Below are 288,358 nucleotides of genomic sequence, written 5' to 3'. Positions count from 1 at the left end.
GTAGTGTTTGTGTATAAAGGGACATATTCTGGTATGACTTTGTTGCAATTTGAGATGAAGCTGTTTGCTGATCTAGCTCAGGGGTTCCCAACCTTGGGTCCCCAGATGTTGTTTGGACTACAACTCCCATCATCCCCAGCCACAATGACCTTCAGGGCTAAGTTTCTAGGCTAGATTGTCTAATATCCATGTGTCCAGTCCAGCAACTTTGCTATCACAGCACTTTTGCTGTTACAGGCCTTGAATAGCCTTAGGAGGACCCCTACTGGTGTAATGGAAAAGAAGAAAATCATTATGGCAATAATATCTCTCTATAATAGTGGTGGTGCTGGCGGACTACTGCTCGGCTCCGTGGCCATTGGCCTGTGGGGTCCCGCAGGGTTTGGTCTTGTCCCCCATGCTGTTTAACATCTACATGAAACCACTGGGAGAGGTCATCAGGGGACATGGACTGAGTTGTCAGCAATATGCAGATGACACTCAGCTCTATCTCTCCTTGTCACCTGATCCTAGGGAGGCGGTGGATGTCCTGAATCGTGGGCTGTGGGCTGTGATGGGTTGGATATGGGCTAATAAACTGAAATTGAATCCGGACAAGACAGAGGTAATGTTGGTCAGTAGGAGAGAAAATCAGGATGAGGAGATTTTACTGGTTCTGGATGGGGTTGCTCTCCCCTTGAAGGAGCAAATACGCAGCTTGGGAGTATTACTGGACTCAGCTCTGCTTTTGGAAGCTCAGGTGGAGGCGGTGGCCAGAGGTGCTTTTGCACGGCTTTGGCTAGTGCTCCAGCTGCATCCCTTTCTTGAGAAGGCAGATCTGGCCACAGTTACCCATGCCTTAGTCACATCACGGCTGGATTACAGTAATGCGCTCTACGTGGGGCTGCCTTGAAGAATATCTGGAAACGGCAGCTAGTGCAAAATGTGGCAGCTAGGGTTTTATCTAGAGCTGCCCAGTGGGAGCACATGACACCCATTTTGAAAGAGCTGCACTGGCTACCAGTTTGTTTCCAGGTCCAATTCAAGGTGCTGGTTTTGACATTTAAAGCCCTTAACAGTTTGGGCCCGGGATACCTGAGGGACTGCCTGCTCCCAAGGGTTACTGCCCGCTTGACGAGGTCATCTGAGGGGGCTCTGCTCCGGGTGCCGACAATGAGGGAGGCTCGGTTGTCATGCACTCAGGACAGGGCCTTCTCTGTTGCTGCCCCAGACTCTGGAATGCTCTCCCGATGCCTATTCACTCCTCAGTCTCCATCACAGCTTTTAGAAAAAGTGTAAAATCTTGGCTTTTTGCCCAGGCATTTATTTGATTCTCTGCTGCTGCTCTTTGTACTCTGCATTGCTTTTATGCTTTTGTTTTAATTTTTTAATCAGATTTGATTAATATTTTTCAATATTTTAATTGTGTCTTTTTTACCATCTTGTTTTTAAATTTTGTTGTAAACCGCCTTAGGATTGTTTTAATGAAAGGCGGTATATAAATTTAACATTAAAAATGATACTCTTAGAAGTACCTGTCACATGTGTGGCAGCTCTCATGAGAGTTCGCGAGCGAGCAGAGGGGGAGAGGAAAGCGATGGCAGCGGGAACCATAAGACCAACGGACAAGCCAGTGAACAGGCAGGCTGGCAAGCGGGGAGAGAAAGCAGCGGGGGGGGGGAGTGAAAGTGGTAGCAGGACAGAAAGCAATGTGTGTGTGGGGGGGGAGAATGTGGCAGTGCCCGGTGGGGGGAGAAAGTGGCAGATGGCTAGAAAAAGCAGCTGGCCAGGCGGCAGGCCAGAGAGGGAAAACATTGGAGGGGGGAAGAGGGAAGAGGAGGAGGGAGGGCTGAGAATGAGGGGGTGAGAACAAAGGAGGGGGCTTGAGAATGAGGGAGAACTAGAGGTGCAGATGCTCTGAACCCAGGCCAGCTAGTCTATCATAACTTCCTCAAAATCCATCATAATCATCATATTTATACAACATCCACAGGCCTGTTACTTCTAAGAACCCCAAAGTATGGAATACAGGTGGTGCAGTGTCAGACATTTGGCCACATATTATACAGCACAATTGCACTGATGTGTGACCAAAATCTTCTTTCTATATGAAAGGATGATACAGACCAAGCTATCCCCAAGTTAGAGAGCTCACTCTCCAGAGTGGATTTGTCACCTGAATGGGCTCTGAGAGAGCAGGAGGCAAGGGAGGCAGAATTGAGACTACTGAAAAAGAGCCATATTGTTATGAGAACATATTTTCATTGCCTTTCAAATACATATCCAGGAAATGAATATGTGCTATTCCCAACTGAAAATGCTTGTGAAAACTTTGGTGTGATGTCTGTATTATTGTGGCAAAGCAGGAGCAAGGAACGAGTATTGTCTTACAGGATAAGAGCCAGGTAGCCTATCTTTGTTGCAACTGTCAATGGCACAATAATGTCAGATATAATCTCTCAATGGTCCATCATTTTTTACGATTTACATATTATGTCTGGTGAAGGTGTAATATAAAGCCTTGCTCTCAGAAAATTGCTGGGCCCTAGCAGACTTTTATGTGCATTCAGACACAACTATAAACTAAGTAATGCAAGTCAGAGGACTGTTCAGCTCAGAGACAGGAAGATAAACAGCACACAGACGGCAGCAGAGAAAGGTTTTTGCTGACTAGATTGATACACGCAAATGATACACAGATTCTGGGAAATGTCAGTGTAATTTTAGCTTCATTCCACCCCAAGGATTGGCATTATGCTTGTGTGGGATGGTGATACTTTGCCAGAGAGAAAAATCCTTCCCTTTCATTTGGCAACTCTTATAGTGTGAGAAGTAACAGAGTTTCCACCTTATATTCCTAGATTTATAACCAAATGTCTTCTGACAGGAGGGAGTGGGGAGAGAGATCTGGGATGGGGTGGGGCGGGTTCAGAATTATATGTGTTTTACCTTATTTATGTTTCTTACATAAGCCAGAGAAAAATGAATAGGAAAGGCAAGGATGTAAACATTTGGCACAAGGATGTCAAGAACCTCCCATTCCAGTCTGGCTTTTGGCCTCAGTCTAGCCTTGGCATAGATCTAACACTGGCTCAGGAATGCCTTTAAACATGGATGAATGATCAGAGACATTTCCTGCTCTAGATCATTGAGATCTTACAGAAGTTATGTTTAACAGATTCCATATTGCCTAGAGTATGAACTACCTGTAATTATTTTATTAATACTACATATTTGGCAAATTATTTAATAGCTCATTATTTGACAATGTCTCATAAATATATATTTGCAAAAGGCAACTTCTTTTCTTCTTGCTCATCATTATCTCTAAGATTGAAACAAAACATCCTCCTAACAACATCTGTGGGTGGTATTCTGCCAAAGGGTGAAACTCAAAGCATCCTTGGTGGCTGCCCCATAGTTATGGAACTTGTCTTGGGTCAAATAGATGTGAAGTATAATAATAATAATAATAATAATAATAATAATAATAATAATAATAATACCCCCAGTAAGGCACTACCTTGGTGTGGTTGTGGGGCTTGCGTGCTCTGAAGAAGGTGGGAGCTATGCCAGAGGTCCAACCAGAGGCGTAACTAGGGAAAACGGCACCCGGGGCAAGCACTGAAATTGCCTCCACACACCCCAGGCCCCCAAGGATTTAAGTCTGATATTTCAAAATAAGTATGCTACCTGGAAATACATTTCACTGAATACCTGCATGCACACTTCACAGTATATAGTGATATACATTGAGTATTTGTGCTACTTTTAATGCCTAGAACACACTAGCAATGCTAATTATTAAAATGGACCCCTTGCTGCAGATTAGCAAAGGAGACTTCTCAGTCTTGCCCCACCCCCCCCATATCAAAGCCCTATGGCAAGCAGATCCCTGTATATGGGGGTAACCACAAAAAAGAATTCACAGCCTACCTAGCAACAGCTGTTCTGGATGGTCTGGTCTGGGCAGAGGGTCTGCTGCCTGCTTCCTCCTTCCTTCCTTCCTTGCTTGGGGCCTATTCGAGTTCAGGCTTCAGGGAGGCCTACTCGGAGGCCTCTCTGGAAGCCCCGCGCACCTGCCGATCAGCTGAGAGGCGGGGAGAGAAGAGCTCTGCAGTTTGCAGGCCTCCCCGATCCTAGGCCTCTTTGCTGATCAGCTGGAGCTGGAGGCAAGTGGCTGAGGGGCCCTGGGGCTGGGCAGGTGGGCAATGGGGTGGGGGTGACAGGGACTGGTATGGCCCCCACCTCAATGGCGCCTGGGGCACGTGCCCCCCCTGCCCCCCCAGTTACGCCTATGGGTCCAACCATACTGGACAGGGCCAATGATACTGGGCAGGTCCAACCATACTGGACAGGTCTCACCAGAGGAGCCAGACGAAGAGTCTCACCATCAACAATATGGTGAGACATAACTTTAATAAATCTGTACTGGATCGGTTGTCGCTCAGGTCAACAAGGACCGCACCAGGTGCTGGAGTCCCTGGACATCTGGTGGCAAGTGGACTACAGGACGCAGGATCTTCAGTTGAGCAACCAGGGCTGGAGACTGCAAGGTTACTGGAAGAAACATCACTTAACCAGAAAAAATATACGAAAAACGCCAACAAGGAAATAATGATCTGCTATTACAAGTCTAGTCCAACTAGAAGAGGTTATTTTAAAAGAATGTACGAGATTTGGAAAGAGAAGCATCCAGACAGAGAAATAACAGAACAAAGGCTAGCAGACCAGAGAAGATTCATAATAAGAAATAAAGTATTCACAGGAGTTGAGCTGGAAGGACTGCAAAGAGCAACACAGGCTCAAGATATGGAAGAAGAATTACCACCACCAACTGAAGACGTTGCTCAGGCGCAGGTGGAGGAGGTGTTGGAAACAGAGGATGCCACCGTTGCTGAACTGTTTCAAAATCAAAACCAGGCAACCTCCCCTTTGCCTTCACCTCAAAAACCCAAATGCCATTTAACAGAAAAGCAACAAGAACTAAAGCAAAAAATAACTGAGCACATGAACCAAACAACCACCAGGGTTCGACTTCCAGCTCTAAAAACAGTTGCCAAAAAACAACTTGCTCAGGCATTAAAAGATGTCAATGCTGCACTTGCAGAAATAGCAACCAATAATTTTCAAGAAACAAACCAACTAATGTACAGTGCTGCAACAATAACAACACAAGAGCTCGGAAATAAGATCAGTGGACCTGTCAAAAAAGAAAGTAGTACATCACCTAAACGGAAGATTAGATTAGAAAATAAAATCACCAGGCTTAGATCAGATGCTAGTAAACTGAAAGATATGAAAGACAAGAAGCTGAAGGATGAAAACATCAAACAGTATCTGATCCAAAAATACCACCTAGATTCAAGGAAACTTAGAGAAGTCCTGGCAATAATAAAGCAGCAAATAACAGCAGTATCAAAGAAGATTAGCAGATATGAAGCCAGAATTACACAACACAGGCAGAATCTCCAATTCCAGTCGAATCAGAGACGTTTCTACAAAAGCATAGAAGGAGAAACTGCAAGAAACCTAGAAACACCAAATAAAGAAGAAACAGTGCAATTCTGGGGGAAATTATGGGACAACCCAATAGATTATAATAAAAAAGCAGGCTGGTTGAAAGAGGTCGAAAAATGTAACCAACAAATGCAAGATCTAATAATAACACCAGAATTAATAAGTGAAAGAGCAAAGAAAATTAAAAATTGGACTGCACCAGGCAACGATGAACTGCATGGCTTTTGTCTTAAACACCTAACAAGCCTTCTAAAACAACTATCAAAACAGTTCAATCACATTTTGCAAGAAGGTGATATTGAACAATGGCTAACAACTGGGAAAACTCATCTCATCATGAAAGACCCAGCAAAAGGTGCAGTTCCAAGTAATTAGAGACCAATAACCTGTCTACCAACCATGTTCAAATTATTAACAGCAATAGTAGCAGATGAAGTAATGCAGCACTTATTAACTAACAAACAGCTTCCAGTTGAACAGAAAGGAAATTGCTTGAACACCAGAGGCACAAAAGACCAGCTGCTGATTGACAAAATGATTTTAGAAAACTGCAAGAGAAGAAAAACAAATCTAAGTGTTGCATGGATTGACTACAAGAAAGCCTTCGACTCATTGCCTCACACATGGATACTAAAATGTTTAGAAACAACTGGTGTCAGCAAAAACATTCAGATATTTATTTAAAAAGCAATGAGCATGTGGAGTACACAGTTAATCAATGGCAAGACAGGTTAGCATTAGAAGAGGTATTTTCCAAGGGGACTCACTATCCCCTCTGTTGTTTGTAATCGCCATGACTCCATTTTCACAACTACTAAACAGAACAGGCCTCGGATACCAAACGTCTAAAACATCAAGTAAAATAAACCATCTGCTGTACATGGATAATCAGAAGTTGTATGGAAAGTCCCAGTCAGAAATCGAATCACTGCTAAACACTGTCCGTATATTCAGTAGCGATATATCAATGGAGTTTGGACTAGACAAGTGTGCTGCATTAATAATGAACAGAGGGAAAATAACAAAAACAGAAGGAATAGAACTGCCCAATGGAAGCAAGATCAAGAACCTGGAAGAGAAAGAACATTACAAATACCTGGGCATTCTCCAGGCTGATAACATCGCACACACTGAAGTGAAAAGAAAAATAGGAAGTGAATACATCAGGAGAGTTAGAAAAATCCTCAAGTCCGAACTCAATGGTGGGAACACCATACAAGCCATAAACACCTGGGCTATACCTGTTATAAGATATACTGCAGGAATAATAGACTGGACCCAGGCAGAGCTAGAGACACTAGATCGTAAGACCAGGAAAATCATGATCATCAATCATGCTCTGCATCCCCACAGTGATGTAGATAGGCTATACTTCCCTCACAGCTCAGGTGGAAGAGGCTATTCTCTCAACACAAGCTGCCTAGGGTAACCCAGGATGCTCATGAGAGGGGAGCTGGTCTTGTGGTAGCAAGCATGACTTGTCCCGGTGACTAAGCAGGGTCTGCCCTGGTTGCATATCAATGGGAGACTTGATGTGTGAGCACTGCAAGATATTCCCCTTAGGGGATGGAGCCACTCTGGGAAGAGCATCTAGGCTCCAAGTTCCTTCCCTGGCTTCTCCAAGATAGGGCTGAGAGAGATTCCTGCCTACAACCTTGGAGAAGCCGCTGCCAGTCTGTGAAGACAATACTGAGCTAGAAAGACCAATGGTCTGACTCAGTATATGGCAGTTTTCTATGTTCCTATGTTCCTAAATCACCATCAGCCAATTACAAAAAGCAGCTTTACTGGGAACAGCCTATATTCTGCGACGATATCTATAATAATAACAGCAACATCATTGATAATGAAATTCAGCCATCCCAGGTCCTTGGGAAGGAATCGATGTGTGGATAAAACAAACCAGTCAATAACACTTGTCTAAACAAGAAATAATAATAATAAATAAATACACTTTAGTTGTTAGCCGCCCAATAACAAATTGTTCTCTTGGCAGCTCACAACAGAGGATTAAAACATACGATAAAAACACATAACACATTAAATTATTACAGACAAACAAAAGGCAAAAAAGAAAATACAGAACACAATAGAAAGCAGCTTAAAGACTTGTTTTAAAATTAGTTTAAAATCAGAACAAATCTGAAAACCCAAATTAAAAAAAACCCTGAATTTAAAAGGCTGGATGAAGAAAAAGGTCTGTGATGAAGCTGGGCGAACCTCACTGGAGAGGCTATTCTCTCACTCCAGAGAGCCAGCATGGTGCAGTGGTTAGAGTGCTGGACTAGGACCGGGGAGACCCGAGTTCAGATCCCCGTTCAGCCATAAAACTAGCTGGGTGACTCTGGGCCAGTCACTTCTTTCTCAGCCTAACCTACTTCATAGGGTTGTTGTGAAAGAGAAACTCAAGTATGTAGTACACCGCTCTGGGCTCCTTGGAGGAAGAGCGGGATATAAATGTAATAATAATAATAATAATAATAATAATAAATGGGCTGCAACCAATGAAAAGTTCCCCTCCCTGGTAGCTTCACTTTGTTTGGCAGGAGCACCTGGAAGAGGGCCTCTGAAGAAAATCTTAAGGTATGGGTAGGGACATATGGGGCAAGACACATGTTAAGCATGTTATGTGTGTGCTTTGTTTTAAAAATAGCAACCGCAGGATCAGGGGAAGGGGATGATCCAGATCAAGACTGAGGCATGAAGTGAGGACGTGAGATGTTTTCTCCCCATGCCCATGGTCCTAGCTAAAATGGTCTCCCCTACCAAAGCTGCTTTCTCCCCTGGGAGGGAAACTTCTATTGGTGCTAAGAGCAGCCTTTCTCCCAGGACAAATGGGAGACAAATTTCATCAGGATTACAGTGTGGGTCCTTCCTTTGTGCTGCTGCCCCAATCTGGATTATCCCCCCACACAAGTGCTTTAAACACACACACACACACACACACACACACACACACACACACACACCCCAAGACAATGATAAAGTTTATTTTATTTTATCAGATTTGTACACCGCCCCAAACTTTCATCTCTGGGCAGTTAAAAATAGCATAAAACAAGTTAAAAATATATACAAAAAATTTAAAACAATTCAACAATTTAAAAATAAACTGGAGATTAAAACCGAAAAAAAATTAGGAAGCTGAGAAATCTTGGGTGAAAAGATGGGTTTTCAGGTTTTTTTTTTTAAAAAATTGCCAGAAATGGGGAGGATTGTATCTCAGCAGGGAGCGCATTCCACAATCTCAGGGCAGCGACCAAGAAGGCCGGTCTCTGTATAGCCACCAAACGAGTTGGTGGTAACTGGAGATGGACCTCCTCAGATGATCTCAATGGGTGGTGGGGCTCATAGTGAAGAAGATGCTCTCTTAAATAACCAGGGTCTAAGCCGTTTAGGGCCTTAAAAGTTAGAACTAGCACTTTGGATTTTGTCCGGAAACCTACTGGCAGCCAGTGTAGCTCCATCAGTAAAGGAGTAACGTGGTCTCTCTGAGATGACCCAGAGACCAATCTGGCTGCAGCATTCTGAACCAGCTGAAGTTTCCAGACTACAAACAAAGGCAGCCCCACGTAGAGCACATTACAAAAGTCAAGTCTGGAGGTTACCAACAGATGTACCACTGTTTTGAGGTTGTTGATCTCGAGAAACGGGCACAGCTGGCGTATCAGCTGGATCTGATAGAAAGCAACCCTGGCCACCACCTCAACCTGAGAAACCAGGGAGAGGTGAGGATCCAGAAGTACTCCCAGACTGCAAACCTGTTCCTTTTGGGGAAGTGTGACCCCATCTAGAACAGGCAGATCAAAATCGAATCTAGATTTCTGACCCCACATAATAAGTATCTCCATCTTATCTGGATTCAGCTTCAGTTTATTCTCCCTCATCCAGCCCATTAGTGCTTCCAGGCAGGCATTTAGGGAGGATATGCCAGCTCCTGAAGAAGCTGACATGGAGAAGTAGATCTGGGTGTCATCAGTGTACTGCTAACACCGAGCTCCAAATCCCCTGATGATCTCTCCCAGCGGTTTCATGTAGATGTTAAAAAGCATTGGAGAAAGTACGGAGCCTTGATGGACACCATACCTAAGCTCAGATTTCCAAGAGCAACAATCTCCAATTGACACCATCTGGAATCTATCTGAGAGGTAGGAGCAGAACCCCTTTAAAACAGTGACTCCCACCCCCAACACTCTCAGATGTTCCAGAAGGATACTATGGTCGATAGTATCGAAAGCCACCAAGAGATACAAGAGGACCAACAGAGTCACACTTCCTCTGTCAATTCCCAATTGGAGATCATCCATCAAGCTGACCAAGGCAGAATTCACCCCATAGCCCACCCAAAAACCAGTTTGAAAAGGGTCTAGATAATCAGTTTCCTCCAAGACTGCCTGGAGCTGAGAGGCCACCACCCTCTCAATTACCTTGCCCAGCCATGGGAGGTTGGAAACAGGCCTATAATTGCTCAACTCTGAGGGATTTAATGCAGGCTTCTTTAGAAGAGGTCTAATGATTGTCTCCTTAAGACAAGGAGGCATCCTGCCCTCCCTCAGAGAAGCATTCATGATTTCCACCAGGCTGTCTACAACAGCCTCCCTGCTAGATAGAACAAGCCATGTTGGACAAGGGTCAAGAGAACATGTGGTAGGCCTCACCACTCCAAGCAGCTTGTCCACATCCTCAGGAGTCACAAAATGAAACTGATCCAATCAAATCACATAAGAGGAGTTGCTGGACACCTCCAGTTCAGACATCAAATTAATTGTGGAGTCTCCATCTAGGTCGGCCCGAATCCAAGAGATTTTATTTGCGAAAAACTCTTTAAACACATCACAGCGGGTAAGTGATGACTCCAAATTCTGGTTCAAGGGAGGGGGAGCAGATACTAGTCCCCTCACAACCCTGAACAACTCTGCTGGATGTGAACTGGCAGAGGCAATATGGGCAGAAAAGAACCACTTCTTTGCCACACGTATTGCCTGAGCATAGATCTTTTAATGTGCTCTATGTTGTAATCTGTCAGATTCGAGTCGAGTCTTTCTCCACTTGCGCTTCAGTCAGCTACCTTGCTGCTTCAGCCCCCGTAGATCTTCCGTATACTAAGGGGCCAGTTTTGAAGCAGGTTGGAGGGGACACTTGGGAGCAGTCATGTCTACTGCCCTGGTGAGCAAGTTGTTCCAATTCTCAACCAAGGCATCAACAGGATCAGCAGCAAAGCCAACATTAAATCCCTCCAAGGCTTCTTGGAATCTTACTGGATCCAATAATCTCTTCGGGTGGACCATTTTAACATAATGTCGATTTGTCTCTCACTAAAGTTTCAATTTGAGCAGCTTTCAGAAGAAACATTTTAAATGTAAATACCACTGCTCTGATATAATGATATTTTACAGAGAATTTTGAATTGAAATTTCTGCTGATATTTATTTAAATGTTTATTTATTTGTATGCTGTTATAGTGTTTTAAAAATGAAATTCTGATGTTTATTTGGAGTGTTTTATGAGTGTACACATACATGTTGGGAATTCTCTCTGGTAAGAGATACCCTTCTATTACAGCAGAGTGCACAGAGGCACAACACAGCTGAATCTGCCTAGGCATTCGTGTATGCTGAGAGTAAAAGAAACTTGGAGCCAGTCCATAGTTTCAAATCAATTTAAGGAGTCTTTATTAATGAACTCCACTCTAGATAGTAAAGTGGAGAGATAGGATCTCTAATCTATCTATCTAGCTGGATGCAGAGGGATGGATTCTGCATCTCTGCACACATGGTGCTGGGAGAGAGAAGTGTGTGTGTTGCAAGGGAGAAGAAAGGGAAGAGGAAGTGGAAGGCAGGCAGGAAGTCCCTAAGAGTACCAATCTACATATCAAAGAGATAGTGTCAGAGCAGTAGAGAAGAGATGACCAGTGTCTTGACCCCTCTAGCCCTCTGACTCACTAATCTGTCCCCCTCTGTCAATGAGACATGAGACAGCGCAGAGTCCTTTACTTCCAACAATACACAAACAACTTCCAGACTAGTCAGTCTAAGGATCATTGAAATCAATGAGAAAACAGAGTCATGATTAATTTAAGTTCCATTAAATTAAATTAAATTAGTCATGACTAACACCACACTATGACTCACAAATATTAATTTATAACATCCATCTTAGTCTGGATGTTGCCCTTTGTCATGATATAATTCCAGCTAGGGGGCTCTGTGCAACATGACATTGCTTGCTGTGCAAGACTAGTGTTGTCCAACAAAATGTTGCAAGACTGATGTTTTCAGCCACCCCCACCACAACTTGAGCTAGGAATACTCCTGCCACCACTGGCTGGCATGATGGCATCGTCTGAGAGTGTGTTGTCACCACTGCCTTGACAGCATTGGCTGAGAATGCTAAGCACCCACCCACAAATTGGAGAGGTATCATGCTGTCCTTCACCTAGGCAACAAAATGTCTTAGGCCAGGTATGTCCTGCAAAAGCACACAATGGATTGTCTAAAAGGCCTTCTCACATTCCTTGGGAGCGGACGTCACACATGTGCTCATCATCCCATGCCCTAAAGAAGGCTTCCTTTATTTACCCTGTCCACAGAAGCAATGTCTTGTGTACCTTCTAAGCCTCAGCCCAGTCAATTAATTTGAACTGGAGATGTTATTTCCTTTGGGTCATTAAACTTCACAAAGAGTTGACTTTGGAGGCTCACACGAACACTGTACTTGTCCAATGACACACGTTATTTGTACTCAAACTCTGTTGAGGCAGCAGGGGACAAGTGAGAGAGGTGGTTGCTAGGACCAGAGGGGGAAAAGGCTGAGTAAGGCACACAGGCTGCTTCTGATCAGCTGTGTTTATCCAGACGGAGTTAATGAATATGACCGAGTCAAGGTGGTGAGACTGCCGTCAAGCTGCCTGGCAGCTTGCCAGGGTGTCTTGGGTAAAAGGGAGAAGCTCCATGACACAGGAAGGAGAAAGGCCAGTGTTTGCGGTTGATACACGAATGTTAAAACAACTTACGCAGATCACAGTGGACTGAATATTTAGATAATTAGATATGATGACCTAGGTGGATAGCCAGGCGGCATAGCAAGAAAATTGCCTGAAAACATGTAGGTTGGGTTTTTCTTGCACATTCTATTAAGTCACAGACAGTTTTAAAAAATATTATATATGACTGGGAAAAGACTGAAGCGTTTGAATACTTCATTGTTCATACAGTCATCTGACAGAAGAGTTGCCAAGCACTCAGAATTTCACCTTTTTAGTCAATTGCCAGGATGAAAAGATGCAAAGCCATCTGCTTACAATGGCCAAAGTGATGTTTTTTGTAGTGCAATACAAGTCGTAGGTTATGCATAATAATCCAAAAGACTCTGCAGGTCAACAGAAGTTCAACCAAAAGACTCCGTAGGTCAACAGAAGACTCTGCAGATCCTCAGAAGCTCCTTCTGTGGGTTGGCATCTTTACCATCAGCCAGCCAAGGGAGTCCATCAGCAGCTCCTTCTGTTCTCTCTGAGCCTGGGACCAACTGCCAGTGTCCAATAAAGACTGCCATACATACACCAAGATATGTCTAGTTTTATCCTAAGGTTTCTTTTCTTTGGAGGAAGCTTCTTCTGCTATAGGAAGGGAGGACTCCTTGCACCAAGGAAGACTTCTTGCTTTAGAGCAAGGCTGCTCATCTTTGGCCCTCTTGCAGATATTGGCCTACAAATCTAATAATACTTGGCTATTGGCCACTGTAGCTGGGGATTATGGGAGTTGTATCCAAAAACAGCTGGGGGGCCTAAGTTAAGCAGGCCGGCTTTAGAGCAAGGAGTGCTTTAAAGCAGAGGACAGGTCACCCCTTGCCTGCTGGCTTCTCAGAGGCATCTGGTGGGCCACTGTGTGAAACAGGATGCTGGACTAGAAAGGCCTTGGGCCTGATCTAGCAATACTGTTCTTATGTTCTGATGAAAGAAATCTTCAAGATGCGACCCACTGTATATCTCTTTGGATTTGAAGTTTAAGCTGCTTTGGAAGTCAGCCTTGACCGAAAAGTGGTATATAAGTATGGTAAAACAAATTTTCAATATTTGTTACAGAAAGGTTTGCATTTTACATATTATAATTTTACATGGGACAGGGGTATAGACGGAGGGAAATCTTGAGGAGCAACTCCTCACTTAACCTTTTTGTGGGGAGGGGAAAGTCACTTTTTGTGGGGGGAGAAGCACATGTTTTGCGTACTGAAGATGATATGGGTTATTAGGTTTGGCAGGGGGAGTTCAGCAAAATGAGAGGAGAACTCCTCAAATGCTTAGGTGGGATCTGCACTCCTGGCATGAGATAGTAATTTAAGATAAATTATTTGAAGAAGATGCAAAACCAGACAGCATTCTGAATCAACTATTTTTAAAAAAATCTCAGTGCACATATGCTTTTTGTTATAGTCTATATGTAACCATTAAGGCATTAGTGTGGCGGGGTGGAGAAGATGACAGCATTTTAATGCCAGTTACTTGCTAATTTGACTGGCATTGACTGGTCATGGAGCCGGCAATTGTGTGAGCAGCCGGTCCGGTCCCCAGGGCTCCCGCCACGATCGTCTGCGGGGAGAGTGGGCTTAGCCCACGATCCCCGCAATAGCGGCAAAAGCAGGTCTCACTGATAGTGAGAACCGCCTCATTGTGTTACATGAATGGTGCCTCTGTGTTACCACAGCCTGGCCAAGGTGTTATCAAGAGGGTTACCATGTTCTGTGCACTGATTAGGGGCGTACAATTCAATTCAAAGTTGAATTGATTCAGGTCAAATGGGGCAATTCGCAGATTCAACCTAGAATCAAATTGCCCTCAAAACAGAGGCCAATTCAAGATTAAAGTGAATCACCCCCTGATTTGACCCAAATCAATTCAGGTGATTTTAATGCCATTTTGAGGCCTGTTTTGCTGGAAAAACAGACTTCAAAAGGGCACTTTTCCCCAGGGAGAGCTGATCTACCAGTTGGAGTTGGTGGGTAGACCAATGCTCCAAGGCAGGCAGACTTGCTCACTCAGTCCAGAGCGGAGGGCTGGACTACCCTTTGACCCCAATTGGTAGACCAGCTCACCCCAGAAAAACAGGAGAGTTGTTCTACCAATTGGGATTGATGGGTAGACCAGCCCTCCGCTCTGGACTTAGCGCTTCAGCCCACCTCGAAGGAATGGTCTACCTAAAAACCAGCACCTATAAACCTATCAACACCTCACCTATCAATTCAATGTGCAAATCACAGAACCATCACCTAGCAATTTGATGGTTCTGCAATTTGGTTCCATCTCAAATCAGATAGCTGAATTTGATTTGTGCATTCCACAGCACTGACTCTTAGTGCCTCCCAGGTAACTTTCTATTTGAGAATATGAGCCTGTAGTAGATACCAATATCTTATGGTGCTCCCCTTATAGTGACTGATGCTAGGAGATTTGCATGCTAAGTGCAGCTTTTTTTTCCTTTTGAGAAGAAAAGAATAAAGTAACCCCTATGTGTCTTTTAGAATATGACCATTCTGCTCTGACCAGAAGCTTTCCCCTTTCATGTATGCTTACCTTTTGACTCGGGGGTAGCTAACTGGAGGCTCTCTGACTGTTGTTAGACTACAGCTCCCATCATCCCCAGCTACAGTGTTTCAGGCTGGGAATGATGGGAGTTGTACTTCAAAAACAGCTGGAGAGTCTCAGGTTGGCCACTCGTGGTTTGGCTTATAATTCCTCTCAGAAACCAGAACCAGCTCTTTTTTTCCACCAGAGAATCCGATCTCATTCTACTCCAATTAATGTCCACATGACCTTCCTCCCCTGCAACATACACCCATATGTGGAAAAACACTTGATCACTGGCCAAGAACACCCAGTCCATTTTAATTTCTGAACATGGTTAGCTGTAGGCCTAACTATGAATAGGAGTGAAGGACCGTAAAGAGAACCTACATGATGTGTTTGACTTGGAGCCAAATTGCTCAAGGAAGCCTAACAAATGAATCTAGACTACCTAACTGGGTTGTCACTGCTATGTGTGTGGGAGATAATGTTTTAAAATATGCAGTCAATATTCAGCACACTGTTTATATCAACTGAATTCTTAAAGAGGGGATGTTTTTATTCTAATATCCCACAATAAGCAAAATACAAAATATTGATATTCCTCAGTAAAATCCAGATGTGGGAACTAAATATTTGTTCACTAATATTTCTTGTGGAAACCTGCAAGAGAGAACTCTCAATGTGCTATGAGTTGTTTGAGATTACTAGTAAGGTTTCTGTGACCCGTTCCACTCAGACTTTTTGATGATTCATGTTTAGTTAACATGGTTTTCTTGTTGAGGTACTTTATTTCCTCTTCCTATACTTTTGGAAGTGGCAGGGAATACTTGGTTACTTATTTGTATTCCAGTGCTTTAAAGCTCAAACTATTTAGCTTTTGGGCACCTTGTATCTTCTAGTCTGTTCTGACTTGGATGCTAAGTTTTTTTGCAACACTGGAACTGGATGTTGCAATGCACTGTCTGGTCTTGTTATATTGGATGGTTTTCAGACAGTGTTGCCTGAAGAGGTGGACAGGCTGCTTGGAAAGTTGAGGCCTACCACGTGCATCCTTGACCCTTACACTTCATGGTTGGTGAAGGCTTCTACGGAGGGACTGGGTCCATGGGTGGCAGAGGTGGTGAATGCCTCTCTAGGGCAGGGGGTGGTCCCCCCTTGCCTGAAGGAGGCAGTCATTAGGCCCCTCCTTAAAAAGCCCTCATTGGACCCAGATGATTTAAGCAACTTCCAACCAGTTTCAAACCTCCCCTTCTTGAGCAAGGTGTTGGAGAGTATTGTGACATCTCAGCTCCAGGCAGTCCTGGATGAATCTGATTACTTAGCTCCTTTCCAGTCTGGCTTCTAACCTGGATATGGGACTGAGACTGCTTTGGTCATCCTGGTGGTTGACCTACTGCCAAAGATAAACAGAGGGAGTGCGACTCTGTTGAGCCTCCTGGACCTCTCAGCGGCTTTCGATACCATCGACCATAGTATCCTTCTGGGTCATCTCTCCGTGTTGGGACTTGTGGGCACAGTTATACAGTGACTCCACTCCTACCTGGAGGGTTGTACTCAGAAGGTGGTGTTGGGGGATGCCTTTGGCCTAAGGGGTGCCACAGGGATTTATTTTGTCCCCCATGCTGTTTAACATTTACATGACACTCCTGGGAGAGGTCATCCGTGGGTGTGGGCTGCAGTGCCATCAATATGCTGATGATGCCCAACTCTACCTATATTTTAAGTCAACAGACAGCAGGGAGGCAGTGGGTGCTCTGAACCGGGGCTTGGAGGCTGTTCTGGAATGGATGGGGGCAAACAAGTTGAAACTCAAACCAGATAAGATGGAAGTGCTTTGGGTTGGTAGAACTGATCATCCAAGCAATGAGGTAAATCTGGTCTTGGACAGGGTCATACTCCCTCTGAAAGACAAAGTCCGCAGCTTGGGGGTGCTTTTGAACCCAGCGTTGTCCTTGGAGGCACAGGTGGCAGCGGTGTGCAGAAGTGCCTTTTACCAGCTATGGCTGGTGCAGCAGCTGTGACCCTACTTGGAGAAGTCATGTGATTAGATGATGGTCCAGATTGTTAAATGGTGTCCCCCTCCCTCTACCACAACCATTGAGCTTGAATTGTAAACACAACAGAGCCCAGGAGGATAGCATCATTCATTCTACCCACATTGGCCCGTTGGCCTGTATTTGTTTTCCAAGTGGCTATAAAAAACCACAGTGTTACTAATCGTTCATTTAAAAGCATCATCAGAACTGACCCATTATAACAACCAATCCTCATAGCAAGGATTACTGCCCAACACTCCCCCGCCCCTTATACCATTACACATTGCTGGATTCCACTCGCTATACATTGTGCACTACATTGTGCCTTAGCGATGTGCATCCATTTCCATGCAAGTGCACCAAAGACATGGTGCATCCACCCACCCACTTGAAAGTTTAATTTCTAGATACTCTGAGAACGAAATGGAATCCTGAAGAATGACAACTTCATAACTTACATTTTTTTAAAAGAGCAAGGCATCCTAAGAGGCGAAAAGAGGGCCAGTGATTTATCAGGGACAGATTACAGAAAATAGGACTGTCCCTGGTAAATAGGGACAGAGGTGCACTTAGGTAATTTTGGCGCCTGGACCTAAAAGCCTTTGGAGGCCATCCCTCCCCTGCAAATTAAGTATCATTGTGCTTGGCCGGGCAACCATACCACCCGGGACAGACTCAAGAGGATTTGCGGGCCCCGGACTTCAGCCCCAAAGTCCATGGGTAAGAGCACCTCTGAATAGGGACAATTAGAGCCTATGCTTTATGATGACCACTGAGAAGAAATGTTTCTAGAAAAATCCAATATCATTTATTTATTATATTTATTTTAGATATACATATAACCTGCCCTTTGAACCCAAAGTGGTTACAAGAAAATATGGAAAGTTAGCAACTATGGACATCTAAAGAAATAGGAAGGTCATGTCAATAACATCAAGAGATGGTTTTTCCCCCCACCAAGATTACAGAATGTCACGAAGTAAGAGTTCTGTATCCAAACGATAGGATACAGAATGTGAAGTGACCTTCGTGTAGGGACAGTAATTTTTGAATCAGTAGGAACAGAGGAAGCTGCCTTCGTGCTGAGTCAGACCATTTATCCATTTCGCTCAGTATTGTCTACACAGACTGGCAGCGGCTTCTCCAAGGTAACAGACAGGATTATTTCTCAGCCCTATCTGGAGATGCCAGGGAGGGAAGGAACTTGGAACCTTCTGCATGCAAGCATGCAGGTGCTCTTCCCAGAGCAGCCCTATCCCCTGAGAGGAATATCTTACAGTGCTCATACATGTAGTCTCCCATTCAAATGCAAACTAGGCTGGCCCCTGCTTAGCAAAGGGGACAATTCATGCTTGCTAGCACAAGACCAGACCACCTGAAGTGGCGCAGCGGGGAAATGCTTGACTAACAAATGGAAGGTTGCTGGTTCAAATCCCCGTTGGTATCTTTCCCAGTCTCATTTGTGACCTAAGTTGGCCATGGTCTTATTTGTGTTTCATTGGAATAGGGCATTGGCTGCTCCTATGCTCCGTGTTAAAAATCAATGAAAGGAAAGGACACCTTCTGGGAAGTAAGATGAGGACTTGCCATCAGTTTACAAAAAGAGTGCCTGGAAGTGCTGAACCCATCCCTGCCCAGTCACTTCCCTGCCTAGGTGCTTTCCCGCCACCCCTGCAGCTTCTCCTCCAACTGCATTTTGCTCACTTTCAACACTAGAGCTCAGCTTAGGGGAAATGGGAATGGACTCGGTGGAGAGAATGGACTAGGAGTGGCGGAGGGATTGGTGGACGGAATGGACTGATGGGAATGGACTGGTGGAAGGAAGAGGAGGTGGTTTGGGTATGGGAGGCTTTAGGACCCTTATCTGCAGGTTGACTTTGCATTATTCCCTTCTTTATGGATGCTTAGGGCAGTCCAATGTTTAAAGACTATGGATTATTCTGATTATTTTCTTCATTTCTTCAGAACAGCCCTAGCTGGTATTCATCAAATTGGTTTCTAGCCTAAATGTTTCATGCATAACCTATTTCCAAATTTTTGGCTAGGTGCATAGTTGTGAAGGAATCTTTTGTTTTCTACATGAGAAAACATTTATAAATGTTAGATACTAAATGATAACTAGGAACTGATTTTTCTTCTTCTTTGAGACAAAAATACCTATATTAACCATTGGAGGGAGATAGTGGTACAGTGACTCAACCTTTACTGTCTTACCATATTGGAACAGTAAAATTTTAAAACCATACATCACCTTGAAGCAGTATTTTGAGAGAAATTAAAGAAGGCAATCAAGAATTGTATTACTGTTTTGTAGCACTAATGTATATGCAGATACAGAGAATATTGCCACGCTTTCTCTGAAAATCTGTAAGATAACAAATTGTGCTCTTCAAACAGCAACACAGTTGTTGTTTTAAATCTTAAAGTGTAAAGTGGCATATATTCCCTCTGAATTATAGGGATTTGCATGAAAGGTGATTCGAATGCCGAATCTTTTTAAAAGAAGGAGGAGAGCAGGTCCATACCTTCTCCTCCGCCACTCCCTGCCACTTCCTTAATCACAGCGCTCCCCCTCCCAACTATCTTGGTGCACTGCCGGCACTCTCCCTCAGCTGCCCCCAGGCAACGCCAGCACACACATAGCACATATAAACTATTGTGATATATCCTTGGGTTTAAGATTAGGAGATTGGAAGAATATGTTGGATTTGCATCCATGACCATGTGCATATGGCAAAGGGAAAAAACTGATTTTATGGGAATCCTCTGCATGTAGGCATTACACTCATAATGGGACTGAATAATCTCCTATGCTTTTTAAAAATATATTAAAATAAATAAATAAGCTATTCATTTGCCAAATGCAGTACTTCTAGTCAATGGATACAAACCAAACAGAATCACAGTCAAGTCCACAGATAAATCCTATATCTAACAGCAAATGAAAATATGAGAAGGTTAATTCAAACATTGACAGCAAATATTAATTAGGAGAATTTGTTTGAGAATATTTATCATCAGATTCCTGTATATATTACATTGCTGTGATCAGCATTTTAAACAGGTGTTTTAAACCTTGCCAAGTTTAAGGAGTCCTTCAGGTTCACTGGTTGATACTTCATGAACTGGATTCTCCAACTCAATACAATATATCGGTGCAAATTACTGAGTGTGATGAAGTTATATGTTTGACCCTACAGCTTTCCCCTTAGAAATGTAATTCTGGAAAGAAGCCTGCATCAAAGCCACCCAGAACTGACCAACATGAGTTGGTATAAACTTTAAATAATCCCTGATGAACTTGTTTACCACTCCTCTTCTTCCTAGACCTTCAATGGAGATTCCACAACATCCCTGGGCAAACAGTAAACATTCACCTTTAATGGTAATGGAAACTGAATGTAATCTGGCACCCATGAAACAGCTAGTAATACATCTTCTGAAGTTTTGTATCTTCCAGAGAAAAGCCAAATTTGACAACTACCTCATTTTTGTTTTGCATGTGCTGGGTTCAAAGCTGAAGGACCTCTGAGCCAAAATCACATATGTGACAGGTCCACTTCTGTTTCCGTTATCCTTGGTTCCTGCATTGCTCATTAGAGTGAGACCTGAACACTTTGACTCTCATTTTAAAATAAAAAGATGCCCAGCAGGACGCAAAAGTTGCCATTGCTGATTTGAGAAAACTCATCTTTTGCAAGGTGGATACATTATATGCCATCATTCAAAATAGATTTTTTCATCTTCAAAAGATGCATTTGCCAATGGGGTGGGGGGAGGGACAGTATGGTGAAATACAATGCTCCATTCATGACATCCCCTTTGCAGACTAGTGTAGTATTGTAAAAGTTGGGAATGTATCTCTCAAGGCTATGCATACACAATGATATACTAAATGGATCGGACTCTTATGTGATTGTAGGACATGTCTACACTACAATCATAACTGGCTTCATTCTTTGCAGGTTACACTCAGAGAACTCTGGGGACTAGAGTTTTCTAACATAAGTCTTCAGCACAAAATTAGTGCTACCAGAGGGTTCCTTGAATAAAGCTAGGAAAGTTAAATCACATTAAAACCAGTTTTAATTTTGTAGTATTGATTTTTATTTATTTATTATGTATTTATTCAATTTATATACTGCCCTTCCTAAAGTGGCTCAGGGTGATTTACATTAAAATCAAAAAGATAATAAAACAATTATTTTTTTTTTTAAAAAAAATCAAACCAGATTAAAATGCATTAAAATTAAAGCTAGGTATCATTAAAAGCAAGGCTTAAAAGATGGGTCTTTAAGGCTCTCCTGAAGGCCTCCAAGGAAGACAATCCTCTTCTATCCACGGCAAGTGCATTCCACAACCTAGAAGCGACAACTGAGAAGGTCTGATCCCAGGGCCCGATCCCAGGTCACCACTAGATGAATTGGTGACACTCAAAGACAGACGCCTCCTGATTATCTTAATCAGCAGTGGGGATCTTGTAGAGAAAGGTACTCTCTCAGGTAACCCAGCCATTCAGGGCTTTAAAGGTAATAACCAGCACTTTGTACTTTTCCTGGAAACATAGCAGCAGCCAGAGCAACTGTTTAAGAACAGGCATAATGTGCAGAGGCATATCTAGGGAAAATAGCGCCTAGGGCAAGCACAGAAATTGCGCCCCCTGTCCAAACATCTGACATCCATCTTTCAGATAACTTTGCCATAATATCAGCTCAAAAATATAAGTCAAGCTAATTAATCTTTTAATATTTCAAAAACTATTTAGCAGTGGACGTAGCCAGACCAAAAAATGCTGGGAAACTACAAATTTCAGTATGCTGGGGCTCATGAAATACCCAAATACTATGTGGAGGTGTACTTGGAAAACTCAACAGAAGTGCCTGTCTAATTCTCTGCTATGCATTGTAGTATCACTATTACATAAGTTTTAAAAATAAATGGAGAATTTGACTTTTCCCTGATACTCTGTAAATAATTAAAGGATATGCAGAGTAAACTGTGTCACTGCTCGGAATATATTCTAGTATTTCAGAAAGACAGTTAAAATGAGAGAAAGAGAGCAAGAAACTCTCAGTGGGCCTTAATACTAAGGATTTCACACTGATTCAAAGATAAACTCACAATTAATAGCCATATTATTAAGACAGCACATTTAACTCACTTATCACAAGAAGCAAAGTAAGAGGAAATGAATACAATCCTAGCTCTTTCTCTGTACTTAGTGCCAAACTAAATATGTGTACAGTGATTGATATACAGTTATTAGTTAACTGTACCAGATTGGTACAGTGTGTATATATATGTGTGTGTGTGTATATATATATATATATATATATATATATATATATATATAATTACCTGTAGCCGCTTTGGGTGGCTTCCTAAAGGCCATGTGTGTGGGAGTCTGCAAAGGTTCCCCCTCCCCCCACTGGCCTCTAGAGCCCTCGCAGGGACCACTTGAGCAAGTGCGGTGGCTATATATTTTTTAAAAATGGCTGCTGAAAACAAAATGGCTGCCACACATGCTCAAATGGCCTCTGCGAGGCCTGGCATGGCCTAGGGCCTCACAGAGAACATTTGAGCATGCACAGTGGCCATTTTGTTTTCTGCAGCCATTTAAATTTTTTTTTAAATGGCGCCCCCCTTCAAGTTGCGCCCGGGGCACGCACCCTGCCTGCCCCATGCTAGATACGCCCCTGATAATGTGGTCTCACTGGGATAACCCAGAGACCAATCTGGCAGCTGCATTTTGGACTAACTGAAGTTTCTTAACTACATACAAAGGCAGCCCTACATAGAGCGCATTGCAGTAGTCCAAACTGGAAGTAATCAGCTGGTGCATCACTGTTTTTAGGTCATTTGCCTCAAGGAACGGGTGGAGCAGCTGGTAAAACGTGCTTCTGGCCACAGCCTCAGCCTGAGGCACCATGGTGAGACCCAGGTCCAAGAGCACTCCCAAGCTATGAACCTGTTCTTCCTTGGAAAGTATAACTGCCTGTTTATATAACATGTATATCCAGATTTTATTCTATTATGGAAATCAAGGTAGCACACATAGGGTTCCCAGGTGGCCACTCATTCAGGAATGGACCAGACCTAGATCTATTTAGCTTCTTCAAGATGGCTATGCCCAGGAACCTTTAGTATATAAGATATAATGCATCTGGGAGCTGGATTGAAGAAGCCCTATTGAAGCAAACTGGAACTGCAGAAGATCATGAGCATGTAATAGCTATATTTCTTTTTGTTTATATTTTATCAAGTTCTCTGGTTGCTTTTCTATGGAAAACACAAAATGGTGTGGAAGTTGCACAGAAAAATAAGATATCTAAAGGCTGAATATATGAAACTGCTTTACATATACTCAGACCACTTGGAAATGGCTCTTTAGGGATTCAGCATTTCCCAGTCCCACCTGGAGATGCAAAGGATTGAACCTAGGAGATGCAAAGGATTGAACCTAGGATCTTATGCATAGAAAGCAGGTGCCTTACCACTGAGCTATGGCCACTTTTTCCATTTTTGTATAAACTTGCAAAATCAATAGGTACTGTGTTAATTCATAATAACTGAATTGCCCCAACCTCACAATCACGGAAGCACCTACCATCCACCATCATAGATTGGGCTCTCACACAAAGGCCATTCTAAGCATGAGTGGCAGGGTGGTGGTGATTGACAGGTTGAGGGTGGGACTTCTGACCTGTTTGCACTGCTGTACACAGTTACCGTGGCATGTTTATGAAAGTCTGAATCATGAAAAGGCACACAGTCATGCTTACAGAGTTTGTCTCTTCAGAAGAACGCTGCAGTAAGTGTGAATAGTGGGGCCAGGAGGTTGAGTGATAGGCAGTGATGGGACTTATGACCTGTTTCCAGCCCTGTACAGCTGGTGATCTATGAATTCCTAAATAGGGCTAGGGGTGGCTGTGAACCCCTATACTGTATGTAGTTTGTATCTAGTTTGGATCCAACAAGCACATCAAATAGAACATGTCATTCAGAGTCATTTTGCCATGAAAGACTCACCCTTTGTTTGGTATGTGCACAAAAGAGCTTTTCGGACTCGAATGCCATCTCAGCACATGCTTGTTAATTTTCCTTTTGCTCCTAGGACAATAATATTCTGAGCATATTCATTCTGTTTTTGTCTAGGTATGTTCCATTTTGGGAACAGGCACAGTTGAACAGAAAGGTATCAGCGCCTTTGAGTCACTTGGTAGAGCTAATCCACAATGAGCCTCTCTATGGTCTCTGCTATGGCTGTGATAGAAAACATCAAAAACAGTAAGTATAAAGGAGAAGTATAAAGGAGGGAGTTTGGTCTACTAAACTGGTGTTAACACATTCTGTGTGGAAATTATTCTGAACATCAGCTGAAGACCTATGGAAAGATTTCTCTATTGGCCATTATATATCAATTTTTACTGTGTGTGCGTAATTTGGTAGTAGATGCAGTTATGGCCGCATTTGCACATAACACCAAACTGGAGCTGAATGGGGCATTGGCTGGAATGTGTCCAAATGTGTAAAACCATGGTTTCGTGGCAATAGCGGCCTACGGTTTCCCTCACCAAACTCCAGTTTGAACCTTTGGTTTGCATTGTGTTTTGCTGCTCCAATCTGAGGTTTGAAGGTGGCAGCATAATGTCTGAACACAGATGCTGCCATCACTGGGGTTTTGTGCTGTTTCTGGAACCAAAATAATAGAACTCTCTGCCAAGGGTGGTCCATTCCAAAAAGGCATGATTGCACTCAGCATGCCCTCTTGCAGATCATGGCCAACGGCTGTCATCCTGCAGACATTCTGACACCTTGCCCACCATCGGGCAATGTGAGCACTACGAAGCTCGCTGGGATTTGGCCTCAGCAGACCAGGAAGAGGGAATGGCTCACCTGCCCTGAAACCGGAGTTTGCCGGGCTATGGTTGGACAAATGTCTGTGATGCGATTCACGGTTACAAAAATTAACCTCAGGTTTGTCTACCTGCGGTTTGCCGTTACATGTTAATGTGGCCTAATATTAGAGAGTACATAATGAACAATATCATTCTTGTGCTGGGGGCTTTGAAGATAAGGAGGCTGAAACTATGGACTGTAGTATCAGCCCTGCACCTTCTGCTCTTCTTCCCTCCTGTAATATTTAGTAATGCAAATTGTGTGACATGATTCCAAGGTTCCCTGTCCCCACTTCATTCTATTTGCTGGTGCTTGCATGGGCAGGGAACCACATAAGGCAGTGAAGTCATGTTATGCATTTTACACTACTGAACATCATAAAGAGAACATTAAAAAGAGAAGCCTTTTTTTTTTTGGTTACTTATCACGGTATCATAGATGTGTTACCATCAGTAACTACAGTTAATCCCTACTTATGTTGTTCCTGTATAGTGTGTGGAAAGCACATACGTAAATGATAGACATTGACACTAAAATGAATGTGTTAATCCACTCTAAGAGATAGTCAAGCCACCTTGCTTATACAACTCCATAACTGAACAGGGGAAGATATTGTGAATTGGGTTTTATGCAGATAAGATTGGATGCAATTTTTGCTATCATGGACTCACATCTTCCGCAGTGAAAGTTATGGATAATCCGCTCTGTTGCGGAGGCTGGCTGTTCTGTTAAGAACAGCTCTGCTGGATCAGGCCCAAGGCCTATCTAGTCCAGCATTCTGTTTCATCCAGCAGCTCACCAGATGCCTCTGAGAAGCCCACAGGCAAGAGGTGAGGGCATGCCCTCTCTCCTGTTCCCCTGCAACTGGTATGTAAAGACATCTTGCCTCTGAGGCCAGAGGTGGCCCATAGCCACCAGACTAGTAGCCATTGATGGAACTGTCCTTCATGAATGTGTCCAAGCCCCTTTTAAAGTCATCTAAGTGAGTGGGCATCACCACATCCTGTGGCAGAATTCCATAGATCTATTATGTGCTGTGTGGAAAAGTACTTCCTTCTGTTGGTCCTAAATTTCCTGGCCATCAGTTTCATGGGATGACCCTTGGTTCTAGCACAGTGAGAGAGGGAGAAAAAATTATCTCTGTCCACTCTCTCTACTCCATGCACAATTTTATACACATCTATCATGTCTCCCCATAGTCACCTTTTTTCTAAACTAAAAAGCCCCAGATTCTGTAGCCTTGCCTTGTAAGGAAGATGCTCCAGGCCCCTGATCATCTTGGTTACCCCTTTCTGCACCCTTTCCAGTTCTACAATGTCCTCCTTAAGATACGGTGACCAGAACTGTATGCAGTACAGTTGGCCACACCATATTTTTATAAGGTCATTGTAATATTGATACGATAAGGGGGTGGGCATTGGTGGTGGTTGATCTGCCCCTTATCCTATTACATTCAGCCAACAAGCTGCCTCAAATGTTCATTTTCTAGTGATTCTGGAGAAGAGAAGATCACACACACACACACACACACACACACACACACACACACACACTCACAACTGTGAGTTTTAATGGGCTTTATTAAGGCTGATGATTACAAGTGTGGGTGATTAGGCACATAAGCAAGTAGTTATCAGTTTCATTTTTCTATGATTGTAGTGCAGTGTTCAGTAACAGCTAAAAGCATTCCTAAAATCATCCCGCGCCCTTTTGTCAAAATGCAGAGCTGCTAACTAGGAATCAATTCTGTAAGGGTGGTCTAGAAATCGAATGAATGAATGAATGAATGAATGAATGAATGAATGAATGAATGAATAAACAAACAAATAAGTAAATAATTTAGCCTCACCAAAAGCAGGCAGCGTAGGAATTCAGTTCTGTGTGAGAAATATCTTATCTCTCTAGTTGCCTAGGCGACAAACCACAACAATTTCCCCAGCTCAGTTCTGACTGCAAAGCATACAGTTCAATCAGTGTTTCCCCCTTTAATTTGGTCTAATAATTTCTATGACAGTTAACTTATACCAATAATAAGTGCAAGGCATCTTTGACTCTTAACAGAAAAGTATTTCTTTCTAACCCTTTTGCTAAATGCTGAATAGTTTAAAACAGTTTCATTTCATTAGGAGCAAATAGCTGAAGGCCTTTTGCTATCTCCTGATTGTTCCAAAACAATCTTATAAGTTGTGTTGGCAGAGAGAGAGAAAAGCTAAAGTATAGTTTTCAAGGAGGGAGGGAGACCGGCAAGAGGAATCTCCATTAAGGCAGCTTAGGTAGAGGGGAAGAGGAGGGACAGGAAGGAGGAGAGGCGGTGACAGATGCCATTTCCTGCCACTTGGCAAACGATGGCTGTGGTAGGGACTTCGCTGGAGCTCAGGATAGGTAAGAGAGAAGATCCAGGGACAGAGGGGGGAAGAGGGGGTGGGGAATTAGGTGTGTTAATCAGAAGTGGCTGGTTTGTGAAGGCGTGGCTCTGGGCAGTTATTTACCAGTTTCCAGGTGAGCTGGAACAAAATCTCTGCTGGCTTCTCCGGTGGGAGGGTGACTGGCTCTGAAGATACTGGGAGGGGCTACATGATACCTCTTCCATGAAGAAGCCCATGCCTACTCTTCCCCCATGAATGGCTGTCTGCAGCTTTTTATACCTTTTTGCCAACCCTCAGAAGTCAAAACAATCACCTCATCTTCTCCAGGGTGTCTCCCATTTGATATACAAAGCTCTGGCCCTGCTCCCCAAGTCCTCTCTCGCCCTTCAGGTGAGGACCCAATCAGGAGCTTGGCCTGGCTCTTTGTTTGATTAAATTCAAGATAGAGACACTTTTATATGTCCAGCTGGCCCTGGCTTGTAGCCATTTCAGATCTTTGTTGATGTTCTTCAGGCCAGTGAAAAATGTTAGAATGTTACATAAGCAAGGGAGAGGGGGTCTCAGTGTTATATGAATGTGTTAGCCCCCATAGCATGACGTAGGCATTTTTATCTATATGTGGTTTCTTATAATTTCATAAATCAGCTAGATATGATTGTGCTTGACATGTCAAACTAGTTCTCATGATTGGTTCTAGCAAGTCACAAGCAGCCCAAGGCTCTTGGCAAGGCAGTAAACAGCTTCAAGGCTGGGAGAGAGTGTGAGGAAAAATTCCCCTCCTTTCAGCCAGCCCACCCTTGTTACATTTCAGCCATGGCATAGCTGCGAATGCCTGCTCCCAGCCGGCCGTGATTGTGATTTGGCCCCCGCCGTCGACCGGCTATCCCCCACTGAGTACAGAGGGGCTGGGAGGGTACCAAGCTGTGGAGCAACTGCTTGGAATGGAGGCAGCCAGGACCCAATCGGCCTGCTTACTTTCCTCATTGGCCTACCCCATCACGTGAAGGGGTAGGCAAGATGGTGCCCGTCCCTGCTTCATGTGATGGAGGCACAACCCCGCCGCCCCCTCATCATTCTGGCGTGGTGACAGGGACTGGGATTCTACCCCCAGCCCCAATGAAGACAGGACACACTTAGTTGGAGTAAAATAAGGCCACTTTATTAATGTACAACAGAATAAGACCTGCAATGAGATACCTAACTAACCAGAGTGCGGGTACTCCTCCTGTGTGGGACTGCCTCCTAGGGAGGGCCATCCCACACCAGAGTGAAGGGCCGGGTAGTGATTCTGTCAGGCACCAAGTCCTGACTTCCCCTCACTGTGAGGCTTTCCCCTGCTGAGGGGGGCCCAATCCAACCTACCCCCAACTCAAGCCGCCAAACTCTGAGCTGGTGAGTTGAGTCACCCCCCGGGCAGGGGCCGTTCCCAAACCTCCAGGCCACAAAACCCTGAAGAGCTGTTCCTTGGCCCCTCTCACCCCAATGGCCCACATAAGTGTGTGCCCAGAAACATTTTGGACCTTAGACCAGAGTATAAAAAGCTGTTCTGGGTAATTGTATATTCCACAACAAGAGGTGGATTTCCATTCACAAGTAATTCATTAAGAAAAGCCTTGCTGGATAAGGCCAAGGGTCCATCTAGCCCAACAATCTGTCTCCAACAGTAGCCAGCCAACTGTTTCCTGGAGCCCCATGGGTGGGACATGACACTAGCAGCCTCCACTCCTAGGAGGTTCTGCTGAGCAGTTCCATTTAGCTATCATTGCTATTAGCCAGCCATTGATAATCTTATGCTGTCAATTTGTCTAATCTCTCTTTAAAGCCACCTTTAAGGTAGTCACTTTTTAAAGCCATCTTTGGGCAATCTTTTTAAAGCTATCTTTAAATCCATTAACTTGTGAGATTTCTTGGGGGTGGGAGTGGAAATCACCTATGGGGCAAGAAGTGCCTCCTTATAGCAATAGCAATAGCAATAGCAATAGCAATAGCAATAGCACTTACATTTATATACCTTTATATACATTTATTATTCATTCTGTTATAGCAGTGTGGTGCTATTTTTTAAAGAATGATCTTGCAAATACTCAAATATACATCCAAGTGATAGTTCACCACTTCCTGACCCACAAAATTTAAATTATATCTAGTATTAGGCTATTGTATTACTATTAAGGATGTGCAAACAGGTTCAAATTTGAACTGGTTCATATTCAAACCAGTTTGGTTCTAAGGTTCAAACTTGAACCAAACAGGGCATTGAATTGGCAATGCTGGTCAGAGTTCGAACCAAACAGAGCCTGGTTCTATTTGAAGCGGTTCAAACTGCTTCAAGCCTCCAAAACTGGGTTGGGTGGTGGGCACCCATGGGTGCCAACTACCACCCCAAACCCAAAGCAATCAGATACTCCTACAATTTTTAATGATTTTTTTTAAAAAAATTAAAATTATTTTTCTCATAGGGTATAACGGGGACTCAAATCAGCCCATTATTCCCTATGTGGAATACCTAGGGGCACAAAACTGGGGTGGGTGGTAAGCACCCAGGCGTGCCTACCACTCACCAAACACCAAAGCAATTAGACAATCCTGTTATTATTAATGATTTTCTGAATTTTTTTCAATTTTTGCATTTCTCCCATAGGGAATAATGGGGATTTGAGGATGCCCCATTCCTCACCTTTGAGGGGTGCCAGGGCACCCCAAAGTGGGTCTGGGGTATGGCAGGTCTGGCCTCAACTCCCCCCAGGCAGCCCCAGGTTTCTGTGTATATATGTGTGTGTGTGTGTGTGTGTATCCCTTTCATTGCAGTGCATAGGAGTCTCCCTCTGTTCATATAAGTAGAACAGTGAGAGTGACCCTAATTGCTGTGAACTCTGAACTCAGAGTTCACAGCAATCAAGGTAGCATACATTTGTGTCACTGTGTGTTGGTAGTGTGGCCTGCTAGGGGCACAAACCTGGGGTGAGTGGTATTATTATTATTATTATTATTATTATTATTATTATTATTATTATTACATTTATATCCCACTCTTCCTCCAAGGAGCCCAGAGTACTACATACTTGAGAGTTTCTCTTTCACAACAACCCTGTGAAGTAGGTTAGGCTGAGAGAGAAGTGACTGGCCCAGAGTCACCCAGCTAGTTTCATGGCTGAATGGGGATTTGAACTCGGGTCTCCCCGGTCCTAGTCCAGCACTCTAACCACTATACCACCCACCAAATCCCTAAGCACTGGGGATTTTATGTGATTTTTTAAAAATTGCAGTTTTTTCCATTTCTCCCATAGGGAACAACGGGGGTTTGAGGTGGCTGATCTGCCCCATTTCCCCACTTTGGTGGGTGCAGAGGCACCTCAAAGTAGCTCTGCTGGCACACTAGGTTGTGCCAGAATCCCCCCTGACAGCCCTTTTGAAGAGCTTTTCATAATATTATATACAAACCAGAGAATCCACTCTGAGATAGACTGTTAAGAGAGGCCAGAACTAAATAATTCCTGGAAAAAACCCTGTAAACCCCACAGACTTAGGGCTGCCTGGGGGTAGTTCTGGCACAACCTGCTGTACCCCAGACCCAATTTGGGGTGTCCAGGCACCCCCCAAAGGGGTGGGTGGGGCATCCTCAAATCCCCATGATTTCCTATGGGAGAAATGCAAAAACTGAAAAAATATTCAAAAATGCATTAATTATCACAGGAGTGTCCGATTGCTCTGGAGTTTGGTGGGTGGTAGTCACCCCTGGGTGCCTACCAACCACTCTGGTTTTGTGCCCCTGGGTGCTTCACATATGGAATAATGGGCCAGTTTGAGTTCCCATTATACCCTATGTAGAACCTTTTAGAACTATTTCTAATTGGGTTCAAATTTGAACCAAATCAGAGGGGGGTTCAAGCAAAACCAAAACAAAATCCACCCATCCTGGTTCAAAGCTGGTTCAAATTTGAACCAAACAGACCAAGCCGGTTTTGTGCACATTCCTAATTACTATACCATATTAAATCTGACTTTAAAATAAATAATGTTAAGAGTGTCTTATAATATGTACCTGCTATTCAACACACAGCCAATTATCCTGTCTCATTTCTCAGCAAGAAAGTTTTAGACTGGATCAGAGGTAAACCAACTCTGCTAATGATCTTAAATAAAGGAAATCTGTATTAGAATACGCTTCATTGTTTTCTGCAGAAAAAAAGCCATACCAAGTGCAAACATCTGATAAATGAGATTTTTCTTCTTTATAGTCCTAGCTGTGAATGCTGAATATAGCAACTGCACCTAATTCTTGAAAATATTTCTTAGCACCATCAGCCAATAATAACATCAAAGGGTTGAGTTCTTGTTCCTCCCAAAGTACTTAATCTTCCCACTAGTTTGCGGAAACTGGCTTTCAGATTACATTTTCCCTCAAGTGTATCCACTGAAATTCTACTTCTTAATCTTCAGAGGGTTCATAAATATCTTGGCAAATGCTTCAACCATGCTCTGTAGAAATACCACACAACAATCCTTGTGTTGCAACTATGGCATGCTGCTAGACACTGCATCATTCATGACCTCACATTGTTCCAGGAATATGGCCCCATTCTCATGTAAAAGGAAACCAGAATTGAAGGAGTCTGTGGATGAATGTTTAGTATATCTGAATGCATGCAACCACAGTTGGGACACAAAAGCAACCTGAGATTTTCCTCCCGAATCTCCAATTTGAACCTTTGGTTTGTAGTGGGTTTCACAGCTTCTAGTTGAGGTTGCAAAGTCCAAGCATTATGTCCAGGGGTGTAACGATAGGGGGGGCAGGCAGGGCACGTGCCCTGGGCACCACTTTGGTGGGTCACGTGGGGGGGGCGCCAAAAAGTGCCATGACCCCCCGATCCCCCCTGGATGGCACGGCGGTGGTGAGTGGCGGCGGGCGGCGGGGGCGGCGGGAGTGAGCGCGGTGGTGGCGGGCGGTGGCGGATCACCGAGTGCAGCAGAGCGACGCCGAGGCCTGCCGTCTGGCCCGACGTCGCTTCCCAACTGCACAGGTGCGCCTGCGCAGTTCATAGAATGAACTGCGCAGGCGTGCCTCACAGTTGGGAAGCGACGCCGGGCCAGACGGCAGGCCTCGGCGTCGCTCTGCTGCATTCGGCGATCCGCCACTGCCCGCCACTGCCGTGCTCATTCCCGCCGCCACCCGCCACCGCTGCGCAATCCGCCACCGCCCGCCACCACCCACCACAAGCCAGGATCAGGGCACACAATGACGATCTGCCGCCACCCGCAACCGCCTTGCAATCTGCCGCCGCCCGCCACCGCCACGCTCACTCCGGCCAGGGCGCAGGTATGTGGGGGGATGGGGGTGGGTGGGGGGAGGGCGCAATTTCAGGGGCAGAGTTTGCCCTGGGCGTCGTTTTCCCCAGCTACGCCTCTGATTATGTCCGAACAGTTCCAATGAGCTGAAACCAGAGTTGAGGAAGGAAGCTCCTCCCTCGCTCGAGCTGTGATTGGCTTGCGGGGCTGTACTTCTTCTCTCTGTAGTCTCCCTGACTGTAATAGGGGTCCTGCCGGTTACATCCTAATGTGGACAGGTAACTGCACGGGGCGGGAGATTCCTCATTCCATATTATGTGTGAATGCAGCCATTGACATATAAAGTTTTGGTCACAATCTTCCACTATCAAGATCTGTTCCATTATCAATAACTATTATGTGATGACTTGTTTGAGGAATCATTGGATTTTTGCCCACTGTGAAGTGAGGATCTGAGAACCCTAGTTTTAACATGAGCAATACAATTCTTGAGAACAATTGGAAAATGCTTGATAGGGGTGTGCACGGAACTGCCAAACTGCGGTCTGGCACTGGGGTGGGGCATTGCTTTAAGAGTAGGGGGAGGGTTTACTTACCCCTCCCGCCTCTTTCCCGTTCTGGCGCCCATAATTTTAGTAGTAATTGGGGCGGCAGGATACCTCCCTGCCGCCCCTTCCCCCATTTTGCTTTGAAAAGCTCCCAGGAGTCCTCTGCGTGCGCGCACACTGTGTGCATGCTTCACGTCTCTGTGACGTGCGCACACGCGCAGAGGATTCCTGGGAGCTTTTCATAGCGAAAGTGGGGAAGGGGCGGCAGGGAGGTATCCTGCCGCCCCAATTACTACTCAAATTACGGGCGCAAGAGCAGGAAAGCGGCAGGAGGGGTAAGTAAACCCTCCCCCTGCTCTTAAAGCACCCCCCCGAACTGAACCGCCCAGATCTGGACTGGTCCGGACCGGTCTGGAGGCCTTTAGAATGGCCTCCGGACCGGTCCGGGCACATCCTTAATGCTTGGTACACTGTTCTATTCTATTCTATTCTATTCTATTCTATTCTATTCTATTCTATTCTATTCTATTCTATTCTATTCTATTCTATTCTCCTCCCCCCGCCATCTCTCACACATACTTTATAATTGACCATCATTTTATATATGGGCAGCCATTTGTGTATTGTAAACTGCAATATAAATAATGCATTGTGGATTACTGCTGGCATTTATTTACCTTTTCATCCCTTTTCTGAAGGAAAGGAAAGAAGGCTTATGAAATCACTATGCCTCTGGGGTTGTTTTTGTGTCCCCTTCTAATCACTGTTGTGTTTATAGATCAATCAAATTCATGCCATATGGGAGGAGGTCCTAGAGGGGGGTATTTTTGTGCCAATCCACCATATTGATTCTGGATGATGGCCTCTCAAAATGTAGACAACATGCCTTTGTAAACCATGTGCTGACAGTGAGATACAATCCAAATTCACAGCACATAGGACAGGGTCCTAGCTAAGTATCACCATGTTAAAAGAAGGGGAAAATAGGCTTCATTAGTTCTACCTAGAAGTATTGTTCATGAAATGTTCAGCAATTGTTTTTTCAATAATGCTACAACCATCAAAAGATACAGCCTAACATGCTGAGCAGCCTTAATGGAGCCATAATGCTGTACCCCAGGCCTCTGCTGCAGGGCTGGAAAACAGCCCTGAAGCTGGCCAGAATGGGTGTTTGTCCTAGCAGTGCTTCCACAGTTTCCCCTATTGTTGCTAATGTGGGAAGCTATTGAAGCACTCCTAGCACAATTGCCCGTTCCTACTAGTGTCAGAGGTGCCTTCCAACTATGCAATAGCCCCAGCGTACAACATTTTGGCCCCATTTTGTTGCACATCATGTCTTAACTTCAGGTTTCTTAAACAATCGTGTGTGTAAACACAACAGATAAACAACTGTAATGAAGGGTGGTGCTGGGTATGCTTAAGGGGGTCCCGGAAAGGCCTTCCCATATCCAGAGTATTCCTAAATCTTTGTTGGGAAGCTAGAGTGACCCAAGAATTCCTAATGAAGATATATTTCCATAATAGCCCTGTTTCCTTCACAGCTTTCACCATGAGAAGCCTGTTCGCATTGGTGGAGGATATACATACTTTAGTAAAGAGGCATGCACCAAAGCAGCTTGTCTATTTCTGGAAGGTTCCTTGGGTGAGTAGAATAACAACATTTTAATTAACCAAAGTTATGCATTTTGACACACAGCATTTTGAAGCTGGGTAAAGTTGTGCTTACTCAGTTCCCAATTAATAGGGTTCTTAGAGTATTCTTCTATCAATGTGATGGAACCCATTGTCCCATCACAAAACCACTAAGAGGACATTGACCCTTAAATTCTTTAGGCAAGGCTTGTGGAAATCTAATCCAACATGAAAGCTCAAAATCTTTCCAGCTACCTATAGTAACTAAGAGTATGTGGTCCCCACATTATATAATGAAGCGATTTTCATGATGGAGAGAAACCAGGCTAAGGGAGCCTAGCCTGGTCCCCCCCGCCCCATCTTGAAAACCACCAGGCTCGGAGGCAAGCCCAATGGTTTAACAGCGGCTAGCCCACCTACAAACCCCTCTCCAAAAACGAGGTTACCAGAGCGAGTGCTAATCCACTCTCATTTCCTACCAGAGAATAAACTCTCAGAACACTTCAGACACTGAAAACAACAAAACCCAGTGCCTTATGCGCTTGTCATTCTGGGGGTGGTTGGCACCCTATGTGCACTACACCACCACCCACGCTGGGCCACCCTGGTGCCCTTCAAGTGGAGTTGAGTTGGCTGCTGAAACCCCCATTATTCCCTATGGGGGGAAAGCTTAAAGACACATAAACGTCGGGGGGGGGAGAAAATTAAAAATCACCGCTTTCATCAATTTATTTGAAATCCAGTTGGTAGCAGGCACCCATTGGGGCACTACCACCTGACCCACTCTTCTGCCCCTGAAACCCCTTTTCTGCCCCAAATCTGCCACACAGATGTGCCAACTTCAAAAAAATTCTTTAAAAACACCCCTTTGCCCAATTTCTTTGAAATATGGTTGGTAGCTTCCTTGCACTCATTGGGCATTACCATCCACCACAACCCACTCTGGGGCACCCTGGTGGCCCTCACGTGGAGCTATAAGGCTGCTGAAATCCCCATTATTCCCTATAGGGAAAAGCTTAAAGACACATGAACTTCAAAAATCTTTTTAAAATCACCCCTTTGCTCAATTTCTTTGAAATATGGGTGGTAGTTTCCTTGCACCCATTGAGCACTACCACCCACCATAACCCACTCTGGGACACCCCGGTGCCCCCCCCCCGACATGCAGCTATAAAGCTGCTGAAATCCACATTATTTCCTATGGGGAAAAGCTTAAAGATATGCTAACTTCAAAAATTATTTAAAAGTCACCTTTTTGCCCAATTTCCTTGAAATTTGGGTGGTAGCTTCCACCCATTGGGCACTACCACCCAACCCACTTTGGCCACAAAATGGAGGTCTGAATCTCCTAATTCTTTTTGGTCTGAATCTGGGGTGATTTGTTTTGTACCCAAATCTGGACAATTGAGCACAGAGGAGATTTGTTTTGTCTACAAATCACTCAAATCAGCCAGATTCAAGTATAAATCATTTTGTACCTGAATAGTTTCACACATCCCTAATAGAGAGGCTATTCTCATAAGCAGGAGAAACCGGGCTAAGGGAGCCCACACTGGTTCCTGCTGCTCATGTGCTGCAATGGGAGCTGTGCGGCTTCTGGCAGCAAGCCTCCCTAAAAGCCTCCATTAAACGAGGATAGCGGAGCATGTGCTCCGCTAACCCCATTTTTTTTGCCGTGCGTTGCTGAAGTGCAACTCTGTGCCATGGTGATTCATTAATAGACCCCGGCAGTAAGGCTACAACAAACCTCCCAGTGTTGAGAGGGGCCAGAATGCCCCATGCACTCACACTGGGCCTTCTGGGGGACAGGAGGCCCCCAATCCCTGCTGCCCCCTCCATGATGGAGCCAGCAATTGTGTGGATGGTAGATCTGGCCCCCAGGGTGAGCTGCCTGCTTGTGCGTAGGGAGAGTGGGTCATGCCTGCTCTCCCCACAAAAGCCCTTACGGCTCTCCACACTGCTCACGTGGAGAGCCTCAGAAAGTGATGGCTTTGGAAGATGGCAGCTGTATTCCCATTTTCCTGCCTACCTTTTTGTGGATATTTTGGTAGTATGTGAGCCCTTATTGGTGCTTCAAGATGAATAATCATTGAAGGTCAAACACGTATTGTAGTCTCATATCAATGAACAGCTACTATAGTGTACACTCTAAAATTGGTGTACAACAGAGTCTGGTTTGATACACATCATACCCTTTCTCACGATCGGAGAAAGGGCTCAAAACGGGTGAGGGGAGGAGGCCTCGAAATGCTTACCTCCCCGCAGACAATCCTCTCTCCCTTGCTGAGTGGATGGATCACTCACCCAAGTGATTACCGGCTCCTCACCCAAGTGATTACCGGTTCCCGGCTCCTGCGGAAGCAGGGAGTTTATGGGGCTGGAAGGCACCTGGAACTTCCATAATGCATTGTGCGAGTGTGTGGTGCATTTTGGGGAGCCTCCTGACTCTGGTTGGAAGGCTACTTGGGTGCAGGTGCTGTGCAGAGCTGTGCAGCACTGACAAATGAGCACCCCAGGTTTGGGACATGTTTGCACCCTAAATCCTGGCTAACAGCTGGGGCACCCATCAGGGTTTGCCACCATCCCACTGCTGGGAGCCACATGGCTCCCACATGCCGGCAAAACCATGCTGGACTTTCCTAGCCTGGTTTTGCCCATGCATGTGAATAGCCCCATAATTTTGGACCATGAGTGCTTGTAGGAGTGCTTTGCTAATCCATCATAAGCTTCGGTAGCCAAGTTTTAGAGAAAAGAAATATTGACAGTGGCTGTTTGTTTACATTCACTGAAGTAAACTAAACCAGAGCCCCAGACCTAGACATTTCATTTTTTTAAAAAAACTCCCCACTCTCACACCTTTGATGTCTCCTCAGAAACACCCAACCCTTCCATTGCCACCCATCACCTCACAACCTCTTGTAATAGCCTCCAAATGAAGTTATCTTCTCTTAATCCAAAGAGGAGGTTGTGGTTATCATAGCTGACCTCCCACTGCTAGGCCCAACTTGCTTGTGGTATTTATTTCAGGCTTTCCTAGCTCTTGTACCTGGAGTGGGAAGGGTCAGTCCAGAGTTTTAACTGGCATATTCTTAAAGTATTTTCTATTATGAAATATTTATGAGAGGAAATAGGGTTGGACATTCCTGCCACTGGTACGGTGTAAGAACGCTATGTACCTTTTGCCACTAGAACATGTAAATGCACACAGTTATTGAATAGAAGATACACATACCTCATGCCTTTACATCTGAAGGGAGATGCCAGAGGAATGTAAACTTTTATTTGAAGCAAGCCCTCAGGTAAAGGATTACCATATGCCACACAAGGAAATTCCAGCATACCCTCCAAAAATTGTACTGGGGAGGAGAACTATGAATAGAAAGTTTGTACACTGTAATGAACATGGAGCAAGTACATCACTCAGGACTGGGTGATGGCACGCAAGATTGAAAACACATACTTTGGATCACATCATGTTTGCAAAAATACACTGAAAAGTCAACAAACAAGCCATTTTGTGTGTGTGTGTGTCTGTTGACTGCCTGAAATGCCTTCAGGGAAGAGAGACATAAGCTGTTTGTCTGGGTCGTTTATTTTCTTTCAAGCATTTTCAGAATGTAGTGGATGACTTTTGAGGGATGAATCCTCTCAGCCACTGAGAATTCTGTCGTGTTGTCCATTCATAAGTTTGTCTTGCACAGAGATTCAGCAGAAACAATTTGCACTATTTGACTGAGGTTTACTAGTTACATTATTGATTAATCATGCAACCATCTAATTAATAGACTTCAGTTCTATACTAATCCTATAGTTTTCATAATACTTGCAAAGTTTGCATGTACTACCATGATAATATGCATGCATCCTGTGCTCCCCACCCCCGCATAAATAGTAGCTTGATCATGATCTGAATCATGGTTTGTTACTCCTGAGGATGTCGGACTGTACCTCCAACAACCTGTTCTCTTGACCTTTGCCCAACTCGGCTTATTTCATCTGGTAATTGTGTAATCAGAGAGGGTCTGGTATATATCATGAATGCTTCTCTGAGGGATGGCAGGATGCCTCCTTACCTTAAGAAAGCGATTAGACCTTCTTTGAAGAAACCTGCATTGGATCCCTCAGCTAATTACAGACCTGTTCCTAATCTTTCATGGTTGGGCAAGGTGGTGGAGGCAGGTGGTGGCCTCTCAGCTCCAGGCAGTTTTGGATGATGCAGATTCTAGACCCATGTCAAACCAGCTTTCAAGCAGGCTATGGGGTTGAGACTGCCTTGGTCAGCTGATGGATGATCTCCAATTGGCTACTGACAGAGGGAGTGTGATTGTTGATCCTTTTGGAGGCTTTCTATACCATTAACCATGGTATCCATCTGGATCACTTGAGGGAGGGGGGACTGGGTGGTGCTGTTTTACAGTGATTCCATTCCTACCTCTCTGGTAGATTCCAGATGGTGTCACTTGGTGACTGCTGCTCTGCAAAGTGAGAACTGAGGTGTGGAGTTCTACAAGGCTCCATATTGCCTTAATGCTTCAGGGGTGTAACTATAATAGGGCAAGGGGAGACAGTTATCTGTGGGCCCACTGCTTTGGGGGGCCCCCAGAAGGAAGTCACATGACTGACTCCCCCAGCTGCGCACCCACCCGAGCTTCCTTCAGTTGTATTCATCCTCAGAAATTGAAGATCTGGAGCTACCAGAACAGCATATATTTCTCTAGTACTATTAAATGACCTGCATTGTCCACAATTTACAAAATCTTTTAAAAATAATTTAGGATGATGTTCTATTGTGGCACATAAAATCTTGTCTCTGGGCCCACTCCAACCTTGCTATGCTTAACATCTAGATGAAACCATTGGGAGAGATCATCAGGAGATTTAGTGCAGGGTGTTACCCATACATTGAAGACATCCAAATCTATTTCTCCATATCGACCTCATCAGGAAATGGCGTAACTTCCCTAAATGCCTTCCTGTGATTTTTAATGGGCCGGATAACAAACAGAAGCGGAATCCAAATAAGTTGGAAGTACTCACTGTGGAGGGTCGGGACCTGAGAAATTGTTTATGTCTGTCTGTTCTGGATGTGGTTACACTCCTCGTGAAATATCAGGTACATAGCCTGGGAGTACTCCTGGATCCCAAACTCTCACTGGATTCTCCAGTTGAGGCAGTGGCCAGGAGCACTTTTTACCAGCTTTGACTGCTACATCAGCTATACCCATTTCTGGAAGTAAATGACCTTAAAACAGTGGTGCATATGCTGGTAGCCTCCTTTGTATGTAATCTGGAAACTACATTTATTACTGAATGTGGCAGCCAGACTGGTCTCTGGGACAACCCGAAGGGACTATATAACACCAATTCTGAAATAATTGCACTGTCTACCAATATGTTTCTGAGTGAAATACAAAGAACTGGTTATTACCTATAAATCCCTTAATGGCTTGGGTCCAGGGAACATAAGTGAGCATCTTCTTTGTCATGACCCCAGCCACCTATGAAGATCATCTGGGGAGGTCTAGTTATGGTTGCCACTAGCTCATTTGGTGACTTGGAAATGGGCCATCTCTGTGGCTGTCCCAGGGCTTTGGAATTGCTCTTTGTTAAAAGAGGAGCATCTCCACTTCTGCCTTTTTTTAGGCAGACCCTCAGGCTTTTAACTGAAATTTATTTCAGTTAACTTTTGAATTGTTTTTGTCCTGTGAAATTGTTTTAAATTTTTATTCTGTGAAATTGTTTTAATTGTTTTTACTCTGTTTTATATTTGTCATTTTAAATCATATACGTACAATGCCAGGGAGTGAACCTGGACCTTCTGTATGCTCTACCACTGACCTCCAGATCCAGGGGATATCTGACAGCAGACAATGCTCACATGTAGTCACCCTTCCAGATGCAAACCAGGGCAGACTGTGCTTAGCAAAGGGGACAATTCATGTTCACTACCACAAGACTAGCTCTCCTGCATTTATATTACAGCTTCCCACAGGTCCATACTAGACCACTATATAACGTTGCTCTAGATCAGGCCTGCTCAACTTCGGCCCTCCTGCAGATGTTGGCCTACAATTTCCATAATTCCTGGCTATTGGCTGCTGTGGCTGAGAATTATGGGAGTTGTAGTCCAAAAACAGCTGGGGGGGCCTAAGTTGAGCAGGCTTGCTCTAGATGCTTCAAATTTCCGCACTTGAAATTTGTTTCCTACACAGATGACCTTGGTTGTGTGCAGAGCCTCCATGCCAAAGCTATATGTTTCTGCTGAATATGGGTGCAAAGGTACTCCATGATACTGGGGTCATCCAAGAGGTATGCAGATTTCAGATGGTTTGGCTCTTGCATAGACCTGCATCATTCAGAAATCTTTTTCATGGAACTGGTGAAAAACAGAACTGGTGATAACAGCATTATACCAGGTACCCCCAATTTAACTGCCAGGTCAGTCATAATCAAAGCTTCTAACAAGCTATGAATGAGATCCTTCTAAGCAAAAGAATTATGCTACAATAGAACATCCAAAAGAATTTCATGACCTGCTGACAGAACAATTACCACCAGATAAGTCCTTTTGATTTGAATCTAGGTCATTTTTCTGGGAACCTCGCTCATGGAACTGTGTCATCCAGTCATTTCTAAAGCAGTGTAAATCAATTGTTTCACACTTGCTTTACTTGAAGGAATGTTGCTTGCGTGCTGCCCAGAATGTATTAATACTTATATCTTTGCAGGAACATATGGGATTCCCGAAGATGATTCAGCATTTCTGTCATTGCTTACCCAGGTCTGTTCCATGTGATAATTCTTTTCCCCCTTTAAAAAAAAAAAAAAATCTCTACAAGAACAAAGAGATCATGCTGATTCAAAACACTGACAATCATAAGCAAAGTACTGAATGTTATCTCAATGTATAGTGATAATGTGGTATTTGCATAAATATTGTGTGTGTGTGTGTGTGTCTACCTACCTACCTACCTACCTACCTACCTACCTAAATAATAGAAGAACAGCCCTGCTGGATCAGGCCCAAGGCCCATCAAGTCTAGCATCCTATTTCACACAGATGCCACTGGAAGCCTACAGGCAGGAGTTATGGGCACGATAGATCTATCTATCTATCTATCTATCTATCTATCTATCTATCTATCTATCTATCTATCTATCTGTGCCGGCTATCTATATGCCTGGTGGTTGCACGTGAGACTATGGGACAGTCAGGACGTCACACAGAGCCCATATTGAATTGAACGTTGGCTTTGTGTGCCATCTCGTAGCCTCAGGGTTGTGGTCCCCCCTCGCCACATGTTCAGTGAACAACTGAAGAGGCAGTGGGAGGGCTTCTCCTCCATCCATTTTGTAACCCTGTTAACCGCCCAGAGATGAAAGTTTGGGGCAGTGTACAAAATTGATAAATAAATAAATAAATAAAAAACCCTGACCGGCATCAGAAGAGTGCCCTTCTGGTGCTGACGATCACTTCCCCCTGCCGTGTTCACTGAACATGGAGCCTGCCCTGAAAGAGTGGATGGGCCACTCATTTGGGCTTTGTTTCTCTCATCTTCCTCCCCCATTTGAAGCTTTTCTGACATTTGCACTGGATATGATGCTTCTTTTTTTAAAAAAGAACCACCACCCATGGACAGTTTTTATGCTATTTCTCAGAAATGGAGAATTTACACCAGCCATGCCTCTTTAAAACTTGCAAGCCTCCCTCGCCACACACACAATCTCTGCTCTGCTTTTTCAGTCACTCACTGTGCCTCAATATCCATGCAGAAGACGACAAAAGGATATGCTGTTAAGTCTCAATATTTACTGTGAAATTTTGACATTCTGTTGAGAGCCATGTTGATATGCCAATCATGTGCATGAGTTGAAAGACACAGATAACAATTTGAACTATTTCACTTGCCTGTGCCAGTGACGCACATACATCATGCAGAACACGGAAAATGTATACAGTGGAGCAGAGCAGTCCTCATGGATGGTTTAGTCACACTTCCACTTCTGTGATGGAGAAAACTGAAACTAAACTGAGGAATAACTTAGGCCCCATTAGATTACTCTTGAAGTGTAACTACTGGAAAATGGAACCACTTACGTCCAGTTTCCCATTTTGCAGTGGTTACCACATCACAAATATGACACATGAATCAGGTCTGTTTCTGAGGACGGTTGTTTAGGAATCATTTCAAAATACCACTTTGTGCCATAAATCTGTTTAGTCTCATACCTAATTTGTATATTAAAATTGCCAGTTGCTGCACACTGGCCATTTACAGAGGCTGCAATCTATTTGCACTAGCTGCCTATGAAGGCAAATACTAGTCTACGTATTTGAAAGTGATACTACAAACAAATCCCCAATTACTATATGGGCCAGCTTGGACAACACCATTTTGGCCCACACAATTAGAAAGGGGAGGTGTCAAGACCGCACCGGTTGTGACATCTTCCACTGATGTTCCTCTTGGCACATCTCTGTTATTAGGGGGCTTTTCATACAAATGACCTTTCTACATATGCTCCAGATAGTTCTTTAAACCAATCTTTGGAGCATGTGTGGGCGGGCCATTTGGATGAACAGTCGTCCCATGTAATAAATGAACATGCCAGGAGGGTGTTGTTGGGACATCTGCAGAGGACATCATGATGGGCTTGCTGAGTGTATCCCCTTCCTAATCATGTGGGTGGGTACAGTATCATCTGAACTGCTCCACTGTTATTCAAGAAGTCACAGTCTTGTGCAAACTACCCTCAGGATAAGCCTAAACAGGACTGATTCACATATAGCAGGCCTGCACAACTCTGGCCCTCCTGCAGATGCTGGACTACAACTCCCATAATCTCTGGACTACAACTCCCATAATCTCTGGACTACAACTCCCTTAATCTCTTGCCACTGTGGCTGGAGAAGGTGGGAGTTGTGAAGAAGAGAGCTGTGGAGAAGGTGGGAGCCAAAACAGCTGGAGGGCAATGTTGCCTTGCCTGTAACTGAGATTCCCATCAACCCCAGCTGCAATGGTCTTTGGCTGAGGATGATGGGAGTTATTGTCAACAACATCTGGGAATTCCTGTTACAGGGAACATTCCTGGAGGGCTGGTCTTGTGGTAGCAAGCATGACTTGTCCCCTTAGCTAAGCAGGGTCCACCCTGGTTGCATATGAAAGGGAGACTAGAAGTGTGAGCACTGTAAGAGATTCCCCTCAGGGGATGGAGCCGCTCTGGGAAGAGCAGAAGGTTTCAAGTTCCCTCCCTGGCTTCTCCAAGATAAGGCTGAGAGAGATTCCTGCCTTGGAGAAGCTGCTGCCAGTCTGTGAAGACAATACTGAGCTAGATAGACCAATGGTCTGACTCAGTATATGGCACCTTCCTAGTCCTGAGATATAGCAAAGTAGTCCAGGAATTTTGTGGAAATGCTGTGTATCTGAATAAGCATCTTTCCAACTGTTGCGCACATACAGAGCTCCTGCTCTGTGTCCAAATATTAGATGTCCGTGTGCATGTGTGTGTGTGTGCGTGCATGTGTGAGTGCACGCACCCACACATGCATGTCTGTGCTCTTCTGCACACACACACTTTCCCAACTGCTCCTTCTTCACCGTTTCTCCATCCTACCCTATATTCCTTCCTCTGGCCCATTTTTCCTAACAAACAGACTGGAAGGGTAGTCACCTCTTATTTCACAAACGAAGCACTATGGTGGGCAAAGGGAGGTTTTAGTGTTTACATCAAGCACTGCACAGTGCTGCCACTCATTTGAAACGATAGGCAGCTGCTTTAAAGAAAATCCCCTTGACTACAGGGATGTCTAAGGAGAATCCTTAATTGGTGAAAGGTGAGTTGGGGACTTCTAACACTGGAAGCAAGCAGCTGTTTATCTACAAGCTTGGCACCAGTTCATGAGGCTTGCATTTCCAGCTCCCCACATTGCCATGGCCGGGTATGTTATCTTGGCTTAGGCAAATGGCTCTCTATTATTTTGAAATGTGTGCAGAGCAAATGCTGCCAAACAGAGCAGGGTCCCATCAACTTCCTTTCCAGATCCCAGATTAGTGACCCTACTGAGGAGTAAACTTTGCCAGGCTAAGAAGAGATCCATTCACTGATTGGCTGCTTGAGTTCTGGGGAATATTTCCTTCCTCTCCCCTCCCCTAAATTTTTTTCAGGACAGAGAGACAATCAGTAGAAACATGTTTTCATAAACACGTTTTTCCCAGACACTCATTCATCTGTGGAAAATAGTTGCAAAGAGGACACATCAGACCCACACCTTTCTCCATGCTGAAAGAGCAACTTGTTTCTCCCCTCAAAGGCTGTCATCTGTGTTCACACTGGCAGCTACAGACAACTGCTGGAACTGCTGCTGGCCATGCCTTTCCTTCTTGTAGGGCTCATGCTTGACTAGGTGCTTTAGTAGTACTGTAAGATCCTTCAGTAATTTGCTGCTCATTCTCCTGGATGCGGGACAGAAATTGTAGCTGGTTCCAGAATTCACTATCTGCAAATAGCTGGGCCAAAATGGTTCATGTGGAGCTCCCTTTTCAAAGGCAGAATAAGTTCAGATTGTCTCACAGAGCAGGGAATCATGGCACAGCTACTACTTTTTAAAAAATCACCAGACACCATATGGTCTAGATGATGATTATGTCGCTACTACTGTCTTCTGTGGTATACGAATAAAAGCACTTGAGGCATAGTGGAAACAAAAGTAAAGAATCTGTGCATATGGGATGGTTAAGTGACAGATCCTGGGTCCCAGTGGTGGGATGCAGGATTCATGACTGCCACATGCAGTGATACTGTGGGCCCAGTGGGACAGAGCCCCAAAGGATGATGTCAGTTTCTTACTGTGTGTGTATATTTGCTTTTGGAGAATGGAAGCGTCAAGCAGGACTCAGAGGCAGCTGAGATGCCAGGCTCCCTTGATCACTCAAGCTTGCAGCTCACAGAATCGCTGGCCATCATGCTTACTGCACCACCCCGTTCTGACAAACAGTGCCGTAAGCGTGGTTGCCGGGTGTGGGGGTGAGTGACAGCAGGGGGGCAGGACATCTTCCCTGCCTTCCACCTTGTGAGTGGTGATCGTGCTTAGGATTTATAATGTCCAAAGAAAGCTAAAGTGCTGCCCTGCCTTCCCTCAGCCCTGCCCCCCTTGCCAGCTCCACCCACCTGGGCTGTAGCCCAGCACTGATACTGCTTCATCCCCACCTTGCTGACCCTGGTGCCACCCATCCTCCCCCTTACCAGCCTTGCCTTCTTGGTGTACTCTGCCTTCTGGCCTGTGCCAGAAGGAGAGCTGGTCTTGTGGTGGCAAGTGTGAACTATCCTGTTTGCTAAGCAGGGGCCACCTGTGGTCTGACTCAGTGTATGGCAGCTTCCTATGTCCCTATGTCACTGCTTGCAGGTGCAGGCTAGGCCAAGAGGGTGGAGCATGGATCCTGTTTTGCCCACTGACAGTCTTTCGCTTGCCACTGCTCCAGCACCCCCACCCCCACTGCCCACTGCCCTCCAAACTCTCTCCAAGGTTAGTGCTGAAGAGACAGCGGGCAGAGGGGAGCTGGCCAGAGACAGATGAGTCAGCAGGCAAAGCGGGGTCTATGCAAGCAGCAAGGAGAGCAGAGTGCACCCAGAATGTGCTGCTGGTGAGAGGAAGGAGGGGCAGCATGGGGGTTGGAGAGGTAGGGGCAAGGCAAGCAATGGTGTGAGGGGTGGGGCTGGTGAGTGGAAAAAGACCCATAGACAGGGTAGCAGATGAGAGGCAGGATGGTGGCTTCAGGCAGATGGGGTGGCAGCCGCAGCAGGGTAAAGGGTGCCTGCACATGCTGCCCAAGGACGTTGCCTCACCTGGCCTCATGGGAGAGCCAGCCTTGTGTTAAAGGGAAGCAAGCTGTCATTCTTTTAACTTAGAATTATAATATTTTGAAGTATAGCACTATGCTAAAATAAATTATCACATTTATTCAGACAGACAGACATACATACTGTACATACACACATATCCCACTCTTCCACCGAGGAGCCCAGAGCAGTGTACATGGTTATGTTTGTTTATCATTACAATTAGTAATAATTATTTTATTTATTATATTGGAGGGTCATCATTGAAATATTTTGCCTCAGGAATCCAAATGACCTGGGCTATTTCTTTCTACAGCCCTCCTATTCTTGTAGTCTTATTGATTCCTATGGACTTGTTTTGTGTCCAAAAATATTCCAGAGTAGCTTTATTGATTCCTATGGATTTGTTTTAAGTAAGTCATTTGAACTTTGCTGCCTTGTTGTTGCACAATTTGGCATTTTTTCATACCTCTGAGCCTCAAACCACCCATGGAGCTAGCTGGCAGTCTGATGTATGGGCACTGCTGTTTATGAAGTATTTTCCTCGGCCAACTTTGAAAATAAGAAGAAATAAATATGTGGGAGAAATTGTACATCATCCATATTAATGCATATTAAATTACAAAAATCAGTAAACTGCTTGAGTCACAATTTTGGAAGATGCATAATTTGTATCAGTCTCATTCATTCTCTCAATGTTATCTTAAGAGGAGATGGCTAAAGTATATTACCAGGGTATCTGTGGGTTTTCTTTTCCAGCAACTTCTGACCCTGGCTGCAGAAACAGACCTACTTCAACACTTGAAAAAAATTGCTTCCTGTACTATGGTACATAAAACTCAGGACAAGCTTAGTCTGGAATTGCTCAAAGAGTTTTTAGAATATTACTGTGGTCTCAAACTCCAACAGACATGTTTCACTGAAGGTCCAAATGTGAGGAGAATTGTGGATGGAATTCCTTGGAGGTCCATCACAGATCCTTCTGAACCTTCAAATCTACACCATATCCAGCAAACAGAAAATTCAGCTGTTCTTCTAATGTTATTGAGAAGTTGCCAGCTCAAAGAAGTAGATCCAAAGGCTGTCATGGAGTTTCTTAGGGATGCTCTACTTAATAAATGGGCTGATGGGAAGGATGTGATGCAAGAAACTTCCACCAAGGAGCAACCTATGCATGATGGGTGGTTTATTTCTCAAAGGATAATTGCACCAAAAAAAATTCAGAAGAACCTGGATAAAGACAAAGGAAGGTTTGAGCAATCCAATATCACAGACCTAAAAAACCCAGAGAAACAAGATATAGAAAATAATGACAAACCCATGCCTGTTTTCAACTCCATAATGATGTTACCCAAACTTCTCCGTGATGCAGAGGAAAAAATGCTACTCCAGTCTTTACAAAATATGATCACAGAGGAGAGAATAGTTTATCTCAGACAATATGGCTTTTTACAGGACAACCTCCACAGTCCATTTATTCCAGGATTAAGTGAGAGACCTCGTGGTCTCTGGACAGGTAGCTTGTGTTTCAGATTTTTCTTAAATAATAGTTTGATATGTACACTATGCATTTTTTAGTTTTTCATCTCCTTTCTCCCCTAAAATGTCTACAATAGCTCTTGTCATTTGGCAAAAAACAAAAAACAAAATCTGGACTCAGTCACTCAGCAAACCTTTCCTAACTAAAGGAAGTTTGCAACCGTGGCCAACTTATCTTCTAGAGTCAAATCAATGTTGCAAATCAACACTACAAAGGCTTCTATAGCGAAACATGAAAGATACCACAAATTCACTCATACTGAATACATGAGATACAGGAAGTATGCTTCAGGCCCAGTAGGGATGTGCTGAAACACAATTAGGCTTTGGAATCACAGCACAATCCCTTAAAAATCTATGGCTTACCCAGCCCCTTAACATGGAGGAAAGCAGATCCATTCCTGCTCCTTCCCCGATTGCCACCATTGCAGTAATCCCGGTGCTCCCCTGAGCTATGCCTGCATGCCAGCAGTGCTCTCCCCCAGCAACCTGCATGTGATGTCAGCACACACATGTCGGCCGCACATGTGCGGAGGCCATGTGCATGTTGGTGTCACACAGGGGCAGCTGGGAGATGCCCTGCCGGTGCACAGGCAAAGCTTGAGGGAGTACTGGGATTACTGCAAAGGCAGCGATCGGAGGAGTAGCAGGGATGGATCTGCTTTCCTCTGTGTTAAAGGGCTGGGTAAACCGTAGATTTTAAAGGGATTGTGCCATACTTGGAAGCCAGATTGCATTTCAGCACATCCCTAATGTTGAATTGCATTTTGAGCACACCCCTAGAGCCTAACAGTGAGTAGGAGGCATGTATGGTTGTTTAGTGAGAAGCAGATGTCACTTTTGTAGCCTTCCTCTATACTACAAAATCAGGGAGTTTGGCAAGTTGTCGCAGGGCCTATTCTTAGAACTCTCCCATAGTAGATGACTTGTGGTATTTGGGTCAATCAGTACTGACTTCTGGCTGCCTCTGCTATGCACCGAGATCTCCATGTGCATGCTTCTGTCTTGTACAGAACTTGGCAAGGACTGGCCACAATTTGCCTGCTGCCATAAGAACTCAAAACTCTACTCTTATAGCAGTGAGCAAAAAGCTATATTCTCTGTTCTTCAAGTTTTAGATGTTATAATAACTGTATAGAAACCACTACATTGTTGTGCTATGAATATCCATGTCTCCCTTTTGTCTGCTTAGAACCTAAAGCCTTCACAGTTCATCACAAAAAAATCTTCACAAGGCCTGTGTCCCCGTTCTCCAACAATCGTGTATACGACATCAGGTCTCTAGCAGCAAACTTCCAGGTGCACAAGAGCGACAAAGAGCTGACTCAGTTTATCAAAGTCCAGTTACCTCAGGTACAGGAACTTACTCTGAAGCTTCTTCTCTGGGTTATAAAGGGACCCTGTATTGTTTGTCTTACTCAAAACGTTTAGGGCTAACTAATATGCTTCCATATGAGTCTAGATCTCACTATAAATAGATATAGGTACAGATATAGATCGATGTAGGCATAGATATATAATGGGAAATTTTGAATATACTTTCTAAGAGGAAAGATGTTTTGTGCACTACCTAAATATATATGTTTATTATTTTTAATTTTTATTTTACATTTTATATCCCGCTCTTCTTCCAAGGAGCCCAGAGTGGTGTACTACATAGTTAGGTTCCTCTCACAACAGCCCTGTGAAGTAGGTTAGGCTGAGAGAGAAGTGACTGGCCCAGAGTCACCCAGCTAGTTTAATGGCTGAATGGGGATTTAAACTGGGGTCTCCCCAAGATTATGTGGAGAGAGTAATGGCAATTCTACTTGGAGGCATAAATTGTCCCGGATTGGTGACAATATAAGAAAGTCAGCTCCAAGTTTCAAGGGATTCCTCGGGAAGCTGCCTTTTACAGGCCCCCTCCTACCTAAGTGGACACTGAAAGAGCTACTCCACCACAACCACACAAAAGCTGTGTTCTCAGGGATCAACGGTGGGTCCTTCTTAAAGGTGTGCATGAAACTTGTATGCCTGGTTCAGTTCAAGTCCAAACCAAACTTGAACAGAACCAGACATGTTCATTTTTGCCTCCCCGAACAGAACACACACACACACACACCAGTTCGGTTCAAATTCAAGCTGGTCTGGCGATTCTAACAGAGTTTTTAAAAACAAAAACAAAAACCAAAAAAACTCACCCTGGTCATACAAATGGCCAGTGTGCATGTATGGCGGCCTCCAAAATGGTCATCACCAGCATGAAGAGGCCCAGAACAGGCTGAAAATGGCCAGAAAAGTGCCTGAATCAGGCCTATTAGAAACCCGGGCGTGAGACTAGTGAGGGAGGGGGAACCAATGGAGACCCATCTCCCACGGCTGCAGCAGCACCCCTGGAGGCATTGAGTTTTTTTTTTAAAAAAGTGTTAGAACCCCGGACCAGCCGGTGGGGTTTGGTTAAAGTTTGAGCCAAACCGGGTCTGGTTTGGCTGGAGGGCGAGCCTGCCTGGGGTGAGCCCTCAAGCCTGCCAAGTTTGATGTCGAACCAGCTCGAAGTTGAGCCGGTTTGCACATCCCTAGCCCTTCTGAGAGAGCTGGGTCCTCAGCAGCCAGCTGCCCAGTGTTGCCAACACTACGACATCAGCCCTGACAGCATCCTCTGGTAACATTAGCTCAGATGATCAAAATATTTTGTGTACCTAAAATATTCTAGACCAATATGCAGCTTAAACAACAAGTGGCATACAGCTAGACTTATTAGCAGTTTAACTGGACTTTGTTTTGTAAAGCGTATGGGAGCTATGCTGAAGCTTCCCTATTCAAACTGCCTTTTCAGATATGCATTTGGTGCACTGTATAACCATTTGTGAAGATAGTTAAAACTATAGCTAAAGCTATTTGTCTAACTCATTTTGATAAGAATCAGAATGTAATAATTGTTGCTTTGCATATCTGCATTTCCTGTAATGACTTCTGCTTCTATTTTTAGTGAATATAGTAAACAACTGTTGATTTTTTCTGTACCCCGCCCCCCGCCCCCACCAACATCAATTTAAAATATTTGTATTTGTTGTATTGGTAGCAGGAAAATACCCGGATCATACAGGCTTCAAAACACAACTGCTCTTTATTTATAAACCACTCAGGATCTGCAAAACTTCCACCCAACAGCGACTGTTCCAAATTCTACATGAGCTGCAGAAGTCCAAAAAGCACTAAAAACACAGGGCCCCCTAGCATACAAAACAGTAGCGCTGGCATTTCTTCCCGCTTTAGTCTAAAATTTTAAATCAGCATACCTACATAATCTGCAGTGACTGTGCCAAAAGATGGAAGTTTGGGGCGGTGTACAAATATAATTGATTAACACTGGCGGAGCCACCATAGTGCAAACGGGTCCAAATAACACGGGCTGCCACAATGTAGGGGCTGTGCCCCATGCTCTAGCCACGCCCCCAATGGAGAGTCAGGTGTGGTTTGCTCGCAAGTGGGGCTGCGCCCTCCATTTGCAAGTAAAATCTGGCCAGCGCCATGTTTGCATCTGGCACAGGCCAGATTTTATTCGCAAACCACACCCCCTGCATTTGACATCAGACACTGATGTGACCTATGGGGTGTGGCTGGGGGGCAGTGGCGATGAGCTGTGTCCGGGCTGCCGCTGGCCTGCCTCCGCTCCTGTTGATTAATTAATTAAATATACCTTTCAGCTTGCTTTTGTGGGCATCTCATAATCTTATAACACTCTTCTGACTCCTCTCCAATTTGTCATATCCTTTTAAAACTGTACTGCTCACTACTGATGCAATTTTACGAGTGCAATGATTACTTCTTGAAGCTTGAATTCAAATAGCCTATAAAGGCACTGGACTTTTGTGCTTAGGAAACTCAGTTTCTTATTCATACTGACTGTAACCTTTTCCAGCAGGCTAACAGAATTACAGGTCCCCCTCGTTACCCATGGTTTCAACCACCGTGGTTCCACATATCCATGGACGGATCTTAGAGACCTGATAACTTTATCTGCAGTATTAAAAAAATAGGTGAAATTCACCTATTTGTGGGTTTAAGAGGCTGGAAATGACCTCAGAATGACTCCTGATGTCATTTCTGGTCTCCATTTTAGAGTGCAGAGCCATTTTGTGGCTCTTTTTAAAAAAATCCCATGGTTTTTTTGGAGAAAAAAATGAGAGGCATTCGGATTTGGGGTAGGTACTGAGGAGAGCTGGAGTCCTAGAGAGCAAGTACAGTACCACCCCCCCTTATTTCTGCCCCCACCCCACTTTTTAGCCCTTTTTGTGTGCAGGAACCTAACCCCTGGATTCCCATAGGGGCAAAGTTTCAATATTCGCTGTTTCCATATTGTGTCTATAGACAAGAATGGAACTCCCGCAAATAATGAGGGCCACCTGTACTGGAAAAGCAGAAGGGTCCTAGAAATCTTTGCATATTTAGACTCCTCTGTTGAGTAAAAATGGCTTTTAGCAAGCTTTGTAACAAATACTTTGTAACAAATACTTCAAAATGCTAAAAATAAAATATATTGTTATGATGCCTTAAACCCCCAAAGTAATCCTCTGTGAGGAAACGGATTTCCTCTGTAAATGTAAAGTCTGCAAGGAATTTAAGGTATGAATGTACGGATTTGTGCACTGGGATTCCACAACAGCTTGGAATATGCAGTGCTAACAAATGCAGGAACACCAAATTATCTTGCATATGAGTGATTGCATTCTTTCTGCATTGTGGGATTTGTAGTGTTCATGATGTAAACAAGATGATGGGAGATGTTGGCATGACAGGCTCAAAATATATCACCAAAAAATACAGAGGCTTACATGATGTGCAGCATTGTGAAGACATAGCAATAGCAATAGCACTTACATTTATATACCGCTCTATAGCCGGAGCTCTCTAAGCGGTTTACAATGATTTTAGCATATTGCCCCCAACATTCTGGGTACTCATTTTACCGACCTCGGAAGGATGGAAGGCTGAGTCTACCTTGAGCCCCTGGTCAGGATCGAACTTGTAACCTTCTGGTTACAGGGCGGCAATTTTACCACTGTGCCACCAGGGCAATAACAATTTATAATTATTATTTATTTATTATTTCTCTGTGTAAACCACCCTGAGCCATTTTTGGAAGGGCGGTATAGAAATCAAATTAACAACAACAACAACAACAACAACAACACAGAGCATGGGACTGCTATGGACTCCTAAGGAAGTCCGACGTGGCTCTGATCAAGCAAAGTGGGTGATCATGGAAAACCGGCCACACTCCTTGTACAACTGCACATTCAGCTGGAGCTTGCATAGGAGTCCACCTTTCTGGGGCACAGTTAACATTTCTGAAACACTGTGCATCATGTAAACTATTATGTTTGTTGCTGTAAAATGTGAACACTGGAAATGTTTAGCGCCACAGATCTGACAAGATCACGTGGGATTTGGTAAAACCTCCAGAATTCAAGGAGTAATGTGCTGAGTTGGTCAAACCCAAGTATTTGTCCTCTCTTTCACTTTAGATGCAGTCAGCTATGGCATAGTGTGCATATGTTTTTGACAGGGCAGTGTCTTTAAAGCAGCTTACACTGACCTATATTCATTGGCCAGGCTCCAAAAAGCAACATTAGGCATGCCAAAGCCCAGTAAGATTTTTTAAAATATATATATTCTTCATGGATTCAGGGGATTGATTCTTTCACTTTTCTTGTCTCTAGGGAATCAAACTATCACATAGCATGGATTCTGTTCAGTGTTTTTCATTCCAACAGACATTTTCTTTGTAGGTGTTTAGCAAGCAACTTACCAGTAGGAAAGAAATAGCTCTTTGAAAAGGTTTTGACTTCACACAGTTACTTATTCACTTTCATTTCAACTCATCTTCCCACAAAAATAATAAAGATGGGAATGTATTCAGGTAGGCAGCTTTTCATCTCAGCTGGTGTTGGCAAAACGAAGAAATTTTCACCTGATTTCAACAGATTTTCATCTGTCATTTTAGTATGCATGCATGTGTGTGGTCTGTCCTTTGGGGACTATAATGGGGGGAAAAAATCCTAGTTGATATATCATGTTGTCTTTAGAAGTTCTTCAGCAACAAGTTTGTGTATGTGTGTGTGTATCCCAGTATTATGCTGCTAGTTGTTGGTAATATGCCAATATATCATTATTAGAAACTCCCAGCAGTGATGAATATATGGCAGTCTATGCTGAAAGAAGGTCCAAATCGACGCCTCCCTGAACAAAAACAAATGGAAAAAATACTTGTAAATTTCAGACAAACCACATCAGTAAAGCTCTCACCACATCAAGTCCTCACAAACGTCTTACAAACAACATGTGAACCACATTAATTACCATGCATAATATTAGATAGCTGAAGTGTGTGTCTTGTTTCTTTTGCAATGTGCCAACCGTGTTCATGGCATCCAGAAACCACCTGCAGACCACATCAGCTAAAATTAATCATGCAACCTACATAGCTGTGGATCCTCAGGTTTAAGACATATTTATGCTAAACAGCTATTTATCAGTTGGCTAGTTTTGGCCTAGAAGTAAGCCAAAGGTAGACTTCAAGTTGCAAAGGTAGAATTCAAGTGGTATGCACTGTTTAATAAAAAGATGTGTCTGCAACCAGACGTCCCCCATCCCCCACTCCAGTAGCAAGATAGAGTAATTAACAAGAAATTAATTTTGACATAAATTTGCAGTCTGGTAAAGTTGCAAACTTTACATGCAGATTTGGGCATGTGAGAGATGAGTATTCACTAATATTTATTTAATTTGTAGTTAAACAGTTTCATAGCAATATAAATTGGAATTTTAAAAGCCCAATCATTGAACTGCTGAATATATATATTAAAACATACATAACATTCAGCAACAAATCTGTCATCTGAATTGGTAAGAGAGAGATCCAAAATATTATTAAAGTTTGTTCTTGGGAAGATCTGGTAATTAGAAAGACACATTTGATGTTGGAGTTTCAAAATCTCTTTTTCTGCAGAAGGTTAGCCTTTGTCACCAAATCATAAGTACCAACACAAATGTGTGCATGGGGCTTGGAGACTGTTGTTCTGAAAAGCGAGAATGGAAGTGTGGAGTTCCACAAGGCTCCATAATGTCCCCAATGCTCTTTAACATCTACATGCAACTGCTGGGAGAGGTCATCAGGAGGTTTGGTGCTGGATGAGGGATAACAAACTGGAGTTGAATCCAAATAAGATGAAGGTACTGACTGTGGGAGATCGGGACCCGAGAGATGGTTTAGATCTGCCTGTTCTGGATGGGGTTACACTCTCCCTGAAAGATTGGGTACGTAGCTTGGGACTGCTCCTGGATCCAAAGCTCTCCCTGGTTTCTCTGATTGAGGTGGCCAAGAGTGCTTTTTATCAGCTTCAGTCGATATGTGACCTTAAAGCAGTGGTACATATGCTGGTAACCTCCAGACTTAACTAATGTAATTCACTCTGTGTGGGGCTGCCTTTGTATGTAGTCCAGAAACTACAATTGGTACAGAATGTGGCAGCCAGACTGGTCTCTGGGACAACACAAAGGGAGCATATAACACCGGTTTTTAAAAAAACTGCACTGGCTGCCAATATGTTTCTGGGTGAAATACAATGTGCTGGTTATTACCTATAAAGCCCTTAACGGTTTGGGTTCAGGCTATTCAAGAGAATGCCTCGTTTTTATGAACCCTGCTGCCTGTTACAATCTTGCTGCCTGTTATGATCTTCTGGAGAGGGCCAGTTACAGTTGCCACCAGCTCGTTTGGTGGCAACCCAGGACTGGGCTTTCTCTGCGGCTGCCCCAGGGCTTTGGAATATGCTCCCTGCTGAAATAAGAGCATCTCCTTCTCTCTTTGTTTTCAGGAAGACGCCCAAGACTTTCCTGTTCTCACAAACTTTTAATTAGAATTAATTTTAATGATTTATTTATTTATTTATTTATTTATTTATTTATTTATTTAACATATTTTATACCGCCCAAAACTTACATCTCTAGGCGGTTTACAACCAGATAAAAACAAAGATAAAATGTTAGTTAAAAACAAAAAACCAAAACAAAACAAAATTTAAAACACAGCAATTTAAAAACAATTTTAAAAAACAATATTCTAAAAACAACATTAAAACAATTAAAACAATATCAGTTAAAAGCCTGGTTGAACAGATGTGTCTTTAAAGACTTTTTAAAAATTGTCAGAGACAATTATTAGGCTCTTATTTCATTAGGGAGCGCATTCCAAAGCCTCGGGGCAACAACGGATGCCCCAGGCAGCAACGGAAGGCCCGTCCCTGACCGTCCCTGAGTAGCCGCCAGACAAGCCTTAATAACTTTTATACTATTGTTTTTATTGTGTGTTGTGCATTTTATCTGTGTTAGTTTTTAAATATTAAATTTTGTACACTACCTAGAGATGTACATATCAGGTGGTATTAAAATATGATAAATAAATAATCATAAACTAGACCTCCTTAGTTAAGGAATTCAAAAGATGTACTGCAATGACAGAAATGGTTTTTCTCTGTTGACTCTGAAAAATAAATTAGAACGATAAAGAAATATCACAATAAGGCCATTTTCACGACCAGTCCTACCTGAGCTAACCATGCCCTAACCAGGTAGGGCTGGTCATGAGCAGGGGCATAGCTAGGAGAGAGGGAGCCTGTGTTCACCCCTCTCTCTGGCGGCCCCTTAGGGTGAGGGAGATAATAAAGAAAATAGGGAGGCGTGCAGCTGGAGGGCCCTCAGGAGCTGGGGTGTCTAATATTATTATTAATTATTATTAATAATAATCTAATTAAAATAATTAATAAATAATATAATATAATTATTAAATTAAATATAATTAAATAATTAATAATATAATTAAATAATTAATAATATAATTAAATAATTAATAATATTATTAATAATAATATTAATAATAATAATGATTTGATTTCTATACCACCCTACGAAAGGATTTGTAGGTCCTTTTGGGCTGCTGGCAGCCATTAAAACCATAGAGGCCAGAGGAATTATGACCCAGCCTCAGGGATTTCCGCAATGCATTGTGCTGCTTATGTGGTGCATTGTGGGATATCTGGAGGCTGGCTTCCTTACCCTGGCATCTGGATTAGCACGCCATTTGCCGCAGCGCCACTTGTGTGGGCAGGTGAGCAGCGACACCTGGCGTAGAAGGGATCCTGAAGAAGTGAAAGGGGGGAGGGGGAAAGATGAAACAAACACACCTCCCAAATAGTATTGGAGGGTACCTTTCCTTCCCTGGTCTTCCCCTATATTGCATTAGGAAAGGAGGCAGCACCATGATAGTGCATCCTTTTCCTGGGGCATTACTGGGGAAAAATATGGCTACTCTCTGTAACTACATGGTGTGGCCATCTTTCCCCCAGTAATGCACCAGGAAAAGGATGCAATATCATGATGTTGTATACTTTCCCAATGCATTGCAGTGAAAGACCTGGGAAAGAAAGGTGGCAATTTGAAACACTGCCACTGCAGCCACACAGAAGGCAGCTTATTTCTTCAGAGAAGCTGGATCTTTATTAAAAGATAAAACCCACCTGATATATTGAGTTGATACGGATTATCAGCTCAGTGCTCTCCAGATCACCCTCTGCATCATGGGCACGATGCAAGAATGGCCCGGATCCTTATCAGGATTGGAAATTGGCCAGTAATTTGCCCTGTGCACAGTCACAGAAGCTTCGTTGCTGACTTGATTTTTCAGTGTGTCATCTTGTTGTAAACCGCCCAGAGACGTAAGTTTTGGGCGGTATAAAAATATGTTAAATAAATAAATAATAAAATAAACCAGAAGAAGAGAGTGTACTGCAATAAAAAAGGCACCAAATATTGCAGGAATTCCAGGCAACAGTTGCCATTTCAGATGGTTCTCCCTGCACTGAGCCTGCAAGCCCTCACTCTGCTATTTGGCCTAACCAGAATGAACATGGGGTGACTTGCAGATGTCAGGAATGACCCCGTTCAGCACGTCCAGCACTTCGAAACAAGCCTGAGTCACCAGCCACTTAGATAACAAACATAGCAAGCACTCTGCTGAACTCATTCGGATCACGCCTGACCATTGGACAAGTAGTGCTGCCCTAAAATATCTTCCCTTTAGGAAGTTTATTTTGCTGTGGCTCCTGTCTTGCTCATTAGATGTTTGAGAAGGAGGTCTAGCATAGTTCATTATCACTGATGTGGTTTGCATGTGTTTTTCCAGTAAGCTTTTCCAGGTGTTTTCATTCGGTAGTGGACCCATTTTGAGTTCCTTCCCCTTTTTACCACAGTGATACTTCACATGACTAGAGGCTTGCAGCCAGCATTTTGACTGATAAATTTCAACGTACACAACCCTCCCATTTCTCCTAGCTACCTAATCAGCACACTGTGAAAGATGCTCTCTTTCTGTCCTGTGTCTCACCCCATGCAATGTTCTTGATGTCACCCTCTTCTTTTTCTATTCCCATCTTCCATTTCTTCTGTTTCCATATACAAGTGCACCACCTATATGTCTTGCACATACCACCCATCTGTCTGTCTGTCTCCGTTTCCCTCATAGTCTATTTTTCTTTCTCCGCCTTTCAGACTGGCTATTTCTTTCTGTCCATTCTGGATCTGTCTTTCCCCTTCTCCTCTCAAGTGGGGGACATTATTTACATATATTGTTAACATACTTTGTGGAACTTTGTCCACAAACTTTGTTTGTTGTGAGGCTTCACTGCCACAAGCACAATGCAGATACTTCTGAAGAAACTGAGCAGTTTGGATGGGAGAAGACCTGATAAGAATGCAGAAATGATCAAGTTCCACAGAACAGTCATGCAGACTAACACTACCCTCTCATTAGAATGTTTTGCTCACTTAATGATTATCTCTGAGCTTCCCCTTCTTTCTGCTGTCCCCTGAAACTATGTCTCCAAAGCCTAGGAGACCCTCAGGGACATAAACTGTGGCAGCAGAGGGAAGGAGATGATCGGCAAAACTCACTGCATGCGCAAAACATTATAATGTGAGGGTAGCATTATGTTAATCTGGACACTGTGAAAAAGTATTTTAAAATATCTTTGGCATGCTTAAGTCATGTTGACCTCTATGGCCTACCTACACTATCTGAAGCAGAACTGCAGGCAATGATGTGTTCAGCTGTCTTTGACTAATTGAGCAATCCATGCTTGTTTCTCTTGCGTATGGAAGTTGTGATAGAATCCATATGTTTTAATACGTCAACCAGAGCAAGAACGCAGCCAACTGAGAATGAAACTTTTTTCTATGGATGCAAGTCCCTAAATGATCTTTGCTAACTGCGTCAAGAAACACCTTTCTAAAGTGGTGATTCTCTTATATTTAGCCAGGGGAGAGCAACTGGCCCTATACAACCCCAGCACGGCATCCCTTCAGTGGCTGTTGCTGGTATCTGCTTTATGCTTCTTTTTTTAGATTGTGAGCCCTTTGGGGACAGGTGACCATCTTATTTATGTATTGTTTATTTTCTGTGTAAACCGCTGTAGCGAATAGCGAATTTAAGCCTAGCCTTTGTCTCAAGGCAAGCCCACATAGGGGCAAGAAAAATGCTGATCCATTCCCTCCATGTTTGCTCAACAAAGGCTGTTCCTTTAAAACTTAAAACTGTTCCTTTGGTAATTGCTACCACCACACCCAAATTATTACAGAATTTGCTCTCCCTGGATTTGGGTGAATGTCCAGGAAACTCTCTTCCTCATTTACCAATGGAAAAATACAAAAACCCCTCCACGTGGAGCTTCCACATGGTGAGAGAATTTGGTATGTTGCTGAACAATCAACATTGAGGCATGTCGGCACTAGAGTAAAACCGCTTTTTCCTGAGTTAAAAATCCACTCAGAGGCAGGTAAAATATAAAGAACAAAAGGAGAAAAAAATTATTCAAAATACTACAGACTGCTTCAGTTGGCGGCTCTCTCAGCTTTGAAGACATTGTTCCCCAATGCATCAACATCTAAATTTTGAATACTGGCTGACATGCTGTGCAAAGTGCCATTGTCATACCTCTCCTTGGGGTTGTTTCCCTTGCTTGGGGGCTTGAATGCCCAGCTTGGCCTCAGTATTCCTTTGGGAGCTCCCTTCCTCTACACAGACTTGTTTTATTCACAAGACCCTTAGGGAGATGCTGCTCTTGGCTTGAATAATAAGGCTCCTTCCAGCTTGAGCCCTACTCATGAACTGCCCTCTCATCATTGATCAGCTGTCCTTTATATAGCCCCTGGCACTTGGAGCAATTCTTGAAAGACCCCACCAAAGCCAAGATCTTGGGCCAAAATCACATAAGGCCTCCTTGAGCTCTTGTGAGACCATGCTGTCAGCAAGCATCATCTCTCCAATTCCCTGTTTGGGCCAGCTCTGGGCTACACAGGCAAATGCCATCCCTCACAAGGGTAGGTAGCGCCGTGAGGTGATCTCCATCAAGGGCTATGGCCTTATCCCCATGTTTTTCCTTTTCCACACCTGGGGTTCCTTCACAGCCATGTGCATTGTAACATAATACACATGCAGTTGCGCAATGGGGAAGTGATGTAACATCCAAGAATCCCAAGGGAAGTGATATAATACTTTTGTACAAACTAAAAATTACACTAGAGCAGGGTTTGTTTGTTTGTTTACATCACAGAAGTGTTGTGATGTAACACTTTTGTGCAAACCAAAAATTTCACTAGCGCAGGTACCAAATAGTATGGCCATTATTTCCAATGGCCGTATTGTGTCCGTTTGCACAATGTTTGCATTTGTAAAAGAGCACACTTGTGCAATTGCATGCATGATACACTGCAACGCACATTGACCTTTCTGCAGTATGTCAGCCCTGTTTATCAATGGGGGAAATACTGAATGGCATATGTTAGTGCCTTTGCTAGGAACTGTTTAAAACTGTTTGATTATGTTGCATATGACCGGCTTGCTGCTAAGCTTTGGCATGAGAAACTGATTAAAGCAAGGGGAGTCCCTTTTTTAAATTTTGTTAGACGTCAGTTATAGTATTTAATAGCTTTCCACCAAAAAAGATTATTGGCAGCATAACAGCAGAAGCATTTTGTAGCCATTAAGGACTAAAGATGAGAAGTATGGAGCATGAATATGTGCCAGAATGTTCCTTTAGTATAATTGCTTACCAACATGTGACCTCTCTTCTTTAATTCCACTTTGAACAAACACATAGTGTGCATGATTGAAAAATTAGTAACTATTCTTTCAAAATTCAGTTAACTTAAGCTGTAGAATCATCATAGACAACGTGACTGCATTTGTTTTGAGGGCAAACCTAAACCAGAAGGAAAACGGGCAAGTTCCTTGTTGCTATCACTTATCTAAATCTAAGCCAAGTTTAGGTTTAAGCAGCTGTTAAAGATTTTCAGACTTTGTCCAAAATGGAAACCAGCTTAATTCACATGTTACATTCAATGAATTATAAAGGAACATTCTGTACAAAGTTATTCATGCATTATGTCCAATAGGGCTGTGCACAATTGAGAATTCCGGAGCAGATCCAAAACTGATCCAGAATCACCGATATTGGTTTTGGGTCCTTTGGACCCTTCAGAGTTCTGATATTGGATACAGAATCTGATCCCCCACCCCCCAGCAAAAATATCCATAGAAATCTATTAGAAAAGTTAAAAAGTCTATTGGCAAGTGGGAAGTTAATATTTACTTATGTGTAGAATTAAATAAATGAATGTAATTTGAATGTAAAAGCTATTGTAAAATCCAATAAAAATTTAAAATGCAAAAAAAAAAGTAAAAGTAAAAATATCACCTTAAAAATGACTAGAAAGGGAGCTCTGAAAGTCATCAATAAGTAAGGATGGCTAGACTCTGGATATTTAATTACAAGTGAATCCACCCATCCATTGTTTTAAGATTATTATTTTTAAGTGACCCAGAAAATTTACTTACAGGGGGGCTATGCTCACAACCAACAAAAATCGGGCTAGCAGAGGCTAGCCCAATTTTTGTTAGTCGTCAGAACCACTGGGCTCGCAGCTGAGCCCGGTGGTTCTGGAGCGGCTAATCCACTCGAGCACCCCTGACAAAAAGCAGGTTTGCAGAGCGAGCGCTCCTACAAACCTACTTTTTGCTATTGTGAGTAGCCCCCCAGCCGGGAGGCTTAAAAGCAGCCTCCCAGCTCGGGGGTCTCCCCAGTATGCCCTGAGCGCTCACACAGAGCATACTGGGGCTTGCGGGGGCCACATGGCCCCCGCTGCCCCCAACCCCTGCCGGCTCCGTCTTGGAGCTGGCCATCAGCATCTCAGAGCCGGCGGTGGCAATCCAGCCATCAGCCGCCCAGGGCTCCCTGCCCGCTTGTGAGCAGGGAGAGCGGGCTTAGCCCGCTCTTCCTGCTCACCAGACAACACCGGGTCTCACTGATCGTTAGACCCGGTCCAGGGAATCATGGAAGAAAAGTGATGTAACATCTGAGAATTTCAGGGGAAGTGATGTAACATCTGAGAATCTACTACTTTATTTTTTAAATTGTCAGTAAAATAACTGGCTGTGGTTTCTTTTTTAAGCATGCATAGGCAGGCAGGCAAGTGGTAGACAGATGGCAGAAGATGGCTTTCCCCCCTCCAGCCATGATTGTGGGTGGAGGGGATGCAGACTCCCACTGCCATTTGGAGCTCCAGGATTTTCTGGAAATCATCAAATGGTATCAGATAATTCTGGACCAAAATAGGATTTCCTATTAGGGTGTGCATGGAACTGGATTTGCCAGTTTGGTTCGACTCTGGAATGAATTCAAACTTTCCTGGCCTAGTCTGGTTCCAATTTAACCAAACCAGTTTGCAGACCAGTCTGGGGTATCTGGTGAGAATTCCCCTTTACTAGTAAAGGGGTAGGGGGGCTTCCTTAAGCCTAGAGGTAGTTGGAGGGGAGTCAGAAGTACTTACAAAAAGGATCAGCGGTGGCAGCAGCCATGGGGGGCGGTGATGGCAGCTCTCCCCATCCCCGCTGGCCTTCCCCAGAGTGGCCTGGGATGGTGGTGGTCCAGTTAGAGCCTTCTCCCACCCGAACCGGGCCATCACTGGCCTGAGCTTCTCTGGGGGATGCTGTAGCGGTGGTGGCCACTGATCCTTTTTGTGAGTACTACTGACTCCCCTCCCACCCCCTCTAGGGGGCGCAGAAGTGGCGGTGGGGAGGAGACTGGAGAGGCGGCCCGGCATGGGACAGCTGTGGTCAGGAAGTGGAGACTGGGACAGAAGGTGTGTGTGGGGGGGAGGTAACCGCCGACCCCAAAGAGTGCACAGATGCTCTGTGTGGGGTCAGCTAGTTAACATAATTCCTTATGGTAGCCAGAACAGGTTACTGTAGTACCAAGAGCAATGCTTTAGAATTCTCACTTCTAACATTCCTTCTTGCTTGGCAATGGCTTTGTGAGCACATCAGCTATCATCTTCTCTGTTGGACAGTATTTTAACTCCACAAGACCTTTTCTTGTACCTCTTGTACATAATGGTATTTTGACTCAATATACTTTGTTCTGGATTTTGTCTTCTTCATTTATGAATGTGATATACAACTTTGATTGTCTTCAAACAATTCAGTTGGTTTTGGTTCATCAGCTCCAAAGTTTTGCAACAATTTGTGTATCCATCTCCTGACAAGCCCAAGAAGTTGACACATATTCTGCTTCCATAGAGGAAAGAGGAAAAATGTTTTGCCTTCGATTGCACCAACTAATTGCTCCACATCCATAGAAGAACAGATATCCACTTGTGGAGTTATGATCTGTTCTGTCTTCTTCCCAGTCTGCATCCACATAATTTACTAGTCTCAGATTACTACTTGCTGGCAATCTCAGTTTTAGATGAGCTGCACCTTGAAGATACCTAACCAGTCTTTTAACTGCAATCCAGTCATTTTTGGTGGGTGTACTTACTTTCCTGCTTAAAATTCTCAGCACTGCAGCAATATCTGGTCTTATTACTGTGGCAATATATAGAAGTTTTCCAATTGCTTTCTTATATTGCCCATTGTCTGAAAAAAAACACCCCTCTCTGTTAGCATCGTGCTTGAAGCAATTAGCTTCCATTGGAGTGCTGACTTCCTTGGCATCTGTAAGACCCAAACATTTAAACAAGTCTTTGATAGTTTGTTTCTGATAAAGAAGCTAGTTTCCATCTTGTCCTCTTTCTATTTGTATTCTGAGATAACAGGAAATGTTCCCCAGTAATTTACTGGGGCAAATGTTTCATCATAATCCTCAATGTATTTTTGAGAATATCCTTTAGCTACTAGCCCTGCTTTATGGCACTGGACATCTCCTTCCGCATCACGCTTCACTTTGAAAACCCATTTACACCCTTCAGTTTTTCTTCCCATAGGCCCCTCTGTTAGGGATGTGCATGAAGCATTTTGTCCACATCCGGAGGGGAGGACAGAGGTCGCTTTTACAGGAGGGATGCAGGTCTTACCTGCCCCTCCATTCCTCCGCCACCCTGCACCCCCCGCCCCAGGACAGCACTGTCCATATTAAGCAGCCCCATGGTCTGTTCTTAAAAGCCACAGCAGGGCTGCTTCTTGCTTGGGAACTATTCCCATCAGCCTGTGGCAGCACTGGCCCAGAAATGGCATTTAAGCATGTGTAGACTAAGCTGACTACTCAAGTTGGCGTCCACACATGCTCAGACACAAATTCCTGCTAGGAACAGAGAACTTCCTGTTCTTAGCAAATGCAGCTGGCAAACAGAGAGCCTGCCTGGCTGCTTAATATGAATAGCACCTCTCTGGGGCAGCAGGGGGCAGCGGAGTGCAACAGAGGGGCAGGGAAGACATGCCTTTCTCGTTTTAAAACGCCCATTCTCCACTGCCCCAGATGTGCACGAAACACTTCATGCACATCCCTATTGCCTACTGCTTAGGTCAGGCCTAACAGACAGGAGAGGGGGTTTGATTCACCCATTTCCTCCTCCTGCTTATGTCAGTGAGAGGGTTAGTCTCTCTCCTGAGAACCACAACCCTCCCATCCACACAACAATGTCCTCATCACTGTCCTGCCCGCTCTTAAAGGCTGCTGTACAGATTGGACATCCGGTCTCCCCTAGCCTTGGCCCCTCCCCCTTGCCTTTATTGACTCCTCCTGTGTTGTCTGGTCCCTTTCATCCTCCTTCCCCCCGTTCCGCCCAACCTCCCACCCCTTGTTCTCATCCTCTCTGCCCCCATCATTGGACCACACCAGCGGCCTGACATCATTGCCAGGTGCCCGCCACGTCATCCCAGTGCATGGGTCAGTCTGGTCACCCAAGACGTGGGCCCATCCCGGGTCAGCCGCAGCGGTGGCAGCTGCTCTTCTGGAGCTGCACATCAGCTCTTGCTATGGCTTCTCCTTGGGGCGGGTAAGTGCCGTATCTGGGCCAACCAGACAAGGAGCATCTCAATTTTGAAAGACCACAGTTCTAAATCTGGACCTTGTAACTTCTCAGTTGTCTGTAGAACTTGTCCTGTATCCATCTTTGAGAAAAACCTTGTTTTATTATTCAGGCTAACTGAGCAAAGAGACACCCTTTAAAGTGGTGATTCTCTTATATTTAGCAGGTGGAGAGCAACTGGCCCTATTCAACCCCAGAGTATCCCTCCAGTGGCTGTTGCTGGCGTCTACCTTATGTTTCTTTTTAGATTATGAATGCTTTGGGGACCGGAGACCATCTTATTTATGTATTATTTGTTTTTCTATGTAAACCGCTTTGAGAACTTTGGTTGAAGAGCAGTATATAAATATTTGCAGTAGTAGTAGTAGTAATTACTTTCTTCGTTAATCTCAGAGCTCTGGGCCCATAACTCTGTTGAGGGGTGTGAGGAGAAACATTTAAACCCTCATACAACAGAGTATGCTCTGGTGGTAAAGAAGTTCAGCCCAAGAGATTATCTGCAGACATTAGGTTGAGTTCAAAAAACAAATAAAGATTTATTAAGAAACTAAAACCACATACTGAGAGAGAGCCGTAAAACAACATGCTCAAACAGGCACTAGCCTTCAACAACCACTGAATTATAAGTGACTTCTAACTGACCAAGAATGTTCTGAATCAGCAGGAACAAGTAACCATTAGAAAGATTTTAATCCGTTGTCTCAAATTCAAGGTGTATGTAACTGGAGACTGAACAAGCTCTGAATCACAGTGGCTGACACCCAGACTAAATTACTCTTGAGTCTTATCGAAATTAACTTAAGTAGTCTTTTAGAGAAATTCCTGAGTAGTACTATTGAGTAACTTAGTCTGGATGTCAGCAAGTATTACATGGTCTACAACTATAGAAAGAAAGAAAAAAACATCCGCCTTACCCCAGTTTGCCTTTCTGGTCTACTTTCAGCTCTCCTTCCCCTTGCAAGGAGAGAACCCTGTTGGATTAGTCAGTTTTCATGGTTATCTTACGTTTTTGCTGATCCCTATGAAACTAATGGCAATTAGACAGAAAGAAAAAACAGTTTTTAAAAATTATTAAAGATGTATTTAGATACCACCTTTCAGTTTAAAAACATGCAGTTTCCATAGCAATCAATCAATCAATCAATAAGGAAATGGTTTTTTGTCCCCAAAGAGGCTCACAGTCTAAAAAGAAACACAAGGGTGAGACACCAGCAAACAGACACTGCTGAGGTGGGTGGACACTGCAGTGGGTTGAACAAGGACAACGCTTGCTCAATATGAGAACCGCAGTTTCAAAAGCTACCTTTTTGTTAGAAGCTAGTGGAGTCCTGTTGTAGTACTGGAGTCATGTGATGTTGATTTCAATGCAGTGGGTGACAGAAAACAATTAACCTTGTTTTGTTCTTCAGTTTGCCCACATAAGGCCTGTGTATCACCTCACCACATAGGCCCAATTACATCCAGTTATGGTAAGCCTGCCAAAAGTCAATCTGTGCTAGGGTTCAGTGCATGCTGCCAACAGTAGTCACACAAACCCCACAGCACGTATTGCCAGAGCTAGGACTCAACATGGGCTGAGTATTTTCCAGGGGCAGCCATGCACTGAGGAGACTGTTTGACTGGGTCCGCACCCACTGCCCACTCACAAAAGTGAAAGCTTTTCTGAGTGGTATAAAACCAAATTTCCAAGCTCTTCCATACTACTTTTACAAACAGAGTGGAATCATGATTTGTCTGTTTGGGTAATTGCCTTCAGGCCATTTTGATACACATCCAATGTGGAAACCCAACCACTATCAATCCCATATGAAAGAAAGGGAAGTATATTGGAGTACGCAGTGCAGAGAGCAGCACTTAGTATGCAGGCCTCATCACCTCCTCAAAAATAAGGAGGACGTAGGGTAGCAACAACCTTTGGCTCTAAAAGGTGGCACAGCCTGCCAATTGTCCCATAGCAATGAGGGCTTTGGAGTTTTAGAGCTGTTGTGCTCTCTTCTGGGATAATACATCTTTGTCTTGAATGCCCTGCATATAAACAGGAGGGCCCCAATAAGGAGTAATATGTGAGTCACTAAAAGCTGGAACCAGAACATAAGAGGAGCTATTTTGTTTTCCTAAGAGAATTTTTTTTAAAGGTACAATTATACACTTGAGCTATTTGGCAGTTTTGTGGAGAAAGCATGTCTTGCAAATTAGAAAAACCCGTTTCCTCTCTACAACAGTATGTCATTGCCTTGAGGAACAGTTATAGAAACAGTTTCTAAACCAGTCCTGTTTGCTAGCCACAAAAACGTTTTTAATATAAACATGCTGTTTTTGCATGGAGTAGAGTCTGCAATTGGTTAATAACTGACTACTGATTCCTAGCAAGTTTGGTCACTCTGTTTGCTTGATAAAAGCTATCTAGGCCATTGATTCCCAACCAGGGTTCCTCCAGATGTTGCTGAACCGCAACTCCCATCATTTCCAGCTACAATTTACTGTGGCTGGGAGTGATGGGAGTTGTCATTTAGCAACATCTGGAGGAACCCTGGTTGGGAACCACTGATCTAGGCTATGAAGTCATACTACTGAGTAACACCAAATTGTGTTCTGGTCCTAAAGGAACAGGAGACTTGTCCAATCTAGAATATGATCACTACAGTCCTCCAGGAAGATGAACACAGAATTACAGTCCTTGTAAATGTTTGTATCTGCAAACTGAATTTATGGGCAGATAGACAATGCATAAAGTTGTTCATCATAAAACGATTTGCAAAAGGCATAAGAATCCCTTTTATTACAGACAACGGATGGGTGGATCCCACAGTCATTCATGCTCTTGCCCAATTTTCTAAACCACAGGTGGATTGACTAGTCTTGTGTAGTTGCCTTTTTAAAATTTACAAATCAAAAGTGCATACCTGGGATCTTTTCTTACATATCTAACTAATACTCAGGCTTTCTTGTTACATAAGTAACTCACATAACTAATCTGTGCTGAGTGGGTTGCATCCACAGTTACACTTGTGCAGCAGCATAAGCACAAAGGCATCATACCCCACTGCAACCCTCAAGCCCCCTCCCATAAAGTCCACTCCTGGGGTGTCAGGGGTCCCTCAGGAATGATGTGAGATGTAGCACTGGGCACAACAGAGGCAGAAGGGAATCCCTGGAAACTGGTCAGGGGCATGCTCAGTAAGCAATCCCCTGGATTTGCATTCCTGGCTTTAGGCTCAAATCAAAGTCCACCTTTGCCACCATTTCAAGAATCTCAACTATTAGCAGGTACTAAATGGCCCAACAGGAATAGATTAGTGGTTCACATCCAGAGTGCACCTAGGTAATTTTGGAGCCTGGACCTAAAGGCCTTTGGAGCCACCCCCACCCCTGCAAATTAAGCATCATCATGCTTGGCTGGGAAACCACACCACCCGGGACAGCCTAAAGAGGATTTGGGGGGTGGGGTCCCAGGGGCTTTGGAGGCCCTGGACTTCAGCCCAGAAGTCCAGGGGTAAGAGCGCCTCTGTTCACATCTAAAGTGTTACCTACTTTCCTTTAAACTTTTGAAGACTCAAGTGTCAGTTTAAATAGCTAAAAATTTTAAAATGTAGAACTTTCATTTAAAAATGTAGAGCTGAACATGCAAATTAACATGCAAATTATAAAACATGCAAAATTATAAAACATGCAAATTATTAAAAAAAGAAAAGCCCTTTAGAGACAATAATCACATGCTTCATGTGGTGAAAGAAGCATGCATAGGTCAAGTGCAGAGACTTCTGCCACAATGCCTCTCTTGACCTACACACATTATTTCTCTGTGCAAATAATGTCTGTAAAGGGCTTGTGTATATTATCAGTTTTGTGCATAGTCTATCATGTTGGCATCACAAACACATATTGAATGCATATATGCATGCAATAAGTTAAAGAAGGGCATGAGACTTTGTTTGGATATATGCCAAATCATACACAATGCCAATTTAATATACTCAAATTCACTGAAAAACCAACTCATGTCAACTTTAACAATTTTAAAACAAATATTTAAGACAGGCTTTCTTGATTTCTTCAGTAAATTATCATCTTTTCTTCTAATGCAACCTATTTTTTTAAACCAATTTGTAAGCACCTTTCTCTGGGTAACCTCTACTGACCGTAATGAAGCAGCACCATCCAGTCAGTCAGAACAGAGTATGGTTGCTTCTTTCATTGCCTTTTAAAAGATGAGAAAGGGGGTTGTGGAGTGGGCACTTGTACCACAGTCTATCGACAAACAGGACGATGCCAAACATAAGAATGCTCTTGATGAAGAAAATTCAGGATCAGGATTGAGGATAGGCCTCTGGGTCTTTCAGATAATCCAAACACAGGAAATCTGTTGCTGCATATTTCCTGTTTTATACATTTCATAGCTATAGTATCTTGCAGTGTGTATCTTTGCTCGCTCGCTCTCTCTCTCTCCACCACATTTTATTTTCTTCTAGACCTTGTCATCTGCTTCTAGTAGCATCACCCCTTTCCCAGCTTGTTAATCATGTTTTATCTTCCCCTCTCCATCTTCCAGTCATGTTCCATACTGGCGGATGGCGGGTGGAAGCGGGCCAGGGGGAAATGCCTGCTCCAACTCACCTTTTCCCCAGAGGATCACAGAAATTCTGCTGGGCGTGTGGACTGTGGTCACAGATAACCCACACTGCACCATGCAGTGTTGAGCTCCAGATGTTGGGATCCCAGAATGCACCATGCCAGGAGCGCAGTGCATTGATGGGATCCCCCATCAGAAGGGTGCTCTAGGCATCCATCTCTGTGTTTCACCCATGGCATATCTTGAAGGGAGATTTCATGAACTTCCAGTTGAGCAGTGCCTTTGTCCCTGCGGCTCTGGCCAAGTGAAGGATATTATACACAATGAGGCGGGTCCCATGATCCGTGAGACCCGCTTTTGTTAAAACTGCGGGGAGAGTGGGCTAAGCCCGCTTCAGAAAACAAAACCCAGTACCCCATGGATTAGCAACCCATGGAGGTGGTTGGCACCCTCGCTCTGGGCCACCCCGGCACCCCCCAAGTGCAGTTATGGGGCTGCTGAAACCTGCATTCTTCCCTATGGAGAAAAACCTTAAAGCCACTTGTGGGGTGCTAGGGTGGCCCAGAGTGAGTGGTGGTCTAGTGCAAAGAGGGTGCCAACCACCCCCATGGGTTGCTAACCCATGGGGTACTGGGTTTTGTTGTTTCTGCAGTATTCTGAGTGTAGATTCTTTGGTAGCATATAAGATTTTTAATGACAAACCATGAATCCACTCTCATTGCTAACCTTAAAGACACATAAACTTCAAAAATCACTTAAAAATCAGCCCTTTGCCCAATTCCTTTCAAATAATTCTGATAGCTTCCTGGCCCCCCTTGGGCACTACCACCCACCACACTCTGCTCTAGGCCATCCCTTTGCCCCCGACGTGAAGCTATACATTTGCTGACACCTCCATGCTTCTTTATGGAGAAAAACCTTAAAGATGCGTAAACTTCAAAAATCACTTAAAAATCAGCCCTTTGCCCAATTCCTTTCAAATAATTCTGATAGCTTCCTTGCCCACCCTAGGAACTACCACCCACCACACTCTGCTCTACAACACCCCTTTCCCCCCGACGTGAAGCTATACATTTGCTGCAATCCTAATTATTCCCTATGAGGAATTCAAAAATACTTTAACAATTCACCAATAATCAGAGGAGTGTCCAATTGCCTTGGGGTTTTGTGGGTGGTAGGCACCCCTGTCTGTATACCACCCACCCCAATTTTGTGCCCCTAGGTGCTCCACAATAGGGGATATACCCCTATATATATCCCATTATACTCTATGAGAAAAATAATTGAAAATATTTCAAATAGTCATTAAAAAATCGCAGGAGTGTCCGATTGCTTCAGGGTTTGGGTGGTTGTTGGCACCAATGGGTGCTCCACAATAAGGTATAATGGCCGGATTCGAGTCCCATTATACCCTATGAGAAAAAAATAAAAATAATTTTCAAAAATTCATTAAAAAATTGTATGAGTGTCCAATTGCTTTGGGGTTTGGGTGGCAGGTCCCCCTGGGTGCCAGCTACCATCCTACCAATTTTTGGATGTCCGAACCAGTTCAAACTGGTTTGAACCAGTTTGAATCGAACCACCCCCTGGTTCAGTTTGAATTCGAACCTGCAGCTTGAACCTGATGGCTGGTTCGGTTCGAATTTGAACTGGTTCACACATCCCTACTGTGGATTTTACTTTGGACTCTGTTGGATTTATTGGATTGACTCGGACTGAACCTGGTTTGGATAATTTATTGCTGTTATACTTTGCTGTTCTGCTTCTACCTCTGTTACTCTTCGTCCGGCTAGTCTGACAGAGTTACGACACCTGTCTTTATTGACAGGCTTTTGAACTCCATAGTTCAGCCAATCAGCACAGGAGGTGGGTGGGACCTAGAGAGCTGTGGCCAGGAAGTTCTTCGTTAGATGCTTTGTTGGAGAGAAGCGGGTGCAGAAAGGCATAGTGAGGAGCAATGGAGTTTTGTTCCCTTATGGTCGAAGCCAGCATGGAGGTTTTTCTCATGGAATAACTCTGTAGATCCTTCGAAGAAAGGATTGCAGGAAGATTGATTGTCCTTGGGAACTGGGTGAGTTCAAGGAAAAGGGAATTCAGCATGGGAACTGTTTTTTAGTCAGATTTTACGTTAGAATTTCTGTTTCTTTGTGTGCATGCTTTTGCATATTCCTGATACTGGTCTATCATGGTTTACCTGTAATGTAATTAAAATAAGAAACAGTAGGCTAGGCTCATCCTACCTAGGGTGTTTCTAAAGACGCTATGAAAATGTAAGCGTGTATAAAAACAACCTATTTTTGTAATCCTACTAAGTATTCCTAATTGTATTTAAAGCTTAGAAAGCCTTAGATGGAAGTAGTCTCAAGTAATTGAATAAAACTGTGTTTTTAGTTCTTTTCTTTTTACAAGCCTCTGAGTTAGTTTTTAACTCAGAAAAAGGGGGTGAGGGGATTCCTCTAGTGCAATCAAGTCCTCAAATGGTCAGAAGTTGCACGTGGAAGATTTTTGTACTTGCCCAAGAGCAAAATAAAGAGAGTTTTCCCTGGGATTCCACTCCAAGCCCAGGGAACTTCAAGCTGTGTCGATAAGAGGGGTGGTGGCGGCAGCATAAAGTCAGTTGCAAGCAAAGTCAGCACAGCAAATAACTTTCACATGAAGTGCTAATTTTCTGTCTGCAAGGAGGTTTTTCAAGTGGAAAGGCATTCAAAAACAATCTGAAACCCAAAGTCTGAAAATAGTGCAAACTATTAGCATTGTACCACCACATTCCTACCTCATTCTGCTGCATGTATCACACTTTCCTCTCCAGAACCTTAAGTAAATTTCTATTGGGATCTGAGGTAACAGCAGGAAAATACTTCACGTCATACAAGGTATCATAGCTGAGGTTCAGACATTACATTCTTGTTAATTATTATTAAAATATGTCTATACCGTTTTTTTTTTAAAAAAGGTCTCAAAGCAGTTTACATAACAAAAGAAGACAGAAGACAGTTCTCTGTTCCAAAAGAGCTCACATTCTTAAAGAAAAGAAAAGAAAAAAGTAGAGCGTACACCACACTAGCAACAGCCACTAGAAAGATGTAATGTTGAGCTTAATAGGGACAATTGCTCTCTGTCTCTTAATTATAAGGGAGTCACCAATTTTTAAAGGTGCCTCTTATGCAGTTAGCAAGAGTTATTCTTGCAGCACAATCCTATGTATCTTTGCTTGGAAGCACATTGCAGTGGCTGAAATTCTGATTCTATTACTCAGTGGAAGTCCTACTGAAATCAAGTACTACTACTATTATGACAAATATTTATATGCTGCTCTTCAACCAAAGTTCTCAAAGCTTTGGTTGAAGAAAAATTATTTCAAAGAAAAATAAATAATACATAATTAATTAACATGGTCCCCTGTCCCCAAAGGGCTCACAGTCTACAAAGAAACATAAGAAATACCAGCAATAGCCACTGGAGGGATGCTGTGCTGGGATTGGATAGGGCCAGTTGCTCTCCCCCTGCTAAATCGAGTAGTCCTTGATTTCAAGAGGATCAAGAGCAGAGTGAGGAAAGGGTTAAGCTGTCATCTGCCCAAGGAAGCATGAAGGACACGCCCCCTTTGAGATCGTGGCCAATCACAGCCACTTTGCTGATGTGGTGACGCTTTGCCCACAGCCCGGCTGCGGAGCTTGCTCGGATGTCCTGAAACTAGAGATTTACTGGCCACCATTTGCTGTACGTCTGTGGCACGAAATGGAGTTAGGATTTTTAACTCCAGTTAAAATTTTTTTAACTGCAGTTAAAGTGAATGTGTGAACTAGCCCTATGTGTTTGATAGGAGCTTAGTCTCAGGTAAATGAACGTAGGATTACCACTTTTACACAGCTGAATACCAGCTGTAGTTGCTTAACAATCAGGGGTGTAGCTATTATTGAGCAAATGGGTTCAAAGAACCTGCCCCCCCAGCTCCTGAGGACCCCCTATGTCCACCTCTCCCTATTTTCTTCATTATCTCCTACACTCTGAGGGGCTGCTAGAGAGAGGGTAAACATGGGCCCCCTCTCCCCTAGCTACATCCCTGTTGACAATAAAGGAGCCCTTTCCCCATTCTTTTCCACTGGACAATATGGCTATATTTGAAAATCAAGGCTTTTCACCCTAGTGGGGATAGTGGATATTGTTCAGTATGGATATTTTTCAACTCCATCCATAAACTGACTTAGCTGAATTGTAGATTATTGGTTGTTTTTTTAAAAATTATGTTTCCACTTATACCCCACCTTTCATGATAGCCCTAAGGTGGCTGCTATAAGTAGATTGGTTTGTAAATCTAGGCAGACTTAGATTCCCCTGTCCCTTGAATGCCAACAAGTTATGCATATTACAATGCTACTTTTGTAACTCATTGACTGGATGGCATACAAAATCCACAGAACTTTGGGCTTATATTATTTCTAGAATGCTTGAGTTATTTTTTTTTTTAAAAAGTGGAAAAGGAGACTTTTTGTTTTTAATTTAAGTTGTTATTTTCCCCCTTCGTCTGGGTGGTTGTCTCATATTTAAGCCAAAAACCTAAGTACAGTATGCACTGTACCTGTAAGCTAACTTCTCCTTTCCTTGTTATAGTTATTTTACAGTACTAGTCCATATAAGGGAGAAATTATTTGCCAGTGAGGAAAGGATAGAAGGGAAAACAAAATATCCTTTTAAGGTGGGTGGCACCTGTATGTGGCATCTTATTGGGGCTTCTTAAAAGTCAAGAAAGCTTCTTAAAAGCTTGAGGTTGGTGGCGTCAGCAGTGTCTTTGCTGGGCATGTCATAGAAGAGAGTTTTTATGTTCAGCCTGCAATTAGGGTTAGGTAAAGGAAGTTGAGCAATCATGCAATGGCCGCTGTTATATAACTCATTGGGCTGTGCCAGGGAACAGAGTTGTAACTTAATATTACCACAGCAAATTCACTGCCACAGCCAAGGGTCAATAGCTGTTTCCATGATAAACCCTGTCTTGCAGTTAATGTTTAAACCAGACATATTATGTCAGACAAAAACTTGGCATATACTTTCTTTGTTCAGGGTTGGAGGAAGCTTTTTTTTTTTTTAAATACCTTTGAATTTTTTTTTTTAAACCTGAAGTTTCTTAAATTAGACCATTCCAAAGAGCAAGATGAACTTGGCAGTTTGTGACTTCTTCTTCGTAAATAACTCTAGTATTGCATTTTCTACTTTGCCCTGTAGAACTGAATATGCAAGAAGGAGATATTCCAGTGGCAGCTGTGCTATGACTATTCTCTGCACTGTAAAATGGCTGTCCAAATAGCTAGGTAGCTATATTAGACATCTCCACAGAAAGGACTCAAACAGCTGGACTAAAGGGCAGGGTTCTGCTGTCCTCCACATCCACAAGCAATGTTGTAGGCATAGAAATAACAGTACATGAGACAGTTCATCCTGGACTAGAGCACTTTGTGCTGCAGATGTGGATGATTGAATGCCGCCACATAAAAATATATTATTTGCCCAGGAACTGCTAGTATTCCAGCATCCTAACCTAGCTTTTTCCCCTGCCATACTACATTTCCACTAGCAGGTTGGTTTTTTTGGACAAAGAGGGTAAGGAGGACCAACAAAGCTATGATCCACCTTTAATGTGATGTGATACAGGAAGATATTTGAATCTCTTGGTAAAAACCATTCAGCCCCCAAAGCCTATGCACAAATGTATGGATACCATAATGTAGAAATTGCTGCTCAGGTGTGGGTCTGTGTGTGTGCATGCATGTTTGCACACTTCCTGCTGCAGATGCTGGGATGCCTACAAAAATATACACTTAATTCCTATGATACAGTATGTACACATCTTCATGTGGCTCACCCTGTACAAAATTATAACATGGGAATAGTCCCAAAGAAATACTGCTAGATACTTCCCACTCCCACTTCCCAGAGTGCCCTACACCAAGAGTGTGGTCATAGTTCGCCCCTGGCTCGCTGCTGGCAATGGTGGTGGGTCAGGCAAAAGCTAAGGATGTGCCTGAACTGGTTCAACAGTCCTTTTCTAAACTGCCAAACTGGTTTGGAGGTCCAGCGGTTTGGATGATCTGGCGGGGGGTTACCTTTAAGGGACTGAGAGGGTGTTCTCACCACCAACCCCCTGCCACATTTCCCCTGCTGGCACTGTGCCCAAAATTGCTGTGTGGGGCAGCAGTGTACCTTCTTGCCACCCTTGTCAGCTTCCGACCGGAAGTGGCTGGTGCGCATGTTCGCTCGCATCATGCACTCGCACCGGCCTCTTCTGGTCTTACACTGACTGGGGCACAAAGAAAGTACACTGCCGCCCTGAACAGAGATTTTGGGCACAGCGCCAGCTGGGGAAATGTGGTGGTAGCTTAGAGCACCCTTCCGGTCCCTTAAAGGTCACCCCTCCCACCGCCGAACTGTTGGTCAGACAGTTCATGCACATCCCTAGCAGAAGCATTTCTACCTGGGTTAAAAAGTTGGGCTATTCTCTTCCAGAGCAGCTTGGAGCCCTCCACTCCCAATGCTCCAAATGACACGAGCTGCCTGGAGTAACCCAGGCAGCTTGTGTCAGCCTCTCTATTTTTAGAAAATGTTGTCGCATATATTTGTTTGTTTGTTTGTTTGTTTGTTTGTTTGTTTAACATATTTCTATACCACCCAACACGTGCATCTCTGGGTGGTTTACAATTAAAATCATTTAAACATTAAGATCAATTGAAAATCATTTAAACATTAAAATCCTTAACATTAAAATCAGTTAAAACCCAACATTAAAAGTATTAAAACTATAAATCTATATTCATTCCTGGGTGAATAAATATGTCTTCAGTGCCTTTTTAAAAAGTTGCCAGAGATGGGGAGGCTCTTATTTCAAAAGGGAGCACATTCCAAAGCTCAGGGCAGCAATGAAGAAGGCCTGTCCCCTATTAGCTGCCAGCCAAGCTCTTCAGATGATCTTAATGGGAAATGGGGCTCATGGTGAAGAAAATGTTCTCTTAAATACTCAGGCCCAAGCTGTTTAGGGCTTTATAGGTAATAACCAGCACCTTGTATTTTGCCCAGAAACCTATCGGCAGCCAGGATAGTTCTTTACACACAGGAGTAATATTATCTCTCCTGGATGTCCTAGAAACCAACCTGGCTGCCGCATTCAGTACCAACTGCAGTTTCTAGACTATGTACAAAGGCAGCCCTACATAGAGTGCACTGCAGTAATCCAGCCTAGAGATTACCAGCAGATGTACCACAATACTGAGGTTGTTCATCTCAAGAAACAGATGCAGCTGGCATATCAGCCAAAGCTGATAGAAAGCACCTCTGGCCACTGCCTCAACCTGAGACACCAGGGAGAGGTTTGGATCCAGATGTGCCCCCAGACTGTGTACCAGTTCCTTCTGGGGGAGCGTGACACCATCCAGAACCAGCAGATCAAAATCGTCTACCGAATACCAACCCCACACAATAAGTACCTCCATCAGTTTATTATCCCTCAGCCTCAGTTTGTTATCCCTCATCCAGCCTATCACTGCCTCCAGGCAGGCATTTAAGGAGGTTATGCCTTCTCCTGATGATGTTGACATGGAGAAATAGATTTGGGTGTCATCAGCATACTGATAACACCCTGCACCAAATCTCCTGATGAGCTCTCCCAGCAGTTTCATGTATGTATGTATGTATGTATGTATGTATGTATTCGATTTCTATACCGCCCTTCCAAAAATGGCTCAGGGCGGTTTACACAGAGAATAATAAATAAATAAAATGGATACCTGTTCCCAAAGGGCTCACAATCTAAAACATGTTTAACATGTAGATGTTAAACATTGGAGACAGTATGAAGCCCTGAGGGACACTGTACAAAAGTTTAGATTTTGAAGAACAACAGTCTCTAAGAGACGCCGTATGTAATCTGCCCGTGAAGTAAGAGCGGAACCACTGCAAAGCTGTGCCTCCTACCCCCAAACCCCTCAGACTTCCCAGAAGGATACCATGGCCAACAACATCAAAGGCTGACAAGAGATCCAAAAGGACCAACAGAGTCACACTCCCTGCCTGAAAGCCAGTTTGAAATTGGTCTAGATAATCACTTTCCTCCAAGACTGCCTACAGCTGGGAGACCACCACCTTCTCAGCCATCTTGCTTAGCCATGGAAGGTTGGAGACAGGCCTGTGGTTGCTTTACTCCAAGGGATCCAAAGCAGGCTTTTTCAGAAGTGGTCTAATAATTGCCTCCTTAAGACAAGGAGGCATCCTGCCCTTCCCCAGTGAAGCATTTATAATCTCTACCAGGCCCTCTACAACAGCCTCCCTGCCAGACTGTGTAAGCCATGTTGGGCAAGGATCAAGCGGGCAGGTGGTAGGCTGCACCATTCCAAGAAACTTGCCCACATCCTTAGGAGCCATGAACTGAAACTGATCCAGGGTCATCACAAAAGAGGAGCTGCTGGACACCTCAGCATCAGACTCTGTAAATTGTTGAGTCTGAATCTAAGTTGGCCCGGAAATGAGAGATTTTGTACATGCACACAAACATATCAATTACCTCTCCTTAACTCATGTTTCTCCCTATTCCCAACAAAACATGTTTATTTTCATTGCTCAGCTTTTTATGTGAGTGCCTATTAAATCTGTATAGATATGTCATTCTCTGATCCTTAGAACATGGAAAGAGAGAAACAGTTAATAAAGAAGATGACTTTACAGAGTCTTGGGTGGTAATTGGCAAGGAGTGGAAGTAATTTAGTCAAAGGCTGTTGTAATCTTTTGGCCCAGGGATGAGTTGTTCATTTGTTTTTTTGTTCCTGTTCCAATATATTATAACATCATTGAAGATGACTTCATAGGTCAAATTCCACTAAGAAACCAAATTTATATTTATCATTAAAGGTTTAAAACCTGACAGGGAGTAAATATTTATTAGCATCACTTCATTCAACTTTCTTATTTCCCCCTCCTTCTTTTAATCCCATGCAAAATCAGTGGTTGGGGACTAGCTCTCTAGTGGTAATAGCATGTAAACAACCAACTACTGGGTCCAGCTACTCCTTCTGACAAAGGGGCTTTACTAACACAGCTTGTTAACCCTATTATTGAATCCATTTTTTAAAGTGTACATATGATTGGATGGTGTGGGGCCCAGTCAGGCCTTAGAGGTGGTTTTGTCCTATATTGAGGTCTGGTAGGGAAAGAGCTTATACATAACATGTGTCACGAGAATGCTGGCATTATAAATGTTGGTATCATTTGATCATGTTCTCAGTCATGTCCCATTAAGAAAAAACATCCCTTTTAAAGCTAACATCCAGGTTGTGTTACTTTTAATTTAATGTCAAGGGCATTGCTAAACATTGTACCATATATTTACACCACAAATTTACATTTGAGATGGAAGTCACTTGTTAATAAACGAAAAAAAAATCAGTTCAGATGAAACCATTTCTTTACTGAAACACGAACAATTTCCTTTTCAAATTCCTCTTAATTGTCATCAGATTCTAGACTGCCTTTTAATAAGCATGAAAATGTCTGAATACAGTGTTTGCTCCAGTACCATAAACATTCATGTCTTAAAACATTTCCAGACTAGTTTTTGCAAATTCCAGCTGGTTGGCTGATTAAAAAAAATTATTATTAAAGACTGAAATGGATCAAAGTATTTTGGGTTTCTTCAGAATATCATTTACTTGTCAGGTTTTATAGAATAACAGCATTCCCATAACTGCTGAACAGCAAGCTTACCTGATGGTGAAAACATTAATTAATATACATTGAGCTTATTCTTACAGTTCCCACAATGGGAACATTTCCCCACAGGGAACCGGGAACTGGGAGATTCATATGGCGTGTTTGCTCATAATTTCCAAATGCAAGAAAACCTCAAAATGTTTTGTAGTGTCAGGGTGGTACTGTGTTAACCCGACATGTAACCAGGATCAGCATCTGTAGTCAATGAGTTTATATTAAAAATGAAGAGGAGAGGGGCCAAAATGCAACCCAGTCTCATGCCCCACTGAACGGGTTTCCTCTGTGTTAAATGGCCCTGGGTGCTGTATCTCACCATAAGCCAATTGTTATCATGTAGCATGCATATATGCGCCAAAGATATATATATCTTTGTAGCATGCACAGGGATGCCTCTCTCCACAGACAGGAATCCTACCTTTTCAGGATTCCTAACTCCAATAATGGGACATGTCTATGGAAGAGACCTCCAGTTTCCTCCACAGTCTGTCCCTAGCTATAAAATCAAACACTGCTTTAAAATCTATGAATGCTACAAACAGGGTACCCTTTGGCCGGGCACAGTATTTGTTGATAAGATGTTGCAAAATCAAGCACTGATCTATTGTGGAGCGCCCTTCTCTGAATCCTGCCTGCTCTTCAGTAATTATCCCCTCATTGCCATCCACTCTCTAAACTTACCACATACATGTCTGGCATAGAGTTTCCCAACCACACTTAGCAAACTTACTGGACAGTAATTTATGAGATTTGATTTCCACCCCCCCCCTTTTAAAGAGAGGAACAATAAGTGCCAAGTTCCATTCCTCTGGGATTTTCCCAGTATAGTAAATGGGTGTAAAAAGTGTTGCTAGAACTGGAACCCACCAATCAGCATTGTTTTTTAAATCAGTTCCGCAAAGATATGGTCATAACCAGGACTCAGGAGCTTTCCCACTTTTCAACTGGGCTATCAGTCCCCTCACCTCTGAGATTGTAACCAAAGGCCAGACAGGTAGCTCATTAAATTTAAAACTGGAGGCCTCTAATGGCAAATGGGCTACATTGGATGCATAATGGAAGCACAAAAAAAAAAAAAAAAAGTCTCCCATGCCTTAGCTGTCAAATGGGATCCTGTTTCAGCCAAAGATTTCCATAGGTCAGCTCTTATTATTGACCCAAAATTTGCGGAAAGTTTACTATCAGTAGCTTGGACCAACCTTGCCCAGATTTCCCTTTGTCCACTCTCCTTTTTCCTTTTGGTTAGCCTTTTATACTGTCTCTTATCTCAAAACAAGGCAGTTGGAATGGAGTGATGGCCACTCTGCCTGTAGTGTTTGAACGGTTCCACCAAAGACAAAATCAGGTGTGTTTATTTAAAGAAGGCTTAAAAGGCAAAAGACAGGTAAAATTTTGTGGATAATCCAGTTTGTATCTGCCTTCAACCTTGGAGAAGCCGCTACCAGTCTGTGAAGACAATACTGAGCTAGATAGACCAGTGGTCTGACTCAGTATATGGCAGCTTCCTATGTTCCTATGTTCCTACCTAAATTAGTGTCTAATCAGTATGGAAAAATGGTTTTAAAATATTTGCTTTTTTGAACAGATGCCATCAGACAGCTCTCCCTCACATAAGATGAAACCATCAGAAGACAGAAGAGGACAGCAGCAGCCATCAAATGCACAGCAAGTGTTTCCTTCTCACTATGAGAATTTTGATGAGAATTGTCAGGTAATGCATGCTGCAATGTGTCAGAATGTTGGGAACTGACAGAAAGACAGTGAGCCTACTGCAGATGAGCAGATGCAGATGAAAGCAACTTTAATATGAACTAGCTGGCCAGGCACAGAGCATCTGTGCCTCTAGTTCTCCCTCGTTCTTGGTCCCTCATTCTCAGCCCTCCCCCTCCTCTTCCCTCTTCCCACCTCCAATGTTTTCTCTCTCTGGCCGGCTGCCTGGCCAGCCACTTTTTCTGGCTGCCCACCTGCTGCTTTCTCTCTCCCCGGCTGCCGCTGCTTTCTATCCCCTACTGCTGCTTTCTCCCCCCTGCCGCCGCTTTTTATCTGCCCCGCTGCCGCTTTCTCTCCCCCCACCGCTGACTTCTCTCCCCCTGCCACCACTTTCTCTCCCCGCCCATTCACCTCCCCACCCATTCACCTTATATTCCCCACTGCCAGGGTTTCCTCTCCCCATCCAAGAAGCTCACTTACAAATTCTTGCAAGAGCTGCCACGCAGAGGTGCTTTTACCCCTGGACTTTGGGCCCAAAGTCCAGGGCCTCCAAATCCTCTTTCCTCTGTCACAGGTGGTGTGGTCACCCAGCAGAACATGATGATGCTTAATTTGCAGGGGAGGGGGGCCTCCAAAGGTCTTTAGGTCCAGGCTCCCAAATTACCTAGGTGCACCTGTGCTGCCACGCATGGGATTAGCGATGGGTATATCTCAGAGAATTTATATAGATATAGATATAGATATGCATGGCTATTTTGGTTTGAAATAATTATATTAAAAGGATTAAAACCTTACACAAACCACTGCTTTTTCAAAGAGTTGTAGTGGCATGGTGTACACTTTCATCCAACTCTCATCTCAGGTAAAATATGTTGTGCAGGTTTTTGAAGCTCTGAGAAAAGCTGTTCACCTGAAGTCACTTCCAAACATTGTCACTTCCAAACATTGAGAAAGGAGACTTGTCATTCATTGAACACATATAGGGTGGAAGGTAGCAGGATCTGCCCACACTATGCACACATTTCATTGCATGTCTGCAACATGCCTACACATATATCTTTGTAGCATGCACAGGAATGCCTTTCCCCACGGACAGGAGTCCTACCTTTTCAGGATTCCTAACTCCAAGACCTGGAGAGAATCTATCTATGTGGTCGCTAAGAGTCAACACCAAATTGACGGCACTTAAGCAATCAATCAAACTCCAAGAACAGGTGCCCTATGCATATACAAGTGTACTCACATAGGCAGTGTTGCAGGTGTGCAATGGGACATGTCTATGGCAGAAGCATAGCCTGTCAACACAATGCTACTCCACTGGCCTACATGGAGAGGGAGGAGGAGGAGGAGAGCGGGTCTTGTGGTAGCAAGGATGAATTGTCCTCTTTGCTACAGAGTCCACCTTGATTTGCGTGTGAATGGGAGACTACATGTGTGAGCTCTGTAAGATATTCCCCTTAGGGGATGGGTCCACATGTTTGCATGCAGGTTCCAAGCTGCTGCCCTGGCATCTCCAGATAGGGCTGGGAGAGACTCCTGCCTGTAACCTTGGAGAAGCCGCTGCCAGTCTGTGTAGACAAATACTGAGTTAGATGGAGCAATGGTCTGACTCGGTATAAGGCAGCTTCCTATGTTCCTATGCATTCCATGAATGTGTAGACTCCATCCTCTAATATCTGAAAAGGATAAGAGATGATGCTGAGATGAAGGTGCACACTGTGGGCAACCATGCCTTTCTCATACACCTTTTGTACATCTGAACAAAAAATATCTCCAAGACAGTTTTTGTGCTTTCACCCCCAGTGCTCACCATTATCCCTGGCAGAAAAGTTAACAAGAATGATGTAGACTGCTGATTCTGAAGTTTATGTGCTGAGTGCTTTTTTTTTTCTCCTTCAAAAGAGGGACATCCTGTCCCTTCTCCAGCAGGAGTGTCTCGTCCTTAACTTACAAAAATATCAAGCTGGGAGGAATAATATGGGCTATTACTTAAACTTAAGCAAAACAAGAGCTAGAATTTAAATTCTGATGTTCCAGCTGTCCACACATTGGAGGAATAAAATGAGAAATGTAAATGAGCTCACTAAAAATAATGAAGCCTGGCCCCAGATCACTTGAATATGTGAAAGTTTAGAAAACCCAGAATTACTCTGAGGCACTGCATAATTAAGTGGTCCAGTTAAAAATCCATTAGAAGACTGAGATTTAAATGCATTTATTTTCTTATTCCTTCCCTGATTTCTGTTTGCAATTTGCTGTTCATGACTTTTATATGTATAACACTACAGTCCCTGAAAGCAGAACTTTTAAGAGGGACATCTGTAGTTAGTTTATACTCTCTGCAGACCTTTATAATAGTGAGTACTACATTCATATCTCCATTACATACATATCTCCATTACAAATTACTATTATTTGTTAATACTATTGTTACTAGTATTACTATTATTTGTGTTGGCTTCCCACAAAGCCCTCTGGTAATTCTAATTTTGAGAGATAATGACACTTAGTAGAGATTCTTAGTATCTTGACAGAAGTACAGTTTTTATTTTTCCTGGGTTGTTCGCTATGATAATTAAACTGGATTTAAACTGGTTTAAATGTGTAGTGTAAACATGCACTTAACAGGTGTTTCCATGTTAATGGGTTTGTGGTGGTGATCAACTCCATGAATCAGATGGAAGTCACCCACAAACCACTGAGGGGGAACCCTTGTTCTGATTGCTTCTAGTCCAGACTAGCAGCACCGGATGGAACACAGGAAATAAATGCCAAAGCAATGTCAATAGCTGAAAAACCACAATAGCAGGAAGTATCTCCTGTGGAACACCAGAATACTACTTCTCCCACTGAAAACAAATATTCAGAGGGACACAAAAGTGCAATTCAGAAATGTACAATTCAGGGGGAGGTCAACTATGTCCCACATTTAGATTTCTGAAAGGAAAACAATAGTGTATTGCACATTAAATCTCCTAAACATCAACAGAAGTGAGCACAGGGGAAACTGTATGTATGTATTTGTTTATTTCAGCCCAAGGCCAGCATAAATACAAAAGGAAAAAGAAACAACAACAAAAAGAAAAAGGAACAACAGGAGTAAATATATAAAATACATAAATCATTAATACCTTCACACAGGGGAAGCTGAACCTTTCATGGGTATTGATTTTGATGTGTTAGATAGATAGATAGATAGATAGAATAACTTTATCACTTCATCACTTTCCTCCAACATATCTCAGGGGGTCGCACAGGGGATGGCAGGGAGCAAACTACTTATCTGGAGGGACATTTGTTATTCTCCCTTGTTGCCAAGGAGTACCTCGCCAGTGAAGCATTTCCTATTGTGCTTCCTGTTTGCCTGCCACAGTTGCTGATTCAAGTCACATCTGGAAATACCCTCACATCAAAACAGTGAATGTTCCAAAACATCTACATGTTGTTGTAGAAAACTGGATGTCTGTCATTCTCTTTATGAGTCTTTAGTTACTGGGCTGAGGCCTCCTGAAGAAGAAGTAAGAAGTTCTGATGCAGAGTTAGAGACTCAGCGTGGAGAAAAGGTGAGAGACCGGACACTGAGAGAGAAATGGGCAGCAGGTAGAGGGTGGGAGGGTGACTGGGAGAAGTGCCATTGCAAGAGGGCTGAGTTGAGAGGGAAAATACAATCAGGAAGGATTGTGTTAGTCTCATGCCATGTACACCCTTCTCCAGCTTCACAGGCCGCAGCAGCTGCTACTCAACCCCATGCCAGCTCTGGAGCAAGGAAGTTTGCCCACAAAGTTAACCCAGACGTTTTCTCACAAAGTGGATGGAGAAAAACGGAGAGAACCCAATTGTCCCCAGGTAACAACTGCAAAGGAAGAACAGAATCTGTGTTTAAGCACAGAAAGCTGCCGCTGTTCTCTTGGGATCCATTCACACATTAACCTTTTAAGTAGGAAGCCCATGTATTTGATTCCTCTCCTTTTGTTTCAGAATGCTGGAGAAGGGAACAAACTTCCTTTTACCAGCCACAGCAGGCATGCTGAGCTGGAGTAGCTTAACGGGCCAGCTTGCCTTGCCTTGTCCTTTGCTTGCAGAGAGGAGGAGGAACATCATGTTGCCTTTCACCAGAGAAGCAGCAGCCCTTAGCTTTATTTAAAACTATAGTATTTCATTCCATCTTAATCCACCTTTGCCCACTTGGTGAAATCAGCTGCTGCCAGATTAATGCACAGAAAGGACAGGTGTGTGCAACTTTGGTTGGTGCAACAAGTTTTTTCCACCATATGAAATGCCTCAGATCAAATTCTGCTCTTGTGAGGGTAGTATATTTCATGCAAAGCTTGCCTTTTTGCTTGAAACCGATAATTCTATTCACATATCAGATGAAAGGGAGCATGCAGAACTCATGATGCTGAAGTATGAAAAACAGCTATTTCTTTTGCAAGATTGGCATGAAAAGTGCCTTGGATGTAATAGTCTTAATATGCACCAGAGAGTACATTTTATGGTAACCCCTGCCCTCTCAAATGGCAATTTCTATTTTACAGTCAAAAATTTGTATAGTTCAAATGGAAGGGAAATCACTGTCAACCTATGTGAGCAAGAGGAGACTCATGAAACAATCTTGCAGTGTTTGTGTGAAGGGAAGGAAAATTGTTCTCAGAGAAAGCAAGAGACCAATGTCCCTTCCTGCTTTATTTATTATTTATTATTTATTTATTGAATTTATATACCACCAAGTATAGAAATCTCTAGGCAGTGTACAGAATTAAAACATACAATACAACACATTTAAAATTCATAAAAAGAAAAGATTATAGATAAAAAACACATTAAAAACACATTAAAATTTAAAATTTAAAAATCAAATCTCAGTTGAAGGCCTGGGAAAACAAGTACGTCTTCAGGGTCCTCCTAAAAGCAAACAGATGGAGATGCTCTTATTTCAGCAGGGAGTGTGTTCCAAAGCTCTGGGACAGCCACAGAGAAGGCCCGATCCCGAGTTGCCACCAAACGAGTTTGCGGCACCCGTAATCAGTTCTCTCCAGATGATCTTAATAGGCAACAGGATTCACGACAGAGAAGGCGCTCTCATAAATACCCTGGACCTAAGCCGTTAAGGGTTTTATAGGTAATAACTAGCACTTTGTATTTCATTCGGAAACCTATCGGCAACCAGTGCAGTTCTTTTAGAATCGGTGTTATATGGTCCCTTCGGGTAAACCCAGAGATCATTCTGGCTGCCACATTCTGTACCAATTGTAGTTTCCAAACTATGTACAAAGGCAGCCCCATGTAGAGTGCATTACAGTAGTCAAGCCTAGAGGTTACCAGCATATGTACCACCATTTTAAGGTCACTAGTCTCCAAGAATGGACGTATCTGGTGTATCACCTGAAGCTGATAAAAAGCACTCTTGGCCACAGCATCAACCTGAGAAACTAGGGAGAGTTTGGAATCTAGGAGCACTCCCAGATTACAAACCTAATCTTTTAGGGGGAGTGTAACCCCATCCAGAACAGGCAGATCTAAACCATCTCTCAGATCTCGAACCCCTACAGACAGTACCTCTGTCTGGCTTGGATTCAACCTCAGTCTGTTATCCCTTTTCCAGCCCAATATCACCTCCAGGCAGGCACTTAGGGTGGTCATGCCATTTCCTGATGAAGTTGGTATGAAGAAGTAGATCTGGGTGTCATCAGCATATTGATGGCATCCCAGACCAAACTTCCTGACGATCTCTCCCAGCAATTTCATGTAGATGTTTAAAAGCTTTGGAGATAGTATGGAGCCTTGTGGAACCCCCACTTCAGTTCACACTTCGCTTTTCAGAGCAATAGTCTCTAAGTGACACCATCTGGAATCTGCCAGAGAGGTAGGAGCGGAACCATTGTCTTCAGTGGCACCCAATCCCACCTCCTTCGAGCAACCCAGCAGGATACCATGGTCAATGGTATCGAAAGCCACCAAGAGATCCAAAAGGATCGGCAGAGTCACACTCCCTCTGTCGATCGCCAATTGGAGATCATCCATCAGGCTGATCAAGGCAGTCTCAACCACATAGCCCACCCGAAAGCCAGTCTGGAAAGGATCTAAATAATCTGTGTCATCCAAAACTGCCTGGAGCTGCAAAGCAACCACTTGCTCAGGCACCTTGCCCAACCAAGGAAGATTAGAGATGGGTCTGTAATTAGCTAACTCTGAGGGATCCAATGCAGGTTTCTTCAAATAAGGTCTAATAATAGCCTCCCTGAGACAAGGAGGCATCCTGCCCTCCCTCAGAGAAGCATTTATGATATTTACCAGATCCTCTCTGATAATATGACTATCAGATTAAATAAACCAAGTTGGGCAAAGGTCAAGAGAGCAGGTGGTGGGGCATACAGTCCAAAGCAGTTTGTCCACATCATCAAAAGTAACAAACTGAAAATGATCCAGTTCAATCCTACAAGAGTATTTGCTGGGCACCTCTACGATAGACTGCAGTAACTGTGGAGTTACGTTCAGCGTGGATACAAGATATTTTATCTGCAAAAAAGTTGTTAAATGCATCACAGCAAGTGACAGATGGTTCCAGATTCAAATTCAAGGCAGAGGGGGCATGAACTAGACCCCTCACAATCCTAGACAAGTCAGCTGGACGTGAATTTGCAGAAGTGAAGTGCTGTGAAGCAGCAGCCCCTGTTCCCCCACCAAAGGTTTAAAGATTGTTAAGTTGTTGCGAGACAGTCCTTTCGCTGAGGAATGGAAACGTGTGCTTGTATTCTAGTTAGCAATTTTTTTAAATGTTTTGTTAATTAGAAGTTTGTCCCTGTGGGGATCCTGTACAGAATGTAAGCAGTAGTGTCAGAAAGAAAAGGAAAAGAAAGGAAAAGGAGAAAATAGAGTGCTTTCTGAATAAAGTTAAACAAACGTAAGATTGTTTTGTGTTTGTGAAGGAAGCAGCCATAAACATCTGGTGATAAGCTTTTGAACCAGCTATGTGTGTGAGCCTGCAAAGCTTGTGAAGGTTCCTGCATTTTCATTTCATTGCATTACTGAGCCTACATTCCTGAACTGCTGCATTCTACTCTTGCTGCTGCTGATTGTTTCTCCAGCTTCCTGACCTGCACAGCTGAAAGTACCTGAAGATACTTTCCCCTTATCAATCCTGGATTCTGTTGTTCATTGGATGCTCACTGGCACATATCCCACCATGACCTTTTTTCTTGCCAACCCCATAAGAACCTGCTATTCCCTGGAAACAACGGAGTTCCTATTTCTGCAATAACCTCCTCACTATACAGATACCAGGTTTTACTCCAGCAAAGCAGAAGGCCATATTGCTTCACTGCCTGGGCCTTGACAGCCAAATAATATATACTCATTTGCCCTTTCCTACCACCTTGAAAGGGGATGCCAACACTTATGAAGCTCCTCTTCAAGCTTTAGATGAACATTTCAACCCTACTTTGAATGTGATTGCTGAATGTTGCAAGTTCTATTCTAGATCCCAACTGCCTGATGAACCTATTGGTTAATATGCGACAACATTGTGTGCCTTCAGTGTAACCGGTGAGTTTGCCAGCTTTACTGATGAAAGGATCAGGAATCAGATTGTTATGAAAACAAACTGCTCCAAACTGCATGAAAAACTGCTACTGGGGCGGAAACCTATCCTGGATAAAGTTAGAGAGATGGCTAGGAGGGTGGAAAATGCTCCTTACTGTGACCAATCACTCTCTTTGATACCCCAAAACCAAATCCTGAAATCCAGGCTGTTCAGTCTCAATCCTTCCAAACCCGATCTTCTCATATGGCACTACCCCAGAAAGTGGCAGTACAAGAAAGGAAGAGCTACCACTGCTGCCGATGTGGAGACTGCCCCAAAAGACAATTTTGCTCACTGTCCTGCACAGAAGGTCACTTGCAACAGGTGCAAGATAAAAGGACACTTTTCTAAGGTTTGTAAGTCTGTTGTCCACTCCATTGCTGATTCACCACATGAGGCAGATGTGTGACTTCCTGACACCTTTTTAAATAGGGGTGTGCACGGAACTGGTTTGGCCGGTTCAGTTCGAATCCATACCAGATTCACACTGACCTGGCCCAGTCTCATTCTGTGTCCATCTGAATCGGGTCCAGTCTGGTTTGACCATTGAACCAGGCTGAATTGGTTCGGGGGATATACTTGTAAAGCGGAATCTGGTGAGAATTCCCCTTTGCATGTACAAGGGATGAGGGACCTTTTCAGGGGTAAGGGGTGGTTGTGTGGGGGTGGCAAGTAAGTAAGCTGCTTACCTGGCCGGTGCAGATGCTGGCACCACCGCTCGCCCTTCCGGTGGCCTCAAGCAGCATGCTCCCCCCCTCTTTTACCGAGCCGCCTGCTCGGTGGTGGCTCAGTAAAAGAGGGGAGAGTGCACTGTTTGGGGTTGCTGGGAGGGTGAGCAGCAGCAAGCAGCAGCACTGGCAGCCACACTAACCAGATAAGCAGCTTGCTTATTCACTGGCTGCCCCCGCCCAGCCCCTTGTTCTGCTGAACCAGTTTGCCTGAACCAGGCCTGGTTAGATTTGATCATAGACCAAACCTCCTCCAGTTCGGTCCATGATCAAACCAACAAACCAGCCCTGGTTCGAGGTGAACCAGTTTAGCACGAACTGTTAGTGCACACCCCTAGTTTTAAGTGAGAAAGACTCAGAGCTTGCTTCTCCACATTGTTAAGTAAAACTTAATAGAGATGTGCATTGAATTGGTGATTGCTGGTTCGAAGGTGGGGGAATAACTTTAAGGATTGGGGAGGGTGCTCTTACCACTACCACCCACCCCATTTCCCCCACCGACGCTGTTCTCAAAAATGGTCCTTCTGGGGCGGCAGCATGCCTCCGTGTGACCCCGGTACATTGTGGGAACCGGGGCTGATTTGTCAATTTGATTATGGACCGAACTGGAGGTGGTTTGGTCCATGATCGAATCTAACCAGGCCCTGTTCAGGCTGGAAGTGGCCGCTGCATGTGAACACGTTACAACATGCATGCACACATTGTGCTTGCTCACACCCATGTTGTGACATGCGCATGTACAGTGGCCACTTCTGGTCACTTCCAGTCCGCAACGTACCAGGGCAGCAAGGAGGTACGCTGCCGCTCCAGCGGGACCATTTTTGAGAACAGTGCCGGTGGGGAAAATGTAGGGTGGCGGTAGGGGTTAAGAGCACCCTCCCAGTCCTTAAAGTTAACCCCCACACACCTTTGAACCGGCCGAACCTCCAGTCTTTCAAACCAGGTTGGAGGCCCATAAAGGCCAGGGCCTCTGAACCAGTTACGTGCACATCCCAAAAACTTAATGACCATGAAGTGTGGATGCTGCTTACGACATCAGATCTGCATCTGCCCCAGAAATGGGGTCTGAAACAGTGAACATTTCAAGTGGGGACTTTGTTCAAGTATGGCTGTTTTATAAATTGAGAAAGGGATGTTCCCAATACTCTGAAGCAAAACAAATACTCGAAATCTGAGGAGATTATGTCATATTGGGTGATAGAAAGAAACTGAACATTTTGAGATTTTCAAGCATGCATGCTATGAGAACAGAGAAAAGGGATTCTGATCTCAGGAGAGGAACTGTAGAGGACTTTGATCTTACCTCCAGTCTTGACCTCACAGATGAGGCTGATGACAGTGATGGACAATTCTCTGTACCAGAAAACAAAAGTTCCTGTGCCAGAGACACCAAGAATTAGAAGTGTGTGCACAGGAGACCACTTCAAGACTTTGTCACCAAAATTTATATGAATCAGATTCTGGTTGTTATAAAGGGGAAAGATATGTTGTATTCTATTTAGCAATCTTTTATGTTTTATTAATTATAAGTTTGTCCCTTTGGGGATACTGTAGAGAGTTTGGAGGATGGGGTCAAAAAGGAAAGGGAAGGAAAAGGAGAAGAAGAAAAATGGAGTTGTTTCTGAATAAAGCTTACTTAAACAAAAGATTGTTTTGCATTTGTGAGGGAAGCCGCTATAAAACAGTCCTCTGAGCTCAGTCCCCTCGCTTTTTAGACTCAGATTAAGAGCAGTCTAGAGGCTTGCCATCAGACTAATTCCTAGCCCTGACCAACTAAGGACTTGCTCCTCTCATGCCAATATTCTGCAGCAACATGAGGGCCTTCCCCTACAGGGATCAGTATTATCGGGCAGCTGCTGAGGGTTCACTTTTTACACTCTGAGACCACATCTCTGCCCATGCTTTTCATGTGGAGGTGGTGGTGTTCAGGGACATAGCTAAGGGAGTGGGGGCCCGTGTTCACCCCTTTCTCTGGCGGCTACTTGGAGTGAGGGAGATAATGAAAAAATAGGGAGGGGTGGAGCTCGGGGCCCTCAGGGGCTGGGGGCCCAGGTTCTTTGAAATCATCTATTCAATTATAGCTACACCCCTGGTGGTGGTGGGTCAACTCTCTTAGGGCCACCTAATTAAGAGGGAAGAAGACCAGTCCACTTAGGAAATGAAACGAGTTGGTTGCCTCAGGGGGATTAGCCACCTGTGCCAGCCTGCCACCTCTGACTGCTTGTCTTACTGATCACCCTATCAAAAAAAGAGAAATACTGTTGCCATTTCAGTTTCAAAGACCTTTTAAACTGTAAGCTGATTTTACTTTTAAAGGGGTGTGTGTGTTGAAAGTTAGGGTTGTCTCTGTGTGTGTGTGTTGTTTTGTTTTACTGAAAATAAGATGTTCTGGAAATGAGGCTTTTATAACTAATGTGGGAAATTAAAAATAAGTGCAAACCTTTCACAGAAAAATCATGGTAACTTCTACAGAACGAGAAGGCTGGCATCCTTACAATATAATAAAAACCATGAATTTTGAAGTTGTTTTCATTTTCGGAGAGAAAATGTAAGAGAGAAATAGTTACAAGCTGTAACTATTTTAATTGTCAGGAATAACATCCCTTCAGAAAAACTTCTGAGGTGTGAATTCTCATTCAATGATAGCAAATGAGATTTTTTTCAATTAAAGAACTCTCATGACCCCACTTTCACTTTTTTCACACTCTCATTTACTATGAATATGATGAATGAATCAAAGCACTTTATGAAGAAAAACCTCAGAAATTCACCAAAATCCAGCCCTCTGGCCAATGACTCTGAAATTGGGGACGGGTGGTAGCTTCCACCCATTAGGCACTATCTACCAGCCCACCCCACTCTTTTGGGGCAGATCCACTTTCTGCCCCCAATCTGCCCCAAAGACACCAAAACTTCAAAAATTCCCAAAAAATCAGCCCTCTGCCCAGTCCCCCTGAAATTGGGGTGTTAGCCTCAACCCATTAGGCACTACCACTCCACCCCACCCTTTTGGGGCATATACACTTTCTGCCCCCAAACTGCCCCAAAGACACAAAAACTTCAAAAATTCCCAAAAAATCACCCCTTTGTCCAATCCCCCTTAAATTGGGGTGGTAGCCTGCACCCATTAGGCACTACCACCCCACCCCACTCTTTTTGCCCAGATCCCATTCTATGCCCCCAAACTGCCCCAAAGTCACTAAAACTTCAAAAAATCCCCCAAAATCGGCCATGAGCCGAATCACCCGAATTTTTTGGCCCCGAAATTCAGGTGATTCGGCTCGGCCCCGAAAAATATCGGGGGACATCAGGGGTGATTCGGTTCAGCCCCGAATCACCCGAAATTGCTCATTTTGGGCACAGATCGATCTGTGCCCGAAATTTTTTGCACATCCCTACAAGACTGACTTATCTTGAATAATGTTTATCTACAGCAATTTAAGCAAAGGAAAAGAAAACTCTAAAGGGCAAGCATAGCAAGGAAGTCTGACATTGATGCTATCACCAGATAGATATTCACATAATAAAGCAGTCTCTAAAATTTTTGTGTTCCAGTCCCTCATCATAGTTGTATCTCATTTTAATTCAACCTCCAATTAAAATCGAATATGGTGGCAGAGCACTGTAACACTTGCCTTCTGTGGGACAACATGCACAAACCTTTTCAAAGGAAAAAGGCTCACTAAAAACATCATAGGAAATTTTATTTTATTTTATTTATTTTTACATTTTATATCTCGCTCTTCCTCCAAGGAGCCCAGAGTGGTGTACTACATACTTAGGTTTCTTGTCACAACAACCCTGTGAAGTAGGTTAGGCTGAGAGAGAAGTGACTGGCCCAGAGCCACCCAGCTAGTATCATGGCTGAATGGGGATTTGAACTCGGGTCTCCCCGGTCCTAGTCCAGCACTCTAGCCACTATACCACACTGGCTCCATTTTGAGATGATTTATGAATTTGAAAATTTGATTTCATATTTGAATACAATCTAAAATAGCATTCCTCTTCTTCATTGCAGGAATCATCTGTCCAAATAAGCTCATTACAAGAAAAGAAGGCAAAAAGAAGAAAACCTTTAAGAGGAGATATGGACATTTGCCCTTCTCAACAGAAAAATGTAATAGAGGTCAACCAGGTACATCACTTTCCCCCCATGCTGCTGTGTTTTGTTTCTAGAAAAATAGTGCTCTTTCTTCACCCAGAAATATCTTTTAACAGAAGTGAATTAGGTAATGTTTATATTCTTAACATAGAAATCCATTCTCCACCTCTTGTTGAGCAAAATCAACCATATGTACAATTAAGCCTTTGATTTAGCCTTTGGTGCTGCAGGATTTAAAAAAAAAACTTCCTTGCAGTAAAAACTTTTAATTTCATGATCTCAGCCTTGCTTTCCAGTGCATATGAGGTAATCCTTGCTGCCATCCATCATCATTTTATACAAATGGTGATGCAATTTACAAGTGTGATTTTTTAAAATATCTTTAATCATCCAAGAGAACAGGAGATTCTTTGAACATGAAAAAGAAAGATGATGCTATCCATAATTAAAATACTGCTGGATATATACAGAATTATGGGAGTCAATGTGACCTCAGTCTCTTGCACCCAAACAGTGTTTCGTGTTTACTTATTATTCCATAATGCTTGCTTGAGTTTGAGCACTGAGTGGCAGGACCCATGAGGGTTAGTGATTAAGTGAGTTCAGGTTAACACAAAAGGCTAATGCAGACTCTCTTCTGGGTTGGGTTTGATACTTAAAGGTGAGTCCTAGATTTTGTTTTGCCTCTGATAAATTATGGTTGTCTCATAATATAGTTTTTTTGTATTTTATTCCAAAATGCTTAGTAACCTGAACAAGCAGAGGAAGTAATAATGAGGTGTCTTTTCTGACACCTAATAACTTTTCTGACACCTAATAAGAAAACAAAAACAATGGTTTGCCTATATACTGAAAGTGTTCCACATACATTGTCTCAGTAATTTTTTAAAAGGCCATTCAAACATTGTATACAAATTAGAAAGTGCCTTCTAATCATTTGACTGAAAAGACCTTTTTAGCTTTATTTATGGGTGCCCAGGAGCATGGCATTACAATGCATTGAATTGTTGCTTTGTACTCATAGGATAATTTCACTGTAATTGTTTTGATACTTGGATTTCAGCATAATGAAAAGGGCTAAACAAAAGAACATCCAAGTTACAGCTGTAAATATTGGCATAATTTATATGGCTTATGCCCTTATGAATTTGGCATATATCTATAGATGTTACTTAAAGAAATTTCTACAGCATTTTCGGGGTTGTTTCGTCACAGCTGTGATGGATCAAGGCAAAAAGGCCTTCAGAATTCACTGTCTGAACACCCAGCCCCCAGTCCAAGAACTATGTCAATTTGTTTATGCATCACTTCCATAAACACAGCATTGTGAGTCTGCTGGAATGTTTAGTCTGTGAAACATGCAGGCATGTTGCACCACAGGGGTGCTGGCCTGGGATTTCTTGCTGGTGTCGCACCACTGACAGACTGCCATGAGCACTGGAACCAGTCGCTAAAGTTGGCACGACACCATGAGTGGTGGCATTGTGCTGGCACTAGGACCCTTACTCTTTATCTGAGGAATTCTAGGTGTGGAATGCCAGTAATAGAGAATCTGGCCTAAATGCTCCCATGATGGGATTCTTACTGTACAAAATCTCCCCCTCCCCACTTCTTCTGTCCTCTCCTTCCAAAAGATACCTACAGTTGCAAAGTACAAACCCAGTTTTCTGACCCTTTCCCTCTTTCATTCAGTCAATGTGCATCTTCTATGGTAGAATACCACCACCACACCACCCCCTCTGTATGTATATGCGATAGTCAACACTGAATGTAAAATTTTTCCATTCATGAATACATAAGAAATAAGCTTGAAAAGAACAATAATCAATGGAGGGGAATTCAGTTGTTAGTAATGCTTACCAAACTCAAAAGAGTCTGATCTGTGCTGCTCTGTGGAACAGAAACAATCATAATCAAACTTGGAGCCATTCTTCCTGCTCCCAAATATGTTCGTAGCATCAGCGTGTTTTGAAAGGACAGCTCCTTGTCTTGTGCTCATTCCTCGGGTTTGTTTCCAGTGGCAACAGAAAGAATGCATGAGGGTGTCATAATAATCCTCCATTAAATCTGTAGTATTTAAATTTTAATGCTATAATTCAACAGCTGACAAAAGCCCATTGAGCAGAACTAAGGAGAGGAAAAGAGCCAGGACCATTTTCTCAGGGGTGATGCTATAGCAACACAGAATGAATTTGAGGTCAGGGAACAAGCTGTCTCCAAGCTTTGTTTGAACTTCCTGGCTAAAAGTAGAATCTTGCAGTATAAATTTTACAAAAATAAATGATTATTTTAAGGTGTGTGAAAATGGTTTGGTTTGTAAACTGTCTTGTCTTTAAAATAGGAAGGAACATTGAGGAAGCCACAAAACAGACAATCTAACCAAATGTTTTTGGTAGTGTCAACAAAGGGATTGTTATAGTGTCTAAAAGAAAAAGCGAGAAACCTAAAGGTGCTGAAAAGTTTTTATTGCAAGATACTCAGACAAGAATGTCTGTGCCTGATGCATTTTGAGCTACTGTTCTTTTTTAGAGGTAACTAGAAAATTCATTAAAATAATCCAAATTTTGCAACCTTAACTTAAAAACGTGAACCATGTCAAACTTGATCATTCTCATCTGAGTATCTTGCAATAGAACGTATTTTCCTCTGTTTCCCAGCTTATTATTTTGGCTTATATTGTACTGCTCTGATCTCCACCCCTCACCAGAATAAGTGGTACACCTTAGTTTACACTGTTGAATTAAGGGGAGCAAAAAAGATAATATGTCTCCATCATCCAATAAGAATGGATGTTTGTACTGCAATGATGATGATGATGATGATGTTTGACCAATTCCTATGTATGTTATTATTATTATATTAATTATTAATTATTATTTTTTACAAAGTCAGACAGGTGTTATTGACTGGTTTGTTTTATTCAAACATTGAGTCCTTCCCAAGGACCTGGGATGGCTGAATTTTATTATCAACAAGTGAATTTTGGCCCGTTGAATAACAGGCGCTAGTAATGGCGCTCCTGGCCCCCCGCCGCCATTCCCCCTCCCTCCGCCGTACGCCCCCCCCCACCTTTAAGGGCCAAATCGGCCCAGGCACTTGCCCCCGCCAGGCCGGGGAGACGGAGGCCAGGACCGGGGGCGGAGCGGAGGCCATGTAACTTTAAAAAAAAAATTGCTCCCGCGGCCGACGCCGCCGACCGCCCACCCTCCCTCCCAGCTGCCGAGTCCCCCTTACCCTGGCCGACTGCTGTCGGCCGAAGACTGCCCTCAATTTAAGAGGCAGAGAGGAGCTCGCAAGCAGAGCTCCTCTCTGTGCAAAGCCTCTTGCCGAACTGCCACTTTGGGCGCAAGAGACACAAGCGCCCAAAGCGGCAGTTCGGCAAGAGGCTTTGCACAGAGAGGAGCTCTGCTTGCGAGCTCCTCTCTGCCTCTTAAATTGAGGGCAGTCTTCGGCCGACAGCAGTCGGCCAGGGTAAGGGGGACTCGGCAGCTGGGAGGGAGGGTGGGCGGTCGGCGGCGTCGGCCGCGGGAGCAATTTTTTTTTTAAAGTTACATGGCCTCCGCTCCGCCCCCGGCCTCCATCTATTTTGGCCGAGGCGGCGGCTCTGCCGCCGCCTCGGTCACTTTCCCCCGCCACCGCCTCTCCGGCTTCTTCGGGGCGGCAGCTTCTGGCCACCCAAGATGGCTGCCAGTGCCGGCGAGCATGTCTCCCTTGACCTGTTCTGGACCTGCGCTTTGCGCAGGCGCAGAACAGGGCAGGGAGGCACGGACACATGCTTGGTGTCCGTCCACGGATGGACACCAAGCGTTTTATTAGAGAGGATGTTGTTGCTGTTATTATTATAGATATCGTCGCAGAATATAGGCTGTTCCCAGTAAAGCCGCTTTTTGTAATTGGCTGATGGGGATTTCTGTGGCCCCTATGGTGCTGAGGTGCTCTTTGGAATTGCACCTAGGGCGCCAATTACTACTGGGATTATTTTGGTCTTCATCTGCCACAGCCTTTCAATTTCAGTTTGTAGATCTTTGTATTTTGTTATTTTTTTCTATTTCTTTTTCTTCTATTCTGCTATCCCCTGGTATTGCTATGCCGATTATTTTAACTTGTTTTTCTTTCTTCTTGACTACAGTTATATCTCGTGTATTGTGTCGCAGATGTTTGTCTGTTTATAGTTGGAAGTCACATAATATTTTTGTATCTTCATTTTCTACCACTTTTTCAATTTTATGGTTCCACCAGTTTTTGGCTACAGGTAGCTTGTAAACCGCCTTGGGATTGCTTTAATGAAAGGCAGTATATAAATTTAACAATAAATAAATAAATAAATAAATCCCTGCTACCTTGTCATGCCTTTGTTTGTAGTCAGTCTGTGTGATCTTTTTACAAAAGCTGATTAGGTGGTCCACGGTTTCATCTGCTTCTTTACAAAGGCAGCACTTGCTGTTTGTTGTTGATTTTTCTATTTTTGCTCCTATTGCATTTGTTCTTAGTGCCTGTTCTTGTGCAGCCAATATTAAACCCTCAGTTTCTTTTTTCAAGTTGCCATTCTTAAGCCATTGCCAAGTCTTGGTGATGTCTGATTTTCCACTTATATTGTGCAAATATTGACCATGCAGTGGCTTATTTTTCCATTTTTCTGCTCAGTCCTTTACTTGTTCTTTCTTGTAGGTCTGCTTTGTTTCATTGGTGTTGAATAGTTTCTCGTTATTGATCAGTTGAAGTGCATCTTCTTCACGGTCCTTGATATATTCTTCAAGGCCTCTTTTCTCCTCCTCTACTGTTTGATGGACTTGCAGCATTCCTCTTCCACCTGAGCTGCGTGGGAGGTATAACCTATCTACATCACTGCGGGGGTGCAGAGCATGACTGATAGTCATTATTTTCGTGGTCTTACGATCTAGCATCTCTAGCTCTGCCTGAGTCCAGTCTATTATTCCTGCACTGTATCTGATAATAGGTATAGGCCAGGTGTTTATGGCTTGTATGGTGTTCCTGCCATTGAGTTTGGACTTTAGGGTTTTTCTAACTCTCCTGATGTATTCACTTCCAGTTTTTCTTTTAACTTCAGTGTGTGCGATGTTATCAGCCTGGAGAATGCCCAAGTATTTGTAAGGTTCTTTCTCTTCCAGGTTCTTGATGTTGCTTCTATTGGGCAGTTCTATTCCTTCTGTTTTTGTTATTTTTCCTCTGTTCATTATTCATGCAGCACACCTGTCTAGTCCAAACTCCACTGCTATATCGCTACTGAATATATGGACAGTGTTTAGCAGTGATTCGATTTCTGATTGGGACCTTCCATACAACTTCAAATCGTCCATGTACAGCAGATGGTTGATTTTACTTGATGTTTTAGATGTTTGGTATCCGAGGCCTGTTTTGTTTAGTATTTGTGAAAGTGGAGTCATGGTGATTACAAACAAGAGAGTGGATAGTGATTCCCCTTGGACAATACCTCTTCTAATGCTAACCTGTCCAAGTGTCTCGCCATTGATTGTTAACTGTGTACTCCACATGCTCATTGCATTTTTAATAAATATCTGAATGTTTTTGCTGACACCAGTTGTTTCTAAACATTTTAGTATCCATTGTGTTGTTCAAATTCCACCATCATCGTGACCTAGGTTTTGTGCTGTGCCCGTTCCTAAGACCATAGAGAGGGTGGCTCAGACAAGCCCAGAAATGCAGATGCTCTATGCCAGCCATACTATTTGCTGGCCATCTCTCTAATCAGTTGCCTTGTTGAAAACATCAGCTCCCCTCACTGGGAGTCATCCCAGTTGTTACCCAATTCTGCACATCCTGAACCCGCCTGGACACATGGAGCGGGCCAGACACCTTGTGAGTCTGGAAGGGTTGAGTGGAGAGGGGAAGGTGCAGAGTATGAGTTCTATTATTAACCAAAGATACCAGGAGCCTCAATCAGTGGGGCCCCCTATAGCTGGATAGGCTTTCTCATGACAGAGCAGTCCAATGGAAACCCAAAGCTGATGGATCCTCTGTTCCTCCCCCATGGAATGGCCCTCTCATGAGATGGCTAATCCCTGACCAGCAGGGCAAGCCAACACAGGGGAAGGAGTGTGTTCGGGCTTCCTGGATTGCTTGTACAGGGTCTGCCATTGCAAGAGCATCTTTTGTCATAGTGGACCAAATCCAAAGAGCCTTTCCCACACTTATATACCTATCCCATCCTAGGAAGTCATCTTGATCCCTTCCCAGAATAACAGAAAACTAGTGCCCCTCTGCAGGCTCCAATACTGGTAGTTCTGCTTGTGTGAGACTGTGTGGCTGCCCGATCCTGGCAGGGGCTGTGCGTCAAGTGGCATCATGATGGAGGGGTTTAAATGTGCTTTTGATGGAGGGGTTTAAATGTGCTTTTCCTCCTGAGGGCAGCCAACCACAGCAAATAAGGCATGATCGCGCTCAGCACACCCCCTTGAAAACTGTGGCCAGTGGTTGAAGCCCTACTGACTTCCTGATGCTTTGCCCATAGTCTGGTGGGCGAGCACTATAGAGCTTGCTGGGATGTGGCTTTGGTGGACCAGGAGAAGGGAGGGGCTCCTCTGCCCTGAAACTGAAGGTTGCTGGGCCATGGCTTGGCGATTGTCTGTGGGACGATTCCTGGCTTTGAGCATTAACCTCAGGTTCATCAACTCGTGGTTTCATACTATGTCCAAAAGGACCCATTGTGCTCCAAGACAGATTGATCAGCTCACTTGACTTTCTGACCTCTCTGCTCAAAGGATTCCTGCTTGAACTAAAAAGGAAGCAGACAGTGTGCAAATGCCATTCAGCCATTACTTGCAGAAGGATCCTATTGAAATGTGAAGAGTAGTCAGAAGAGAGATATTTTTTAAAATAATGGTATGCCATCCTTGACTTGCTGATTGTATGCTAAATCTCCTCCTGGTAATATGTGGACATTGTATTTATTGCATTTCTCAGAGAAACGTTCCTGAAAAGAGTTCCTCAACAATTTTAATTGAATAGTTAACCATGTGGCTATCTGAAAGGGAATGAGAGGCTTTTAATTTTAAACCACTATAGTCTATAAACATGTACATATCCTTATTGCAGTGCAGCTGTCATCAGATTATTTTATAGACTGTATGCCACTCTGTTTATCCATTGCGGGCTTTGGCCTCTCTGTGAAGACTGCAGGCATTACACTGCCCCCACCCCCCACCCCAATATTATATTAAAACAATTAACATTTTGACTCCCTTCTTGATTTTGTGAAGCTCAGATTCCGCACACACAAAAATTCTTATTTTTGTTTCCATTACTTGCATCCAGTAATGATCATAAGGTTGCTTTTTAAAAAGAGAGCGGGTACATGCCCTCATTTGGCCTGGAATTCCACAACTACACTTCAGTGACATTCACAGTGTCTGGAACTCACTCAATGGACCAGATGGTGAACTTTCAATTCCTGGCATTTGATAGTTGATCCACAGGTGATGGTCACATAACCTTAGGATGAATTGAGTATTGTTGAAGAGCAGCAGGCAAATTTAGAAGTATGTTTTGCTTTTGTGGATAGAAAATAAGAAGCAGTAGAATCAAGTTGTAGCAAGGCAGATTCATGGCCGGACTAGATGTGTGTGTGTGTACCCCATTGCCCCTGCAGTATTTTTAAAACCAAGAGCAGCTTCAGGCGGGTTTGTGTCAAGCAGAATGCTGTGGTTTGAGAGAAAGCTGATTGTTCAACCATTTTCTCTCAAGTTTTTTCCACAGGGGAAAAAGTAGCATGTATGGAGGGAACTGTTTTTGAATGAAAATCAGCTGGTGAGGGTGTGGGGGGAAGGATTAAGGAACCATTATCTCCATTATCCAAATTAAACCCACATTTTCCAATATCTTCATTAATCAGAATGAAAATACATGTGAATGTGTATAATGTCTAGTTTGGATCTTAGGATACATTTCTTGATAACCTAATATTAAGAACTGGAATGGACAGACAGGTCTGAAAATAAAATTTGAATTATCACACAGTGAAAACAGCATTTGAAAAATGTACCGTTCAAAACCTGTATTCCGACCTTCTTATTTTCTTGTGAGAGTTGCTTGCCAGAACAACATTCCCTGTAGAAAATGTTCAGTTTTGAAACTCGGCCTTTGCCTTGCAATCTGGGTTTGGCTGTCATAGCACAATCATCATGAAATTAAAGACTCTGTGGGTAACAGGACAATGCTGTAGGCTTTAAGAATGGTTGGACAATAGGAACTGTAGCCCCTGAAAGTTGGAGAATCTTTTTTCATGGAAACATTGAAGAGAGAGCTCTCTCAGGCATAGTCATCACTCATCACATAGAATGACAATCTGTGAAACAAGCATCCTAGTTCAAATTCCACAAACTGCGTTCATGTCACTTGACATCTCAGGCACAATAGTTTTTCGAAGGAGACATTTCAAACATTCAAGTATGAGTCCCTAAGTGCCAAAATTCAAAACTGCCATGCTTTGCAGTGCATTTCAAAATATACACTTCAGACTGCAGCTGAGTGACTGTGTCACATATTGGATTCTTCCCCTAATTAAAAAATAATAATAATTAGTTCCCATTGAAACCCAACATGCTAGGAAGAAACGTACTTCTAATTTTGCCCTTGTTGTGCTAGGCTTTTTATGTGCAAGGTGTTTTCCACTTTATTTTTAAGGATGTGCAAGCCAACTTTTTTTGAGCCAGGCTTGACATTGAGCTGGACCGGTTTGGCTGATCCACGTTTGAACTGGACCCCCGGTTCGAAGAACCGACTCAAGGGCCAGCTTGGGGGAGTATACTTGTATAGGGGAATCCGGTGAGGATTCCCCTTTACAAATACAGGGGGATTCCCTAACTTAGGGTGGAGGGGAGAGAGGAAAAGGTCGTTGTTACCTTTAAATCATAGGCACTGGTGGTGGTGGGGACAGTGGCGGCAGCAGGGCTCGGGGGGCTCCTCCAACCTCCCTCCCATTGGCCTCCCAAATGGCAGCCTGGACCAACTGCGGCTTGGTTTCGGCCTCAGTGCACGCATGGACATCATTTTAAAATTGCATGGTGATGCAAATGGCCTGTGCACATGCGTGGAAGTAACAAAAATAGCCTCTGCACATGTGCGTAGGCCCAAACCGGGCTGTCATTTTGGAGGTCAGTGGGGGAGTTGGAGGAGCCCTCACCAATATTGACAACACTTTGGCCATCTCTTCCATCTCCGCCACCCCCGGCACCTACAATTTAAAGGTAAAAAGGTCCTTTATTCTAGGGTATACCCCTTTACTTGTATCCCTTTACTCTGGATTCCTTGCCAGATTCCCCTTTATAAGTATACCCTTTCAGTCAGCCCATGAACCAGTTCAGCCCAGTTCGATGGCCAAACTGGACCGGACCCAGTTCTGCTAGGTCCGAGCCCAGGCCAGGCTGGGTCAGTTCAAATCCGGTCCAGATTTTAACTGAATTGGTCCATAGTCAGCTCTCACATCCCTATTCACTTTCAAGTAAGCGAGAGCTGCTATACCTTGGAATGTAGGATGAGCCTGAAAAGATGACTGCTATATTAAAGTGAATGAGGAAACCTATCTTTGTCTGAGGACCACCTATGCAGCAGAACTTGCAACGCTGTACTGAAGTTGACTGACTGAATATTAAAATGTTGGTCAATACAGGCTGGTAATTTCTTACAAGGCAGCAGTAGATTTGGGACCCCTTAAAAAAGAAATTTTTGGGTATATGTCACCACACTAAAGGCTCAATGCTTATGATGAGATAACATTAAAAGATGCAATGAACTTGTAAATGCTGCTTAGGACTGTGATAGGCAAACCCTTTCTTCATACATTTTTTGCTATTGCTTACAAGTCCTCTATAACACCAAACTGCCACCATGAAGAAAGGATGAGAAAAATATTTCTGGTCTCTTTATTCACTCTGAAATATAAGATTTGTGAGAAAATCTGTTTCCTTCTCTTTGATCAGGGTAAATATACCACCTATCAAATCTCCTTGTTTGCAGTGGCAGCATTCAGAATCAGATATTCTGCACAAATATGTGCAATCCAATGTAGTTCCTTCTGTTGGGGATCATTTGATTTAAGCCTTGCTATAATTTTATTTTCTTTTGCTTTGGTTTTCTCATATGTTATCGGCCATGAAGGCCATTGCTGTGTATCTATTTTTAATCTGTTTTGTGGTGACCTAGAGTTTGAAGCAAATAAATTTGAGTTGAAATGGACTGAACGGAGAAAAGAGCATACAGTGTTGTAAGCCCTAGGAAATGTGCACTTCCCCAATCTTAACGCCCATCCTTTCCTTTGAAGTGATAAACTCTGCCTGTCTAGACTCTTTAATCTTATTAGGAACCTCTGCTGGGAAATCTTTTTATCGTATTAAGGGAAGGCTAGTTTCAAAGGAAATATTCTCATGTAACCTAACTGTGCAGCCCTTGTGAACATTGGCTAGGGCTGAAATTAGCATCTTAAATGCATTCAGCCCCAAGAGCCCTCCCCACCTTCTCTGGGTTCTTCTTTTAAAAAAAAGTGAGCTTCTGCCTATGGAAGTTGCCAGAATCCTTATTTCTGTACACTGTCTGATTCCTGTCTGTAAGGGAATCACAGGGGAATTCCCTCACAGGGAATCCCCTGTGAAGGATGGAGGAGTTCTGTCCATCTGAAAACATGAATATGGCCCAGTACACTCAACCAGTTTATCAGGTGGCAAGGACCATGGTTTTGCTTGGCCATCTGTATTAATGAAAATGTAGTCCTTTTTTAATCTGCTATGCATTCTAAATGTGTGGTAAAAGTTGGGAGACTTATTCAGTGGTAAGATTTTCCACATTCACTACTTAATGCATGTGTTATTTTAATATATTGGGCTGGTTAAGACATACCACCCACTAAAGCCACCCACTATGCAATTGAAAGTGAGAGTGTGCATGTCTTCCCACCTGGTGAACCCATTCCTCCCCACATACTCATATAGGAGGTGAACATCTGAACTATCCCTAATCATGTTCTAATACTATTAGTATCAGGGATAATTTGGATGTACCATGCCCCACATAATTATGTTGGGTCAAACAAGCACTATGTTGGGGGATGGATATGCACATCCTCACAATTTCAAAGACATAGTGGAAAAGGCAAACACTAAGGATAATGTGAACTGGCCATAGGCTGGGAAAACTGTTCCAAAGAACACTAGAATATGATTGTGAACCACCCGGAGCCATCTTGGATTGGACAGTATAGAAATGAAATGAAATGAAATGAAATGAAATAGAAGGGTCATTCTTATTGTTAGAAGAGAGAGATTCTCCCTGTCGCTCGTCTCTTGCTTAGGTAATTTTCACCGGACACCAGTATCAAAGTTTCAAATAAAGCTTTAATTTATGCTAGTGAAAGCTTCTGGGTGTGGCTGCCCCTCCTCTGGCAGTGCATCCATCTTATATACTGTGCAATCAACAAATTTCGCACCTGCGCATTGTATACAAGCCAAAGTGTTATTTTTAACCCCAAAGGTTCCAATTTGCTTCCAAGTGCAATGTTTCACACTTTCCACTCCTCAAGACATCTGGCTTGTGGCCTTTGCCTGGTTCCCCTCCCCGTGGAGACATACTTTCAAACAGTGTCAAATATCCTCAAGGCATGGGGGGAGGGATCTACCAGCCACCGCGAGCGCCATTGATAAGGCGTCTGTGCAAACCAACCGTGCTTTTTGGCTGTTTGAGAGCTATTGTAAATAATATTCCAACATCATGAACAGCCCTACCTGGATTGGGCAGTGCTAGCCCTGGTAGGGCTGGTTATGAGAAGTGCCGGGATCACTTCCGATCCCAGCACTCCTCTGCCAGGTAGCCCGGGTTTGAAACCTGGCCTAAAAGTGAATGTCATGACTTGAAGCCATAACTGTTCATCCATCCTGGAGAACTCCTCAGGTGAGGAGGAAGCTGGGGTGCAGGAACCCAAAATTCACAGCCAGAACCTGCCACAGAGGACTCCTTGGAAGAGGAGGAAGACGGGACATGGGAACCCAAACCTGGCCTTCTGTGCCAAGGCCTGAGGACAATGTGCTGCCCTCTGATTCTGGCTTTAAAGAATCTGCCAGACTGCCAGTGACACTGAAGACCTTTAAGCCTTGGCAGGATCAGAGACATAACTGAGATCCCTTTAATCTTACCAAACCTATCCCTGGGGATGGAGTTATCTCCATCTAGACCACGGGCTGTAGTATAAAACCTTCAGTCAGCCTCAGGCCTTTGTTGGTGTAGTGGTTTATATAGGTGTTCTTGTATAGATTGGTAACTTTAGCTTATTGTAATCCCAGCTTCAGCTAGTTTGCCCATGGTTCTGTGTAGCCCTCTGTATCTTTTGATTACTGGTTTGATCTTGTCCTGCTTAACCCCTTCTCTGCCTTGTCCTTGGCATATCTTGACTACTGGTGAAACTTTGGCCTGCTTGCTGCTGCTCCTGCCCTTGTACCAGCTGAGCTACCAGCCTTGTTGTAAGTACTGTGATAATCCAGAACAGTGAGGTAGGAGGATGTGCATGTCCCTCCTACCTCATTGTCTGGTTGTGTGGGTGAGTAGGCTGTGGCTAGCTGGCAGCCATATCTACCATAGAGGCCTGGGGAAGGAGTGTCCTGGCAATCAGGGATATCCCAGTGCACTATGCTTCTCATGCAGCAGATTGTGGAATATTGGGCAGCTGAACTCTCTTCCCCCTACCTCCTGCTCCCTGGTCACTGGCATGCTGCTTGTGTGGGCATGTGAGTGGTGGAGCCCTCTGTGGGCTTGGGCCATGTGGGGGGCAGGGCAGGTAGGCTCCTGCATGCTTTCCCCCTGCCCAGTCCCAGAGCTGTGAACTCAGAGGTTGTGTGAACTCATCGAGCCTATTCTCATGTCATGAGCTGCTTGGGTTACCCAGGCAGTGTTGCCTGGAGCATTGTGAGCCCTCTGCTCCAGACCTGTGGAGCATAACTGATACTTGGCACTTTACTGAGGCAGGCAGGTGTGTGTGTGTGTGTGTGTGTGTGTGTGTGTGTGTGTGTGTGTGTGTGATTGCCGCTGGGTTACCCCCTGGCCTGCTGCCACTTTAGGAAGCAAGCTGGAGAGGCAGAGTGGCTGTGCAGAGCAGAGTGGCTTGTGTGATGCAAACTGGGATGTGGGAGGACTTCCTCCTCCCAATCCCAATTTGGGGCTCTGTCGTTGCATGAACCATGTGGGTGTGTGGTGCGATCAAGTCCTAGATGGCTGCTGCTCATAGGGGGGGAGGAAGGCAGGAGCTTACCTTTTAACCTTTTTGAGCCATTTATTTATATCTATACTTTGGGAACGTTGGTTAAAAAGTGGTATATAAATGAGTTGTTGTTGTTGTTGTACCTTCCTCCCCCCAGCCCTCCCAAGCTCTGTTGCTAAGGTCCTATGCCTGACCTTATAGAGTCTCATAGCTAGAGTTAACTTTTAAAGAAAATAAGTTTGTCCATGTATTTTTTTCCATGCTTTTTAGACTTCAAGATTGCAGATTTCTATTCCAAGTGCTGCTTATATATCTCTTGTTTTGAAATATTTTTATACTTGCAGTATTTGTGAAGTATTTTTTAATACCCACATTTTGGTGTGCTTCATATAGGAACACCTTTTAATGTAGAAATAGAACTACTCCTGCTGGCTTTATTTGCAGACCAAAACTGGCTCTTGTATTTTTACTCTGATAATGATTGATTTCTATATTAACCTCCTGAGGATGCCACAAGTTTTTCTGTTGCATAAGGGGGCGATTTTCAGCTATCCCTCTTTGCTCTGTCACATCCATGCATCCTTAAACTATCTCTCTGAAGGTCTCCTACACTCAAGGAAATTGTTTTGAGAGACATGAGTGGCTATGGAGGGAAGGGGATCACTGAAAATTGCCTCCCCCTCCCCTCTACGTGAAATGGAAAAATTTGGAGCATCCATGAAAGGTTAGTCTGGATGTCAACCATTAGTAGTAATAGTTCCACTCATTAATGGTAAGATAATTATAGTGGCTGACCTCCTGACTAACCAAGTGCATGTGTTCAGGTCTGTGGGGATGCAGCAGCAACCCTCATGCAACTCACCTTGTTGCACAAGTGTGTCAATACTTCTGTGCACTGCCATGCTCCAGAAGCATTCTGTAAGACAAACACATTGCTGAAAACTATTGTTTGATGAATATTTTTATGTGCTCTTTAATGCTATTTACATGATCATGTTATAAATGTTATGCCTGTTACGTGAGCAGAGATGCTTGAGGGAACACTGAAAAGTCAAATTCATTGTGGCATGGGCTCTGGGGTTCGAACGAGGAAACTTGTAGTATGAGACTGGCACCTACTGTAGTGATCACAGCTGTGTGTGTGTGTGTGTGTGTGTGTGTGTGTGTGTGTGTGTGTGTGTGTTCAGACCGCATTGCAAGTGCAGAAAGAATTAGTGATAGAGCTATCAGTTACAAAAGCTTGAAATATGAGCTCTCCCAGTTCTAGTCAGACATAGGCCATATCCGCACACAATGTGAAACCAGAGGCTGCTAAACCTGCAGTTAATTTTTCAAACCATGAATTGCATCACAGACATTTGTCCAACCACAATCTTCCTGGGGCAAATGTGATCATTCTTTTTTGGTATGGTCCACCTGCACTTGGCAGGGAAAGGTAATTTAAATCCCTTTAAATGCCATGCCATTCAAGCCCTTCTTCCGACAGCAATTGCATCCCACCCTTGTAAGAGCCCCCAAACAAAACTATCTCCCACAAGCACAATTTATGGTGTGTGGGGGGGGGATATTGGGGGCACTATATTTCTGTTACTCATGAAAGGGTAGAGTACATGGCTTCCTAGGAGGGGATATGTAGCTGAGGGAGGGCAAAGGATCCTGGGGCCTGGCCTGCTGTGACCAAGGATACTCTTGCGACAGCTTACCCCAGCAAAGCAGTCCATGGAGACCAAACCACACTCTTTCCTCCATGGCAGCTTGCTGCCAGGGGACTAGCACTCTCATGAGAGGGCTAGTCTACTGGGGAGAACCTTGGACTCTCCAGCCTTTGGTCTTCTGTTAGACTACGCACTCAGGAGTTGAGCTATCACAAAAAGGGGGCCCTGCTTTGTGGGGCCCCTATTCTGTCTGGTCAATGATAGAACTCTTGCACAGTGAGACCCTCCCCTCCAGGAAACCCTTCATGCACCCAAGGGAGATCTTGATCTTTCGTGTGTCTGGGCATAGCTGGGTGGGCAGACTGGTTTAACACTAGGACTAGGAATAGATCTTTACACTCATTCAAATTTCCCAGGTTTGTACTGGTGTTGCAGCGTATGCAGAACTGTCACGGGGGGGGGCATCGTAGGAGAGGGGAGCCCTTACTTCCAGTGACCCCAGGAGAGTGGGGTTGCAGTTTCAGGCAAAAATAAAGATGGGCATGTTCAAATGGGTGGGTGGGCTGGCAGAAGGCATGCTTTGACAGCTTCTTTGTGGCAGTCACCAAGATAAGAGAACTGTTGCCAGGTACTCATCATTGTTGCTTGCTTGTATAGAGCAACCTGGCTGGGTGGCATCTGTCGTCTGGCTGTCGTGTGTGTCTCCGTGTCCTGACCGTGTCCTGACACTGAGATTGTGGTCTGTGGGAGGAAGGTTGTCATCGCCTTTCACCAATTGAAACCTCTGCCCCATTTAACTGCAGTTTCATGTTAGTTGTTTTGTTGTTTGTTTAAAATATTTCTGTACCACCCAAAACCTGCATCTCTGGGTGGTTTACAATTAAAATCATTTTAAAAATTAAAAACATTTAAAACCCAGTAATAAAATTATTTAAAACTATAAATCTAATTAAAAGCCTGGTTGAATAAATGTATCTTCAGTGCCTTTTAAAAAGTTGCCAGAGATGGGGAGGCTCTTATTTCAACAGGGAGTGCATTCCAAAGTCCGGGGGCTGCAAGGGAGAAGGCCCGTTCCCAAGTAGCTGCCAGACAAGTTGGCAGCTGCTGCAGGCAAACCTCTCCAGATGATCTTAGCAGGCGGTGGGGCTCATGGAGAAGAAGACGTTCTCTTAAATACCCAGGGCTTGATCAGTTTAGGGCTTTATAGGTAATGACCAGCACCTTGTATTTTGCCTAGAGACGTATTGGTAGCCAGTGCACTTCCTTCAAGACAGGAGTAATATGGTCTCTCCTAGATGACCCAGAGACCAACCTGGCTGCCGTATGCTGATCCAACTGTAGTTTCTGGACTATGTACAAAGGCAGCCCCACATAGAGTGCATTTCAGTAATCCAGTTTAGAGATTACCAGCAGTTGTACCACTGTTTTGAGGTCATTCATCATCAAGAAACACATGCAGCTGGTGTATCAGCCAAAGCTGATAAAAAGCACCTCTGGCCACTGCATCAACCTGGGACACCAGGGAGAGGTTTGGTTCCAGAAACACTCCCAGACTGCATAGCTGTTCTTTCTGGTGGAGTGTGACCCCATCCAGAATCAGCAAATCAAAATTGTCTCCCAAGTTCCGTCCCTGGACTATAAGTACCTCCATCTTATCTGGATTAGCCTCAGTTTGTTATCCCTCATCCAGCCCATTACTGCCTCCAGGCCAGCATTTAGAGAGGTTATGCCTTCTCCTGATGTTGACATGGAGAAGTAGGTTTGGGTGTCATCAGCATACTGATAACACCCTGCACCAAATCCCCTGATGATCTCTCCCAGTGGTTTCATGTGGATGTTAAACAACATCGGAGAAAATATCCCCTGAGAGACACCATACGAAAGTTCAGATTTTGGAGAACAGTCTCCAAGATACACCATCTATAATCTGCCAGTGAGGTAGGAGTGGAGCCACTGTAAAGCAGTGTCTCCTACCCCAAACACCCTCAGACGTTCCAGAAGGATACTATGGTCAATAGTATTGAATGCCGCCGAGAGATCCAAAAGGACCAACAAACACACTCCCTCTGTAAATTCCCAATTGGAGATCTTCCATCGGGCCGACCAAGGCAGTCTCCACCCAATAGTCCACCTGAAAGCCAGTTTGAAATAGGTCTAGATAATCAGTTTCTTCAAAGACCACCTGGAGCCGGGAGGCCACCACATTCTCAATCACCTTGCCCAACCATGGAAGGTTGGAGACAAGCCTGCAACTATTTAATTCTGAGGGATCCAAGGCAGTCTTCTTCAGAAGCAGTCTAATGATTGCCTCCTTAAGACAAGGAGGCAGCCTGCCCTCCCCCAGAGAAGCATTTATAATCTCTACCAGGCCCTCTGCAACAACCTCCCTGCCAGATAGTATAAGCCATGTTGGGCAAGGATCAAGAGGACAGGTGGTAGGCTGCACCATTCCAAGCACCTTGTCCACATCCTCAGTCACAAACTGAAACTGATCCAGGGTCATCGCATAAGAGGAGCTGCTGGACACCTTGGCGTTAGACACTCTAACAATTGTGGAGTTTGAATCCAAGTCAGCCCGAATACAAGAGGTTTTGTCCACAAATAACTCATTAAAAATGTCACAGCGAGTAATTGTTGGTCCCAAGTACTGATTCAAGGGGGAACGGGCCCCCAATATGACCCCATTAGTCCCTCACAACCCTGAACAACTCTGGCAGATGTGAACTTGCGGAGGTGATATGGGAGGAAAAGAATTGCTGCTTTGCTGCATGTATTGCCTGAGCATAGATCTTCAAATGCTCTCTATGTAATAATCTGTCAGATTTGAGTTGAGTTTTCCTCTACTTGCACTAAAGTCATCTACCTTGCCACTTCAGCCCCTGTAGTTCTTCTGTATACCAAGTGGCCAGTTTCTAAGTGGGTCAGAGAGGACGCTTAGGAGCGATCGTGTCCACTGCCCTGGTGAATTGATTAATCCAAATCTCCATCAGAGTGCCGACAGAGTCACCAGCAGAGCCAACTCTAAATCCCTCCAAGGCTTCTTGAAATCCTATTGGATCCAGTAACCTTCTTGGATGGACCATCCTAATGGGGCCCCTGCAGAGGTGGTCGTGCGTCCAACCTTAACCCATTGGTGTTCCGTCCATGACAAAGGGGAAATCACAGGAGTCGCCAGCCATAGAACACTACCCTGTTCAGAGTGAAAGACCAGATCAAGCATGTGACCAGCAATATGCGACGGTCCAGAGACCATCTGGGAAAGGCCCATAGTCATCATGGCCTCTATGAACTCCTGAGCCACCCTGGACAAATTGGTCCCAAAGTGAACATTGAAGACCCCCAGTGCCAAAAGCCTGGGAGACTCCAACACCAAGCCCGAGACCGTCCATAAGCTCAGTTAGGGACTCCGTCGGACAGTGGGGTGATCGGTACACCAACAGAAGTCCCAGTCTATCCTTGGTCCTCAAACTTAGGTACACACATTCAATATGGTCAGACACTTCGACAGGGATCCTGGCAAGAGAGATATTGTTCTTGTAGACCACAGCCACTCCACCTCCCCACCCACTTCCCCTCCCCTGTTCCTCAACAGAGTACCCTGGAGGAAGAAGCTGGGACCAGGAGAGGAGAGCTGGTCTTGTGGTAGCAAGCATGACTTGTCCCCATAGCTAAGTACGGTCTGCCCTGGTTGCATATGAATGGGAGACTTGATGTGTGAGCACTGCAAGATATTCCCCTCAGGGGATGAAGCCGCTCTGGGAAGAACAGAAGGTTTCAAGTTCCCTCCCTGGGTTCTCCAAGATTCCTGCCTGCAACCTTGGAGAAGCTGCTGCCAGTCTGTGAAGACAATAGTGAGCTAGATAGACCAATGGTCTGACTTAGTATATGGCAGCTTCCTATGTTCAGACTGGGCTACCAGCCTCCTCCAACCAAGTCTCCGTAATACATACCAGATCGGCCCCTTCATCCAGAATCAAATCATGGATGATTTCAGGTTTATTCTGGACCGACCTGGCATTACAGAGGAGCAAGTCAAGGCTCTGTGGGTGGTTAGCATTGCATTCCAAGGACAAAGAGCAGGCAGGACAGCCAGAAGGGGAGACAGCAATTAAGTTTCTGATTTCCCTTCCCCTGCAACGCCTGCTGATCGGTCAACTTTATTACTTCTATTCCTCACCACCACTGGAATAGCTGCCCCATATTCAGTGGATACACCCCTGTCTCCCCATCTCCAGAAAGACCCAGAGACATTAAAACTCTACTCACCCAAGATTTCAAAGAGAAGCCCAATTATAATACCTGCCCTCTTCTACACACCCACGAGGGATCTTGAGCCAAACAGCCTGGCCCTCACCCTTGTTATCCCCCAAAGTGGCTCTCTCAAAAGGGCGACCCTCTTTAGTGTTGCCCCTTCAGTGGTGACCCTGCCACCAGAGGCAGTGTTTCTATAAAGCCCAAAGCTGAGCAGGTGACCCGATGAACTGCGGAGTCACTCAGGAGCTGGTCCCAATCCTGCACACACGCCCCACAGATGTTACACAGAGGCAGCAGGCAGCAGCCCCACGGGGGACACATGAGCAGGCAAGCAACAGCAGAAGGTGCCCACAGCACCCACCTGGTCTCTCACCCCAGGCAGCACTGGATGGGAAGCGGATGGATTCTGCCTCTCCTCTGCTGGGCTTCTGTGTGTGAACACAGCCTAAGCCTCTTTCAAATTCAGCTGGATGGCGCTTACTTTGGACAGTGGTTAGTCCTGCTTTGCTACTCTTCCTCCCCAAGGAAAAAATATAACTCTGAAAAGAGGTAGTAGGTAACCAGCATTGGGGAATAGTTTGGGGATGTGTGATTTTCTTTTCCTTAATTGGAAATGATGCATCATGAGAGGAGATTGGGATTTGACATTTCCTCTGCCTCCCAACTGAATTGAGAGGTAGGGGAAACAACAAATCCCATCTTCCTTTTCAGGAAAATCATGCTCAAGAGCATCCTTTCTAGTTGAGAGGTCAGGCAAGCCTCTGCAGTCTCTAGAGAGCAGTAGCAGGTTACCTGCCCTCTTCTCAAAGGGAAGGGTTTTTATTTGAGAAACAGTTGGGAGACTGGTAAAGAATAGGGGCACATGCTTCATCCTCTTGTTTCTTTTCTCTCTCAAAAACAAAAAACTTCAAGATGTCCCCATCCACCCACCCATGGCTTTCTAAACAAACTGGGGGGAAATCACCCGTTACTGAGAAGGAATAGGAGCTGCAACAGCAACCTCTGTGACTGCCAGGCAGATTAAATGAAAAAAAGTTCTTCTCCACAGGCGGCACCAAATAATTGGGAGCATTCCAATAACAAAAGGCTACTGATTCATTGCAGAATGTTAGTGGCAGGTATCTTCAACCTTTCTGGAAGGGGAAATACGTGAGGTTCTGCAAGCAGCGGTAAAACTACTTGTGGGCTCTTATATGCCAGAAGTCAGCTCGGAGCTAAATGCATGTGTAATGTTTTTCTAGAACTCCAGAATGTTCAGCTTGCAGGGCAAGGAATTGGGATTTGGTCTCTCTAGCCACCCATTCCCATTCCAGTCAAACGAAATTATTTTATATTGAGAAAGTCAGAATGACAAAAATATGAGCAAGCTAAGCTGCCAACAACCCACAAGTGTCTGCTTCTGTGATGGTGCAGGATCCAAGGCCAAATAATATTTTCTTCAAGACTGGCCCAAACAAGTGTTGGATTTCATGTCAGATTCCATTTTCTCATGCCCTATCCAAACTTTATGTGTTTCTCCTTTTACAGAGACATATGGAGCAGTCATTCTCCAAACTGTAACAGAGACAAGAATGTTAGTGTAAAGTCAGATGCTTGAAATCTAAGCTTTCTCTTTCAAATCTTTTTTTCAGATGCAAGAAAAGATGAGCCCCTCACAAGAACTGTATCCTGCATCACAGTCTAATTTCAAGTCTGAATCTGGAGGTGGGCTAAAAGAGGTTTAGATATTTTTAGCCACCAAATATGCAAACCACCAAAAGTATGTAAACTACATGTGCATATTTGCCTGTCCTTTTCAAAGGAATTCTCTTCCCTGCAGTAAAAAAAAAAAAAAATTGGCCACAGAAAGCTGGCAGTCAGGCAGGCCAGTATCAGAGAAGAAGCCCCTGGAATGTTCTTGACTGCTTTGCATGCTAAAACGTACAGCTTTATAAATAGTGTTAAATATCTTTATGGCTTTAAAAAAGAGTGAATGTTACACTTTCCTATCAGCCACATCTGCAACACACACCCAAAAAATGTCCTTACCAGTCACTTATAGATGTGAGTCCAATCACTGCTTTAAACATGTATTTGCCTGACAAAACCATTTTTTTCAGAAGAGGAATAGCTGTGCAAGCTTTTCTGAGTCTGCTTTTGACAGTTGTCCTGCAATATTGGTGGCCAGTTGCTTGCAAGTGCTGTCCTATAAAAGCAGTTTAGCTATATTCAGTGAAAGAGCATACAGTATACACCACATGGCATAAGTGTCTACTTACAAGCATGTGGGAACATCATTTGGAAAAGCATTTGAACAATTACTTCCTGTATGGTTGGTTTAAGTTGCTGGGATATAAGGGTGTGTCTGTACCAAGTATTTATTTTGTAGTGTGCTCCAGGAACAGCTAGTGCAGTCCATATCACATTCCGAGTGGAATCCTTCACTTCCAGGTTTGGGTGCTGGGCAGTGAGTGCCATTTAAGTTGCCATGTCCAGATATACATTGCACAAGGAGCTTCACCCCAGAAAGCTTGCTGGAAAAGGGAGATTGGATATTCTCACAAGTGCTAGGCTGTGAGGTAGCATATTGAAGTCCAAGACTACCTAGGGTAGCGACCTCTGAAGCATCCTCTGTCATTTGGGAGGCCAGAAGAGGGCTTGGATGAAGCCCCACCACCACCTCACTGCTTATGCCACAGCCTCTGTTAAAGGTACGAAGGCCATTTTCTCTTGCCACTTCCCCACCCCCCGCGGCAGCCTTTAGAGAGGATTAGGAAATGCTCCTTTTACTTGTAAAGGGGAGTCCTCAAGGATTCCCCTTTACAAGTGTACCCAAACCGGCCCATGAACTGGTTCGGACCAGTCCAATCAAGCCTGGAACTGGACTAGGTTGGTTTGAATCTGGTCCAGATTTGAACCGAACCGGCCAAACTGGTTCCATGCACATCTCTACTGCCAACCAAGTCCAACACAGATGCATAGGATTTCAGAAGAGGACACTTCTAAAAAAATGAGGGGATTGGAAAAAAGGAAGCTGAAAGGGAAAGCCGGGAAGGTAAAATCACTCCGGAAAGCATGCAGCTTATTCAAAACCACATTAATAGAGGCTAAGTTGGCATGTATACCAAGAAGGAGGAAAGGAACCACCAAGTTCAGGAGGACATCAGCATTGACTCTAACAAGTAGAGTCAGGGAAACTATAAAAGAGATTAAGACTTCCTTCAGAAAATGGAAGTCCTGCCCAAATGAGGAGAACAGAAAGGAACACAAATTCTGGCAAATGAAATGCAAGGAAACAATAAGGGATGCAAAAAGAGAGTTTGAAGAGAAAATAGCTAGAAGTATCAAGGAGAATTAAAAAAAACTTCTTCAAATATATCAGAATCAGAAAACCTGCCAGGGAGGCGGTTGGCCCCTTAGATGATGAGGGTGTGAAAGGGATTATTAAGGAGGATAAGGAGATTGCAGAGAAGCTGAATCAGTATTTTGCATCTGTCTTCATGATGGAGGATACTGATCATATACCTGCTCCAGAACTGAGCTTCACAGGCTTGGAAGCTGAAGAACTGGGCCAATTTGAGGTGTGAGGAGAGAGGATGTTCTAAACTATCTTTAAAACTTAAAAATTAACAAATTGCCAGGAGCAGATGGCATCCACCCAAGGGTTCTGAAGGAACTCAAATGTGAAATTGCTGATCTCCTAGCAAAAATATGTAACTTATTCCTGCAATCAAGCTCTGTAGCAGAGGACTGGAAAGTAGCTAATGTAACTCAATTTTCAAAATGGGATCTGGGGGGATCCAGGAAATTACAGATCAGTTAGCTTAACATCTGTGCCAGGTAAACTGAAGGAAAGCATACTGAAGGACAAAATTGTTTAAAACATAGAAGATTGGCCTTGCTGAAGGAAGGAGAACCAGCATGGCTTCTGCAAGGGCAGGTTTTGCCTCACTAACCTTTTGGAGTTCTTTGAGAGTGTCAACAGGCATGGGGTCTGGTTGACATAATATGCTTGGGCTTCCGAAACATTTTTGACAAGGTTCCCCACCAAAGGCTCTTGAGTAAACTTAGCAGTCATGGAATAAGGTTCATGTATGGATTGGAAACTGGTTGAAGGACAGGAAACAGAGGGTAGGAATAAATGGACAGTTTTCACAATAGAGGGAAGTAGGAAATAGGGTCCACCAGGGATCAGTACTGGGACCAGTGCTCTTTAACTTGTTCATAATGGATCTAGAAGCTGGGGTAAGCAGCAAAGTGGCCAAATTTGCAGATGACACTAAACTATTTAGGGTAGTGAACTCCAAAACAGATTGTGAGCAGCTGCAAAAAGATCTCTCCAAACTGGGGGAGTGGGTGACAAAATGGCAAATGTGGTTCAATGTTGGCAAGTGTAAAGTGATGCATATTGGGGCAAAAAAAACCCAACTTCACATATACACTGATGGGATATGAGCTGTCAGTGACTGACCAGGAGAGAGATCTTGGGGTTGTGGTGGACAGCTCATTGAAAGTGTCAACTCAGTGTGTGGCAGCTGTGAAAAAGGCTAATTCCATGGTAGGAGTCATTAGGAGGGGAACTGAAAATAAAATTGCAAATATTATAATGCCCTTATACAAATCTATGGTGCGGCCACATCTGGAGGCTAGTTTCATGATCAGTGAGACTCGCATGAATGGGGTTTGCGGGGAGAGCGGGCATCATTCCTGCAGTCCTGGGCGGCTGGATAACCCATATGACTGCCGGCTCCGTCACGAAGCCAGCAAGGGCTGCGGGGATCGCAGACCGCATTGCCCCCCGGAAGTTCCAGGATGCCCTGCGTGAGTGCATGGGGCATCCTGGTGAAACCCCCAGGGCCGGGAGGCTTGTTTCAGCCTCCCGGCAGGGGTATCCTCATGTGTTGCCACAGCATGGAGTCTCACAGCAGCAATACACGATCAAATAGACGACGTAACCTCATCTAAAGGGAGGGGGAATTAGGAGGGTTTGCTGCTGGGAGCTACACGGCTCCTGTGGCAGCACACGATCCTCCAAAAGTGGGCTAGGCTCCCATAGCCCGCTTTTGGTGGGTCGTGAGAATCTCCTCCTGGAGTATTGTGTACAACATTGGTCACCGTATCTTAAGAAGGGCATTGCAGAACTGGAAAAGTTGGAGAAGAGGGCAATCAAGATGATCAGGGGCCTGGAGCACTTTCCTTATGATGTAAGGCTACAGCATCTGGGACTTTTTAATATGGAAAAGCGGCAACTAAGGGGAGACATATTAGAGGTGTATAAAATTATTTATGGAGGAGAGAGAGTGGACAATAAGAATTTCTCTTTCTCAGAATACTAGAACTAAGGGTCATCCTATGAAACTGGTGACCAGGAAATTTAGGACCAACTAAAGGAAATACTTTTTCATACAGCACATAATTAATTAATCTATGGAATTCTCTCCACCAAAGGTTCTCTATGGAATTCTCTCCACCAAAGGACGTGCTGAATGGCCACTAGCTTGGGTGGCTTTAAAAAGGGCTTGGCCAAATTCATGGAGGACAGGTCTATCAATAACTACTAGTCTGGTGGCTATGGATCACCTCCAGCTGACGAGGCAAGATGGCTCTAAATACCAGTTGCAGGGGAGCAGCAGCAAAGGGAGGACATGCCCTCACCTCTTGCCTGTGTGCTTCTCAGAGGCATCTGGTGGGACGCTGTGTGAAACAGGATGCTGGACTGGACAGGCCTTGGGCCTGATCCAGCTGGGCTTTTCTTATGTTCTTACAAGTGGCTGTTACAAGTGTCAAGAAACAAGTTAGCTGGCGCCTCCCCACAAGTCCATCTCCTGGTCCAGAGGAGCTAAGTCCTAAGTTACTAAGCTGTAACATTCTCTCTCAAATCCCCATTTCATGTCATTTCGTAAGTTCACTTTCCATATTGTGTTTTAGGTGATGGAAATTCTCCCACATCAAAATTTAAATGTGTGGCTATTTCTAGAGGAGACATGGGCACTGCCCAGCCATTTGTACATTCTTAGAATACATGGATCTTTCTTAGATGCAGACACATGCACATAATACCTTCTCATGTTAAACATTTTTAGACATGAAAGTGAATTATGGGATCATTCCCATGATGCAACATGGGAAACAGCTGTAAGTGTGTTGATTTACAGTGGCACCACATCAGCATAACAAAACCTATTACTATATTCTTACTGCCAACATTAACTAGACACAGAATCTTACTGTTATTGTTGGAACCATTGGTTTTTCCCACCCTGTTCCTTTTGACTCCCAGCTACCCTTTGATTTAGCCATTCAAGGTCCCACTTGAAGGACTTCTGCTATTGGCCTGCACTGGGCTGGATTAGCCATTATGCTAAAGAATGGAGCTCCGACAGACTAGGTACCCTCCTGTATTACAAGCAATATTTATCATTTCGATGGTACTTTTAATTTACTAAGTGCATTACAATCGTGTCTGTCCTCTCAGAAATTCTGTGAGGAAAACACTTGTTACTGTTGTGCCTAGAAGGCTGGTAGATTTCAGGCCTGATCTCACGATCATCGAAAACAGGGTAGGAGGTAGGGATGTTTAAAACGTTTCAGGTACAGAATGATCTGTACCCAAATCAGCCTGTTACGGGCAATTACGTAACAACAAAACGAATCGCCCATCTGCCAGTCCCAAAAGATTTGGTTCCAAAACAAATTGCCTGAATTTTGGAGTTGAAGGTTTTGTTGTTTTGGACCTCCATTTTGTGGTGATCTCTGTGTAGTCTCCATTTTGTGTTTGACGTCTATTTGAATTTCCCGCCCTTCAAACTTCGGATCAGTGAACTAATGCATGGGCTGATCTGCTGACAATTTCCTCCTCATTCCGGATTGGCTCTTTTGGCTCTTGCCACTCCTGACTGACCCCACATTGGCCAGGGGAAGGGTCGAAGAAGGAGGGTGTAGGGGGGGAGTTCAAGGAGGGATTTTCAATTAGATTTAAAGAGGCAGCAGCCACCATTCTGCCTTTCTGCCTCATGGGAGAAGAGAGAGAGAGAGAGAGCTTTGCTTTGCCTTGCCTTGCCTGTTGCCTTCTGCCTTGCCAGCCTGAGCCCAGCTTGCCTGCCCCTGCTGCTGCATGCTAGCCTGGGAATGGATTATATCTGCTGCATTGTTTTTTCATTCCTGAGAAGGAGATAATTCTTTTTTCACCCACTTCCTGCTGCTGAGAGAACCACTGCCTGCCTCTGCCTGCTATGCCTGTGCCAGCCCCCAGCCCCAGCCCCAGTGGCTACTGGCCACCTGGCCAGCCACCCCCTTTCCTCCCAGATTTTCCAGGCTTTCCCCCCAGCCCCAATCTGAAGACTGAAGAAGAAGAGGAAGAGTAGACTCAGAGACCAGACCACAGGAGTGCACAACTGGACACAATGTGAGTGAAGCCCTAGACTGAGTGAGTGTCCATATTCACATACACACATGTATGTCTCTGGAATTGTATGTTCTTGGTGTTGTTGTTTTTTCCTGTTTGGAGGGAGGTTTTGGGTTGCAATTGAATTTAAAAGTTGTGTGTTTAGTTTAGAAGAAGTTTAAACAGGGGTTCTGTGTGGGAGGGATCCCCATTAGCTAGTACTAGAAGGGTAGTGTAGCCTCGTGGTTTTAAAAAACAATTCTGTCTTTTCCCCTATTCCATAGATTATTTTTGCATTTTTTTTAAAAAACAACAGAAGCCTGTCCTCCAGCCCTCTGTGCCTATGATATATCAGTATTAATATTCTCTGCCCAGCAGAGAAGGGCACAGACTCTAGCCTCTTCCCTGTGCCCATTTACCCCCACCCCCAACTGCAGCATTCTGAGGCCATGGCAAAAATTAATGCACTAACCCTTTCGCAGAGCACACAAGCCCAGGTATACAATGCTTTCCCCGTACATAATCTCAAGCCTAGCAGTATATATATTATGCAATTCAAATGCCTTGGATGGTTTGTGGTTGTGCCTGTATTTTGGGGAACTCATGGATAGGCACAGGACAGGTTCTCTCTCTCTCTCTCTCTCTCTCTCTCTGGACTTCTTTGCAATGAAGATTGGGTCATATTGTGACTTCTAGCATCATCATCATTTTTATTCATACTAGATTGCTTGCATCTACAATAGGTTGTGCCACAGGCTCCGATCTGTTGCAGAAATGTCAAAAAAGGTGCCAAAACATTGTGTGCCATTGTTGTCATCACTCTTTTACTTGTGTAGGTGGGAGTGGGGACAAACCTCGCTGTTCCACTGGCAGAATGTTGTTTTGTATCCTTCCTTACTTAACCCGCTTTTATGGCCGGGTGCCACAGATGTAGCTGTGTCTGTTGCTTGTGAATGAAAAATGCTTGAGGGAGGGCAGGGCACATTTGATGCTGTTGTTGGTCCTAGTCTGCTGCATCTGTGATATCTTGCTTGCTTGCTTGCTTGCTTGCTTGTTGCTGGCTGCTGCTGTTACCCTGCATTGGGAGGGGTCACGTGGGGCAGTGCATTTCATTGTTGTTGTTTCACACGGTTGTGTGTAGATCAATTGCATTTCGGGGCGGGATGTTGGGACACAGTGGATGTGGTGAGTAACATAGTGGATATGTGTGACCTTTGGAAACCTTGTTCTTTGCAAAGCTCTGCTGTTGTTGTTGATGATGTGTGCTGCATCCACCCTATGGGACAATGGGGACAGACAGTGCCCATTTCTGCCTGTGGGTGCCTCCTAGGAATGCCACAGTGGGTTGGGTGGTAGTGCCCCAATGGGTGTCTGCTACCATCCAGGTTTCAGAGTGATTGGGCAAAGGGGTGATTTTTAAAGAATTTGTGAAGCTTGTGTGTCACTATAGACTGGTTGTGAATATGCAGTTGCAGAATGCTAAAGTGTATTTGGTAGTGTAGTTGCATGCATTCAGTCAACTCAGTACTGCTGGATATGAGAAGGAGCAGAGCAGTCCTGATCATATAAGTGGCCTAGGGGGTTGCCTAGGGGGCATCGAGGTATAAGGGACATCAATTAGATTAAAGTGAATTTCCCCCCCTCTATTATTCTAGGTAAATAAAAATTGCAGATGGAACATTTTGCAGATCAGTGTACACATGCTTTCTGTTATCTCAAACACCGCAAAAGGCAGACTTTTGTCAGGCGTTATTGTGTAGAGTCTCTCTCACACATACAAGCTCTCAGCTTCTTCTGTTGTGCTGCAATGAGAGGTGAAGTTAGGTTGTTTGCCATAGAAACTCTCCCGGAGATGATTGTTTCTCCTGGGGTGCCACTGTCACTTGCCTCACAGCAGCCTCACTTGCTCATGCCACAAACAAGCAACTGGAGTGTTTTGTAGACCTTTTTTTGAGCTAGATATACAGACATGCCACTGCAGATGCAGTACAGTATAATTCACCAGGAACGGTTTCAGTTGGTAGAGAGCAACCTGTTGTATTGCTCATGATGATGGGTGTTTCTGTGATTGGCGGGCTTGGGTACCGAAGCCTGCTGATCACGGAAGTGACTGCCATCATGGTTACAGGGTTGGCCTCTTCAGACAAACACAGGTATAATCATGTGTAGGCAGAGCTGGGGGTGAGGTGAGTGACAGGCTAGGGCAGGACTTCAGGAGTCACTGTAAGTCTGTACAGTGTGGTTTTGTACAATGTCCAAGACAGGGTTATAGTCACAAAGAGAGATGTTCTTACTCACTAGGGTAGCATAGGAACAGATAGGGAACCTGCCAGGGGGAAAGGGAGATTTTGAGATGTTCTTTTGCTGATTGTAACCTGACATTTTCCTTCTGGTAGGACTTTGAGGGTGGGTTTCAGTGTGGGAAATATTTTGAAATATTTTTGACATAAGCTGTAGTTTGAACCTAACCTTGTTTAAAAAGGGAGAAAGTAAGAGCTTTCTGGTGGTCTGAAATAAAATGTGTTTCTTAAACTTTAGCTGCATGGATTGTTACCCAGACAAAGGGGGATCTTAAGTAGATCAATTGTCAAGATCCTAACCTGTTTTGTATTTTCATCCGTCACTTAAAGATTCCCAAGCACTTCTGCATAGAGATGTTTCTGTGAAACTCATATCAACAAGGATTAAAAGGCTAGGTGATTTGTTTGTGACTCCTCTGGCATCAAGCACATTATGCCTTGATATGAAAACACATTTTGCTTTATAATGCATCTTTGTTGGCAGAGTGAGAGATGGGGAGGAGAATTTGGACACACGTAAAATAATCTGCAAAGAATCCTGAAATAAATATGCTTTTTAACTGTGTGAATGAACAGGTCAAAAGGTAAAGTGGTAAATGTTTCAGTCTCTGATAGGCTGTTATATGTCTGTCCAAGTAATCCCCAGAGGTCTCTGAATAAAAAAAATATTGTTTGATAAAAAATGTTTCCGTCTCAGGATAACGAGGCAGAGAACGATCTAATTCCATCCTTATTCAAAATGTTTTTTCTCATATCAGCTTTCTGCACTGATAGCATATGCCCAGTGACTGGGTTTGCCAGATTGAAAATGCACGCATCAAGTCTCTTTTGAGCATTAGTGCCTGAAATAGAAAGCATCTGTTGTGTACTATGATATGAGAATGCATTTAGAAAGCACTCCCCAGAATCCTGTGCAATATGTGGTAGTTCCCTAGAGAACTACCTAGGTCTTTTGTCGATTCCACTGTGGATCGTCAAAAGACAAGAACATGGAGAAGTTTCTTTGTGTGCAGGAAGTTTTGAAAGCCACTATTCTAAGTGAAAACTGATTTTCCATATGTTTTCGTAATATTTTATATAAATAAATAAAATATCTATACCCTGCCCCTCCAGTGCACTACTGCTCATACAGTTGACAGGTGCCTTGGGATTGTTAACTGGAAAGTAGCCTAGAACTGAAAAGAGAATTGGTAGAGCGAGCCAGAGAGCCAGCATAGTGTAGTGGTTAGAGTATTGGACTAGGACCAGGAAGACCCGAGTTCAAATCCCCATTCAACCATGAAATTCACTGGGTGATTCTGGGCCAGTCATGTATCTCTCAGCCTAACCTATCTCACAGGATTGTTGTGAGGATAAAAAGAAACATGTATTTTTATATTCCTCAGAGCTCCTTGGAGGAAAAGTGGGGAACAAATCTAAAAAATGAAATGAAATGTACCACTAGAAGGAAAGTGAAGCTCAAAGCAGCATTGTTTCATGCTAACAACAAGGGCTGCAAGATAACTCTTAATATAAAGGGCATGTACCTTAAAATAAAGGCCACCTAATGCTGCAGCGGGGAAGTGACTTGACTCAGAAGCCAGAGGTTGCTGGTTCGAATCCCCACTGGTATGTTTCCCAGACTATGGGAAACCCCTATATCGGGTAGCAGCAATATAGGAAGATGCTGAAAGGCATCATCTCATACTGCACGGGAGATGGCAACGGTAAACCCCTCCTGTATTCTACCAAAGACAACCACAGGGCTCTGTGGTTGCCAGGAGTCGACACCAACTTGACTGCACACTTTACCTTAACATAAAAGGCCTTACCTTAAAATAAAAGATCTATTTTAGATCTCCACCCATACAAAACTGCAGGGGAAGATAATCTTGTCTAATAAGTAGTGATACCAGCAAAACTCTCTGAGCATTGTTGTAAAATAAATTAGCAAGCTTCCAAAATTTAAACTTAAAGAAGAGATGAGCCCTTTGGAGCTCCAAAAAGTATTCTGTCTTTATTTATTTATTCAAAAGTCTTATATGTCACCATTTTTCATAAATGAATTAACTCACAACAAAATGTATTAAAAAACAGAGCAAGTTTAGAGAGGTTTGCCACCATCACCCTACCTGCTAGCCCCCCATGCTTAAACAACTCATTTGCCCTTAGCCTACCCTTTGGGTCCCTCAGGGCAAGTAGGATTAGAGGTGGAAGATGCAACATAGATTTCTCTTAAGTTAACCTTCTGTCAGCAGTAAACAGGAAGGCACAGTGCCTCGTCCTACCTAGATACAACTTGGAACGTTCTGCATTCAGAGCATTTGCTCTACTTCTAAGCTACTGCCCTATCTTCTGTAAGATATTCCCCTTATAGTTTGGGGCCGCTCTGGGAAGAGCATCTACATGCTTGCATGCAGAAGGTTCCACATTCCCTCCCTGGCAACTCCAAGATAAGGCTGAGAGAGATTCCTGCCTGCAACCCTGCAGAAGCTGCTGCCAGCCTGTGTAGACAGTACTGAGCTAGATGGACAAATGGTCTGACTCAATATACGGCAGATATCCCTTTCTGGCCCTGGAAAGGCTTATGTGCCAGACTTCACAGCCTTAACGCATATTTGGCTTGAGTTCAGCAACATGTAAGATTAATTAGAACCTAACAATTTTATTGAAGCAGATCCAAGCCAGCCCCTTTCTTTTCAAAGTCATGTTTTGCTTCTCCTCATTACCTTGGATCAAGGCAAACCTTTGTTCCGAAATATTTCCATAAGATGAGAAGGATGGAGAGACCTTTCTGCAGTCCATAGTCTGAATGCGCCAAGAGCTGCCAGTTTCAGTCCATTGCAATTGTGATGTACTGAGGGAACAAGAATACATAAATACGGCCTATAAGTCAGGCATACTTCATCTTTTCCAAACAACATTCTTGTACAGATTAGAGGTAATATGACAAGTCGGCCTTGCCAATTAAAACAGCAATTAAAATCACTGCAAGTGTTTTCCTTGGCAAAATCTGGTCATTCTTGAAGTTTTAAATGAACAAGGGTTAATTTGATATATGGTGGAAAATTCTGTTTCTCATAGGAGGAGATCTCTCCAATTTTAAGTGTTTCAGATCAATCTGTTCCACTGATCCTCTCCCAAAGACTGAAAAATTAAAACCTACTGATTTAAACTACAAAGTGCTGAACAGTTCTATCTATCTATCTATCTATCTATCTATCTATCTATCTATCTATCTATCTATCTATCTATCTATCTATCACCTTTACACTGCCTCAAACTTCTGTCTCTGAGTGGTTTACAGCCACACAGGTTGCTTTGATGGGAAGTGGGTAGAAACATCTCTTAATGGAGGATGGGCACTTCAAAAGGCCAATGCTTATTAAAGGACTGCAGGTCAGTTGCCACAGTGAAAGAAATATGGAAGATTTTTTTAAAAGGTTTCCCTGCAGTGTTGACCACAGCTATCATTTTATTTCATCACAGTTTCTAAAGTCTTTCTTTGATGAATGTACAGTAGCATCAAAAAGAAGGATGAGTTTAAAATACTTCTGATGCAGAATATCCTGAATCTTCAACCTGATACAATAATACCATGAAACGGTCCCTACACTGCTTCTCATTTGATCTCAATCACCTCTGTGTTGTCATGGAAACAATGCCACCATCAATTTTTACTCTTGAGCAGGGATTCCCAACCTTGGTTTCCCAGATGTTGGCAACTCCTGTTATCCCCAGCCACAATGGCCTTTGGCCATTATAGTTGGGATGATGGGAGTTGTAATCCAATAACATCTGAGGACCATGCTGACATGGGAAGAATCTAAGAACATAAGAACAGCCCTGCTGGATCAGGCCCAAAACTCATCTAGTCTAACTTCCTGTTTCGCACAGTGGCCCACCAGATGCCACTGGAAGCCACAGGCAGGAGTTCAGGCATGTCTTCTCTCCTGCTGTCACTCCCCTGCAACTGGTACTCAGAGGCATCCCGCCCCTGAGGCTGGAGGTGGTCTTCAGCCCTCCAACTAGTAGCCGAAGATAGACCTCTCCACCATAAAGTTATCTAAACCCCACTTAAGCCATCCAGGTTGTTGGCTGTCACCACATCTTGTGGCAGAGAATTCCACAAGTTGATTATGCATTGTGTGAAAAAGTATTTCCGTTTGTTGGTCCTTAATTTCCTGGCAATCAATTTTATGAGAGGTCTCCTGGCTCTAGTATTGTGTGAGAGGGAGAAGAATTTCTCTCTATCCACTTTCTCAACACCATGCATGATTTTATAGACCTCTACCATGTCTTCCCACAGTCATCTTTTTTCTCAACTAAAAAGCCCCAGCTGTTGTAGCCTTGCCTCATAAAACAAGGTGCTCTAGGCCCCTGATCATCTTGGTTGCCCTCTTCTGCACCTTTTCCAGTTCTACAATGTCCTTCTTTAGATGTGGTGACCAGAATTGTATGCAGTACTCCAGGTGTGGCCGCACCATAGTTTTGTATAAGGGCATTATAATATTAGCAGTTTTATTTTCAGTCGCCTTCCTAATGATCCCCAGCATGGAACTGGCCTTTTTCACAGCTGCCGCACATTGAGTTGACACTTTCAATGAGCTGTCAATCTTGGAAAACTACTGTCATTCTCAGTAACATAGGAAATAACCTGAGCAATCCCTCCCTGCTGCCTTCTTTGTCTCGCCCTCCTTGATGAATAGTGTCCATTCCAAGAAGGGAGAGGGAATGGAATCAGAAGCTATGGCTCCTAAAGTTTCTGCTTTTATGACCCACAGAATAAGGTCGTTCTCATGACCAGCTCTACCTAGGTAGGGCTGCCCTAGCCCAAGTAGAGCCAGTCATGAAAAGTACCAGGATTGTCCTGATCCTAGCTCTCCTTGACAGGGTAGCTTGGGTTTTTTTACCCTGGATTAAAGTGAAATAGGAGTTTGCACATGTGCCCTCGTACTCCACTCCCCAGTCATATGGACAACCAGGCTGCCAGCTGCCATTTTGACCACAGTGCCCAGGGTAAAGATAAACCCAGCCTCAGGGATTTCAACAATGCACCATGTGAGTAACATGGTGCATTGTGAGTTTCCTGGAGGCCAGACATCCTTCCCCTGACCTGTCTCTTGCCATGCTGCTCACTGCAAGGCAATTGTGTGCAAGCATGGTGTGCCGAGCTGGGTAGCAGTGGCAATCATGAGGGGCAAGGTAGATCGACCCTGCCTTCCCCCCAGCCCTCCCCGGCCCTGTGACAAATGGTCATGAGAATGACCTTATGTGTGCTTAATACCCTATCTGCATAACATTTTCAGTTAAGACCATAGTATAAAAATATGTAGCTGTAAGTTAGCACAGGCTGAAAAGAAAATCAAAGCTGCCTCAGGCTCGTGGTATATATGAACCGGACCTGTTTTTAATGGAATGTAAACAAACATGTTCCCCATTTACAAGCAGGTTTACTCAGAAGAAGTAAAGGCTACTGAGTGCATTTGGACTTAGTTCCAAGTCAGTATTCTTGGGCCTTGGCTTTTTCTATACTATACTGTACTCCTACTTTGCCCTACAAATTACATGTTCTTTCCAGGAATTATATATATGAAATCAAGAAATGGAAATATGCCATTCAGGTAAACCCCACGCTACAGTAAAACTTGCAATTTCTGAAATTCCCTTTATCTAAGAAGGTCAACCATTAATTCTTTCAGCACTCTTGTCAAGCATAAATCTTCAGCCCTTTTGGTTGGTCGGTTTTGTAGTGCAATCCTAGGCATGTTTACTGATAAGTAAATCCATTAAGCTCATTGGGTAACATACTTAGGATTGCAACCTTATAATACCAGGACAGCATACTACATGTTCAAATCATGGTTAGAAATATTTTTTGTAGTAGCTGTTGTTGTTGTTGTCATCATTTATTATTGTTGTTAGGAATAAATTATATACTGCTTTTCAACAAAAAAAGTTCTCAAAGTGGTTTGCATAGAAAAGGAACTAAAATTAATTAGAATTATCATTTTATGAATACTATAAATGGTATTATCTCAGTTGTCTTATTTTGCTACTCTGGAGTAGAAATTCAGATAATATTCTAGCAGGGGGTGTAGCAAATTCTGGGTACCTATGGGGTGGTACAAGTAGATCCCATATTGTTTTGCTATCCTGGAAGCAATGATAATGTGTAGGTAAAAGTAAAGTGTGCCATCAAGTCAATTTTGACTCATAGCGCCCATAGAGCCCTGTGATTTTCTTTGGTAGAATACAGGAGGGGTTTACCATTGCCGCCTCATCATCTTCAGTATGAGATGATGCCCTACAGCATCTTCCTATATTGCTGCTGCCTGATATAGGTGTTTCCCATAGTCTGGGAAACATACCAGCGGGGATTTGAACTGGCAACCTTCTGCTTGTTAGTGAAGCATTTCCCTGCTGTGCCACTTAAAGTGGTTAGGGTAGCAGATCTGAAAACCAGATGTCATATTTTGTTACCTCTGGACTGGAGTATTTGGTTGTGAGATCCTGACATGTAGTAATTTCTGACTAACCATGAGGCTGAATCAAGAACCCCCTTCACTGTTCTGCACTTCACAAAGTGGAATATGAAGTAGTGTACAAATAAGAGATCCTGACAATTAGGATTCAGAAATAGAAAGGAGTATTGGCCTTGTCTCCACTCTGGGGAAGATTTTTTAAAATACAGAGTTGTCCACAGAACAGGGGAAACAGAATTGCACTGCTTGCTATACAGCTTGATGACTAACTAAGAGAATACAACTCTATGAACATATGCAACTGCCTTATAGAGACTCAAACTCTTACCTTACATCTGGTTTGAATGAGACAAAGATTTTGCCACCTATACATCTGCTCTTGTATTCTTCCAGATCATCAAATGAGTAGTGATCCTAGTGAAGAAACCTCATGGGTGCCAACTGTATCTCTTCAATCAAGCATCGTCTGTGAGGTTAGCAGCAAATTATGCATACATTTTAGGGATGTGCACAGAATGGGATATGTGTCCCATTCTGAGTTTGGAATGGAATGCAAATTTATTTTTATTTTTTACATTTATATCCCTCTCTTCCTCCAAGGAGTCCAGACATAGTTATGTTTATCCTCACAACAACCCTGTGAGATAGGTTAGATTGAGAGATATGACTGGTTCAGAGTCACCCAGTGAGTTGTATGGCTGTATGGGGATTTGAAATGCCCAGAATGTTCCACTGGAACAACCAGTCACGCGTTCCGACAGAATAAGCTCGGAATGCTTCAAGTGTTCCAAGCACCATTTTGAAGGCCATTTTCCCCATACTGACTGATTTTGGCACTGGCTTCCAATCTCCTTGCTTCTTGGTTGGCTTGTTATACAACTTAAATTTGTATGCCCATACAACTGTGCATGGGGATGGGAAGTGATTAAAATGGTGATTGATGGAGTAACTGACAGGGGAATGGCCCTGAGCCATTTTTGGAAGGGTGGTATAGAAATTGGATGGATGAATGAATGAATGAATCAATCAATCAATCAATATTGAGTAACCTAGACTGGGTACTACTCAAAATGTGTTATTGAAAAGCTGTTACATTTTATTAGAGGCTTACATAAAGTGGCATAAATCAAAATGGTAAAAGAGGATAGAGTCGTTTTCAAGTTGGTTGTGGAATGGTATCTTATATCATGGAAACAGTCCAGGATTTTTCAGAAGCAGCCATGAACCTAGAATTGACTTCATCTGCTTGCACAAGTTTTGTGAGTGAAAGCAATCTGGAAAATGTAAAGACCATTGTGTAAATGAATGTCAATTTATCTTTAGACCTTTTGATATTTTTGTTGGATCATATAAAATGGTCCTTCCTGTACAGTTACACAATCCATTGCTTTATGCTCTGGTTGCAGTAGGATTCATTTTTGCAAAATATTTGATACTAAAAATTAAATAAGATAAATCTGAATGTTTTTAAGTACCATCCGACTTCAAGGGCCCATCATCTGGCACTACATTGACAATCATTCTATCTTGTCTATCCATGTGATTTTCTCATTAAAATACAGGAGTGGTTTACCATTGCCTTCTCCCATGCAGTATGAAGTGATGCCTTTGACGTTGTTGCTAAAGTGACTGTCCTTCCTATATTGCTGCTGCCCAATATAGGTGCCTGCCTGCTTTAGCTGGGCAGCTGGGATGACCTTTGTGCTTTGGGTGATGCTACTGGGAGTATACCACCTGGCATACTTCTCCAGAAACACTCCCGCCCCCTGCCATGATGAGAACAGCAGGACTTGTGGGACATCTAGTGGCTGATGTTGCCATGCGGAAAAAGAAAATCTGAAGGTGCAGAGACAGAATTACAGTGGGAATGTGGAATGTAAGATGCATGAATATGGGAAAGCTTGACACAGTGAAAGATGAAATCAGTCAACTACAGATTAACATCTTGGGCATCAGCACATTAAAATGGACTGGAATTGGACACTTTCAGTCAGGAAATCATACCTTTTACTACTCAGGACATGAAAAACAAAGAAGGAATAGTGTTGCTTTCATAGGAAGGATGTAGCAATGACACTACTTGGGTACAATGCAGTCAGTGACCGACTAATATCAATCTGATTTCATGGACAACCCATTAACATGACAGTTTTTGAAGTCAATGCCTCAATGGCTGATGCAGAAGAAGGGGAAGTTGATGAGTTTTATGCTCAAGTTCAGTCTGAAATTGACAGAACATGCAAGCAAGATGTGATACTTGTGGATGGAGACTGGAATGCCAAAGTTGGAAATGGTAAGAAGGAAAACACAATGTATTGGGATGTATGGCCTAGGAAACAGAAATGAAGCAGGAGAATGATTCATTAGTTTCTGCTAATCCAGTGATCTCTTCATTGCTAACACATTCTCTAAACAACCAAAGCAGCACCTATACACATGGATATCACCAGAAGGAGTACACAGAAATCAAATTGATTACATTATTGGTGCAAAGTGGTGTAAAAGCTCTGTTATAACACCAAAGACGTGGCCGGGGGCCGATTGCAGAACAGATCATGAACTGCTTGTGTGCAAGTTCCAAGACAAGCTAAAGTGGAAAAACAAAGCTATCCAATTTCCAAGATATGATATTGAGAATGTACCCACCATTTTCAAGGAGAACATCAGGAACCACTTTGAAGTTCTGAACCTCATTGATAGGGAACCAGAGGAACTGTAGAATGAAATCAAAGAAGTTGTTCAGGACAAATGTGAAAAGATACTGCCAAAGACCAAGAAACAGAAGAAAGCAAAATGGATGTCAGAACAGACGGTGGAAATTGCCAAGAAGAGGAGAGAAGCCAAAGTCAAGAAAGATAAAGACTTCAGGAAGAAAATTAATAGGGAATTTCAGAAAGCTGTTAGAAGAGACAAGGAACAGTACTACAATGACATCTGTAAAGACCTTGAGTATGGAAATAAACATGGAAAAACAAGGGAAGTTTTCCAAAAGATCTCTGAATTCAGAAGGCAGTTCCAACCTCAAATTGGTATGTTGACGTTTGCCAAAGGACAGATAGTAACTGATTCAGCGAAGCTCAAACGGAGGTGGGAGGAGTATACTGAAAATCTGTACAGTAGGGATGTCAACATCCAAGATACTCTAGAAGATAATTAATTGCGAGTACCTCTAGTACAAGAAGATGAAGTTAGATCAGCACTCCGGTCATTACCAAGTCGGAAGGCTACAGGAATTGTAGTGATATTCCCTGGTGATATTCTCACAGAATTAAGCTGAGATGAACAAGTTGTCTACTTAAAGTTTTTCTGACATTTAAATCAGCACAGGTCAGCTGTGATTGCTTTTTATAACATCCACAATATATTCTTTCCTCTCTTGAAGAATACTCCTCTGTCACATAAAACTGCATCAAGAGTAATTTGGCTACTAGGGTATCTCAACTGCATATTGACAATTCAAGGAGATAGTAAAAAGCCCAGATAAGCTTGAAATGAACACAAACGTCCCAATATTATTCTTTTTAAAACAGCAATGATGATTCCTTTCTTCCTCAAACTCAAAGGAATAAATGCATTCAGAGGAGACAGGACATACATACATGGGATTTTTAAAAGCCTCCATTATCATCTGTCTTTTAAAGAAAGACACTTGATGGCCAATTTTTTATTTTATTTTAAAGAGAGGAACACAACATTCTAGATTCCATACTTATTCATATTTTTCCAGTCATTGTGCTTACCCTTACAATAAGCCCTGTGATGTAGGCCATTCCTACTTCAAGTTTGCAAGTATGAAGAAGTGGCTGAGAGAACCTTTTGTGCACATGGCTAATGGCTTGCCTAGCGAGCCAAGGGGGACTTGAACCCAAATTCTGCCGGAGGCAAGTCCCGCTCTCTCAACATTAATGGATGGTCAGTGGAATTTTCAACCACCTTAAGCAGATTTCTCAGTGTTATAAACTACAAGAAATGGAAACTTACCCCATTGTGATTCATTTTGATGATTCATAGGTTATGTGTCCTCAAGTCAGCTATTAACAAGGTTTGCTTTCATGGGAGGGTTATCTTCACTGGAAATGGAACTCACAGGAGGAAATCCATTGTGTATGGGTGTGGTACTGTCCACCTTGAAAAGTGGTGGGCCTTCATGAAACAAACATTTGTGTTTAGTTACACAGTTTATTTGAAGGGAACTATTTCTGTCCCATTTTAGGGACGATTCCATGACTGGAATCCTCTGAGTCCATACAGCTGTCCCAGAAATAGTTCTACTTCCTTTCTTTAAAAACACACATGCACACAGGTGCAGCAGAGTAACGACAACAAACATAAAGGCAAAAGCAAAAAAGAACTGGAACCCTTCAGTGCTATGAAGGTGTATATTTGTGGGTGGATTAAGGATAGGAGAAAAGGGTTGGAAAGGAAACAAAGGTTGCCTTTGTCTGATAAAAGCGAAGCAGCTGAATGCATTCCAAGCCTCTCTCCAAAATATAATGTGTAATAAATACACAAGTTTTTCAGTCTGTTTCCATTGAAACAGACATTAGCTCTTGATTTTCAGATCTGATGTTGTGTCATGTCTGATTCCTTTAAAAAAATAGTTTAAGATCTCCTCCAGTGGTTTGAATCACTCTTCCTTGCTGCTCTGGTAAGTGTTCAGATACAGGATCCACCGGAACAATGTCAAGGGCTGGGTTCCTTCCCAACCAGCAGTCTCTCTTCTTCCTGTTCTTTCAGTGATTTGGTGGGGAAGAAGCAGACCATTGGCTTTGCTCACATGGGTCCTGTATGCAGAAACCTACCAGGGCAGCATGGGAAGAAGATGCAATGTAGTGTGAATGGGGTCTGCATATGCAAGTGCTCACATATATTTCTTTTGACATTTGGCTTTTCCCCATTTCCCCTGCTTCTGTTGTGTCCTTTGCTGTAAAGGGCAAAGGTTGTTCTGTTTTGCTCATGATACTCTGTAAAGCACACAAATAGAAATAGGATTTCAGGAGTAAGTGATACAAACTCTTTCAGTGTTTTAATTTTAGATGCAGGAGTGGCTTATATGGATGCTACCATGATGGACCATCTGCACAAGCTACTTTCTGGTGGGAAATGTTGCTAAATTTGATTGATTTATTATTATATTGCCATCTAAGGATTTTTTTTCCAGTTTCAAACACGTTGTTGAAATGCTTTAAGATTCAGAACCTTAATCTTTTTGCAAATGTTTAAGTCATTGCAAACATGTTTGTCTACCTCCACCTTCTTTGTTTTTAGCAGCAACCAAATATAACTAAATCTCCAGAAGAGCATTCGCATGGCATTTCTTGTGGCTTGGGTACAAAGGTAAATTATGAGCAATCCTGAAATGAATCGTTCTCACTTATTAGAAGAGTCATGACTTAATTCCACTGCAACTTGTTAAATACATTTGATCTTACGGAGCATGTGCTGGAAATTGGGCCTCCTGAATTAAAATGACCCTCAGAACCAACCATTATGTCATGCCCAAATGATGAAGAATTCTTTTGTGTCCTAAAAGCTCAAAATTGCATTATGATTTTAATGTTTTATCAAAAAATGAATTTGCACAAACTTTACCCTCTGTAATAACACAGAGCACTATTTGTCACATTGTTTCTCTGAAATAAACAATTCCCTCTTCTTCTGTTTCTATACCAACAAACCTTTTCTAAGCCTCCTTGTCTGCACATTTGATTCAATTATAAGCATATCTAGGCTGGATTTACTATTCAATCATTTCCAAATTATTATTTTTCTACAATACAATCCAGCACAAGGAGACCCCATGCTTGTTCTTCTCTTCCAAAAGCAGAGTATTTGGGCTCATTTCAGAGGCCCCAAGAGTTCCTGCCACATATATAAATAGCTTGCATGTCCCTGAAACAGAAGTATTACACTAAAAGGTATTGGTGTAAACCACCCTGAGCCACTTTAGGAAGGGTGGTATATAAACTGAATGAAACTTGTCAATAAACACGATTCAACAAGTTGCATGAATTGTACATGAGACTTGGATGTCCAGAGCTGGTATAAAAAATGTCTCATTGAGATGTTCTCTTCCCTGCTGTTCTCTGCAGTTTGGATCTGCATTAACAATGCTAGAACCACCATGAAAAGAATGGGGTTTCAAAGGTCAGCATAGAGACTTAGGGCCCTTTCACGCGATCGTGTGGGGAAGGCAGGGTTAACCCTACCTTCCCCACAGACTATCTGAATTGCCCCAGCCATACCACACCACTGTGCACATGATTGTCACAGCAGCAACCTGTGGGGCAATCTAGAGGCTGGGGGAATCTCACAATGTGACAAGCACTATGCATTGAAGGATTCCCCTGGGAGACGGGCACTCTAGACACTTGTCTCTGTATAAGCACAGGTTGCAAGCAGCCTGCTCTGACACATAGTTCCAGTGCACTTACACCATTAACCCAGACTAAGAGCTTCAGTGCTGGGTTTGGCACCATGGCACAACTGGGATTCATGTGGATCCCTGGCTTGGCTGCTCTTGAGAACAGCCTCTTAGTGTTATACTGATACTGCTCACTGTGCAACCCCAAAGCAAGGAACTCTAATTTAGCCAATGGCAGATTCACTTGTTAGGTTGGATTTTTGTTATAGGTCTCTTTGTCTAATTTTCTATTCTAGAAAATGTCTCTCAAACTATTGACACATGATGACTTATTACATTGGAATATTTCATCAGTTGATGTCCCCTTGCAGTATGTACTTGTGGGAAAATATATTAGAGATTATCTTCTCTCCATTAGTTGCAGCGATTCTTTCTTTCAGAAGATTGGGTAATTGGAATATATGGCAGTTAGCCAGGTCTAGTGGTATCTTCCAACAAATAGAACCTGCTAGATCTCTCAACTCATTTCTTTGTCAGTGGTCCACAGACCTTTGTTCAGGACCAAATCTTGGGAGCACTGAAGTTCAAAGAGCCGGTTATCACCATCACCCAAGAAGCTGGATATTGCCCTCCGCTCATGCTCTGGCACATAGGCATTCAGACTGGTAATAGAAACAGGATGTTTGAATCATTGGTGGGACATAAGCATGGCTGGTGGACTAAGTTTAGTTTGGTTGACTTCAAGTTATATAGGTCTTGTGTAACTCAAACCAGTGTATCCTCTCAGTGGTTGGCATACATGTGAGGCTGCCACTCATACCAATGGGAATTGCATGTTAAAGTGATATAAACAACTTATCTCAAGATTGTTATTTTTAAACTATATACATTGATTTAATCTGAAAATGTGCTTGCATTGCATTGGTTCCAATGCTAATGTTTTTTTAAATTTTGTTCTTTGTTTTCTGTGCAGCAAAGTAAAAATCATTCTATTACTAAGAAGAATAAACATGCATTTGTTTCCGTCGACCAAATGGACAAATATATGCTACATCAAAGAAAACCAGATTCCTTGGTATGTCATGAAGCTTCTACTGAAAGAACAAAATCACATCATGGCCAGCTAGTTACGCTCATACCTGATGCCTTAGAAGGATGTAAAAATGAGTGTCAGTCAAGTGCAGTAAGTATATTGAAAGGATGATAAAGCAAATCCACACCTGAGAATAAATGTAGTTTAAAACTTCAAGTATCTTTTATTATTCTGTAACTGCCACCTGTGACATAAAAACATAAAGGTCAAATAAAATATCCCAATTTACACAGCTATTGCATGTGTCATTCCAAGTTTGATGTCACATCTGATGTACTCAGTTCTAATATTTAGTGGGGGCATGGAGCCAGCCAAGATTAAAAACCTTTAATTCACATGCTTGACTCTTCTCTTACATTAACAAAACCTTAAAATGCTCACTTTTATCTGGATTTAATCCCCTTTTAATTAGACATGGGACCATTTCAGATGATACTTTGTCCACCGGCCCAGCCACACACAATAAGGACACATATGTTCCATGAGATACGTGTCCTTCCTCTCCTCCGGTGGATTGAGGAGACTTTCCTTGATCACTTCCAAACAAAAGCCCTCTCTCATATTACTAGTTTAAACAAGTTTTTGCCGTGTGTGTAGAGCAGCAGTTCAGATATACACCCTCCATATGATTAGGGGAATGCACACTGGGTGCCAAGCAGAAGGGGGGGCAGGGGTGGGATGTGTGTACTCATAGCACACGCACATCCTTATTGCATGGGACCAGCCAGTTGACCAAGTGTTATCTAAACCAGCCATTTGTATAATGATCTGAGCCTTATGCATGTATTTATCTTCTCTCATAGAATCAGAGTACCTTCCATTTAGAATTACCTCGCATGAATCTCCCAGTCATGCAAGACCAATCCTCTACTAGGGATGTGCACAAAACCAGTTTTTGTGGTTCAGTTCTAATTAGAACTGAACTCAAACTGGTTCTACTAGCCCATTGTTTGGTTCAAATGGAACTCAAACTAGCCCATTGTTTGGTTCAAATTAGAGCCCCCTAGAACCTGTTCTAAAAAGTTCTCCATAGGGAATAATGGGGCTCAAATAATAATGGGCCCATTATTCCCTGTAGGTAGCACCCAGTGGTGCCAAAGTGGGGTGTGTGGTAGGCCCCCAAAGGTGTAAACTACCACCCAAGTTCCAAAGCAATCAGTCAAGGGGGCAATTTTTAATGATTTTTAAAAGATTTTTTTTAGTTTTATTATTTCTCCCACAGGAAATATTGGGAATTAAATTCTTTGTTGTCACATAGATTCTACATAATGAATCCCTATGTAGAATCTATGTGCCCTCAGATAATCTGACACTTGACATCAGAGAATCCATATGTGTTTGATTCTCTAATGACATATAGATTCTAGTTAGGGATTCATTATATAGAAAAAATGGGCCAGAGGCCTGAAGCTGGGCTAACTGGCTGGGCAACAAACAGGAGGGAGTATTAGGGCCCCACCATGCACTCACTCACTCACTCACTACACACACACACAATAATTTAAGCACACTACAGCCAGCCAGGAAAACACTTACATACTGTAAAACATAAAAATAGATGGAGTGGGGGTGGGAAAGCAGGAGTCAGTCAAACCTCTCTCTGGAGACTGCCAGTCCAGACTGCAAGGCAAGGCAACCGCAGCAGCAGCAGCAGCAGCAATAGCAATAATGGTAGCTCCTCAGTCTCTCTCAAGCAGCAGGCAGAGCAGCAGCAGACACAAACAGCAGAGACAAAGAGAGGTTCCATGCCACCAGGTGGTCTTTAACTATTCCTTAAATAATCCTCCTTGGAGCACCCCCCTTCTCCCTCCCACTGGCCAATGGTGTGACAGGTGTCCCTGAGTGACACACTTTCAAAGCCACTCAAAGGGCAAGACATCTGAACAATCGGGATCTGCAGCACAGCCAATTGCTCTAAGTGACACAAGTGTCACAAAATGGATGAGTCTTTCTTACACAAAATGGAGGCTCAAACCACTCGAGCCAGTTAGAGCTGGTTCTATTGGAACTGGGCTCGGTCTGGTTCGACCTAGAACCAGCTCTAATTTTTATTTTAAAGTTCAGGCTCTACCTAGACCCATCAAACTGGGGTGGTTCTGTCTTGAACCAGTTCTATCTAGAACCGGTTAGCACATCCCTACCTCCTACTGATCCTTCCCTAACCTTCCATAAGGGTTTTTGTGTGTGCATGTGTACAGCACACATCTAGATTAGAAAAAACTAACACCCCAAACTTGCAAACAAATCCCTTTCATATGCTACTCAACATCTCTCTGTATATACTTCCTTACCCAGTCATCCAATCCACTATCAGGAAATTTCCCCTCTCTGCATCAGCATTGACTTCCATATGGCTATAAAATGGCATAGAAAGACTGAGACCTACAGCAGTACCACAAATACACTTGTAAAAATGATACAATTGTCAAACACTGCTAAAAGTAAAGATAATGAGAAGAACAATGGTACTGTAAGCCTGGAAAACATCTGAAGGACCACCCTATGGAAAGAGAAAGATCCTCCATTGTCAAACATTCCTAGAGATGAAAGACTAACATTCCAGAGAAGTCACCATAAGATTAAGTTTATTTTTGCAAAATTTTGCAAAATTGGGTTTGGGTTGAAGAAGAATTTGCAACATCAGGCGGAGGAAATTAAGCCACATGAGCTGTCCTTAGCAATGAAGACAGCATGGAGTTCTGATGACTACTTTTGATGTTAGAAGATAATTACTTTTTGGTGAGACAGAAATTATCTCACCTAAATAGTATTTTTCCTGCTATTTCTCAAAACCCAGTGGCAGTTCTTTCAAAAAACCTGAGGGAATGAGAGAGATTCTTGGCACCACAGAGATCTTCTCATATTTCTGAATGCTGAATGTTCATACTAGAATGTCCTTGCAAAATGCTTTCTGGACAGAAAGTTTTATGTTGCTGATAACCCACAAAAGAAAGAAAGAATATGGAGAAGAAAGCTGTTAACCAAAATAAAAAGCAAGCAGCACTTTATATATTATTATAACTCAGGAACTAACCGTGCTGAACAGGGCTTGAGCCAGGCAACTTGGGGAAGTACAAAAAAGAAGGGAGGAGGTTTAGCTTCCCTCAGTGCATGCCCTTAAAACCAGATCCCCACCCACCCCTTATATGTGAACAGAGCAGACATGCAAAGTGTTGGGAATTCTCTATGGTAAGAGATACCCTTCTATTACAGCAGGGTGCACAGAGGCAAAACACAGCGGAGTCTGCCCAGGCATGTGTGTATGCTAAGAGCAAAGAAACTTGGAGCCAGTTCATAGTTCCAAATCAATATAAGGAGTCTTTATTGGGGAACTCCATTCTAGATAGGAAAGTGGAGAGATAGGATATCTAATCTAGCTAGCTACCTGGATGCAGAGGGATGGTTTCTGCATCTCTGCATACATGGTGCAAGGAGAGAGGAGCGTGTGTGTTGCAAGGGAGAAGAAAGGGAAGAGGAACTGAGGAAGCGGCAGGAAGGAAGGATGTCCCTGAGAGTAGCAATCTACATATCAAAGGGATAGTGTCAGAGCAGTAGAGAAGGGATGACCAATGTCTTGACCTTTCTAGCCCTCTGACTCACTAATCTGCCCCCCTCTGTCACTGAGGTATGAGCCAGTGCAGAGTCCTTCACTTCCAACACAAAGTGCAAACATGGCTGTTTCTGTCACCTCTGGTTTGGCTCTTACGGTTTTATTAATCATATATACACACTAGAAAGATACAGATAGCTTAATGATGTGCAATATACAAGAATTGTTTCATTCTTTAATTTGCATATACCTCTCATATTTAATAGGGATGCTGCCAGTACTGTTTAATGATCGTGCTAAATGACAAGTTCAGAAGAATATTCCTAAATTGGTTGAATTTCTAAAAATACAGAAGGTGCCTGTATAATTCTTTTCCTTCCTGTTGGCCACTTTGAGAACATCAAGCACACTTAAAATGTATTTCCTGCAGAAATAAAAGATAAGTGCTGGAGAGTAGACAAATTCCTGCAATTCAGCTTTCTTCCATTTTGAAAATATACCGTTTGTTCTGGCATAGGACTAGCATTTATTTCAGAAGTTCTGATGTCCAGATTCAGTGGAGATGTGGACAGAGGAAAATGACATGACTAAGCCACTGGAATACTCTAATTTCTCACCTCCCTTGTTGATGCTATAGCTTCCAGCCATCTCCTAGGTTTCCTCTGTACAGAAGACATGGTAACTAGTTGGTTAATGTTCTTGACTATGTTTCTGAAGGTTGTTGTTGCAAATATTCCTGGCCTAGTCTTTTGTAGTCCATCTAGATAGCAAAGACAATCTGATCCTTTAAGTTAGCTGCAATTGGCCCTGGTCCTTGCCCTCCCAGATCAATTAACAGGCTATGGAACTGCTGGATGACTTTGGTGAACTAACTAATTATATGAAGCTCAATTAGATCTGCAGGCAAAGGACTGTTCTCTGAATGTGCTTGCTTCAGTATAACCTTGCTCAGTCAAACAAATAATAATAGTATGTGATCAATTATGCTGATCAGCTCTGTCTGGGAAATGGGGCTTTGATTGTTTCGTATACTAGACTGTAGTAACCAGTCATGAAGTTTCCCTGACAAATAAGGCCATTGTGTTTTATGAACAGACTGTTTCCCATATAAGCTGCTTAAATACTTTCCTAATGTTGCAGTTTTCTCTCTCTTTTTAATTGAAACATGGGAGGTACAGAGGATGATGGGACTGTGGGGGCTAGGGCATGTTTGGAAAATTAGCCACCCTGAAATAGGAACATCATCAGACCATCCCTTGCAGTTAATTAATGAATCTTAATCATATTCTGCCTTTCTTGATCTGGGTCACTTTGACACATTTGTAAGCATTAAGATCTGTCTGGAATTAGTTCCAGCATCTTCCCTCTCTTCTTCTCCTTTCTCCAGCTTTATTTTAACATTTTGCAGCTGCAGCAAAACCCTTGGGAACAGGAAACTCTGAAGCAAAACATTACCAAATATGTCTACTCTTCTGCCCATATCTTTTTATTTCCACAGGAAAAGCCGACAGACACTGGTGATGACAGGCAGGCCAATGAAAAGGCAGCAGAAGCTATCGTCACTGGGCAAGAGGAGAGGGAACGCGAACGCCTGCCAAGAGCTGTTTTCACAAAGAGGAAGCCGTTGTAGGTACCACAGTGAGCTAGTGTAAAGGGACACTGTCAGCTAAAACTGCAGCATAGCAAAAGGATATGTATTTGAAAAGTATGGCCTCCCCCCGGGATATTCTCTCATTTTTCTAAACAGGTCTTCTCTTTTTCTCTCTTTTTAAAAAGCTTTCTCTTTTCTATTATAGTTAGAAACATAAGATATGAGCTCTTGCATTGCCTAAATAAAGCAGATCAGTGTCAGTGGCTGTCAGTCAGGGCTAATTTCTTTCTTACCTTTCTCCACTTGAACCACATATCACTGTGGCTGCTCTCATGGAATGAGATATGCATGCAGGTATACATTCCCTTGAAAGTAACACAGTGTAAATAGCACTTAGATGCACGTTTTGATGCACATGCGGTGCTGTCTACATTGCTTTGCTTTTAATGGAATGTGCACTCAGATGTGCATCCAAATGTGCATCCAAGTGTGTATTTCATTGAAAGTGCTAATGTGCTGTTTGACAAAATCCACACTTAGATATGTGAATGAAACCATAAAAATATCCAGAGTTCTGCACTTGTCCTAGACAGTTTTAGATATTGGAATGTAGTTGCTGAATGAATAAGAATACGATGGATAGAACAAATATTTATATACCATTTGTCAACAAAAGTTCCCAAAGCAATTTACAAATAAATAAATAAATAAAATGGCTCTCTGTCCCCCAAGGGCTCACAATCTAAAAAAGAAACATAAGACAGACACCAGCAACGGCCACTGGAGGGATGCTGTGCTGGAGATATGTGATGTAATTAGTATAACAGAATCTAAGGGCAGCTTTATATGCCCATGATAGGTCTATTTTATCTCTTCATAGCAGATGCCTCTACTCAGAGTGGGAGGAATACAACATAGCATCAGCTAAAAGCAGCCTGGGTCTATTTTTTGTTGACATGGTATGTGGAGGCATTTTTCTTTAAATCAATATTAGGAATTGTCACTGTTCCCTTGATTTGTGCCTTTTTGCATAGAGGAGAAAAAAGAGCACCAAGTCATACATGCTAAGCTGCTTTTATGCTTGGAGGTCTCTCCACAGAACGAGTTCAATCCTTTGTCCTGAAAGAGAATATCCAATATAGTGGCCGACATCCAGCCTAACAAAGTGTGTGTCCAGCAATGCTGTACACATGCTCTGGGGGAGGAGCAATTTCAGTCAATCTCCCCTTCCCTCTGTAGCTGACTGTGTCTCCTGAATATATATCCCTGAGGGTCCCTGCTACAGAGGGGATTGATGGAGGTTGCCCCACCCCCACATGTGCTTTGATAGTCTGGATGTTGGATATTATCAGTATTATTTATTTATTCATTCATTCATTCATTCATTCATTTAATTTTTATACCGCCCTTCCAAAATTGGCTCAGGGTGGTTTACAAATAAAACAAAGACAGTTAAAATCAATCAACAATTAAAAATATAAAATACCATAAAACAATTAAACAATAAAACAGTTTAATATCCTGAAAAACAGGTACATTAAAAAGGCTTTATAACAATTTAAAAACCCTGGAAGGCCATGTCAAACAGATAGGTCTGAAGGGCAATCTTAAAAACCAATACAGAGTTCAAATTACATGTTTCTGCAGGGAGCGTATTCCACAGTCCAGGAGCGGCTACAGAGAAGGCCCGCCTCTGAGTCGCCACCAGACATACCAGTGGCAACTTGAGATGGTCCTCCTCAGATGACCTTAATGTGCGGTGGGGATCATGCAGAAGAAGGCACTCTCTAAGGTACCTGGACCTAAGCTGTTCAGGGCTTTAAAGGTAATAACCAGTAATTTGTATTTTGCCCAGAAACATATCAGCAGCCAGTGCAACTGTTTCAAAACAGGCATAATATGGTCTCTCCAAGTTGCCCTGGAGGCCAGTCTGGCTGCTGCGTTTTGAACTAACTGAAGTTTCTGAACTACATACAAAGGCAGCCCCACGTAGAGCGCATCAGCTGTCAAATCAGCCGAAGCTGACAGAAAGCACTCCTGGCCATGGCCTCCACCTGAGATACCAGGGTGAGGCCTGGGTCCAGTAATACTCCCAAGCTGCGTACCTGCTCCTTCTGGGGGAGTGTAACCCCATCCAGCACAGGGAGATCTAACTCACCCCTCAGATTCTGAGCCCCTAAAATGAGCACCTCCATCTTGCTTGGATTCAGCTTCAATTTGTTATCCCTCATCCAGCCCATTACTGCCTATTGGCATGCATTTAGGGAATGAACACCATTTCCTGATGATGCAGATGAAAAGGAGAAGTAGATTTGAGTGTCGTCAGCATACTGATAACACCCAGCACCAAATCTCCTGATGACCTCACCCAGCGGTTTCATGTCGATATTAAAAAGCATTGGTGACAGAATGGAGCCCTGAGGGACTCCACATAACAGCTCTCATTTTGAGGATCAACTGTCACCAAGCTCCACCATCTAGAATCTGAAACTAAATTTCTCAGTTAAAGTTGGCTTCTTGTTCAATTACTTATAGAGGATAAGTAATTCCTCTGCAACAAAGGAGAGAGTGAATGATTATTTCTCCCTTCTCCCTTTGTCCTGCCTAGAACACACACTGATGCCCTAGATAATAAGCACAGGATCCTTTACTCTATCACCATTCCTTGGGCATATGAGTGTATCTCTGGAAAGGTACATTCTATATTATGAAGGGTTTCCAGACCTTACTTTTGTCTTTGGTCAGAACAAGAGAAGATCAATTACCAGTTCCAGCTATGCCTGTCAGTTCCTATTCAATTCCCTCTTCTCATATGCAATGTGTTGGGTACTGTGTACAAAACTGTTGAGTCAAAGGAGAGAGAGAAATTTGTGGGAAGGGGTTTGAGTTCACAATGTTCCTTTTGGGTCTTGTCCTGCTTTGATGCTTTATTCTGGCATTTGTCCAAGTACAGCTTAGATAAAAATAGCCAGGACTAAATATTTACCTTCTTCTACTAGACGAAACTCAGTATCAGCCTTCTTACTTTGTAAACCCCAGGATTTACCAATGTTTGTCAGCTGTGAAAGCTTCCAGAGATCCAATCTGATGAATAAAATAAATCAATATTGCACACAAAGTTTCACTAGACATTACAAGGGACTGAGAGAACTGAACACAAGGGATGCCATTTTTGGCACCAAGACTCTGTTGCTGTAAGATCCAGTTCTGACCAAAATCTAACTATTTAGGGCACTGTATTCTATTTAGTGCACTGGTTTACAAACTGTATTCTAGGGACCCTGTGATTCCTTGGAATGTAAGCACGGGTTCTTCAATGGGAGGCTCAGTGGTAAACATACTTTTATGAAAGTCAGTCAGCTTATTGCTCTCAGTCTTCTCCTACAGTGTGAATCTACAGGAGAGTGTTGGATGCATTCAGTGTCATATTTCTTTTCATAGATGGCACACGAAGACCAACAGTTCTCACTAGTGCCCTGCATGAAATGAGGGTACACATTACCACATGCCTCAGGATATTTTGCACTATGCTGAAATTATGGGGCTGATGTGCAGGTGGTATCCAAAGGAGCAAATGTAGGCCAAATTCAGATGTAACCTGAAACTGGAGGTCCCTTCACCTCCGCTTTCCATAGCCCTATGTCCAAATGAGGGCAACTGGAGGTAAAAATGGACCCATGGTTTCCCTCAGTGAACTCCAAACTGAGCCATCAGTTCAAAATGGAGTTTTGCCACCTCCAACTCTGGTTACGCAGTGCCAGTGTTGCATCTGAATGCTGGCACTGTAATTTTACCCCTCTGAAACCAGAGTTGAGGGAGGAAGTCCTCCCTCGCTCCAGCTCCTATTGACTGTACAGGCTGTCCTTCATGAATGAAGGAAGTTCACACAGCCAGGGGGCTCACAGAGCCCCCTGGCTCACACAGAGGAGGGGGAACTGCAATCAGCAAGACTGCAGAGAGGTAACTCTCCATTTTGTGTGAATGTGGATAGGAGAGCGGAGAAAGGGGGGGGTTGCAGTTCCGTGTTATGTCCGAAGGCAGCCTCAATGTGTGTAAAATCCCATGCCTCTAGGGTAAAATCATGCAGGAATCAACCTCATGTTTTTGACCTACCTGCTTTAGAATTTACATATGAAGCTCATATTTAAATGTGACATCTCTGTGTAGCCATTCAGGAATGTTGAAGGCAGGGCAGACATCTTAGGTGAGCAGGGAAGGCAGGCATACTCTTGCTCTCCTCCATACAGTGAACTGGATCAGGGGAGAATTGCCATCTGGTCCTGCCCAGAACCAGCAACCCATTGTTGAAGTAGCAACTAGAAGGAGAGCTTGTCTGGGGGGCGGGGGGAGCTGGTCTGGTGGTAAAAAGCATGAATTGTCCCTTTTGCTAAGCAGGGTCTGTTCTGATTTGCCTTTGAATGGGAGACTATGTGTGAGCACTGTAAGATAAGGGGAATTCCTTAGGGGATGGAGCTGCTCTGGGGAAAGCATCTGAGGTTCCAGGTTCCTTCCTTGGTATCTCAAGATAGGGCTGAGAGACACTCCTGCCTGTAACCTTGAAGAGTTGCTGCCAGTCTGACTCGGTAGAAGGCAGCTTCCTATGTTTCTAACTATGTTTGGTGCCTGATGGGCCTGGCTAAGCAAATTTTAATAGTGAGGTTGTGAATTTCCCTGCTATTTTTGAAAAGCAATGTTTCCTTTGCTCTACGTAATGGGAGCAATGTTGCTGAACAAGAATTTTAAAAGTAAGAAAATGCCTGTCTTTCTTTCCTTTAATTTACAAAGCCAGATATAAATAAAGCTTCATTTGTTTTTCTGTTTACATCTATCCCATGGCTGTACAACCTTGTTACCATAACAGCTGCTGGGTTTCTTCTTGGTGACGTTGTTCACTTTGACCCTAACCAAGAGTTCTGCCCATCAGACTATGGGGAAAATTATACATTGGCAGGTATTTCACTATTCTTAGAGCCGGTGATGATAATGAAGCTCACCATATGACTACCCCCTTATGCGCACCTTGTGTATGCTACACTGTCTTTTCCACCGTAGGGCTCCTGTGCCTGGTTTGGGAAAGCCACTGTGAATTTTTGATCCTTGAATTTTTCTTTTTTTCTTGGATCTCTCTCCACATCCATTTCCCACTCCAGACTCATAATATTTTTCAGACTCTGAACAATGGATTAGCTGTTCCCTCCAAGTAGGTTTCCAGAAACAGGCTTTAGAGTTTTGCCATATGTTTATCTTTCTTAGTGTTCCAGTGAGTAGCTCCTTTATAACTAGCATGCAAATAACACCAAAACACAGCAAAGTGGGGTGTTTGTGTGTTTACTTCTGAGGTTGCACGTGATTCTCCTTGTGGGCAACAGATCACAGCAATTGTGACAAAGATGACAAACATTACTTCTGCCCAGCTATGAGCAATGTTAGGTTCACCAGATATACCTGGCATAGTCTGACACAAACCACTATCCACAGCAAGACTTGGGGCAAACAGCTTCATCTGAAGCAAAGTGCTTAGGCTTGGTAAAGAGAAGAAGAACAGAGCAGGAAATAAGGGGAAAGGCATGGCCACAGATGTCCTGGAAAGGGACAGGCCATACATCCAGAAGGATCAGCAATAAAGGTAGGAAGAAGGCAGATCAAGTCGATAATACTCCAGTGCAAAAGAGTATATCAGGATCCTCTTTGCAACAACAACAACAAATATTTATATACCGCTTTTCCACAAAAGTTTCCAAAGCAGTTTACATAGAGAAATAATAAATAAATAACTGCCTGATGCCAATAATGTACATATAATGTAATGCAAAGGCTCATGGAACTTCCTCTTTCTAAATATTTGGGACAACTAGGTCTGTTGCCTAGTCCAAATTCTCTGCTGCAGAAAGCAAGTATCTGGGCATGTAGGTAACAACATTTACTATACTTGACTGTAAATACTTGACAGCTATCAGATGCTGATATCTGTGGCCTGTCAGCTGTCAAACTGTGTCAAATAATGAATGCTACATGTCAGATACCCTTAAATACTAGCTGTCAAATGTCAGCAAACATCTAATATTGACTCCTACTGCAAGGGAACCGTCAAATATTGTCAAACAATTACTGCTTCTGCAAAATCAATAGATGTTAAATGTCGATACTCAATGTCAAACACCCCTGAAAAGTTGTCAAATATTCCTGGATCCATAGAGCATTTGGAGAATATTCTGGACCAGAATTCACAGAGGAGCATTTTGAAGAGGAGGAGCATTTTGGAGGAGAGCTGGTCTTGTGGTAGCAAGCATGACTTGTCCCCATAGCTAAGCAGGGTCTGCCCTGCTTGCATCTGAATGGGAGACTTGATGTGTGAGCACTGCAAGATATTCCCCTCAGGGGATGAAGCTGCTCTGGGAAGAGCAGAAGGTTCCAAGTTCCCTCCCTGGCTTCTCCAAGATAGGGCTGAGAGAGATTCCTGCCTGAGGCTGCAACCTTGGAGAAGCCACTGCCACTCTGTGTAGACAATACTGAGCTATATAGACCAATGGTCTGACTCAGTATATGGCAGTTTCCTATGTTCCTATGAAGACAGTTGTGGGCAGGGTTGGGGGAGATGGATTTCGTTGCTACAACATAATTCCACAGCTGCTCACTCTGTTATTCACTGGTGTGTGCAGGATGGCTAACATATGATATAGTGTGGGAAGTCTGAGTCTTTTGAAACTGTGGGTTTGCATGCCCATCAATGGCTTGTGGCAGGACTCTGCCTCACCCTCTGACTTCTGTAAAACTGCTGATATTTACTTACAAACCTCCCAGACAATGATATAATTCTTTTAGCACATCTTTTACACAGATGGAGATGTGGTATTTTTGTATTGTTAGTTACACCCATATCATGTATAAAGATGGGAGTTCCTGTCCTTTGCTATTTTTCCCCTAGCCCCATAAGCTTCATGAGGGTTTGAAATATCTGTAAACTAGTTTCTCAGATTGCCTTACTGATATTCAGATTGCCTTTCTTTTCCCTTTTCTCACAGTAGCTTCAGAATAATAATAATAATGTCACCAGTACAGCAAGCAATACTATAACTTTGCTTCTCTCCAACTCTCTGAAGGTTGAATCAAACAATGCACATATGCATACTTCTCTGGAACACTACCAGAAACCATTGATTGTCTCCTTACTTCCCTGCTTGGTCACTTCTGTTCCTCACTGCTGCGACTCAGAGTGGCATGCCAAGGCATCCCGGGTCTCTTGGGCTCGGTTTAAGGTGCCCTACCTTACGTATCTTTGCCATCTTTTTGCAGGTGCTCCTTTGGGGACAACAGCTTGGTCATGACTCTGTCCAGGCCCATCAGAAGGACTGCATTTATGCTGGTATCCTCAGGCATAGGACCATGACCCACAGATTTCTCACATTCTGTATCTTTTTGACAAACACAGGGCAAGAACCCACTTATTGCTCTTTTGTTGACACATCAACAGACGTCCCTCCAATGCTCAGATGTGGCTGTCCAAAATGGCTGTCATATCTGGGGACCCAACCAAGGCAATTATGTTGCCAGGTTGTCAAGTCTTTCCATGTATATACATCTGAGTGAGGAAAATGTTGTTGTTTTAAAGTTTGACTTTTTGGACCTGTTCATGCTTGGCTTAAACACACAGGTGAACTGGAGTCTACATGTGTAAATTCTTATACTCAGTCTAGCACATGCCTCATATGTGTTCAACTCATATTCTTGGGCTAGGTCATATGGGAACTGGCCCCCATTATCCATCAATATTGCTCCCTACTACCCAGCTCTCAGAGAAAGGTTTTTCTGGTGGCAGGTTCTTCCATCACAGTGCTGTGGTAACACCTTTGCTTGCCATTCAGTCTTTCATAAAAATAGTAAGGCCCTATCCAGATTGGGATCAGAAAACATTTTGTCCTCTAATTTTGCTACTTCAGTCTCTTCAGGCAGTATTCCCAGTTCAGAAAAGCTAATGACTCTTGGCCAAAACATAATGAATTTTAATCACCCTTGTACTCAAAAGTAGGGTGTGCTAAGAGCTGGCTTCTTATTTGTAGTCTGATCATTTGCTGTGATCAGCCACAGCTAGATGACCCACATTTGTTTTATAATAATATAAACCTAAATGACATTTTAGTTAAATAATAACTCCCAAGTGCAAACAATGATCTCATCGATACTGCAGTTGTTTGCCAATGTCAAGGAGAATGAGCAATTTGTAATCACAGGAAGCAAAATTTACCCCTATGAAAAGTTTATAGAAGTCAACAGAATGACATCAGAAGCACTCTAGGAAGAAGTCTTTTGTATGCGGTGGTCAGATGGGTTGCATCTGTTTCCCAATGCATCATGTTATAACTTGCCAGAGCTCTTTGGGAGAGGGGACAGTATTAATCCATATAAATATGTAAATATTTGTCTGCCATTTTTAAAAATAGTTTGTATTTTTCTTTTATACAAATTAATATATACAGATAAAAATATTCAAATGATAAAATGTAAACCCAAAATTCCCAGAGGGAAATACAACTGGAAAGGGAAAGAGGAAGTCAGGTTTAACTTTTTTTAATGACCTGAAAATTCCTGAGATAGTTAACATAAAATGCATCAAAAATGAAAATGCATCAAAAATGAGCAACTGAAATCTCTATTTACAACCCACACAACTAGGTGAATGATACTGAGTGCTTAAGTTTCAAATCTCCCTGTTAATATGGCACATTTCACTGCACAATGAAGTGCAGTACAACTTCGCTGAAATCAGTGGAACTGACTTGCATGTGTGTCTCAGCATTAGGCTGTGTCTCAGAAGAAACTGCTACTATATTGTGCACTGTAGTTTATTTGTAATATTCAGAGAATTTCCTCCACAAAGTAGATTGGGAAGATTGGGCTTTTTGTTCTGCTATTAGCATAACTCACTTAAGAGGAAAAAGAAATCCCAGCTTCTGATAAACCTGTGGAGAACAAAATGTCTGGGCTTAAATGAGCTTTTGCTGCAATATCACTTGGCTGTTTTTTTCTGATTCCTTTGCTAATGAGCTCATTTTGCAGTGACTTTCCTGAGTTGATATTCCAATATATATATGGAAAGATGGAAAGGGACCATGAGGAGAATATGAATATATAATGTCATATATATGCCATATATATGTCGTGTGTGTGTGTGTGTGTGTGTGTGTGTGTGTGTGTGTGTGATATATATATATATATATATATATATATATATATATATATATATATATGGCATATATATATGGCATATATATATATATATATATATATATATATATATATATATATATATACACAGATGTAGATGTAGATGTAGATATTCTCTTGCTGCCTCATGGTCCCTTTCCAGTTGCAAATTAATTCAGATGTTAAATTGATGGACAGGTTGTAATTAGCTTGAGTCTGATTGCCAAGGAGACCTGCTTATTAAAACCAGAGAAGCTGATTCAAATCCAAATGCACCCATAAAGGACAGCTTTATATCAGTGAGAGGATAATAGTTTTATCACCATAGTTATTAACATAGTTCAGATGGTCTGTGTTGGAAAGAGACTTACAACAACATTCATTTCTTACTCCCCAATATAGCTCATCCGTTGCCAGTCTGGCAGGGAAATTAAATCTCTCTTTTGCAAAAGCACAGTAAACAGTTGGCATTCGTCTCCAGGCACTTTAATTTAACCTCTGTTGGAGTCGCAGATGTGTTGCTGTAATAGTACCTATATTTTTAGTATGTTGCCTTTGGCATTTTGCATTCTGAGTGCCAGTAATAAAAATAATAACAACAAACCTAACTTGTTTATATAATGGAGAACAGTCCAATGTTCTGTTCACACAGGCTCAGGCCTAATAGGTGCTGATGGACCTCCACCACTGTTGGTGGTAGTGAAGGTCAAAGTGGGAACTGAGAAATACCACTGAGACACACAGCATTCTATGTCTCTAAACACAGAACTAGAGAATAACCATCTGTCCCAACATACTTTGAATGCATTCTTTTTATAACATAATCTGGTTCAGCGTAGTGACACAAGATCACTAGGAGTTCAAATTAACAGCAAATTTGGAATACATCATTTCACAAGAAACACTCAGAACTTCACCATACTGGGTGGTAAATAAATTTCAATGACTTTCACTCACCATTTAATAGCTTTGAAGTGAGCAGCGGCAAGGGTTCCATGGAGAGTCTATTTGTGCACTGAAATGTATCTATAAGCCCAAACTGATAGGGAGCCATGAACTTAAGTGCACTTGCTTGAAACTATGTTCCATTGAAAATAGAGGGACTAAACACTTTGAATAAATGTAAGAAAATAGGTGTAGAGCACAATTGAAAGTATAGTGAAAATTATAACAAGTCATTTTTGAAAGAACAAATCTGCCTACTTTCCTTTCACTATCCCTATAACTGGACTAAATTTAGTCCAAATCAGTTAGGCAATTCACAAGTTAGCCCACCTGCACCTCAAATGTTAATGCATCCATCATCTTGAATTGGGGCGGATGACATAATCACAAACTATGCCTTCGAGGTGTCCCCATGTTAGGGGTGTGCACGGAACCAGTTTGGCCAGTTCAGTTCAAATCAAGTAAAATGGGCCTCTAAATGGTGCCCAAATCACCCAAATTGATTTGGTTTGAATTAAGAGTGATTCTATTCTACCCCAAATATGGCTCCCCATTTTTAGAGTGATTCGATTCAGGGTAGAATAATCAAATCACACCTGATTTGACCCAAATCAATTCATGGCTGAATCATTTTGCACATCCCTAGACAGGACTAGAATCAATGCGTTGAAATGGCAAGGAAGTGGATTCCTAGATTTTAGGAAGAATTTCCTAACTTTGATGGCTATTTGACAGTGGTGGAGTCTCCTTTGCGGAAGATTGTTTTATAGCTGCTTCCCTCATAAACTCAAAACCATCTTATGTTTGTTTAACTAAGCTTTATTCAGAAACTACTCAATTTTTCTCTTTTTCCTTTCCCCTCCTGACTGCAGGCCCCACACTCTCTACAAGATCCACACAGGGACAACCTTCTAATTAACAAAACATATTTAAAAGATATTTCTGAGTTAAGAAAGAGCACTATTCTTCAAGAAACAAACCCAGCAGCAAGGGAGAAAAGATCATGTACCTGGTTGACCTCAATTATTTTTTTCTGTTGAGAAAGGCATATGTCCATATCTCCTCTTGATGGTTTTCCTCTTTTTGCATTCTTTTCTTGTAATGAGGTCATTCAGACAGATGATCCCTGCAATGAAGAGGAGGAATACTATATTATATTGCATTCATATATGAAAACAAATCTTCAAATTCATAAATCATCTCAAAATCTCCTGTGATGTTTTTATTGAGCCTTTTTCCTTTGAAAAGGTTTGTGCATGTTGTCCCACAGAAGGCAAGTGTTATGGTGCTCTGCCACCATATTTAGTTTTAATTGAAGGTTGAATTAAAATGAGATACAACTATGATGAGGGACTGAACCCCAACATCTTCAGAGACTGCTATCTGGTGATAGCATCACTGTCAGACTCCCTTGCTATGCTTTCCCTTTAGAGTTTTCTTATCCTTTGTTTAAATTGCTGTAGATAAATATTATACAAGGTAAGTCAGTCTGTTCCCAATTATTTTTCTCTGATGTTAAAAAAAACTAAAAGCTGCTCTAGTCTCAGTTCTGCACCCTTAGTATAGGAATTGGGAACCACATACATTATTCCCCCCCACCCCCACCCTTATCTTCATAAGGCAAATTGGCAATGGCAAATTGTGAGATTATGCGGAACCTACTCAAAGAAGAGGGCCTAGCTAAAGCTGACAAATAAAATAGTTACAGCTTGTTCACTCCAAAAATGAAAACAACTTCAAAATTCATGGTTTTTATTATATTGTAAGTATGCCAGCCTTCTCATTCTCCAGAAGTTATGATGACCTTTTCTATGAAAGGTCTGCAGATATTTTTAATTTCCCACATTAGTTATTTCCAGAACATCTTTTCAGTAAAACAAAACACAGACACAGACAAACAGACAACACTGTCTTTCAACACTCTCTCTCTCTTTTAAAAGTGAAATCTGCCATAGGAAACTTACAGTTAAAAAGATCTTCAAAACTGAAATGGCAACAATATTTCTCTTTTTTTGATAGGGTGACCAGTAAGACAAGCTGTCAGAGGTGGCAGTCTGGCACAGGTGGCTAATCCCCCTGAGGCAACAAACACACCTCACTTCCTAAGTGGACTGGTCCTGTTCCCTCCTACTTAAGTGGGCCCTAAGAGAGTCGATCCACCACCACCACATGAAGAGCATGGGCAGAGATGTGGTCTCAGGGTTTAAAAACACACAGTGAACCCTCGGCAGCTGCCCGATAATACTGATCCCTGTAGGGGAAGGCTCTCATGTTGCTGCAGAATATTGGCATGAGAGGAGCAAGTCCTTAGTTGGTCTGTGCTAGGAGTTAGTCTGAAGGCAAGCCTCTAGACTGCTCTCAACCTGACCCTAAAAAGTGAGGAGACAGAGCTCAGAGGACTGTTTTATAACTGCCTCCCTTACAAACACAAAGCAATTTACTTAGCTTTATTCAGAAACAACTCCATTTTTCCACTTCTCCTTTCTTTCCCTTTCCTTTCTGACTTGACCCCACACCATCTACAGGATCCCCACAGAGACAAACTTCTAATTAACAAAACATAAAATACCATTAGATAGAATTCAACAAAGATGTTCAAACAGGGACTGGACATACATGTCAGGGATGCTACTAGAGATTCCCACACTGAGCAAGGTCTTGGACTAGAAGACCGCTGATATCCCTTCCAGCCCTGACTAGGGATGTGCACAAAACCGGTTCGCCCGGTTCGGTTCGGATTCGAACCGGGTTCAAACCAGGAGGGGGTGGTTCGGTTTTGGTTTTGTTCGAACCACCCCCTGGTTCAGTTCGAATTTGAACTGGTTTGGACTGGTTTGGACACCCAAAAATTGGTAGGATGGTAGCTGGCACCCATGGCTACCTGTCATCCAAACCCCAAAGCAATCGGACACTCGTACGATTTTTTATGAATTTTTGAAAATTATTTTTATTTTTTCTCATAGGATATAATGGGAATCCAACCAGCCCATTATTGCTTATTGTGGAGCACCAAGGGGTGCCAACAACCATGCAAACCCTGAAGCAATAAGACACCCCTATGATTTTTTTATGAATATTTGAAATGTTTTAAATTATTTTTCTCATTGAGTATAATGGGACCCAAACCAGTCCATATCCCCTAATGTGGAGCACCTAGGGGCACAAAAGAGGGGTGGGTGGTAGACAGGCAGGGGTGCCTACCACCCACAAAACCGCAAGGCAATTGGACACCCCTCTGATTATTGGTGAATTGTTAAAGTATTTTTGAATTCCTCATAGAGAATAATTAGGATTGCAGCAAATGTATAGCTTCACGTCGGGGGGAAAGGGGTGTCGTAGAGTGGAGTGTGGTGGGTGGTAGTTCCTGGGGTGGGCAAGGAAGCTATCAGAATTATTTGAAAGGAATTGGGCAAAGGGCTGATTTTTAAGTGAATTTTGAAGTTTACGCGTCTTTAAGGTTTTTCTCCATAAAGAAGCATGGAGGTGTCAGCAAATGTATAGCTTCACATCGGGGGCAAAGGGGTGGCCTAGAGCAGTGTGGGGTTGGTGGTAGTGCCAGGTAGGGGCAAGGAAGCTACCTGAATTTTTTCAAAGGATTTGGGCAGAGGGCTGATTTTTGGTGAATTGATGAAGTTTACGTGTCTTTAAGGTTTTTCCTCATAAGGTATAATCATAATGGAGCTTTCAGCAGCCCCATAAGTGCACTTGGGGGGTGCTGGTGTGGCCCAGAGCGAGTGGTGGTGTAGTGCACATAGGGTGCCAATCACCCCCATGGGTTGCTAACCCATGGCGTACAGGGTTCTGTTGTTTCTGAGGTGTTCTGAGTGTGGATTCTATGATAGCAAATGAGATTTTCAATGAGACACCATGAATCCACTCTCATTTGCTATCAGGGACCCAATTCAGGCCTCCATACATGCATGGAGGTCCATACTAGGGCTCTGTCAGCCTGTGCTGAGGGGAAGGAACACCGGTTGGTCTAGGGGAGGCACCGCCATGCATAAGGTGACCTCCCGTCCACCCTTTTCAACCTTTACCCAATTCCCCTTTACAAGCATGCCAAACTGGGTCGAATCGGTTTGACCCTGTTCAAGTGCACAAACCAAACCACTTGCCAGTTCTAATGAAATGGTTCGCAGACCAGCGGTTCAGTTCAAATTCAGTCTGAATTGAATCTGAACTGCCTGGAGTGGTTCCATGCACACTCCTATAAGTGAGAGCATCTTGCCTGATAGCTGTTTCTATCTATCCGGTAAGGCATACATTCATTTGTTTTTATTCTGTTAAGGGGAAAAACAGGAAAGATGTAATAGACCTTAACATAGAATGCTTTGAAATATTTATTTTTTTATTTTTTTATTTACCTCCTTTCCAAAAGTGGCTCAGGGTGTTTCACATTAAAATTAAAACAAAACAAAACAATTAACAACAAAAACCAGTTTAAAAGCAAATTAAAATTACAAAAAACTAGATAGCATTAAAGAGGGAGGAGCCAAGATGGCCACCAGCTAGCAGCACCTTGCCAAGGCTCCACAGCCACTGGACACAACCCTTTCCTGGGCACCTTTTCCCATAATGCATCATGTCATCGAAGGGGGAAAAAACAGAGTAGGAACAACAAAGAAACCCGTGATAATGACAATGGTGACCAGCCAAGGAGGAGAAAGGAGAAACAGCTAAAGCGTGGTTCAGTCGTAACAGCAGCAAGACGAAGGGAAACAGTGAGAAACTCCCCTTTTAAAGAACAAATTTATAGCCTTGTGCACTGATGAATCAGAAAGCCCACCCCCCCACCATTAAGGACCATGATGCAGAGGAGCCAAAGCTAAAAATAAATTCTCCCAAAACATCCAAGCGGCCTGGCCGGAGCCATCTCCCAGGATTGAGTAGCGAAGCCCACTTTGGTCCCACGGAACTACTAATTATTAATGCCTATCTACCACCCCAGCAACGAAAGCCTATAATTTGCTCTGTGTGGACTGAGCTTGAGCAATACACAAATGACCTCCTTTTGGCCAACCCCAAGGCGCTGGTGGTGATGGTGGAGCAACTTCAATGCTAGGATGGGTCCTGACGACCACACACTATTCCTCCGCCACCACCTACCCATCCCTTGTCTGGAGTTTGAACCCCTGCCCCTTACTCACTCTTCAAAGGATCAGAGAGCTAATTTTGCCAGACTCTGCCTGGCACAAACAACTGCCAGACTCAACCTACAGATTATAAATGGCTCAATGGAGAATGATTTTCCAGGTGAATATACCTATCTACCTGGCATGAAAACAAGCACCATAGACTATATCGCTATCTCCGGGAACCTATTCCCTTTTGTTTTGAACTTTGAAGTCATGCCGCATTTGGATAGTGGTCACTTTCCACTCTTTTCACAACTGGAGACCCTTGCTCAACAGTCACGCCTGAAAACTTGCTGCACGCCCAATATTCTGACAGAGGATCAAGGCAGATGTCATGCAAAATGGACACCCCAGCTTGACCAAACAATAAAGGAACTGCTCACAGAGGAACCTTTTCTGAGCTATCAGTGAGACCTTATATAACTTTCGCCTCAGCGTCAGCACCCCGGAGACATATGAGAGCCTGGTGCACAAGCTTCAAAAACATCTATGCAGGAAGATTGGCTCTTCCACCATGCCAGCTGGGCACCCATCCAAACCCTGGTTTGATAAGGACTGCGTAAAGGCCAGGAAAGCCCTTACCTCTGCCTACCTCATTTACAGAGCTAGTACAGGGGTAGTCGCCTCAGAGGCCCTCTCACATCTCCAAATCCTCAAGAAACAATATAAACACCTTCAGACAATCAAGAAAAGAGAGGCCATGAGAACTACCTGGACGTGACTCATTCAGGCTGCCAAAGCAAAGGACTCTTACAATGGCTTGACCTTGTTAGATTCCCACATCCCCCCATCAACCTGAGAATTGCACTTTCAGAACATGTATGAAGAGGCCACAGTAAACCCAGGCCCTCCTCTAAGGGATATAAAAGACTTGCCCAGCTGGCCACCGGTCACAATAGCGGAGGTGGAATCCCTTGTCTCACAATCTTAAACAGGCAAGGCCCCAGGGGAAGACCTCATCCCTATGGATATTATGAAAAGTAACCTGGAATGGTGAGCCCCAGTTCCTGGCCTTGTTATTTACGCATATTGACTCCCAGGGTCACATCCCCAAGGATTGGGGGTTGGCAATCATTGTCGCCATATTCAAAAAGGGACATAGGAATGACCCTGCCAATTATAGGCCAATTAGCCTGCTCAATTACCATCAGCAAGCTGTATGCCAGACACATACATGGGAAATTCAAGGACTGGCTAGAACAAGAAGAAGTGCTGGTGGACGAACAAGCAGGCTTTAGGGAATAGCAATAGCAATAGCACTTACATTTATATACCACTCTATAGCTGGAGCTCTCTAAGCAGTTTACAATGATTTTAGCATATTGCCCCCAACTTTCTGGGTACTCATTTTACCGACCTCGGAAGGATGAGTCAACCTTGAGCCCCTGGTCAGGATCGAACTTGTAACCTTCTGGTTACAGGGCAGCAGTTTTACCACTGCGCCACCAGGGGCTCTCACCAGGGAAGGCAGATCTACAACTGACCAGTGCCTGGTGCTCCAGCATCTCATTGAAAAATATTCCTCTAATAACTCCTCATCCCTGTACACTGCCTTCATAAACCTCAAGGCCACATTTGACTCTATTTTTTGAGTTAAGCTATGGAAAAAGCTTGAATCCACTACAATAGATCCACTACTGCGGCTCTGTCACAGTATTGCAAATATGAACAACCTGAAATAATTTATCAAAAAACTAAGATCATGGCCTTCGCCAGAATACCAAAGATCCGCTGTTGGAGTATCGATGGCCACAGAATTGAACAGGTCACCTACTTTACATATCTGGGGGTGGTCCTCCAGGCCTCTGGTGCTTGAATGGCCCACTGTGAACACATTGCCCTAGCGGCAAAGAGGAGCACCGCTGCCATCTTGAGGTTCCTTCGAACTAGAGGTGGTCATTATGTACCTGCAGCACTCAGACTATATGAAGCCAAGCCGCTGGCACAATTACTCTGTGGTGCCCACCCAGGTCCCACCCAGTTTTCCACCCAGGCTGAAGCTACCCTAGATGATGATGATGATGACAACAACGACAACAGCAACAAATTTTATTTGTTAGCCGCCCCATAATAGATTGTTCTCTACTGTATGTCTCCAAGTGTCTAATCACATCAGAGGATTAAAAGATACAATAAAATGCATAACACATTGAATCATTCATTACAGCCACACACAAAAATGGTAAAAAGAAAATACAAAATTCAATACCAAATAGCTTAAAAACTTGTTTTAAAATTAGTTAAAAATCAGAACAAATTTGAAAACCCAAATTTAAAAACCCGAAATTTAAAAGGCCTGTGTGAATAAAAAGGTCCTGGCATCATTACCTGGCATCTAAAAGAAGAAAGTAATGAAGTCAGATGAACTTCACTGGGGAGGCTATTCCATAAATGGGGTGCAACTTCTGAAAAGGCCCTCTCCCCGCCTCACCTCATTTGGCAGGGGCACCCAGAGGAGGGCCTCTGAAGTCATTTTGCTTTGAGATCCAAGAGAATTTACTGGGTTGCACTACCTTGTCTCTCTCCCTACATAGGTCATCCCATAGGGCGACCAAAGCAGTTTCTGTTCCAAAGCTGGGCCTAAAGCCTGATTGAAATGGATCTAGATAGTCCATTTCCTCCAAGAGTGTCTGGAGTTGGTCAGCCATGACACTCTCAAGCATCTTGCCCAGGAAGGTAATATTGGCCACAGGCCTATAGTTGTTTACATCCTTTGGGTCTAGTCTGGGTTTCTTTAGGAGGGGTTAGGAACATAGGAAACATAGGAAACTGCCATATACTGAGTCAGACCATTGGTCTATCTAGCTCAGAATTGTCTTCACAGACTGGCAGCGGCTTCTCCAAGGTTGCAGGCAGGAATCTCTCTCAGCCCTATCTTGGAGAACCCAGGGAGGGAACTTGAAAACTTCTGCTCTTCCCAGAGCGGCTTCATCCCCTGAGAGGAATATCTTGCAGTGCTCACACATCAAGTCTCCCATTCATATGCAACCAGGGCAGACCCTGCTTAGCTAAGGGGACAAGTCATGCTTGCTACCACATGACCAGCTCTCCTCTCTATCTCTTGAGTTAAGCTATGGAAAAAGCTTAATAATAGGATTGAATAATAGCTTGCTTCAATGAAGCTGGGACTATTCCCTCTCTCATTGAGGACTATTCCCTCTCTCAGTGAGGCATTTAGAACCTACTGGACCCAGCTAAAAATTTCCTCCTTAATAGATCTAATAAGCCATGAAGGGCAAGGGCAAGCATGCACATGGTCGGCTGTATTTGACTAAACATCTTGTCCACATCCTCAGGGACCAATAATTGAAACTACTCCAGCAAAACTAGGCCAGGTTTTACTCTGGGTACCTCTCCCAATGATCCTGCATCAGCCAAAGTGTCCAACTCATGGCCAATGTGAGTGACTTTATCCTCAAATTGCTGTGCGAATGCCTCACAGTGTACTACCAAAGATTATAATGTATCTGGCCCAGGGCCAGATTACAAAAGGCCCCACACCCCACCCGGAAGAGTCCCACTGGATGACACTAAGAGGATGCAGTGGTGGATGAAAAAAAGTGTTTCTTCTGTTCCATCACTGCCACAGAGTAGGCCGATAATGAGCCCCAGCCTGTGTTCACGCAGACTCACTCCGAGTTTTCCTCCACTCACATTCCAGCTGTCTCCCAGCTTGTTTCATCGCCCTTAGCTCAGGTATATACCAAGGTGCTGCATGGGCTCTGCTTTGCGGGAGAGGGCACTTGAGAGTGATTGTGGTGACTGCCTGAGCCACATCTCCATTCTAGAGAGCAACTAGAGCTTCGACAGGAGAGCCTGCCATACTAGCTGGAAAATCCCCCAGAGCCCTCAGGAATCGATTGGAGTCCATCAGTCTCTGGGGGTAAGCATAATTCCTCTGTAACTTGTGGAGGAACATACCTGTCTCCCTTGTGGGGTGGTGCATGAGCTGTTTACACACCTGAAGCTTGTGCAAAGCCAACTGGGAGGCTGATTCTCCAGAAGGACCAAAGTAGGGACCAAGGTCCCTAAAAAAAAAAAACATTAGGGAGTCCAGAATCTTCTCAAGGGCGTTTAGGGTAACCATCCCAGTCAGATAGCATGGCCTTAGGGACCACAATAGCCATCTCTCTCCTATATTCAAGGCCCTCATCTATTGACATTCACTAACTGGAACTCTATTAGATGATGATATGCCATAAACAGCAAGTGTCATCCTTTGTGGGCAATAAATTTCTCTCAAATTGTTTCATAATAGCTCAGTCATTCAAACCATCTAAACAAAAAGCACAAGGTCTATAGGTTATGTTCATGTGTTACTCTTCTATAGGTCATGCTCACAACTGTTTCTCTTCAAATTCTAGTTCTAAGGCCACACAAGTACCTTAACACAAAGCTTCTTGGTCTAAAACTTCCCTGCCCTACCATGACAGAATTGATCAGCCAGAGAAAATCAAGAAATGCAAAATAGGCAGAGAGGTCAACAATTAAGAGGAATTTGTGACAATGGGAAGCGGAGAAAAGAATGCAAATCAGATACTGTGTACATGATCAACTATGCTGAATTAAGAGCTAGAATACTGCCCATTGCTTTGCTCTTCATTTACTGCTTTTCTGTAGCAAGAAACTAGCCCCAGACAGCGACTTTACTTTGGGAGGGTGTGTGTATATACTCACATATCAGCCAGATTTACCCTGAAATCATGCGATATTTCAAAGAACTCTTCACACACAATTTGGGTTTCCCCCTCCATATTGGAAACTAGCCCAATTTATGACTGGGATTTTAAAGTCCTCTTTTTGCTTTGGAGTATCTGTTATAACCCAAACTTGCAGTCAAGCCTTGTGGTAAACCTGCAGTAAAGCCTGCTGTCTGAAAGGCTTCCAGGAATCATTATGTTGGACTAAACTGATGCCTATTGTGATGTACTGGCACACTTGCTCCAGGATGATCTCTGATGCTTGCATTTGCTGCATTAACCTTGGTAGATTCTCTCAAAACAAGAACATAGGCAGCCTCAAAATGATAACAAAAAGGTCAGTTTGCCTACTAGGAAATGACGCTAATCTTCTGTTGTAACTGACAAAAATAAGCAGCTAACTGGTAAACAATAATGCCTTCAAATAGTCATTATGGTAGTAATTAAAACCCAGTTTCTAGAAATGTTAATGTCACTTATCTGCAGAAAAGGATATTAAGTGCTGGCACTAAACAATGATAGGTTTACCTTGGCTTATTCCTCTAATAAGCTCTTTAATGCATTTTGTTAAATAAAGAGTTCTATTTCTTCTTGCCTGTTTGCATGCGTACAGTGCGTAGATCTTAATTCTCTCAAATCCCTTGGGTGATCACACAGATTTCTAAAGAATAGAAATCCTACACATGCTGAGAATCTCACTAATGTTTTATGGGGGTATTTATTTCACAGGAAAGTTGGGGAAATGAAGCAGGGAAAAGGAATTCTGCTCCAAAATCTTTAATTTCAGCATTGGGTTAATTGCCTGGCTGCCATAGAGTCACTATTGCACAGAAGCATTTCCATCAGGTTCTGGGTGGTGTCTATAATGTAAAAATAATCCCTCAGCAATCAGATTGCATAATGCTCCATTCTCCATATTACAAAATAATGTCTTCTGATACCATTTAATCATTATAATTTCTCCCTTTTGCTGAAATTGGTTAGTAGAGATAGGATCAATTTTTAGAGGATCCTAAATGTGCCCTGCTCTAACACACATGCCGAATACATCAGAGTGGGGCTATTTACATGACCGTGCAGGCAAGAGGGTGGAGGGGAAGGCAGGGTTCAACCTACCTTCTTCCAGACATCAATCTTGATACCTTCAGTGCACCCACACAACCTATGCTGATGGGACTATCCGTGCTGCTCCCGGCAGCGCAGATCAACAGAGGCTGAGATTTGTTTCCTTAACCTCCGCATATCCCACAAGACACCGAACAATAAGCACGGTGTCTTGGGGATTCCATCAGCGGGCACTCTAGGCACTGGTCTCTGTATCTTCTAGGGCTCTGTGGAGCTCGAGGAGACACATGAGCCCGGCAGCTGAGCTAAGGGAGTGCTTGCTCCCTTAACCTAGGCTAAGAGCCAGGCTTAGGAGTGGGGTTAGGCTTGGCGGGAGCATTCCTGCCCAGCCTAACCTTGTCCCTAAGCCCAGCTCTTAACTGAAGTTAAGAGAAAAAGCACCTGGCTGCCAGGCTTGTGGGTCTCCTCGGGCTCCATGACATGTTGTCCAAACACTCCCAAATCTAGGAGGCAACTGGCCAACCTGATTTGTTATCAACCTTGGCAAGCCAACTTCAGCTCTTGGTTACAAACCTCAGGCTGAAGTCAGTAAGCAGATGGGTTTGCCAGTTGCCAACTGGATTTGGGCAGGTTCGGACAACACACCGCAAAGGCGTGTGTGTGCCTTGGGAACCTCTGATTTACTCATCCAGATTTCTTACCAGCTTTCAGCAGGTCATGTGAACCCATCCAATGTGTCAGGTTTTTCCATTGTTCACAATTCATACATCTTTGTATGTGCAACTGTGAAGCATGCTAAAGTCTTCTTTTTGTTTTGTTTTGTTTTTCAATAGAGAGACTATTTCGCATCAAAATGAGTGCAGTATTAAAGTCGGGTTGTGTCTTAGAATGGGGGGAGCCTCTGAGCTAGTGAAGGAGTTTTGATTTGTTACAAAAAGCACAACCACCCCCCCCCCCCAAAAAAAACCCACCTAACTATCTAAAAGAGTGTTACTAGCTTTTGCTATTGGATAGGAGAGTTTGAAGCTCTGTTGTTCACCCAACTCTGCCCCACTTGCCAGCTATGGAATGTCTCTTTCATTAGCACTGTTTCTACCACCACAGCCAAGGTGAGTTCATAGGATCAGGCAGCTTTCACCAAATCAAAAGCAAAAACAAAACGGTGATGATTGGAGGCTGTAGGAGAAATATCTTTGCACTCTTGTATTAGATTATCTGGTAGGGTGAGTTAAGGACATGGCATATTCTGTCCTTGTGAATGTTCTTGCTAGAGCTGGATCTTTTTATTAATGTATTTTGAAAGCTTATAGACTAAAATTTCCTGTGATCCTCACATTAAGGCATTCATACTGCAGGCAAGGAACTATCTAATCTTTACAGATCTTCCTTTGTAACTCATTGCACCATATCCCTCTGGCCCTCCTGTTTCACATAATGCTCCAATTGAAAGACGCACTGTGGAACCCACTTGAGGAGATCACAATGCATTTTTAAAAACATTATTAAAACAAAGAAAGTCTGAGAGGCACGGGGTGGGATGACTTTTTGTGCTTGCATGGATTACAGAGGGGATTTTCAAAATAGTTCAGCACTGACCTCACTACAGAAAAATATTCATGCAACAGAATATTATTTTGGGTCTTGTTCAAGAATATCTATAATATTGCTATTGTTGGCTTAGTGTGGAGGCTTAGAATGGGAGCTGGGAGGCCTCCAGCCCTAATCTCACCCAGTCACTCTCTAGTGGGCTTCACTATTCTCTCAGAGACCAATGCTAGCTTGCCTTATAGGACCGTTGTAAGGGTTACTGAATTAAATAGATATGAAGTACCTTGAATTCTTATTTTTTTTTCTCCATCACCACACCCTCTTTTCCCATTTCTTGAACACATCAAGATGGACAAAAAGGTAAAGCCCAGGAACCAGTAGCAACTGGTGCAGGCACCGCCAGGTGGGTGGGAAGCAGCGAGAGGCACCTTTAAGCATAAATTAGTAGGTGCTTTCCTCCACTTCAACCGCACCTACAAGCTGTTCCGAGCAGCAGCGCACCGCCCAGCACTCCCTGCGGTGGGGATCAGCTCCACCAATCGCCTGGCTTCCACAGAGCTGATCCCCTGCCAGCAGCCAGGTGAGTGGCAGAGCTGATTCCTGCTGCAGGGAGTGCTGGGTGGTGCACTGCTGATCAGAGCAACTTGCAAGGGTGGCTGGAGCAGAGGTAAACACCTACTTAAAGGTGCCTCTCGCCACCCCGCTGGCAGTGCCTGCACCAGCCACTACTGCCAGGAACTGTAATATATTTAAATATAATGTATAGATTTCTCCCGTGGTGCTGTTTTCAGTGTTGTTATATTCAAGTGTCTCCTCAGTACACATTAGGGATGGGCCCAGACCGGTCCGGAGGCCATTGAAAAAGCCTCCGGACCGGTCTGGACTGGTCCGGACCTGGGCAGTCCAGTTCAGGGGGGTAGCTTTAAGAGCGGCGGGAGGGTTTACTTACTTACTTACCCTCCTGCCACTTTCCCACTCTGGTGCCGTAATGCTAAGAGTAATTGGGGTGGCAGGATACCTCCCTGCCTCCCCTTCCCTGATGTTGCTGGAAAAAACTCCCAGCAGTCCTTTGCGCACACACACATTGCGCGCGTGCTTCACATCTCTATGATGTGTGCGCGCGCAAAGGACTGCTGGGAATTTTTTCCAGCAACATCGGGGAAGGGGCGGCAGGGAGGTATCCTGCCGCCCCAATTACTCTTAGCATTACGGCGCCAGAGCGGGAAAGCGGCAGGAGGGGTAAGTAAACCCTCCCGCCGCTCTTAAAGCTACCCCCCATCCCAGTGCCAGACCGCAGTTGGTGGTTCTGTGCACACCCCTAATACACATCTGATCACCTTGGTGTTTTTCCATCCCCTTGTGCCTAATTCTCATCCCCTTGTGCTTCCCAGACTGTGCCTAATAAATATATATTTGTAGTCACCTATATCGGGCATTAGTGATCTAGGAAAGTGCTGGAGGTGGATGCTCACTTCAGTGACAACAGCAAATTCATTACAAATTCAGTCTCATACTGCACAGGAGAAAACCAATGGTAAACAGTATTCTACCAAGAAAGCCACATGGCTCTGTGGTCTCCAGGAGTCGACACCGAGGGCACAATCTTTCCTTTTTTTTCTTTACTTATTGCTTTCCTCCTCAGTGTGTCTCAAAAAAGTGACACCTGTTGAAATCTCTCTTCTGTGTATCTCTTAAAGGTATAGGAGACCTGCTCTCTTTCCCACAAGGCAGCCCTATCTTTATGCCTATCCACTTTAGCTATAGCCCAGATTATGTCACAAGCCTTTGGTGAGGCTACTGGGTTATCTTCTGCTATAAGAATGTTTTTCCTCAACATCTTAACCTTCTCTCTCCCTCTCTCCCTTTAAGAAATGATGTGCAGAGGTGTGTTTCTTTCAAAATCCCAGCATGACTCAATTTCTTCCATTTGGTGGGTGTTGTTCTTGTTTTGTTGCCATAGGCCAAGCATCAAGAGGGGCCCTCGGAAGAATAGTCAGAAAGCCAGAGTAGTGATGGAAGGAACACGAAGAGTCAGGCCAAGCACTCTGGATTTTTTTACCAAGTACTGCATCATTAAGTAAGTCTCTCCCACTGTTGGTTATAAATAGACACTTGTGCTTATCACATTCACTCACTGGGAAAGAATGTAAATCAGTCCAAGAATGAAACACCCAGGAAGTCAGCCTGAATTATATTAGCAGCTTCATGGTGGAAAGGCACGTACGTGTTCATTTCCCCTCTCTTGCCCTAAAGACTGATGTGATGGTTTATATACAAACAAGTTTGAAGGAAGACTGGAAAATATGTGCTGAAACAAGGTATTTCCCTTTTCATCCACCTTTAAAGGTCTTCTACTAACCAGAATTCCTTAAAAAAAAAAAAAAAAAAACCCCTTACTATTTGAGTAATGAATAACAACACAGTTAAACGCAGCCTGAAGATCATCTTGATCAGGATATGAAGGTCTAAAACAACATGGAAAGAGAAAACTCCAAAATCAGATAGAGGTCATGCCTGCCTCTATATTAATTCTCGTAGACGTGCCTCTGTGGGGATGCGTCCCGGCAACTCAGCGGATTGGCTGGGCAAGGGAAGTGGCCGCTTAGAGAGGAAAGGAAAAGAAGGAAAGCGGGCAAGCAGAGAGGAGAACTAAACGGACTGGGGTGGGGGAGGGGGGAAGCTGTGGGGAGAGAAAGCGGTGGAGCCTGGCTGGACAGAGACACAGAAACGGCTGACTGCTTCGGAAGACGCTCACTAGAGGGAGGGCCATGCAGGAAGGAGCCGGCTGAATGCTTGGCTGCCCAAGGAGGTGGCGGCAATGGCCAGCGGGGAAAACAGAAGCAGCCTAGAAAGCGGCGGGGTGGGGCGGAAGCATGAATGAGAGAGAGAAAATGAGAGAGAAAGAGGGAAAATGGAGGAGGGAGCAAGCTGGGGCAGAAGGCTGGGGGGGAGGGGAATGGGGCAGAAGGCTTGGGGAAGGAACTGGGACAAAAGGCTTGGGGGGAGAATGGACTGGGGCAGAAGGCTTGGGGGGAGAGCGGACTGGGGCAGAAGGCTTGAGGGGAGAGCGGACTGGGGCAGAAGGCTTGGGGGGAGAGCAGACTGGGGCTGAAGGCAGGGGGGAGAGCAGACTGGGGCTGAAGGCTGGGGGGAGTGTACTGCGGAGGCAAGCAGTGGGCCGCGGAGCTGGTACTTGGCCCAGCGGCGGGCCTGCCAGGCAGCGGGCCTGGCCAGCCTGCGGAGGCCAGGTGGCGGTGGGCCCGGCTTGCCCGTGGAAGCCAGGCGGCGGGCCACGGAGGCCAGGCAGCGGGCCACAGAGGCCAGCTTTCCCATGGAGGCAAGGTGCCCGTGGGAGGCCAGGGCGGGAGGGAACTGGGTGGCAAAACTTCCCTGTTTGCCGCCTGGGAGGAGGAGCAGCGGCAGCGGGGCCCTTTGCGGCCACCCGCCACCCGGTAAGGCCTGTGGCAGCAGAGGTAAAGAACTCAGTGCGGGGAGGGGGAGGGCAAGAGAGAGTGGGGGAGGGGGAGGACAGGAGACAGTGGGGCAGGAGGGAGGTGCGTGGGGGAGAGACAGAGCGAGTGAGAGAGTCGCGCGGGGGGAGACAGAGCGAGCGAGAGAGGCGCATGGGGGAGAGACAGAGCGAGCGAGAGAGGTGCGCGGGGGAGAGACAGAGCGAGCGAGAGAGGTGCGCGGGGGAGAGACAGAGCGAGAGAGAGAGGTGCGCGGGGGAGAGACAGAGCGAGCGAGAGAGGCGCGCGGGGGAGAGACAGAACGAGCGAGAGAGGCACGCGGGGAGAGAGACAGAGCGAGCGAGAGAGGCGCAGGGGAGAGAGACAGAGCAAGCGAGAGAGGCGCGGGGGGAGAGAGACAGAGCGAGCGAGAGAGGCGGTGGAGGGGGCAGAGCGAGCCCTGTTGTGGGGGGGACAGAGCGAGAGAGAGAGGTGTGGGAGGACCAGCCAAACAAATTCTCCCAAATAACCCCAAAAAGGAAGTGAACTACCACACAGATGCTCTGTCCGGGTTCAACTAGTATGTCCCTATTAGGGATGTGCACAAATAGAGATTTATGCACAGATCTGAAGCACAGATCTGGCTCCTTTAAAAGTGAGGAGAGCAGCAACAGCACCCCTTGTGTGGCGGTGGCATGCACATATGGTCTCTGTGCATGCGTGGCAGCTATTTGCAACCACGCAAATAGCTGCCATGCATGTGTGGAGACCATGTGCGTGCCAATGCCACACAAGAGATGCCAGGAAGCTGCGTGGAGTGGTAGAGGAGCAGGTGCAGACCTGCTCTCCTAAAGGAGCAAATCTGTGCTTCGAATCTGTGCATAAATCTCTATTCATGCACATCCCTGGTCCCTATTTTCTCGTTCATCTGAATGGGAAAATATAGGGACATGTTGGCAGGTATGAGAGGTCCCTCCATCTTTCCTCCAGTTTGGACAGTGTTGCCATCTTTTTCCTGACAGAGGCTATTTTTAAAATAGACTACTTTACACTCAGAAATTCAACCAGTCCAGCTTTCCCATCACTACAACTCCATGCTAGGAAATATCTCATCTGTTGAATTTCTACCTGCCTGCTGGTAGAACTCCTGCCTTAAAAAGAAAACCCAGCTACCCTAGTGGACTTATGTGGTATAGACCAACTGGGAGGAAAAATCTGATATATTATTATGTATTTTTAAAATAATAATAAGTCCAAACTCCATTGCTATAACACTGTCCGTATATTCAGTAGCGATATAGCAATGGAGTTTGGACTAGACAAGTGTGCTGCATTAATAATGAACAGAGGAAAAATAAGAAAAAACAGAAGGAATAGAACTGCCCAATGGAAGCAACATCAAGAACCTGGAAGAGAAAGAACATTACAAATACTTGGGCATTCTCCAGGCTGATAACATCGCACACACTGAAGTGAAAAGAAAAATTGGAAGTGAATACATCAGGAGAGTCAGAAAAATCCTCAAGTCCAAACTCAATGGCGGGAACACCATACAAGCCATAAACACCAGGGCTATACCTGTTATCAGATACACTGCAGGAATAATAGACTGGACCCAGGCAGAGCTAGAGACGCTAGATCGTAAGACCAGGAAAACCATGACCATCAATCATGCTCTGCACCCCCGCAGTGATGTAGATCGGCTATACCTCCCTCGCAGCTCAGGTGGAAGAGGAATGCTGCAAGTCCATCAAACAGTAGAGGAAGAGAAAAGAGGCCTTGAAGAATATATCAAGGACAGTGAAGAAGATGCACTTCAAATGATCAATAACGAGAAACTATTCAACACCAATGAAACAAAGCAGGCCTACAAGAAAGAACAAGTCAAGAACTGAGCACAAAAATGGAGAAATAAGCCCCTGCATGGTCAATATTTGCACAATATAAGTGGAAAATCAGACATCACCAAGACTTGGCAATGGCTTAAGAATGGCAACTTGAAAAAAGAAACTGAGGGTTTAATATTGGCTGCACAAGAACAGGCACTAAGAACAAATGCAATAGGAGCAAAAGTAGAAAAATCAACAACAAACAGCAAGTGCTGCCTTTGTAAAGAAACAGATGAAACCGTGGACCACCTAATCAGCTTTTGTAAAAAGATCACACAGACTGACTACAAACAAAGGCATGACAAGGTAGCAGGGAAGATACACTGGAACATCTGCAAAAAATACAAGCTACCTGTAGCCAAAAATTGGTGGGACCATCAAATTGAAAAAGTTGAAGAAAATGAAGATGTAAAAATATTATGGGACTTCCGACTACAAACAGACAAACATCTGCCACACAATACACCAGATATAACTGTAGTGGAGAAGAAAGAAAAACAAGTGAAAATAATCGACATAGCAATACCAGGGGATAGCAGAATAGAAGAAAAAGAAATAGAAAAAATCACCAAATACAAAGATCTACAAATTGAAATTGAAAGGCTGTGGCAGAAAAAGACCAAAATAATCCCAGTGGTCATTGGCGCCCTGGGTGCAGTTCCAAAAGACCTTGAAGAGCACCTCAACACCATAGGGGCCACAGAAATCACCATCAGCCAATTACAAAAAGCAGCTTTACTGGGAACAGCCTATATTCTGCGACGATATCTATAACAACTGACAATAAAATTCAACCATCCCAGGTCCTTGGGAAGGACTCGATGTCTGGATAAAACAAACCAGTCGATAACACCTGTCTGACTGTGTAAACAAGAAATAATAATAATAAATGTATAATTTAATTTATACAATTAAATGTATAATTCAATCACCCTGTGTATCCAAGTGCACAGGGCAATCAAAGAAACCACTAATGAAAACAGCCACAGTCTTAAAAACAAAATATTAATCCCTACCAGCAGTACAGCAGACTGAAGTACTAAGTGTCTGTAAAAACCTATTATAACCTTGTATAAGAGGTAGTAGCAGAGCAAATCTAGCCCAGCTGTGGCAGTGATTTTTGAGCTCCACCTCTCCTTTCTAAGCAGAGCCATGTGTGTTGCTTTGTTAACAAATCCCAAGCATAGGGAAAATAGCAAAATGTATCTGACAGCACCATTTTCCAAATTAAAAAGATGTAACTGTAGACAAGAATCCCAAGACTAGGGTACAGTGCTCTCATGTGATCAGGCTGTCTTCCATCAAAGTTACAGAAGCTACTCCCCAAACTGATACACACCCTTTGTGCTTGCAAAAGATGGGCTTTGATCTCTGTTGCAGTTCAAACCAGAGGCAGGTTCCAATTTCCCTTTCTTCACATTTTCAGCATCTCAGACTCAATGTCAGCAAGTTCTCATCCTCCCCAGCACCTGGGCAGAGTACAGGCCAAAAAGTCAGGGGGAGCCAGCCAAAAGAAAAAGGCATGTTCTTAGGTTGTCTACTTATTTCACTCCTTTGCTCTGGGATAAGAAAATAGACGCTGAAGGAAAAGGTTGGGTAAAATAATACTGTCTAGGAATACTACTTACCCCTGCATTATTTCATAGTAACCTCAGCAGTTCTTGGAGATTAGTCAAATGCAGATGTTAAAACACATAAAGTCTACAAATTGGGGGTGAAGACAGATGTCAAAAAGCACTCACAGCAGTTTCTTCACCATTGGTGTGAGACTGGCTTTACAATTTGCATGGTAGACAGACATAACAGCAAGCTGAGCACTGGTTCAGTCATCAGGTTTGCCTCTGTATGTGTATTGTTCCAAAGCCAATACAACCTCTCCTATTATGCTTCAGGCAGACTATTTATTTGCGCGCGCGCTCCCATCTCTCTCTCTCTCTCTCTCTCTTTTGAAGTGATAGATGTACATGGAGCCATAGCTCAGTGGTCAAGCATCTGCTTTTCATGCAGAAGGTCCCAGGTTCAGTCCTTGGCGGCTTCCAGGAAGGGCTTTGACAGACTCCTGCCTGAAATCTTGGAGAGCTGCTGCCAGTCAGTGTAGACTAGGGGTTCCCAAAAGGGGGTACTAGTACTCTCTCGGTTCTTGAAGGGCTCCCAGAGAGCTTAAGGTACAGTTATTGACTGGCTAAGTGCTGAAGCTCAGTGAACCCACTCCCTCAGCCTGACTCACAGGTAGTGGTGTGCACGGAACCGGCACGGAACTGGGAGGGGGGATATCTTTAAGGATGGGTAGGGTGCTCTTACCCCTCCCATCGCATTTCCCCTGCTGGCACTGCCTTTTAAAGTGGTCCAGTAGCGGGGCAGCAGCGTACCTCCTTGCCGCCCCGATGCCTCCTCAGACCAGAAGTGACCGGGGTAGCAAGGAGGTATGCTGCTTCCCTGCTGGACCATTTTAAAAGTCAGTGCTGGTGGGGGAAATGCAGTGGGAGGGGTAAGAGCACACTCCCCCATCCTTAAAGATATCCCTCTACCTTCGAACCAGCCGAACTGCTGGACATTCGAACTGGTTTGGAGGCCCCTAAAATGGCCTCTGTACCGGTTCATGCACATCCCTACTCACAGGCTTAAGAAAATTAACACTGAGTACTCAAATTATCAAGAAAACCACATGGATAGACAAAATGGAATATTTGTCGATGTAGTGCCGGAGGATGGGCCCCTCAGGTCGGATGGTACCCAACATGCTACTGAGGAAGAGCTGAGGATCTCTCAGAGTACTGATGGTGTTTATGACGCGATTAGACCAAAGCCTCTTGGGCATCTAGCAGCTGATGTTGCCATGTGGGAAAAGAAAACCCAAAGCTGCTAAGACAGAATTACAGTGTGAACGTGGAACATAAGAAGCATGAATATAGGAAAGCTCGACACAGTGAAAGATGAAATGAATCAACCACAGATTGGACTGGAATGGGACACTTTCAGTCAGAAAGCCATACCATTTACTACTCAGGACACGAAAACCAAAGAAGGAATGGTGTTGCTTTCATAGTCAGGAAGGATATAGCAATGACAGTACATGGATACAATGCGGTCAGTGACTGACTAATATCAATTAGATTTCATGCACAACCCTTTAACATGACAGTTCTTCAAGTCTATGCCCCAACAACTGATGCAGAAGAAGAAGAAATTGGTGAGTTTTATGCTCAAGTCCAGTCTGAAATTGACAGAACATGCAAGCAAGATGTGATACTTGTGGATGGAGACTGGAATGCTAAAGTTGGAAAAGGTAAGGAGGAAAACACAGTCGGCCTATATGGCCTAGGAAACAGAAATGAAGCAGGAGAACGACTTATTAGTTTCTGCCAAGCCAATGATCTCTTCATTGCTAACACATTCTTCAAACAACCAGAGCAGCGCCAATACACATGGACATCACCAGATGGGGTACATAGAAATCAAATTGATTACATTATTGGTGCAAGGAGGGGGAAGAGCTCAGTTATAACAGCAAAGACATGGCCAGGGGCAGATTGTGGAACAGATCACAAACTGCTCATGTGCAAGTTCCAAGTCAAGCTAAAGTTGAAAAACAAAGCTATCCAGCTCCCACGAAGTGATCTTGAGAATGTTCCTACCATTTTCAAGGAGAACATCAGGAACCGCTTTGAAGTTCTGAACCTCATTGATAGGGAACCAGAGGAATTGTGGCATAGAATCAAAGAAGTTGTTAAGGATGAATGTTTTGGATTTTGATGATTACTGCCAAAGACCAAGAAACAGAAGAAAGCAAAATGGATGTCAGAACAGACAGTGGAAATTGCCAAGAAGAGGAGAGAAGCCAAAGTCAAGAAAGATAAAGACCTCACAAAGGAACTTAATAAGGAATTTCAGAAAGCTGTTAGAAGAGACAAGGAACAGTACTACAATGACATCTGTAAAGACCTTGAGGATGGAAACAGATACGGAAAAACAAGGAAAGTTTTCCAAAAGATCTCTGAACTAAGAGGAAGGTTCCAACCTCAAATTGGTATGTTAAGGGATGCCAGATAGTAACTGATTCAGAGAAGATCAAACAGAGATGGAAGGAGTATACTGAAAACCTATGTAGCAGGGACGTCAACATCCAAGATACTCTGGAAGATATTCCCTTCCTGCAAGAACCTCTAGTATGGGAAGATGAAGTTAGATCAGCACTCTGGTCATTACCAAGTTGGTAGGCTACAGGAATTGATGGAATAGCTATAGAAATATGGCAGGCAACAGAAGAAGAATCAGTCAAGGCTCTAACCAAACTATGCCAGCAAATTTGGAGAATGACACAGTGGCCAACAGATTGGAAGAGGTTAGTCTACATACTCATACCAGAGAAAGGAGACTTTACAGATTGTGCAACCCATTGCACGATATCCTTAATTTCACATGCTAACAAAATAATACTCAGGATCATCCAATGTAGATTAGAGCCCTAAGTGGAAAGGAAAATGCCAGATGTTCAAGCTGGTTTCAGAAAAGGCCAAAGAACAAAAGACATCATTGCTGATGCACACTGGATAATTGAGAAAGCCCAAGAATACCAGAAAGGAATTAAAATGTGCTTTATTGACTACAGAAAAGCCTTCAATTGTGTTGACCACATCAAGTTGTGGAATATTCTTAAGAAAATGGGTGTCCCAGAACACCTCCTTGTTCTCATAAGAAACCTATACACAGGACAGGAAGCCACAGTCCAGACAGAACCTGGTGAAACAGACTGGTTCCAGATCGGCAAAAGAATAAGACAAGGCTGTATGCTTTCTCCTTCTTTATTCAATTTATATGCTAAACATACACTGAAAAAAGCTGGACTGGAAGAAGATGAGTGTGGTTTTAAAGTTGGAGGAAGAAACATCAATAACCTGCGCTACGCTGATGATAGCTGAGAATGTGGATGATCTGCAAGCTCTACTAATGAAAGTCAAGGAACACAGTGAAAAAATGGGACTACAACTATTTATTTTTATTTTTTATTTATTTATCAAATTTGTACACCGCCCCAAACTTTCATTTCTGGTTGGTTAACAATAGCATAAAACAAGTTAAAAACATATACAAAAACTAAAAACAATTTAAAAATTTAAAAATAAACCAGAGATTAAAACCTAAAAATTTAGGAAGCTGAGAAAGCTTGGGTGAAAAGATGGGTTTTCAACTGTTTTTTTGAAAATTGCCAGAGATGGGGAGGATCGTATATCAGCAGGGAGCGCATTCCACAATCTTGAGGCAGCGACCGAGAAGGCCCGTCTCTGTGCAGCCACCAAACGAGTTGGCAGTAACTGGAGACGGACCTCCTCAGATGACTTCAATGGGTAGTGGGGCTCATAGTGAAGAAGACGCTCTCTTAGATACCCAGGGCCTAAGCCCAAAAGACTCCAAATTCTGGTTCAAGGGAGGGGGAGCAGATACGAGTCCCCTCACAACCCTGAACAATTCCGCCGGACGTGAACTCATAGAGGCAATATGGGCAGAAAAGAACTGCCTCTTTGCCGCATGTATTGCCTGAACATAGATCTTTAGATGTGCTCTATGTCGCAATCTGTCAGATTAGAGTCGAGTCTTTCTCCACTTGTGCTCCAGTCGCCTACCTTGCCGCTTCAGCCCCCGTAGATCTTCTGTATACCAAGGCACCAATTTTGAAGTGGGTTGGAGGGGCCGCTTGGGAGCAATCATGTCTACTGCCCTGGTGAGTTTGCTGTTCAAATTCTCCACCAGGGCATCAACAGGATTGCCGACAGAGCCAACACTTAATTCCTCCATGGCTTCTTGGAATCTTACTGGATCCAATAACCTCTTCGGGCGGACCATTCTAATAGGCCCCTTGCCCCTGTGGAGGTGGGAAGTGGTTGTAAGTCCAACCTTAACCAGATGGTGGTCCGTCCATGACAATGGGGAAATCAAAAGAGTCCCCACCCATGGAACACCACCGTGATCAGAGTAAAAGACCAAATCAAGCGTGTGACCACTTGAGATAGGCCCATCGTTGTCATGGCCACTATGAACTCCTGAGCTGCCCTAGAAAGGTTGGTCCCGACAATGAACATTAAATGAACATTAAATTCCCCAAGCACCAAGAGTCTGGGAGACTCCAACACGCATTCCACGACCAAGTCCGTGAGCTCAGTAAGGGATTCCACTGGGCAGCGGGGCGATCAGTACACCAACAGAAGTCCCAATCTATCCCTGGTCACCAAACCCAAGTACAGACATTCAATATGGTCCGATACCCTGACAGGGATCCCGGTAAGGGAGATGTTATCTTTATAGACCACAGCCACTCCACCTCCTCACCCATGTGCCCTCACCTGCTCCTCTACTGCCACTGCCAGTTGTTTTTATTTTATTCTGGGTTCTTTGGGGGTACCCCCCTTGTTTTCTCTGTAGCAGGTGCTTTTCTTTGTTAATCCTTTTCTTGCTGTGCTTAGCACACCACCTGCTCCAGAATCCAGCACCTCTCTGTCCTCCCCTTTCCTTCCCTCCCTCCTTCCCCATCCCCATAGTCTTTCCCCCCACCAGCCTTTTTATTTGTTTTTTTGTGTTTTTGCTTTTAATTTGTTTTTTTGGGGGTGGGTGAAATAGCTGAAAAGCTTTTCATTCTGCCCTACTGCCGCCCTGGCTGTGCCTGCCCTCCTGTGCTATGCCAGCCTGCTACTGGTCTGTAATTCCTTCTTTTTTTCTCCTGACCAGTGTGTGGGGCAGAAGATCTCCAGAACAACATGGGGATAAGTGATTACTTTTTGTTGTCCCCTTTCCCTCCTTTAGTGTTCCTTAAATAGGGTCTCCTTTCATGTTTGGGTGTGGGGAGGTATATTTTCTTTACAGGTTGTTTCTTGTTTTTACAGGTTCCCCCATTGTGTACTTTATTCATTGCATTGTTTTTATTCTATTGTATTGTTGTGGGTGGAGTGGGTGGGTAGGCTTGTTTTAAAAGGGATTTTCTATAAATAGGGTTTCTTTTAAAAAAAAGAAAAAAAAGGACCCCCCAATAGGTTGATTTTTAAATAAAGAAAAGTCCCCCATAGGCTTTTTTAAAAAAGTCCCCCCCCAATAGGTTATTTTATTTTAATCCCCCCTCCATTTGGCCACCCTAAGGCTACCCAGAGGTTGTCTAAGGCCACCCAGAGCAGTGATGTTTGGCGGCATTTTGAGGTCCCTTGAGATGTCCCAACCACTGCTCGCTGTGTCCACTGCAGGGCACAGGGCAGTCGGGGCAAGGATGCTAAGCATCTGGGGATGACATCCATGTGGCGACACATGCAACAGCATCACCTGGATCTCCTTGACTTCTTGAGTGGCTCACAGCTGATATGGGAACTGCCACCTTAAGTGGCGCAGCAGGGAAATGCTTGACTAACAAGCAGAAGGTTGCCAGTTCAAATCCCCACTGGTATTATATCGGGCAGCAGAGATATAGGAAGATGCTGAAAGGCATCATCTCGTACTACATGGGAGGAGGCAATGGTAAAACCCTCCTGTATTCTACCAAAAGACAACCACAGGGCTCTGTGGGCGCCGGGAGTCAAATTCGACTAGACGGCACACTTTACTTACATTTGGACAGTTGTGTTTGAGATGATGTGAAATGATAATTAAATGTTCTTTAATAGTGTTTGATCTCTTATGGCACATGCCATTCATCACTTCATGTTCGATGCTCTTCTTTTCCTATTTTCTTTTCCTATTTGTAGATTAACTTCTCTCTTTTCCCTTCAAAGTCCAGAACGCTTATCCTTTTATGAAAGAATTTTTCTAAAGTACTGCAATCATGAGGTAAGACATTTGGGAAGAAAGAATGACCCCTGATTTATATCTGTCTGAATAGGGAGAGACTCAGCCTCTAGCAAATGCCTGGCAATTTCTATTTAACTATTTCAGAGAATTAGAAGACATTGTGAGTAGAATATTTATAATCTGGATATAACCAAAATGCCAGAAATGCTGAATATCCAATGTGGCAATATTCTTTATATTATTGTTTATGATTATGATTATTATTTAATTAATTTATATACCTCCCTTCCAAAAATGGCTATTACTTGCCAAGTTTGTAAATATAGCCAGTATTTCTACAGAGAGCATTGAGGAAGAATCCCACACTCCCCACAAATTGCTCAGCCCTGCTGCCCCCACCACATTACTGGACCTCAGTGGTAACTTGAAAGGAAGGCACTTTCACATACTTATAAGCAAAATAAGTGCTTTTCTCTAGTATCACATCACTGAATTAGTATAAAAAGCATCAGCAGCAGAATAAACCTAAAGAGCAGTTCTCCATGAGTTCACTTCCATTTATATTTAGGATTCTGTTGCCAGAACAGTGGCGAGGTGGGGAAGAGCAGGTGAGGAGGAGGTAAGGGAACTGCTCCCCACCCCATCGAGCCGGTTCTAACGCTGGTGCCCGAGCTGCTTCAGTGCTTCCCAGAGGAGGTGCTGAACTGGCTCATGCACATCCCTAGAACACAGTCATTGCATGAAGAAATGTGTCTCTATTCCATACTAGTTCTTGCGGTAGCTCAGCCTCTTCCCCAAGCCTTTATATTTGCAAATATGCATGCATTTGAATGGTAGCACAACTGTGTAGAACATCACAACTGCCTCAAGTCCTTTTGCAAGCACCACTGTGGATGCTGCCTTTCCTTCCCTCTCCTCAAACATCTAACATGTGGGACAAAACTCTCTCCCACCAGCAATGCACCTTGCCCTTAATCTGTGCCCCGCTCCAGTTATATCTCTGGTGGTACCACTGGGTACCTTCTTTTGTTACCACATTGTGCGACTGCTGTCATGCGCGGTGACTATGCTTTTGCTTATGTGGGGAAATTGAACTGGGTGCAAATGGTCATAAAACAATGTGCTGGAAACTACCCTTGATGGCTCAGAGACAAAGGCTTGATTGGCTTGAAGCTGGCAATGCTTCTTTCCTCTATTCAGGTGCTCCAAAGGACAAAAGTCAGGCATGAAAGCTCCCTTATTTATTGGCACTGATGTGGCCCTTCCTTGCCCATTCTGATTCTTTCGTTATATCTAAGGTGCCAGGGGTGCCAAATCAATGCTCTGATTCAGGGGCAGAGCTATAATAGTGCCAATACGTTCTAAGAGCCCATTGTGCCCTGCGCCCAGAAGCCACCAAGCCTCCAGAAGGAACCACTGAGCTCCCCCCTCCCCAAGGCTGGGGCTACTGCTGGTGACACCAACAGCTGCCTCCTTCAGCCACACTCTCCTGGTGTGGCACCCATCCTCCTTCCACCAGCTGGGCACCTGGTTGATGGAGGCAGCTGGTTGAATGACAGCCACCTGCCACCACCAGCCACCTCCTTCAGCTGCTTGCCTGGTTGTGTCCCTCCTCCTATCATCGGCTGGGTGCCCAGCTAATGGAAGGAGGATGGGTGCATCCGGGTGAGTGCCCGATGGATGCGGCTGGTGCAGGCAGCAGGTATCCATGCTGGCAGTGGCAGGAGTCCCAAGCTGGGGGAGGTGGGAGCTTGGTGGGCCCCTCCTGGGAGGAAGTAATTGGAGGGCCATGGGGGGTGCTGCTGCGAGTGGGGGGCCACCCATTTTCTGAACATGGGCTCAATCTCCCCTCACTACGCTCCTGTACTGATTGTATTCCCACATCTGGGTATTTAAGACAGCACTCTCTTTGTCATGAACCCTGCCACCTATTAAGTTCATCTGGGGAGGTCCAGTTACAGTTGCCACTGGCTCACTTGATGGTGACTAGGGACTGGGCCTTCTCTGTGGCTGCCCCAGGGCTTTGGAATGCATTCCCTGTCAAAATTAGAGCATCTCCATCTCTGACTGCTGTAAGATTCTCAAAATTCCCTTTATTTAGGTTCTTTATCTTAATATTTGGCAGATTTCTGCCCCTTTGAGACCCAAGAGGTCACACAGACAATTAGTAAAAATCAAGAATATGTATTCTTACCCAATTTCTTGACAATCTCAGAAGTCAGCAACAAAAATGCATTGGATTTGTGCAATTAATACAGGTAAATTTGCATCTTCTATATCATAAACTTAAAAAAAAACTACTTCAAATGATTTATCACAAGTCAAACAGACAGGGACTTTTGGGCTATGTCACCATCCTGTCAATATACCGACATATCCTTTCTGCCCATCCATATTGAGGTGGAATTTGAAGTAGAATTTGAAGTAGAATTCCATTTGAAGTAGAATTCCGCCCACATTGGAAAACCACTAAGGTGTATCTTATGAAAGGGTGCACTTTCTGACATCTGAGAACTGTTTGAAAAACAATCTATATCTGAAAACAGCCCGAAAGACACATTTTTTACTTTATAGGCCTGAAAGCCTGAATTTTCCTGAAACCTTGGGCAAATAGTCTGGTCAATTTGGCCATAGAAAATACCATAGAAAATGCCCTTCCTAGGTTCTTACATCCTAGGAACACATCCTGGTCCCTGGCCCTCCCCACTGCCTCAGTGCATGGGAAGCACCCCCAGCAATGCCAGCTGGATCATCTGTTCGGAAGGTAGGTTTAACCCGCCTTCCCCGCAGCCCGCTCTGGAGCCCTTCTCACTGCTCATGAGAAGAGGCTTAATATATCTCCCATGAGGGGATAGAACGAAGGGGTTCAGGCTGGTCTGCTTGCAGTTTCTTATTGCTTTAATTTATTGAGGCTTCAGATGGACATGTAATGTGCTTCAATTGTACACACAGTTCCTGAACAGAATTTGTTTGGTTATTAGTTAAAAAGAGCAGCCTGGATGCATAAGAGAGTTAAGCAAAATCCCTCTCTCCTGTTGGCTGTTTGTTTAAATATGATTTACCTTTCACATAAGCCAGATAACAAGATCCATACATTTTAAAAATATGTATCTTAATATTTATTGAATTCTTACAACTGTGAATATACAACTAAAACAGTATTATTCGCCTTGCCTATCGGTCAATGGTAGGCTTATCTTAAGATATTCTTGTTTTTAAAAGTGCTGCTTCAGATAATATTCTGAACTGCTTATTTGGGGCATAGGGAGAAGAAGCACTAATATAGCATCTAATACACATTATTTAATATATGCAAATAAACAACAAACAGTGCGTGTGAACTGTCAGCTGAATCCCATTCCTAAATGATCTTTTTATCAGCTGATCCTAGGGAGGCAGTGGATGACCTGAATTGGGGGCTGGAGGCCATGATGGGCTGGATGTAGGCTAGTAAACTGAGATTGAATCTAGACAAGATGAAGGTGCTGTGGGTCAGTAAGAGAGACAATCAGGATGAAGAGATTTTACAGGTTCTGGATGGGTTGCACTCCCCTTGAAAGAGCAAGTGTGCAGCTTGGGAGTACTGCTGGACCCAGCTCTGCTTTTGGATTTTCAGGTGGAGGTGGTGGCCAGGGTTCCTTTCACACAGCTTTGGCTAGTGCGCCAGCTACGTCCCTTTCTCAAGAAGGCAAATCTGCCCACAGTTACCCATGCCTAAGGCACATCATGGCTGAATCACTGTAACATGCTCTACATGGGGCTGCCCTTGAAGAATATTTGAAAACTGCAGCTAGTGCAAAATGCAGCAGCTAGGATTTTATGTGGAGCTGCCTGCTGGGATCATATTACATCTCTATTGAAAGAACTGCACTGGCTACCAGTTTCTTTCTGGGTGAAATTCAAGGTGCTGGTTTTGACCTTTAAAGATAGTTTGGGCCCAGGATATCTGAAGGACTGCCTGTTCCCAAGGGTTTCTGCCCACTTGACAAGATCATCGGAGACAGCTCTGCTCCACATGCCTTGTTGTCAAGCATGTGGGACAGGGCCTTCTCATTCATTGCTCCCAGGCTTTGGAATGTTCTCTTGGTGGGCATCCACTCTTTAGTCTCCATCACAGTTTTTAGAAAGAAATTAAAAATGTGGCTCTTCACCCAGGCTTTTATATGAGAGTACAATTTTTCCTGCTGCTGCTGCTGCTGCTGCTTCGTGTTTTGTGTGTTACTGTTTTATATAGGGTTAAAAAAAAACACCTTTTAAATAGAGATATATTATTGTTATATTTAATGTTTGTACTTTTAATTTCTATTTTAATTGTACAATATATTGTATATTGTAATATAATATATTACAATTATATTGTAAGCCGCTTTGGGATTATTTTAATGAAAAGCGGTGTAGAGATGGAACAATAAAATAAATAAAATAATATTATTTGGAGGTGGTGCACACTACTCCCTACTTATAATGGCTATTTAGTGTACTGTCTGAACCAGCCCAAAGCTTGTCATGGTGTAATCAAATCGAACAATCCAAACAAAAATCGAACAAATAAATCGAACAAATAAAATAAATAATCAGTTATATGAAAGAAAGAAAAGAGGCAGTAGAATACAAGCAGAGCATTGTTTCATGACCTTGAGGTAGAGCACCAGTTTCCATTCTGTGTCTTCATGGTGCCTTCTTTGCCGCTATCTTATTCTGTTTTGATACTTTGACAATCAGAAATGAAAACATTTCACTCTGCTAATTTTGACGGGAGCCATAGCAACTGTGGCAAACAGAGTACGTTATTAACACAGAAGATAAGGGCATATATCCTGTTTAACAGCTCATAACTTTATGATCTTCCAGCTCATATGATTTATTTTATTTCCATTTTTTCTTCAATGCCCTAGAATAGTCTGTCTGTAACACCTTTTGTTCTTTTTCCTGAGAATATTACAAACCGCTTTTATTTACCTTTTATGACAGCCTTTCCTTACCATATTTATTATACTGGGCAACATGCAGACTAGTTAGTAATGAAAATTTTAATTACTAATTAACAATTAGCCCAAAGCCTTTGGATGGGGTGGTATAAAAATGTAATAAATAAATGAAACAATTAATTAACAATTACTAGTTAATTAACTAATTAATAATTAGTTTAATTAATTACTAGTTAGCAAACTAGTAACTGACATGCAGACTAGTTAGTAATGAGATACCCTGAGCAGTAGGGTACTGGAGGGGTGGGGTATAAATATGTTAATAATAATTTAACAACAACAACAATAATAAGAATAATGACTGGAATCAATGAGACAAGTGAGACATGACTAACTTAAGTCCCATTAAATTCATTGGGACCCAGTCATGACTACCTTAGTCTGGATGTTGCCCATTGTTTTTAAGACTGAATACTCCAACACGCCACAAACATTGACTATTGTTTATTTGCTTAATTAATTTAAGTGCATGCAAATGGAGATTTTTTTCCTTGAATAGCATGAAGGGTGAAAAACAAATTTAAAACATCCCCACCAAAAGGCAAAATATTGTCAGATTAAAAAGTAGACAGGCAGCAAGTATAGTAGGTAGGGGTGTGCACAGACTAATGTTTGTGGTCTGGTCTGAATTCAGACCATTGCACAGGTCCACGAGCCAGTTCAGTTCCAAGTCCAGGGTGGAAGCTTCACACAGCAGGTAGACCAGCCCTTCAAGGTGGGCTGAAGCGCTAAGTCCAGGCCTGGTCTACTTGCCAACTCCAATCAGTAGACCAGTTCTTACTGGAAAAACAGTCCTCCCAAATGGTGCTTGGGATGCTTGGAACACTCGAAATGTTCCAAGCTAGTTCTGTTGGAAGAAACTGGCTTGACTGGTTATTCTGATGAAACATTCTGTGGATTTACATTTCATTTCAAACTCGAAACAAAACATGTTTCGTGCACATCTCTAGGAGACACTTTACATCAGTTGTTTCCTCCATAGACAGGGATCGAGGAAGTTTATTTTTCTGTGACTGTAACATTAAAAGAGGACCTAAGTTTGTTCCTCGGAAAGAAATGCTGCACCTGTTTTACCTCCCACCCAACAGATTTAGTCTTTGTAACACTTTGTAACAGATTTTACACTTTGTAACACTTTGTAACACTTTTCCTTGACTTAGGGCCAATTCTGACATTTATTTTTGTAAAGAACACCACCCACACATTTCTGTGTAACAAACCCTGATGTGAAAAATGAGAAATAAGCTTCAAAATGATCTCTTTATGTGCTAATTACCTCCTTTCTTCTTGAGGGGGCTTTCCTTTGTGTTCTCCCCCCTCTTTTGAGTTTAATGGGGAGGTCTAAACAAACATGCTGACTGGGTGAACATCACAGTGTGCAAGAGACTTAGAGTGCTAGTATTTTAAAAGAGCATAACATTTCTTTTGTAATCTTTTAAGGACAGCGACATACCTGGAGACCAAGAATCTACTGATACATCAAATATACATTTTAACGATATTCCTGATGGCTTTGATCATATAGAAGAAATATTGATCCAAAAGAAAGCAAAAGAAAACATAGACGTTGGAAGAAAGATACAAATGATTCTTGGAAGTGTGAGTGGGGACTTTTAGTCTGTGTGAGCAATTTAATTAAAAAATTCATTGGGCATAGTTTGCAACCTGCATGTATTTTCTTGATGTGCATATAGGACGAATACGACAAATATTTCTATACCACTTTTTAACCAGAGTTCCCAAAGTGGTTTACATAGATATAAATAAATAAAATGGCTCTCTGTCCCCAAAGGGCTCAGAAGCAGGCCTGCTCAACTTTGGCCCTCCTGCAGATGTTGGCCTACAACTCCCATAATCCCTGGCTATTGGCCACTGTGGCTGGGGATAATGGGAGTTCTAGTCCAAAAACAGCTGGGGGGGCCTAAGTTGAGCAGGCCTGGTTCAGAGTCTAAAAAAGACGCACTAGCAACAGCCACTGGAGCGATGCTGTGCTGGGGATGGATAGGGCCCGCTCAGTAAAGAGAATCACCACTTTTAAAAGGTGTCTCTTTACTCAGTTAGAAATAAGGAGGAAATACCACTGTGTGAGTAGACAGAGAATGAGTGCTATTCCCACTACTTCCAAACATGAACCGCTCTCTTGCACTGTTTCATAGGCTGTGTACAGACAATTATTTTGGTGGAACAATGGGAGCATGTTCTCCTTTACTGCTACTGAGGTACTAACTATGATCCAGCATCAGACACGTGGTGATTGTACAAACATAATGGAGGAGGCAGGGAACCTCCTTGCAGGTGAGGGATGTTAGCAAGCTCTATCTACCTAATTGCATTGCCTCATTTTTAGCCCATGTAGTGGTGAACTTGACAAGATTAGCCCATAGGTAACCCCCATCTAGTCAATTTCCAAAGGGAAACTTAAAACCTAAGAAAAGGTGGAATGGTAGGGAATTGCTGACAGAAGGTAGTCTTGCATATTATTTTCTTTTTAAAGAGCTGCATGAGCAGATATGTGAAGAAGAACCTTCACTGTTCAAACAGCTGCAGCTCATGAAACCATTTGCTGTCACCTTTTACTACAAAGCATGCTATTCTGGCTGGGCTGCTGAGGGAAACAAATGGAACATTCTGAACCCATGTGTGCCATGGACATTTGTTTCTTTACGAGTAATGAATGAATGAACTCATTTGAATTTTTCATTGATTACAAAATGAATGCATATCCCTAATTCTAACTATATCTCTGTACATTTGTTTGGTAAAGTAAGGTAAAGTGTGCCGTCGAGTCAGTGTCGACTCCTGATGACCACAGAGCCCTGTGGTTGTCTTTAGTAGAATACGGGAGGGGTTTACCATTGCCATTTCCTGTGCAGTATGAGATGATGCCTTTCAGCATTTTCCTATTTTGCTGCTGCTCGATATAGATGTTTCCTATAGTCTGGGAAACATACCAGCGGGGATTCAAACCAGCAATCTCTGGCTTTGTTTGGTACAGTAGCCCTATCCAGATATTATGTTTTACATGTGTACTATTCACATGTAAAATAAAATAAGTAAAAAATAAATAAATGCACATGTTTTTGTGTGAATGGTTTTAGATCCATTTTAATAGTGAACCTGGGAATAGGTCCCCTAAAATGCAGGATCCCGGTAGGCAGCATCCTACCCTAACACTCCAATCTAGTGTTTTCTTGTGTTGCGGGAAGCCTCAATACACTCATGGAGTTCGACTCTACAATAACTGTCTATTGCATTTCAAAGGAGGAAGCAAATTTGCTTGACTGGCATCTGGTTGCATAATTTGTGAGCTATAAATGCAGAATTCCCAACTCTCATATGGGGGAGCATTTTAGTCCTCCTAGACCTGCCTCTGACTTAGAAGTTCATTTATTCAAACAAAATGAACAACAGCAACAAAGCAATTCAACGTTCAATTTATGGGAACTTAAAAGGAATATGAGAATCCAGCCTAATTCTTTTTTTAAAAAACAAATTGTTTTTCTTCTCAAATGAGACTGAAATGTTTGGAGCCTCTTACATTCTCTCCTCAAAGTTCAATCAATGTTTCTAATTAGCAGTTGAGCAAAGAGGCCTCTCTGATTTTCACACATCATCTACTAGAATCATTTGGATCCAAGAACACTGTGATCGTGTTAACTAAGGTCCCTTTGATCCAATGTCAGGGGGGAAAAACCAAATAAAGACCACAGTAACCCCAGCTGTGGTCTGATATAATTAAAGTGAAACACAGACAAGTCTTTTATTTATTGTTTACCTCATATTAATAAGGCAAAGCAGATTTACAGGATGAACAATAGTTTCTCCTGCCTATTTAATATCCCACAACCACTGTTCCCTTCTGCTTCACAGGGGTCTGTATCAGATCAACTGGGGAAAATACAGTTTAAGATAAGGACACTTATGGAAAGAAAAAAATACATTGTGAGCACAGTACAAGAACTTCAAGGTAGGTTTTCCCCCCTCAACAACGTATATTTATTGAGAACAGGAATAATGTTTTAGATTTCTGTAATCTGCCCTGAGCAGTACTGTACTGGAGAAGCGGGGATATATGTCTTTTAAATAAATACTACTGTATTTATTTACTACTGTAGAACAATGTTCTACTGAAATTGCAGTAGAAAAGAGCAGATTCTATGAACGCTTGGGGAACAAGCTGGAAAAGAGTCAGGCTCCTTCTCACTTTACACTGGTGGTGTGGGAGCCGTTGGAAGGAAGATACTTTCCATGAAGTGTGAGGAGCCACACGTCACATGAAGAGGGCTTCACCGGGGCGGTTCATCCATGAGGCAACGTGTGGTGGTCACCTCAGGCAACAGCATGGTGGCAAAATGCCCTTTTGCCTCCACTTTTCAAAAAGTGGGGAGGAGGGTACACACAAAGGGGGAAGCATTTGGCACCCTGACTCAGGAGCACAGAGGTTGTGGTCTGCCACTGAACTTCATAAATTTAGCCCCAGTTTCCATAGGGGTGTCACTGGCATGGACAGGAGCTGCCCTCTGATGCAGCCAGGTGGAGACAGTTCTGTGGGGAAAACAATCCACATGACAGTTAGTTGGTCCTGGCCAAGCTAATGGAGAAGGCATTGCTCTCTTACCTCTCTCTCTCTGATGAAGCTAGGTGCTGATGGAGTGCGTTCTAAGCCCCACTCAAAACAATGCCATGAGATCTAATTGCAGCAAACTGTTGATTCAAAGAAACATTTAGCCCAATCCTATTATGTTTAACTATAGTCAGAAGTTGCAAATGATTACCATAAGAAGGAAACATGGGGGGTATTTAAAACAACTTGTGTGGATGCACAGAGATCTCTCTGAACAGCTGAGAAGCATAAAAGAGATGCAAAAGGAAGAAAGGCATATAACCAAAGAAATGTACCAAAAAGGTCATATGAACCTGTTGGTATCAAGAAAGCTTATGAGAAATGCCAAAAACAACAAAAGCCACACACACACACCCCGGATATGTCTAAAACAAGAAGAAAATCAGTATATCTGTTGCTTGGAGAATAGCAATGGGCAACAGAGAGAAGGCAGAACTGATTAGCTCCTATTTTGCAACCCCCTTCTCCTGCAAGGGAAATGTGGCCCTTTGTGCAACAGTTGGACTAATGAAGAAAGAAGGGAATTGCACTTCAAGATAGATAAAGAAATGGTAAGAGAACACCTAGCTACTTTAAATGAATTTCAGTTTCCAGGGCCAGATGAATTATGAAACCAGGGTACTGAAGGTATTTGCATTCATGATCTAAGAGATGCTATCTTTTAGGCCTGTCCCTGGTTCAACCAGTCAGATTCCAACAAGACATAAAGTGACATGATAATAGCATAGATGGGAGTGGCCATTGTCCAGTCATGTGTGTCTTGTAAAAAATCTGACATGTCTGTTGATATGCCGCCTCCTCCTTCTCCTTTATCTTTGACTAGGTGAGGGCAAGGAACAGCTGCATGTTATTTGATTTCTCTGGCGGAAGCAGCAGATACATACAGGAAGTGCCCTTCAACAGCTTCAGTTTAAAAAGAGCTCTAGATCCCGTGAGTGGCACAGGTGCTTCTGGGATTGGCAGTATTTTCTGAGGTTGCAACCAGAAGCTTTCTTACCTCACTGGTAACAACCCCACCCTAATCCTATCCCAACCCTGCCTACAGCCATATGGGCTGATGGAGGCTTACAGAGCATATAAAAGGGGACTTGGCTAAAGCTTTGATTCAGTCAGATTGGAAGACCTTTCACAAATTTGGTCAGGCAAGTGAAGGAGTTGCTTCTTTCCGAGTTCTTCCCAGTGGGCTAGGTACTTGGAACCTTAAAAGTCCATCTTTGGGACTCTTGCTCTCTGTGATTAGTGTAGAGGATCTGGAAGAAAAGCAGAGAAGCACATCTCTTTATTTTTTGTGCTGTTCATATGGATGAAAGGCTCTCCATTACTATACATGCAAATGTCAACATGAAAATCAAAACTCATTACAAAATTGGCTCATTTCTTTATTCCCACCCATTTTGACACTGAATGAAAAGGCTCCTGTGCACCTCCAATGTGGCATTCAACAGAACTGGTATTTGCATAAAATTATATCTAAATAAACTGTGCAATTTTGAAGCCATTTTAGTGCAAGGAAGTGGAATATGTCCACCTTTTTAATTTTTCAAATGAAGTTGATAATATTAGTTACAGTGAAGTGGGAAAGGAAAAGGTGGCTCTGCTTTCTACTTGTTCTTCTAAAGCTCCTACTTCAGTGGAAAAACTTTCCTTATGCTTGAGCTTTTTGCATATTTCTTTCTCAGTGATGAACATTCCTTGTAAATATAACTGTCCTTAAATACCTGCAAAGGTGGCAATTGATCTATCTGTTTAGCAGTCATTTTTCAGAATCAATCAGTTTGCCTGCCTGGCTATGACAGAGCATTAGCATGTACTAGTATTCTCTTGAGGAAGATGGAATGGAAATTTCCAAAAACCTGAGAAAGTACAGCCTGACCAAATCAAGCTAGTCAGCTCCACATATAATTGCCTATAGGTATCTTTCCTTCCTTCCTGTATTTGATGGCAGCAACATCAAAAATGTACTAGTGTTGTAGATTGATTTGTGTGTGTGTGTGTGCACTACACAATGCACCAGACAGTAGGATCCTCTAGAAAGTGCAAATTAACTTGCTACCTTGCTTACCACTCTTCCACAAGAAAGACAACATCTATATCTTCATTTGGGAAGCTTCTTCTTCTTATCCGTTCAGTCGTGTCCGACTCTTGGTCACTCTACGAATCAATGTACTCCATGCCATCCTATCTTGTACAGCTTCCTTTAATTCCACTATGGTCATTCCGGTGTCATTTTTAATAATATGCAGCCACCGAGTACAAGCATTTCCAATGAAATATCCAATGAAACAGTGTAACTCCTTGTGTTGCCATGTTTCATGTACTGTAGATTGCAAGTTTGCTGCAACAAGTCAAATAATGCTATGCTATTGCCCTAGGCTTAGTGAGAAATGTGGGCAAAAATAGGCACTAAGTGGTCAGACTTCATCTTTCTCAATGCTCAGATCAAAGAACGGCACTCCAGGCAACAACGGCCACGCAGCCATCCCACACAGCTGAGGAGAAAAGGAACAAGAAGAAGAGAAAAGGGAAGAAAAACACAAAGCTTCTTCCAAACATGGATGAATTGGAAGATAAGCTCTATGAAATGACATCGTCTGCTCCAATCAATCAAGTAAAAGAAACTAAAAACACTATATTCTATTAATGATTGTTATTTGACAAAATGTTGGCATATTTAGGTACAGTACTGATGTTTATCCAAGATAGTAAGCATATACTGTATTGTACTAAGTTGTATAGTTAAGTCCCTTTGAAATCTGTTGTGTTTATGTAACAGGCAGTGATAGTTGCTTCCTAAATTTTACTTTGAATAAACTTGCTTGTAAGTAGTGAAATATGTCCAATTGTTCATGACATGACATATATTGATTTCTATAAGGTTCAGAACTTTTAGCATTCCAAGTAGACATTTGGAACCAAGGCCAGCTCTGCCTGCTGCTGTATCCAGTTTTGCATCCTGATGTCCAGCCATTTAGGCATAACTTAATGGTGGAAACAACACTCATAATGCATAAATGGTTGAACAATGTTATCATGCAGGAAAAATCTGTTCCTAGTTCCAACTGTGAAAGATATGCATCTTTCACAGCTGGAACAGAAGTTACATGCAGTTTAAATGCTAATACTCTTCAACCACATTTTTGCAAAGCACAATGGCACAGCATGCAAAAAAGCTTGTAATATGCTTTTCGCAAGTCATTTGGTGTGGTGGTGGGGAGGAAATGAAGATCAGTCAATGAAGATCTCATAGTCCATAGGAGGTCATCACAACTCTACTTAGAAAATCAGTGTTGGCTATATACTGACATTTCTAAGGACAAACCAAGTCAGCTCACAGTTAAAGGCAAAGCTTCCTGAATTAGGTAAACATTTTCAAATGTATTCAAAACAGTTTTAGAAACATCATCAAATTTGACACTGCTGAAAATGCTCTCAAAAAACACTTTCAAATCAAGTCAATTTTTTACTTCTTTTCAAATTCCTCAGATGTTTAATCTGAGAAGAGGCCTTTATATTTTGTTTGAAATTTTACATTGGGTGAAATTTGGGAGCAATTCTAATTTTAAAGAGTCATTTGAAATGGAATGTATTGGGTAAAATGTTGTGCAAAGGATCCCCCTGCCCCCACTACCTTATGAACAGTTGTGCTCCAGGTATGGCCTTTTCTAGCTGGAAGAAGGAAAAGCACTGACAAAGCTACAGATCTGATTATTTTCTTAGAAACCATATCATTAAACAGCCCCGCAAAGGAACAAGCAGTCTTAGATCTCAACTATACATTACATGAGAGATCCATTATTTGAACTTTCCATGTTATCTTTCTTTTCTAAAAGTAGCTGAAAGTACAGGTGGCCCAAGGTATTCTGGCACATGAGACACTACACCTGCTACTGTAGCCATTTGGCTACAGAGGAAAGAATACTCCTCCACCACGTCCTCTTTCTCTTCCTCCTGATGAGTTCACTGGTGGCAAACCCCAATTAAGGTTAGGGCCATAGCACAGCAGAGGCCTACCACTTTCTCTTTGCATTACGGGCCGATCCAATTATTCTGATGAATTCTCCTCATCCCCCCCACCCCCCACCCACTCCCTCTGTGCCACAGCTCTATTAGCAACAAAGTGGGAAACATAAGTTCACCTGAACGGCATTGATTTAGTTTGGTGCCACAGCTTGGAGGAAAAGGAATTGATTCTCAGCGTCTCCAAGCCACTGCTCCAAATAAAGCCTGCTTTCCTGGTTGCTTTTCGAAGAAGAAAATTATCTGGGGCTATCTAGTCACAGATCTCACATGTAACCTCTAGTTTGGCTCATATGCAGATGTGAGAATAATAATCTGTCTGTCCCATAAAGTAATGAAAAAATGAATACCACTATCTTTTGATTGTATTCTTTTGAAGAGAGAACAACATACAGTGCATTAAGGCATGAGTATCCAGGAATTATAAATAGTGGAAACTCTATTTCTGTGTTAGTAGTGTAAGACTCTCAGTCCTTTGTAAATGACTTTAACAGGGATTATTTTCTTATTATCTTTACTTTTGCCTTATCTTTTGACAAACATTATTAGGAACAGCCTTGTGATCATCCATTTCTATATTAATAATAACCCTGAAAATGTATGCCACTGATGACAAAGGAAGCTGCTATGTTGGTCGCAGCACAAGCGAAAGGAAAAGCAAAAAAAGACAAAATGTTACAATATACTGGTTGAATAAGTGCAAATTGCAGAGAGATGTTGGTTATGTGTATGTATTCATGAAAGAAGGCATGGAAATATATTTTCACAGAAACCATTTGACACTGACTCTCCTTGTTTTTAATTTGAGACTGATGCATACACAAACATAGGATATCTTGATGTTAAAATAAAACTCTTCTGGAACAAATATAAAGAAATAAATTCAAGATTATCGGAACTGAATGGTAAGTACTTGGATGGACATGACTTTATAAATTGCAGGACAATGAACAACCTTTTCTTGTTCAAATATGGTGATTTCTACTCCAACCTCACTTTCCCTGAATTGTTTGTTGTGTTTGTTTGTTGTTGGTTTGTTTTGACTTCTTGTCTTTTTGATGTTGCTTTGCTCTTTTTCCCTGTTTGTAAGAAGTGGCCTTATTTTTTCTCTGCAGCCTATCCTAGGAAAATTGCATTGACTTGATTGGCTCCTAGAACCAACTGCAGGCTGATGATACCTTCCTATCTCTCCAACCACTCTTCCGCTATCTAAAGACACACAGCCATATTCCATATTGACATTTCTGTCTTTCTGACATAGCAAATTCAGGATTGCTCAAACCCAGCTTTTTATCTTTCTCCTAAAACCTTCCTGTTCTTATGCTCTCTACACATCTCTACCTCTTGCCAAGATACAAAGTACGTAACTACGTGTTGTAGCAGAACACCCTAGCATTGCCAACTTTGACTAGAGGGTTTCCTCCAATATTTTTATTTTTCATAGTATCCAGCCATTAAAATCTCCAGGATTGCTTTCAGTACTCACCAATAAATTGATGTAGAGATTCCAGGCCAAATCTAGTGGGTTGGCAACCCAAGAGTGCCCATAAATTAGAATGCAGGGCATGCCAGCTTGCGGGAAACTGTAGGGTGGAGTGATTGCTAAAAGAAAAGTAGTGGGTGGGAAGACGTGCTGGGTCCTTTCCCGTTACTGCTTCGCCCACCCCGTATAGTTTCCAGATCTAACATAAACTGGATGGGAGAAAAGTGAGGAGGAAACCTAGAAGTGGAAGAAGGGTTCCATTCCTTTAGGATTTGAACATAGGAAACTGCCATATACTGAGTCAGACCATTGGTCTATATCTTAGTATTGTCTTCACAGACTGACAGCAGCTTCTCCAAGGTTGCAGGCAGGAATCTCTCTCAGCCCTATCTTGGAGAAGCCAGGGAAGGAACTTGAAACCTTCTGCTCTTCCCAAAGTGGCTTCACCCCCTGAGGGGAATATCTTGCAGTGCTCACACATCAAGTCTCCCATTCAGATGCAACCAGGGCAGACCCTGCTTAGCTATGGGGACAAGTCATGCTTGCTACCACAAGACCAGCTTCTCTTCCTTGCTCAGCTCACACACCATTTCTCTGCTAGAATTTACTCCAGCCACCTAGCCCTAAGCCTTCAGCTTTGCTTCATTTAGGTTCTGCTTATGTATGTTTATGTATAAAATACATTTCCTTCAAGTGCTCAAAGTGATATACAACCACAACCACAAAGTGATGCAAAAATCACATCAGCAGCTATCAGCCTGTCTGAATAGAAACATTTTTATCAGATGGCAAAAATAGAAACATTTTCATCAGTGATGGGGCTTTCTGGGCCTCCAAGGGGATGCTGTTCCAAAATCTAGGAACCACCACTGAAAAAGCCCTGTCCTGGAGGCAGGATACAGAGCTCACTGAGAATCCCAGAGTTAAAGGAGGTATAGTTTTTACTTGTACATTTATTCAGACAGCTTTATACAACAATATTGCGTGGACAATACTTGGTCCAACCACATGTGAAAAGGCATATGTTTATCCTTCCCCCTGTCCCAGCACACTGTTAACCTTTTCTTGACTATGTGCATGGGAGGAGGCAGTTCACCCTTCTATATATGCTACCAATAGAAGTTAGTATTTATAGTGAATACAGGAAGGTGATATGGACAATCAACTCCCTATAAGATAAAGGAAAAGCTTCCGGGTGTGCCAGTTTGCCAGGAGTGACAAACGAGATGCATGTTCACAACATGCACATGTCCTTGTTGCATGCAGTTGGGCTAGTGGCCAAAGGAATGGTAGCAGATTTGTCTTTCTGAACCCTCTTGAGCTTCTACATACTGTAGACAACAAATCCTTAGTCCTCTGCTTATCCTTTCTACTTCCTTCATCTCAAAAAGAAGAGACATAATCAGAAGAGAAAATAACTTCTGAACTTATTAATGAGGAAGAGGGGGGAAATAGATATGAAGCCAAATTGCTGTCATCATTTCTGGGTTTTTTCCTCCGTGTTATGGCATCGCCAGATAAAGGAGCGAAAAGGAATTCCTGAAGCTGTTCTGCCAGATGAAAATAAACTTGCCAGTATAATGAGAATCCATAAAAAGCTGTGATGTCCAACTTGAGCTTGAGAATGGTTATAGTAAACTTCTGGAAGGCCCTGATAGATTATATTATTATATTACATGCATTCTTCATAGTATCCTTGAATTAGTCATTTAGGACACACAGACACAGACACACACACACCCCATACCTATCAAGGAAGCACTCACATATAGAGGTTGTTCTCACACACAGCCTAACGCAGGCTAGGGAAGCTGAGCCTGGGTTAGGCTGCATGTGAGAACCACCAGGATTAGGCCCAATCCTGGTGGGGCAGTACTGCCTAGCCCAGCTTTTAGCCAAGGTTAAGGGAGTGAGCACTGCCTTAACTCGGGCTTCCTGCTCATGTGCTTCCAGCCCGGCCGCCCACAGAGACAGGCACCTAGAGCACCAGTCTCCTGGTAGAATCCCCCAATGAGCTGCACACCGTGCACTGTGGGATTCCCAGAGGCTGGGACACGTCATCCCAGCTCTCCGACAGCTTGCAGCTGGAGCGGACACAGAGACAGGCACCTAGGGCGCATTGTCTTGGCATCCGGAGATACATGCTGTATGTAGCAGTGCAGATAATGTGGGGTCATGATCTACACTTCCCACCACCTTTCCAGATCGTCTGGGGATCCCACCACTGGGCTTCCCACCACCTCCCCCCCCGCCCATCCTCCTCGCCTCCTGGTTGTGTGAATAGTCTTGCTAGCAACAACTCCTGGAGGGATGCTGTGCTGGGGCTGGATGGGGACATTTGCTCTCCCCCAGCTAAATATAAGAGCATCACCATTTTAAAGGGGGCTTCTTTGCTCAGTTAGTTGCTTTTTGTTTGTTTGTTTTAATTTTTCCCCTTTGTTTTCCATTCACTAGAGACAAAAAGGATTTTAGAACAGAAAAGCAGAGAAGCTTATTTAGAGGCCATTGTTCAGAATTTCAAAATTCCTCCAGAAAGAAGAAGATTGCAAAGTGCTCTGTACTGCAGATTACACCCAGATAAGGTATCAGACTAGTTATACTGTCAATTTTTCTAAACCCACTGATAGCAACTATGTCTGTTTTAATGCTGTGGTCAAATGTTGTGCTCCCCCAAAATCTCAAACAGGGGGGAAACCTTCATTATCATAACTGAAGTATCTGCACAAAAATCATAAGAGATCCCGTGTAAACATATCTAATTATATTTAAGCAAGCCCACTTTTTTGCTCCCACAACCACTCCAGTGAGACTATTCTATTATGCCCATTTGTGAAGAGAGAGGGAGAGGGAGAGGGAGGGGAAACCTCGTGGCACAGCTGACTAGAGTGGAGAGTGGCAGAGGCAGGTATTTTAATTCCTCTCCCTCTCCCTCTCTCCTATGTGTGCTTAGATCTACATTTCTGACCTTTGGAGAGTTGAAGAGGGACAATAAGAGCATGAGGGAGTGAAATGACCATTTGAGCCTACTGAAGAATCAGAGCCATAGGGGAGACTATTAGTTGATGGGGGAATGGCTGATAAACCTTGGCTCAACAGAGTAAAGAGCTACCAAAGATGCCTGTAGAGAGTGTCAGGGAGGGTTGAGCAAGGGAAAGGAGAAGGAGGAAATGGAGTTGTTGCTGAACAAACCTTTAGTTGATCTACATAAGATTTCCTTGTGTGTATGAGGGAAGCAGCTATAACATATTTAGAGATGAGGAGGGGATCCGAGCCATACTGTGCTCACAGGACATCCTGTGAACAACAGAGTCCAGGATAGATCAGTGAAAAGTACCTTCAGGGACTGTGCAGGTCAGGAGGCTGAGAAACAAGCAGCAGCAGTAATACTAGAAAGCAGTTCAGGAATGTAGGCCCAGTGATGCAATGCAATGAGGTGGCAGGAACATTCAAAAGCTTTGCAGGCTCACGTGCTTAGCTGGTTCAAAATATCGTTGCCAAATGTTTTATAGCTGCTTCCCTCATACACACAAGGACATCTTATGTAGATTAACCAAAGGTATATTCAGCAATAACTCCATTTTCTCCTTTCCCCCCCTTTTCCTTTCTGACTCCTCCCCGACCCCAACACATATAGGAACAGCAGGAACATAGGAAACTGCCATGAGTCAGACCTTTGGTCCATCTAGCTCAGTATTGTCTTCACAGACTGGCAGCGGCTTCTCCAAAGCTGCAGGCAGGAGTCTCTCTCAGCCCTATCTTGGAGATGCTGCCAGGGAGGGAACTTGGAACCTAGATGCTCTTCCCAGAATGGCTCCATCCCTACAGGATCTCCCCCCGCCCCCCACTGCAGGACAAATGTCCAAACAAACTGCAAAAGATTACTGGATAGAATACAACAATGCCTCACAGGGTTAGCTTACAGGGTTGTTGTTGGGGATAAGCAGAGAGTGGAAAGGAATCACATAAGCAGTGAATTTTCTCTTTCTGGCTACTTCACGGGATTGTTGCTGGGGATATGTCATAGGGTTGTTGTTGTTTTTTAATAACCTGAGTGCATGCAAGCTGTTGCACATCCTGTTATTGGAGGGTGGAGGAAACCCAATATTTGTCTATGGTCTTTATAGTTATATAAAGAATATGAGGAGATTCCCACGATCGGGCAAAAGTGGGCTGAGAGAGCCTAGCCCACTTTTGCCTGACCGTCTGCTGCCACGTCTGCTCCCACCGTGCAGCTCCTGGCAGCAAACCCTTCTAATTCCCCCTCCCCTTACATGAGATTAGCGGAGTGAGTGCTCTGCTAACACCATCTATTTGATTGTGTATTGTTGCAGCCCAGCTCCATGCCATGGCAACACATGAGGAGACCCCCGTCGGGAGGCTGAAACAAGCCTCCCCCCACCCAGGGTCTATCCAGGATGCTCCATGCACTTGCGCGGCCCCCAATCCCCGCAGCCCCCACCGACTCTGTGACGGAGACAGCAGTCATGTGGGTGGCCAATCCACCCACCCAGGGCTGTCTGAGGATTGTCTGTGGGGAGAACGGGCTAAGGCCACTCTCCCCGCAAACCCTTTTAAGGCGGGTCTCACTGATCGTGAGACTTGCCTCTATTATAAGAATACAATTGAATATATTCATTCAATAAAACAAAAAAGAACAGAGTCAAAATACAGCCGCCATACAATTCAGTAAGTGAACATTCTCTGCACAATAAGAAAAGTATAAGCATATGTCACTCTTGTCATGTAATGAAGCACAGAACAACAGTGTACTCTTGCATCTTGCACTCCTGCATGTTTGTCAAATAAAGTTGTGACTTGTTTTAAATGCAGGCACTCACATTTGCCTCTTTATTGTGCCTGGCAATGCTAAAGCAGCATTCTCACTTTCCCTGGACACACTTTTATTGAGGGTGGGGCATATGGGATCCTCTGTTTTAAAAAAGCAAGGAGGTCTTTCTCATGACCAGGAGGGCAGGATGTTGGGGAAGGCTGCAAAAGCCCACCTTCCCCACAGACGATCATCCACAGACACAGATAGCTGAGGACTGTCTGGGTGTGAGCATCACACACCCAGATGATCTGCTGCTGCCCCAAGGAGAGCGGAGGCCAAGAGACCAGAACCTGTTGTTCCAGGTTGTGTATATCAGGGGCGTAACTATAATAGGGCAAGGGGAGACAGTTGTCTGGTGACCCACTGCCTTTGGGCCCCCTCCAGAGGCAAGTCACATGACTGCCTCTCCCAGCCGCGCACCCGCCCGGGCTTCCTTCAGTTGTATTCGTCCTCCGTAATTGATGTGAGTGTTAAGACCTGGAGCTACCAGAACAGCATGTCTTTCTCTAGTACCATTAAATGACTTGCATCGTCCACCATTTACAAAACCTTTTTAAAAAAAATTACGATGATGTTCATGAGCTGAGCTTCAGTGACGGGGGCCCATTTTAAAATCTTGTCTCTGGGCCAACTCCAACCTTGCTACGCCCCTGGTGTGCAGTATATTGCAGGGATCCCCCCCAGTGATGGGCAGGGGTCCGTCAGTGCTTCAGCACTGGCTGCAAGTAGCCTGCACTGGTAGATGATCAGGGAAACGTTGTTAAGGGAGTGCTTGCTCCCTTAACCAAGTTTACGAGGTGGGCTCCCTAGGCGGGTTTGCTGCTGAAGCACCCAGTGGCTCTCGGCAGTTCTTATGGGCAGCCAAGCCCGGGTTTGGCTTCCTTAGCCCGGTCTTGGCTGCTTGTGAGAACAGCCTCAAGGAGATTCAATTAAAGCCAAAAAGCTTTGGTATACAGGGATCGTTATGGGTGTGACAACTCCAACTGAACTGTAAAAAACAAGGGCATTTGATAGCTCATAATTTTCACGTCCTGGGGTTATGAGACCTGCAGTCCCATCCGAGGAATTGTAATGGCCTACAAAATCATAACCATGGTAACACAATTTTGCTAAGTCCTCCATGCTCCAGTTTATTAGCTGCTTAGGCTGATGGCAACAGCAAAAGCTGAGATATTTGGTAACATGTCTTTAAGTATATGATGTGAGCTACCAGCTCCTTTACTAATTGTGCTGGTTATAATTGTTGCCTGCTAAGGTAACAACACTCACCAAATGTTACCACATTCTTCTTAAACATTGCTACAACACTAATCCCCAGTTATGATCTTGTAGGCCAATATTTCGAATGGGACATCAGGTCTCATACCTCCACGGCATGAACATCATGAGCCATTGAATTTCCTTGCTTTTTGTTGTTCAGTTGGAGCTGCCAGACTTATAATTATTCCTGAAAACCAAAGGGGGTTTCTGGGGGGCTTTAACTGATCTTCATCAGCTCTAAAGAAACTTAAAACGGATCTGTGTACTAGAGCTAACGGTGTTTCCACTTTGCAAATGCAATGTCACTTTATTTAAATGAATGGCTTAAAAAACATTGGAAGCATTCAAACATAGCTGCCAGTGCAATTGCACTTAACAGTTAGACAAAACAGATTTCTTGGAAACCACTTTGGCTTCTTGAAGGTCAGCAAGAACACTCTGGGAAAACAGAAAAGTTGGAAACTTGGTTCAAATAATTAAACACTGAGATGAGCTGAAATGCTGTAGCCACATTATTTCACTTTATCTGTGCACTGTGTTAGACTAATGTAGGATTTGTTGCACTATAGAATTTGAAGGCACCACAATGAATAAAGGTGAAATGCTAATGACCTGTTCACAGTAGTCCAGAACAAAGTTATTGAAGCATGCTGTACAGAGAGAGGAAGGTTGAGTATTTTGGCCCAGAAAGTGATCCATCGTTTCTCTTTCCAGGATCTTGCACTTGACATAAATGACCTTGAAGAAGCTCTCCAAGACGTTAATAAGTGCCTGGTTTCTCCAAAAGAGTTTTCTTACATTTTCCATGTAAGTCCTACTGTACCATTTGTCAGCAGTAAGAATGTTATCATACAAGCCATCCAAAACTTTGGCAGTGTAGCCAAAGGCAATGTGTTTGGAACATCTTCTTTATGTCTTGGAGATTACAAAAAAAAGTTTTGGCGGCTGACTCATGAGGTTTATATTTTAATAATTTTGCCAACGTTGTGTTCAGTGTCTGGGAAGCTAATGCAGTACATAGCTGTGTGTATTAGTAATGGCAGTAGTTCACTGAAATAGTCTGAAGTACATTAGGCTCATGTAACAGGATTAAGATTTTTTTCCCCTTCATGGCAAAATAAATATAGGGATTTTAACTACTGTAATTTGTCCTTAAAAATACCCTTTTGCCTTGTATTCTAGATGGCATTTATACTTGCCTCATATGTGCCAGTTAGACAAATTCTTTCCTCCCAAATTGCAGGAGAGAAGAGAACTATAGGTGTAAGAGCATTTTCAGAAGCGGAAAATATATTTCAGTGTTAAGAACAATTGTTATGGGGTGGCTAATAAATACAGTTATTAACTTTATCAAAGCTAATAAATAAAGTATAAGGATGAAATATAATGTTGCAGTTCAAAACCAAGTTACAGCATAGATCCGATGAAGATGTGTTGGCAGCAATGCAGTAGATGAAAAGCTGCAGGTGTCATAATGGAGTTGTGATATTTGTCGAATGCAGCACTCCCACAACATTATCATGTTTAAAAGCAATGTTGCCACATACTCAGGGGCAAGTTAGGTTCCCTGTCTCCACAGGATCAAGTGTGTGGAGGTTTGCAACATTATTTCAGTGTTCCTTTACACTGTCAAAAGCTGAAGGACAACTTCCCCCTTCCAGATCTGTGGAGGCTGCATCCCAGCAAACTCCATACTGTGTGTGTTGTCAGACCACAGGCAAGGTGTCAGGACATCAGTAAAGTGGCAACTGTTGGCCACTGTCTTCGAGGCAGTGTGCCCAGTGCAATCATGCCTTTTTGGTATTGATTGCCCACATTCAGCAGGGAAAAGGCATTTTAACCCTTTCCTCGCACCACTTGCATCACTGCCCTGGCAAGAGTTCAGCAGCTATACAGTCCCACACAAGCACATTTACTGGTACCAAGGGATGGAAAGGGGCACTAGTTTTCTGATAATCCAGGAGGGGATCATGATGACTTCCTAGAAGAGAATGGGGGCTGGCAAAGGATCCTGGAGTTTGGTCCACAGTGAGAGATGCTCTTGGACTTGTAGACCTGGGCCAAGCAGACCAGAAAGCCCCAACACTCTCTTGCCCCTGTGTCAGCTTGCCTTTTGGGGATTGGCCCTCTTGTGAGAGGGTGAGTCCACTGGGGAAAACCAGAGGCACCATGTGCTTTGGGTCTCCATTGGACTTCACTCTCATGCCCCATCAGAGGCATCTGGTTGGCCATTGTGTGAAACCAGATGCTGGACTAGATAGGCCTTGGGCCTGATCCAGCTGGGCTGTTCTTATGAGGTAGGCCATCCGACTATAGCGGCTCCCGCAGATGTGGGGCTCCCAGTATCAACCAAAAGTTGATCAGTTTCTGGTGTTACTAGAGATACTGCATTTGTTCACATATCTCTGCAGTAGTGAATTGCTGGAGACCTCTCTGGCTGTGCCCATCTTGTTATCCCATCCTTTTTGTTCGGATGGACAAGGGGTGCCCATAAGACACAGGGGAAAGTGGATTTTCTCCAATGTTGTTCTCTCTCTTTAAATGGTTGAACGATAGGGACGTGGCACCCATGTGGCCCGGCAACAGCAGGAGGAGTGCCGAGACAGCAGAGGCCAGGCCAACATCTTGGAGAAATGGCCAGCATAGAACTGACCCATTTCTGGGTTGCTCTGACCTGCCCTCTCTATAGTTTTGGGAGGAGCCACAGCAAAAAACCCAGGTTACAGAAGCGGCAGAATTTGGATGAAACAATGGCCCTTTCAGGGGCGTAACTATAATAGGGCAAGGGGAGACAGTTGTCTGTGGGCCCACTGCTTTGAGGGGGCCCCCAGAGGCAAATCACATGACTGACTCCCCCAGCCGCGCACCCGCCCGGGCTTCCTTCAGTTGTATTCATCCTCCTAAATTGATGTGAGTGTTAAAACCTGGAGCTACCAGAACAGTTTACTATACTTTTTGTTATCACTATTCAGCCTCATTTAAGATTTCTTTACTTCATGAGCTGCGCTTCAGTGAGGGGGGAGGGCATTTAAAAATCTTGTCTCTGGGCCCACTCCAACCTTGCTATGCCCCTGGGCCCTTTGGAACCTGAGGTTTCAGCCATGAAACCAAAGGTTCAAATTCAGGTTTGGGGTTGAAAATCGGGCCATGGTTATGTGATAAAACCACAGTTTCATGCATTTGGATGACCACAAACCCAAACCTCTAGCACATTTGCCTCTGGTTTGGCATTATGTCCGTAGGTGGCCAGAGAGGTTATCCACACAAATAAAAACTTGAGGAGATTCTCACGATCACCCAAAAGTGGGCTAAGGGAGCCTAGCCCGCTTTTGGGTGATCGTGTGCTACAATGGGAGCCGTGTGGCTCTTGGCAGCTAACTGCCCTAAATACCCCTCCCCTAAGACGAGGTTAATGGAGTGAGCGCTCCATTAACCTCCTCTTTTTGCTCATGTGTTGCCGCGGTGCACAGCAACACATGAGTAGACCTCCGACCAAGAGGCTGCAAGCAGCCTCCCTGGCTCGGGGGTCTCTCCAGATCACGGCCCCCGATCCCCGCCGGCTCTGTGACAAAGCCAGCAGTCATGTGGGTGGCCGATCTGGCCACCCAGGGCTTCCGGCTTGATTGTCTGTGGGGAGAGTGGGCTAAGCCCACTCAGCCCGCAAACCCCCTTCCGGTGAGTCTCACTGATTGTGAGACTTGCCTCCTTGTGTCCTAGTCAGGTTTGGGAGTGGTGTGTGCTCCCGATTTTTGATTGTGTGTGTGCAAACAACTACGTATGAAGAGGGAAAAGTGATTGTGTAGAATCAAGGTTTCAAGCTTTTCCTCCTACCTTGCTTCCACACAATCGTTCTCCCTCCTCCTACCTTGTTGTTTGCACCCACACAATCAAAATTGGGAGCACATACAGCTCCCAAACCTAGATAGGACATAGTTTCAGTTGTGTGAATGAGCTCCTGTCTAGCAATAATTGCATAGGCAATAAGCTAGGTAGATCTGCCAACCCTCTGTCAGCCAATCCTTTGCTAGGTGCGTCCTTGGTTTTATATTCATTCCTGTCCATGAGTAGCAGGAATGGAGTCTGAGCGAGCGAGTGAGAGAGTGAGAGAGAGATTGAGAGAAATTAAATCAGGGCTGCTCAACTTTGGCCCTCCTGCAGATGTTAGCCTACAACTCCCATGATGCCTGGCTATTGGCCACTGTGACTGGGTATTATGGGAGTTGTAGTTCAATAACAGCTGGTGGGAGTTGGCCTGCTTTAAACCCCGTTGTAGCTATAGTCCTTTTACCTAGCAATTTAGACTCCAACATTCACCAATCTGAAATAACTCATCACCAATCTTACAAGCCTTTCTACAAACGGCATGAAACCATGTCTTGGTCATGTAAGTTATTTGCATGTTTGAAAATAATAAAATCAGTTTAAAACTTTGTTGGATGTTCTGCCTGCTTCAGAGGCAATACCAGCAACCTTATTTTGGACTTATCATGGCATCATTTTGGGCAGTATGACCATCTTATTCTGACATCAAGCATTCAGACCTTTGAACATCTGCTGCATTTGCAGAGTTTGCTTTAAATTCTGAACTTGCTTTAAGTCACTGAAATAAAACACAAATGCTACTGAGGGAGAAGCATTTGTGGCAGATATCACACATAATAATTGCAGCCTCCTAAGAGTGAAGAGAACGGCTAGAAATGGCCATTGGGGAGTCTCCTGACTGAATGTGTCTAATAAATCTGGACTTAAGACATTCCAGTGGTTTTAACAGGGGTCTTTCTTGGTACATTTGTGGCACTGTGTGTGTGTGTGTGTGTTTTGACTCTTAGCTATGTAATTCATTATTTTGCAAATAAAATATATGAGGAACATGCTGTACAAAATAATATTTGAAGCTGATGTGACCAAAAAATAAAACTAGGCCTCCAATTTACAATTTCGGAATTACAGGTTCAAGTGTATTGGGAGGGAAATGACTTGGTACACTTCACACCCTCAAATATCCACTCTTCCCTTCTCTTTACTTCAAGTGAAGTTCTTGGGCTCCTGTATGCAAGCCTTCAGCACGAAAAGCATATTCGCACCACATGTGCGAATGCCAACACAGAATGACATTGAGCAGTTCCTCCCTAACTATCTTTAACGGGAAGTGTGAATGTTTACAGATTAACTGAAGGCTAATAGTTGAACTTCCTCGCTGAAGAAGAAAACAGTTTGGTCACATTTTGCCATCCTTTGGGGGGACCAGAGCAGAGATGTAAAAACATTTGAATTGGCTCGAAATAAAAGCACATGCTTCACACACTTGTAACCAACCCCAGAAAAAAAAAAGCCTCAATCTATTTGGCTTTGAATGTTTTGAACAGGAAGCCATTTAGAGTTGGAATGCTTGCTTAGCCAGTCCAAGAAACACCCGTTCTTATTACTTCTGGGCTATCAAAAAAGGTTGAGGGTGAAAACGCATAATTTATAAGCAGCTGCAGAACCCCTTTTCCTGTTTTGTTTTGATTTTTTTCTCCTTCTTTGCCAAATCTGTTTCTTGAACTCTGCATTAGGAAACACGTTTTCCCTCTTTTATACTTGTCTTTCATTTTATTTGCTCAGCTGTGCATTGACCTCTGTTCATAGCTCCTGCTCTTACCTGGCTTAAAATCCAGACAAAGAGAGAGGAAGGTACATGATATACTTTCATGGCTTTTGAGGCAAAAGAGGGATCTGGGTGGGGTTGAGGCTGCTGTGGGACTGATATCAAGGCAGTTGCATGCAGACTTTCTTTCAGGATACTTAAGGCTATATGTTTTAGAAGAATAATGCCTAGGGCATGAAGAGACATGAAGGGGCAGCTCTGTATTTAAAAAAACAAAACAAGAACAAGAACAAGAACAAGAACACCCTAAACCATGGAGACTGCTATTGTTTTTGCTTAGCTATTGTTTCTGCCATTATTTCTGGTTGTGCTAATTTCAGAATTTCCTCTTTAATATGTACTGTGCTGTCCTATGGTTATTGGGTGCTGTTTGTTATAAGCAGATTCACTTTCCCCCCACAAAAATAAATGCCTATGATTTTCTCAGTGTTGGCAGTACCTTTCCTGTGCTGATAAATACTCTGAGTTTTGTCAATATATATGTAAAGTGATATGGAAGCTGGGCAGGATCCAAACCTAGTTAGCCATAACTAAGCACCACTGAAATAAATGAAAGATGCTAGCCACTAACTTGAGTCTAGGGATGTGCAGGGAACCGGCTGGCCCAGTTCGGTTCGAGGCCGGACTGGCCTCGAACCCAACCAGGTCAGTTCAGTCCGGCACCCCCTCGAATCCCCCCCGGTTCAGTTGGGGGGGGGAGTTCATGAGCTTAATTTGTTTTTTAAAAATAACCTTTTACTCTCCTCGGGGGAGTTCCTGGAGGCAGCGGTTGGGAGAAGGGGTGTCCGCAGAGGCTGCGGTGACAAAACCGAGGTTTCAGAATTGGAACTCCAGTCCAAACCCTCAGGTTGTAGTGAGTTTCGTCACCACAACCCAAGGTTCCAGGAAGCCTGCGGTACAAACCAATTCAGAATTACAGGCTGCTTTCCCTGGATCTGGGAGGACGCTCCTCCCTCAATTCCAGTGTGCTTGGCTGTGTGGGCTGTCCTTCAGTAAAGAAGGAAGCTTGCACAGCCAGCACTCCACCTGTCTGCAACCTTGCTAACTGCAGAGAGACTGCTCTGCAGTACGTTCAAACATGGACGGAAGAGTGGGGGGATAGGAGGCACAGAACCAAAGGTCCATTGGACCCCTGGCTCCATGTAACATGTTAATACAGCCACTGAATATCTGATCTGTTCACTTCCAAAGTGCTTTGAAAATACTCTACGATCTGCCTCACATACGTAAACCAAACATGTTGGCAGCATCCCCCTTTTATTGAGAGGGCATTGAGGATGAGTGTGATGTACAATGGTAAGAGCAGATCTAGAACTAAGACAGGGTCCCTAAGCCCTGGTCCAGTTTACTGTACAATGTATACAGGAAAAAAGATAAAGTACTATTGAAATATTGAAATCAAATAATCAGCTTTTTATGAGGAACTCTAGTAAGTGCAGGTGTTTCTCAATTCTAAGTCATCACAGTTTTTTTAAAAAATAAATGTACCATGGACCAAGTTTTTAATACACCACATATGTACGTGGCTTCAGCGCCTATGAATATCCAACATGTAATGCTTTATCATGTTCTCCCATTTGAATTTTCAAGTGGTACTTTTGGGGAGTGGGGCCTGTCGGAATATTTTCTGGAATGCTCATTAATTGTGAAAATATTCACCTTGCATTTTAAAGATCTCGTTTACTGCCATTATATTCCTTGCTGCTTTGTTGCCATTTTTGATGCATCTTAATGGATTAGTCAGAGTTACATAGTAAATGGAATGACATCATGATGCCGCATAGTCAAGTAGATCTAGCTACATGACAGTGTCAGTGAGAGTAAACCAAGCCTATTGAGAATGAGGACATTGCTTCCTGGATCAGTCACATGGATCATCCCATTCAATCAGGGATTACATAGTAAATCACATGAAATCACAGTGCTGTGTAGCCAATCTAATATGGCTATGTGCTGACAATACTGAGGGCAAGTGCAACCAGTTCAGAGTCAGGGCAATATTTCCTGAATAGGTAACACTTTGGAACACTTTCAAAGCACTCACCAAAAATAAAAATCTGCCCAAAAGATGGGTGCTTTTCAACATTGCTGAGAATCTTAATGAAAAACACCACCTTTGGGCTTAAACCTAAAAAAGAAATGGGTCATGAAGTCTATGACCCTTTCACTGAAGTAGGATTTCCTGTTTCACATATGTAAGTACATTACATTATAACATTGCACAATGACCCTCGACTGGATATGTGGTCTTTCTTGACAACAACTGCGCTGGAAGTGATATGGAGTGTGAAAGCTCTTGCTTATGGAATTCTTCTACTCATTAAAACTCTAAATAGAAAGCAGGTTTTCAGAGGATTTTCAAATAGGTTTAAAAAAATCTACTTGGTTTCCCATTTCTGAAGCCCATCAGTGAGTTGAAACGCCTCACTCTCCCCTGAAAAAGTCAGATACTGGGAAGCTGTAATTTAGCACATGAGGAAAGACAAGGTATTGACTCTTGCTATTTCAGTGCCAAGTAACTCTGCAAGAGACTCATCTCACCTTCAAACAGTGAAGGAAAAATAGGACCTCTTTCGTCTGTCAAAGTATTTGGAAAACAAATTTGAATTATAACTTTTTCCTTACAAACTGTGATATAAAAAACTCATCACATCATGGACTATTTCAAAGGCTAAAAGCTAACCACTGGCAAGAAACATACTGCACCAGTAATGTAATGCAGGAATTATGGCAAAGCAGATGTTATTTGGGGTCTGGCTGTGGAATATTGCAATAAAATCCAAGCTGTGGTAAAATTATCTTCTCCTCTCATTGCTGGGGTTTGCATACACACTGACATTTTGCTCATGAAAGGGAGCCTTAATGGGGTGTGTGGGGTATGTGTGTGTGTGTGTGTTGCTGTTTTCATGGCAGGATTCTGACAGTGGCCCTACCGTGTTTCCCCGAAAATAAGACAGTGTCTTATATTAATTTTAGCCCCAAAAAATGCACTAGGGCAATTAGCGGTACATCAGAAATTACTGCTAGGTCTTACTTTCAGGGTAGGTCTTACTTTCGGGGAAACAGGGTACTACTAACAGTCAATTTAACACCCCACATCACCTATGATTTTGTGTACTGGCATCACTGCAATCTAAAGTAGGCATTTTGTTCAGAATTAATCTTCCTCAGAGTGCCAGATACTTTGGACAAACAACAATGGATGTCCAACATTGTCCGTCACCTTCATTCCTTGCTTGTTTCTAGAGGGATCTTACTGTTGGGAGCAGAATGGAGGACTTGATGGATCTTGGTTTGAATTAGGAATGTAGCATTTTATCCATTTACTATCCACAAAAGCTAGTTAGGACTATTCAATCTATATATATAATTCTCTAAGGCATACCTGTGGCTAATCCAATGCGTGACAGCTCTCACGAGAGTTTGCAAGCAGAAGCACCTGATTGGGCAGTGGGGATTCCTTATGCAGATAGGGAGGAGGAACTTGTGAGAGCAAAGCACCATAGTGATTGGGCAGGGGGAATTCCATATGCAGATAGGGAGGAGGAACCTGTGGCACCATGGTGACTGGGCAGTGGGGATTCCATATGCAGATACAGAGGAGGGGCCTGTGATGGTTAAGGTCAGTTGGAATGTAACCGTTACTGGTCAGAAATGTTCTTGATTGTAGAGGAGAGGAATAGATAGATAGATAGATAGATAGATAGATGATAGATAGATGGTAGGGGTCTGTGAAGAGAGGGGTCATGAGGGAGGAAAGAGCCCCTTTAGGAGAAGGAAGCTGCCATTGTTTGAATTAGATGAGGAAACAAGATGAACAAGGTCTGTTAACTCAGGAAGGGGGAGGGAGGGAAGAAAGACAGAGGGGAAGAGTGAGTGGAGGAAAGAGAAAGAGAGAAAAAGAAGAGAAGGGAAGAGAGAAAGAAGGAAGGGTGAGGGATGGGCCCAAGACAGCAGCCTGAGGGGAATGAGCAGCCATGGCGGTGGCAAGAAAGGGCTCAGTCAACCACTGCTGCTGTTTGGGCCTACCGAGGCCATTGGCAGAGGGAGGCAGGCAAGGGATGTGCTTGGGCCTGTCAGTGGCATTAGGAGAATGAGCGGCCATGGTGGTGGCAGCAGTGAGGAAGGGCCCAGTCAACTGCTGCTGCTGGTGGTCCTGTGGGGAGGAGCAGGAGTGGGGCTCGGTGAGAGTGGGGAGGTCTCTGGGGATAGGGGGCTGCAGCTTGGCCAATGCTTGGCTAATAGGCGCCAGCAATGCTGCAGCCATGGGGTGAGGAGGTGGAGTAAAGGGATGGAGGAGTGACCAAGAGGGGAGAGGGGGATGGAAGCAACTGGATTGAGGAGGAGCAGCAGAAGTGTGGCTCAGGTGAGAGTGAAGAGATCTCTAAGGTGAGGGGGGCTGCGGCATGGGGTGAGGGGAACAATCAAGTACTAGCATACAGATGCTCTGCATGGGTTAAGTTAGTTTTCAGTATTCCTGGATCAGCCATAATGTTGGTATCCCCATAAAATCTAAACAGTTTATTCAAGCCTTACCCAATCATGACTGATCTTTAGAGATGAACTGAAATGTTTGCTTAGTAGCTGTAATATGTTGGCCTGGTTCAGACGTAATAGGAAACTAAGGGTTCCTTCACCTCTGGTTTCCTAACCTGAATGTCCGAAATCAGGGAAATAGAGTTTGCAGAGGACAGCGGCCCACCGTTTCCCTCACCTTTGGTTAGAGTGGAGTTTCACCACCTCAAACTCCATTTCTGCGGTGCCAGTGTTAGATCCGAATGCTGGCACTGCAGTTTGGGCCCTACAGAATCGGAGAGGAGGGAGGAAGCTCCTCCTCCGCTCCAGCCCAATTGGCGGGCGGGCTGTCCTTCCGGAAAGAAGCAAGCTCACACAGCCAGCTCCCCTGCTTCTCTGAGGTCTTGCTGACTGCAGAGAGGCAGCTCTTCCCAACATCCAAACGTGGACAGGAGAGCGGGGGTAGGGGGCATGGATCCAGTTCCATCTGAACTGTGCTTTGCCTTTCTTGGAGCTGTCTCTCTTCAATGCTCCTGTTTAACAGAGTTTCCTAAAAAGATATTCTGATTTCTCTTCAGTGACCAGTTATATGGTTATAATATTCATTTGGTCACAAAATGAAAACTCTGCCATGAACTTACTGCACAATTTTAACAAGTGATACTTCTTAGCTTCAGTTCCCTGTTAAAATGAAGCATCATAACAACTCAAAAAAGTAGTTTTGCAAATGGGCATTGCACATCGGAAATTATATCCATGATATATTATAATGCATATCACCCTACCCAGTTATGCTTTGAGGAGGGTCATAGCTCTGTGGCAAAGCGCATTCTTTACATGCAGAAGGTCCCAGGTTCAACCCTTGGCATTTCCAGGTACGACCGGGGAAGACTTCTGCTTGAAACTCTGGAGAGCTGTTGCCAATCAGCATAAAGAATACAAGCTAGATGGACCAATGGTCTGACTCAGTATAGGGCAACTTCATGTGTTCACATGCTTCTTCTTTGACTTCCTGATATTTCAGCTTTCTTTTCTTCCCACCACACTAAAAGGTCTTATCCAAGAGCCTCCATTTCTCCTTTTATATATATGCAAGTAAACATAGCTCTTTTACCAATCACTTCCTGTGTGTATCGGGTATCCTCAGTGGCTTACATACTGTGCAATGCTATGTCAGCCTAGTAACGTTGCATACAGGCAAGTTGCACAGGTTACACAAATGCAAAAGATGTTACATCAGAGTAAACCCATTATAAGTAATGGGCTTGCTCTTGTGTAATGTCATTTTTGCATTTGTACAACTTGTGTGCATACGTTACTAGGCTGACGTACCATTGTGCAGCATATCAGCCACTATTTTAAAAGAAAGAAAAATCAAATGTATTCTTAACATACCCCATACTCAAATGTTGTAATATATTAATCAGTTCATTGACTCAAGGTAAATAAGTTAATCACTAATAACTGCTGCTGCATTTGTGTCGTTGCTTTCATTGTTGTGATGAGGAGCAGGGGGCTCCAACAAGCCCCCTGGCTTCGGGGGTCTCCCCAGAATGCCACCCACACTTGCATGGGGCATTCTGGGACTTCTGGGGGCTAGGCGGCCCCTGATCCCCGCAGCCCCTACCAGCTCTGTGATGGAGCTGGTAATCATACGGGCAGCCAATCCAGCCACCCAGGGATGGCTCTTTGCTCATCTGCGGGGAGAGCGGGCTTAAGATGCCCTGCAGGCTCTACACACTGACTGTGTGAAGAGCCTCAATGTGTTTTGGTTGTGACAGAGGGGTTTGGGAGCACAGGAAAGTGCTCTGGGAGAAATGTCTGTGGGTTCAGTTGAGCAAAAGTGCTCACAGAAAGGAACTGTTGTAGCTGTGGGGCAGTCCTCCTGTGTGCTCAGAGATGCTATTTACATGCACACTTCATTAGTCAGGATCTTAGCCACTGATTTCCTTCAGTCTACAATGAGATCATTGTAGTCAACTATCATACGACATTTGCAAGGAGATACATCAAAGTGTTCATGACAAGTGTGTTTTTGTTTGTTTTAAAAGCCTTTCATCAGTTGATAGCCCTAATTATGCCCTCCAAGAACTTATAGTTCTGTTTCTTTCTCTTTCAGATTCTTGAACTTCCAGGCCAATACAGGCTGAACCTTGAACTCTTCTGCGTAGTAGCAGCCCTGTCTGAGAAAATCACACAGCTTGAGTACGTGATTAAAGATAAGCACATCTGAAATGCTTGACTATTGAGCTAGTGAACACACTCATTTACACAGCTTCACATTTGGCAGCCAAAGAGGGTTCAAAACCTCATAAATAAGATGCTTAGATGGAAAAGAGAGATTTTTGCACATCAACTCCAGTTTTAGCTCTCTTTCATGAAGTGGCAAGGTGCTAGGGGTGGATGATAAAGTGAATCTGGTATAGTCCAATTTAGGATGAAATTCATGCAATCACTATTAAATCCAGATTAATTCTTGCTTATGCCAGCCATAATTTAATGGGGTTGACATTAAGAGGACATCCACACGATTGAGAAGGGAGGGGAAGCAGGGAAAAGGCTGCACTTCCCTTGCCTTACCCCCCAGACGATCATTTTAGAAGTCTGCAATGCACGGACAACATGCCCCAATGATCCGCTGCAGCATGGATCATTCAAGGCCAGGAATAGTTGTCCTGCCCCCCTGGGTATCCCACAATGCACAATGAGCGCAGCACGTTGAGGGATACCCCACCCTAGGCACCCATCTCTGTGTCTCCTCGGGCTGAGCGCAGCCCGAGGAGACACACAATCCTGCCAGCCGGGTTAAGGGTGCACTTGCACCTTTAACTTCAACTAAAAGCCAGGCTTGAAAGCAAGGTTAGGCAGATGAGCAGTGCCGGGATCCACATTATTATCTATCTATCTATCTATCTATCTATCTATCTATCTAATATGCTGCCTGACTCCAAAGGCTCTAGGTGGTCACAAAAATAAGCACAACAAATGGATCCTAGTGCTGCACATGACCAGCCTTACTCAGGCTGGGCTGCCCTAGCCTGAGTTAGGCTGGTCGTGAGAACAGCCTTTAAGAGTTCTCTGAATACAGCACCCTGGATCCCAGATCCTGATTTACCATCCCACAGTAAATGGTAGGATACAATCTAAATGCATATTTGGGGACTCCGATGAATATCTTACATGGCATCTATTTCCTCTTGGCCTAGTTTGAATATAGCCTACACACACACCCAGAATCATATGTATGAATTACAGTTTGGCTTCTGTAAACAAGGTTTTGAATTATCTCTTGTCAAACACTAAATACATTTCTCTTTGGAAATCTAGCAGATACTTGCCCCCCCCCCCAAAGTGTATTTATTTCAGAGTACTTCTATGAAATTTGTATTGTTCCAATACATGTTGATTTGAGAAGCAGGATTGGATCCTATTTTCCCTCCAATTATGGGAAGGGCGTATATTTGCACAAGAGAGGGTTGATTTGTTTCATCCCAGACCCACCCACCCACCCCTTACTTCTGCAGCCCCACGCAGCCCCTGAGACTAGGATGGCATGTGGCAAGCAGGGCTGCAGCAGGCAGGAGGAGACCAGTGACAATCACCTGTTAACTCTTTCACCAGAAGAAGAGCCTTCTGTTCTCTAAAGACATATTTAGGATACAACCGACATATTGAACAATTTCAAATCCTACCACTGTCACAGAAAATCCAGATATAGAAGTTATATAATCTCTCTTCTCACGAAGTCTCCCCTTTTTCAGAAAATGGGGGGAGATCACACCTCCTGGCCACAGCTTCTAACACACCACTGAACTTGCTGACCATACTCTTGGCAACCATGCATTCAGCATTCATACTCTGCAATGGCTGGGATCCTGGATAACTGGTGTCCCCATTCACATGGGGTGTGTGTGTGTATCTCCCCTTTCTCATGAAAGCCACAGGTGCTCTGCACCTAGGTAATTTTGAAGCCTAGACCTAAAGGCCTTTGGAGCCGCCCCCTCCCCCATTGCAAATTAAGCAACATCATGCTCGGCTGGGTGACCACACCACCTGTGGCAGACTAAAAAGGATTTGCGGGGGCCCAGGTGCTGTGGAGGCCTTGGACTTTGGGGCCAAAGTCCATGGGTAAGAGCACCTCTGATGAAAGCTAAATATGCAACAGCATCAAAGTATGTGGCCAGCAGGCGGGATCCCACTTCCTTCTCCCCTGAGAGAGGTTTACTGAATGAGGGGAGGATACAATCACTGGCTGACATACTGCACAGGGGACTGTCAATGGCTGCATTGCAGCACTCTTGGCACCCCTGCGCATGTGTAAGCCCTATCAACAGTGCTGCACTTCAGGACAGTACTGTTCTGTCATTAAGTTGCACACAGACAGTTGTGGAATACCCATAGGAAATAATGGGCATTGTGTCGCACAATTGCAACGCAGCTGCTTTGATGGTGTTTACACACATGCAAGGGCACCAGTGTTCTGTTGAGCAGTATGTCAGTGACTGATTTCAACTGAGCAGTGTCAGCTTCAGCTTCCTATGACTCTTATGATATGGAAAACCATGATAATTTGCCGGACTACCCACCTGACTAGGTCACCTGGGAGGGCATTGTTCCCTGTGCCAATACCTGCTGAAGCCCGTTTGTCAAGCATGTGGGACAGGGCCTTCTCAGTTGTTGTCCCCAGGCTGTGGAACTTATTCTCAGCTGAGACCCACATGGCTGCCTCCCTCCCAGCCTTGAGGAGGAAAGTGAAGACTGCCCTTTTTATACAGACTTTTGGCCAATGAGCTGTCCTTTGCTCTTTTAAATGCTTAACTATATTTCTTCTGTTTTTCTTGAATTGTTTTTATTTTGTTGTTAACTGCCCTGGGGTCTTAGGACGAAGGGCAGTATATAGATATAAATAAATAAATATTTTCATTTGGAAAAGCACAAAATCTGCTACCTTGGTTACAAACTGAACTAGAAATTACATTTAGCAGAGGGAAGAGGCTTATCTAATGTTTGGTATGCATGTTGTTTCATCTAAGCCATAACAATTAACATTTCCCCCTCCCAGTTAATCTGCCAAAGTGTGTGCTGTTTCACCTACCAGTGAAATTAAGTAAAGCTTGTTACCCTAAAACATTGTTGTTTATCAGAGTGTAAAATTGAATGTATCAATGGAGAACTGCTATGCTTGGGATTTTGTTTCTGCTTGTTTATGATTTCTGATTTCATTGGGGTATAACTTTATGTTGTGTAATTATTCTAGTTGAACATTCTAGTTGCTATAGTAAGTGTACTTCCTGGTGCAAACCTCAGGCACTGTAGCAGTACATAGTCTGTCAGAGCTCTGAGGATCAAGTTAGTTGTATAAACCTGCGTAAGGCCATTGAGTTCTTCAGGAAATGATTCAGGTGTTAAGACTAATTTTTTATACATACGAAAAAAATATTATTGTCTTCAAGTGACTTTATATCAATTTATTCATTTTCCTAGGACTAGGTTGTTTGTTTTTCTATCAGTCTGTTCAGTGAAGTCATCCTTGATTGGAAGGTCAAGCCCTTTGGCTTATATGTTATCTTCATCCTTGTTGTCAATATAAATCAGTCGACTGACGCAAAACGTAGGTATAGTAAAGACAAGTTGCAGCAGAGCGCTGAACCCACAATGATTGGTATCGCTCATGAAAAGATGTGGGCTAACATGATGAGCAGCATTACGGCTCTGTAACATGCCCTAGGAGTGCAGGCATTCGTGACAATGGGGAAACTGGCAGAAACGCTGCTTCAGCAGCCGCTGATTCTGAAGACCATTGGGGCTACCTTAGAAGTCTGCAGCTGCCCTGGGGTGAAACGTTATGGAGCTGTCACACTACTCATCAGATTAGCTCTCATTCCTAAGTGAAGCCCATTTGTTCTTACAGCTAGTGCTACAACCCAAACTGGTCAAAATTCAGGTTGCTCCAAATATCCCGCCAACATTACAGGAATCCACTTGCTTTTCACTGAATCTGTCATATGCAGGGAAAATCTCTAGACATTGTTTCCACACGTTGCACAAATGAGAGTGACCTATTCTCACAATATCTCCATGATGGCAGACTTGATCAGCTGTGTGTATGTAATACATAGGTTCATGTAATAATCATTCACATTTTTAGCCACCACGAGTCACCATATTGCAGTATGGCCCTGATACGCATGGATCAGATTCTGCTTCTCCATTGCACAATACTGGATCATCCCCCATTAAATCTCTGAGTCTAGATTAGCAGAAATCAAAATAGATTTCTCTGGGGAGATTTGAAGACTGCTAAATATCAATAATGGAAACAAAATCAGAAAACAGAATGTTCCCTTTCCTCTTAAGCTCACACGTTCCTCTTGTCTTAATTAAACTAGGTTGCATCCAGAGAAGCACAAATGATAATCTGTTCACACAATGGGGCTTCTTCCTGCCTCCTGCCTGGCCCCATTGCAGCCCCTTGTACCTCTTGATTTTTTATAATATATTTTTGGTATGAACTTTAGGCACTTTTTAAAAAATGATAAAAATGAAGATTTTTTATTTTATTTTTATTTTTAACATATTTTTATACCGCCCAAAACTTACGTCTCTGGGCGGTTCACAACCAGATAAAAACAAAGATAAAAAGTTAGTTAAAAACAAAATAAAACAAAACTTAAAACAAAGCAATTTAAAAACAATTTTAGAAACAATATTCTAAAAACAACATTAAAACAATTAAAGAAATATCAGTTAAAAGCCTGGTTGAACAGATCTGTCTTTAGAGACTTTTTAAAAATTGTCAAAGATGGGGAGGCTCTTATTTCACTAGGGAGGGCATTCTAAAGCCTCGGAGCAGCCACGGAGAAGGCCCGTCCCTGAGTAGCCACCAGACAAGCTGGTGGCAAAAGCAGACGGACCTCTCCTGATGATCTCAATGGGTGGTGGCGTTCATGACGAAGAAGACGTTCTCTTAAATACCCAGGGCCCAAGCTGTTTAGGGCTTTATAGGTTATGACCAGCACCTTGTATTTTGCCCGGAAACATATCGGCAGCCAGTGTAACTCCTTCAATACTGGAGTTATATGGTCTCTCCTAGATGACCCAGAGACCGGCCTGGCTGCCACATTCTGGACCAACTGTAGCTTCCGGACTATGTAAAAGGGCAGCCCCACAAAGAGCACATTGCAGTAATCCAGTCGAGGTTACCAGCAGATGTACCACTGTTTTGAGGTCATCTGTCTCAAGAAACGGGCGCAGCTGGCATATCAGCCAAAGCTGATAGAAGGCACCTCTGGCCAGTGCCTCAACCTGGGACACCAGGGAGAGACTTGGATACAGAAGCACCCCTAGACTGCGTACCTGTTCCTTCTGGGGAAGTGTGACCCCATCCAGAACAGGCAGATCAAAACCGTCTTTTGAGTTCCGACCCCACAAAATGAGTACCTCCGTCTTATCTGGATTCAGTCTCAGTTTGTTATCCCTCATCCAGCCCATTACTGCCTCCATACAGGCATTTAGGGGGGTTATGCCCTCTCCCGATGATGCCGACATGGAGAAATAGATTTGGGTGTCATCAGCATACTGAGAACACCCAGCACCAAATCTCCTGATGATCTCTCCCAGCAGTTTCATGTAGATGTTAAACAACATCGGAGACAATATGGAGCCCTGAGGCACACCATACAAAAGTTCAGATTTTGAAGAACAGTCTCCAAGGGACACCATCTGGAACCTACCCGAGAGGTAGGAGCGGAACCACTGCAGCCTCCCACCCCCAACCCCCTCAGACGCTCCAGAAGGATACTATGGTCGATAGTATCAAAAGCCACCAAGAGGTCCAGAAGGACCAACAAAGTCACACTTCCTCTGTCAATTTCCAGTTGGAGATCATCCATCAGGCCGACCAAGGCAGTCTCCACCCCATAGCCAGCCCGGAAGCCAGTTTGAAATGGATCTAGATAATCTGTTTCCTCAAAGACTGTCTGGAGCTGGGAGACCACCACCCTCTCAATTAGCTTGCCCAGCCATGGAAGGCTGGAGACAGGCCTGTAGTTACTCAGCTCCGAGGGATCAAAGGTAGGCTTCTTTAGAAGCGGTCTAATAATTGCCTCCTTAAGACTAGGAGGCATCCTACCTTCCCTCAGAGATGCATTTATGATCTCTACCAGGCCTTCTACTACAACCTCCCTGCTGGATCGAACAAGCCATTTTGGGCAAGGGTCAAGAGGACAGGTGGTGGGCCGCACCATTCCAATCAGCTTGTCTACACCCTCAGGAGTCACAAACTGGAACTGATCCAACCTAATCACATAAGAGGAGTCGCTGGACACCTCCATATCAGACACTGAAGTAATTGTGGAGATGGAATCTAAGTCGGCCCGAATACAAGAGATTTTGTTCACAAAGAATTTATTAAACACATCACAGCGGGTAGTAGATGGTTCCAGATTCTGATTCAAGGGAGGAGGGGCACATACTAGCCCTCTCACAACCCTGGACAACTCTGCTGGACATGAACTTATGGATGCAATACGGGCAGAAAAGAATTGCTTCTTTGCCGCATGTATCGCCTGAGCATAGGTCTTCAAATGAGCTCTATGTTGCAATCTGTCGGATTCAAGCTGAGTTTTTTTCCACCTGTGCTCCCGTCGTCTACCTCACTGCTTCAGCCCCCATAGTTCTTCCATATACCAAGGGGCCAGTTTTGAAGCGGGTCAGAGAGGACACTTAGGAGCGATCATGTCTACCGCCCTGGTGAGTTTGCTGTTCCAATTCTCCACCAGGGCATCAACAGGATCTCCGACAGAGCCAACACTAAATCCCTCCAAGTCTTCTTGAAATCCTATAGGATCAATAACCTTCTCGGGCGGACCATCCTAATAGGTCCCTCACCGCTGCGAAGGTGGGGTGTGACTGTGAGTCCAACCTTAACCAGATAGTGGTCCGTCCATGACAATGGGGAAATCACAGGATTCCCCACCCACGGAACATAAAGATGAAAGTCTAGGTCCTGAGCCCCATATGCATCACATAAAGCTCCTGCCTGAAAGAGGATTTCAGGATGGAGAATCTAGAGGTATGCTAAACTGTGTAGCAGAACATACATAATCTCCATTGCTTAAATAGATACTGCCGACGTTATGTATCTGATCTGTGCTCCCAGCCCTCAGTCTTATCTTGATTATTGCCCAGTCCTTGGATGTTACTGCTTCTGCATGCTGGTAATTCCAAATCATGGATTCTGAAGCCTACTAAATGCAGTGCAACTGTAATCAGGGTGCGTGTGCACAGGAACATCTGAAGCATGTCTAAAATGCATGACAGAGCACATAGTCAGGAGTGATTGGAATGTGATAGACCAGACAGAATTTTGCAAAATATTCCCTGGTCTTAAACAGGGGAAACAGATTTCATGGTGAACATAAGAACAGCCCTGCTGGATCAGGCCCAAGGCCTATCTAGTCCAGCATCCTGTTTCACACAGTGGCCCACTAGGTGCCTCGGAAAAGCCCACATGCAAGAGGTGAGGGCATGCCCTCTCTCCTGCTGTTGCTCCCCTGCAACTGGTATTGAGAGAGGCACTTCACATGATTGCTGTGATGCGCCTCAATGAGGTCTGCGGGGAGAGCGGGTTTAGCCCACTCTCCCCACATACAATTGGCGGTGGAGCCCTGGGTGGCCAAATCAGCCGCCCACACGAGAGCCAGTGGGGGCTGTGGAGATCGGGGGCCACATTGCCCCCAGAAGTCCCAGGATGCCCCACACGAGCATGTGGGGCATCCTGGAAAGACCCCCAAACCCCAGGAGGCTGCTGGGGGTCTACTCATGTGTCACCACGCACTGCGACAACACACGAGCAGCAAAATAAGGCTAATGGAGCTGCTCGGTTAACCACATTTAAGGGGAGCGTGTTTTAGGTGGGCTAGCCACCTTGGAAGCACCAGGCTTGCCTGTGAGCCCGGTGGTTACCATGATCAATGGAAAGCGGGCTAAGCTCCCTTAGCCTGCTTTCCTTTGATCGTGGGAATAGACTCAGAGGCATCTTGCCTCTGAGGCTGGAGGTGGCCTATAGCAACCAGACAAGTAGCCATTGATAGACCTTTCCTCCATGAATCTGTCTAAGCCCCTTTTAAAGCCATCTAAGCTAGTGGCCATCACCACATCCTGTGGCAGAAAACTCCATAGATTGATTATGTGCTGTGTGAAAAAGTACTTCCTTCTGTTGGTCCTAAGTTTCCTGGCCTTCAAATTCATGTGATGACCCCTGGTTCTAGGGTTGTGAGAGAGAAAGAAAAGTTTAATTTATCTCTTTCCACTCTCTCTAATCCATGCATAATTTTAAACACCTCAGTCATGTCTCCCATAGTTGGCTCTTTTCCAAACGAAAACCCCCCAAATGCTGTAGCCTTGCCTCATAAGGAAGGAGAACCAGGCCCCCGACCATCTTGTTGACTGTCTTCTGCACCTTTTCCGGTTCTACAATGTCCTCCTTAAGATACGGTAACCAGAACTGCATGCAGTACCCCAAATGTGATGGAAAGCCTTCATTAATTTGCCTGGGGGGTTCACATATTCTTACATTCAAAGGGAGAGTGAGGCTTGAAAGAGGGATAGTAAGGATCATTGAGAAGGAGTTCCCTCCTCCGGGAACAGCTTGGCAGAATAAGTGCGATTTAAATGGGAATTTAAAAGAAGAGACATAAGAATGCTATATCTATGGTAAAATTGTGCCATCGAGTCAGTGTCGACTCCTGGTGACCACAGAGCCAAGTGGTTGTCTTTGGTAGAATACAGGAGGGGTTTACCATTGCCATCTCCTGCACAGTATTGAGATGATGCCTTTCCGCATCTTCCTATATCACTGCTGCCTGATTTAGGTGTTTCCCATAGTCTGGGAAACATACCAGTGGGAATTCAAACCAGCAATCTCTTGCTCCCTAGGCAAGTTACTTTCCTGCGACACCATTAGGTGGCTATATCTGAGGTAGGGGATGTGAATGTGATAGCAGTGTTCTACAAATGAGCTACCAAAAACCACACCATCTTGGTACTGCCCTTTTTGGTTTAACACATGCTTGTTGCCACAACAGCGGCCTAGCTGATTCTGTAACCTGTAATAAAGGAAATGGTCTCATTGCTTCCACAACACATGCAAGCTTGAGAATCTCCACCAATCCTTCTTCAATTATGCCATGGCTCATGAGTCCTGATGCTCCTGAAACCAAACCATGCAGCTGGGCAATATCTGACTTAAGTTCCAGTGCAAAACTAAAAATAGAGCACATTAAAAAAAATTGCTTCTCTCCTATAATACTGAAATATTTTTCTGCCATCTAAAGAAGTGAGATGTTTTTGATCTCCAAGGAAGTTCGCCTGTTACCTTGGAGACTATTGCTTTTCGAGGCAGCAGAGCTACAGAAGGGGATGCCTTGACTGCTTACCTTGGCAACTGTGCACTGCTAAACACTCTTCTTATGAATGCAAGCCTTTCAGTGCCATGAGCCCTTGCCCACAGGTATAAACATTCTTTCATGAAAAAGGTTGGAGGGCCTGTATGCTGTATAGATAAAAATCAAGGTGATGAACAAAAGCACATTATGTAACAAAATGCTTCCATAAAAATAAATTAGATTTGAAGATGAAGCGTGTCTATGTCATTAGATATAGATCCTGAATACAGACCAATTTTCTGTTCCGTGTATACATTCAACAGCCCTACTGGGCTGTAGCAGGGAGGCAAAGGACAAAGCTTAACAGGAGGCCTTCTGGGTTTCTGCAGAATGGTAGGCAATAAATGATGGAGATACGACACAGGGATCGCTGGCCTTTCTTACCGGCATGAGGCTCAAGAAGTCTGAAAAGATCTGACAAAATATTGCTAATAATTCCCCAAGGTCACAGGCATTTTTTAATGTATTACTAGGCAAGCGCTACAGGCAACATTCTCAAAATATTTACCAATTCATAGTCCTTGTGCTGGAATAAATAAGGATCCGTTGTTCCTTTCCAGTAAATGAGTCAGTTTCAAAGGAGCAACATAAAAAATAATTCACTCCCTTCCCTTTAGTAAACTAGAATTTGGGGCAAACCGTATCAGTCATAGGGTTATATTATAGTTTCTAAATAGGTATGCCATTCCTGTAACTTCATGAATACTTCTCCAGCAGGCAGGAAGAGCAAAGGGTAATAGTCATAGTAGCATCTTTGTGCTCAGCAAATGCTAGATGCTCATATTGCATAAGACATTCAGTGAGCATTACCAATAGACAGCTAATGCGAACGTCCTTTAGCGGACCCTGAGGCTGGATTTGGGGCTTTGATCTAACAAAGACTCCACTTTAGATCTTGTCTAGTCACAAGAGAACAGTCTGAAGGTACTCCATGTACTGCCATCATTGATTTGATCTTACCATTTCTTGAATACCAGACTGCTCTTCATCTAAGCTTCTTATGGGAAAAACAAGCCATTTGAATCTCCCCTGAAGTTGTAGAATTGACAATCCATAACAACATAAGGATAGAAGAGCCTTACTGGGTCAAATCAAAGGTCCATCCAAGACAACATCCTGTTCCCAAAAGTGACCAGCCAGATACTCACAAGCACAGGCAATTGCCTTCCCCCAGCTGTTATCATGACTAATAGCTACCGACAGACCAATCTTCCATGCATTTGTCTAACCCTTTACCAGTAATCAGTTGATAGTGCTATATCTTGCAGCCACAGACTCCATAAGTTAAAATGGCCAAACCATATGCAGCCTTAATACATGTTCTAGAGATTAGTGTTGTGTTTATGTCTCCCTCTTACTCCCTCCTGGTGTCAGACTGAACAGCAACAGCCACTACTACCCCCAGGAAAATGGCGCACACAGGCTGGCCATGGGATAAAAAGCACCCAGAGCAAGAGGTGCCTTCAGTCCCCCACCCCATGATTTTTCTCCCCATTGTCCACTGCAGATAATAGGTGGCAGAATCAACAGTGAGCTGGCAAGCTCAGCTAACACCCCATTCAGGTGGGCGCCCTGGGCAACAGTCCAGTACATCTATCTCTAAGGCTGGCCCTGGGTGAGGCTTCATAAATAGCAAGGAAAGCACCTGAAAGGCAATACTGAGAATCCAGAGTGGGTTGTACATCAAGGAGAGCTGTGACAGCTTTGAAAAGACTAGCATGCTGGGAGGGCCAGCTTCTGCAGCTTCATTGTGGGCATTCCCCCTTTGCGAAAACTGTCCCCAAAACAGCAATTTGTCACTTGTTAAATTAAGTTCCTCAGCCTGCAGAAGTAAAAGGGAAAACACATTTTCTCCAGAGGTAATGCATTTCACATGTCCAAAAGATGACTTCAGCTGTCTCATTAGAAGATAAATGGTCCCCACTGCATGAGTGTATTTAACAGAACAAAGTGCTTCCAGTTGGAAGCCTGCATCTGGAGTATACTGTTAATGTCACCTGTGGTTGAGCCCTTAATTACTATGGCTGGGCAGAGCAGCATTGATTCCATTTTAGGGCCGACTCTGTGCTTCAGAGGGGTCTGAGATTTAATTTGATGCTTCGGGGGGAGAATCCAATTCCTTTTGGCCTGATTGAAAGGGATTGTTTTGAATTGGATTGAAGCTTTGATACATCCCTCCTTTAATCCGGCTCACCCTTATACTTACTTACCAGGCAGGAGACAGAATAGGCTTGGCTTTACTTGCATTCCTGGCTGTGAGGGAGCAGTGACAGCAGCACAACCTGACTTTTAAAAAGAATTGTGCAGTTTGTTTTAGTTCTTCCCACAGTTCTGAGAAAGGCACAGGAGAATTGTAGTCTTTCTGCAGTTGTGTGAGTGCAGCTCTGGAGCTGCTGCCGACAGCATGCCACTGCACCCAAGGCCTCTATGCTACACACATTACTCCAGATGTGACTGCATGACGTGTTTATAGAAAGATAGTTATGTTACTGGTTGTTCGATTCACAGTTCTTTTCCTAATCATCCTAACACTGAAGTTGCCTTTTTTACTGTCCCATAAAAGTCCACACTTCTAAATGTTTTATTATTCATTTGGCAATCTATAGCTTGCTGGCATCCACAGCCAAGGCACTCAGGGTGCACCATACAATCCAGGCAAATGTCTCAGATATGATGATGATGATGATGATGATGATGATGATGATGATGAGTCTCAAACTTGCAAAATTAGTCTCAGACTTGCAAAATTTGCTTCTCTGCACTAACTCCTCAGCCCAAAGAACTTATTGTTGATCATTAAGAACTATTTTGGAAGCAAGGAAAAAACAACAACTCCTAGCTCTATGGAAGTATGTTTTGTTTAGCCAGCTTTCCTGATATGTAATAAATTCAATTGCTAATAGAAGCTGAAGTATGCTGAAGCTATACAGGAAGTTACTCTCAAGGTTAAATCTTTTGGACTACAGGCCTTTTCTTTTCAGGACCAACCAGCATCTTTAGTTTTTCCATTTAGAGTTCACACAGACTCCTGTTTGTGGCTCCTTCATGTTGTCCAGTAACCAGTAATACAGTATTAAACTAACTGTTGAGAGGTGTGAGGAGAAACATTAAAGTCCTCACACAGCAGAGTATGCTCTGGTGGTAAATATGTTTAGCCCAAGAGATTATCTGGAGACATTAGGTTGATTTCAAAAAAACAAAGATTTATTTAAAAACTAAACATCCCATGCTGGGGCCATTCACATGACTGGGCAGGTGGGGGAGTAGGCGGGTGGACAGGAAGAAGGCTGCATGAAGCTTACCTTACCCCCAGATGATCCATGTATCATTGCTGGGAGTGTGAACTGCACTCCCAGGTGATCCTCTGCTAGGCAGCACAGAGTTCTGGAGGCCAGGACAATGAGTCCTGGCCTCCAGGTATCCCACAAAGCACCACGCCCGAGTGCAGTACATTGGGGGATTCCCCCAGGAGATAGGCACTCTAAGCACCTGTCTTTGTGTCTCCACAGGAACAAAGCCTGAGGAAACACACAATCTTGGAGTCTGGGCTAAAGGCACATTGGCCCCATTAACCCAGATGAAAAGTCTGGCTAAAAAGCCAAGCTAGGCAGCGCTGCCCCACTGGGATTGGGCCCTATCACAGCGGTTCTCATATGTAGCATAACTCAGGCTGGGCTTCCCTAGCCTGTGTTAGGCTCCGTGTGAGAACAGCCTCAAAGACAGAGACATAAAACAACATACCCAAACAGGCACAGGCTTCAACAAGAACTGAACAGTTCTAATTGACTCTAACTGACCAAGACAGACCTATTAACAACATCTCGTCATGCCTTTAGTGGCCAGAAGAGGTTACTGCATTGCTAAGAGCAATGCTTTAGAATTCTCACTTCTAACACTTATATCTTGTAAAATAATATGAAGTTCACCCAAGGAAAGAAACTCAACAATCCAACTCACAGATTTCAAAAGCCTTCGACAGACCTCCAGAACAACTTGAGGATCAAAGCATGCAAGCCACCCATTGCCAGATTAAACCTGAAGAGTACTTCAGCAGGTAGAAGCAGGAGCTACACACCAAGAAAGCCCAGAGGCGATCAATCTGGTAGCCAGAAGAACTGGCTACCTTAGCCATCCCCTTCATTTGCTGGATGGAATGTGAGCACACCAGAAATTTGTATATAAAATAGAAGATGGTACCTCCTAAACCTAGTTGGGAACCAATGAGTACCCTTTTTGTTAGCTCAAGGATTAAGAGATTAGACCTGTTTTTCCTCCCTACACAGGAAACTTAAATTGATGAAGAAAACATTTTCTTTTCAACATTTGCCTTTCACAGTTACTTTCATTTTTTAAAAAATCATAATTTAGAAGGTAAAGCTGTTGGAGTGTTTCTTTGGATCCACCCACAACATAGCATAACTGGTATGATGAGTTAATACAACAACCTTCTTTATGCTGACTTCCTGGGCTCTTTAGGAAGCTGTCTTTCTTTTTCTTTAGTGCTTCCTGCTCCTCAATTGTTTTGTACAGAATTGGCTTCCTCCCAGTAATATGTCAGGTTGGCACCATCATGCTTCAAACTCTGCCCCAACTGAAAGGTTTCCCATTGCCCTGTGAATGCCAATCATTAATCCAGCAGCCTGTGCCATTTATGTGGCACACAGTCCATTCCATTCCTTTTGACTTGGCAGAAGAAAAGGCTTTGTGGAACAAAACCTAGTGCTCCTTCTTGGAACATTCCGGGAAGAATGCCACTAATATCTGCCACTGTAGTACCTGAGGATATAATCTCAACACTATTAACCAGAACATATTTCTCCTGATGCCACTGAAACTATTAAAGTATAAAGTCATCTCCTGACTGCAGAGTTCTCCCAAGACAGCAAGGACAAGATCCCATTTCAACAAGTGGAAACGAAACCATTATTTGAGAAACAGATGTTTTCTTTCATCTCTGAGGTCCCTGTAAAGATCCACAAATGGAGATCTGCACATGTGCAGGTGCAGGCCAGCTGTTACAGACTTTTCTAGAAATCTGTAACTCTAGATGTGGAAGCATCTAAAACCACCGCTACTGCCTTTTATGCAAAAATAAAGGCGGGGGGAGAGATTAGTGAGAAAACATTTTAAATGACCACTGCTGCCCTATAGGTGAAATAGTTCAAAGATACTGCCATTTTGGAGGCCCTTTGATTTACATTTGGGCTGCATGAACATTTAATATTGGGGCGACAGTTTACTTGCATGGTGGATAAGGGAAAAACAAGTAAAATCTCTTTCCTCATTCAGGCATAGTAGGAACAAGACAAGATATGGGCAAAGAATATGGGTTAAGTAGGATGAGCAAGGATTAGATTTGGATTAAATTTGGAAACAGAATTGTATTTCTTTAGTTAAAAGCACAAGGAGGCTAGGATTGCTGGCAGAGCTCTGATACAGATTATATTATGGTCTTTCCTTTTAAGCTTCCCACAGTATTATCTTTGTTTGTTTGCTAATTTAAATGATTTATATCTCACACCTTCACAGAAAAGTCTTCCTTCTGTAAGGAAACTTACACACGTTAACACGAACAAACAAATAAAATAAAACTACCAACAATCAAACACAGCGATCTAAAAGCCACATTTACCCAGCCATCTCCAAAATAGGGGAGAGAGGGAGCCAACCAGGTTTCCCTTGGAAAAGCATTCCAAAGGGAGGGGTCCACACCAGAGAAAGCCCTACCCCTTATGACTGTCAACATACCTCAGTTGAAAGCAGCCACACAGGAAGTGCTCCCTGTCAGATTTCGTAGGATAGGCAGAGTCATATGGGAGAAGATTATCCTTCAGGTATCATGGTCCTATATCATGAAAAGTTTTAAAGGTAATCACCTCTCACTGCTGGAGTTTGGACCAGTGGAAGCTTCTGGAAGGTCTTCAAGGGCAGCCCCACATAGAGTATGTTACAGTAATCCAAGGTGTAACAAGAGCATGGATCACTCTAGCCAAGTCGTACTGACCCAGTAATGAGCACAAATGGCACACCAACCAAAGTTGGGCAAAAGTGCCTCCCCCTCAAGCCACAGCAGATACCTGGTATCCAGGTACTGTGTAATGGTGTGCCAACTCCCAAGCTTCAAGCCTGCTCTTTGAAGGAAATAATATGCCATTTCCAAAATAGTTTGATCAGAATAACTTCTGGTCAGTTATTCTGACTAGAAGAGCCTCTGTCTTGCCTGGATTTAATTTCAGTTTGTTAGTCCACATCGAACCCTCGGCTGCCTCCAGACACAAGTTCAGAATGTCCACTGCTTTTTCAACTGGAGATGGGACAGATATATAAACTTGCCTATTATCTACTTAGACGATGAGTCTAGAGAAATATCTCATATTGTCATGTATCGGCTCTAAACCTTTGAATAAAGTCTTCCAAATGTAAAAAAATAAAATGAAATGAAAATACACAAAATACTTCTGCATAGATACCTGAGTGCATTGCAATTGTGAGTCATTAAAATGGAAATGGAAGTGATAACCAGGAAAAGATCAGATTTCCACTTCTGTGCTTATCTTAGGAAAACCTGGCCATTTAAGTGCACTAGTATCATTCACATTTGGCGTGGGGTGTGTGTGTGTGTGTGTGTGTGTTGTACCTGAGGTACTCAGACACAAAAAGTAAAGTGTGAATTAGTCACTGTTTGGTTGTCTGGTTCTGTAAGCATTCTCATATATACCCATACAGTACTTGATCATGAAGCTTGTCTGGAACCATTGTACATGCCTAAAAGAACTAATAAAGGATGTCAACTTTCTCTAATAAGCAGATATTGTGCAATAGTTCTCTATTAGTTTCATTACCTGCACTGGCTGCCAGCATATGAGAACACTGGATAGCTCCAAGAAAGGCAGAATAATCAGAATTTTTTTTTTCATTAGCCATCAGAATAAGTCTATGAACTTACTCAACTCTATGAAAATTAGTGTGGTATATTAGAATGTGGAAAACGCATATATAAAAAAACTTGCAGCTACTCATAGGGATCTGTCAGCCTAACCTATCACACATATTTGTGAGCATAAAATAAGATAACCCTAGGTATACTGCTTTGAAACTACTGGAGGAAAGATGGGATATATTTGTAATTAAGAAATATTCAGCTGAACCTCTAGTACAAAAAAGCATTCAAGGAGGAAAAAGTTAGTTTCCTCCCTGAAATCTCAACGGTGTGATTCTGTCAAACTCTAGATTATATTGTATGCACTTTAAATTTGTTGTATGAAAAGTTTTACCAATAAAACTTACCATTATTTTACCAATAAAAACATCTACAAAACATATCACCCTGTCATAAGAAGGCTTACAAATGGATTTCATTTATGTGATTTGAAATTATTCTACTGTGTTATTGTAAAATCCATTAGTAAGGATTGTTGTCATGAAACACTTAACAAGTTAAAGTGGGGAACAGATAAGTTCTGGCAGTTTTCAAAGCCTGGGGTATAGATTGTTTTGAATTATGTTTTTAAAATCTCCCTGTCCATGATACAAGTCTCTTTCTGACAATATATTTGTCTTCAGAACACTGACCTAGCAACAAAAAAATGTATTGGGAATCTGACTTGGTGGGACTGTGTGTGCCCAGGAGCCTTTTCCCCACCATAAAAACAAATGAGCTAAATTCATAAAAGGGAGCACATGTTTAAATAACGTCTTATCTTGGTTCCTCGCTGTAGCCCAGTGATTAAGAGACTGCTCAACAAACTTGATTTCGAAGCCCTAAGTATTCGCATTGAGAAAGCAAAGCAGCTCTGGCATCTCCTCCAGGAAAACGAAGAAGAAAAGGAAAAACAAACAAACAGAAGGTCTCAAGGATCGGTACGCATTCGCAGGCTGGCAGTTGAGTTGGCAGCAGGTGGATATTCATGGGAGTCTATTAATTTTGTAAGTCAAACTCATTAAAATTCCATTTGTCTTTTCATGCCTAGGTGGCACCATGCCAAAATTCCTGGTTCCATTTCCTGAGGCGATCACTTTCACCCACTCCCCTAGAAAGACACACACTTGTACAACACTTTTCAGAGACTGGGCATGACACAGGCAAAAACCAGGCTAAACATCAGTTTTTAGAGATGAATATCCTTGCTACGGCTTTAGCCTCTCGGATGCAGGCTTGCTGTAGCATATATGATTCAACATGTCATCAATAAATCCTACTTAGGAGACAGCAAAACAATTAAATAAACCAGTTATCAACTGAGTTTGGCCCACTTATCCATTTCCATTTTATGCCCATTTGTGCTGAGAGTTCTGTTTTGTTTGTTTTTACTGAGAGTAGATTCTCACTAGCATCTAGGAGCATCAAAGGAATTATATAGAACACAAAAGGTAGATAAGGTCAGATGTTTTAGCATCTCTTTTCTGAGTAGCTACAACCAGTTCACAGTATATATCCATTTTGGAGTATTTGTCTCATTACTTTACATATTATTAACAATAAAACTTCACCATTCTGCTACCTTACACAACCTATCTGAGAATAAGTGGTTGGTCTTCCTCCTCTGTTCTCAGTAACCTATCTTGTCTCCCATGCCTACATTACTAACCCTCAATGTTGCAGAGCACCATGGACTCACTCACAGTAATGTTGGCAAAAGCAGAAGCTATCTAATCTGCTGGGTGTTATATTCTATCTAGCAGTCCTTTATGTTCTGTCCCAGTGGAGGTCCTGTAGTGTGAGGGTGGAGTCAGAAAGAAAAGGGAGGGAAAGGAGAAAGAGAAAATGGAGTTGTTTCTGGAATACAGTTTTAGTTAAAGAAACAAAAGATTGCTTAATATTTATGAGGAAAGCAGCTATAAAACATTTGGTGATGATGTTTTGAACCAGCTCTTTATGGGAGCCTACAAAACTTGTGCGGGTTCTGGAATGAATGGAATTTCATTGCATCACTTGGCCTACGTTATTGAACTTCTGCATTCTACTATTGCTGCTGCTGACTGTTTCTCCAGCTTTCCGACCTACACAAACCCTGAAGGTACTTTTTCCTTATCAAACCTGGACTCTGTTGTTCACTGAATGCCCACTGCAGCATGGCTCAGATCCCACCACCAATTTTTTTCTTGTCCACCCTAGGAGAACCTTCTCTTCCCTGGAAGCAATGGAGGTCTTATTTCTGCAATGATCTCCTCACTACAGACCCCTGATTTTGCTCGAGCAAAGCTGAAAGCTATATTACTCCGCTGTCTAGGCCCTGAAGCCCAAAGAATATATACTCATTTGCCATTTCCTACCAACTTGGAAGGGGATGCCAATCTTTATGAAGCTGCTCTTCAAGTCTTAGATGATCATTTCTGTCCTATTTTGAATGTGATTGCTAAGCATTACAAGTTCTATTCTAGATCCCAACTGCCTAATGAATCTATTGATCAGTATGTCACAACACTGCATGCCTTTGGTGTAACCAGTTAGTTTGTCAACTTTACTGATGAAATGGTCAGGGATCAGATTGTTATGAAAACAAACTGCTCCAAACTGTGTGGGAAAATGCTACTAGAGCAGAAACTAACCATAGAAAAAGTTATGGAGATGGCTAGGAGGGTGGAAAATGTGCCAAATCACTCTCTTTGGTACCCCCAAAACAACCTCTTGAAATCCAGGCTGTTCAGTCTAAATCCTTCTAAATCCTTCCAATGTGCCAAATCACTCTCTTTGGTACCCCCAAAACAACCTCTTGAAATCCAGGCTGTTCAGTCTAAATCCTTCCAATCCCAATCTTTTCATATGGCACTGCCCCAGAAAGTAGCAGCACAAGAAAGGAAGAGCCACTGCTGCTATTGATGTGGAGACTCTATCCACAAAGCCAATTTTGCTTACTGTCCTGCCGGAGGGTCACTTGCAATAGGTTCAAAAACATGACATTTTGCCAAGGTTTACAAGTCTGCTGTGCACTCCATTACTGATTCACTATATGATAAGAATGCAGCAGATGGACTTCTTCTTGACTGTGTTTTAAGTGTGACAGATGCAGAGCCTGCTTCTCCACAGGCCATGTAGTGTGGATGGTGGCTGATTCTGGTTCTCCATACACTATCATTTCCCATCCCATCCCATTTCCCATAAATAAAAAATAAGATAAATAAATCTCCTTTACTAATCTCCTTAAGATATCAGATCTGCTCCTGCAGCCTTCAGACATCCACCCATGGGGATATGGAAGTTACCCTATTGCCATACATGGATATTTCACTGCTGTCCTGGAATACATACTGCAGAAGGGAAAATGTATGTGTCACGAAAAGGAGTCTCAGTATTGGGCTGGAAATATCAGAAAGATCTCCGGATAGTGTTGGACCCCAACAGCCTAGAACCTGTATTACAGATGATGGAGCATCCATATACTGATATTATTGCTCATTTCTCAAACGTTTTTTCTGATACTCCTGCTACTGCCACACATTTCAAACATAAAATTCAGATAAAGGAAAATGTAATGCCTGTACAACACAAAGTGAAGGATGTACCAATAGAATTGTGCCAGCTATTTAAAGAGAATTTCTTAAGACTACAGCATGCTGACATCATAGAGCCTGTTGGTTCATCAGAACGGGTCTCTCTCATTGTTCTTGTGCAGAAATCCGACGGTACATGTTGAATGGGCATAGATTTAAGAGATGTGAAATCCAACATGGTAGTGGATTTTCATATCAATATCAGTGAGATGCTGCTTACTCTGAAAGTGGCCTCAGTATTCACAACTTTGGATTTGTCTTTGGCCTATCATCAAATTCCTCTCATCAAATTCCTCTGCTCAAAAGTTCTCACAAATACACAGCCTTCATTAACCCAGAAGGTATTTTTCAATACAAAAGACTGCCTTTTGGATAAGCCAATTATTTGGTATTTCAAAGGATAATTCATGTAATTTTGGGACTACGGATGGAATAACTTACTTCCAGGATGACATTTTAGTGTATAGGAAAACTATTGAGAAGCATTATGCCAAACTGACAGAAGTCTTAAGAAAACTCTGACAACACAGACACTAACTCTGCAGAGAAATGTCATTTTTTCACACACTTGGTGATGAACTTAGGACATACAATATCTCAGAGTGGCATACATCCCAAAACAGACTTAGTGAAAGATATTTGGGAAACACCAGAGCCACACAAAATGGATTCACTTCACTCATTTTTAGGACTCTGTAAGGCTATTCTCACGATGGGGGAAAACTGGGCTAAGGAAGCCCAGCCCAGTTTTCCCCTATCGAGAGAAGCACCAGTGGTTCAACGGTGGCTAGCCCACCAAAGGAATTCTCCTCTAAAACCAGGTTAGTGGAGCAAGCACTACGCTAACCCGTTTTTTAAAAATTGTGAAACATCACGGCATGGCTCCACACTGCGGCGACTTGCAAGTAGACCCTGACTGGGAGACTGCAGCAAGCCTTCCGGAGTCGGGGGTCGCCCCAGAATGCTGGGACTTCTGGGATCCAGATGGCCCCCGATCCCCACCATCTCTACCATCTCTGTGACGGAGCCAGTAATTGTGTGGGTGGCCGATCAGGCCACCCAGGGAGGGCTTGATGCTCATGTGCAGGGAGAGCGAGCTTGACCCACTCTCCCCACCAAACCCCATCCAGCTCTCCACACTGCTCGTGTGGAGAGCCTCTGTATTACTCTAATTTGTTTTAGACAATTTGTCTCCAAAGTTGCTTCATTGTGTCTTTTTTTAAAGAATAACATAGCAGTAACTGCAATGATAGGTTTTTTTATAGCTATCAAATTGGCCTTTGCTGAAAGTCCTGCTCTCACTTCTTTTAATACCAACAGGCACACTATTGTAACCAATGATGCTTCTGATTATTATTATTATTATTATTATTATTATTATTATTATTATTATTTTATACATTTCTATACTGCCCCAAACCAAAGTCTCAGGGTGGTTCACAATAATAAAACAATACAAAAACACAAAACATTAAAATCAATTAAAATGCCGAAAAGCAACCTAAAAACAAAAACAATTTACAGTATTTAAAATTACAAAAGTTAAAAGTTAAAAGGTTAAAAGGCCTGGTTAAAAAGATGAGTCTTTAGAGCTCTTTTAAAAACTGCTAGGGATGGGGAGAGTCTTATGTCAGCGGGAAGCACATTCCAAAGTCTCGGAGCAACAACTGAGAAGGCCCGTCCCTGAGTGCTCACCAACCGACTTGAAGGTAGCCAGAGACGGGCCTCCCCTGATGAACGCAGTGGACGATGGGGATCGTGCAGAAGAAGACGTTCTCTTAATATGGGTTGGGTGCTGTCTTGACCCAGCAAAAAGGGACAGGGAAGTTACAGTTGCCTTTGCTTCCAGAGCTCATTGCATCAGAGAATATTATTCTGTCATTGAGAAAGAAGGTCTAGCATGTTTCTGGGCAGTAAGGCACTTCAGAACTTACTTGTGGGGCAGAAAATTCACTTTACATTCAGACTATAAACCCCTATCTGCTTTACTCACTACTTGAGGCTCAAGTCAAGAAACCCCAAGAATAGTCAAATGGATCACCAGACTTATGGACTTTGATTTCCAGATGGAATATCTTCCAGGTCTTTTGGATACAACTACAGATTATTTTTCTTGAATTCAACTTCCAGGTCAAGAGGAAATCCCAGAAGAAGAGGATGAAAGGGTAGTAATTGGCTACTATGCAGCAACAACCCTGGAAGGAGGCAATCGGTGAAACTATTTGCTTATCGAACTACTCCTCATTCCACACAGGAAAACCACCTTCCCTTATCCAATCATGAATTTTTGTATCCTCAGGGCAAGATGACATGGAAAGCCCTATCAGTCGTTGCCATTTGGGTCTAGCTTTCCATCCTCTCAGCAGTTCAAAAGGTGGTTTTCCTGTGTGGAATGAGGAGTAGTTCGATAAGCAAATAGAGTTTCACCGATTGCCTCCTTCCAGAGTTGTTGCTGCATAGTAGCCAATTGCAAACTTTCTTTCACCATTCTTTCCACTAAGCCATTCCCTTGAGGAATGACTAAGCCATTCCCTTGAGGAATGGCTAAGCCACAGAATTTTATATATATATAAAATATGTGGATCAGAAACGGGGTGTGAACAGTTGGACATTTCAAGTAGGGGACTTTGTTCAAGTGTGCCTGCCTTATAAAGTGAAAAAGGGATGTTCCTTATATTCTGGACCATCAAAATCTGAGGAGATTCCATCATATTGGATGATGGAAACAAATGGAACAGTTCATGACTTTCAACCATGCATATTATGCGACAAGAAGGAAGGGCGACTTATCTCCAGAGAGGAATTGTAGAGGAATTTGATCTTGCCTACACTTTTGACCTCATGGATGAGGCTAATGAAAGTGACAGACAATCCTATATGCCAGAAACAAATCACTAACAGCTCCTGTGCCAGAGACCCCAAGAATTAGGAGACGTATTTATGACAGGACAACTAAAAGACTTCAAGACTTTGTCACTAAATTTTAATGAATTCAGTTATGTTTGTTATAAAGGGGAAGGATGTGTTGTATTCTATCTAGCAGTCCTTGATAGTTTCGTTGATTAGAAGTTTGACCCAGTGGGGATCCTGTAGAGTGTGTGGAGGGTGGAGTCAGAAAGAAAAGGAAGGAGAAGGAGAAAATGGAGGTTTTTCTGTAATAAAGTCTTAGTTAAATATGCTTTGTTTCTGCAAGTGAAGCAGCTATAAAACATCAGGCTATTGCTTTAAACAATAATCACTTATGTAGCATCTTACAAATAAACTGGGGTTTGGTTGTTGTTAATGATCATTTCTATGGCATTTTTCCATGTGCAAAATGCAGTACAATTGCTACCTTCTTTATCTTCACAACACAGAGGCGGGTCTCATGATCAATGAAACCCACCTGGGGAGGGTGAGCAGTGAGAGTGGGCCTAGCCCATTCTCCCCACACACAAGCAGGGCGGTAGCCCTGGGTGGCCGGATCGGCCGCCCACAAGACTGCCGGCTCTGTGACAGAGCCGGTGGAGGCTGGGGAGTTTGGGGGCCGTGTGGCCCCTGGAAGCTTCAGTATGCCCTGTGCAAGTGCACAGGGCATACTGGAGAGACCCCCAGAGCTGGGAGGCAGCTTTTCGCCTCCCCTCCGGGGGGTCTACTCATGAGTAGCCACGGCACGGAGCCGCACCGCAGCTACTCACGATTTAAAAAATGGGTTTGCAGAGCACTCACTCTGCAAACCCAGTTTAAGGGGAGGGGTTGTTTGGCGGGTTAACCGCCGGGAGGCAACCCAGCTCCCCTGTGAGCCCGGTGGCTCCCACGATCAGCCGAAATCGGGCTAGGCTCCCCTAGCCCGATTTCGGCTTATCGTGGGAATAACCTCATACTCTGTGACGCGAGTTAGCCTGGGATAACGTTACTCTCTCAGGGCCACCCAGTGAGCTTCCTAGCTGAGCAGCTATTGAACCTGAGCTCCCCACCGCAACCGTTTTCAGTGCTATATCCAATGTGCTACATTATGAGTCATAAGCACACCCTCTTGCCTCCCTTTTCCCTGCTCCAAGGAGTTTGTCTGGCAAGCAGAGTGCAAATGGCAGCTTTGAATCATTTACCAGGCACTGGATCCAGCTGTAGTGGCAGCAGCACAAATCACTGTTTGTACTTCTGCAGCAGAAAGAAACCAATCAATTGGACTGGAGCATAAAGCTACAATTTTCAACTGACTGCTTGAATAGGCCAAACTGGAGTCAATTGGACATGTAACTGGTGAAAGTAGGTCAAGAAGAAGAAAAGGTCCTCGCAAGTGCCCATTTGGGTTTAATGAAATGTGAAGAGGATTTCCAGACACTTACAAAAAGTCACCGCTTTGAACGAAGAGAAGGAAAGCTTTAATATATCTCCTATAAGCCAAGCCCCCTGCTTTTTGATTTAAGGGAAGGAAGGAAAAACAACTGTGCAAGTCAAAACTGCTGGGTTCGGCTTCATTGGCCATCTGCTAAAAATAGAACTGCTTTCTTATGGAAAGGTATACAAAGTCAAAAAGAAAAAAAGAGACCATTTGAACAAAACTTCTCCAAGTTGTCTGAATTTGGTGCCAAGCATACAGGGCAGCCTGATAGTTAAGAGGCCTCTTGTGCCGTTTTTGGACCTTTAAAGGCACGAGTGACCAAATACTCCATGCTGAGAAGCAACCATGGAAAATAACCTGATCTGTAATGAACAAGCCGTCTGATCATTTTAACTATTCTTTGAGGTTTGCTTTTATGTAATTCAGCATAATGAGTTTAGCAGGCTGCTCCTTCAACAGGGTTCCGGTTTCACATGATGAAGGATGAATGGCCTATGTCGTGACTGAAAACATCAGGAACTGATCCCAAATCCTATCTGGGTGCAGCTCTGTGGGGAATTCAGAATATTCCCTGCTTCGTACCTGGATATTGCTCCTAACTGCTGTAACAGCCCCACCCTTGTTAATTCTCTGCTGATCCACTTTTCTAGGGTGGAGGGCTATTTTTCCATTGAAAATTAATACACACATTAAGTTTTACTAGCATTTAGTTACATGAGTTAGACTTTCATTACTACCTGATATCTTCTTTATAATCTCAATAAAGAACTGCCTGCTCCCACATGATCCTGCCATTTGGTGTTTTCTTTCAGTAGGGCTCTGCTGCATATGCTGCTGCCTACTGAGGCTCAGCTGGTGAGCACATGAGACAGGACATTCTTTGTTATTGCTCCCACCCTCTGGAACTTCCTCCTAGGGATGTGCAGAACTGGTCCAGCGGTCTGCGGTACGATGGTTCAGTCTGGGGGTTCGTGGGTTCGTGATCGAACCGAACTCCACCCACTGGTTCCATCCAGACCGGAACTGAACCGCCGGTCCGGTCCGACAGGTCCATGAACTAAAAAAACCCACAAATTTAAATGAAAAATAGCTACCTGTAGCCCCTTCAGGGGGCTTGCTGTAGGCTGCGGGGGTGGTGGTGTCCATGAGGGTTCCCCCTCCCCCCGCTGGTGTCCCTCATCACTGCTGCAGCAGGGTAAGTGTAGCCTTTTTGGACCTTTCGGGCCTCCTTAAAGGCGAGCGGTGGCCATTTTGGCCACCGCCACGCATGGGCAAATGCCCTCTGCAAGGCCAGAGGGCATTTGTGCATGCTAGGGATCATTAGGAAGGGGATTGGAAATAAAACTGCTAATATTATTATGCCCTTATACAAAAGTATGGTGCAGCCACATTTGGAGTACTGTTTACAGTTCTGATTATCATACCTCAGAAAGGACATTGTAGAACTGGCAAAAGTGCAGAAGTGGGCAACCAAGATGATCAGGAGCCTACAGCGCAATCCTTACAAGGCAAGGCTACAACACTTGGGGCTTTTTAGTTTTGAAGAAAGACAATTGAGAGAGACATGATAGAGGTCTATAAAATCATGCATGGTGTGGAGAAAGCTGATAGAAATGTTTCTCCCTCTTGGATAACACTAAAACCAGGGGTCATTCATGAAACCTTGCCAAGATAGGAAGGACTAACAAAAAGAAGCACTTTTTCACACAATGCATAATTAACCTATGCAATTCTCTTCCACAAGATGCAGTGTCAGCTATCAGCCTACATGGCTTTAAGAAGGGCTTAGAAAGATTAATGGAGGACAGGTCTATCATATGGCTACTAGTCTGAGGGCTATAGGCCAGCCTAAGAGGCAAGATGTCTCTAAATAACAGTTTCAGCTGGACTAGACAGGCCTTCGGCCTGATCCAGCAGGGCTGTTCGTATGTTCTTATGAGCTGCAGCAGACTAACCTGAACTATTGAACTGAAACGTCACACACCAATGCAAGTCATTATCCTATTGTGAGTGAGGTGGGAGTAGGCGGCCTTGCTTTCCACATCTGGCCCTGGATCAAAACCTCGAACAGTCACCAGTATTATTCTTGGCTCCACACAGTCCCCATTCAAGATACCCAGAGGAGGGCTTCAGCATGTCACCATCCCCTAGGCCAATAAGCATCAGGCAGGTGAAGCAGACACGCCTAAAGTGGATTTCTGTCCCTGTTCCCCTGAGCCAAGTAAGAGTCAGCCCCCTTCCCTTCAAATGATGCCTCATTTGGGGGAACATAGGAAGGGAAAGGGAGTGGAATTCCTGCACTGTTCTAATCCAGAAAACGAAAAAGGAGTATGGTCTTATAGCTATAAATATTTCATTTCGAAGTTCTTGGGGGGGTGTGGGCGGGAGTGGAATGTCAGGGTCCTACACTGATTAACTATGAGGAAAGACAATGTCATGTAAGAATTCAATGCATTAGATTTCATGGTCCAACCGCTATGTTATCATTTTGGTTTGTGTGAAAGTTTCTGCCTGAGTTTGCACTTTTAAGAAGCCTCCAGGTGGGGCAGCCCCTTACAAAAATTCACGTTTTATTTAAGCAAAATGTATTATTTCATGTACAAAGGTGAATAGTTTATTGTTTCACCCGTTTCCATGACTCCTCGCCACAGGGAAAAGAGAATGACCAAATCAAGAAGTCCTGTATACTTGATCATGGAATCTTGTTGACCATGCATGTGGATAGAGAGAAGTTTTTCTCCCTCCCTAATAATAGGTCGTGGTCATGCAATGAAATGGTTGACTGGCAGCAGAGTCAGGACAGACTTGGGGAAGTACTTTTTCATACAACATATAATTAATTTCTGGAATTCACGACCAGAGGATGTGGTTATGGCCACTAGCTTAGATGGGTTTCAAAGCGAATTAGACAAATTCATGGAGGTCATGTCTAACAATAACTGCTAGTCTTGATGGCTATAGGCTACCTCCAGATTCAGAATCAGCAAGCCTCTGAATATCAGTTGCAAGGAGCAATGGCAGAAAAAGACTATTGCCTTCATGCCCTTTTTGAGCTTCCCAGAGGCTCAGTCAGAAGTGGCATCAGGTATTGGCTTTGTTGTACTGCTGCCAAGAGCCCTCGGAAGGCTCCATCACTGTCCCTGAAACCACCTCTATATCCATAGCTTTCATATGGTAGTGACTACAGTACTGGCTACTGTTCCCTGAGACCACCTTTGTGCCCAGAGCCATCACGTGGTAGTGTCAGAGTAACTTTCTCAGGGCCCATTCTTGAGGCCCACCAAGGTAAGAGGGGTAAAAGGAAGGCAGTTTTCCAGAGTCCACTGAAACCTGGAGGTGCAAAAAATAATGCTGGACTTGATGGACCTTTGATCTCATCCGGCAGAGTTCTTATGTTATTGTGCAAGATTACATCTGCTGTGGTTTACTTGTTCATAAGAACATAAGAACAGCCCTGCTGGATCAGGCCCAAGGCCCATCTAGTCCAGCATCTTGTTTCACACAGTGGCCCACCGGATGCCACTGGAAGCCTACACACAGAGGCATAACGGGGGGAAGCGGCGCCCAGGGCAAGCTCTGCCCCTAAAATTGCGTCCCCCTGCCCCCACATACCTGCGCCCCCCTGGCCGGAGTAAGTGCGGCGGCGGCGGGCGGCGGGAGTGAGCGCGGCAGTGGCAGGCGGCGGCGGTGGGCGGCGTCAGATTGCCGAGTGCGGCAGTGGTGGGTGGCGGCGGATCGCAGAGTGCAGCAGAGCGACGCCGAGGCCTGCCGTCTGGCCCAGCATCGCTTCCCGAGGCCTGCCGTCTGGCCCAGCGTCGCTGGCCCAGCGACGCCGAGGCCTGCCGTCTGGCCCAGCGTCGCCCAGCGAGGCGCGCAGTTGGGAAGCGACGCCGGGCCAGATGGCAGGCCTTGGTGGCGCTCTGCTGCACTCGGCGATCCGCCACCGCCGCACTCGCTGATCCGCCGCCGCCCACCACCGCTGCGCTCACACCCGCCGCCGCCCGCCACCGACGTGCGATCCGGGGGGGGTCGGGGGGCATGCCACTTTTTGGTGCCCCCCCACATGACCCACCAGAGTGGTGCCCAGGGCACGTGCCCTGCCTGCCCCCCCTATCGTTACGCCCCTGCCTACACACTGAATTTGCATGGAACAGACATTAAGCTAACCAGGCTGTAATTTCCTGGATCACTGCTGGATCACTTTTTGAAAATCAGTGTTACATTGGCTACTTTCTAGTCCTCTGGTTCAGAGCCTGATTGCAGGGATAAGTTATATGTTTGAGCAAGGAGGTCGGCAATTTCACATTTGAGTTCTTTGAGGACTCTTGGATGGATGCCATCCAGCCCTGACAATTTGCTAGTTTTCAGTTTTTCCAGACAGTTTAGAACATCATCTCTTGTCACTTCTCAGTTCATTAGCCTCCATCCGCAAAAAGCATGGTTCAGGAACAGGTATATGCTCAGTATCCTCCTCCGTGAAGACGGATGCAAAGAACTCATTTAGCTTCACTGCAACCTCCATATCCTCCTGAATAATCCCTTTCACTCCCTCATTGTCTAATGGTCCAACTGCCTCCCTGGCAGGTTTCCTGCTTCCGATGTATTTAAATAAGTTTTTATTATTCCCCTTGATGCTTTTAGAAATACTCCTCAAACTCTCTTTTCACCTCCTTATTGTCACCTTGCATTTCTTTTGCCACAGTTTGTGTTCCTTTCTGTTCTCTTCATTTGGATAGGTCTTCCAATTTCAGAAGGAAGTCTTCTTCCCTTTTATGGCTTCCTTGACATTGCTTGCTTGCTTGCTTGCTTGCTTGCTTGCTTGCTTGCTTGCTTGATTTGATTTGATTTGATTTTTCTATCGCCCTTCCAAAATGGCTAATTACCTGTTAGCCGTGCTGGCATCTTCCTGGACTTAGTGGTAGCTTTCCTCCTTTGGGGTATACAATCTAATTGGGCTTCTAGTATTGTGATTTTGAGTAAACTCCATGCATTCTGGAGCGAAGTGACTCTCCTGATTTTCCCTTTCAGCTTTCTTTTCACCATATTCCTCATTTTGGAGAAGTTTCCTCTTCTGAAATTCAAAGTGTCTGTGTTAGACTTCCTTGGTGATTCTCTCCCCGCATGTATGCTGAATTTGATTGCACTATGTTCACTGTTCCCTAAAGGGTTGATGACACTGACATCATGCACCAGGTCCTAGGTGCCACTCAGAATTAAGTCCAAGGTCACCTTAACTCTGGTTGGTTCCAAGACCAACTGTTCTAGGACACAGTCATTCAGCCTTTCTAGAAATTTGACCTCTTTGTCATTACCTGACTGTGAATTTACCCAGTCTATGTGTGAGTAATTGAAGTCACCCATTATTACTGCCCTGCCTCTCTTTGACACCTCCCTGATTTCCTCCTGCAACTCCCAGTCACTGTCAACATTTTGATCCGGAGGGCAATAGCAGATCCACAGCAGCACTTTTCCTTTCAGGCCTTGTATTGTTACCCACAGGGTTTCTGTAGAAGACTCCAGTCCACCTAGGTTTTCTAGCTTGTTAGATTCTATCCCTTCCCTAACATATAGTGCTTCTCCACCTCCAAGGCTCCTTCTCTAGAGTTTATATCCAGGGATAACAGTGTCCCACTGAGTCTCACTGTTCCACCATGTTTCTGTTATGTCCACTATATCTATTTCTGCGTTAGCAACCAAGAACTCCAGCTCGCCCATCTTGGCTTGGAGGCTTCTGGCATTGGCATATAAGCACCTATATGCTGTATCTCTTACCTGGTGTATGCTATCTTTCTTTGGACTCTTTGAGCAGCTGGCACAGCCTTCTGTCTGCTCTCTATCTTGCTCTGCTCTTCTGTTTTATCTGAATCTCTTACATCCTCACACCTTACAGGATGACATGTGCCGAACTGAATAATGTCCAGCTCCTGTCGGCTATTACCCAGGCGTAATTTTAAAAGCTGCTCTGCATCCTTTTTTATTTTAAGCACCAGCAGTCTGGTTCCATCTTGGTTTAAGTGCAGCCCGTCCCTTTTGTACAGGCCTTGCTTGCCCCAAAATGTATCCCAGTGCCTAAAAAATCTAAACCCCTCCTCCCGGCACCAACGTCTCATCCATACATTGAAACCCTTAAGCTCTTCCTGTCTTACTGTACCTGCGCATGGAACAGGTAGCATTTCTGAGAATGCTACCTTGGGGGTCCTGGACTTCAATACACTACCTATCAGCCTAAATTTGGCTTCCAGGACCTCCTGACTACATTTCCCCACATAGTTGGTGCCAACATGCACCATGACAGCTGTCTCCTCCCCAGCACTGCCTAAGAGCCTATCTAGATGCAGTGTGATGTCCACAACCTTCGTACCAGGCAGGCAAGTCACCGTGCGGTCAACACGTGGGTCACAAACCCATCTCTCTATACCTCTAATGATCGAATCATCCACTACAAGGAGGTCCCCACCCCTCGGAGGAGTAACTCCTGTGCAAGAGGATATGGGCTCATCTTCATTTCTCTCCTTGCTGCTGAGAGAAGCAGAAGAACCCATGACAGGCATGGATGCCTGAAGCCACGTCCAGATCTATTCTGGACACAGTTACAGAGGAATCATACCAGGACCTTAGAAATACTGCACTAATATTTTCCATTGTGGGAGAGGCCATTCCCCACTGGAGGAGGAGTTCCACATTACTGGATTTTTAGGCACTCCCCACTGGAGGAGGAGTTATGTGGAATATGTTGAATTAACCCCAGTAGAGACAAAAAGACCATTCTTAGAATTTCTCATGAAAAAAGCCAAATAACTGTGGTCAGTACCAGGCTCAAGACAGTTTAAACAGAAAAGAATCTGGATAATAAATTTCATAAAATCAAGAGCTTTGCTTCTGACTAAAACTTTATGAGGTAAAGTGAATTTCAATAAGAATAATTAAACTGATGTTATTCTATACTATTCAGCAGTATCTTGGTAAAATATTTATAATTTAACAAAGTCAAAACAGTTCTATACTAGAACAGCTCAACAGGAACTAGCAACAAGTAAAGGGGCAGTTCTTCATGAACTGGCCTCTTTATTTTGTATATACATTTCACAGTCCTGGTACTTCTCTGAAACTCTTATTATCCAGATATCTGTCAGGCAATCCAGATCATTACTCAGTGTGCTCTGTTTGGTGGAAGTGGACTGTAGAGTTTCTAACAGGGATTTGTCCTTGATTTCTACGCTATGGGTTATTCATTCATTCATTCATTTAATTTATATACCGAAATATCTAGGTGGTGTACAGAATTAAAACATAATATAAAATATAAAACATTTAAAATTCATAAAAATATAAAAGTCATAATAGATAAAAACACATTAAAAAATTTTTAAAAAATTGCTTTCAGGAGACATGGCAATAGGTCATTACCTGTGTCAGATTCTCTTTGGAGCTACAGGTGAACCTTGTTATACATGGTGCGGGCACCCGCATTTCTGCGTATTCACAATCATGCCATGTGCACCCGGCCTCGGTATACATGGGTTCTAAAAGTGTTACAATTTGGCTATCCATGGTTCCTGGGTGGCTCTAAGCGACCTCTGAGGTAATTTCTGGGCAGCATTTTGCTGATTAGAGCAATTTTGTAGCTCCATCCTCAAAGAAACAATATTCCCATGATTTTTCACAGAAAATCAGTGCAATTGGGGGCTTAGGGGGCATTACTGGACAGATGGAGACCGGCAGAGCATGGCACTGTACGTTCTTTCTCCAATTTCTGCCTTTTAATTGGTCCCCCCCCCCTTTTTTTGCCCTCCAGAATCCACCCCCCACCCCAGTTGTCATTGACTTAAGGTGTCATTATCCATGGTTTCATTATCCACGGAAATTGGTGGGCACGGATTCCCTGCAGATAATGAGCTGGCTGCAAATTATAGTCATGTGCTGCATTAGCTGCTGCAATGTAATAAAAAAGAAAATATTAAAGATAGTGGCTGACATACTGCACAAGAGTATGTCAGCCCACTAGCATTGTGTATACACAAGTTGTGCAGTTGAGGAGGAGGAGAACTGGTCTTGTGGTAGCAAGCATGACTTGTCCCCTTAGCTAAGCAGGGTCTACATATGAATGAGAGACTTGATGTTTGAGCACTGGAAGATCTTTCCCTCAGGGGATGGAGCCGCTCTGGGAAGAGCAGAAGGTTCCAAGTTCCCTCCCTGGCTTCTTCAAGATAGGGCTGAGAGAGATTCCTGCCTGCAACCTTGGAGAAGCCGCTGCCAGTCTGTGAAGATAATACTGGGCTAGATGGGCCAATGGTCTGACTCAGTATATGGCAGCTTCCTATGTTCCTATGTAATGCAAACTGAGCAAACACTAAATTTGTGCAACTGACTGTACATAAGACTAAGCCCATTATTTCTAACTTGCTGGGCTGGGCACAGAGCATCTGAGCCTCTAGTTCTCCCCCCGCCACTGCCACTTTCCCCCCCACCTGCTGCCGCCACCGTTTTCTTCACCCACCTGCTTCCACCATTTTCTTCTGTCCACCGCTGCCATTTTCTTCCCCCTCCCAGTCAGCCGCCACTGTTTTCTCCCCCCCTTCACCTGCAAGCCTGTCCAGCAGTGCCACTTTCCTCTCCCCCTGCTGGCAGCTTGCTCATGAACTTTCACGAGAGCTGCCACGCATGGGATTAGCAACGGGTATGCCTTAGAGAAATATATATATTTATTTCTCTAAGTTGTACCCGTGGCTAATCCCATGTGTGGCAGCTCTCACAAGGAAATGGAGATGGTGGCAGCAGCTGACAGGCGGGGTGGAGAGGGCGGCACAGCCTCCCTTTCCGGCCTGCCTGATGGCCAAAAGGCCAGAGCTCTGGCATGCGGTGGGAGGGAGAAGACGATGGCGGCTGGAGGGCAGCAGAGAGGGTGGCTCAGCCTCCTTCTCTGGCCCACCTGCTGGCCACAAGGCAGGAGCGCGGGTAGGAGCACTGGTGTGGGGGGAGAAGCAATGGGGTGGGGGAATGGAGGAGAACTAGAGGCACAGATGCTCTGCGCCCATCAAGCTAGTATATATAGATTTTGCATCTGCAGTGTTACTGGGCTGATGTACCCTTGTACAATATGTCAGCCACTCTCTTCTTCCAACAATTTTGGTTATTAAATGCTGTTTCCTTACATTTGCTTTCTCAAAAAGGCACTTGTGTTGACATTTTAGTAATGTGCACATATATCTTATTCTATTGATTTAATGGAATGTGCATTCCAATGCATATCCCAATACACTTTCCCATCCATAGCTTGTGCAACCAGTCACATACAACTACTAGTCATGACTAGAGCTGAATCAGGACATATATGCGAAGCTTAATGTGCAATATACTGTAACCAAGCAAAACAAAAATGAATTCTGCCCATTACTAATTTATGACAAAATGTAACTTTATTTTCTCTTTTCAATATTTCCTATTCAGGCTTTGCAAAAATTCAACCGCACAGAAGCTGGTGTCCTGTCTTTCTTGGATTTTGTTACCTACATTCCCCTGTTTGTAGAAATTCATGAGGGTATTGTTCAAAATCCACTTTCATTCATCCCAAGCTTCATTCCTGATCTGAGCGATGAGCTTTGCATAGATGTAAACTAGAGCACAGAACAAATATCATCAGGTGTATGCCACAATTTAAGAGACAGAAACAGAAATAGAAATCTCCAATATAGTTTGGATGTTGTGAAGAACTTGGTTAAAATTGCTGTGTGTTGCTTTTTAAACTTGAAACCGTATTGTAGTCGTAGTAGTAGTCTGTGTTTATATGCTGATCATAAAGGATTCTCATGCTGGCAATTGGCACTTTGGGTGAATGTTGGTTATTAAATTACTCTGTTTTAGATTACTCTAAGCTTTTTATTTCACGAGGCATTTGGCCTGAGCTGTTCATGTTTTGTTCAACCTGTGCTGTTGTATGGAAGGACATGATTATTAAAGAACTGCTATTGCTTCTGTTGTTTATTATTTAATCCTGATCTTTTTGTTAGTTGTTTTGTTTGTTGTTTTTGTTTCATCTTTTTTATGAAATCACCCGGCATTCTGTGTGTCTGTGTGGCCCCCTCTATCAACTTTGCAATGCCTGGACCAATATGAACCAAATCGAGTACAGTTGTAGGGACACATAGGGACACCTCAGTGGTGAAGTTTGTGATAATGTCATCCACCCTGATTCAAGATGGCAGACACGTGAATGTTTGAGGCTCAAGTGGACTAACTTGTGAACCACCTGACCGACTTGAACCAAATTTGCTACAGCTGTGAGGGCACATGGGGAAACTTCAATGGCATAATTCATGATGATGCCATCTACTCCAATCCAAGATGGTGGATGCGTGAACATTTGAGGCTCAGGTGTGCTAACTTGTGGACTATCTAACTGATTTAAACCAAATTAGATAGAGTTGTAGTGACACACAGGGACACCCCAATGGTTTAGTTTGTGATTATGTCACAGTTCAAGACAGTAAACATTTGAGCCACAAGTGGGCTAACTTGTGAAGTGCCTAACCAATTTGAACCAAATTTGCTACAGCTGTAGGGGCACATGTGAAAACCTCAATTACATAGTTTGTGATGGTGTCATCTACCGCAACCCAAGATGGCAGACGCGTGAACGTTTGATGCTCAGGTGGACTAACTTGTGAATGGTCTAAACAATTTGAACCAAATTAGGTGCAGTTTTAGTGAGTGACACACAGGGACACCTCAGTGGTGTAGTTTGTGATGATGTCATCAATACTGATTCAAGATGGTGGACGTGTAAACTTTTGAGGCACAAGTGCACTAACTTGTGGACAGTCTAGCCAATTTGAACCAGATTGGGTACAGTTGTAGAGAGTGGCACACAGGAACACCTCAATGGTGTAGTTTGTAATGATATCATCCACCCCAAACTAAGATGGGGGACACATGAACATTTGAGGTGCAAGAGATCTAAACATGTGGACCTTGATTTGAACCAAATATAGTCCAGTTTTAGAGACAGTGAAAGGAAAGTAGGATGATTAATTCTTACTAGAACAACTTGTTTCCTATTGCTTTGGCCAGCTTTGATGACAAGGGAAGGAAACTGTTCCAGAAAATAAGGTTATAATTTTGTGTGATGGGATTTAACAAATTCAGTTCCTCTTTCAAAGTCATAGGGGAACATAACTTGATCTTTAATAATCAGTTATGTTTTACAGCCAGAACTAATCATTTTGAAACTGTTGATTGTGTATTTGTATCTAATCTAAATATATTAAACTAATTCAGTTATGACAGTACTACGTCATAGTTTCCTCATTGTAAAAACAAAAGCTGTTTTGTAAATAGGTTTTCAGTAGACGTAAGCAACCAAGGAAGTAATCTGGATTAGGCATTTTACTGTTGTACTGAGTTCGAAAGCTGAAGCTTACTAAATTTATGATCCTAATCTCATTTACACAGTAATAAGTTTGAAAAAAACAAAAGTGGGTTTCTTAAAGAAACCCTTTCTTTTAGTAAGTAATTGCGCAAGGATCCAGTTGTCTGTTGTTTGTTTTTATGGGTGCTTTTTAAAACACTTTGGATTTGTTCCAGTGGTGAAAAAAATAGTACTTTTCCCTGACAGTAATACTAGTATTAGGTCTTCTATAATGAAAAGTATAATATTGATAAGGTCATTTTCCAGTTGGGAACTCATTGAATCAGCAAGACATTAAAACTGTAATGTAATGTAGCCGTGTCAGCTCATCTGGAGGCCCAGTTGAAAAGACTAACCATCCATTTTATTTCCTGAGCTGCTGTTAATTCTGATGAAAGTGGGAAAGACAAAACTTTGTTACTTATGAGAAAACTGTTATCTCCTCACGGCTTTCCAGGAAGCACTGTTTTTGACCCTGCATTTAATTAGAAGAAATACTTCTGTCTTTTGAATTTACTATCAGTAAATATTCATATTCATAACAGCTAAACAAGGAAACGTACATTTTAAAAAGATGAATGCAACTGACTTTAGCAGAAATGTATGTCTTTGTTTCTTTGGTAGCAGCATTTTAATGCTGTTTTTTGTTGAATGGACCGCACGGCAGTTCACAGCATTCCAAAAAATCCTATCGTAACGTCATATAACATTAAAATGAGCAACAATTTAAAGTGAATTTAAATTTGTATCACAGCCAGCAACGAAAGAAAAACCATCTAAAGTAGAAGTACTCAAAATTAAAACATGTAATGGAACAAACAGCCTTTCACCCTAAGTGTGAAGACCGAAAGAGACAAGGCCACTTGAACTTCCTGGGTGTGGGAGTTCCAGAGTCCAGGTGCCGCTGCAGAAATATCCTACCCACCAGTTGAACCTCAGATGTTGTTGGGACATGGAACAGAGCTTCTCCAGAAGAACTTTGAAGGCAGGCATAATTATGTGGGGGCATGTGGTCCTTTTAAAAAGTGAAACAAGAAAAATCATGGCAAGAGTTGCATCTCTGTACCTTGTCAATAGTAGACACCAAACTTGCTTGGATGGTTTGTTAGTATGTTAGTTTAAATCATCCAACACTGGACAATGTTAGTGTTTCTAGTTGCATACAAGCTGGTTCTATGAGACGCACTCTTAGCCACAGACCTGGAGATCTGGTCCGTGGTCTCCTGCCTCCGGGGGGGGGGCTCCAAATGAACTGGGGAGCCTCCCCAGAGCCCAGCTGCTGCCCCACATTCACCCTGCCGCTGCCCCGTGCTCACAGTGCGCTGCACAGATATTTGCCATTTGTGCAGCCAGAGTGGGGAGTGAGCCAAGCATGAGCAGTCCTCCCCCGTGGTGGTGGCGGCAGGTGCAGCAGCTGGTGGGCCTGTCTGTCTGGGTGCACCTGCTCGTGTTGTCCAGGAAATAGTGGGCAAGAATGTGGAGCAGCTTGCTGCTCTGGGAAGCCACTGCTCATTCCTCCAAACGGGCTGCATATGAGCCTGCTGCCTAGAGGGAGAGGGAAGGTGGATAGGGATGTTAGTCGGAACTGCTACTCGCTTGCCTGCTTCGGGCAGTGTGTGGGGCTCTGGAGAGGCCTCCCCAAACATATGGAGCCCCCCCTCCAGAGACAGGAGAAGCAGTGGAGCAGCTGCAGGTGTTTTTTAGAAAATAATTTAAGGAGGGTCTTCACGGCAGGGAGGTCCTCATGGGGGCCCCCTCCAAAGCCCTTCAGGTCCAGGCTGAGTTTGGACCTAGGTGTGCCACTGGGTTCTATACTGGCTGGTTCTTCTCTCTGGAGAAGGCGTGCTCAACTTAGTTCCCCCACTGGGAAGCCCACAGGCAGGAGCTGAGGCCATGCCCTCTGGATACCAGTTACAGGGGAGTAACAGCAGGAGGGAGGGCATGCCCTGCCTGTGGGCTTCACAGTGGCATCTGGTGGGCCACAGTGTGAAACAGGATGCTGGGCTAGATGGGCCTTGGGCCTGACCCAGCAGGGCTATTCTAATATTCTTCTGTTTTTGGACCACAGCTCCCATAATCCTCAGCCACAGTAGTCTAGCCAGGGATTATGTGAGTTGTAGGCCAACATCTTTAGGAGGGCCGAAGTTGAGCAGCCCTACACTAGAGGATCTTTTGGCCTGCCAATCTACTGGGTGAGCTGAGATGACCTGGGGTGAACTAGCCTTGAAGTTAGGGGATACTGGATATGAACTGAAACGTTAAAAATACGACAAGGCATGCACTGGCATCAACAGCAAAACAAAAAACAAAAATCCTCTAAGAACTAGGCTACATATAAATAACAACAACCCATCTAAAAGCTTTGCCAGGGAGCTATCTTTTCCCATTTTAGTCAACTTACATTTCCATTGTTGATGTTTTTAAATTTTTAAAAATGGATTTGTTTCAAGAAAAAAAATAATGTAATTTGTAACAGTGGCATGGTTTGGTCATAGGTACAAAGAAACTGGTGGGTTGTCAAATACTTTTCACTCAGTTTTTCTTTTAAAAAATGATTTTTTTCCCCTTAAGACCACATCTTCCTCTTCCCAGCTGCATTTGATTCTATGAGTTACTTCAAGGACATTTTTTGTGTATGTTAATATTTAGAATAACCAGTTTATGAACAATGTGTTTTCCACCAGAACTTGGAAGCATGCTTAGAAGAGTGCCTTCATATTTCACAACTAACCTCCTTTGGCTTGTTTGCAAATGTTAGATTGTAGACTTTAGATTTAGTGAAATGTCAGCCCACTGAAAATGATGAGAGCTTCAGCCCTGTAATGCTTCCCAATAGACTCATACCTCAAGCAACATGGAAGATTTGCAAGAAACATTCGCATTGCCACCAAAATATACCATGGACAGATGTGTCCCAAGATACAAAGAAGCAAGCTACAGGAAAATATCCATCATAACCTTTTCCAGAGACCACAATGGTTTTTAATGCATAACTAATCAAAATCCAAATACGTTCCATGTTGAGATTGTAAACAGGGTGGATACCAGTAAAAAGAATGTATCTGTACCAAGCAATGATTGTAATTGCTTGGTACAAGCAAGAGAGAGCATGCCTTTGCTCTTGCCTGTTGGCTTTCCAGAGGCATCTGGTGGGCCACTGTGCAAAACAGGATGCTGGACTAGATAGGCCTTGGGCCGGATCCAGCAGGGCTCGTCTTATGTTCTTATGTAATTTTATGTTCTTATGTAATGTTTAAAAAGTCGTAAAGGCTAAGAGGGAAAAGAACTTGGAAGCATGGCCACCATATATTATATACTACTTGGAATAACCAATGACAGTTTGAGCCTCTTGTTCACCAGCAGAGAAAAAGCGCAAACATTTCCCAATGTACAGTAGAAAAAGCCTTCTCAAGTGTCTCTGAGGCTATTTCCATGATAACAGGCTATCTCTTTTCAGCTCCTCTTTCCATGGGTAGGATTGCAGGGAGAGTAAAGAAGAACCTCACCTATTATACTGCTGAAAGAGAAAGATGGGTCCATGTAAACATGGCTTTCCATTTTCCTCTTATGTGAGCATATGGCGAACAATCACTGCCTGAATTGCGACCCAGATTCATGTGACCATTTTCAATATAAATAAGTGAAAGGGGATTTCCATACTGTATTCTACTAAGCACAACTTTGAAAGTATAATCTTATGCAGAGTGTAACATGTGACTGGAGAGGGTGGAAGAATGCTCCTCACTTATAATAGCACAGACTCTGAGAAATACATTTTGCAGATCTCTGCTTCATCAGCTAGATGCTTCATACCGCAAATGCTTGTACTGACCTACAAAGATTGGGGTGGCAGCTGTATCTCCCACCTCCAAAATAAGTATGGGACACAAGTTCCTTGCTTCTTCCTGCTGTCCTCCTGAGCAGCTTTGAAGCTCTAAATAGTTTCCTGGATCTTGATTAGATTTCCTGTTTCCAGTTTCTGAAAACAAACTTCTGTTTTCTATGCTTTATCACTTGTACTCACTCCCTGGGTAAGTTTCTCCAGCATCTCTTCAGCAGGTCTTGAGTGGTTCAAGTCTCTCCTGAGATCCTGAAGTATGTGGTTGGCCAGCACTGTCCTTGATCTTGTGGCCATGGAAATCCCCTTTCTCTTATTTAGATAGCTGGTCACAAACAGCTGGGTGGGAATTCTGTGCAAGGAGACAGGAGAGCTTGGAGAAAATATGGGCAATTTAGCCTTGGATATATTTGACTTGAGTCTACAATGAAACATCCTAACTGAAATGTTTTGGGTGGATGACCGCAGCAGCAGCTCCTCCTCATCCACCTCCCCTCCCAATGGCTAATAGTTCCCTGAAGGCCTCTGCTTTATTACAGGAGCCTGGAAGAAAGCCCATTGGCTAATAGGGAAGCCTATACAAGGCAGAGCTGCTACGTGAGTCAAACACAGAGATAAGGAAACAGTCATGCTGCAGCTCTGTATTTTATTATCTCTATATGTGAGTCTATATGTGAGTTACATATAAAAATAGAACAGGTAGATTGAATATAAAGATAAGAAAATGTAGAGTTGCCACATGACTCTGTGAGTTCTCATTTCTCTATATGTAACTCATACTGGAGCTCCTTTCCTGCAAAGGAGTATCAGTTGGATCCTAGTTGAGCCCTCATGCAGATGCAGGTCCTCATGACCCAGCTGTGGCACTGGCCCTGCAGCAACATTCCTCTCAGCGTGGCCACAGCTGGAGCTGCCATTTTAATTCCCCACAATGTCATAGAGTTCAATGTAGCCTTATTCTGGAGTGACACTATGTAAAGGAGTGGAATGCTGTGGAGAAATCAAAATGGCACTTCCTACTGCATCACTGCTGAGAGGAGCACCACTGACTGGCACCACGGGGCTTTAGTTACTTGTATTCCAGTCCTGGAGTAGAGGCAGGGCTAACAAACAGCCAGCACCAAGATCACTGAAGGCAGACTGTGTTTGCCTCTATGTACATGATGAGGCTATTCCCATGATCAACGGAAAGCAGGCTAAGCTCCCTTAGCCCACGTTCTGTTGATCGTGGGAACCCCCAGGCTCACAGGCGAGCCCGGTGCTCCCAAGGCGGCTAACCCGCCTAAAACATCCTCCCCTTAAATGGGGTTAATGGAGCATGCGCTCCATTAACCTCATTTTGTTGCTCTTGTGTCATCACGGTACGTGGTGACACACGAGTAGACCCCAAGCTACTTGAGTAGACCCCAGACTACTTGCAGCCTCCCAGGCTTGGGGGTCGCTCCAGGATGCCCCATGCACACACGTGGGGCATCCTGGGACCTCCAGTGGCCATGTAGCCTCTGATCCCCATAGACCATGCCTGCAGTCATGTGGGCGGCCAATTCGGCCACCCAAGGCTACGAGCTCAATCATCTGCAGGGAGAGCGGGCTAAGCCCACTCTCCCCGCAGACCTGACAGAAGCTCTTCTCATGGATCATAAGAAGAGATTTGCTATCTATCTCATTGAACTATTAATATTCCTGATTCTACTCCACTGCCTTGTCCTTGCATTCCACAGCAATTTCCACAAGGTTTCAAGCACTAGTCTTTTCCAGCCCTACCTGTAGTGATGCCTGAAACTGAACCTGAGTCCTTCTGCATGCAAAGCAGATGCTCTGCCACTAAATTATGACCCCATCCTCACTGAGCTATGGGCCAACTGGAGCTGAACCAAAGAGTTTAAAAAATGACATACTGATGAACCTGAATTGGAACTGAATCCAAATTTGTAATCGTTCAACTCCCCGGATTAAGGAGCCAAGTCTATTCTCTCAGTCAGATGTAGCTCTCAGACAGTTACAACATGCCTGTGTTATACATAAGAATTTCTCCCCCACCCCCACCTCCGCTTTTAAAATACATCACAAGAAAAACTACCAAGTCTACTGCTTGGAACAGTCAATGGAACAATGTTAAATCAAGTCACTATTATCCTTATCCTTATCATTAGGGCTCCCACTTGCTTTATAAGATTCTAGCATTGATCAGCTTTTTAAAAAAACATTGAAGCTCATGAGAATATAATCCATCCGAAAGCCATTGCTTGAGAGCTGAATGTTGGAACAGAAGCTGGAAATTCACTTTTTCCATCCAACTTCAAAAGCAGTAAAAGATATAATCCTGCTTCAAACGTCATTCTGTTGCTTCCTGTAAATATGTTTTTCTTAGATTAATGGCCTCAAGTGTCTTGTGTATGAATTAAAAGAAGCACCCATAAGCCTGAACATCCACCCACACTCTCCCAAATACTGAAAAGCCTATTGTTCATACATTGGAAACGAAGTGTGTACACAGCATTTTCAGAATTATTGTACTGGTGTGCATATAAAATAATAATAATAATAATAATCATCATCCCCCAGTGAGGCACTACCTTGGCGTAGTTGTGGGGCTTGTGTGCTCTGAGGAAGGTGAGAGCTATGCCAGAGGTCCAACCATACTGGACAGGTCTCACCAGAGGAGCCAGACAAAGAGTGCCTCTCCCATCAACAATATGGTGAGACGTAACTTTAATAAATCTATACCGGATCGGTCATCGCCCGGGTCAACAAGGACCGCGCCAGGTGCTATAGTCCCTGGACATCTGGTGGCAAGTGGGCAACAGGACTCAGGATCTTCAGTTGAGCAACCAGGGCTGAAGACAGCAAAGTTACTGGAAGAAACATCGCTTAACCGAAAAAAATATACGAAAACTGCCAACAAGGAAATAATGATCTGCTATTACAAGTCTAGTCCAACTAGAAGAGGTTATTTAAAAATAATGTACCAAATTTGGAAAGAGAAGCATCCAGATACAGAAATAACCGAACAAAGGCTAGCAGACCAGAGAAGATTCATAATAAGAAATAAAGTATTCACAGGAGTTGAGCTGGAAGAACTGCAAAGAGCAACACAGGCTCAAGATATGGAAGAAGAATTACCACCAATTGAAGAAGTTGTTCAGGCGCAGGTGGAGGAGGTGTTGGAAATTGAGGATGCTACTGTTACTGAATTGTTTCAAAATCAAAACCAGGCAACCACCCCTTTGCCTTCACCTCAAAAACCCGAATGCCGTTTAACAGAAAAGCAACAAGAACTAAAGCAAAAAATAACTGAGCACATGAACCAAACAACCACCAGGGTTCGACTTCCCGCTCTAAAAACAGTTGCCAAAAAACAACTCGCTCAGGCATTAAAAGATGTCAATGCTGCACTTGCAGAGATAACAATAATTTGCAAGAAACAAACCAACTAATGTACAGTGCAGCAAAAATAACAACACAAGAGCTCGGATATAAGATCAGTGGACCTGTAAAAAAAGAAAGCAGTATATCACCTAATGGAAGATTAGATTAGATTTGACCCGAGTTCAAATCCCCATTCAGCCAAAAAAACTAGCTGGGTGACCCTGGGCCAGTCACTTCTCTCTCAGCCTAACCTACTTCACAGGGCTGTTGTGAAAGAGAAACTCAAGTATGTAGTACACCGCTCTGGGCTCCTTGGAGGAGGAGCGGGATATAAATGTAATAATAATAATCATAATCATAATAATTAGAAAATAAAATCTCCAGGTTTAGATCAGATGCTAGTAAATTGAAAGCTATGAAAGACAAGAAGCTGAAGAATGAAAACACCAAACAGTATCTGATCCAAAAATACCACCTAGATTCAAGGAAAATTAGAGAAGTCCTGGAAATAATAAAGCAGCAAATAACAACAGTGTCAAAGAAGATTAGCAGATATGAAGCCAGAATTACACAACACAGGCAGAATCTCCAATTCCAGTCGAATCAGAGACGTTTCTACCAAAGCATAGAAGGAGAAACTACAAGAAATGTAGAAACACCAAATAAAGAAGAAACAGTGCAATTCTGGGGGAAATTATGGGACAATCCAATAGATTATAATAAAAAAGCAGGCTGCATGAAAGAGGTCAAAAAATGTAACCAACAAATGCAAGATCTAATAATAACACCAGAATTAATAAGTGAAAGAGCAAAGAAAATTAAAAATTGGACTGCGCCAGGCGACGATGAACTGCATGGCTTCTGGCTTAAACACCTAACAAGCCTTCATAAACAACTATCAAAACAGTTCGATCACATTTTGCAAGGAGGTGATATTGAACAATGGCTAACAACTGGGAAAACTCATCTCATCATGAAAGACCCAGCAAAAGGTGCAGTTCCAAGTAATTCTAGACCGATAACCTGCCTGTCAACCATGTTCAAATTATTAACTGGAATAATAGCAGATGAAGTCATGCAACACTTATTAACTAACAAACAGCTTCCAGTTTATTTATTTATTTATTTTATTTTATTTTTGCATTTATATACCGCCTTTCATTAAAAAGATAACCCCAAGGAGGTTTACAAAAGTTAAAAACATACAATAAAAACACAATAAAAACATCATGTTAAAAGTACAAAAACATATAAAAACAGGCATAAAAAACAACACAACAAATACAACAAATAGAAACACAGAGAAGCCGCAGTAGAAAACAATCATGTAAAAGCCTGGGTAAAAAGCCAAGTCTTTAAAAGCTTTCTAAAAGCCATGATGGAGTCCGAGGAACGAATGGCCACTGGGAGAGCATTCCAGAGTCTGGGGGCAGCAACAGAGAAGGCCCTGTCCCGAGTGCACGACAACCGGGCCTCCCTCATTGTCGGCACCCGGAGCAGGGCCCCCTCAGATGTCCTCGTCCAGCGGGCAGCAACCCTTGGGAGCAGGCGGTCCCTCAAATACCCTGGGCCCAAACCGTTTAGGGCTTTAAAGGTCAAAACCAGCACCTTGAATTGGACCCGGAAACGAACCGGTAGCCAGTGCAGCTCTTTCAAAATGGGAGTGATATGTTCCCAACGGGCAGCTCTGGATAAAACCCTCGCTGCCGCGTTTTGCACTAGCTGCAGTTTCCGGATATTCTTCAAGGGCAGCCCCACGTAAAGCGCGTTACAGTAATCCAGCCGCGACGTGACTAAGGCGTGGGTAACCGTGGCCAGATCTGCCTTCTCGAGAAAGGGACGCAGCTGGCGCACCAGCCGAAGCCGTGCAAAGGCACCCCTGGCCACCGCCTCCACCTGAGCCTCCAAAAGCAGAGCCGGGTCCAGTAGTACCCCCAAGCTGCGTACTTGCTCCTTCAAGGGGAGTGCAACCCCATCCAGAACCGGTAAAATCTCCTCATCCCGATTGGCTCTCCTACTGACCAACAGTACCTCCGTCTTATCCGGATTCAGTTTCAGTTTGTTAGCCCACATCCAACCCATCACGGCCTCCAACCCCCGATTCAGGACATCCACCGCCTCCCTAGGATCAGATGACAAGGAGAGATAGAGCTGAGTGTCATCCGCATATTGCTGACAACTCAGTCCAAATCTCCGGATGACCTCTCCCAGCGGCTTCATGTAGATGTTAAACAGCATGGGGGACAAGACCGATCCCTGCGGGACCCCACAGGCCAACGGCCACGGGGCTGAGCAGTAATCCCCCAGCACCACCTTCTGGACCCTCCCCTCAAGAAAGGACCGGAACCACTGCAACGCAGTGCCTCCGATTCCCATACTCGAGAGGCGGCCCAGAAGGATACCATGGTCGATGGTATCGAACGCCGCCGAGAGGTCCAGCAGAACCAACAGGGACGCACTCCCCCTGTCTAGTTCCCGGCGTAGGTCATCCACTAGAGCGACCAAGGCAGTCTCAGTCCCATACCCGGGGCGGAAGCCAGATTGAAAAGGGTCCAGATAATCCGTATCATCCAAGACCCTCTGCAGCTGGGACGCCACCACACGCTCCATCACCTTGCCCAAAAAGGGGAGGTTAGACACAGGTCTATAGTTGTCCAGGTTGGAGGGATCAAGGGAGGGCTTTTTTAATAGAGGTCTTACCACCGCCTCCTTGAGGCACGATGGCATCCTGCCCTCCCTTAACGAAGCATTAACAATCACCTCCAACCATCTACCTGTCCCCTCCCTGGCAGCTTTTATTAGCCATGAAGGGCAAGGGTCAAGAGCGCACGAAGTCGCCCGCACACTGCCCAGGATCTTGTCCACATCCTCAGGCCGCACCAACTGAAAACAATCCAACACAACGGGACCAGATGGTACCAGAGGCACGTCTGCCGGAACTGCCAAAACTCTGGAGTCCAGGTCAGCACGGATGCAAGCGACTTTATCTGCAAAGCGACAGGCAAACCGATCACAAAGAGCCGTAGATGACTCCTCCCCGATTGTCTGGGGGGATGTGTGGAGCAATGTTTTCACCACACGAAACAGCTCTGTTTGCCTGCACTGAGCAGACGCAATGGAGGCGGAGAAAAAACATTTCTTCGCCGCCCCCACCGCCACGGCATAGTCCCTAAAATGGGCTCTAGCCCGTGTTCGATCGGATTCGTGACGACTCTTCCTCCAGCGTCGCTCCAGCCGTCGTCCGAGTTGCTTCATCGCCCTAATCTCCGAGGAAAACCAAGGAGCAGAACGGGCTCCACCAAGCCGGAGAGGGCGCTTGGGGGCAACCGTGTCAACAGCCCGGGCCATCTCTCCATTCCAGAGATCAACCAAGGCCTCGACAGGGTCACCAGCTCTGGACACTGGAAACTCCCCGAGGGCCGTCTGGAATCCAAGCGGATCCATAAGCCTCCGGGGGCGGACCATCTTAATCGGCCCACCACCCCTGCAGAGGGCAGACAGAGCAGTCAAACTAAACCCCACCAGGTGATGATCTGTCCATGACAAGGGAGTGATCTCAAATTCCCCCACCTCCAGATCATTTATTTCCCGATCGGCAAAAACCAGATCCAGAGTGTGTCCCGCCACGTGGGTAGGGCCCGATACCAACTGAGACAGGCCCATGGTTGCCATGGAGGCCATGAAATCCTGAGCCGCACCCACTAAGGGGACCTCAGCGTGGACATTGAAGTCCCCCAAGACAATAAGCCTGGGGGAACCCAAGGCCACCTCCGAGACCACCCCCGCCAGCTCAGGTAGGGAGACTGAAGTGCAGCGGGGTGGTCGGTACACCAGCAGAATCCCCAGCCTATCTCGGAGGCCCACCCTCAAGGACAAACACTCGAAATTCTGAGATTGCCTGACCGGGCACCTGGAAACGGGGAGGGTCTCTCGAAAGATGACCGCAACGCCTCCTCCCCGACCCTCGAGGCGGGGCTGCTGCACGATCTGGAAACCTGGAGGACAAAGCTGAGAGAGACCAGCCCCGCCCAGCGCATCCAACCAGGTCTCCGTCACGCATACCAGGTCAGCACGCTCATCCACAATCAAATCGTGGATGAGAGATGTTTTTGCGTTAACTGACCTGGCATTTAGCAGCAGCACCCTAATCCTCGAAGGAGTGTTCTCAGAGCTCCCTAGGGTCAGAGGGTTGGGGGAAGGGCCAGAAAAAGGAACAGGCCTCAATTGCCTGGACCGTTTTCCCCTGTAATGGCCTGCCCAACTCCCACCGCCATACCTCCCTCTGCCCGCTACCCGTGATATTGCCGCCCCCACTCCAGACCCACTTTTTTGCTCTCCCAGACACATCCCCCCAGACTATTCCACCACGGCTACTTGGCTTAATTTAAAACCAAGACCAGACTCATACAGTCCCTGCTGACTTCTTGCTTGGTGGAAGATGGATCGTCAAGGCAGGAGGAGAAGATCTTCAAGGCTCCAGGCAGCTCGCCCCACGGCTGAGAGCCACAAGGACGAGAACCCTTGTGCTCTCGCCCTTCGGCTCACGCCAAGAGGCTCACGCCCCTGGCCCAGGCCCAGCTTTAAAGCCACAGAGGCTGAGGGTAGATGGCACACACCTGGAGAAAGAGGTGGGGCAGAAGCCCAAACACAGTCACTGCCCTGCCAAGATGTTCCCTCTTCCCTTCCTCAGTCCCTGGCCCAGCCCCAGCTTTAAAGCCACAGAGGCTGAGGGTGGATGGCACACACCTGGAGAAAGAGGTGGGGCAGAAGCCCAAACACAGTCACTGCCCTGCCAAGATGTTCCCTCTTCCCTTCCTCAGTCCCTGGCCCAGCCCCAGCTTTAAAGCCACAGAGGCTGAGGGTGGATGGCACACACCTGGAGAAAGAGGTGGGGCAGAAGCCCAAACACAGTCACTGCCCTGCCAAGATGTTCCCTCTTCCCTTCCTCAGTCCCTGGCCCAGCCCCAGCTTTAAAGCCACAGAGGCTGAGGGTGGATGGCACACACCTGGAGAAAGAGGTGGGGCAGAAGCCCAAACACAGTCACTGCCCTGCCAAGATGTTCCCTCTTCTGTTCTGTTGAACAGAAAGGAAATTGCCCGAACACCAGAGGCACAAAAGACCAGCTGCTGATTGACAAAATGATTTTAGAAAATTGCAAGAGAAGAAAAACCAATCTAAGTGTTGCATGGATTGACTACAAGAAAGCCTTCGATTCATTGCCTCACACATGGATACTAAAATGTTAAGAAACAACTGGTGTCAGCAAAAACATTCAGATATTTATAAAAAACAGCAATGAGCATGTGGAGTACACAGTTAACAATCAATTGCGAGACACTTGGACAGGTTAGCATCAGAAGAGGCATTTTCTAAGGGGACTTACTATCCCCTCTGTTGTTTGTAATCGCCATGACCCCACTTTCACAAATACTCAACAAAACAGGCCTCGGATACCAAACATCTAAAACATCCAGTAAAATCAACCATCTGCTGCACATGGACGATCTGAAGTTGGATGGAAAGTCCAAGTCAGAAATCGAATCACTGCTAAACACTGTCCGTATATTCAGTAGCGATATAGCAAAGGAGTTTGGACTAGACAAGTGTGCTGCATTAATAATGAACAGAGGGAAAATAACAAAAACAGAAGGAATAGAACTGCCCAATGGAAGCAAGATCAAGAACCTGGAAGAGAAAGAACATTACAAATACTTGGCCATTCTGCAGGCTGATAACATTGCACACACTGAAGTTAAAAGAAAAATGGGAAGTGAATACATCAGGAGAGTTAGAAAAATCCTCAAGTCCAAACTCAATGGCGGGAACACCATACAAGCCATAAACACCTGGGCTATACCTGTTATAAGATATACTGCAGGGATAATAGACTGGACCCAGGCAGAGCTAGAGAGGCTAGATCGTAAGACCAGGAAAATCATGACCATCACAATCATGCTCTGTACCCCCGCAGTGATGTAGATAGGCTATACCTCCCTCTCAGATCGTGTGGAAGAGGAATGCTGCAAGTCCATCAAACAATAGAGGAGGAGAAAAGAGGCCTTGAAGAATATATCAAGGACAGTGAAGAAGATACACTTCAAATGGTCAATAACGCGAAACTATTCAACACCAATGAAAGAAAGCAGGCCTACAAGAAAGAACAAGTCAAGAACCGAGCAGAAAAATGGAAAAATAAGCCCCTGCATGGTCAATATTTGCACAATATAAGTGGAAAATCAGACATCACCATGACATGGCAATGGCTTAAGAATGGCAACTTGAAGAAAGAAACAGAGGGTTTAATACTGGCTGCACAAGAACAGGCACTAAGAACAAATGCAATAAGAGCAAAAGTAGAAAAGTCAACAACAAACAGCAAGTGCCGCCTTTGTAAAGAAGCAGATGAAACCGTGGACCACCTAATCAGCTGTTGTAAAAAGATCGCACAGACTGACTACAAACAAAGGCATGACAAGGTAGCAGGGATGATACACTGGAACGTATGCAAAAAATACAAGCTACCTGTAGCCAAAAATTGGTGGGACCATCAAATTGAAAAAGTTGAAGAAAATGAAGATGTAAAAATATTATGGGACTTCCAACTACAAACAGACAAACATCTCCCACACAATACACCAGATATAACTGTAGTCGAGAAGAAAGAAAAACAAGTTAAAATAATCGACATAGCAATACCAGGGGATAGCAGAATAGAAGAAAAAGAAATAGAAAAAATCACCAAATACAAAGATCTACAAATTGAAATTGAAAGGCTGTGGCAGAAAAAGACCAAAATAATCCCAGTGGTAATTGGTGCCCTGGGTGCAGTTCCCAAAGACCTTGAAGAGCACCTCAACACCATAGGGGCCACAGAAATCACCATCAGCCAATTACAAAAAGCAGCTTTACTGGGAACAGCCTATATTCTGCGACAATATCTATAACAACTGACAATAACATTCAGCCATCCCAGGTCCTTGGGAAGGACCCGATGTCTGGTTAAAACAAACCAGTCAATAACACCTGTCTGACTGTATAAACAAGAAATAATAATAATGATGATGATGATAATTATAATAAATATTATTTCTTGTTTACACAGTCAGACAGGTGTTATTGACTGGATTATTCTTATTCTTATTCTTATTTTTATTATTATTATTTACATTTCTATACTGCCGAAAACTTGCATCTCTGAGCGGTTTACAATAAAATTTAAAACATCAAATCACTTAACAATTAAAATAATTTAAAACATTAAAAAATTTAAAACATTTAAAACCCAGTATTTGTTTTTTTAAAAACTCTTTTTTCTTTTAGAACCATAGATCTAATTTAAAAAACAAGGTGAATAAATGTGTCTTCAGTGCCTTTTTCAAAGTTTTCAGAGATGGGGAGGCTCTTATCTAAACAGGGAGCACATTCCAAAGTCCAGGGGCTGTAACAGAGAAGGTCCGTTCCCAGTAGTCACCAGGCATGTTGGCGGCACCCGCAGACGAACCTCTCCAGATGATCTTAGCAGGCGGTGGGACTCATGGCAAAGAAGACGTTCTCTTAAATACCCAGGCCTAAGCTGTTTAGGGCTTTCTAGGTAATAACCAGCACCTTATATTTTGTTCCTGTGAAAAAATGTTCCTGTGAAAAAGGAGTGAGCACTTGCATGCTTTCCCATGGAGCCATGATTATAGAACCTGAGGGTAAAGAAAATATGCTTTCACGCTCTCTTGCCATCAATTAATCACATTTGCCCTAAGCAAAGTTTGTGGTATCATGTCTTGAATTGGCCCTCAGATAATCATCTGCCCATCAAGTTAAGCAAAGCAGAGGAGTAGGAGAGAGCTTGGGAGAGTTGGTCTTGTGGTAGCAAGCATGAATTGTCCCTTTTGCTAAGCAGGGTCCACCCTGGTTGCATTTGAATGGGAGACTAGATGTGTGAGCTCTGTAAGATATTCCCCTCAGGGATGGAGCCACTCTGGGAAGAGCATCTGCATGCAACAGGCTCCCAGTTCCCTCCCTGGCATCTCCAAGATAGGACTGAGAGAGACTCCTGCCTGCAACCTCGGAGAAGCCGCTGCCAGTCTGGGTAGACTGAGCAAGATGGACCAGTGGTCTGATTCGGTATATGGCAGCTTCCTATGTTTCTGTGTTCCTATATCACTCTCCTTGGTTTTGAAAGGTCTCTGTGCTATCCCTAGCTGTAAGTCATTCCCAGTCTGTGTCTTTATTTCTTCAGCATTCCAGGATTTATACTGGCAAGTAAAGCCAAAATCATTGTAATGATAGAGCAGTGATGTAATCCTTAGGGACATGAATGAGATGGTGATCCTCTTCTATAAATGAATCTATATCACCTGCCTCCATAGACATCTCGGTTCACACAAAAATGGGCACACTACCCATGCAGATAAAAAATCCTGCAGGGACATCACCATATAGATTAAAAAAACAACCGGTCACATTAAAATATATTCCTATGTAATCCACATTTCATATCTGTTGATAATGTAATATATGAATATTACAATATGTCTACCACATTTTGCTGAAAATGTTGCAGAAATCTACCATTTCATCAGATTTCTGGATCTTTCTCTTGTCTTTGAGAGAAAAGCATTGGAAGGCAAAGGCAAAATAACAATAATAATAATAATGGAAAGCTTTTAGAAGAAATAAGCTTAAAATCATTCAATATTTCTGAACTCCAGCAATGATTCAACTTGAGGTTAGTTCTAGAATTAAAGATTCTCCTTGGGCTGATTATAATTTTACCACTTCCCAGAGCAATTTATCTTTTGTTTGAAATTGTTTGGTTGCTTGTCCCCCCCCCCCTTATTGATATTTCCCCAATTGCACTTGCGCTAAATCTGCACAGCGGGAATGAAAGGGAAAATAAAACAAAATGATCACAAACCAGTTTCTTTGTCATTTTAGAGTTGGTTCACATTTCATTCTGCTAAACCATGACAAAGGTTCATAAATCAGTTATTCTATGAGGTCATTCACACAATCGAAAATTCTCAATTTTTGATTGTGTGGAAGCAAGGTTAGAGAAAAACCTGGATAGAAGTGATTGTGTGGAAGCAAGGTAGGAGAAAAAGCTACCCAGGTTTTCCTCTAACCTTGCTTCCACACAATCAAAAATTGGGAGTACGCAAAGCTCCCAAACCCGGGTAGAACACAGTTTTCGATTGTGTGAATGACCTCTATATTTTTTTCCAGGCTCACATATGGACATCCAGCTTCCATGGTTTTTACCTCTCAATTCTCCTCAGAACATCTTGTTCTATACCTCATATATCAGATATTACACACACACACTCCCATCAGAACTGGAAACTGCAAAACTTTAAATGCTCTATGATTTTTCCAGAAGCAGTGAGCAAACACTTCATTCTGAATAGGACTGTTTCGACTTATCCAGGATTCTTAGCACTTCTCCCCATAAATGTTTCAGTGGCAGAGACCGGTTGCTCAGCACTTTTAAGAATCGCTTGATTATTTTGATTCTTTAATATAATGGGAGCTGAAGACTCTGGGGCTATTCTGACGATCAGCAAAAATTGGGCTAGCCTCCGCTAGCCCTATTTTTGCTGATCGTCAGAACCACCAGGCTCACAGCCGAGCCCGGTGGTTCTGGAGTGGCTAACCCGCTCTGGAACCCCTGGTAAAAAGCAGGTTTGCGGAGCGAATGCTTCGCAAACCTGCTTTTTACAATCGTGAGTAGCCATGGCGTACCTTCGTGCTGCGCCTACTCATGAGTAGACCCCCAGCCGTGAGGTGAAAAGCCGCCTCCCAGCTCCGGGGGTCTCCCCAGTATGACTTGTGCACTCGTGCAGGGCATACTGGGGCTTGCAGGGGCCGTGTGGCCCCTGCTCCCCCACCCCCCGCCGGCTCCATCATGGAGCCGGCAACCATGTGGGTGGCTGATCCGGCCACCCAAGGCTCCCTGCCCGCTTGTCTGCAGGGAGATCAGGCTTAGCCCGCTCTCCCCGCAGTTTCTGAAAAAGCGGGTCTCACAAATCGTGAGACCCGCCTCTCTGAAAATCTGGTTCTGATTAGGAGTGCTGAGTCTTTAAAACTCCAAAACCAGCTATATTTTTATCCAGAGCTTTCTCCACCTGCATCCCCTTTGATGGAAGACAGAAACAGTGAGTCTAGACCAGCCCTGTACAACATAAAGCCTAGGATATTTTTGAGGGCACAAGTAGCCAGCAACAGCAGGAGCCCCAAAATTTGGCATTTGTGTGGGGCTGGAAAGGTGCCCACTGATTGAGCAAGGACAGGGCTTATTTTCTGTCCACTATCCTTGGTTAAAATTGTGTGCCCATGGGGAGAAGGAAGGACACAACTAACTCGTAATTGCTTTATATTTATCTTTATAATTAATATTACTGCAATCCTCTCATGGGCCTCTGCCACCTCAGGATTTGTGGGGAGGAAGGGAGGCAGCCTCTCTTTAAAGCAGCCTCATGTCAAAGCCCCTGACATGTGTAAAGCTAACATCTCTCTCCTCTGTGACATGTCAGTTTTCCACATTGATTTGAGGAGCTTTTAAACAAGTGATCCACCACATTCTGAGGTTGTACCGTCCCATGAGAACAGTGGTGCTCTTACCCCTGGACTTTGGGGCCGAAGTTCAGGGCCTCCACGTGCCCTGGGGGCCTCAAATCCTCTCCATGGAGGAGAGGTCTATCAATGGCTACTAGTCGGAGGGCTGTGGGCCACCTCCAGCCTCAAAGGCAGGATGCCTCTGAATACCAGTTGCAGAAGAGTAACAGCAGGAGGGAGGGCGTGCCCTCAACTCTGGCCTGCAGGCTTCCAGCAGCATCTGGTGGGTCACTGTGCGAAATAGGATGCTGGACTAGATAGGCCTTGGGCCTGATCCAGCAGGGCTGTTCTTATGTTCTTTAGTCTGTCCTGGGTGGTGTGGTTGCCGTGCCCCACCACTGGCCCACAGTGTGCCAGGCGGCCAGCTGTGATTGTGACCCTCACCAGGTGCTTTAGAGACAGAGGGGGGAGTGGAGAAAGAAATATGTGAATGAGAATGTGTTGAGTGTTGAAATGCTTTTGCTAATGCATATTTGCATAAAAATATATGTTTTGCCAGTCCCCGCCACTGCACCAGTGTGATGAGGCGGGGGTGAGGTTGTGCCCCATCACATGAGGCAGGCACGAGCGCCATCTTGCCTCCCCCTCCATGTGGCAGGGGTCAACCAATGAGGGAAGAACGAGGGCCAATTGGGTCCCAACCGCCTTCATTCCAAGCAACCTGGAGGGTTGGGAATGGCCCCTGCTCGGTGGCTGGCTTGACTCACCAACTCAAAGTTTGGTGGCTTGTGTTGGGGGTGGGTTGGGTTGCCCCTTCCCCCCATGGGGGAAAGCCTTGCGGTGAGAGAAAGTCAGGACCTGGCGCCTGACCGACTCAGTACCAGCCCTTCGCCCTGGTGTTGAATGGGCCTCCCGAGGAGGCGGTCTCACATGGGAGGAGTAGCCACACTCTAGTACCTCGTTGCAGGTCTTATTCTGCTGCACATTAATAGAGTGGCCGTATTTTACTCCAACTAAGCATATCCTGCCTTCATTGGGGCTGGGGGTGCAATATGTTCTTACATTCCTGTGAGTTCAGTTTGTGCCCTAAAAAACCCACGTGGTAAAAATACTGTGCATGTCATGGTGTGTGTTTGTGTGTGTGTGTGTGTAGATGATGCTTAACTTGCAGCAGGGGGAGGGGGCCTCCAAAGGCCTTTCGGTCCAGGCTCCAAAATTACCTAGGTACACCTCTGCATGAGAGGATATTTGAATTGTCTCTCACTTCAGTTTTAAGCGTTTCCACTGCATCAGACCTTGGAGTCACACTAGTTCTTACGTAACTGGTGAAGTTGTTCAAGTGACATTGCCAAAGTTTCTCACTGTCCACTCTGGGATCATTCATAAAGTATGTCATACTTGTGTAATGCGTCTTCTGCTTCTGCATAACAGGTTGCTTCCATATGTCCAGCAAAAGATAGGAGATGTGAAGATTACCACTCAGAGGAAAACAAAAAACAGCAATGACCATGTCTGAATGAAGATAACTCTTTTTAACAGTGCCATTCTCTTGTATTTGGCAAGGGGAGAACAACTGACCTTATCCAACCCCCAGCACAGCATCCCTCCAGACGCTGTTGCTGGTGTTTACCTTGTGTTTCTTTTTAGATTGTGAACCCTTCGGGGACAGGGAATCATCTTTATGTATTATATATTTTTCTATGTAAACTGGAGAACTTTGGTTGAAAAGTGGTATATAAATATTTGTCGTTGTAGTAGCAGCAACAGCAGCAGCACCTGTATGAAACTGTCCTTGATTTCTTGAGCACATGTTTCTTTCTACTACCCCTGGTTTCCCTCATCAGCATGTTACATTACAGACAACATATGGTACAATCTAATGCATACTCCCCCTTGTGGCCTGCTCCTTAAGGCAGGTTTCTCAACAATAAGCACATGAAGGCAAAACATAACTGGTGCTATTGACAGCAAAATTAACAACAGCGAAAAACCACTCCCAACATTAAGATACCTTTTCCTTACGAAGCGCCTCCAGAAAGGATTGGCTAGTCTGGATAGGCTTTCCATAAGAAAAGTGTTGCGTATTACTGTGTCCCTAACCCACCAGGACCTCAGTGCCCAGTGATTTATCTCCATTATTAATGGAAGATGTAAAGCACTATGTAAACACCAGGGTGTCCCTGAGGGCTCCGTACTGTCTCCAATGCTCTTTAACATCTACATGAAACCACTGGAAGAGATCATCAGGAGACCTGGTGCAGGGTATTATCAGTATGCTGATGACACCCAAATCTATTTCTCCATGTCAACATCATCAGGAGAAGGCCTAACCTCCATAAATGCCTGCCTGAAGGCAGTGATGGGCTGGATGAGGTATAACAAACTGAGACTGAATCCAGATAAGAAGGAAGTGCTTATTGTTTGGAACAATAAGGTCGGAACCTGGGAGACTATACTGATCTGCCAGTTCTGGGTGAGGTCACACTTCCCCAAAAGGAAGAGGTATGCAGTCTGGGAGTGCTTCTGGAGGTCTCAGGTTGAGGCAGTCCCTAGTATTTCAGGTTGAGGCAGTGGCCAGAGGTGCTTTCTATTCACTTCAGCTGATATGCCACCTGTGTCCATTTCTTGAGCTAAATGACATCAGAACAGTAGTATATATGCTGGTAACCTCCACTACTGACTACTGCAGTGTGCTCTATGTGGTAGGGATGTGCATGGAACCGGCTGGCTCGGTTTGGTTCGAGTCTGGACTGGAGTCAAACCAACCGGGCCAGTTCAGCCCCTGGCTCAGTTCAGTCTGCGGGGGTTTGTGGACTTTTTTTTTGTAAAAAATAAAATAAAAATAACCTTATCCCCCTTGGGGGAGTTCCTGGAGGCTGCTGGGGTGGGGGTCCGTGGAGGTTCCCCCTCCTACCGCCGGCTCTCCTTATGGCTCCCTCCAGCCGGTTTGGCTAGCTCTTTGGCCATTCAGCCGGTCTTTGGCTCTCCCCTTGGTGCGGCGGCCTGAGGCCAATCATGCAGGCACGTGGCCTCCAAAATGGCCACCATGCCGAAGGGAGAAGGCCGAAGAGCGTCCGAATGGCCGAAGAGCCAGCTGAACCAGCCAGAGGGAGCCATAAGGAGAGCCGGGGGGGACCCTCGGTGACCCCCCACCCTGAGGGAGATAAGATAATTTTTTTAAAAAATTTTTAAACAAAAAAAGGTCTGTGAACCCCCCAAATATTTGGGTGTGTGTGTGTGTTCAGTCCAGAGTTGGACCGAACAGGGGGTGTTTTGGTTTGACCCCAAACCATCGAACCAATTGGTTCGACATCGAGCCAGTTTGCACATCCCTATTATGTGGGGCTGCCTTTTTATGTATTCTAGAAACTTCAATTGGTGCAAAATTTGGCAGCCAGCTTGGTCCATGGGTCATCTCAAAGATACCATATTACTCCTATATTAAAAGAACTACACTAGCTACCAGTATGTTTACATGCATAATACACAGTGTTGTTTATAACCTAGAAAGCCCTAAATAGCGTAGACCCAAGTGGTTTAAGATAAAGTCTTCTTCTCTGTTGCCACGCTGTGACTCTGGAATGTGCTCCCTGCTGAAATAAGAGCCTGCCCATCTCTAACAACTTTTTAAAAGTCTCTAAAGACACATTTATCCACCCAATCCTTTTTACTACTACTACTACTACTGATACTTATATACCACTCTTCAACCAAAGCGGTGTACATAGAAAAATAAAGAATACATTATTAATTAAGATAGTCCCCTGTCCCCAAAGGGCTCACTATCTAAAAATAAACATAAGGTAGATACCAGCAACAGCCACTGGAGGGATGTTGTGTTGGGCTTGGATAGTTGGTGTTGGGCCAGTTGCTCTCCTCCTGCTAAATTTAAAAGAATCACCACTTTAAAAGGTGTCTCTTTGCTCAGTTAGCAGGTATACTGGTTTTTGTGTGTGTGTGTTTTTAACGTTGTGTTACGACCAGTGGCTACAACAATAAACTTATTACTACTACATCTCTGTGTCTCCTTGGGCTGTGTGAAGCCCAAGAAGACACACGATCCTGGCAGCCAGGTGAAGGGATCACTTGCTCCCTTAACCTCAGCTAAGAGTCGTGCTTAGGAATGTGGACCCCGCCACTCCACCGTAGCAGCCTAGCCCTTGTGATGACAGCCTCTCTATCTTCTAGTTACACTGTCTTTCTTTAGATTGCTTCCAGAAGGTCCTGCTGAAAGGCACACACCAGAAGTAATGTCCCACTTAGCCATATGGCTTGTGGTTTTGAATTGTTTCAAGGTTTTACTTTCTGTTTTAATTTGTTTTATGTTGTTGTAAACTACCCAGAGATGCAAGTTTGGGGTGGTGCACAAATATAATAAGTGAGTAAGTAAGTGGTGAATGCGTTAAGAAACAGAATTTTGAACTAGGGTTTGCACAAACTGAAATTTGCAATTCGGTTTGAATTCAGACTGAATTTGAACTCAACTGCTGCTGGTCTGTGAACCGGTTTGGTTTAACTGACTGGCTGCCCCCTCAAACCAGTTGTAATGGGGAATCCAGTAGAGGGGTGGGGGAATCCTTGAAAAGTCTTCTAAAGGACAGCTGGGGTGGGGTGGCAAGAAAGCACCTTTAAAAATAGATTATGGTTCTTACTGGCTCAGTGGCCACCTGTGCCCCTCAAAGCCCCCCTGGCACATCCCAAGCATGCAGCACTCCTTCCAGAGACCCACCCGCACTGTGGCGACATGGTTCTGGTCTCCGTGCATCTGTAGAGGCCAGAACTACACTGCCGCCACACAAGTGGGTTGCTGGAGGGAGCGCTGTGCACTTGCACTGCGCCAGCAGCGGCCAGGGTTGAGGGGCAACCGCCAGCCCAGTAAGAACCTACTTTTCAAGATGCCCTCTCACGCTTCCTCCCTGGCTGCCCTTTAGAAGACTTTTCACGGATTCCCCCAACTCTTTCCTTGTAAAGGGGAATCTTCACCGGATTTGTGATCGAACCATTGCACCAGCCCAGTTTGAGGCAAACTGGTTCAGGATCAAACAGTTCGTGCACACCCTGATTCAGAACACATTATATCTTACAGTAAACTACCATATCCAGCATACTTTGAAGAGTACTGAGGAAATGTCAGCTTCATTCTTTATTCAAGGCAATGTAGAATGAATTTTTTTACACATATATTTTTGAGTGAAGTTTAATGTGCATAATGTGAGTTGAATGTGGTCATGTGCACATTCACTGCACAGCATTCAGAGTTTGTGTTTTCATCAACACACTCAAGGCAATTTTATGACTAGGCTAGGCCATAATCACCCTCAAGACTGTGCTGAACTGTAGCCAACAGATAGCAGAGGCTCAGTCTGAAAGCTCATGCATCATATTACAGCTGCAAATAAAACAATGACATAATTCATGTCTTCTTGACCTAAGAAATAGCCACTACACAATTTAAGAAATTCCAAAGATGATAAAACATTACAATGCAATGCATAAGTTTCTAAAAGAGATTGATTTAAAGATAAGCTGATATCTCTCTCTGTTTATATATTTATTTTGTATTATCATGTGCTATCTCAAATGAGCTCAGGCTGCTATACATTGTTCTACCCCTTTATCTTCAAAACCCTGTGAGATGGGTTAGTCTAAGAGATAGTGGCTGACATATGATGCAAAGCTCTGTGTGCATTCTTGTGCAAACACACAAATTGTGCACAAATGCAGTTGCATAGTAGCACAGCCATTAATTCCAATGGCCGTGCTATCATGACATTCTGCACAATCTTTACATTTGCACAAGAGCACATTTGCACAACACATGCACATTATGTTACCATTTGCACAGAATGTCAGCCAAAGACTGGCCCAAGGTCATCAGTAAGCTTTATGGCTGAGAAGGGATTTGACCCAAGCCTTTCCAGTCAAAATTCAACACTTCTATCCAGTGATCACAGAATGGCATTTCCCCCATTGACATAGTTTTTTAATTTATTCAAAAGATCGAAGCATGACGCAAAGCACTGTGCTAGACTGCTCTGCACATGCCCAGAGTGGACTGTGGAATCCATTCTCAGTGCTGCAATCCACTCCAGAGTTTTATTTGTGCAGAGTGGATTCATTGGCTTTTCCACCAAAACTTTTTGGCGTGGCATCAAATGGATTTAGCCATCTCTTGGTAGGTATTTCGATGTGCAGGATATGCTAAATAGCAACTTTTTCTCTCACTGGCTTGATGAGGACATTTGGTTCCCATTTTCAGGCAGTGTAAATTAGTATAAATGAACCGAAGTCCACGGTTGGACTTCATAGCAGATCTGCAGATATGAACAACAAGATGTGAACTCCATTGCATATGGAATGACAGGAAGTTTTCAAAGTTAGATTTTTGGGGGGGCGGGGGGTGGAGATAGTGACCATATTCTCAATTAGGCTTAAAGACTGCCCTTGGATATATTCAGAATTAAGCATCAAAAAACAGTATATTTTAGGAGCACTTGTTGAGATTGTGTGTGTGTGTGTGTGTGTGTGTGTGTGTGTGTGTGTGTTCAGTATGGCTCATATTGAATGAGCCAGTGAATGAACTTTAAAAAAAATAAACACAAGAGAAGCAAATTCCGGATATAAAGTAAAACTTCTTTATTTGTACTTCATTTCCAGCTCTGAGGCAGAATAGCAAGCCTTGCTTGGAATCAGCACTTTAAGTAAATACACATGTAATGTATGGTTGAACAGGATCCCTTAAGAGTGCAAGATAATATTTATTAAACATTTGGGGGGAATATTCTGGCAAGCATTTAGGGAGGGCAGTTAATGTACATCATTAAACCTGAGGCAAACTCGAAAGGTCTGAGATCCAGCCTACAAGCCCATCAGGATGATAAATAGCTCAGGGTACAGTTGTCCATATACGGCGAGGCTTCCTATAAGGCTGGGAGTCCTGTGTGAGCATTGCGTACAGCTCTTGGATCAGGTTCACATTCTTTGGGTGTGTTTCTCTGGGAGCCTTTGATTTCTGTTTTGAGGGCTGGCTCAGACCTCCAGTGGCTCTTATAAGAAAATAGCCGCGACTGGAGGTTGAAAATGTGCAAGATTCTTTCGTTAAGTACACAAACACTCTGAGTCTAGCCACTTTCCTGCAGTCCTGCCAGGTTTTCCAGTATGTCTGATACTTGATCAAGTGACTTCTTTGGGGAAGGGGGGAAGGCTTCGAAAATGAGAAGAAGAAGAAAAGGATAAACATAAAGGAAAGAATGCCACATATCCACACCTGTACTTTTTACAAAACTGAACCAATTGAAGTGAATGTCGACACACACATTCCATGTATAGCTGTATAAACACGACTGGATTGCCAATGTAGTGAATTCCTAATTTTACCAGAAAAAAAACATACCGTCTGAAAAGGAGCTGCTGTATAAACACCTGCATGTAAGCCACAATTCACCCCTTTTAACAATCCTCTGTATCAATGACAGCCTATATTTCTTGACGTGGTGGCATGCCATCAATTCAATAAGGCCAGGCAAACAAAGGCTAATGTTCACAAAGGCCATTGTGTTGTTGTTGTTGCTGTTATTAATCCATCCACATGATGAGGATGGATACTTTTCTAAAAAGTGTATAGAGTAAAACAATATAGACCCAGGAGATATAGGGTTTAATGCTGTTCGCCCCATACAATCCATACAGTGCAGCCGAGAATTAGCTTCAACATATTTATTTAACCAAAACCTCATTTGACATGGGTGTTCTTTCTGACAAAAAATGCATGAGTAATGCATCAGAGTAATGGCCATTACTAATGCATCAGAGTAATGGCCATGGCCTTCATGGTGACTTTGCTGGCTGTTTGGTAATAGTTTGGTAGCACTGGGATCCAGAGGCAATGTTTCAAGCCAAACATTGGGGATCATGCCAAACTATGTATTCATCATTCATCAATAACCACAGAATGTGTGAAGCAACAGTCCATCAGAGATTCAAATGAGCTTTGGTTCCATTCAGTGTCACCTCTGTGTCACAAATGCTGTCAATCAATGCACTCAGTTCACACACGTGTTGAGACATCAAGAGATTTGCCCAAGAGTACAAATCTTAGTCCTGTCATGGATTTGCTAGGTGATGATAGACAAGCTGCATCTTTCTGTTCTGTAGCTGCGAAATGTGAATGTTATTCACATAATTCATTGGGCTGCTCTGAACCTAATGCAAATAGAGTTTGAGGTATCCTATCTAAAAAAAACCCTACATGAGTGATATTTTGGAGTTTAGTAATATTTTCGTCAATGAAGTTCTGAAGAACGGGTTTGCTAAAAAAATTAAGAACATCACTGGGTTCCAGAGAGTTTATGAAGGAGGTTGTGTAGGTACTTTTATCAAGTTCTATCTTCTTGAGCCTAATAGGGTCAGCAAAGTCCTCTCTCACCCCCACACCCCCACACCAACTTTCAGGAAATCTTGGTTTCCTCCCCCAACTTCTTCTGAGGCATCTGGAACTGCCCAACCTAGCCAAGAGGTTGGTTACCAGTGACATTCACCCAATTAAATCTCTCTTGGGATGATCTGATGGGAGGGTTGGCTTATGCTCAGCACTAATCATATTTGACATGAAGAAGGAGATCCACCCCAGTTCAGAATGACAGTAATAGTGTGTGGATGTGTATAGGACAGGGCTGCAAGCTTTAATTGGTAGATTGATCCATTCCAACTGTAATTAGTGAATCTGTGGAGGCCAATTTTATCTGGGGGCACTGGGAAGGAAGGACGAGGTTTTATTTCTGAGGCTACTTTGATTCTGATATGTTACTGAAGTAAGGAATGGCGGGGGAATAAAGATGGTCTTATGCCTAGCAATGAGTGGTAGCTTTTGCTTATTAAACTGTGTTGTAAGTTACCTATGATTAGGAACCTTGCACATCCCAATATTCCTGATCCCACAAAGGATTTATCTCCAAATACAGCATTTGTTTCTGCATACAATGCAAACAATGAAAAGGCAGTGTATACACGCCTAAAATGCAAAATAAAATAAATAAGTTTTGTTGCACTTTCTTTACTATCCTAAGAAAGCATCTATATTGATATTTTGGTAATAAACTCATTTATTGGACATCAACTGGTTAATAAATTGAGGATTTTAAATCCATTGGCAGACGTATTTCCCCCCTTCCCGTACAGTATGTGGTTTGGCTCATTGTTATGAATCATCTTAACTGAATTGCTATCTATCTATCTATCTATCTATCTATCTATCTATCACCTAATATGTGTATCTCTAGGGGATGTACACAATTTAAAACAATTTAGGGTATCCTAAATTACATTATGCATGATAATAATCCTGGAACATGTGACACTGCCTTTACCGCATCATTTATTTCCTGAGCTTAGTGCTGCACTGACCAGCTGTAGCTCTCCAAGGTTTCAGAGAGGAGTCTTTTCCTACCTTGTGATGCTGCCAGGGATTGAACCTGGGACCTTTTGCATGCCAAGCATGGATTTCACCATCCATGCTTCTCATGCCACTCTTTACCTACCATATTTGGGCATTTTAAAGCAGCATTCTGTTTACCTGGTTGTGTTTCCATTTTCGTAAGCATGTTGCACATAGTTTGGTGTGTCTATTATTTACTCAGAAGTGGGTAAATGTAGCCTTTGCCTGCAGCCGTCCAAGTAAATATAGGTTTGGGATGCCTCATAAGTTGGGAAATGTGTATCATTTGTCATAACTCCCTTGTATGGGTTTTTCCCCCCCAACAAATGAGAGGGGTTTTTCTGTTAAAAGGTAGACTTTTATTCAAAACCAATGCGGTATTGGAAAGAGTCTATATCCTGTATTATGTTGCGGTGGGAAAGGAGGGGAGAGGGAGAGAGATTACAAGCAAAATTCCCTGGCAATGTCTTCTGTACATGACCTGTTTCAAATGAATAGGCAAGAATAGAACAGGTCCTACATGAAAACATCTTTCAAAATACCACAGATTTGTAAGACTTGAGGGTCATCAAGAGTTGGCCAACCAACTCATTCCTCTCAACTGTGACAACATATGTGGTACCCAAACAATTCTTTCCCATATAACAGACCAGGCCATCTCCTCCATTTTGAGAGAGCCATTTGGAGAGATATAGCTTATCCAAATGCAGCTTTTCACTGTCTTCTGGACCAAACCAGAAGGTAAATGCTACACACCATGAACGCCCTGCTTCTGCTTAGAAATATCAATAGGCTTTCAGCCTGACTCGCAAGCCAGTTAAGTAAAACAACAGGATTTTAGCCATTAGCTAAAACACATTGCTTTGGAAATAAGTTTCCTACTGAAATCAATGTCACCTTAGCCCTCTTCAGGCATTATGTAACTTAGGGAAGTAGCTAGGGGAGAGGGGGGCCCAGAGCCAGCGTGGTATAGTGGTTAGAGTGCTGGACTAGGACTGGGGAGACCTGAGTTCAAATCCCCATTCAGCCATGATACTAGCTGGGTGACTCTGGGCCAGTCACTTCTCTCTCAGCCTAACCTACTTCACAGGGTTGTTGTGAGGAGAAACTTAAGTATGTAGTGCACCACTCTGGGCTCCTTGGAGTAAGAGCGGGATATAAAATGTAAAATAAATTTTTTAAAAAATGTTCACCCCCTCCCCAGTGGCCCCTCAGAGTGTGAGAGAGAATGAAGAAAATAGGGAGAGGTGGAGCAGAGGGGCCCTCAGGAGGCGGGGGACCCGGGTTCTTTGAACCCATCCGTTCAATTACAGCAGGAACCTTGGGCACCCCAGTGTTCCTGATCACACAGAGGATCTCTCCCCAAGTTCCACATTTGTCCCTGCAGACAAATACTCTATTTGTGGGAGGGGCAGGTGTGACTAAAGGTGGGGGTTTGCCCAATGCCCTTGTATGATGCTGTAACCATGTACAGCATACACATAGGAACATAGGAAGCTGCCATATACTGAGTCAGACCATTGGTCCATCTAACTCAGTATTGTCTTCACAGGCTGGCAGCGGCTTCTCCAAGGTTGCAGGCAGGAATCTCTCTCAGCCCTATCTTGGAGAAGCCAGGGAGGGAACTTGAAAACTTCTGCTCTTCCCAGAGCGACTTCATCCCCTGAGGGGAATATCTCACAGTGCTCACACTCCTAGTCTCCCTTTCATATGCAACCAGGGCAGACTCTGCTAAGCTAAGGGGACAAGTCATGCTTGCTACCAGAAGACCAGCTCTCCTCTCCTAAATCAGCTCTCCTCTCCACCTGAAGAGGGCTATTGCCTTAAGAGATTCTGAGGCAGACTCTCACTGGGCTCAGGGCCTAGGCACATAACAATGTTGGCTGAAGTAGAACAGCAGGCCCTTTAATGAGTGTGAGGCCTGGGAACTGAGCCCTTCTGACTGACCCCAGTGGTAGTCATTCTCAGAGCAGAATTTAACTTCACAACAACCCTGTGGGGTTGCTATAGGAAAAGACTGACTTCTTCAAGGCAACCACTGAGCTTCATAACATTCAATTCCCATGCCCAAGTCTACAGTGTACATTAAACTGTTCAGACACTTACAGCTCATGCATATACTAAAGGGGATGGAACTGGATCCGAGCCTCTCCCTGGCTTCTGGATCTGAGCCTCTCCCTGGTGTCCCAGGTTGAGGCGGTGGCCAGAAGTGCCTTCTATCAGCTTTGGCTGATACGCCAGCTGCGTCCGTTTCTTGAGGTGGATGACCTCAAAACAGTGGTACATCTGCTAGTAACCTCCAGACTGGATTACTGTAATATGCTCTATGTGGGGCTGCCCTTGTACGTAGTTCGGAAACTACAGCTGGGCCAGAATGCAGCAGCCAGGCTGGTCTCTGGGTCATCTCGGAGAAACCATATAACTCCTGTATTGAAGGAGCTACACTGGCTGCCAATATGTTTCTGGGCAAAATACAAGGTGCTGGTTATAACCTATAAAGCCCTAAACAGTTTGGGCCCTGAGTATTTAAGGGAACGCCTTCTTCTGCATGAACCCCACCACCCACTGAGATCTGCTGGAGAGGTCCGTCTGCAGCTGCCACCGGCTTGTCTGGTGGCTACTCAAGGACGGGCCTTCTCTGCTGCTGCCCCGAGGCTTTGGAATGCACTCCCTAGTGAAATAAGAGCCTCCCCATCTCTGACAGCTTTTTAAAAGTCTTTAAAAACACACCTCTTCACCCAGGCTTTTAATTAATGTTGTTTTAATGGTTTTAATGCTGTTTTAAAATATTATTTTTTAAAAATTTAATTGTTGTAATGTGTGTGTTTCCCCCTCCCCATTTTTGTCTTAACGAATGTTTTACTTTGTTTTTATCCTGTTGTAAACCGCCCAGAGACGTAAGTTTTGAGCAGTATAAAAATGTTTTAATAAATAAATAATAAATAAAATAAATGTCATAAATAAATATTGCACTTAAATATCATCTTCCAAATAAACAGTAGTGTGGCTGCTGCTGTTTTGTTTTGTTTCCATAGGCTTTGGGTGAGGATGTGGTGGGCAGGAACAAGTCCAAGGAGTTGAGAACTGCTGGAGGAAGATGTGTTGCTTGGGAATGATGGACTAGGCCATACACTGTTCCTGGGCCATGACTGAAAGCCACATCTTCCATGCTTCCACCTCTTTTCCCTGTGCCAAGTATTTCAGGGCAAAGCGGCTCCCTGCCTCTTTCCCTCCCTCCCTCCCTCTATTCATAGAAAGTTCCTATTAGGAAAAATATCCCAGTATGATTCAGCAGTCCACAGCATCAGTTGCAAACCAGACACCACACTGTATGATGTATTACTTCAGGTGATATAATAAGAAACATCCTCAAATATCTACGTTTCACAGAGAAGCACACCAAGTTGGGAAGAAAAACAAGTGCCCGTCAGAAAGGCAGGCATGGCAAGAAATCAGGAGAAAACAGCCTGCCAGACTTCCTTCTTTGAGAGCCTCGTGTCTTCTTGTCCAGATAAGAAAAAGAAAGAAAAAATTCCCAGGCTTGTTCCTAGCAACATGTCTCCCCTCCCCCCCTCCCTTGAACTCTCCGCTTGTCACAACAGTCATGGCGCAAGAAGGATCAAATCACACATTCTTACCTGTTCCTCTGGATTAAATATTAAATAAATATTGAAGGTGGCAACCGTTTCCCTTAGAAACAGAAGGGACACAATCCACACCCATTCAACCCAACAGAACTTTGGTCATTCACTTCACTAGGAATACAGCCAGTGACTCTAAAGCCCAGCCCATTTACTCTAGAGTAGCTACATTAGAGTCAACAGGAGTCTAACAGGAGTCTTCATTGATTCCAGTTACGCTTTACTAAAGGAGTGCTTGGCAGATCATGGGCAAAATCCAGAGAAAGATTAGTATAGTGAGAAGGACAGTCACACACAACCACTAGTTGTTGCTGTGGTTGTTTAATGCTCCTTTCTGTTTAACTTATACATGATTGGCAAGATTCAGGTATCAGATTCAACTATGGGTGTCACTGTCTCCATTAATTTCAGGGAGGGGGAGAATCAGACTCCTGACTGTTCTGTGTATGCAGATCTCATCCTTCCATTGCAGGGAACAAGGCAGCCCATGACACCAAAACCATCTGTGAGTGAATGAGACCATATGGGGGCACTGATTGATAGGGACAAGTGCCTTCAAGTACAGAAAAAGATAGGGGATGATTCTAACGCAGGGCTTTGGTTGGAAGGAGCTGCACTGTGTTTTTATAAATTGCACTATTTAAGATACGATGTGTATTTATTTGTATGTGCATTGATTTGACTGGGTGCTATTTTCATGATTCTGTGGGAAAATCTTCATGATGATTGTGGGAAAATCTGACTGAATCAATTCAGGGGTTCCAAACTTTGAGTCCCCAAATGTTGTTAGCTACAATTCTTATCATCCCTAGCAGGCACTGTGTCTAGAGATGATGTGAGTTGTAATCCAAACACATCAGACCCTAGGCTGGGAACCCAGGAAGCTTGGATAGGATGGAGGTGAGTTTTTTCATTTGTTTCACATTCACCCTTAAAACTGAAAGGGAAATCCGCTTTCACAACAGATTTTACAAATAGTGACTTCGGGATCCTGTAGGTTTAACGAGGGTTGTCTTTTTTTGACTTTTTAACAACAGTCCTTCCCTAGAGCTGGCAATAATTCAAATGCAGTCTTTGGTATTTTCAGAAAGAAAACGTTATACTTTTCAAGAAATAATCCTACTTTCTCTCTTTGTAGTAAGGTGTCCCGAAATTTGATTTATGTAATTTGGACGCAGGATGGACACACACAGAGGCTGAATTTTTGTGGAATCTAGGTTTAGTCCTTTGAAAATAGGAGGGGAGAAAGAGTATTCCAGAGCAGACGTATTTTTAAGTCCTATAAATCAGGTCTGTGGTGGTGGGAAGAATCTGCTCTGGAAGCTGGAGAAAACTCTCCCTTTTTTCTTCTTCTTTTTTGCGGGTGGAAATACAGCGCCTTTTTTGTGCGTTGAAGTGCGCCAGCTTTTTCAGACAGGAGGAATGCGAAGTGTCAAGGGGTCAGGATCAATCCGGTGTGAGTTGATGAGGCAGGAAGGTGGAGAAGAATGTCAGGAATGCCGCTGTTTGTGTAGGACTCCATTCAGCCGATTGGCGAGTCTTGGGCGCCTGGAGTGTATAAAAGCCGCCGGGCTGCCTGCTTGAGACTCACTCAACAATCGCTCTGCTTCCAAGACAGAGAAACTAAGAGAGAGAGAGACTCTGAAGGGACTTTTCAAGAGCCTGCCTTGCCGAGCCGAGAGACAGCGGCGACCCTCGCTAGCCCGCTTCCTTCTCCAGAAACTCCCCGCGACAAGGAGATCCACTCGGCCCCGCAAAGCCAGCCCGACTTCCCGCAGCCTTTGCAGCGCCTCTTGCTCTGAACCAGCAGCCCGATCATGCTCGCAAGGATGGGACTCAGCGGCTTCGGCTGGGCCCTGGCGCTCCTCCTCGCCCTCCTTAGCCGGGTAAGTGTCTGTTCCGCCACGGTCGCCGGCTTCCTTCGAGGGAAGCGTTGCTTTCTGGGACACGGGCGATGGGTGGGCGGCTAGCGGATCTCCGGGTGTGTGACCCCTCCCCTGTTCGCCGCCGTTTCTTCCGCTCCATCCACTCACGAGCCGCCGTTTCTGCCTCGCTTTCTCGCCAGGAGGTGGTCAGCCAAGACTGCAGCGGGCAATGCCAGTGCGGATCCACGACGCCTCCCGAGTGTCCTCCCGGAGTCAGCCTGGTGCAAGATGGCTGTGGATGCTGCCGGGTGTGCGCCAAGCAGCTGGGCGAGCTGTGCACCGAGCGGGACCCCTGCGACCCTCACAAGGGGCTCTTCTGCGACTTCGGCTCCCCGGCCAACCGCAAGATCGGAGTGTGCACCGGTGAGTACTGTGGGCTGGCTTGGGAAGGGTTGCCTTTTTTATTATTATTATGGCTCGCCACCTCTAGGAGGCAGCAGCGAACGGAATTAGAAATCATTCTTTCCAGAGCCTTGAAAAGTAACCTAGTTAAGGGCTGTTTGAACAGTTACTCTCCTTCCTTCGGGATCTTTGAGTATAGAGCATCCTGCCTTGATGCGGGAGGTTGGTCTGCAAGACATTTGGTCTTCTCCATCTAGTAATTGAAAGCTTCAGCGATTGCATTTAAGCAGCTATTAGAACTAGAAGTACATGAGCTTTGCATGGACAAAGCTGACTGACCCAAGGATAGGAGCCCATTAGTAAACTAGTGCAGTTAGCTTGGCTCCCTTTTTGTTTGTGCACGGGCTGCTTGATTTCCACCCAGGGTTTTCCTGAAGGAATCCTCTCTTCTCTTTTTAGCAAGAGACGGTGCCCCCTGCGTGTTTGGAGGGATGGTGTACAGGAGTGGCGAGTCCTTCCAGAGCAGCTGCAAATACCAGTGCACATGCTTGGACGGGGCAGTGGGCTGTGTGCCTCTCTGCAGCATGGATGTCCGCCTGCCTAGTCCTGACTGCCCTTACCCACGAAGGGTGAAGCTCCCTGGCAAATGCTGCGAGGAATGGGTGTGTGATGAGCCCAAGGACAAAGAACAGACTGCTGTTGGACCTGCTCTTGCTGGTGAGCTGGAGTTCTCTTCTTAGAGCGGGTGTTTCCATGTTGATGCCCTGAGCTGAACCTTCTGTCATTTCATTGCGGAAACCTATGGAATGCAGAATAGCCAGTACTTGCACCTTCTGTTGTTCCACTATCATAACAGTGCTGGTACAGATATTCTGATCTCCATAGACTCCCATAGTGTAATATCGATGAATTCTGTATCATCTGAATAAGTTCTTCTTGTACTAGAATCTAATAACTTAGATCTTTACTCTGCTCTTCAGCTTACAGACTGGAAGACACCTATGGTCCTGACCCATCAATGATGCGTGCCAACTGCCTGGTCCAAACCACTGAATGGAGTGCCTGCTCAAAGACTTGTGGAATGGGCATTTCTACCAGAGTCACCAATGACAATGCCTACTGCAGACTGGAGAAGCAAAGCAGACTTTGCATGGTGAGACCTTGTGAAGCAGACCTGGAGGAGAGCATCAAGGTAAATTGTTGTCCACTTCCCTTTAGCAGATCTTTCAACAAAGGTGTCTCATAGTTGCCATGTGACCATAGCTCTATAACAAATGCATTTTAAATAAAATGAAAATACAGTACAGTATGTAGCTCCTCATAGTGATTCCAAGAAGTTGAAGAACTAAATTGATATCAATATTTAAAAATAACTTTAACACCAATGACTTAAAGTTACTATGAGTGAAGTAAGGGTACCAGATTTTTCATAGATAGTCTGCTACTAGCAGATCCACATGGACAAAAATCCAGTTAATAGGACTTCCTTTCAAGTAACAGGCACAACTAAACAAAGTTAAGCAATGTACGTTGATTTCATTAAGCATAGGCTTATTGTAGATGGTTAACACTGACTTGATTGTGCCCAATGTGTTAAGATTGGAGAGTCATTAAAATGTGATGCTGGAAGAAGATATTGGACAATATGAATGGAAACCTTGTATAGCTGACTCTTGTGTTTCTGTCTAAACAGAAGGGCAAAAAGTGCATCCGTACTCCTAAGATCTCCAAGCCTATCAAGTTTGAGCTGTCCGGCTGCACCAGTGTAAAGACATACCGAGCCAAGTTCTGTGGGGTCTGCACTGATGGGCGTTGCTGCACCCCCCACAGAACAGCCACCCTGCCTGTGGAATTCAAGTGTCCCGACGGCGAGGTCATGAAGAAGAGGATGATGTTCATCAAGACCTGCGCATGCCACTACAACTGCCCTGGAGACAACGACATCTTTGAGTCTGTGTACTACAGAAAGATGTACGGAGACATGGCATAAAAGCCCATAAAGAGACTTTTAAACTTGACTGTCAACTTGAACTGATCGTTGCATCTCATTTTTGTAAAACATGATTCAATAGCACAAGGTATTTAAATGTCTTTTAAAAACCGTACAGAACTGTTCCAGTGATTTAAGACCAAACTGTTTACTGACCCCAAACATTGATTTGAAAGGAAGAAAAAAAAATAAGATGGACAGAGACAAGCTACAGCAAAGCTGTACCTCAGAACAGAGTATACTGATTATGGGGGTGATATATAGGGATTACTTTAAGGGGACACGTGTGGACTCAAGCAGTGTTTTCATTGTGTGGTCTCTCATGTGCCGCCTAATAGTGCAATCAAAAAGGACCCTTAGCAAGGTTACTGACACTGTTTTTTGGTGACAGTAACAGCTGGACTGGAAACTCTCACCAGCAATGTGCTAAGAAATGGCGTTCTGTTAGCCAGAGCAGCCATCATTCTGCTTTGAAATTCTGATTCAAATGGTTTGTTCAAACTGAATCGGAATCGTGTCTATTAGACTGGACCGCTTGTGGCAGCACATTTGCCTGTCACAAGTTTATTTTTTTAATTAATGTAAATATTGTGTCTGTGTGTGTATATGTACATATATATATATTGTACAGTTATCTAAGTTAATTTAAAGTTTTATTACCTTTGGGGTTAATGCTTTGATACATCAGTGTTAGCCTCTTCTTTTTTTTATGACTCAAGGCTTGTCTGATTCAGTGCATTCAACGCATGGAATAGATTCCCTAAGGAACGTTCTGCTCAGCTAGTCTTAGGGGGAACTGAACTGATGGCAAATGCTTGGCAAACGCCAAAGAAGAGGCATCGGTGTCCTTTAGAAGCATTTCATCAAATGAATGGCCAGGAAAAGGAATATGGTTGTTTCTGCCTTAATTAACTTGGTCCGAAGTAAAACGAGTGGCTCATTCATACCTGATCTATTTTTCCACCTAGGAGCATTTGTTTCTTTCTTTGACCATGGCTGTTTTGGGAGACAGTTAATTACCTATTGAGAAGTGTGACCAAAAGTTACATGTTTGCACCTTTCTAGTTGAAAAATAAAGTATTTTATTTTTTATATAAACTGGCTTGAAATTCTCTTGATTTCATTGGGTCTAGCAGTTCCTGGGAACTGAATTAGTTGATGTACACTTTGCGATACCAGCACTAAACTTATACTCCCGATGTTCCTTGATGTATATGCATGGCATACAAAGTCTGTCTAACCAATCCAGGGGCACAATAAGCCTGCGCACATCCCACCCTGAGAGACAAAGCAGGAGAACCAGACCCTAGGTGCCCACACAAGGTTACAGCAACAAGGTTGCAATCTGTATTGCTGAAGTTTTAACAATCAGGTCTAAAATCCCAAAAAGCTAATCCACAGACAACATTTTATCAACTTTATGAAAAAGATCATTCTTTAGACATTTGCTTGTGATAGTAAATACTATTAGTAGTCATATTGCACCATACTGCATTCCATGGGTGTTCTGCCTTTGTGACATGTACTTCAAGAACTCAGTCTGTGAAGGATTACAAAGCACAAATATAGCATGGGAATTTGTAATTCAACTATAGGATTTATTTATTTTATTTACTATTTAATAATGTTTACATTTTATATCCCGCTCTTCCTCCAAGGAGCCCAGAGCAGTGTACTACATACTTAAGTTTCTCCTCACAACAACCCTGTGACAGGCAATATCAGATCAGTGTTACACCCTTAGCTTCACAGAAGTAAAGCTTGGATTCTAAGCAGTGGCATCCCATCAGACTCATCAAATGAATTGCCTTGAGTCAACAATTTCTTAGTCTAGTTCTCCAACCCACAAGGGCTTCCCCCTTCACTTCCATGAGGCAGGGGTGGTCAGCTCTTTGCATGCACATTAATGAATGGGTGGAGCTCTCCTGACCATTAAAGTGAATTCTTTTCAGTGAATTCTGTGCAGCACATACAGAGCTTTCAGTTTGAACAGTGGAAATCACTTGATTTAAATCCAAGTATTTTACTGTTTGACCTGCTATGTGCAGCCTTTAAATGCATTGTGAATAACTGATTCTGTAGAAGCTTTTATCATCAGCTCTCTGTCAGATTTTTCATTACAGTAGACATTATTATTATTAACTTACTAACAGGGGAAATAACTGAAAACCAGCAATTTCTTCCAAGCAGACAGATTTGGTCCAGTGTTGCCCTCTGACCTTAAGTGGATGTGTTAGCTGTGAGGTGAGATGGATAGATGGATGGATGGATGTGGAAGATCAGCCTGGGGTTGTAGAGAACTAAACAGAGAGAGTCAGGCATATTTACGTCCCTGTGAAATCAAGAGCACAGTTTAGTGCTCCAGTCTCATTGCTTTTAAATAAATCTTAGGCACACCTGTCTTGGTTGCATCCATGGTTTGCTGCATGGGAGGAGAGCTGGTGGTGGCAAGCATGAATTGCACTTTTTGCTAAGCAAAGTCTGGCCTGATTTGCATTTGAATGGGAGACTACATGTGTGAGCACTGTAAGATATTCCCCCGAGGGGAATGGGCAAGCACCTGCATGCTTGTATGAAGGTTCCAGGTTCCCTCCCCGACATCTCCAGATAGGGTTGAGAGAGACTCCTGCCTGTAATCTTGAAGAAGCCGCTGCCGGTCTATCTGTAGACAATACTGAGCTAAATGGACCAATGGTCTGACTCAGTATATGGCAGCTTCCTATGTTCCTATGCTACTGAGCAAAGTGACGCTCTTTAAAGTGGTAGCTCTGTTATATTTAATAATGAGCGGAGTAAATGCCCTGAGGCTTGTACTTTTGTTTAGATATGGAACCATTCAATATATCTTTGCTATGTACACTGGCTGACATACTGTACAGCATCCCATGGGTGTTTCTGGCACCCTGAAAGTTACGTGCTTGTGCAGTCACCAGAAATTGTACAAAGTTTCACGATGACCTGGCCATTGGAAATAATGGCCAGACCATCACGTAGCTCTGTGTGTGTGCAATTTTCAGCAACAGTGCAAGGTTTGCAAGCACACAGCAGCTCCCATGGTGCCAGAAACGCCCATAGAGAGACAATTCACAATCCACTGGTATTGGCTCCTTCCCTGTGTTGTAATAAATGAGGCAAGCATAAGGAAGGACTGCACCACATTGACATATTTTTTAATGAGATCAGGAATGACTTTCTGATAGACACACTGAAGGGTGAGATGGATAACAAACAGGAAGAGAATGATGCCAGAGATCAAAGGAAATCATGTGTTAATGGCTACATCTTCAGTTCAACTGATTATTTATGACATTTCTATACTGCCACATACCAAAGTCTCATGGCAGTTTTTCAGGCCATTACTTCTGCAGAGTATTTACTCTGTTGACCTTTGGCTAGGCAAGTATGCATGGCAAAGTCCCACCCTTTATCTTATTTATCCCTTGTATATTATTTATCCCTTGTAAAAGTAATGACAACATTGCCTCATCGCTGAAGAGCAGATTGTGGGGCTTGGATTGGCCCTGTCATTTCTGTCTGCCAAGCAGAATGTAGAGGATCAGCCTGGGCTTCTATATGACTTGCAGAGATCAGATGCAATGTATTGAGATCAGATTGTTGTATATTTAAAGCGGGGAGGAGAGATAGCAATACTTCCAATACTTAATTACTCACAACCCAATTAAGTCAAGAGTCACCTAATGGTGCAGCAAGGAAGTAACTTGCCCAGGTAGTAAGAGATTGTTGGTTCAGATCCCTGCTGGTATGTTTCCCAGACTATGAGAAACACCTATACTGGGCAGCAGCGATATAGGAAGATGCTGAAGGGCATCGTCTCATACAATGTGGGAGATGGCAATAGTAAACCCCTCCTGTATTTTACCAAAGACTCAACACTGACTCAAAGGCACAACTTTACCTTTTACTTACTTAGATTCACACTGGAATGTAACCTTGTCAAAAGGTCCACAGTGCACTCTTATGCTCACATACCTTGGATAAAGCTCCACTGAACACAACGGGAGTGAATTTGAGTAAACATGCATAGGATTCCCCTGCCAGACATTCTGCTCCAGCCTCCATAAAAAGGGCTCCAAATGCAGTTGTTGGTAAATGCCTGAGTAATAAAGCAATTGAAGAAAGAACTGCGTATTGATTTGACTTGACCATTATGGGATAGTTACAAATGCACTGCAATTTCAAATATTTATCAGAGTTTGATTAAATGGGCGATGCACGTCCACTAATGCATTTAAAGACCATACTTTGCTGCAGGAGTTCCTTTAAAAAATACATACATCTTCCAAAGGAAGAATTAGTGCACAAATACAGAGGGAATCTTGCATGAAATCAGCCCACCTCTCATAGGACAGGCGCATCAGCCTGTTTATCTGAGGAGAGCTGATATAATTGGAATTAGCGGGTATACCAACTCTCTGCTCCAGACTTGGTGAGTTAGCCCACCTCGGAGGACAGAGTAGACCTGTCCTCTAGACAGGCTGATACACGAAGTCCAAAGGAAAAAAAGTGTCATTTGAGGCCTGTTTTCCCAGCAAAACAGGCCTCAAAATGGCATGTGAATCACGCAAATCTATTCGGGTGGTTTGAGGTGATTTGTCGAGGGAGATGGCCAAGTCAACTGCTTTCAACAAATCAGTTTGAGAGGTCTGCAATTTGATCTCAAATTGAATCTCAGATTTTGATTTGTGCACACCCCTAGCAAATGTTACATTGCAACAGGAACTTATTGTTGTGCAGCATATCAGTCCATTTGTTTTGCACCCCAGATGCCTGCTCTTTACAGCCACTTGAAGGGACCCTCCTGTTTGCCCCACCTTTGTGGGACAATTGATAGGCACACAGGAGATAATTTGCACAAGTGCAACACTCAGATTACAGAACTTCCTAACTCAGGTCCGCCTTGCCCCATCGGTGTTATGCTTCCATCAACATCTACAGATCTATCTTCTAGTGCTATTGCATGATTTGTTTATTGTATCTTTTAGCTATTTATTGCAGTTTTTAATTGATTGGTTTTCAAATGAATGTCATAAGCCAACTTGAGTGTGTTGAAAAGGTGTGATAGAAATATTTTGAATGGATGGATGAGAAAGCAATAGGGATAGAAGCACAGTTTATAGCACAACCAGAATGGCTACTAGTCATGATAGGTATAGGCTGCCTCCAGGCTCAGTGGTAAGAGGCCTCTGAATACCAATTGCAGGGGAGCAACTGTAGGGGAGAATTTGAATCATCCCCTTAATTAGCAGAGAAAACCAGTTTGATGAGCTCACAGAGGAGATATGGAAACAATTGCTTAAAGCAGGGTTTCTTAACCTTGGGCTCCCATGTGTTGTTGGACTACAACTCCCAGAATCCCCAGACATGGCCTTTGTGACTGGGGATTCTGGGAGTTGTAGTCCAACATCATCATCTGGGGGCCCAAGGTTAAGAAAACCTGGATTAAAGGCTAAAATAAGCAAAGGTTTATTTAAAGAAATTAGAAACCTAGACAGAAAACCTGCACTCTGTGCTACCTCATGGAGGTAGGAAAATGAAAGAACAGAGAGAACAAAGAAGAAGGAAGTGTCCTAAGAGTATCAGTCTACCAATCATAAGAGCAGAGATGTAAGAGATGTAAGAGTGAACAAGGGGGCCCTGTACTACCTCTACCCCCACTAGGGGTGTGTATGTTTGTTTCGAATTCAAAAATTGCAGTTTGTTTCGAATTCAAACCGAATTCGAACTGAACTGTGTGTTGCTGAATCCGTTCAGTCAAACCGACCACCTGGTCTGGTCCGTTTGACCAAACCGATTTGGCAGTTCGAGCATGGCTATACTTGTGAAGGGAAATCTGGTAAGGATTACAAGTAAAGGGGTGGGGATCCTGGGACACTGTATGGGGCGGCCGGCGGGGGGCAGTGAGAATGGTCTAGCTTGGCCAGCGCAGCTGCCAGCATGGTTTCTGGCACCACCACTCACTCCCCTGGCACAGCCCATGGCCAAGCACGCACTGCGATGCCTCCTTTAGCAATCTGCCAGTGTGCCGGTGGCATGGTTCCGGTCTCGCCATTTGCATTGCATCTGCGCATGTGCACAGGCTGGAACCACGCCATCCCTGGTGGTCAACAGGAGTTATTGGTGGTAAGAATCAATGCCTATGGAGCACATCTCCAACAACAGCAGGAGAAGAGGCATGCCTTCATCTCTTGCCTGTGGGCATCCCAGAGGCATCTGGTGGGCCACCTTGTGAAACAGGATGCTGGACTAGATGGGTCTTGGGCCTGATCCAGCAGAGCAGTTTTTAGTATTCTTAAGAAATGAATTTTGACACAATTGTTCAACATAATGTCACTCATAGCATAGTATAGGGAGATTGTTATTGTCATCTGTTCCCATTCACTTCCTTTGTTTAAAGAGTGATCCATGCATTGCTTCCTCTATTGAAGTCTTCACTGTTCCTTTAGGGAAGTGAGGCCAAAATGATCCCCCTAGATTGTGTCTGGCTGATCTAACATTACAAAGATGTGGCTCTTTGTCCATCCTCCCCCCACCCCGGCCAATACAGGAAAGGTCAGGACCATCCCAAGGCTTACTTGCCTAATGAGACTTTCAGATAGCCCAACTTGATCTTGGATCGAGCTAACACAAGCTGAATGGGA

At 43.8% G+C, this 288,358-nt stretch overlaps 3 protein-coding genes across 5 annotated transcripts; all 3 read left to right on the top strand.

Annotated features, from left to right (window-relative positions):
* The first annotated feature begins 73,871 nt into the window (after positions 1-73,871).
* Positions 73,872-191,990, top strand: LOC128341223 (uncharacterized). 3 transcript variants are annotated; one of them, XM_053287472.1, is made up of 17 exons: positions 73,872-74,009; positions 81,502-81,627; positions 85,109-85,189; positions 85,341-85,472; positions 93,952-94,068; positions 114,792-114,864; positions 129,681-129,760; positions 134,556-134,624; positions 136,625-136,834; positions 141,793-141,920; positions 166,440-166,556; positions 176,538-176,576; positions 177,566-177,620; positions 178,150-178,200; positions 184,010-184,168; positions 186,440-186,536; positions 189,632-191,990. In XM_053287472.1, exons 2-17 carry the CDS (start codon positions 81,502-81,504, stop codon positions 189,832-189,834), a joined length of 1,737 nt encoding a protein of 578 aa, XP_053143447.1. In that variant the 5' UTR covers positions 73,872-74,009; the 3' UTR covers positions 189,835-191,990. The 3 variants fall into 3 exon arrangements, with proteins under 3 accessions (XP_053143447.1, XP_053143455.1, XP_053143465.1); XM_053287480.1 differs by lacking the exon at positions 176,538-176,576; XM_053287490.1 differs by lacking the exons at positions 176,538-176,576; positions 178,150-178,200.
* Positions 191,807-245,187, top strand: LOC128339263 (uncharacterized). Its single transcript, XM_053282876.1, has 7 exons — positions 191,807-191,926; positions 192,019-192,115; positions 195,148-195,275; positions 199,499-199,591; positions 211,066-211,151; positions 228,112-228,319; positions 244,656-245,187. Exons 1-7 carry the CDS (start codon positions 191,807-191,809, stop codon positions 244,824-244,826), a joined length of 903 nt encoding a protein of 300 aa, XP_053138851.1. The 3' UTR covers positions 244,827-245,187.
* A 33,757-nt stretch (positions 245,188-278,944) lies between these two features.
* On the top strand, positions 278,945-282,797 carry CCN2 (cellular communication network factor 2). The gene is made up of 5 exons (XM_053287363.1): positions 278,945-279,328; positions 279,508-279,730; positions 280,169-280,426; positions 280,690-280,901; positions 281,403-282,797. Exons 1-5 carry the CDS (start codon positions 279,260-279,262, stop codon positions 281,697-281,699), a joined length of 1,059 nt encoding a protein of 352 aa, XP_053143338.1. The 5' UTR covers positions 278,945-279,259; the 3' UTR covers positions 281,700-282,797.
* Positions 282,798-288,358: the final 5,561 nt, after the last annotated feature.

This window comes from Hemicordylus capensis, chromosome 1 (genome assembly GCF_027244095.1).
Source record: "Hemicordylus capensis ecotype Gifberg chromosome 1, rHemCap1.1.pri, whole genome shotgun sequence".
NCBI lineage: Eukaryota > Metazoa > Chordata > Lepidosauria > Squamata > Cordylidae > Hemicordylus > Hemicordylus capensis.
This window is presented reverse-complemented; position numbering and strand designations above follow the sequence as displayed.

Excerpts from the sequence above, each read along its gene's own strand:
- LOC128341223 (XM_053287472.1), top strand. The coding sequence starts at position 81,502 with ATGCCATCAGACAGCTCTCCCTCACATAAGATGAAACCATCAGAAGAC. Across the intron at positions 141,921-166,439 it reads TTCACAAAGAGGAAGCCGTT|GCCAAGCATCAAGAGGGGCC; the intron begins GTAGGTACCACA and ends TTGTTGCCATAG. Across the intron at positions 166,557-176,537 it reads ACCAAGTACTGCATCATTAA|TGTGTGGGGCAGAAGATCTC; the intron begins GTAAGTCTCTCC and ends TCTCCTGACCAG.
- LOC128339263 (XM_053282876.1), top strand. The coding sequence starts at position 191,807 with ATGTATGCCACTGATGACAAAGGAAGCTGCTATGTTGGTCGCAGCACA. Across the intron at positions 192,116-195,147 it reads AAGATTATCGGAACTGAATG|AGACAAAAAGGATTTTAGAA; the intron begins GTAAGTACTTGG and ends TCCATTCACTAG. Across the intron at positions 195,276-199,498 it reads GCAGATTACACCCAGATAAG|GATCTTGCACTTGACATAAA; the intron begins GTATCAGACTAG and ends TTCTCTTTCCAG.
- CCN2 (XM_053287363.1), top strand. The coding sequence starts at position 279,260 with ATGCTCGCAAGGATGGGACTCAGCGGCTTCGGCTGGGCCCTGGCGCTC. Across the intron at positions 279,329-279,507 it reads TCCTCGCCCTCCTTAGCCGG|GAGGTGGTCAGCCAAGACTG; the intron begins GTAAGTGTCTGT and ends CTTTCTCGCCAG. Across the intron at positions 280,427-280,689 it reads TGTTGGACCTGCTCTTGCTG|CTTACAGACTGGAAGACACC; the intron begins GTGAGCTGGAGT and ends TCTGCTCTTCAG.